Raw genomic sequence first — 288,358 nt, forward strand, 5'->3', positions numbered from 1 at the left:
TCCCACCTATACTTCCTGCCTGGCTACTGGACAATCAGCATTTCATTAATTCAGTGTACGAAAGCATTTTCCCACAGCATTTCCCCTTTTCTGTTAATTAAAAAGGAAGATTTTAGCTTTAACATAGTAAAATTACATATAACAAACAGTTATCAAGCAAGAATTATATTTGTCTGTTTGTATTTGGCAAAATAAAAGAAAATATCCTATCTATCCTGTATTTGTGAGTCTCTGGTTTCATATCTACCTTATCTCTTATCATAACCAAGGAAAACCATAATTATAAATATCTAGTCTTCAACTACATCAAAGACCTCAGAAGAATATAATATTATCTAAGTAAATAGGAAGAGCAAAAAATCTAGAATGACAGAGACAGCTATCTGCCTAGACAGCCATCCAAAGTTTCTCTGCAATGTTGGGGCATCTGTCTTCAGCCCACAGGCCTAGAGTTTCTCAGTTGCTTCTTCTTTGTGTCCTGTAGAATGCCTGGCAGTTTCTTCTGTGAAGCAGGAACTGAAAGAACATGTTGCCTGGCAAAGTTCAGTGGTCACCTTCCTGTGGTTCCTGTATGCCTCATCAATACAACATTTTGTCAATCAGTCCAGGTAAAAGCAGTTTCTTGCCCAAATGGCTACTTTTGCCAAGAAGAAGATAAACTCCATATAGAGTGTCTTTGACACTCATCCTTCTCTCTGAAGTAAATTGGTGTTGCTATGAGTGGATGTGTCTCATTGTCCAGGAAAGTTTTTAAAGTTTTTAAAACATTTTAAATGCCATATTCTGTAGGTCTTTGAAGTGTTGAAGATTATCTACCTAATTAAATAATATCTATGTACACCTAGAAAACTTAACATGACTATAAGTTTGACTATCATAGAAGACTAATTATTAATCTGTATTTCTTAATTATCCATTACAATTTAAATGAGCTGCACAAACATAATACCTTAAATAAGAGTAGAAATATACATACAGTATAACAAAATCAACTTTAAGTTTGTTTCAATAAACTAAAATCTATAGCAATTTTAAACATTTTATACAAGTTGTTGCTCTTTAAATGTAGATTCAATAATCTACTGTTTCATCTTATCATATCTATATCCTATATTTTTATATCATATCTCCCTTTCTTCTTTTAGAAAGATATTGACTATGACCAATAACAATTTGTATCCAACAATCTAAAAACAGACAAACATGCATAATCCATTTTTTGGGAATGTGGGCATAGTTTTCTAGGCTACTTCCTACTGATAGAGGGTGCTGGTAGTCTAATGGGGATCTTAAGAAAATTTGAGATAATGGTCAACTACTGCGAAGACTGACTATAACCTTTGTTGATAGGTACCATCTGTTAAGGTTCAGGAGATCTAGCGTGATCAAATCTGATCCATCTTGACCTGGAACAAATCCATAGCTCCTTGCTTCCCATGGAAACAAAAGCAGAGCCTCCTTTCCAAAGAAACATGTCCTTAGATCCAAATTCTGAAGTCAAAATACGTTTAAAAATATAGGTACTGGTTTAACTGAGAAGCCTTTATAATTAAATGTCTTTCTGCAGTAAAAAATAACAAAGACAACACTGTCCAGATTCTCTATATAATATCCATCTTTACGTGGCTTATTGTTTATATTACCTTTACTGTCTCTTTGAAGACTTAATTTTTAAAAACTATTTCTTCATGTAATTGTCTATGTTCCTTTTACTCTCTCTTACAAGCCTACATACATTTTTACACATACTGTAAACCATTAGAGGTTTATTTAATCTGAATCTGACTTATTGCGAATATATTGCTTTAAATTGTAGAATGACTAGGACTGAAATTGCATCTTTGGCTGTTGGCTCTGCCTACCTCAGCTTCCCAACATGGCAGAACTATATTTACAGCTTCTAGAAACCATCCTCACTGCTGACTCTGGGAAGCAGTGTGCCTATGCCTCCATTCAGCACTTATAGCCCAGAAACCCTCCATTTATTTATTTTTTTATTTTTATTTTTTGTAGTAAAAGCTATATCCACAATGTACCATGTTGCATGACCTGCAGACACCTCTGTGTAACTCAGCAGGTATCTGCCATGCTGTAGGTCCAGCCCATATACTGCAAACCCACCACAGCCAGGGGACACATTATTGTACCTAGGCCCACAATGAGTGACATGAACTAGGAAGGTGCTCTTAGCTATATTTATAATCTCTTCTTAAGCTCTCTCAGGTTTTAGGTGGAAACTCTTGCCACTATGTGTGGGAGCCATTTATAGCTAAAGTTTTCCTGTGTCCTGCCTGGCCCACAGTCAAGACAAATCTCTCTCATCCACTGGTCCCACAGATGCTTAGACCTAAGTAAACACACAGACGCTTATGTTAATTTAAACTGATTGGCCATTAACTCAGGCTTCCTACTGACTAGCTCTTACACTTAAACTCAGCCCATTTCTGGTAAACTATATGTCACCATGTTTTTCATGGCTTTATCTGTATGCCATTACATGCTGCTCCATGGATGGTAGACTGGTATCTCCTGACTCTCAGCCTTCTTATTCCCACCATTCTCCTTGTCTGCTTGTCCCACCTATACTTCCTGCCTGGCTACTGGCCAATCAGCATTTTATTAAACCAGTGTACAAAAGCATTATCCTACAGCAGTATAGTGGTGAATTATATTAACCCTAGCTTCTGGGGAGCTGAAACACATGTGACTTGGCCTATGAGTGGAAGGGAACAGAAAAATGTCAGGGGAATTGCCTTAATCAAAATAGCAAAACAGAAGTTTTTGTATAAATTTTCAAAAATTTTCTATCAACAGATAAATGACCAAAGCAGTTTCATATTGTTTTGAATCTCTCTCTTTCTTCCCTTTCCTTTATTTGATAATCAATTATCCAGTCAATGACTCAGAAGCACATTATCTTTTCAAGTCTCCCAAATGTTAGATCAGAAACAATTATATAGTTTATTTTAAAACAAAGAAAGAAAGAAAACAAAACAAAAACAAAACAACAACAACAACAAAAAACCCCAGCTTGCTCCATTTTAAAAGTTAATAGTGGCTAAATTCTGAAATTGCCATTTCAAGACAATTTTACCCAGTGGGGAAAAAGCTCAATGTTTCAGAATGTAAGTGTTTTAGCCTTTCCTAGTTTTTAAAAATAGCCTTTATATTTCCTTTTGACTTTTAGTAACTTATTAAGATGGTCTTTTCCTGAAAACTTTGTCTACTAAAAGGTCAAGAAAGTGGTGAAAACCACTTAAGAATTTGTTTAGGTTAGATGTTTAAGAGCTTTTACTAAGAAAATGATCTAGTTAAGATGATGTATGTACCTCAATTTATAGAAATTTTTGAGTCTTTTTAGGAATTATTTGAATACTCTGGCTTTGTAAGAATGAAAAAAAAGGCAACTTAATTTCAAATAGTTCATTTCTTCACTCCCTGTCATTTGTTTTATTCACAAATTGAGCCAAAGTGTAAAAGTGTAAATCTACCTGGGAAAATGTCAAAATTGTGATCCATAAATTATTTCAAACATCACCCAATACCAGAATGTGATCCCATGATTCTAACGGTGGAAGTGCAATACCTATTTCAGTCTGATTCTACAATTATCTGCCACTATCTGTCTCTCTATGCATTCATTCAATGCAGGTTAAACTGTGCAGGTGTGTTGCTGATACACTAGAAAACAGCTAGTTCTTCATTTCTTCTGTTAAAAAAAAACAGATGGAGAAAAAGATGGACTACATGTGCCTTGTATCAAAGGGCTCCCTTCTGTTTTGGCTTTTTCTGTGACACCATTGCTAAGGTTTCAAGGTTTTTTTGTTTTCTGTGTTTTTTTGTTTGTTTATTCATTTGTTGTTTTGTTTTTCAAGGCCAACTTTCTCTCTGTAACAGTCCTATCTGTCCTGGAACTCGCTTTGTAGACCAGGCTCACGTGAACCTCAGAGACATCCACCTTCCCCTGCTTCCCTAGTGCTGGGATTAAAGGCATGTGTCCACCCTGCCCAGTCTTTATTTTTTTTAATGGGTAGCTCAGGCTCCTGCTTCTGCCTCCTCCACCAAGTCCTACCAGAGTGCCCCAATACAAATGGCAGGTTTCAAGTTTTAATAGCCTACTAGGAAATGGAGTTTAGTTAAGCATTTTCTTTCTCATCCTATGTTTTTTTTTTTTTTTGCCCTATGCTTTATCATAGTTTGATCATCATCTATAGGTCTTTAATTCTCAATACAAGTGTGCAACTGTTTATATATTCAATATCATGGGTATTCTGTGATGATGGATACATTGTTAATATTAGCAATAAGAAAGTTGTATTAGAGTAATTATATTTTAAGTAAAGTAAAAATTAAAAATGCAATGAAATCTAGGTGATAAACATATGGGGGAATCATGATATGATGCCTTGATCTAAAATAATGAAGTATGGTTGTTGAAATACATCAGTACTATAAATATATACATATATTCAGTATTTTTATATTCAATATGTATATGCATACACTGAATGTGTGTGTGTGTGTGTGTGTGTGTATGTGTGTGTGTGTACTGAAAAAGAAATGGTAACAAATGTGAAAGTATTTCAAGGAGAAATCTCAGTACTTTTTCTTTCTTACTCAACATACTAAAGAGAGATTATAAACACATTAGTTAACAATGTAAAGGTCCTGATGAAAGAAAGACGAGAGAAAAGACAAGTATTGAAGGTATTTGCTTCAATTTAAACATCAAATTTATCCCCCATGTATTTTTATATTATGTGATCACTTATATTTATGTGATGACATATTTTGGTAATATTATACAATGAATACTTGCCCCTCCCCATTAGTGGTTAAAATAATGAGCACACAGAGTTAACATAGCTAAATTAGTGTGGCTCCAGAGACTGGAGTTACTAGCTTTCTGGTGCTCATGAATTTCATTTTGGAGGCCAAATGCAAAGTAAGTTGCTAATTGAGGTATATGCTCAAAATATACTTAGGGTACATATGCCACTTGCAAAAACAGATCAAACTGTGCAAACACATATCCTAACATTCCATTTGTATAAAAAGAATGACTAGTCCATGTCAAAATGATAAGAAACAGACTGTACTCTATGACTTTGGCAAAGGGTAGGAACAAATAATTTATATTTAGTAGAGTGAAGACTAAGGATCAACAAATCAATTTATCATAAGTTCCATATAGATACTGAAGCAAAGTAGTAGTTCCAAGGTTCTCAATGAATGGATAGAAATAATGCCTCCCCTAAATTCTCTGACATTTTAAACCTTTTCTACTTTCATCCTTTTAAAAAGATCCAAAAATAATCATTATTTATGGAAAGCATTACATAATATATTTTTTTGCATACCATATCAGTTTGAAACATATTGAGTAATCACATTGTAATTCTCTTTAGTTCCTTTTTGCCTTTGTGAATGCCCTTTATATGTGTTTTTTGTTGTTGTTGTATGATGCCCTTTTGCTCCACCTATAACACCCCATATCTCACTTTTTCTTTTAAAGACAAAGAGTCTCACTATAAATTTTCTGTTATCCCTAAACATACTGTACAGTCAGCCTAGTACATCCAACAGCAACCATCTTTCTCTATAGCTTCCCAAATGTTTTGATTACAGTCATGCAACCCATGCCTGGGCTGACTATTCCTTCACTACTACTTAAGTATTATGTGTCCTTGCATTAATTATCTTTGTGGTTGTCATTTATAGTTGCTTCACACTTGTCATGTAAAATAATCAACTATGCCACATTTATTTATGTACTAACTTTTCTTCCCTGGAAAACTGTAGTTCACAGGAAATGATTCCCTGGGGAAAAAACATTAGGGTCACGTATCTAGCCAAGCATGTTTACAGAATGAATAGTTTTATCAATGTTTTAATATATATAGTTTATCCTTTGCTGGTTTCACATAAAGCACAAAATGTGAAAAGTTTTAATTTGTTTATAAATACTTTGTTAAGAATGTGACACACATTAATATTGTTAGTATTTTTTGTTATGGTAGCTGTAATTATTATTTTATTTCCTTTATTCAAGAATGCTTATTCTTTTATTTAATGTATAAAATCTGGTGGCAACACACTGATTTATGATAACATTAAGATATATAAAGATCGTGCTTGCTTCGGCAGCACATATACTAAGATTTACAAAGATAAATGCAATGTTAACAATAGTGTAGATACACTGAAATATCATTTATATTACCAAGAACTAAAAATTGTATACAAAGTGTCCCATTTTATTTTTACCACGCTATAACAATGTAAGCATTTTATGTAACCTGCATGCTATTGTTTTTCTTTATATGTAGGACAACACAAGAGTCAAGAGAATTCAAAGTTATCTTTCACCTACCTACATTTTCTGCTGTGATATATTCTGAAGTTTGCTTTTTCTTGCTATGATAAACACAGACCAAAACCAACTTGAGGAAGTTAAGGGTTGATTTGTTGTGGATTACAGTCTATTACAAAGAAAAGACAGAGAAAGGACTCAAGGAATGAATCTTCATGCAGGAACTGAAGCAAACTCTCTGTTTCATGTTCACCTCTATTTCCTATACAGTCTGGGCCCACATGCTTTGAAACAATACCTCTACCCGTCGAATGGGACTTCCTTTATCAATTATCAATAAAGAAAAGACCTCACAGACATCCTGCTTGCTAATATGGTGGATTCCTCAACTGAGATTCCCTCCTTCCAGATTTCTCAAATTTACAATCAAGATAGCCTCACACAGGATAATTTTTGTTAAATTAGTCATTGCTATAAAATTAATTATAGAATTAAGTCACTTCTTTCAATTTTGTCATTAATTTCCCAAGGATATGTTGAATATTCTGACATTGGGAAAGAGAAAGTTTGGCATTGTTAAGAATAAATCTCAGGACTTCATACATTCCAGGCTTCATATCTTATGGAGAAATCTATTAACTATTCTTAATTACTATGGAGTAATAAATAAAATGCAATTTGTATTCTAGTAGAAAAAAATGAAGATATAAATGCACACACACACACACGTGTGTGTGTGTGTGTGTGTGTGTGTGTGTGTGTGTGTGTGTGTGTGTGCATATAAGTGTACCTATTACTCATCAATAATGAGCCAAGATGTGTTTGGATGAAGTGACTGATTTTGTGTGTTTGTTTTTGTTTTTTAAACAAGACCTCATTATGTAGCCCCTACTGGCCTAATACTTGCTGCTATGCAGAATGAGATGGCCTTGAATTTACAGAGACTTACCTGTCACTCTCTTCGGAGTGCTGGGTTTAAAGGCTTGTGACCTCAAGCCTGGGCCATGATGTTTTTTTCTTTTTAGAGAAATGACTGCAAAGTATTGTTGGAGGAGAGGTATTTGAATGATAGTATGGGTGAAGTCAGGAAGCAAACACCATGAATAACAGAAGAAAGAGCATCAATAAAAAATGATGCTGACACTATATTATGAGACACTGAGAAATTCAGCTTTGTGCACTGTATTCACTAAACAAATTATAAACATAAGAATTGAAATGGCTTCAAATATTAACATGCTCCTATATCACAGTGTCGCTGGATAAACACCAACTGCATCTGTTTTCCAGAGGATTTCAAAAGGCTCCAAACTCTTGAAGAGTTCCTCACCGGAATATGAAGCATCTGCCACTGTGATCCTCTCTTGATTTATTTGGCAAACATTAGGAATGAGAATGATTGTTGAAAGCTACTTGAAGTTGTTAACAACTAATTAAAATTTCAGGAAAGAAAATCTGTCATTAAAAAAGCTAAACCATTAGAGTATTAGGCACTTGAAGCTGAGTAAATCTCAAAATACTACCCAATGTTGTCTAAACAAGTCAAAAGCCTTATTACAACTGCTCTTATCCCCTGACATTTGCACTGATTATAAAACTCTCCACTTTCTATCATCTCAATATCTGTGTGTACTTTTGTAGATGATTCATTCATTTGTTTGTTGACATACATTATGTTCTTTTTAGTTAATTGGTTTTTGCTTTGTCTGAGAGATTAACTCTGCCAGTGGCCAGTTCAGCACACTTACCGGCACTCTGTATATGAAAAGATTGAAGGATCAAGGCGGAAGAGACATCATACCGGAGATAGTTGAGGAATATTCCTGAGAGATACACTGGGAAACAGTAGCAAAGCTTGATACTATTCTCATGCAAATATTATGAATATATAAAAATCCTCATGGAACAAAGAACTTTCATCAGGATTTGTTGTTTGTAAAGTGTGAAATGAAATGGGATCAAGGATGTAAAACAATTATTTTAAAAATCAATCAATCAATCAAACAAAAAATATATAATAAAGGAATGCAGCATGGCCAGGACAGTGACTCTTGCAATCTGACCATATGTCTGGTTTTAGTTAATATCTGAGTTCTGCATTGGGTAACTCTGTACTAGTTAAAACTTTAACCAACCACAATGCCTCAATAAACAGCTTCAGTGAGGACTGGCTCTCCTTGCAGAAATCAATGCCTATTTTTACTTGCAACAGCATTTTCAATAATACCCTCTGAATACATGCTGTTCCATTCAATGCCTTCTCTTCATCGCCCCATTAGGATAGGTTGGCCACTGCTATGTGTAGTTTATATGGTTATCTTCAAGGGGCTGCCTGACTGGGAGGCTTTCCTCTTTTCCTCTAGGAAGAAGGGAGATATGTGCTGGGAAAGTAATGTATGTTTACATCTCTTTGAAAAATCCCTTCCACAGACATAATATTTCTAAGCATGAATTTGACAACATACTGTGAATTCTATCATGTTTACAAATGAGAATACTTCAGTTACCAAAATAAAAATCAGTTTCGAAACAAACATTACAACAACGACAACAACAAAATAAAGTAAAAATGAAAAATGAATCCAAGAGAGTAGCCTGTACTATAAACAAGAATATAATGATCTTCATATTTTAATATTTTTAGCTTTAATGTTTAATATTATAAAAATATAATAACTCTTTGTAAGACAAATTGCTAAACAGTCTTATTAATAAAAAACCCAGAGCCAGATATTGGGAGTAAAAACTGAGAGATCAGGAAAGCAGAAAGAAGCCAACCACATTCTTACCACTAGAAATCCTCAGGCAAAGAGAGACCTACTTCCTGTATACCCACACATATATATGCTTTCTGTCCCTGCCATCTCACTTCCTCTCTCCACCCAGGTACATCACTTCCTGTCTGTCTCTACAGACCTCCAGACCTCCATGTTTAGTGCTGGGATTAAAGGCATGTGCCATTATGCCTGGCTCTGTTCTCAGTGTGGCCTTGAACTCAGAGATCTCTGCCTCCTGAATTCTAGGATTAAAGGCATATGCTACCATTGCCTGACTTCTATGTTTAACATAGTGGCTGGCTTTTTCCTCTGATATTCAGGTAAGTTTTATTGGAGTGCACAAATAAAATATCACTACATTTCCCCTGTTTTGTCTAAAATAAAAATATATAACTAATATTAGAAAAACTATATACAATAAGGAAAATAACTATATACAAAGTATACAGGCAATAAATACATCAACAATGTCTAGTCCATTTGTATTTGACAAATTCAGCAAAAATATTCCATTATCTATCGTAGGTGATTCCAAAATGTACCTAATTCACTTTCTGTTCTAACTTGTATTATCAATCAAAAACTATCTTTTGATATCTTTCAAACTTATATACTTTACATATCTTAGTGAGTTTTTTTTCTGAGTACTTTAATAAGGAAAACTATAACTATCGAATCTTCAACTCCCTCAGAGACCTGAAATGGAAATATTATTACCTAGTTAAAAAGGAAGTGCAAACAAAAATGTGAGTTATGACAGAAACAGGTAGCTGCCTGCACAGTCACCCGAGGTTTCTCTGCAACATTGGGGCATCCTCTTCAGCCTACAAGCTTAGCATATCTGACAGACTCATCTGTGAAGCAAGATTTTCTAAAGAGCCTTCCTACCTTGTCTTGGCAGGGAAAGGCAGACCTTTGTTTTGTGTCCTGCTTTTCCATTTTGGACAGCATACTCTCAGCAGTCAATGCAAGGGCACTTTCTTGCACAGTGGGTAAATTTTGCCACAGTGAAAGTAAACTCCATATGGAGTTTCTTCAATGCCCGTCATCTTCTCTAAAGTAGATTGGTGCTACCAGAAGCAGATATGTCTCATGGTCATAAAAAGAGAAAAAAAAACTATGTTATTAAAACATCTTAAATACTACTTTTCAAGGTAAAGCAGAGATATTTTTTTTTGATCCACATGTTATCTTCAAACACTTCATTGATCTACAGATCTTAGATAGCATGGATCTAAAAAAATATCTCTGCTTTACATTGAAAACATAGCTAATATGACTACAAGTTCAATTGTAATGACTAATTACTTTCATTTCTTTTTATCCTAATTAGTTGGTAATAGTAACTTTTAAATTCCAATAACATTGTTAAATGAACTGTATAGTTACAATACACAGAACAAAATTAGAACTTTATGTATAGTACTTTCTAACAAAACCAATATCAAATTTGTATCAATATACAAAAATCTAATCCAATATAAAATATTTAAAATTAGTAGTTGCCTTCTAAAAGTAGATTCAATTATCTATCTTTTTATCTTATCATATCTATATCTTCTTTTTTCTTTTCACAGTAGATTCAATATTCTGCCCTTTATTCTATCATTTCTATGTTTTTTTCACATAGATTCAGTAATATACTTCTTAACTATATCCTCTTTTTTCTTTTTTTTCAAACAAGAACCTTAAATTTGATCTCCTCTGTTTAGCCTTTTTCCTGACTGTTAACAAAAAACAACTTGTAACCAACCATCCTTAACAATGACAATTATCCAAAATCCATTGAATGATCAAAACCCATGCACCCCACCTCTTAGGAATGTGGGCATGATGTTCTTAAAATTACTTCCTGCTGTCTAGGGGTGAAGGCATCTTTAGAGGATCCTGAAAAAGAAAAATTTTGAGTTAATTGTCAAGTCTTAGGAAAGGTAGCTGTATCATTTGTTGTCTAGCCTCTGCATAATGGGAAAGTGCAGATCTTGTCTCAAGTCCTTGCTTGAGTAGTCTGTGAGGCTGCATCATTTCAGCTAGCCACCTCGAAATTGTACTGAGCAGATTGAAGTCCAAAACTGATCTTTGGATGGCGTTTATCAGCTTAGTGGTATTATAATCATCCTGATGGAATTGTCAATGTGGACCTATATAATCTTTCTGAGACTTCAAAGTCCTGCAGAAAATTGATAGAAACTCAAACATGAAAACATGCATGGGCAGCTAGATGAAGCCTTTTTTCTAGAATTAGTTAATACTCTATATAACCATTAATATCATGACAAAAGTTTAATATATGTGTGTGTGTGTGTGTGTATATAAACCTTAGAAAATTTGATATAAAATTCATACCTTAAGAAAAAAATTTAAAGAATCAAAATAGAACAAAGGAATTATGAGATTAGTGGCAATAGAATAGTCCCTTAATTTTGATTTTTCTTCTGCCCCATATCAAGTGGTTCTGACACGATACAGAGATTTTGCATTTTCTTTTAACAACAATGCTTGGGTTTAGAGAAGGAGAGTGCCATGCTCCAACTCCAAAGCCAGCTTTAATTTTTAATTGAAATGGACTACACCTCTTCTTCAGCATGATGAATGTAACATGGGCTCATTCATACTAACTCACAAACATGACATCAAAATGATGAAAATTTAACAAAATTATAAAATCTTCAAGAATGGGAAGGACAGAAATGAGTTAGGAATTTTCAAAAATATTCTCTTTTGCTTGAAATGATTTTATTTAAGATAGAGTTGCATGTAACCCAGGTTGGACTTGAACTCCTTGTGTGGCCAAGAACAACCTTAAGTACTAATGCTCCTGCTTCCACCTGCCTGGTGCTATGGGTACAGGAATGTGCCACTATGTACAGATGATCCAAAGCTGAGGATCAAACTTAAGGCTGTGCGTATGCAAGGATAGTACTCTACCAACTGAACTACATTTCTAGCCTTTCAAAAATTCTATGAGAATAATGACATAGAAGAACAAGAGGTGAAATTACAGCAATTATTCAAAATGACTATGAAAATGAGTGTTAAATCAGCTCTACAGACCTTGTAGGATGCTCAGTTCTCAGAGATCTCTGTCTGACAGCTAAGTAGAATGAGACAACAAGGGTAAGTTTAACTAAGGCGACAGATGTGATAACTGGAGTTCACATAAAAATAATTATCTTTAAATCAGAAGATCTGAGACAGGCAAGATGGTATGACAGATGCACAGGTAAAGCCTACAGACTCAATTGGATTCATAGAACACATCTAAAGGTTTAAGTAGAGAAATGATTCCACAAAGTTCTCTAAGGACATCTACATGTAGTTGGGACATGCATACCTCCTACACACATAGATGGCATATGTGTATGCATACACACACACAGACACACACAGACACACACAGACACACACACACACACACACACACACACAATCTCACACTAGTAATAATTAAGATCTGAAAATTCATACCCAGTGAGGCTGCCCCTAGGACCCATTTTTGGCCCCATCCCTTGCCCAGGAATACCCACCCAACTTGGCCTCAGTTGCTGGTCAGCATGCAGGGCTCCTGTGGGAAGGCTCCCTGTTCACCAAGACTCCTCAGTAGCAGACCCTGCAATCTATACGCCCTGCCACCATTCCCATCCGCCCAAGAACATAGCCACTTCCTGAGGCTTGGAAACCAACCCCCAGTGCTATTCCAACCTAGAGAGCTCTCATTGGGCCTAGAGAGAGAGCTCTCATTGCACAAAGGGCTGAAATTGTACCAAGAGTAACCTCAGCAGACAGTGAATCTCCCAGCCCTCATTAGGCCAAGAGAAGTTTTCTGAGAAGTAGAATCTGCCACCACTCTGTGGACCATGAGAGGCTTCCTGAAACACAGAATCAGTCAGCTCTGACTGGACCAAGAGTCCTGAGAAGACAAAGAGAGCATCTGTGACCCACAGAATCAACTAGTTTGTGTTGGCCCTAGAGCAGCTCCCTAAGACACAGAATCTGCCTGCTCCAATTAGACCAAGAGCTAAGATTAGACCCAGAAGGGCCCCCTGAGACACAGATATAACAAGCACAGAGTGAACCAACAGCAACTCACTCAGACACAGGCACCTCTTATACCCATTAGAGGAGGAGATGGGTAGACATCAAGGCAGAAGTACATACAACAACATAAAGAACAATACAGCATCACCAGAACCTACCCTCCTCCAACAGCAAGTCCTGAACATCACGAGGTAGTAGAAGCAGAAGAATGCAACCTTAACAACAGCATCATGAAGATGCTAGAGGCCTTTCAAGAAAAACTGAAAAATGAAATGGAGGAAAAGATAAACAAAAAAGTGGAAGAAATCAACAAAGAAATTGAGAAAAAGAAAAACAAAAATTGGAAGAAATAGAGGAAAATACAAATAAATTGGAAGAAAACAATAAATCCCTTAAAGACAATCATGAAAAAGCAATTAAACAGATGAGGGAAACAGTTCAAGACATGAAAAAGGAAATAGAAACAATGAAGAAGACAAAAACAGAGGGAATAATGGAAATAGAAAATCTGAGTAAATGAACAGGAAACACAGATGCAAACATAACCAACAGAATACAAGAGATGGAGGAGAGGACCTCTGGTGTAGAGGATACAATAGAGGAAATGGATTCATCAGTCAAAGAAAATACTAAGTCAAAAAGTCATAACACAAAATGTCCAAGGACTCTGGGATACCATGAAAAGAACAAACCTATGAATAATAGGGATAGAGGAAGGAGAAGAATACCAACTCAAAGGCATGGAAAATATATTCAATAAGATCATAGAGGGAAAACTTTCCCAAATTAAAGAAGGAAATACCTATGAAGATACAAGATGCCTATAAAACACCAAACAGACAAGACCTCCTAAAAAAGTCCCCTCGCCACATAACAAACAACTAAACATACAGAATAAAGAAAGAATATTAAAAGCAGCAAAGGAAAAAGGCCAAGTGACCTATAAAGGCAAACCCATTAAAATAACACCTGATTTCTCAATGGAGACTTTGAAGGCCAGAAGGCCCTGGACAGATGTAATGCAGACACTAAGAGACCATGGATGCCAGCCTAGACTAATATACCCAGGAAAACTTTCAGTCATCATAGATGGAGTGAACAAGACATTCCAAGATACAACCAGATTTAAACAATACCTATTCTCAAATCTAGCTCTACAAAAGGCACTAGAAGGAAAATTCCAACCTAAGAAGGTCAGATACACCAATGAAAACACAGGCAATAGATAAGCTAACAGCAATAAACCCCAAATAAGAGAAGTACATAATACTACCACCAAAAGATAACAGAAACTAACAAACACTGGTCACTAATATCCCTTAATATCAATGGACTTAATTCACCTATAAAAAGACACAGGCTAACAGAATGGGTATGAAAGCAGGACCCATCTTTCTTTTGCATACAAGAAACACACCTTGATTTCAAAGATAGATGCTACCTCAGAATAAAAGGCTGGGAATACTCTTTCCAATCAAATGGTCTTAAGAAGCAAGCTGGTGTAGCCATCCTAATATCCAGCAAAATAGACTTCCAACTAAAATCAATCAAAAGAGATCAAGAAGGACATTACATACTTATCACAGGAAATATCCACCAAGATGAAGTTTCAATTCTGAATATTTATGCCCCAAACAAAAGGGCACCCACATATGTGAAAGAAACATTACTAAAGCTTAAATCACACATAAACCCCCACACATTAGTAGTGGGAGACTTCAACACCCCAATCTCACCACTGGACAGAACTGCAAAATTGAAACTTAACAGAAAAAGAAGGGACTTAACTGATGTTGTGACTCAAATGGACTTAATTGGTACTAACAGAACATTCCAACCTAACAAAAAAGAATATACCTTTTTCTCAACACCCCAAAGAACCTTCTCTAAATCGACCACATACTCAGCCACAAAGCAAATCTCAACAGATACAAAAAAATTAGAATAACCTCCTGTGTTCTATCATATCGCCATGGTATAATGTTATATTTCAACAACAACAAAAATTACAGAAAGCCTGTAATATCATGGAAACTTAATATTGCTCAATTGAATCACCAATGGGTCAAGGAAAAAATAAAGAAAGAAATTAAAGATTTCGCAGAGTTCAATGAAAATGAAGACACCACATACCCAAACTTATGGGACACTCTGAAAGCAGTGCTAAGAGGGAAATTAATATCACTAAACACCCACATAAAAAAAAGCTGGAGAAATCTCATACTAGTGACTTAACAGCACACCTGAAAGCCCTAGAACAAGAAGAAGCAAAGTCACCTAGGAGGAATAGACACCAGGAAAAAATCAAATTGAGAGCTGAAATCAATAAAAAAGAAACAAAGAGAACAATACAAATAAGCAATGAAACAAAGAGTTGGTTCTTTGAGAAAATCAATAAAATAGACAAGCACTTATCCAAACTAACCAAAAGGCAGTGAGAGAGAATCCAAATAAGCAAAATCAGAAATGAAAAGGGAGACATAACAACTAACAATGAGGAAATCCAGAGAACCATCAGGTCATACTTCAAAAACCTGTACTCCACAAAACTGGAAAATCTAAAAGAAAAGATAATTTTCTGGATAGGTACCACATACCTAAGTTAAATCAAGACCAGGTAAACTATTTAAATAGGCCAATAAACCCTAAGGAAATAGAAACAATAATTAAAAGTCTTCCAACCAAAAACAAAAAAACCCAGGATGAGATGGTTTCAGCACAAAATTCTACCAGATCTTCAAAGAAGAGATAATAACAATACTCTTTAAAATGTTCCACACAAGAGAAACAGAGGGGACATTTACCAATCTCCTTCTATGAGGCTACAGTTACCTTGATTCCCAAGCCAAACAAAGATGCAACAAAAAAAGAAACTACAGGCCAATCTCCTTCATGAACATTGATGCAAAAATGCTCAATAAAATACTGGCAAACAGACTCCAAGAACACATAAAACAATTATCCACCATGATCAAGTAGGCTTCATCCCAGGGATGCAAGGGTGGTTCAACATATGAAAGTCTGTCAATGTAATACACCATATAAACAAACTCAAAGAAAAAAACCATATGATCATCTCACTAGATGCTGAAAAGGCATTTGACAAAATCCAACACCCCTTCATGATAATGGTCTTGGAGTTATCAGGAATACGGGGAACATACCTAAACATAATAAAGGCATTTTACAGCAAGCCAACAGCCAACATCAAATTAAATGGAGAGAAGCTCAAAGCGATTCCACTAAAATCAGGAACAAGACAAGGCTGTCTGCTCTCCCCATACTTACTCAATATAGTACTTGAAGTTCTAGCCAGAGCAGTAAGACAACATAAGGAGATCAAGGGGATACAAATTGGAAAGGAAGAATTCAAACTTTCACTATTTGCAGATGACATGATAGTATACAGAAGTGACCCCAAAAATTTGACCAAGGAACACATACAGCTTATAAACACCTTCAGCAATGTAGCAGGACATAAAATTAACTCAAAAAAATCAGTAGCCCTCCTATATATGAATGACAAATGGGCTGAGGAAGAAATCAGAGAAACATCACCTTTTACAATAGCCACAAGTGATATAAAATACCTTGGGGTAACTCTAACTAAACAATCAAAGGACCTATATGACAAGAACTTTAATTTCCTGAAGAAAGAAATTGAAGATGTCAGAAAATGAAAAGACCTCCCATGCTCAGAGATAGGTAGGATTACCATATTAAAAATACTAATGTTACCAAAAGCAATCTACAGATTCAATGCAATCCCCATCAAAATACCAACACAATTCTTCACAGACCTGAAAAGAACAACACTCAATTTCATATGGAAAAACATAAAACCCAGGATAGCCACAAGAATCCTGTACAATAAAACAACCTCTGGAGGCATTACAATGCCTGACTTCAAGCTCTACTATAGAGCTAGAGTAATCAAAACAGCTTGGTAATGGCATAAAAACCGACATGTGGACCAATGGAACTGAACTGAAGACATGACATTAATCAGTACACCTATGATTTTTGACAAAGAAGCCAAAACTCTATAGCAGAAAAAAAGAAAGCAACTTCAACAAATGGTGCTGGCATAACTGGATGTCAACATGTAGAAGACTGCAAATAGATCCATATCTGTCACCATACACAAAACTTAAGTCCAAGTGGATCAAAGACCTCAACATATATCCAGTTACTCTGAACCTAATAGAAGTGAAAGTAGGAAGTAGTCTTGAACACATTGGCACCAGAGATCACTTCCTAAATATCACATCAGTAGCACAGACACAGAGAGAAACAATTAATAAATGAGATCTCTTGAAACTGAGAAGCTTTTGTAGGGCAAAGGACATGGTTAATAAGGCAAAATGACAGCCTACAGAATGATAAAAGATCTTCACCAACCTCACATCTGACAGAGGACTGATATCCAGAATATATGAAGAACTCAAGAAATTAGACATCAAAATATCCAACAGTCCAATTAAAAAGGGCTATAGAGCTAAACAGAGAATTCTCAACAGAAGCTCAAATGACTGAAAGACATTTAAGGAATTGCTCAACATCTTCAATCATCAGGGAAATACAAATCAAAATGACTCTGAGATACCATCTTACACCTCTCAGAATGGCTAAGATCAAAAACACTGAAGACAGATTATGTTGGAGAGAATGTGGAGCAAGGGGAACTCTCCTCCATTGTTGGTGGGAATGCAAGCTTGTACAGCTACTGTGGAAATCAATATGGTGCTTTCTTAGAAAACTGGGAATCAGTCTTCCTCAAGACCCAGGTATTCCACTCTGGGGCATATACCCAAGGAATGCTCAATCATACCACATGGGCACATGCTCAGCTATGTTCATATCAGCATTATTTGTAATAGCCAGAACCTGGAAACAACTAGATGCCCTTCAACTGAAGAATGGATAAATAAAATGTGGTACATATACACAATGGAGTACTACTCAGCAGAGAAAAACAATGACATCATGAGGTTTGCAGGCAAATGGATGGAACTAGAAAAAATCATCCTGAGTGAGGTAACCCAGACTCAGAAAGACAAACATGGTATGTACTCACTTGTAAGTGGATACTAGGTGTAAAGCAAAGGATAAACAGACTGCAAGTCACAACTCTAGGGAGACTACCTAGTAAAGAAGACCCTGAGAAAGACACAGGGATCACCCAATGACAGGGAAATAGATGATGAGATCTACATGAGCAAACTTGGGTTGGGGGTTAATGGAGGGCAAGGGGGAGGGGAAAGAGAGCTCGGAGGAGCTGGAGGTCCCACCTGGATCAGGAGCAGTGTGGGAGAATGGAGAGGAAGATACCATGATGAATGAAGACCCCCGGGGAATAGGAAGAAGCAGAGTGCTAGAGAGGTACCCAGAAATCCACAAAGATACCTCCACTATCGACTACTGACAATGGTCAAGAGAGTGCCTGAGCTGACCTGCTCTGTTGATGGGATGGCCAAACACCCTGGCTGTCATGATAGAACTCTCATCCAGCGTCTGATGGAAGCGGGTGCAGAGATTCGTGGCTGAGTCCCAGGTGGAGCTCCGGATCTCCAATTGGCTAGAGAGAGGATAGATTGTATAAGTGAGAGATGTTGGGACCATGGTTGGAGGAAGCACAGGGACAAACAGACAAACTAGTGGAAGTACATGAACTGTGAACCAATGGCGGAGGAACCCCCATGGAGCTGGACCAAGCCCTCTGGATAAGTGATACAGTTGATTAACTTGAGCTGTTTGGGAAGCCCCCAGGGAGTGGATCCAAGACCTGCCCTGGGTGCATGGGCTGACTTTTTGGAGCCTGTGGCCTATACTGAGACACTTTGGTCAGCCTGGGGGAAGGGAAGAGGGAACTGGACCTGCCTTGGCTGAGTCTGCCAGGCTGGGCTGACTCCTCAGGGGAGAACTTGCCTTGGAGGAGGTGAGAGTGGGGGTGAATTGGGGGGATGGCTGGGGCGTGGGAGGAGGGAAGACGGGGAAATCTGAGGCTGATATGTGAAATTAAGTTAATTATAAAATAAAATACTATAAAAAGCGAAAACCCAGTGTTCAAATAAAATCTGAAAAATTGTAAACAAGTAATTTGAATCTTCCAATAAAACCAAACTGTGAACTGCCTACTTTGTAGTGAAGAGTGATCTCTAAACTATGGAAATCACACTGAAATCTTAGGCTATCATTGATCTACTCATGTACCCAATCTTAGCCTGGAGATGTGGCATTTCTAAAATAATCCTTTGTATCTATTTTTTCAGTCTCATATGTTTGTGTTCACTGTATTTCTTTAAGAAGTTGTTACTATCCCAGCAACCAGTAGTTAATTATCATTGAAAAATCCAAGAAAATAAAAATAAATAAAAGAAAAAAATTATAAGGAATATAAATGGCTATATGAATAAGAATTTGGCATCATTATTTTGAAGGAATATTAATACATTACTATTTGAAAGAAACAGGTATCCAATGTGGGATCACATATGACACCTCAGAGTGAGGGCTTAAAATATGCCCTCACTCTGAGTAATGCATGATGCAGAGTAATCTTCAGTATCATAAGACATTGAAGTAGATAGTTTTTTTTAGAAAACCAAAGATATAACAAATGAGAAAAACACTAGAATCTAAAAATCAATAACTAACTTAGGAAATCAATAAAGAATTAAGTAAAAAATATTATCAGAATGGCCTATGCTTGATTTCATTGGGAAGTAACAATCGATCTTCATTTATTTTTCAATCCCAAATTTACAGAATAAGAAAATGTCATGGGGCTGGAGAGATGGCTCAGAGCACCGACTGCTATTCCAGAGGACCCAGGTTCAATTCCCAGCACCCACATGGCAGCTCACAACTGTCTCTAACTCCAAGATCTGACACCCTCACATAGACATACATGCAGGCAAATCACCAATGCAAATAAAATAAAAATAAATTATTACAAAAAAGAAAATGTCATGTCTCTGCTATATTTAGAAAGAGCATCTAATTAAATGAATATTGATATTACTAAGCCTAAAATTTATTCACTGTTATAGGCCTGTAATGTTGAGCTCCAGGCCATCCAGGACTACAGAGGGAGATCCTGTCTTAATTAAGAGTAAATGATATTCTTACAGTTTTAATCAAGTTAAAATATATTTAAATATACATTTAAATACATAATAAAGATTAACTTAGTTGGGCAGTTCAAAATCAAATTTCACACAAGTAATTTTTATGTATCTAAATCTTTCACATATATTTCTATTAAACTTGAAAATGTTAATATCAATTTTTAGTATTCATTAACCGTTATTCAGACAATCTTAAGGATTAATGGCACTCTTCATCATCCATCATTCCACATGTGTTGTCAGTTTAGGTGAGATATGCTTGATTGAATCAATAAATATATAATCTGTGTAACTAGAAGTAAAGTTGTGACCCATTCATCTTAGCTTTGACCAGTACCAGTGCCATTTTTACAATTACACTTATACCTTCAAGGATATGCTCTTTACATAGTGGTTGGTAACAAATAAAACATACCTTAAATGTTACAGAAGAAATAGTAAAATGAGTTTTCCAGAAGTTACTTAAACTAGAGTCAGGACTGCATATTTTGCCCATGGCAGTTTTAGCAGTATTATTGGCAGCTTTGATACCAGGGATAAAAATAAAAATTGTGTGTGTGTGTGTTCCATACTATGCTCATAGATTCATAATTAGTTATTATTTCAAGGTTCTAAAATATATCATTTTAATTTTTTTATTTTATTCTTTTTTATTTTTTTAGTTTATCAAAACAGGTCTCGGTGTAACAGCTCTGGCTGTCCTGGAACTCTCTTTGTAGACCAGACTGGTCTCAAACTCACAGAGTTTGCTCTGTCAGCTGAGTGCTGGAATTAAAGGCATGTGTCACCACTGTCTGGCATAATATATCATTATTAAGAGAACAGAAAATGATGATAAATTTATTGATGATGATATCAAAAAGGGAATAAAATATTTCTTTAAAGTGAGAAATAATGTTTTAAACGAGATATTATTAAATCAATGTACATAGTCAAAATGAAAGTAAATTAAGAGCCAGAAACAAACATTAAATGCACAGAATTTATCTCCATTAAAATAGTGATTACTATTTGTTCATGGCTTTCAAATTCCTTATGTTATATATAAATATTATATGTTGTAGCTATTAACACACATGGGAAATTGAAAACATAATATATGATAAAACTGATAATATAATCACATGAAATAATTATTGCCATTCTTATGGACTGCATGCATTCTATAGAGCTTCTACAATTTTTTTTAGTTGGGGTTTTTTTGCAGAAAAATTTTATATATATGGGTTGAATTTTCTTTGTACTTATCCTGCTCCAAGTGTATAAAACTTCTCAAATCTTCACATTAATGCCATCCATCAGATTTCAAAATAACTTAATCACTAATTTTAAAGTAGTGCTTCTGAGTGTTTGCCTGATTTTCTTCTTGGATCCTGCCTCTGTAGTATAACCTTTAAATTGGTCTTGGGAAAAACAACTTACATTTTAGCACCAATTAAAAATTAGGAGCTGGAGGGTTAGATAAGTGTTAAAAGCACATAGTTCTCTCACTGTAGACCCGTGTTTAGTTGTCAGCACTCACATGGTGGCTCACAGAGGTCTATAAATTCAGTTTCTGTGGATCCAGTGCCTGATTCTGACTTCCAAGAGCATTTGACTTCACATGTGCACATGAATTCCTCCAGACCCTCAGACACACACACACACACACACACACACACACACACACACTGCTTAACTTAAAACCAGTGTTTTAAAAAAATATAAAAATTTCAGAATAATAGTATAGAAGCTTTCCAACTGGTAAAAATTAAGTAAATTTCTCTTAGTCTAGCTGCAACTGAGGCAGGAGTTAAGGAAACAACTATGAAACTTCTTCTCAAGTGCTATAACATAAATAAGAGTTGTAAATTGATTAATACTGTTTGTGCTTGTCTGGAGCAGGCTCGGAGGGCAAGAAGGCCCTTGTGTCTCACTAGCAATGTTTCCCAAGTGTCACCCAAACTCTCTGTTCTGGGCCAGGTTCTGTAACAGCGAGAAATGAAAACAACAGATAATGGCAAGAAACAACGTATTTTTGAGAGCAGCTTGGAGGTAAACATTTGCAGTAAAAATTGCTTTTGTTTACCTCATAGCATAAATATGCCTGTGCTGAGAAAAAAGAAGCCAGAAGGTAATTCACGGAGAGAGCACTGTTCTGTTTGAAAATCTCCCGCTTGGGAGCTCCTGCATGATGTTTCAGCTGGGCTTCCCCAGTTACTTAGCTGCATGTTGAAAGGACTTCACTCAATGGTACTTTAGCGGCTCACATGATTAGGATGCTTAGGTTGTTATGGTGGATTCTGTTAATGTCCAATTTGATGTTACTTTCCATGTGCTGCCTCTGTCTATGTGCTATTTTGTGGCTATATGCTTGATAAACTCAGTCACAAAGAAACCAAAATCAGTATTGCAGCAGATCATACTGTGTGTACAGAGAAAAACATCAAAACAGAATCTTAACATTAACTATATGATTTAGAAGTTTACTACATAACATGTATTTTGAAATTATGTAATTCAGACTTTGTCTATGCAGTGGCTGAGGCAAAAACTTTATTTTCATGGCTTGGTGAAAATTGTAATGAACTCCCAAGCCTCATTTCTTGCATTTTGTTAATTAGGAAGCATGAACAAATCTAAGTATAATCTTCTACCTACATAGAAATGAGTTTTAATTCTGCTTCTCTGATAGCCCAAATCACAGTCTTATTTTAAATATATATAATTTATACCCTTGAATAGTTTTACCTAACTGTATGCAGAGGTCCCAACTGATGAGAGCAAAAACTAGTTATGTCTTTTCCATTTCCTCTCTTTCTCATCTATTTCTCAGTTCCAAACCATCCCAAAAAGCACACGTATTACTTGAAGAGAATTACATTAAACTTTGTATTCCATTATGGATAGGAAACAAGCCAACATTTCTCTGCAAAGCCAAGTAGAGGGTATTTTCTGATTTGTTTCTTACAACAAGAGTGTGTTTCATGACACTGTAGTATAACAGTGCTTTGACTAGTTTTCTGCCACATCGATTATAGAATACATTCTTAATCGGAAATGAAAAGAAATGTACGCACTGACACAGAGAAAATATACAGTGAGAAATACACATAATTTTTCTGTTAGTAAAATTTTGATTATTTGGATGTTGAAATAAGTTGAATACTTTTTTCTGGATTTAAATTATTTCTGGATTTAAATTATTACATTTTTAAGATAATGTAGGTTTAAAGTTGAAATTACACATTTTAATTGTAAATTTCCTGAAATCAGGAAATTCTGCCCTATCAATAATTTTTGATAGATTATAGAAGAAAAGACAGATACTAAACACTGACCTGAGCTTCGATGTGGGATGAGAATTTTATAGAGCTTGTGTTTTTACTACAGAATTTAAAAATTTTACAGGTTCTCGTAAGCTGTTATTTAATGTTGACATTGATTGTTTTCCCTACATATTAGAACCTATTGAACAAAAGCAAAACTAAAAGCTTAAGTCTAGACATGAGATCATCATTTTACACAGCACTTTCTATGAAAAACTGTAATCCTGATGAGTTAAAACATGGATGCATATTGGTAGATACTGGCACTGAGATCTTATTTATCTTTAATTCATTATGATTCCTGAATCTTAAAAGTCTGGTCTATAGAACAACTTGAAAGATCCTACCATATTATCTTTCCAGACAACTGTTATTTTCAATTCTCACTGCTCATGCCTTGTATCATTACTTAAATTGATATTGGCCTTTCTTACAGCTTTGTAAGACAATTGATGCTGCTCCAGCTCCAGGATCAACATGAAAAACTTGTTTTGTTTCTTTGAATTGGAACCCGTTCTATTGTAGATTTGCCAAGATGAAAAAGATCCAGGCTTGACAAGTAAAACAAATTAGGATCTGTAGACACAGTGACACCTTGGTAAGTAAACATGAGTGCTCTTCTACATAACACTGCATCAAATGTAATTTTTATTCTCAGTAGACAAAAAAAAAAAAAAAACAAACTTAGAACAGAGATCTGAAAGGAAAGAACATTTATTTCACAGGTGACCTGATTTCATACTTAACTATCTGCAAATCTTGCCATGTATTTCCCTGGTTTTCATTTTGTTCCTTGTAAGAACGGATAAGACTGATTCTTCTGACTTTCAAGTGTTATCAAGTGCTATCCTCCTTATGACTTTGGACTCACCATATAACTTCTGAATCACCCACTTGGTACTTTCTCTGATGAACAGGTAACAGTTTAAAATGGTGGAAGCAATTAAGCAGGTCTTTTCCCCAAAAACTTTTAATCTTAGTCTGGAAATGGAGTAACTAGCAGACAGTTATAAGTTGTCATAGAGTTGCTGTGGACAAAACCTGTGCCCAGCATAAGAGCAGTAAATGCTTTTAATTACTGGGCCATTGCTGCAGCCATAGACTTTACTTGCATTGCTTTTAATCATACATGTATGAGTGGATATATGTGTTGACATGTACATGTGAGTGTAGTGCCTGTGGAGAATAGATGTGTCTGATCCCCCTGAAACTGAAGTTCCAGATAATTTTGGGCAACCTGACATAGGTTCTGGGAACTGATCCTAGGGTTCTCAGAAAGAGTAGTACATTCTATCTTTTTCATGTTTGTTTGTTTTTTCTTTAAGACCGGGTTTCTCTGTGTAGCCCTTGCTGTCCCAGAACTCACTCTGTAGACCAGACTGGCCTCAAACTCAGAGATCCACATGCCCCTTAGGCATGCTGGGATTAAAGACATGTGCTGTGCCTGGTGAGTAGTACTTTTGTAAAGAATATTATTTTCTCATATATTACATCACAACTGCAGTTTCCCTCCCTCTACTCCTCCAGTGACTCTTTCCACCACCTCCACTCCTCCAGTGACTCTCTCTGCTACATCACCTCTCCCTGAGATCCACTCCTCCATGACTCTACACCGCCTCCCCTCTCCCTGAAATCCACTCCTCTTTTTCCTTTAGAAAAGGGATGGTCACCCAGGGATATTACCCAAACATAGCATATCAAATTAGAATATGAGTAAGCATATCCCCTCAAACTAAGGCTGGACAAGGCAGCCCGGCAGGAGGGAAAGGATCCCCCAAACAGGGAAAAGAGCGAGAAACAGCCCCTGCTCCCACAAACATAACACCTACGAAGGGCGTAAGTCAGTCCTACACAGGTTCCCCGATTGTCACTTCAGTCTCTCTGAGTCCCTTTGAGCCCCGCTTAGTTGATTCTGTGGGTTTTCCTATGGTGTCCTTGAGCCCTTTGGCTCCTACAGTCCTTCCTCACCCTCTTCCACAGGATTCCCCGAGTTCTGCCTAATGTTTGCCATGGGTCTCTGCATCTGCTCTTATCAATTACTGCTTGCTGGATGAAACCCCTTTGAGTACGATTATGCTAGGCTCCAGTCTACGGGATAACTTTGCAATAAAAAATGACTTGTAAAAGAAAAAGAAAAAAAGGGAAAACTATCATATACTATAAGGAATTTCAAATTGTAGGCTGTTTGATAATCCAGTGATTTAGAATGTACTACTCAGCCAGTCTTCAATCCCAACTTTGGAAAAAGAGGCAGGCTGATCTCTATGATTTCCAGGCCAGAGTGAGTGGCAGGACAGCCAAGGCTACACAGTGAAACCCTGTCTCAAAAAAAAAAAAAAAAAAAAAAAAAAAAAAAAAAAAACCAATTAAATAAATAAAAGTAAACAAAGAGACTGTACAAAGAGAAAAAGAAAGTATCTTTAGTAAATGGTACATTCAGACATCTAATTAGGCCAGTACCATTTGCTAAAGATATTTTTTTCCCATTGTATATTTCAGGTTTTTTTATATATCAAAAAAAAAGTCAGCTGTAAATTGGTGTGTAATTTTTTTAGTAGTACAGTCTCTTTGTTTGCTTTTATTTATATTGCAAAGTTATCTCAAAATTTATTTTTATATCCCCAGTTTGGTGTACATGAGAATCATGTAATAACTGTTTTCATTGACAATAATAAACAACGGTACTTATTGCAGCTTAAGCAATATCCTAAGTTTTTCCTTAAGGGCAGAATACTATGAATGGCAGTTGAAAACAAGAAGACAGACTTGTCTCAGGTTTCACAAATATGGTAAAATATCAATATTGCAAATGCTTTATCCCTGTCATCTCATAATAAGGAAGCAAATGTATGAATTGGTACATTTTTCAATGAAATAAGTGATATATTTGACCCTTTATCAATGTAGTAAAGGGTTTTAAATTTTAGTCTTAACTATTGTTGAAAATGTGTTCAACTTAATTTCAGTTATAGTTACAAACCCTTAAGTAAAATTTCAAGAGAAACTTTATGAAGCAGAAACCTCATGACAAGTTTGAGGACAACCTGCTCTGAACAATGAATTCAAGGCCACTTTAAACTTCAGTGTAAGATCTTTTCTCAAAAAAAAAAGTGCTGCATATTTCTATTTATAGATGACATGTTTTCTATTAGTGGCATGTGCTCAAATGATAATTTAATTTCCCTCTTACTAACCCATGACCGACTGATATGCTAAGATATGTGTATTTTAATCTACTGTAGACAAATATACCTCAAATTAGTTTTCGATGTCTTTTAATAATATCTTTAATTTTGAGGAGTGCTTAATCTTTTAATCTCTAACAGTACAAATCTATCAAAAAAATCTAGATTTTTCCTAAAACTCAGCAAGGCAGTTGGCTTCATTGAGTCAAATAAACGTACAACTGCAGCATGTGAATTTTTGATGCATTTTTTTCTTTTTTATTATTATTAATCATCTAGAAAATATATCAGTGGCTATTTTTCCAAACAAAAGATTTTGTTAGCTTGAGCATTCTTACTACATTGTGTCACAAGGTATTTCAAATAACATTTTAACTTCTTTTATGAAATGTTATCACATATAAGATTTCCCAATTAACTTCAAATATCTCTTAGAAATAATTACTTATATGTCAATATTGTGATATGCACAGAATGAATATCTCTTCTAATATTATTCTGTAATATGTTGGTTGATGTTATCTTTTTTAAAAATTGGTTCCAAAGTATACTAATCCTAGATACCAATTGACACATCTTCCTGTTTGATTTTTTTCTAGGATTATGTTATGTACCTAAGTGAATATTTCAACATTAAAGCTTTGTCCTCTTGTGGTAAATACAACTATATATTTAATAATAATACAAACTCATTAATATAGTTCTCATTATCCTTGAAACAACTAACACAAGAAAACTCAATTTAGTTTTCAGATTAAATTTAACTCTTCACTGCTACAAAACTATGAGAACAAAATTAGACATGGAATTGTGGTGTCCTGAACAGACAGTGAATAGGAAACTGCATATTCCATGTTAGCTCAATAGAGAAATGATGGGAAATTAATACAAAATTAAAATTAAAAATATAGTTCTAATCAGGCTAAAATCTAATTACAGGTCATATATATATGACCTGTATATTTATATATTTATAATATATATATATAATTTTATATATATATATAAAATATTGGAGGATATCTGAGCTATATCACCATCCTTCTTTTTTGGCTTTCTTCTTTAAATTTTGAGGCAGACTCTTACTAAATTGAGCAGGCTGAGTTTAAACTCATTTTATAGCCAAGGCAGATTTGAGACTTATCTCATACTTCAGGCTTTCAAGTCCCTAGGATTACAAATCTCTCGACCACCAAACCCAGCAAAACTAATCACTTATTAAAAGTGAAATAAAGACAAGAGAGATAGCTCTGTGCTTAAGAGCCCATAGAGCTTTTAAAGAGGATTGAATTGGATTCTCAGTATCCATGTTAGGTGGTTCACAGTCACATGCAGCCCAGTTCCAGGGGATCTTACTGTCCTTTTTGACTCTGTGGGCACATGCACATATCCACATGCAAACACATACTTAAAAAAATCAATCATAATAAAAGGAGAATGAAAAAGGATTCAGGGTTGACTCAATTAGATTAACTTAGTAACTAGATATAGATATAAATTAGTACTAGCTAATGAGTATATTAGTATCAATTTATGAAATCTGACATTTGTAATTAAAAAATGAAAATTTCTCTTCTTATATTAGTCATGATATATTAATATAAGTGATACTATCCTTTTTCTGTAGTTAAAAATACATCTCAGTCATAAAGAATATGAGATATTTTATGCAAAATTACATGGCTAGAATCAAGAATAGCTGGAAGGTGAATCCTTCATTTTTGATAATAAATAAAATCCTCTTTCTACCATACCTATGGGCATTTTCTGAATCAACATCCCTCTAAAGTCAAGGATACATTTGAAGAACACTAATGGTGTTCATTAACTTCCATCTCAAATCCGGCTTCTGAAACCTATTTTTTTTTTCACCAAAAAATATTCCTATGAGTTTAACTGTGTTGTGCCTCAGCTTCTTAGAATTATGTTGTTGGCTCATACAGTCAGATCTGTCCATAAAAAGTTTTGTCTTTCTATCAGGTTTTTGGAAGTTAAGTACAAATACTGTGGAGAAGGGTGTGTGTCTATTTACTCTTGCAGTATTTCCTCCACTTTTTTTTGGAAATAAATAATCCTGTGAGGAAGAACATACTCCTTTTATACACTGCCAATCCATTCTGGATTAGCATTATTTTTTTCCTTTTCAATTTTAATTTTACTCAAGGAATGATCAAAGCATTATAAACTACCTAAATCATATCCAATATGTCACTGCAGAGAGGCTCTAGAGAGCAAATCATTCACTCAATCATCTTGGTTTCTTATTGGACTTGGTTCACAGTCTCTCTCATGCTTTAATGGCTAAAAGTAATCCATGACACTCCCTTCCCTCCAAACTCTCCCATATATCACTTCCTGCTCTCTTTTAAATTCATGGCCTTGTATTGTAGTTATTGGTTGTTTTGTTCATATATGTGTACACACACACACACACACACACACACACACACACACACACACACACGTACATATTTCTAACTACAAATTTCTCAGTTTTTGTAATGTTACTTGTATGTATATACTTTCAGAGATAACCATTGATATTGGATAGCCAATTGCTGAGCTCTTCCTGGGGAAGACTTCCACCCACTCTCAGAATCTCTTAGTTGCCTGTAGTTCTTTGGGTATGGTTGAGGTCTCATGATCTTTTCTCTGACAATTCTGGCCTGTCTATTGTTGTTTAAAATGTATTTTATGTGCATGTGTCTGGACCTGAGCTTATGTATATGCACCAATTTTGTGCAGAAACTCCTGGGGACCAGAAGAGTTTGTTGGACACTTTCAAGGTAGAGTACAGACTGTTCTGAGCCCCTGAATGAACTGAAGTCAGATGCTATTCAAGAGTGGCTAGGAATCTTAGCCACTGAGCCATCTCTCCAGCTCCTCTTTGTCTTTCATTGTTATATAAAAGTAAATGATATTTAAAAGTATATATTTGCTTCAATGTTACTTACTTTTCCATTTTTCATTAAATGATAAATTATTATCCATATCAGAAATGACTGACTTCATGATACAGATATTTAATGCTGGCATAATTGCATTTAAAAACTATTTGTAGATTGAGACTTTCCAAAATGAAGCTCAAATTGTTTGATGCTCAGAATTACTTACACTTGTGATTCATTTCAATATTCTCTAACAGAAGATATGTTGAAGATAATTCAGTAATTAACATATGTGAGCTTAGGGTGATGTTACAATTTGGTGTTCCTCGTATTTGAGAGTGTATTAATGTTACTTTCATGATTGTTGAAACATCTCCATTATTTGTATATATTCTAGTGAATGGATCTCAGAATTACTATTCAGTTTTATATCAAATGTATACTGTTTTGAGATATCAAGTTGTCATGGCAAAGTCAAACAAACTGTAGTGACAGCAAATCCACATATACATTGATGGTTAATGGTCAATCACTTTCAATCTCTCTTAATTATAATAACTCATATAGCAACACTATTTTTTCTTCAAAATTTTTTTATTGAAAATAGATTCTTGTCCCCTACTAACCAGAGTTCCCCCTCCTTCCATGCCTCCTAGCCCCTGCTTCTCCTTCCTCTAGATCCATTGCCTCTCCATTTCATATTCAGAAGACAGTAGGCCTCTAAGAGACAACAGCCAAACAGGACAAAATAAGATAAGGAAAAAATCCTCATGTCATGGCTGGAAAGGCAACTCAGTAGGAGGAAAAGAGTCCAAGAGTAGGCAAACATAATCAGAGACATCTGCTCCAACTGTTAGGAAGCTCAGAAAAACACCAAGCTAACAGCCATCTATGCAGAGGACCTGGTCCAGACCCTGGCAGGCCCCGTTTTAGTCTCTGGGAGTCAATGTGAGCTCTGGTTATTTGATTCTGTGGGCCATGCTCTCCTGACATCCTCCATTCCCTCTGACTCCTACAATCTTTCCTCTCCCTTTTCCGTGGGTTTCCTAGAACTCTGAAAGGAGGAATCTGATTGAGACCTCCAGTTTAGAATCTCTCTGTCTCTGTCTCTGTCTCTCCATAGTATCTGCCTGTTGGTCTCTGCACCCACTCCCATCTGTTGCCGGAGGAAAGCACTCTGATGACAACTGGGCAAGACACTGATCTATTTAGAAGTTAAGAACAAGGATTACCTTAAGCTAGTATCAGGGTTACTGATGAAGTGAAGCTGTTGGGAAATTGAAAGAAACTTATAACATACTTCCAAAAGTAACAATACAAACTCAGAACTAATGATAATGTTTTCCCTTGCACACACATTCCACTTCTTGGCACTATCTTTGGAGCATTCTTTGCACTCTTACTGTCTTATGTAAGTAAATATCTTACATTATATTCACAGCAAAACCACTTGGCAGTATTTAAAGCCAAATATCCCTCATTATTTTCACCGCAATAACTTGATGTTCTCATATCTGTGAGTGAATAGTTCAAACCAGCTGCCTACATGTCTTAGAAGATTTGGACATAAGTATACAATAGTGATTTATTGTATGGTGAGGAACAGTGATTGCTTTCAAGAATATGTCTGGTGCTAGTGGACTGAAGCAAGCTCTAGTAATTTGCAAGGTGAAAACTGGAGGATGAATTGTGTTAAAACTCATTATAAGATTGGTACATGTTGGTGTTCTCTAGTTTAAATTTTAATTATTGGAGCTTACTGAATAGGATAGAACTTGATATTTTACAGAAATGTATAAAAGGACAGCTAATTTTGCTCTTTCAAGTGTCCCATTTAATCTATTAATTTACTCTACAAGTTCTAGGAGGTGCATGAGGTTTTTGTTTTGTTTTGGTATGGTTTTTGTTTGTTTGTTTGTTTCATTTTTTTTTGAAACAAGGTTTCTCTATGTAGTCCTGGAACTTCCTCTAAAGACTAGGCTAGCCTTGAACTGGGAGATCTGTCTGCATCTGCCTCCTGAGTGCTGGGATTAAAGACAGGCACATGTATTGCCTGGCAATACATGAATTTATATACTAATGATCTACCATGTATTGGCTGTACAAAGCAGTCCTTTGCCAAGCACACAGATATGGAGGAAATGAGGAATTGTGTTGTTATAGTGCTATAAATCATTTGATAATAGAGTAACTGGAAAATAAAAAGTGGAAATAATATTTTTACACTAAAAATAGTATTCCTCCCAATAGGAAAACAATTCCTAGTCTACAGTTTTACATTTTCATTTTTCTTTTATATGAAGGCACAATATTTTATATATGGTCATGCCAAATACATATAAAAATATGGAGATAGTATGAATGCAGATCTCTACCAATTCTTCATTAAAATTAATTCATCACCAAATTTTAATTCTTGCTGTGCTTTACACAATTTAGTGTCTTAATTAAAATTTTATTGCTGTGATGAGACACAATGGCCAAGGCAACTTATAGAAGAGATCATTCTTACAGTGTTTAGTCGATAATAGTCATGATGGAAAAATGTGACAATAGGCAGGGAGACATGGTGCTGGTGCAGTAATGAGAACTTACATTTAATTGGTAAGATGGAACCTCAAAGCTATCCCCACTGACATACCTTCTCAAACAAGGCTGCACTTAGTCCAACAAGGTGAACCTCCTAATCCTTCCTGATGTGTTCACTAAAGAGAACCAAATATTCAAATATATAAACCTATGGAGGCCATTCTCATTCCAACCACCGCAGTTAGTATAGATGAAAATAGGATTCTGATTTCCAAAGAATACCGTGAAGCAGGCAAACATATATTTTGAGAGGAAATTTATAGTACTATATGGGGCAGACCTGTAAACCAGGTGAGTGAGTTCACACTCAGGATTTACCATCCATTGAGTGGGTAAACCTAGGTAGTTGTTTTGTTTATTCTGCGTCTCAGTTTTGTCACTGAGAAAGTGGCAGAGTAGCTCTAATAAAATTAATGATGACTCCATAGTTTAGTTTGTGGAGGAATGAACTAACAGTAATAGATGTAGTCAAATGAGCAATCCTCAATAAAAGTTAGTGACCTCTAGAACAGAGATGGTTGCTCAGATCCCAGTCCTTAGTGCCCTTGGGTCCTCAGTTATGCCTTCATGTATCCTTCAGTGCTAACAGTCTGCTCTTTCACCATATTGAGAGACCACATCTTCATTTGTCTATGGACTGATAATTTGAATGATGTTTTAAAAACATCAGTAGGTGATAGTGTTGGTGCCTCAGTATGAAAAGGCAAGGGCATGAACATATTAGTACTAATTATTATATTCTTCACTATCATGCACAAAAATCATAAAGAAAAGGAAACTTCAGTTAAGAAGGTACTTGAAGTGGAAAATTTATTAACTGATGTTATTGAACCTGCACCAGTAAGCATGTAGAATTTTAAATAGGAACTACAAATACAATCAGAATTTTTGTATATTCTTCATATGATTGCAATTTTAATCAAAAGTTGTACATATGAGTCTACACTGAACTAGCTGCTCAACTTTTTTTTCCCAAAAGACAGCATGATTACTTGAAAGAGGAAATACCAGATAAAGTGTATAATTAGGGATTTGGCATTTAATAAGCATATTTTTTAAAATAAAAAAAGCCAGTCATATCAAGAAAAATCTGACAGTACTTGTTGCCTGTGATAAAATTGGAATTTACAAGTGAAAACTAACATTTAGAAAATATGCATCTAGCAATTTGTGTTTCACAAATGTCTAAGAAATAAAGCCATTTCTTGTGAGCTTGGTACAAGAGACGTTGTAAGCAATGTTAGATGTAGGCATTTGAAAGGTTTGCACAAGCTTATTGAATAGCACTTTCAAAATGCTTGGTGATTAATATCCATTATTTGAATGATTTTAAATTCAGGATGGACTAATGAATTTCATGACACCTAAAATAAAAAAGCCAAATTGTGAGTGGTTTTTTTTTTAAGAAAATGGTAATTGCAAACCCTCAGCATCATAAGAGAATATTTCCTTTCACCTAAAATGGTACTCAAGAATACTTGTTTCCTACAATATATTAGAATATGGCTAGAATATTTATGTATACATATATGCTAATAAAATTGCACAATGCAGTTTAAATTAAGAAGTTATAAATATGTTTACAAATTAATTGCAAATTTACAAACTACTTTGAGTGTTATTTTAGTAGTATGTAGTTGATTTGTTATGATTTTAATAAAAAAATATTAATTTTCAGTTCTAAAGTATGAATACCAATAGACAAACTTAGTTTCAATAGTGTGTAAGAGCTGTATCCTCATGACACTTGTAAGGCCAGTATTTAGTAAGAATTTTGATTCAACTGTCAGCAGTTCCAAATCTAAGATCATAGCAATATTTACTTCATTTAAACTAGAAATGGTAAAATTTAGGACTTTAAAAAATCCAGGTTATCAAATTAATTGACACAGAACAAACAGACCTTACATAAACAGAAACTCAGTAGATTTTTCAGTAACTTTTGAGAACAACCTTTTTTTTTAGAGATGTGAATATTTGAAACTGAATTTGATAATAATATATGGATTACATTATAGTTAATGACAATTTCTAAGTTTAAATATAGCTTGTATAAATTACTGCTTGGAGTTGTGCTGCAAAACATGCTTGTGATATGTACAAGACCGGTTATCATATGAACACCTTCCAATCATCTACATCAGTTCAACACATCCTATGATCAGTTTCCGTAGATGTAAGGAGTATGTAAAAGGAGTTGTGGGGATTGTGATCTTTGACCCAGGAAATAGGTAGGTATACAGTAGTAACTCTCAAGAGATTTTAAATGCTGAAAAATATCTGCAAGGACATGCCTCATAGCTGAGTTGTGAATAGGTGCACCATGCAGGTGCTGAGCCAAGGGATGAAGTGATTAGGCTAGTGGAGGTCTGGTCTCCGATTGGGAGAGCTGGTAGGGACTCCAATAAGATCTTGACATGTTGGAATCTGAGCGCTCACTCTTAGAGTGATCTTTAACACTGTGGCTGTGCAGGTTAAGCAACGTTCTGATACAGAGGACTTACTGTGCTAGGAAGGACTGAGGGGAAGACACTTCTTATGGTGCAAAAAGATGCTTCCACAGAGGTACATGTGGAGTATAGTTGGAATGCCAGAGAGAAAGGGAAAGGAGAACACTATCTGTGCAGGAGGTGGCTGTTTGGCTTTGGTTTTCAGACAGCAGTGTGGGGTGTTGTCAGATATTCTATCACACTGTGTGAAAATGTGTCCCTGTTTTATCTTGCCTTCCTAAGGCACTTGATTAGTTTAATAAAGAGCTGAATGGTCAATAGCTAGACAGAAGAGGGTCAGTGGAACATCCCAGGAGATAGAGGAACTCAGGACGAGAATCTAGATGTGCGAGAGACACCAGTGAGAGACTGAAGGAATCAGATGTACAGAATGGAGGAGAGGTAAAAAGCCATGTGTCAGAAAATAGATTAATAGAAACAGGTTAATTTGAGTTGTAAGAGCTAAGTGAGAACAAGCCTAAGCTAAAGGTCAAGTTTTCATAATTAATAAAAAGTCTTCATGTCATTATTTGGAGCTGGTGGTCCTGACGAGAAAGACCAACAATAGACAGGCTAAGAACTCTAGCTGTTTTGGTAGAAGAAAGCCTTCCAAGAGAGTTGTGGGATGGCAGGTGTTGAGTGCTGAGAGAGAGCGAGGAGGGTGAGTTCTCTACCTGCAGATTGAGCAAGTAATCAAGACAGATCCTCAGAAAGCAGGGTTAGAACTCCTCAGGGAGGAGGAAATAAAGATTTATCCTGCAAAGCCACATGGAGTTCTACAAAGTTTGTGAAGTGTGTCTTAAGATTGACAATTAGAGTGTCTAAGGGAGAAAGCAAGAAGTCTTCTTGGGAAATAAGGGCAGAGTCAAAGTAAACATTGAGAGATGGAGGCTGGAAATACAGGCAAGTTCACAGTGTCCTAGGGAAGAGAGAAAATAGGAGAGCTAGGGTAACATTGGTGGTCGGTAGAATAGCTTCAGGGCTGGAGGAAAAGATGTGGTTTGGGGAGTTAGTGAGGAGAAAGGAGAGAGGTCAGCCAGGTGGTGCATCCCGTGGAGGTCCTGGGCAAGACTTAGGGTATCTGAGAACCTCCACCTTAGGACCACTGCTGCTACCTCGGCTGCTGTCAATTTGATGTACGATCACTGCTGCAACCATGTCATTCTGCCCCTGCTCTGCTGCCCCATGGATCTATCTCTCCTAATACCAGGTGTGTGGTTCTCCTGAGGCTCACCCTCTAAGTCTGCTAATGCCAGGCTTTTTTCATGCCTCCCCTGATTCTGTATCTTGGCTACTTTCTGTGGCTTTCCCTTTCTTTCAGCTGTCAAGCTGCTGGCTACTTCACTGCACCTGTAGCTTAGTCTGTGGATGCTCCACTTTCATCATAGCTGCTACACTATGTTGTTTTCGCTTCCTGTTTCCAGCTCAGGACACTCCAACTAAAAATCCTCAGGTAACTGAGGAACAGCATTTTCATTAGAACTGGGGAGGACACCAGGAGAGGACGTCCAGGAAGTTGTTTTAGCATCTGGATCACAAAGCTTTATATAGTGAAGAAAGCTGTGCTTAAACTAATCCCAACAAAATTTCTTGAAGATGGAGGATTATGCTCACAACAATAATGGTATCATCCCTTTATTCCAAGCACAATTGTCCTGGAGTAATTGAGATGTCGTCTCACCTGGCCTGAGCAAAAATGGTTGCAGAGACATCTTTAGTTGATCAAGACTTGTGATTTTAAAAGCCCAGGAAAACTGAAGCAGTACTGGATGGATTTCATCTTCTGGAGCCAGAGCAAGCAGCTATATCCTTGTGTAGCTGCCTCAGAACAACCAGAGGCATCATTAAAATTGGTCCAGTTCCCCGTTTGACTGACAGTTATTTTCTCGGTGTAGCCAAGGAACCAATAAGTAGTCTAACACCCATTAAATAGTAAGTAAAATTTTCCCATCCTCAATATTATTTTTTCTTATTTACAGAAATATAAGCACCAAAATGGGTGTTTATGATAGAGGCTTCTTAACATTAGCATTGATTTTAAGAGTCTGTAACTGTTAAATATCTTGGAACTAGTTCTTCTCCTCTGTCTTGAAGCAATCATTGCTTAAAAGTCAGTGTGACAGACTGGCTTTCTTACATTGTCCAGAACATAGCAAGAGAAATAGTAGAAATTGCACCTACTCCATTTTTTAGAAGTTAGAGTTAACTGATAGTCTACAAAGAATATCTGATGTTATATTATGGCAGTTCTACAATTTTAAAGCTTATTTATATACTTACCATTGAGTTTGCTTCAAAATTCCAAACAGAATAATATTTTTTTATTTGGTAGCCTATACATTTTATTTTGTTCTTATTCTCAGGAGTTCTCATAATCTTTCCCTTTTAAAAAATCTGCCCCTGTCTCTGTCTACCTCTCCTCCCCACCTTTCTGTCTGTCTGTCTGTCTCTGTCTCTGTCTCTTGTGTGAGTGTGTGTGTGTGAGTGTGTGTGTGTGAGTGTGTATGTGTGTGTGTGTGTGTGTGTGTGTCCTATCTGACAGGCTTCAGGAGGAAGTAAGAGAAAAAATGAGCTGAATTCTGTTTTTCTTTCTACATTATGAGTCCCAGGACTCAAGCTCAAGCATCACTTTTTGATAAATGCCTTTACCCATTGAATTATCTCATCTTCTCAGTTATGCTAGCATTTAATAAGTTTACCAAATTTCATCTACAATTTATTTTACCCATTGAAGAATGGATTTTGTTTATGTGAGGTGAGTGCATATGTATTTTTTAAGATAATGGGATCATTTTTGCACACTATTTCACAATTTACTTGTTGAAAATTATCTTTTCTTATGTCCTTGCCATCTTTTAGTGCAAATACAAATGCATGGCTGACAATATCTGGAGAAAATATTTGGAAGCATCACTGCTAAAATCTGCATCTCTTCATTTACCACTTTGAATCTTTCCTCTTCCTCTGTGGCACATGCAAACTATGTAAGTATTACAATACACCAGCTTGTTTCACCCAGCTTGCTTCATTTGTGATAGAGCATATTTATCCAGGCAGGGATTTAGCTTTCAGAATATTGTTTGCTTATCCGTTCACAGGCTCATAAATTGTACTCCAAGTTTGGTCATGACACCAGACTTGTTCTAAATGCCACTTCTCATTTCACCATCTCACACTGTGGCATAAATGAAGCAGTTTGGATTTTTGCACCTGTCATACTTTTTAAAATCAGAGTCTAGTTAATGAGCAGAAACTTCAAACAAAGAAGATTGCAAAATTCACAGACAGATTGTTCAGCTGCTGCTTCTCTATACACCTGTTAGTTTTAGTATTTAAATAATATCTACTTTTTCAGGCTACTCAGAAAAGAAGCAAGCTTCAGCATCTGTGGCATCAACGTGCACTTTTCATCGTTATTAAACAGGAGGAGAACTGACTTCTAATTGACTTTTGATTTAATTATAGGGCATTATGCATAGAAAATTCGATAATGTGGATCTTATAGCGGTTCTGTATCAAGTCTTAAAAGTTAGCTCAATTTATAATAAAAGTATATTATGACTAATCAACATGTATTATTATTATTTTCTAATTTGTATTACAAAGAAAAGTTATGAAAGGAATTTAAAAATCTAATGAAATACATTAGTGAGAAAAAAGTAGCTGATTTTACCTTTAAAACTATATTTAATCTACAGATTAATTTTAGAAATACATATATCCACTGTGTCATTAGGTTTCTAAATCTTTTATGAAATTTAACTAGGGTTGTCTTCATTTTAATCCTGTGAGGTAGATCCTATTAGGAGCTATGTATTATGAATGAAGAACCTAAGGCACCGAGTGGCTGCGCTACTCCAGAGGATACACAACTAGTATGGGAAATACTTGGGTACAGAAATCATGGAGCTCAAGAATTCTTCCTTTTCTTTTAGTCCTTTATATTTCAATCATTCATATCTTTCACAAATAGCACACTTGATACTTAAACTATAAAAGAAGGAATCAGTCTATTGACTTAATAATGATTTCAGGGCTGGGGTGATAGCTCAGTGATGAAACTCCTTACTATGTTTGAGCCTGAATTTGAACCTCAGGAACTGAGGTAAAACTGGACAAAGGAGTTTGTGCATCCCTAACTACATCACCTTTATGGGAGGTAGAAAGACAGATCAGGAAAATCCTAGGAAGCCAGATGTGTAGCAGGCCTATCACTTACAAGGGAAGAAAGCAATAGAGTGTCTCAAAGAGAAACAGAGGGTGGGAGCTGACACCTGTTTGCCCTCTGACTAACACAGGAGTCCCTGGGTGTCACACAACTTCATTCACATACAGAAATGTGACCCTACACGCATTAATCACATCCATGGATGTGAAGATATCCATGAAGATAAAAATTTCAACAAAATCCTCATTTGAAATTTTATTTTATGCATTTCTGCTTCTCTTTTTTTTCAATATAACTTACCTAGTGCTAAGAAAGAAACAACACTCCCTTTACTGTAGACCAACTCTATAAAGAATACTTTAAGATAATAAATTTCCTTTCAAAATGTCATGGAGTTTTATATACAGTCTTTTCAATTGCAGTGATTTCTCTGGTAAAAAAAATAATTGACATAGTCTGTTATTTAAATTTATTTGTAGAAGCAATAAAAATTTTAATTTCTTACTGCAATTGTCTCTGGCAACTCTCATTTTATTAAAGACAAATTAAATGATATAATGAACTAGTATATATTTATATATACATCCTGAAAAAAAGATGGTAGATGAAACAATGAATCTCCTTAAATGAAGAAATATAATTTTTTAAAATATGATGACCCACAAAGTAGGAGTTTTCTTCTAACTCTCTAGTTGTAGTCTGTTGGGTAAATGAATGGGAGAACACAGAGAATGAAACTGAAAAGCCATGAGAACAACAGATAAGGAAAATTATATCTGAATATGAAAAATACATATTTTTATACCATTAAATGATCTTTTTCTATTCTGATAAGCTTTTGAAAGCAGCACTTCCACAATTCATGTAGGACCCAGAATCTTTAAAGCTTCCATTTTATTATCAAAATGCATTAATAACTCTAATTTTCCAAAATATCACAGATACACAAAACATTTTTAGATAAGGTTTCAAAGTTGGTTCAGTCCATATCCTGGAGATTTGGTTTGTCTTCCTTCCAGAAGAAACGGTCTTCACAACATAGGAAATGGTATTGTAAGATCTTTTAAAATGTTTCTAAACTAGAACCTTTAACTTTTTAGAGTGTGACTTTACCACAGTGTATTTGCATATTATAAATCAATGACCATTACTGGCAGAAGAGAGAGAAGTATTACAGGATTCACAATAACAGATTGACTGAGAGGTCATGAGATCATTGCAGGCATAATCTTGAAAAGGATTATTAAGGTATTCTCAGACAATGAATTAATTATCCATAAGACAATTACTACCAAAAACTACAATAACCATAACAAAAGGAACATGGATTTTGAACATTTGACCCCTTACCATTCCTCTTTGTCTTCTGAAGTTATCACTGCAAAAACTCAACCTGAATGACCCTTTCTAGGGGGACAAACACTGGAGATATTATTTCCCCCAAATTGTGAGCAGAACAAACTTCCTTTCCTTTCTTCCCTTTTTATTGAAAATAGATTCTTTTCTCATTCAGCATATCCTGATTACAATTTCCCATCTGACTCCTCCTCCTAATCCCCCCCCTCCTCCCTTCCTATCTGGATCCACTTCATTTATGTCTTTCATTAGAAAGGAATAGACTTTGAAGAGATGACATCAAAACATAATAAAATAAGATATAATAAGATAAAACAAACCTCATCACATTGAAGTTGGACCAGGCAAACCAACAGAAGGAAAGAAGAGAAGGCACAAGAATCAGCCACCCACTCCTTCACACACTTAGGAATCCCAGAAAGATAGAATTTATCTTTCAAAGAGGACCTGGTGCAGGCCCTGTGCCTGCTGCTTCAGTGTCTGTGGGTTTGTATGAGCTTTGCTTAGTTGATTTAGAGGACCTTCTCCTGGTGTCTTCCATTCTCTATGTCTCTTATACTCTGTCAGTCTCCTCTTCTGTGGGGTTTCCTGAGCTCTGAGGGGAGGTGTTTGATATAGACATCCCATTTAGAACTGTGTGTTCCAAGGTCTCTTTCTCTGTGGAACATATTGCCATGAGTCTCTATATACTCCATCTGCTCCAGAAGGAAGCTTCTCAGGTGATGGTTGAATAAAGCACTGACCTATGAGTATAGCATGTTGTCATTATGAGTCATTGTATTGCTATTTTGTTTTCCTAGCAATAGAACACCAACCTACCAGTAGTGATGTATTCTTTAGCAGTCATTCAGTAGATTTGCAAATTTTCTAGAAGGGTTGCTATCAGTAGGACTACTGCTGTGTTGGAAAGATGTTACCATATGACACTTGACCACAAGGCTAAGTTTACTACTGCTGCTTCCACACTCCTCCATTTTATTAACTTGAATTCCCGAAGAAAAAAAATAAAAGAAAGAAAATTCTCTGTTTCTTGTAATTTAAAAAAAATGTGCAAATTTTTGAAATTATTTCCTTGGAGCAAAACTTTTTTGGATTTAATGGTAACATTGGTGAAGCAAACAATGGAGAGATTCTATGTAGGACTTTGTGGAAGATCTCCCACTATTACTCTGAAGAATGTTGAGGGACTAGAAGGCATATTCTCTCTAGACATCAATCTGCTTAACAACAGTTGCTGGCTTTTGTGTCTATAAATACACGAATGAAGAATGTCATATGGAAGCTGAGAGTTAGTTTCACACATAACATGTTAAGATTCTTGAAAAAAGAACAAATGAACAGGATTGATTTTCAAATATAATGTGCAAAAGCTGAGCTGTCAAACCCTGCTCACACAGTAAGGCACCTCTGAGTTTAGAGCTTATTAACAGTGACACTGGTTTACGTGACACTTTTATTTACAGACAGGTGGCTATTTGGGATTCTAAAAAGTGAATTATAGTTCCATTGTTCTTCTGCTGAATTATGAGCCTGGGAATCACTCAACATTATTAGAGGTTTTTCACTCAGAAGTTGATTGTGTGTTCTCTTTCGTGTGCTAATGAAGTGAGGGATTTCTTGCTTCTGTGGTATAAGTTGAATGCCATTTTGAGAATTCTTTTTTTCAGGTAGATTGAATAATTCATTGTTAGTTTTCATAGGAAACCTTTTAATAGAAGGATAATGTTATTGACATAAAAATGCAGGGGAATATTACAGTTACTTAACTCATTCTCAGACTTTAGAAACCTAATTTAAGTATTTTGTGACTAATTTAATCTAAGAGGTTATAAGAAGGAAAAAAATAAAATAAACTTTAGAACTGGAAATGGAAAGAGACGTCTGTCCTTAAACATACAAATAAGCATAGGTATTATCTGCAATAAAATGTGATCATTGTTTTTGGTTTTTTGCTCCATATAATTATTTTGTTAAGCAATTTTCTATTCATTTTACATACCAACCACAGATTCCCCTGTCCTACCTCCTCCTGCCACCCAGCCCTCCCTCCAACTCACCCCTCATTCCCACCTCCTCCAAGGCAAGGTCTCCCTTGGGGAGTCAGCAGAGCTTGGTACATTCAGTTGAGGCAGGTCCAAGCCCATCCTCCCTGTACAAAGGCTACACAAAGTGTCCCACCATAGATGCTAGGCTCCAAACAGCTGGCACATGCACTAGGGATGCATCCCACTCCCACTGCCTGAGGGCTCCCTATACAGTTCAAGCCAAACAACTGTCTCGCTTATCCAGAGGGCCTAGTCCAGTCCCAGGGGGTCTCCTCAGCTACTGGTCCACAGTTCATGTGTCTCCACTAGTTTGGCTAGTTGTCTCTGTACTTTTTCCAATCATGGTCTCAATATCTCTTGCTCATAGAATCCCTCCTTTCTCTCTTTGATTGGACTCCTGGAACTCTGCCTGCAACCTGGCCATGAATCATTGCATCTGCTTCCTTCGGTCACTGGATGAGGGTTCCATGATGACAGTTCTCATTCCTTGTTCTCCCACTTGCTCCATATAATTTAACAGAGTCAATGCTGGTTTGAAAATAATGCAGTGGAAGCACTTTCTATTGTTCATACCATTCTATGCTTATTGGTGACTATGTTATAAACATGAGAACTTTGAGTCATTTTAGTTCATTTCACTGTGATGCTATACTTTTGTTGTGAGAGTTTGGTAGAGTTTCTTTGTGGTTGCTAGGTGTCTCAGGGAAAGTTCAGATATACTCCTGAGTTTCTAGTTTCATTAATGAAAAGATTCAAGAACAGACTCAAACAGAAGATCAAGGACAATTTGATGAGAATTAAAAAAGAAGAGGAAGAAGGAGGAGGATGACGAGGAGAAGGAGGAGGAGGAGGAGAAGTAGAAGAAGAAGAAGGAGGAGGAGGAGGAGGAGAAGGAGAAGGAGAAGGAGAAGGAGAAGAAGAAGAAGAAGAAGAAGAAGAAGAAGAAGAAGAAGAAGAAGAAGAAGAAGAAGAAGAAGAAGAAGAATTTAGCACAGGCAAGCTACTTATCTCTGCAGGTGCTTAGAGAAGAATGGAGAGATGAGAAGGGAATCTAGGCACCCCGTAAGTACCAGCAGGAGGCCTACCACATTTTGGGGGTGGGGGAGAGTGATAAACAAGAAGGAAATCTTGAGTATAAAAATTACCATATGTAAGTTCAGTCAGCATCTGAAATTGAGAGAAAATTTAAAAAAAAAGAATTCTAAGTCAGAAGTAGGAACAGACATAGGCAAAATTCATGGCTTATGGGCTTTTAGGGATTACAATGTGGGGATAGAGTAGGAATTCTGGAAAATAAAAGTGTCTTATTAAAGGGACACTGGTCGATATATTGTACACCCCAATAAACTTATCTGGGGGTCAGAGAACAAAAAAAGCCATTATATTAAACATAGAGGTTAGGCAGTGGTAGCACACGCCTTTAATCCAAGCATTCCAGAGGCAGTGATCCATCTGGATCTCTGTGAGTACAAAGCCACACTGGAAACAGCCAAGCATAGTGACACACGACTTTGATACAGACCTTTAATCCCAGGAAGTGATGGCAGGAAGCAGAAAGGTATATAAGTCGTGGAGACTAGGAACTGGAGTCTCTTAAAGCTTTTAGCTTTTAACAGCAGTTCAGCTAAGATCTATTTGGATGAGGACTCAGAGACTTCCAGTCTGAGAATCAGGTTCAGCTGAGGAGTTGGCTAGGTGAGGATAGCTGTGGCTTGTTCTGCTTCTCTGATCTTTCATTGTTCACCCCAATACCTGGCTCTGGGTTTGTTTTTATTAATAAGATCCTTTAAGATTCATGCTACAGAATACTTATTAGGTCTACATCTTTAATATAGCTTAAGGTGAACCCAATTTCCTATGGGTGGTCACTTGGTCAGAAGATTGACGCCCCCTCCTACAATTGTAATGTTAGACCTCACCCAGGCCAGATATTCAATTCTCTTGGCCAGACTTTTTTCCCTTCCTTCCTTCCTTCCTTCCTTCCTTCCTTCCTTCCTTCCTTCCTTCCTTTCTTTCTTTCTTTCTTTGTTTTGTTTCATTTTGTTTTTTTGATACAGGGTCTCTCTGTGTAGATTTGGTGCTGTCTTGGATCTCGCTCTATTGACTAGTTTAGCCTCAAAATCACAGAGATTCACCTGGCTCTGCCTCCTGAGGGTGGGGATTAAAAGGGTGCACCACCACTGCCCGAACCAGGAGATTTTTTTCTTAGTGGATCTTTATTCCTTTTTTTACATTGTGATTATATTCAGTGTAATAATTAGTCTTAACTGATATTGTATGTGAAGAGTTGTCTATATACCAAGTATTAGCTAAATACTTTATATACATGATTTTATTTTTCATTATGATCAACCTAAGGAAATAAGCAATTTAGTTGCAGAGGCTCTGGAGAAAGTTGTGTATGCTTAAATTTGTTTTCTATCAAAAATGAGTTTTCTGATTTCATTATCTTTTTTCTGTGTTAGTTATCTCATCAATAAAACCATTCTCAAAAAATACATATTATTTTCATGTAAATTAATATATCTGTAACACTGGGTATGGATTTCCAAGCTCTCATAATGCCAGATAAACAATTTATTACTGAGCTTCATTCTCATGGCTCCAAGTAGTGATTTTTACTTTGCTACTATTTTTTTTGATATAGTACATTATTTTGAGAATGTTTCCCTCTCTAACTCCATTGAGGTCTTTTGACATCCTTACTCACCCAATTTTATGATCTTTCTCTCTCTCAAAAACAAACAAAGAAACAAACAAACAAAAAAAACCAAAGTTAAAACAAACAAAAACAGATTTGGGATAATACTTTTGTACATTGGCTTAATAAAACACTGATTGGCCAGTAGCCAGGCAGGAAGTATAGGTGGGATAAGCAGACAAGGAGGATTCTGGGAAGAGGAAGGCTGAGTCAGGAGATGCCAGCCTGCTGTCCAGGGAGCAGCATGTAATGGCACACAGGTAAAGCCACGGAAAATGTGGCAACATATAGATTAACATAAATGGGCTGAGATTAAGTGTAAGAGCTAGTCAGTAATAGGTCTGAGCTAATGGCCGAGCAGTTTTAATTAATATGTGCCTCTATGTGTTTATTTGGGTCTAAGCAGCTGCAGAGTGAGTGGGACATAGAAAAACTACAGCTACAAAAAAGAACAAGTAAAAGGAAAAAAAGAACAAACAAAATGAAAATCTAGCACACATGCACCCACACAACAAACAAAACAAAACAACACAAAACAAAATTCAGCAAGGAATCTGATTTGTGTTGACCAACTACTCCAGGGCATGTGCCTGTCCTGGAGTTTTTGATATACTCACTGACACTCCTTTAGTGAAAACTGAATTTCTCTTTCCCATCAGGTATAAATTGCAAATAGCTTCTTGGTTATGGGTGGGACTTTGCCTCTACATCACCTTTTCAATGCTGAGATATACTATAAATATCACTATGAAAACTAATAAGTTCTTGAGGAAGAATAAATAATTATAAAATGACAGAATGACAGTTGTTGCCATTAAAATAATTAACTCCATTTTACAGTTGAGAAGAGTAAGATTTAAGCAGGAAAAACTGCTGTTAAGATCTTCCTAGTATTTGAAAATATTTCTCTAATCTATAACCTAGTTGTTTAAACATTTTCAAAATGTTAACTGTTTCACAATGTAGAAACATGAAGTATATATGTACAGGGGTTAGATTATTTTTAGTTTAAAATAATTAAATTATGGAAATATGATGATTTATATAGTATAAATATTATTATTGTCTATACTTGTAAAGGAGAAAACATGTGTGTGTGTGTGTGTGTGTGTGTGTGTGTGTGTGTGTGTGTGTATGTTTAGACTCTGAGAAATGTTCCTTTGTAGAAATTCAAGGAAATGACAGTATTTCTTGTTTGGTTACTGAACAGAACTTCTGAACACCTGCATGTTTTCTTACAGTAACATTGAATAATGAATGCTTTAAGGTTATTGAACTATAGCAAAGAGGAACCATGACAGAGTACATACATAGTAATATTGGATTAGCCATTGACAGAGAATATGTTGATTTTGTTTACTTATTGCTACATTAAGCATCAAATGTTCTTTTCAGTCATCATTGCTTCATTTTTAGAGGAAAAAAAAGGTGTTCATAGATGATGGATAAATTGTGAAATATCATAGAAGTGGAACAAAAGACTAATAGCAAACAATAATTTAAAAAGAAAGAAGTAATATGTTTTATTGAAGTTAGAAATATGTGCCTTTTTTGCAATAAAACTTAAAAGTCACTTAAAATGATGCTCTGATAACTGAGACCCATTTATGACAAACATCCCTTAACATTGGTAAACTGTTTAGATTGATACTATCTGTGGTAGTTTCAGTGATAATGGTTTCCATAGGCTCATATTTTGAGTACTTGGTCCCTAACTGATGGAACTGCTTGATAAGGATTCAGAGGTCTAGCCTTAGAGGGCATGTGGCACAGGGAATGGACTTTGAGGGTTCAAAAACTCACACCATTCCCAAGATACTCTCTCTGCCTCTTACAGATCAAGATGTGAGCTCTCATCTGCTCTTGCCACCACACTTTGTTCTACCAACATGGACTTGAGCTCTCTGATTCCATAAGTCCAATTAAAGTATTTATTTTATAAGTTGCCTTGGTCATGATATCTTTTTCACAGCAAAGTGTAAGTAGAATACCAGCACACCTACAAATCAGAAATGAGCTTCATGTTTTCAGTATCATTAGAAACCCAGGTATTTGATCTTCTCTCGTTTTACTTTAATACTGAAAAGTAGCATACTTATCAAGTTACTACATGCCTTTTAAGGAAAATTAATTGCACTTAGTTAACTTGATCTGTTGGAGATTACTTAACAAATTATTAAAAACTAATCAAATTCAGTTTAAAAAAACAGTCCGGTCAATAAATAATTCACACTACACAAAAATATTTGGGATTATGTCAGCCTCATATATAATGTATGCAAAGAAATTGTGAGTGTGCATCAAGTCCTTGTATTTCTGGGTAGAGAAATCATTCAGCCAGGTTATAACACCATATAACACCCCTTATGAAGGTGGTTGAAATCAGTCTGCTTTTCTTGAGATCAGGGAATTAGGGGATGGGGCATGGGAACAGGATGGTAGTGCTGGGGGAGGGACAGAGTGGGAGAACAATGAAAGAGATATCTTGATAGAGAGAGACATTATGGGGTAAGGGAGAAACCTGGTGCTAGGGAAATTCCCAGTGACCCACAAGGATGACCCCAGATTAGACTACTAGCATAGTGGTGAGGGTGCCTGAACTGGCCTACTCTGATAATCAGATTGATGAATTCCCTAACTGTCATCATAGAGCCTTCATTCAGTAACTGATGGAAGCAGATGCAGAGATCCACAGGCAAGAAGCAGGCTGAGGGAGTGGAGAGGGTCAAGATCATAACAGGGAAATCTACAGAGACAACTGAATCAAGCTCAAAGGAACTCACGAACTTTAGACGAACAGCTATGGAACCTGCATGGGACCAACCTGAGTAGACCCTCTGCATATGGGAGACAGTTGTGTAGCTGGGTCTGTTTGAGGGGCCCCTGGCTGTGTGATCACAATCTATCCCTGGTGCAGGAGCTGGATTTCTGGATCCCATTACCTATGGTCAGATACCTTGTTCACCCTTGATGCAGCAGTGAGGGCTTTGCCCTGCCTCAACCAAATGTACCAGGCTTAGCTGTTCCTCCATGGGAGAACTTACCCTGTTAGAGGAGGAGAGGAGGTGTAAGTAGTGGGGGAGGGGAAGGCGGGGCGGGCGGGGTAGGGGAGGAGGAATGAGAAGGGAATCTGTGGTTGTTATGTTAAATGAATAAGAAAATTTAAAAAAAGACGCACATAAGCCTGTAGAAACAATTGTTTAATTTTCTAAAAATCATCTTTCCCCTCTCACTCTTTCTCTTATTTTCTCTCTCTTCTCTTTTTTCTTTCATTCTTCCCCCTGTACCTTTCTTTTTGGGAAAGGGTTCACACTGTTCTTATACTTACTGTGTAATGTCTTTTTTAGACATTTTGGGAGTTGTGGTAGAAACTGCACCTAGTTCCTAGATAATAAATTCTCTTCCTTCATTTTATAATAAAGAAAAAAAATACTATCATTGAAGAGTGAAAAAGTGAAAGGAAGGCCAAGATTGAGACTAAACAGAGAATCATCAAAGCTTACACATCACTCAATATTTCTATTTCTGTTAGAGAATTGATATTTCAATTTTGGAGGATGCAATATGCTCACAATGGAATGTCCTAAAACTTGATGTGATCATGTATAGGATTATATGTAAGGTTATTATTTTTTTAACTAAAAACTTTTCCACACAGATGTACAATGAAAGCCTCCAGTTATGCATTACATTAGCTCCATCATGTCTTCCTGGAGGAATACATAAATAATGATCAGCCCAACCACAATGTTTAAACACCCTGTCTCTTGTTAGCTGAAGCTTTTAGAAATACCTCTTTGCAGAGCTGAAATTCTTAACAGAAACTGTGTGTGTGCTTTGGGACTAAGAGAATCCAAATTAAAATGTAAATCAGTAAAACTTGCAATTTCTGCAGGCAATATGCAAGCTAATGGCCTGCTGACTTTATTCAATGTGGTTCAATTTATTGTGTTGCCCACAGATAGTTCTTACCTTGGGGCCACTGGGATCCTTTCCAGGCAATGGAATTCTGGGGCTGAAGCCAAGCAAAGTGGGGAGGAAGACCATGGGGAGCCTTATTTTCTTCTTTACCTCTTGATTTGAAATTGGCTTTAAGTCTGTGAATGCTAACCTCAGAGAAGCCCCACTGGCTAAGCAGTGTGGACCCCTATTGAGTCCATAATTTGGGATAGAGATGATTTACATTATTGACTAAATATTAAGAAAACATAAACAGCTACCAAAATTTATATGATAAAATGCAAACATAGTTGAGCACTTAGAAAAAGTCTGTCCAAAGATCTAATTTATTTATAAATTTCCAATATTTTGGTGTGGTTTAAAATTTTATTCTGAATTTATTAATAGTAGATAGCACTTTTTCTTCTTTTTATGCATGGAGTATGTTCTGTCATACTATTTTTATAACAATCATTTATTTATTCATGGGTAGTGGTGGTGTGGGGATGTTAGGGGACACCTTGCTGAATTCTATTTTCCAATTTACCATGTTGGTACAAGGATTGAACTTAAGCCACAGGCTTTAGCAGCAAGAACTTTTAACCATAATGATAAATCTGTAAACTAACTATTTTTATTAGTCTTATGTTCATTTTTAATAATCATATACTTTAGCAAAACCATGGTAAATGACTTGTGTTTTGTTATATTTTCATTCTCATTTATTAAATGGTCACACTAATTAACTTTAACACTGCCAAATATGAGAGCTCTAAGGTAGATTTACATATTAACCTTCACTTTATAATTCATTAAAGTTTAATTAGTGTATCACTGTGCTACAGAAATATGTCAGCTATTTATGCAACTTTATATTTTCTTATGTTACTATGTAAATAAAACATAATATTTTAAATATGCTTTTGTTTTGCAGGCAAATTATTTCAGCACTTTGCATAAACATTTGTAAATAAGATGCTTCATATTATTATTATTTCAATATTCTTTTCTTTTCAATGACATGACATGACAGTTTGGATTCCTTACATTTCAGTTACTTAAAAGCCACATATCTGCCAAATTTAAACTAAAGGCCATATTAGATCAATAAAAGTTAGAGGGTTAGGGCTATGGTTAGGGCTTTAGGTTAGCATAAACTTTTAAACAATATTACTTCCAGCAATTTTTTATAAATTTTGTGATTTATATTTTATTTTGTTCCTGAAATTTACTGAAAATGCTTAACAAAAATCTCACTACTTATAGCCATGTCTATTGACTCAGTTTATCCTTTAATTACTTTTATGAATAACAAAAAGCAATTGCTTATGAAATCAAGGATTTATTCCACTAATTTTTTCAACAGCATATTTCCATTAGTTAAGAAAATATTGTGCTTTTAGATCCTTGACTTTATTGGTCAAAAGTATTGCAATTTTATAGGCAAAAAATAACTTCAAATAACATTTTCTTTCAAAGTTATTTCTCGTTTTAATTGTAGAAGCCTTTCTCTTTCTTAAGTGAATTAATGTGATTTAACAAATATAGATAGGATTTCTTTCCCTTCTTTGCCACTAAATCTGGCAGTTCCTTGAAATAGCACTTTGTCTACTTATGAATGTTTATTCCTTCTTTCACACAAGTTTCACACAAGGAAATGTTTGTATAATGTTTATTTCTTATTTTTGAAGGAAGACAAGAGGTCTATATTTCTTTCTCTCATACACTGTATTTTCAATTTATTTTTCCTCTACAAACATTCTCAAAGTGGTTGGGTAGTCATTTTCATTTGTGAGTAGATGTTATTCAAGTGAATTATTTATTTAATGCAGTGATTTCCAACTTCAATCCATTGGTTACATGATTCCTTATTGCATCACTGAAGCATTTATAGTAGAGTGAAGGAAACAGTTCCTTTTACTATAGTTTCCTGTATGGGATACCAGAAGTTTCTAGCAGGGACAAATAGTTTTATTTATTTCTTGAAAATTTCAGACAATGGATTTGTATCATATTTACTCCATCTCTTCCCTTTCACTCCTCCATGATCTATTCCCAAATTCCTGCATCCAACTTCATGTCCTCTTTTTGGTTGTTTAATTTGATAAAACACTAGCTCTAATTTGTGCTCTCCATGTACCCAGCCACATACTCTCCTGGAGGGTCTTTGAAGCTACTTTAAGAATCAAAATAGTCCCCACAGTCACAGGAAAATAGGGCATCCTAGGTACAATGTCATCTTCTTGTTAATTTCTAATTAGAATATCACTGAACTTAGCTGGTACAATTCCACTGGACAGTGATATCAGTGTAGGGAAAGATGGATCATGAGCACAATAAGCATCCTCTGGCATACATTCACAGTTCATGAAAGACATGCTTTGTTGAACTGTGTCACAGGCATCAGACTTCAAGTCAGAGTACCATAAAAGAGAACATTAGAGACAGGAAAATAAAATCCAGAAAGATACTTACTCATTAAATGAACAGTTAATATAGAAATCAATCTGCAAACTTAATTAAATGTCATTTACTGGATTTAAACTTAGGTAAAATTTAGTGGATTTTTCTTCATATGAATGAAACTAGAAAAAGGAAGGATAAAACCTCATGTTTCTGATATGGATCTTAATTAATGAAGTAAAACTATGGTACTTGCTCATGCTCTACAAGGATAAGATGGAACCTAGAAATGTTCTGCATTGAAGGTATGAGTTTTAGTGATGCTTTGATGTATTTGTGAGTTGTTGCTGTGTTCTTTCCCCACAGATAATATTTTAGAGCTCTAACATTCAGTATCTCAAAATGAATTCTTAGTTCATATTCTGAACCTTATGGTGGAAATGAACACCCAAGTATGTCAGTAGGTTAGCCGTATTGAATATGACTGGAATCCTAATAAAAAGAGAGATTTTAACACAACAGTACTCATTAAAGAAGATGTGAATACACAAAAGGAATACTAGATGGAAGACCTTGTTTGAGGACTGAAGGCAGTTTGGAGAAGGGCAAGGGATTCACTCTCTCTTGTTTTCCATCAAAAACAACCAAACTGGGATGGGATAAATGCTTGGCAAATATGCATGACAGTACTTGAGTTCAAATCCATGTAGAAAGCAGGCACATACTTATATTCCCATTGCTAGGGAGGGGGTGGAAGCCCATCCAGTGGACTTGCTGGCCAGCCTGTCTAGCTGCTTTTGTAATCTCCAGGTTCCATAAGTTCTGTCACAAAACATAAGGTGGAGAGCAATAAAGAAAGATGCTTGATGTGGATCTCTAGTCTTGCATCCACACCTCCACACACATGTTCAAATTCACATAAATATACATGCCTCCCCTCTCTCTCTCTCTCTCTCTCTCTCTCTCTCTCTCTCTCTCTCTCTCTCTCTCTCTCTCTCTCTCTCTTTCTCTCTCTCTCTTTCTCTTTCTCTCTCTCTCCATGTTCCCTCTCTCTTTCTGTCTTTTGTAGCAGGAATCTTAAAAGTTCTTATTAATAAAATCAAACCTCGTGCTAGTTATTGGGGTGAATGCTGGAAGATCAGAGAGACAGAACAAGCTAGGGCTACCTCACCTTGCCAGTTCCTCAGGTTCTCCTGTTTCCACAGATTGGATGCCTCTAAGTCCTAATCCAGAATGAATCTCAGCTGAACTGTGCTGCTCAAAAGCCTAAAGACTTAACCATCCAGTTCCTGGTTTTCATGCCTTATAAACCTTTCTGTTTATGTCATAACTTCCTGAGATTAAAGGCTCACTTCATGTGATTAAAGGCGTGAGTCACCATGCCTGGCTGTTTCCAGTGTGGCTTTAAACTCACAGAGATCCAGATGGATCTCTGCCTCCCAAGTGATAGGACTAAAGGCATGTGCTACCACTGCCTAACCTCTATGTTTAATATTGTGGCTGTTCTGTTCTCTGACCCCAGATAAGTTTATTAGAGTGCACAATATTTTGGGGAACACAATACCATCACAGTCTTTCTATTTCTTTTCAACATAAAACAACAAAGCCTAAAACTACAACTGTATAAACCTGAACTCAGACTTCTTGCTTCTAAAAAGTTGAATTAAAGAAAATTCCCATTGTGTAAGTCACATCATATCTGTTTAATATTTTAAGATAACCTTGGAACTAGTCAAAGTCCAGAGCCATCTTTCCAGTATTTATAATTTTCAACTGATCTCTTTTTTCAAAATGATTTATTTATTTATTTATTTATTTATTTATTTATTTATTTATTTATTTATTTATTTATTTAGTGTGTGTGTGTGTGTGTGTGTGTGTATTTGCCTGATGGTAATTGTCATATGTTTGTGGATGTTAGCAGAAGCCAGAAGAGGGCATCAAATTTCTCAGAGGTGAGTTAGAGGTAGTAGTGAGTCATTAAGTCTGGGTGTGTAGACTTGAACTCACATTCTCTGGAAAAGCAGCAAACACTCTAAACCTCTGAGCTAGATCTCTAACCACCCCCCCATCTACCCTTAAGGTTTTATTCATTGTCATTTCAATTTCCTGATTCTTGAAATTTTTCTTGTTGATTTCTGAACTCTTCTCAAATCTCCCAGCATTCTGCTGTCCATCTGTCTGCCTATGCCATTAATGCCTTTTCTAGTGAACTCCACACCCCCTGAATCCTTAAGTATAGAAAAGAAAATGTTAAAAACCGTTACTTTTGAATCTAGTTTAAATTCAAGCCACTGGAATTGTGTGTAAATCACAATATAACTTAGGATAAAGCAATGTATCCAAAACATTTTAGTATTTAACAAACAATGCTTTACCCTCAAACTAACAAAACTTTAAAAGTAAGTACTGAATATGGCTTTTGAGTAGGAACAGATCCTTTATGAGTTATGTCAGTATATTTCTTTATGTAGGATACATTTTTAAAACTTGAACAGTACAAATAACTGATTTTCATTGATGCTATCTATCTTTTCTCCAGCTGATTAGCTCCTTGCATTATTTATATCAGTGAGTTTGTGATGGAAACATAGGTTAAGAGTCATGAATCTTTATGCCCAAGTTAACAAGGCACCTAATACATCACTAAGCTGCAAAATTCTTGTTAAACTTACCTGTAAACCGGTAGTGTCAGTCCTGAATTACTTTTGATATTGAAACTATTGATGAACCGCAAAGGTTAAAATTAAAGTGTGATTTATGACTTGATCAAGAGCACAGTGTTAGAGAACCAAGTGAACCGTACAAATTAGAGCCGCAAATACACACCCGATTCCTCTGTGCTGCTCTGCTGTGAAGCTCCGAGTTTTCTTTCTTTCTCCCACCAGGAGATTCCTTTGGGTAAGCGGGCTGATGAAAACCTGGCTCTCAGGCAGATACAACTCATGAACAAAGCATCTGTTATTTCTCTTCCTTTGTAGTTTAATTCAGCTGGAAATTTAAGTCTTTGAAGAGCTACATTTGAACAATACGATGTGTGTTCTATTTCTTGTAGGCAGGTATTACACATCAGAAAAAAAAAGCACTCATGCTATTTCATGGTGCTTCAGAGAAGTTTGAGATCTCTTGTAGTTAGGGAATTGGTGAACCATTGAAAGAATTGCTTTCCCATATTTCTAGGCTCTAGGTGAAAACTGGCATATCAATTCTCTGTGCCTTATCTCATTTAAGCAGACAGGTTTCAGTGATAGCAGGCTATCCAGAGTCATGTGGGCATAGATTAATACAAATGTGAAAAATAAGAATCAACCCACTGTGTCACAGTGGAAGAATATCAAAGGTTGGGCTTTTTTGGATTATCTTAAATGTAAATGAGTAAATATTATCAAGCCTGAGGATTCTGACAGTAGGAGTCTGAAATACCATTACCTTGTCCCTAATTTTAAGTATGACCTAATAGCCCATGGGGTTGTAATAATCGTTTAATCATATTATCTCTGAAACAGATGAATAAAAGATATTTGTTCTCTGTTCTATAAGTTAAAAAATATCATTTTTCTTGGTTTAACTCCTCATTTTTGCCGAGTTATGAATATTACTTGAAAAAATATTTAAGTTCAATTTGTGCTATCTTTTATTTATTCATGTTTTGCTCTTATGATAGACAATGCAAGGAAAATGCATATTGGTGATTATAATAAATTACATGATGAAATGGTATCCCTTATCAGACTGTGAACTAATTTAAAAAAATTATATTTAGCAAACATATAAATGGTCAAATGCCACTTATAAAAATAATTTGGAAATGAATCATTTTGGTCTATTGAGAATATGTAAGGTTTACAGATATATAACAATAAGAGTGTTTCACGAGTGGTTGGTGAAATGTCTCATCAGGGTAGAATGCTTGTTGCACGTCTAGAGGACCTGATTCTAGGTTCCCAGAACCCATGTTGGTTAGCTCACAATCACCTATAACTCTAGGCTCAGGGAATCTAATGTCCTCTACTGGTCCTTGAAGGCACCTGTACACATGTAACATACAAGTGTTAGATACATTACCATAAAAAATAAAATTAATGTTAAACAATATTCTAAAAACAGTTATATCACTTAAAATCATTCAAAATATTTCTATAGTGTAAATATGTAAAACTGTATATGTATTCTGACTGATATTTGTCCTGACTCAATGAAAATAAATTATATTTGACAATATATGATGTTTTAATTGAAAAAATTAACATTTTTGATTTTTTACAAAGGAATGTATTTCATACATAAGTACAAATATTTTTGTCACCAGCTCCTAAAAATCTCTTGGTACAGTAATGCAATATTAAATTTCACTGATAACATTTTGTGGACTTATTACCACATACCTCTTCTTCCTCTCTTTATATTCATGGCTTCTCTTTCTTTTAATTGTTGCTATAGGCAGTCATGTTGATGAGACTTCCTGGGTGTAGCTTCTGACATTACTAGGAGACACATTCTTGTAGCAAATTCCCCCATCCTCTAACTTTTGCAATATTTATGACCCATCTTCTGCAATGAAAAAAATATTTAACATTTTAATAACAGGCTTTATAATCTTTGTCAATATTGGTGTGGGAGGCATAGTAGTTCCTCTGAGATGAGAAGTATAACTTTTACAGGAGTATATTTTCCCCTTTTGTTATTATGAATGAAGTAATGAATCCACAGTTTTTGAAATGAAAATCTAAATTTCAGTCATTCAATAAACGTGTGATAGAAAATAACCATATAATGATGTCATAACACTTATTCTGTTTATTAAGTAAATCTTAGTAGCATCATTATTAAATGAGATAAGATATTTAAAATAACTCCATATACATGCTATTTCTACCATAAACCTATTTTCTACTTTTACATATAAATGAACTCATAGGTGATTCACAGAGTGGTCCTTTGTAATTGTGTTACTGTGGCAATTCTCTATATGGCCAGTCAGTCCAATGTTGTATGATGTCATGCTGTGCTCTCTTTGTGGAATGAACATCTTTTCTGAAAAAGAAAATGACATCCTTCCTGAACTCACTCTTCTCATAGAATAACTAGTCAATGAAACACATAAACCTCATCTTTAGGCCATCTCACTAGATGCTAGACACATACATATAAGTAAGGTAAGATCCTTTCACTCTGGTTTAAGATAATGTCTAGATGAGAAAATTAAAATCTGTTTGTAGCGTTGAACATGGTAGTATAATTCTTATCCTTGGACTCAGGCATGAGGACTGAGATTAGGACAAGCCCAGCTACATTGTAAATCCATGATTCAAATCAAGCTGTCTGCCTCCCCCCTCTCTCAATTTCTATGATCTATCTGTATATATCTATCTCCTTACACATCTCTTTGTAGCTACCAAATACTATATGAAAATGCAAGCATGGGATAATACAAATCCAGGTTCCTCAGGTGTCATTATAGATCAGTGTAAGATGGGATTCTCTGGAGGCTAGAAGTACCTATATTCCTATAAAATATCCAGAAAAAGATAGTGATATGGTTAATTTTGCTCACTTGGGTATGTGGAGACAAATCAGATTGAGTCACTTAAGAGAAATTTATTTTGGGTCAAAAACTTACCTAACAGTGGATGAGGCAGTGAAAGAACCATTAATGCATGTTTTCACTTACTCTTTTTTCCAAAAGCCCCCTGTAGTCTAGTCAATGGCTGCATGTTAAATTTTGTCCAGGCAATTTACGCATAAGTGATATGTGTCATCTTTAGTCTGGGCATTTATATCCATTGTTAGTTCTCTATGTTACTACTTCAGCTGTTAGAATGAAGACAGAATCAGTGTGTTGAGATGTTTGAGAGCCATAACATTGTAATGGTATCAAACAAGAAGTACTACATTAAAATTAACTATGGTGGAAAAAAATCAGGTCTGGCCCAAGGTGGTAAAACAGAGTGACCTGCTTGTTATTGCAACATGTCTATTATATTCTAGCAAACATAGCAATGTTAGTTCACCTGTGGAAATAAAATCCCAGCCAGAATGGACAAAAGCAAAATACTGCAGAAATGGTTAGTTTCTATAACCATTTCTATATCTCAGTGGTGAATCATCTGAACCACAGCAAATGTTGGGGATACAGATGAGCCTTGTGAGTTCTTGGAAATGGGATTTAGAGATCTTATAGTCTTTGATTCTTGTCTCAATTCTTTTTCATAGTAACATTCTCTTCATTTGTAAGAAGTGTCTTATAGTAGGAAAAAAATATAATTGTTCTAACACTTTTAAAAATTTAAATTTGAAATGTCTCATCTATGTCACTTAAATGTCCTTCTTTCTTTAGCTAACAAAAAAAAAAACACACAAATAAAAATTCCAAATGGGATCTACTATCAGAAAGAAAAGAAAGAAAGGTTTCTCTTTGGAAAGTGTTAGAATACTTCTGTTTCTGTAAAAACATGCTATAAACTTAACAGCTTTTATATAAATTTGGAAAAGACACAGAAATAAAATGTCCAATAGTTACAGGTATTTCCCCCTGAAATGTGAAGTTATAAAGAGAAATCACACTTTCAGGACTTTAAATAATCAAATTGACCTGAAGTACAAAACTATATAATTCCAAAGTCTTCTAGTTTAAACACAATTTTAAATAGTCTAATCACTGTAGAGTAGAAATCTGGGGTTTCTGTAAATCACAGAATGCATTCCTACAAGTGATTTTAAGATTAATCCAAATGTTAGAAGAGTTTTTTATCAAAAGATATTCAGACAATTATAAGACAGACCTTGTCCTTACTTTATTTTCATTAAGCCAAGTGTTAGATTATACTGTTGAGATTCATTTTGTGCAAGGAAGGCACAGATAATATGCTGAAGACATTTTCCTCCATACTTATGCTATGCACAGGAATTTTCAAAATCCCATAATATGTATTTTTTTTCCTGAGCTAGAGGAGGTCAATATATTCAGGTTTAAAGAAAGTTAAATAAACAACTCAGACTTACTTTCAGACTAAAGTTTCAGAAAAAAACTCAGTTGATTCCATACTATCACATCATGTGATATCAGTCTGTTATCACCATCAGAGTATCCTCACAGCATTCATCACTCCCTAATAATTAAGGAGGAGGATATATTGTTTACTGTTATAGGACTTCCTGGGGCGTTTGAGGGGCATGGAAAAATATTACATTTTCTCTGTGATACATTTTATTTTCTTATAGGGTGAAACCAAGTAACAGCAGTGGAGATGACAGGGATGGGAATTATTCTATTCTCTAAACTTTGCCTCAGAGTCACTGAAGAGATTAAGAATATAAAGTTTCCATGGGTGACAGGGACAGAGGCCATGGAGAGGGGGAATTACGATTCAATTCAGTCTCCATTGATTCCACTAACATAAAACTTCAACATAAACAATATAGCCACCAAGCTGGAACTTTCTAGCTTTCACTAAATTTCATTTAGCCTGGCATCTTTGACATATTAATAGGCAAAAAGCAAATGATGTCCAAAGATTAAAAAGGCTGCCTTAACTTTGTTACATGAATATGAGGCAGAAATAAACAGATTTGTGTATTTCAGGGCTAAGGATATAATAGTGAGTATTATTTGTATACAATGGATGTATACACATTTCTTGTACCTTGAAGGAATTTAAAGTATCAAGCAACAATGTGTTCTACTAATTTTATGTAAAAAGTAAAATAAATTTGGTGTGTATGTTCTCTACTTACTAGTGTCTGTGCAGATGCAATGTATATGTGTAAGAATGGGTGTGAATCCCAGTGGTCAGGAGTGAGTGCTTTTCCTTTATAACTCTCCATCTCTATGTTTGATACTGGCTCTCTTATTGGCTAGAATGACTGACCAATGAGTTTCAGAACTCTACCTGTCCCTGAACTCCTGGTGCTGAGATGAGATTACAAGTGCACACTATCACATCTGGCTTTGTCCATAGGTTCTGAGCTCAGGTTCCAAATTTAGGTTCTCACACTTGCAGGGTAGGCATATGAAGGACTGCTCCACCTCCCTAGACCTAGAACCTTTCTTTCTTTCTTTCTTCCTTTCTTTCTTCCTTCCTTCCTTCCTTCATTCCTTTCTTTCTTTCTTTCTTTCTTTTTTTTTTTTTTTTTGATTTTTCAAGACAGGGTTTCTCTGTGTAGCTTTGTGCCTTTCCTGGATCTCGCTCTGTAGACCAGGCTGGACTCGAACTCACAGAGATCCACCTGCCCCTGCCTCCCAAGTGCTGGGATTAAAGGAACCTTCTTTTAAAAATATGTTTTTAATTGAAATAGAACTACATCATGCCAGGCTGTGGTGGCACATGCCTTTAATCTCTGCATTTGGGAGGCAGAGGCAGGCAGATCTCTGTGAATTTGAGGCTAGCCTGCTCTACAGAGTGAATTAGTAGACAACCAGGGCTAAACAACAACAATAATAACAACAAAATAATTATATCACTTTCCCTCTCCCTTTCCTCTCTCTAGCCCCCACTCTACCTTCACCCCCTCCCATGTCTCTACCCTCTCAAATTGATATCCTCTTTTTCTTTTACATACACACTCCACACACAGAAACATAAATGCACATATAGCATAGATCTTACATCTATGATCCAGGGAACGTTCTGAATAGGGTATGAAAAGATTGTAAGAGCCAGAATGACAGGAAGTCTGTTTTGAAACAGCTTCTCCTAGAAATGATTGCATAAACAAGACCCAGAAACTTCTTAATTGAAGACCAAATTTTCTCAAAGATGGTGTGTAGTATAGTGTATGTCTTTAAATAAGCAACACATAGTGTGGTCACTTAAGGTCCTTTTATTACACTTTGTTGACAGAACCTTACTGTTGGATCTGCTACCCAAGGAGAAAATTAACGTCTCTGGAAGCAGGGGAAAGGACAAATAGCTGGAGCCATGCTGCTCATAAATTGCTGGCTTCTAGTGGGTGCATTAGAATTTGGAAGTCTGTAATAGCTAAGGATTTTGGAGACAGTTATTTCAGTAAGATATGTGGTGGGGTGGGATAGTTAGAAATCATATTATCTAAGAATTAAAAATAATGGTAAGGCAATGTTGTGGGCAGTGCTTTACTGAGGTATGTCCTTCTTAAGTTTCTTATAGTGGGAGGGCATCATGAATGAGGAAAATCTGTTAAGGGAATAAATTTCAATATTGATGAGAACAAAGTTACATAGAAATAGTATCACAGGATCCTGTGCCCCAACTATTGTTCCTATTAAATCTATTCAAGTAGAACTCTAACCCCAGGAAATGGGAATACTGACTATGAGTAAATCAGCCAGGGTAAAATAATCTAGTCTATATGCTAGTGGAGAGTATGGAAATAGAAAATTTGAGGTTTTCTACTAAATAGACCTATAATTTTCTCTAGACTGCTGTGGGATGGTCTGTATGTGCTCTGATTTGTCAATAAATAAAACACTGATTGGCCAGTGGCCAGGCAGGAAGTATAGGCAGGACTAACAGAAAGGAGAACTGAGAGAACAGGAAGGCAGAGGGAGACACTCCCAGCTGCCACCATGAGCCACGAGCCACGTGGCAAGGTATAGATTTATAGAAATGGATTAATTTAAGCTATAATAACAGTTAGCAAGAAGCCTGCCACGGCCATACAGTTTGAAAGCAATATAAGTCTCTGTGCTTGCTTACGTCTGAGTGGCTGTGGGACTGGCAGGTGACAGAGATTTGTGGTGACAGAGATTTGTCCTGACTGTGGGCCAGGCAGGAAAACTCAAGCTACACTAGAAAATATTTAACATTCAGTTTTTTTTGTTGACTTTTCACAAATAAGTTAAATACTTTAGGGTAAAAATCTATCAGGAAAGTTTTTGTGGTTTAGCTGAAAGTTAAATAAAGATGTGGTTTTTTTTTTTTTTTTTTTTTTTTTTTTTTTTTTTGGCTAGCTGTGGTGACATATACCTTTTTTTTTTTTGCCCATTTTTTTTTTGGTTTTTTTATTATTATTATTGTTATTATTATTTTATAACACCATTCAGTTCAACATAATAGCCACAGAATCCCCTGTTCTCCCCCTCTCGCCCACCCCTCCCCCCGGCCCACCCCCCATTCCCACCTCCTCCAGATCAAGGTCTCCCCCGAGGACCGGGGTTGACCTGGTAGACTCAGTCCAGGTAGGTCCATTCCCCCCTCCCAGACCGAGCCAAGTGTCCCTGCATAAGTCCCAGGATTCAAACAGTCAACTCATGCAACGAGCCCAGGACCTGGCACCAATGCACAGCTGCCTCCCAAACAGATCAAGCCAAATGACTGTCTCACCCGTCAGAGTGGCTAAGATCAAAAACACTGAAGACATATACCTTTAATCCTAGCACTGGGAAGGCAAAGGCAGGCAGATCTTTGTGAGTTCTAGGCCAGCTGGGACTACACAGTGAGACTCTGTCTCCAAAGTTTTCTTTTGGGGTTAGAGAGATGACTCAGCAGTTAAGATTGCTGGCTGCTCTTCCAGAAGATGCAGGTTTAATTCCTAGCATCCATATGACAGCTCACAACTGTTTGTTACTAGGCCTCTGATACTCTCACATTAATACATGCAAATAAAGCACTAATAAAGTAGACAAATAGTTAAAAAATAGGTTTAAAGAATTTCCTTTTCTTAGATATTTGTAAATGTTAAAAATATTTTAATACAAAATATTGAGATTATATAAATAAAGGATTAAATATTCTAGCATCACTTACAGCTGATTTAAGAGTTACTCAAGGGAAAAAATAACTATGAAAACAAAACTAAAATACAGATGTTCTTCAGTATATAAACCTATAGCAAAAAATGCTAACCTGTGTATTTCACAAAAGTGAACTCATTTTCTCTTCCAGGCCTTATTGTACATGAGGTTCAGGATATGCTAGCATACTTATGCATTTGAGACTATTTGGTTATATCAGAACTGCTCATCTATGTTCAAATGACCAGAAAATGAAAAGCATACAGGAGGGGCAAAAGCTTATTTAATTATCCTCCCCTCCAGCTTACTTAATTATTATATTTTAAAAATGAGTAGATCCTGACACAAAGAATATGATTTTTAAAGATTTTTTTAAAATACCTTTGTAGAATAGTTAGCAAATCATTACCAGCAAAAACTCACATGACATTTTCTGACATTTAATTATGTTAAGGTCTAGAGTAATGCAATGCACAATGTTGACAATTAAAAAATAGATTCATAAAGGTTGCATGCTTCAGTGTAATCTATTTCAGTGTCTGAAAAATTGGTTTAATCAAAAAAGTGACTTCCTACTCCAAATGGTCAATTCTAGCAATTAAAATGAGAACAAAAATACACTTGCTTTACTCACAAGTGGCCCATATTAAACAGATGTGTATAGAAATTGAAAGACCTTGCAATGTGCCTTAAACGTACTACACTCCTGATACCACTTTCTGTATTGCCTCATTGAAAAAACAGTTTATAAGGCTTGGAACTGTGGTTAATTAAAACAGGCAAAAAGAAATACCAACTGTTCCAGGCTTTTCTGAAATTCCCAAGCAGTTCTGTCTCATTCAATTTCTGAAATGCTGCCTCATAACACTTTACCTCTGCTGGCAGTTTGTAGAACAATAGCTGAAGACCTTTTAATAAAGAAGCCAGAAGTGCAAATAATTCAAACATGGACACAATTTTATAACAGACCCTTTTGTGATTATCTAAAATTCAAAATGATTTGTTCTTCTGTCTTAATGAAAAGTAGTACGTAAATAAATATGGCACAAGAAGTTAACAGTGGGTTTTGATATCTCTTTCTTAGAGCCCTAAGTTTTGAAGCCTTGGTTTTATTGAATTTGATTTGAGAAGGAATAACAAAGCCCATTAGGGGGATCAGTAATTGTGATGGTTACTATTGTCAACTTTGCAAGATGGAGAATTCCTCATTAGAAAAAGCTCTGGACACACCTGTGAGAGATTTTCTTAATAAGAGTAACTGAAATGGGAAGACATACCCTAGAATTGGAACCTTCCAACTGCAGCCTAAGCATAAGGGCGGAGCTGTTGCTGGTGGCTTTCTTGCTGTTAGGTCTGTTACTGACAATGCCTACCTTTTAATCCTGCCATTGCTGATGCTGTAGCTGCCATTCTTAGTGACATTAGAAGCAAACTTCTCCAGTCTTCCAATGAGGACTGAAAAAACAGTGACATTACAAGAATTTGCCAACCCTTCAACATCACATTGGGACTGCTAAGGCATTCTACCTAATGGACTGAGCAGCTAGCTACTCATTAGATATTTCAGTGGGGTAAACTGTGTGGTATATACCATAAAGACAGTTCATACAATTATCACAATTAGAGCATTTGTAGATCTAATTTATTTGGAAAAGAAGTTGCCTGGAATGCACAAAGTTCTGAATTTAATCATGAATGCGGCATAAACTGATCATGGTAGGGACATACCACTAATCCCAATGCTCTGCAGGAGCTTCAGCAGGAGACTGAAAAGCCCAAGTTTATCCTTAGCTCCAAAGTGTTAGAGCAGCCTGGACTACCTGCGATTCTGTCATAAACACACACACACACACACACACACACACACACACACACACACACACACACACACGAGGCAGGCAGCATTAATTAGGCTCACTGTGTCAATAAAAAGGGACATGAGGTTGGGGGTGGGGGTGGGAATTGCACAGGGAAGAGGTTGGGAAGAAGTTGGAGAAATGGTGAATGTTATGAAGATACATTTCATAGATTAATGAAATGTGCAAGAAAATAAAAATGTATTTAAAAGCCAAAGAAAAAAATTTGGACATGAGTATTAAAAAAAGTAGTTATTTTCAAAACAACACATTGTTAAAAGAAAATTCAGATAATTAACTGAAGGTCTAGGCAATGAATAAACTGTGACATACTACTGCCATGCCATCTGTATCTGATGTTATATTTATGTTTTAATTTGATGAGGGTGATTTAGTTATTGTGCACTGTTTTTTAATAATAGAAAATTGTAAGACTTATCAGTGAGAGCTTCTGAATGAAAACAAAATTTGAGTAAGTAGTTTATGAAAATGAGATCCTTTATGTGAATGATCTCAACAAAAATTATGAAGGCCTGCATGAAATAAAAGATTTAGAAAAATGTCTTTTTACTTGCCTATTTTGAATGAAAGACATTGGTATTATTTGTCTATGTTCTCTTTGAATAAAATTTGCACCATGATCAACTTTCTTTGTACTCTACACTTAGACTAGAAGGGTGCCACAGGTGATGCTGAGTCCTTGGCCTGCAAATTCCAGGGCTGGAGGCTTCATAACATCTACTATCTTGTGAGTCAAATCTTTAGTCTAAAAGGCCTGTGCCTCTTTTTAATATGGTAACATGACATTGTCATCAACAAATGTGCTGGTAAATATTTATAGCTATCCTGGAATGCATACAATCAGTGGGACTGCAGGTTAGATGTTCCTGATTTATTTATTTTTATTATATAAACATGGTGTATTTATAACTATAACATTTATATATATATATAAATTCATCCATTCTGTATCTCAAGAGAATCCAGGCTCATATATTCCATATATTAAATTTTAGATTGTATTGGAAAGAATGTCTACCAAAATGAACTTTTAAATATTTCATATTTTTTACTGGTGGTTTTATTGATTTTCAGTTTATCATTACATGTAACGGTCAATATTAACTCGATTATTGTTAGTTATTATCATGGGATCAATTTCAAAATACCTTCTCTTCTCTACTGTTGAACAAAAGCAAGGCTGAAGGGGATCTGCCAGCTTCAAATGAACTGATTTATCACATCATTACCCAGCCCTCCTGCACCTGCCATTTATTGTTGGAACAGAGTATCATGATAACAGATCACCAAACACACAACTTCTGTTGTGGAAAATCTGAGAAAGATGCTCCCACTTACAAAAACAAATATTCTTAATATTCACTTAGAGTGGAATTTTGTATTTGCTGTGCTCATCAGTATATACAACCATTTAGAATGACTTAATCTCTAAGATGTTTTATTGACAGCTTATACAACAAAAGATGATAATGATCAGAATAACAGGAACTCCTACAATCATAGTAAAATACTGATTAACAATTTCTTTAGATTTTTAATCAGATTACAGGATTTAACATATTAAAATACTGTAAAATTACTCTTGTGTCATAAGTATACTTATTTCACTACATTATAAATTCTCATCTATGAATTTATGAAGAATTTTTGATAAAACTCAATATCACAGTGAGTTTTGTTTGCTGACTGATTACAATTCTATGAGTTGCCTGCTTGGTTTTAATTTTGTACAGTCTTGAAAATACTTTAATATTACATTAGTGGAATGTAATGTATATTTGATTAGATTTTCTTATTAATTAAAAAACATGAGGACTATCTTCAAAACTGAAGCTGATAAAACCACCACAGAAACATTCAGTCATTTTGTCATGGTAAATTGGCTTTATTGATTTCAAAATAGAATTGAATATAGTTAACAGCTTATTTTAAATTATTTGCTCAATCTGTTTGGTATAATTTCCAATTTATTTTAAGAAACCAAGGGGGAGTAGCTGAGTAGCTTTTACGAACATTAGTCTGTTAGAAATTTACCAATGTTAATTGTTCCTATTTAAAACCTCGTACTCAGGCTATTACACTAATTACAAGGGATGGAATATTCTAACAGAAGCATTTACCTTTCATTCTATGAAATTTTCTCATTATCTTCTGGTACCTCCATGAGTATTTCAACACTTCCTGGAAATCACGCAAATTATTATATAAAATTGCTGTTAAAGCAACAATACCAAATAAAATAAAAAAAATAAGCTCATAGAGTTGGTATCCTGAAGTGCACAGAGCCAGCATGGTAAACACTACATATTTATTTATTTATTTCACACCCATAAATTTATGCTATTGAAGATCAAAGTGTATTTGAAAGAGTAACAAGGTATTTGTCTGAAGATATAAATATTTTTTCTTATTTTTTTCTGTGGGACACTAAATTATTTAAAAATGATTCCACGTGCATGCAAAGATGTACATAGAGGATAAGACTGTGCTGTGATATGTTACAACAAAGACTGATCATCTGAGGATTTCAGTACCCACAGTCCTGAACCCATCCCTTTAGCATACCAAGAATTGGTTCCCAGTCACAATTACTGAAAGATATCACAGTTGGTATTCGTAATACTATTGGATTTTAAAACCAATCTTAGAACAAGATAAATTTTATAGCAGGTATAGTAAGAGATCCCTACATACAATATGTTCATAAATACATAAATATACATATTTATAATTAAACAATAGATTCTAGATTTGGTGAGGGAAAATATATACAGTTGTGTTAACTTTGAAAGATCATGTGTGGTCTATTGACCTACAGCTTTTGAAATTATTTTTTTCAGGTCTGAGGATTATAACATCCATTATATAACATAACAAGTGCTACTACTAAAATGTCACTAGTTTGTGGATGATCTATAAAAATGGAAATTTGTACTTATCAATTAATATTAGTGTTATCTTGGTTGAAACGTAAGAAATCTTTTATATGTTTTTTATTTAAATTTTTGTTTTCATTTTATATGCCAACCACAGTTCCCCATCTTATCCCTCCTCCTGCTCCACCTCCACTTCCCCTCTAATCCTCCATTCTTTCCTCCAAAAGAGTAAGGCCTCAGCTTTGATGCAGAGGGGAGGGACTTGGATCTGCCTCAACTGAATGTATCAGGCTCTGCTAACTCTCCATGGGAGTCCTTGCTTTGGAGGAAGTGGGAATGGGGGGTGAGATGAGGGGTAAAGCTGAGGGTGGTTGGGAAGATGGAGGAGAGGGGCATCTGTGATTGGTATGTAAAATGAACAGAAAATTTAATAATAATAATAATAATAATAATAATAATAATAATAATAATATAAAAAGCAAAAATGTAAGTATTTGGTAACCATCTCAAAATGCATTTTCTTTCATTTTCATTGTTTTGATATTATTGGGTACTACTAGAATTTATTTTACATATATCCTTATGTCCCTTTCTCCAAAGTTGCATATGAATGTACTTGCTCCCACTTGGTGAACAGGAATTTGACTCTATACTCATTAAATTGTTATTTCATACTATACATCTTCCTCAGACAAGTCTTCATATGATTTGATTTTGTGGCTTTTTGTTTTCTTTAACATTTCCATTTATCAGTTGCCTCTAACAGAATGATAAAGTAACTCTTAATCCAATAAACTGGCATATTTGATTTTTATTTAATAACATTAGAAAAATCACATTTTCTTTTTGTAATTTTTTTGTTGTTGAGAATTTTATGTATCTGTGTTTTTGATCTATTTCAACTATTAAAGAATGTCAATGTAAACTAAATGCCAAAATAATACACATTTCATTAATTTCTCAAAGAACTACTGAATAGATCATTAAACATTACAAAGCCATTAAGGTAATAATAAGATAAAAGGTACAAGAAAGAAGAAAAGGAGGATAAAGTGAGAACTTTAACTTTAACAAAGAAGTAAATTCACAACACCTTTTTGAGACTATACAAGCTTTAAAACTATACAAAAATTTGTGTCCATGAATTACTATAATATGTGATGACAAACAAAAGTATGACATAGGAACAATAGCTTCAGTATCCTTGGCTGAAGTTTTGCTCTGTTTGACATATTTCTTCTAATATTGAAAATAATCCTTTTGGATTTTTTCTTTATTTGTGTCATCAATATAAAACTACTTCCCACTCCTCACACATTTTACCTCTAAGCATTCTCTTTCAGGACTTTTAATTCAGAAGGAATATATTTTATTGGAATGGATATTTCTACCAAATAAACAGAGTAAAACCCGAGTTGATTTTAAAAGGAAAATTGAGACTCCATCAATTAGCAGTAATAGACCCAGCAGAAATTGCAGTTCCTTTAATTAAAGATGAATTGACAAATTATGGGCAGAAAGTGAACCTTGGAAAGAGCTTGCAGTAATTTTTTGGGAGAGATTAATAACAAATATCCCCAAAGTGATAGAATTCAACTTATAAAGAGAGTTAATTAGATCCTGCCTAGCATTGTATGGGAAACATCAATATCTGGAACCCCTACATTTTAAACAGATGCAAAAACCAAGGAAAGGCAATTAGAAAATCAGAAAATTAAGTAAAGTGGTTCAAAGTCCTCATAATTCTGTCAAAAAATCAGAATTATTTCCCATTCTGATGGTATTAATGGATTTTTTTTGGAACCTCTCAACATTGTTACTGACTCTTAATATGCTAAAAGAGTAGTTAATATTGAAATTGCAAGATTTATCCCCGATGAGTCAGAATTAACTTTGTTCTTTATTCAGTTACAAGATATAATCAGGAAAAGAAAGCATCCATTATATATAACTCACATCTGATCCCATATGTGTCTGTCAGGTCCTCTAGCACAAGGTAATGATGATATTGGTAAACTATAGGAAATGTGCTGGGAGCCTCAGAACTTCATTAAAAAAAATTATGTCAATAGTAAGGGTTTTAAAAAAAGATTTTTCCATAACCTGGAAACAAGCCAAGGAAATTTCCTACTTGTTCTTTTTACAGTCAAACTCTACTACCTTCAGGATGTAACCCAACGGGTACTCAGAAGAATGAAATCTTGCAGATGGATATGTTTCATTTTGTAAAATTTGGAAAATTTACATATGTATACCATACCTGTGGGGTGTTTGCCCACCACCCCCACAGTTCCCCAGAGTTTTCTTGAGTGCGAGCAGCAGGAAATATTAGATAGAAGGATTTATAGTGGAGAATCTTGCGGAGATAAACAGATAGAAAATAAAGGATAGTCTCAAGAGGGCCTGGAACCTATTCCAACAGGCCCCGACTATCTCTGCCCCAGGGTTTTTATAGAGACGCCAAGGGGTAGAGCAAAAGACCTCCTCCCCCAGCACAGCCAAGTGCAGGCCATCTCAGACACCTGCACTCAGGCCCGTGGTCCTGATCATCCTCTATTCGGACCTGCTGGGTAAAGCCATGAGGAACCCGAGAATGGGCTCCCACACATACCATTGATACTTATTCAGGATTTCAATGGGCAACTGCTCTGAGTTCCAAAAAGGCTGATTCTGTAATCACACATTTGTTAGAAGTTATGGCTATCATGGGTATACCTGTACAAATTAAAAATGATAGTGCTCCAGCATATGTTTCTGGTAAAATGGAACAGTTTTTTGTTTGTTTGTTTTTGTTTTTTGTTTTTTGTTTATTACAATATAAATCATATTACAGGTATACCACACAATCCTATAGGCCAAGCAGTCATAGAAAGATCAAATAGAATTCTAAAGGATATGCTAAATAAACAGAAAGGGGTAACAAAAATCCCCAGAAATAGAGTACATAATGCTTTATTAATTTTGAATTTTCTCAGTGCTAATGAGAAAGGAACAATAGCTGCAGAGAGACATTGGATAATAGAAAAAAACTATAGAATTAAATCAGCCTATATATTTTAAAGATATGCTAATCTTAGAACAGAAACCAGGATATGTGTTATATTGAGGATGTGATTTTGCTTTTGTTTCTATAGGAGAAGAAAAGCTATGGATACCAACAAAATTGATAAAGGTCCGATTTGAACAAGAAAGACCTCTTAATTAGAAGAGGTGATTAATCAACATGACCATTCAGTTTAAACTAGTTTATACAATTAACAATTGCTTCTTGTTTGGTCAGATATAACTTACAAAGAGGGAACCTCCCCAAATTAGGGTAAGGGAAGGGTTTTTGTTTTTGTCTTTCAGGAGAATAAAGGCTAAGAAATCTGAAGAACACTGGGTAAATGAGACATCTGAAGAAAAAGGGCAAATTATCCAGAAATAATATCCCAAGGAAAAGAGTAAATTGAGCTATTGGTATATCACATATCTAACAAAATAAAATTTCACAAATCTTCCTAAATGTTTGTTTCTGCTGTTTTCTACAGACACATAACACAAATTGTCTTTATGTAGTCCCAGTCCAATTAAAAATTAAAGCTGGCTTTGGAGCTGGAATGTGGCTTTCTCCTCTAAACTGAAGCATGCTTGTTAAAAGGAAAATTCAAAGTCTCTGTATCATGTCAGAAGAGCCATCTGATACGAGACAGAAGAAAAACAAAATTAAGGGACTATTCTATTGCCACTAATCTCTTAATTCTTTGGTTCTATTTTCACTCTTTAATTTTTTTTAAGTTATGAATTTTATATCAAAACTTATAATATATAATTTTTGTCATGATATTGATGATCATATAGAGTATTAACTAATTCTGGAAAAAAGGCTTAATCTAACTGCCCATACAATTTTTTTGTGTGTGTGTTTGAGTCTCTATCAGTTTTCTGCACGAAATTATGACTGCACCTAACAGCAATTTTGTAGTCTCAAAAAGATTATAGGGCACCACAACAATGATTCCATCAGGATGATGGCAATATCACTAAGCTGACAAACACCACCCAAAGATCAGCTTTGGAGTAAAATCTGCTCAGGACAATTTTGAGATGGCTAGTTGAGATGATCCAGCTTCACAGACTACTCAAGCAAGGACTTGAGACAAGCTCTGCACTTTCCAATTATGCAGACTGTACAAGGAATGACACAGCTACCTCTCCTAGGACTTTACAATTAACCCAATTTTTCTTCTTTTCAGGATCCCCTAAAGATGACTTTACCCCTAGTCATTACTTCCTAGTAATTTTAAGAACATGATGCCCACATTCCCAAGAGGTGGGGTGGGTGGTTTTGGACTTTCAATGGGTTTTGGATAATTGTCATTGTTTAGGATGGTTGGTTACAAGCTGTTATTGTTAATGGTCAGAAAAAGTCTAAACAAAGGATATTAGATTTAAGGTTCTTTGAAAAAAAAAGAAAAAGAAAAAAGAGGATATAGATAAGAAGTAGATTATTGAATCTACTCTGAAAAGAAAAGAGAGAGAATATAGATATGGTAAGATAAAAAGATAGATTATCAAATCTACTTTTAGGAGGCAACTGCTAATTTTAAATATTTTACATTATATATTGTATATAAATTATGTATATTGATACAAATTTGATATTGATTTTGCTAGAAAATACTATACATATATTTCTAATCTTGTTCAAGGTAGTGTAGCTATAGAGTTAATTTAACAATGTAACACAATTTACTAATCCTTGAAAGTTATTATTACCAACTAATTAAGATAAAAGGAAATGAAAGTTAGTAATTAATCATTACAATCAAACTTGTAGACATATTCGGTATGTTTTTCAAGGTAAAGCATACCTATATTTTATATAGACGAGTCATCTTCAAACACTTCAGAGATCTACAGAATATGATACTTAAGATGTTTTAATAACAGATTTTTCTCTCTTTTTATGACTATGAGACATGTCTGATTCTGGTAGCACCAATCTACTTCAGAAAAGATGATGGGCATTGAAGAAACTCCATATGGAGTTTACTTTCTTTGTGACAAAAGTTAGCCACTGGGCAAGAAAGTGCCCTTGCATTGATTGCTGAGAGTATGCTGTCCAAAATGGAAAAGCAGGACACAAAAAAAAGGACTGCCGTTCCTTGCCAAGACAAGGCAGGAAGGCTCTTTAGGAAACCCTGCTTGACAGATGAGTCTGTCAGATATGCTAAGTCTGTAGGCCTAAGATGATGCCCCAACATTGCAGAGAAACCTTGGGTGACTGTCCAGGCAGCTAGCTGTTTCTGTCATACTTATATTTTTTGAAAGTTTCTTGTTTGCACTTCCTGTTTATATAGGAAATATTATTTCCTTTTTGGGCTTCTGAGGGAGTTCAAGATTAGATAGTTATAGTTTTCCTTGTTAACAAACTCAGAAAAGAAATTCACTAAAGATGTGGAAACTGTATAAATTGAAAGACATCAAAAGATAGTTTTGGGTTGGTAATGCAAATTAGATAGAAGATAAATTAGACACAACCCTTTGGATTCACAAAAATAGTATAGAAAATGGAATATTTTCTCTGAATTTGTCAAATGAAAATGGACTAGACATTATTGATGTATTTCTTGCCTGTATATATTGTATATAGTTATTGTACTTCTTGTATATAGTTTTTCTTATATTAATTATAAGGTTTTTTTTACTTTTACACAAAAAAGGGGAACAGGGCCAGGCTTCATGGCACAAGCCTTTAATCCCAGCACTAACCATAGAGGTCTGGAGGTCTATACAGACAGACTGGAAGTGATAGAGCTGGGCAGAAAAAGGAAGTAAGATGTCAGAACACAGAAGGGTTTATAGGCATGAATATACAGGAAGTAGCTCTTTTGGCTTTGGATTTTTTAGGTGTGAGAACATGGCTGGCTTCTTTCTGCTTCTCTGATCTCTCAGTTTTCATCTCATTATCTGGCTCTAGGTTTCTTATTAATAAGTCCATTTAGCAATTTGTCTTGTATCCTATGTACAAATAATAAAACACATATCTCCCAAAGATAAATGTTGCTCAAATTTGGCTTACCCATTAACATTTCAAAACTTCTTCCACATTAGTTTTCAAAATTATTCTGAAGTTCTTGGATTTCACTTTGAATACCAATCTCTATTGACTATTTTCATTTACAATGCCTCATTTAAATTATTGAATGAGAATGTGGACCACTATTCAATGATTTATTAGTAGATTTAGCTTACGTTTTTCATAAGTGGTGCTATTTGTGCATAAGTCAAATTTCAGGAAGCATATACACAAATTCCACAGATGTGAACACCATTCCTTTATTTAATGGCACATAAAGATTGACAGATCATGTCAGTACAGAATTTGTGTGCTGTTCTAGAGATTGGTGGATACTTATACACACACACACCAAAACAAACACTATACAACCTAGCATCCCCATGGCAGTGTTTTAATTATTTTCTTTTTAGAAAAATTCTATTAAGTATTCCCTTGTAAAGTAATTAGATGTATTCTGACATCATCACTGAGATTACATGGGACAAGATTAGAACTTTTTATTTTGCTTAAATGCTTTCAAATGCAAAATGAACTTGGTACCATTTTGGAAATAACCATAAGATTTAGACATAGAAAAGTTTCATCTTTGTAGATATGGAGATACATCACTTACAAAACAAAAAAGTTGTTGAACCACAGATTTAATCCATTATTGTTTGCTTCAAAATTTGCTCATAAGAGTATTACTATGAATGTTGGAGAGACTTCTCGGCTATGGCTCATGTTTGCTCTTTTCTCAGATGCCTTGAGTTCAATTATCATCCATGTCTGGTGTCTTATATCACCTGGAATTCCAGTTTCAGGCATTCAGATACCATTTTCTGGCCCCAGTGAGAACCTATGTACATGTGTACACAAACACACACACACACACACACACACGCACGTATAGTCACAACCATATATAACCACGTGTGCACATACACATTAATGAAAATAAATCTTACAAAGAGTAATTTTGCATGCTGGGCATGTCTTAATCTCAGCACCTAATTTTGCAATAAACTGCATTGTGCTGTTAGATTGGTTTGCACACCCATAGGAAATATGTAAAAATAAAATAACAAATCAAATAGTTTGTGAGCTTTATATTTTAGTTTTCACTACTCAAACCTCCTTGAATTGCTCCAATCTTTCCCATCATCCACCTAAGCTAAGAATATCTATTTCCTTATATATCTCAAAATCCAAAGCATGATGGTTTTGAGAAAGATAAGCAAATATGTCCTATAATTCCTGGAGGCTTCTAATGCTGCTGCAGAGAATGATTTCTTTTTTTTTTTTTTTTTTTTTTGGTTTTTCGAGACAGGGTTTCTCCGTGTAGCTTTGCGCCTTTCCTGGAGCTCACTTGGTAGCCCAGGCTGGCCTCGAACTCACAGAGATCCGCCTGGCTCTGCCTCCCGAGTGCTGGGATTAAAGGCGTGCGCCACCAACGCCCGGCCTGAGAATGATTTCTTATAACACCTCTACATATTATCACAGTCTCTAATAATACTCTGTTTTCTTAGGCATTCATTGATGTTTTATGAAATTGATAAAATATAATAGACTGATGTTATTCTTACATTTAAGAATATTTATCTTTTATGCAATGTCTTTCAGATACATATTGTCATAACTCTGTGGTTTTTCATATCTACTACTTAATTTTTAGTTATGCAATTTCCCATCATATAAAAATGCTCAAATGTAAAATAGTATGTAAAATGTTAGCTTTATCTTTTGGCTATTTGTTACATTGATAAAAAAAAAACACTACCTTCTTTAATGTTAAGGCATAAGTATTTATAGTTTTTTGAGGGGTACATACACATCTACAGTTTCATTTTTAACTTTTTGAAGTTTTGATCTTCCTGGAATTCACTTCTGGTACAGGAGTGAGATGGAACCTCACATTATTTTGTACTTTTTGCATCTTGGGTCTCTAACTTTCCAAGAACTGTGAACTGTTCTTCTGACCCTAGGTTTGTAGTGTGTTTTAAAGTACTGGAGAGCAATTTGTCCCCAAATTTTGTCTGGGATTGAAAGGCTAATCTTAAATTTCTCTCTCACCCCCAATTTTTTTTACTAACTTTTCAAAAGCAAAAATGTAACTGACAATATAACTTGTAAATATTTTATTTGAGGTCTTGAAAAAATTGGTCTCCACTTAACTGTTAATAGTGAAAATCTAGAATGCAGTATTAGTTCTTGTATGAAAACTAAGGGTTTCCATGTAGAAAAATAGGAAGTGAAAAATTAAAAAAATACAACTATGTTTACACAGTGGTTGGGTCATTTGAGCTTATGCATGAGAAGTGTTTTTGTGTACCAGCACTGCAGTGCACACACCTGGCTTGCTTATAACTCTTGTTACTAAAGAGTTGGCTTCCTTGAGCACACTCATATGGTTTCTTAACTTACTCCCAATATCCCACAAAGCTTCAGAAATATTTCTCCAGTAATGATGATTGAGATATTAAGGTGAGACTCCATTTTTAATTTTTTTAAACACTTGAACCCATTGTAACATATTTTTTCTAGCCATATGTGTATTCATGTCACTAAGTGATCCTATGATAGCTATATTTAAATAGACTCCTAGATATTTCAAGATCTCTTGGCTGTAATTACCTTACAATACAAATATCAATTACTAAATGAACCTTACAAAGTTTAAGTTTAAAACAAGCTAGATGCTGAATGAGATAAAATAAATATAAATATGACCCTTATAAGCAGTTACTTGATTAACTTGGCCTAAGATAGATTTTGCCTTTTTAAAGTCTAAATTCTAGCTGAAGTGTTCCCATACACAAAAAATTTTAGTCCATTTAGGTATAGTAAAGGTTACCTTGATAATAAAACAAATTTGAGGCCATGGAAAGATGGTGGTTGGTAAATTTTCTTACTGCATGAGTTTGGTCCTGGATTCTATTGCTAACACCTCCCATATAAAGTCTGGATAAGGCAGTTGATACCCTAAGAAGTTAGAGATGCAAAATTCCTGAGGCTTCATGCAAGCCAGTCAAACGGAATTGATGAGCTACAGGTCCAGTGAAAGACTATTTCAGACAATGAGCTGGGGAGTGATAAGGGAAGACGTCCTATACTAACCTATGGTCTCCTTATGTATATGCCCACTTCAAAGTATATGCACACATATGTATAAGTATGAACTCACAGATACATACATATACATATACTACATATGCACACACTTACATACTTAAATAAGGGGATAATTCAGAGTCTTAATATTTGAACAAATAATTCATGAAGTAAAAGCATAAGGATAGCTGTGTTTAAAGATTTAATTATACAGAATGGAGACAGTATAAAAATTAATAACCCAAATTAGTGAGTGCAGAATCCAGTCCTAACTATTCAGGATGCTGAAGTAGGAAGAACACAAAATTGAGAGTCATTGTGAGCTTCATATTGCATTCAGGCCAGGCTGCACAGCTTATAGTGACTCTACAAAAATCAAAATTTTAAAAATAATTATAGTAGGACAGGGTATAGTAGAAAGTGCATCCTAGGTGCATGAAGTTTGGGGTTGTACTCAAGATCTAAAATTAAAAAAATATTGTTACTCTCAACACAACTTGGTAATCATCCCTTTCCTGAAATCGTCATCAGTTCTTTTGAATGTCTGTTTGTTGATCTATGTCCCACTTGCCAATCCTGAATTTCTTTCTGTGCTGTGTCTCATACTTACAGCCATGAGCTGTGCCCTGAAACTCACCATCAACCAGCCCTGTCACTTCCTATACTCAAGTGTCAATAACAATGAGAGCATCTTTTAGTGAAAATTCTTTTCACCCACATTTCTCTCAAATTGTTCATATATAATTTCTTTTCTTCTCCTCATAGCAAAGCTACTCGAAAGAGTTGTATATAAAATCTTGGCTGTTAAGTTCTCTCCTCTTAATGATTCCTAACCTCTTTCCACAAGAACCTCATGGTCAAGCCCTTGGAATTTCATGGTAAGCACTTCTATTTATGTGAATATTTTACATCTTTACGATTTGAGAATGTGTGTCCTATTTTACTCTCCATATTTTGTGTAATTATGATGGCAATTTTTTTTCGGAAAGTCTTTGTGAATAATTTTATCTCATTTTTTTCTAAAAGTTTAACACATCCAATATTTTAAAGTTGGAGCACTTGTACATGTATATTTTTTTGTTAATACCATCCAGGGACTGTGTCTTCTCTCTTAGGTTTATTGTATTTAACTTTGCAATCATAACATTGTATTTCTAGCCTGAAGACACTTTCTGACATCTAGGCATTTGTCTATGTGGCTATATCTAAATTTAGGTTCTTTAAAAAAAAGTCCATGCTGAGATCAAACCTAAGCCCTTTGCCATGTTAGGCAAGTCATCTACCATTGAGCTACATCCTTAGCCCTTATATGTGAAGGGAGTTTCAAAGCCACGGGCCATACACATAACTAACTCAGGCAGATTGCTATTGTTACTATGCTGCAAGTCCATCCTCACATCCACTTGTTCTAAAGCCTCAGCAACTGTTCAGTTTTCTCCTTTCCTCACATTTGTTATTAGGCAACTGGCACAGTCTTCAAGGCATCAGAACACGACCAATTCTGAATATCTGCATGGTCTGTTCTGAAAACAAATGCCAATCTTCTCTAAGCCATGGCTACTAATCCCCTGGTTAACTGTTATACAGTTGTTACTATGTCTCAGATTCCTAAATGTGCTGGCCTGTTTTATTCCTAGAGGGCAGCCCGCACCACAGGATCTCAGCAACTTCTTTAGTTGGAACAGAAATTATGAGTCTCCTGTATGAGTCCCCAAAGTGGCATCCCAACACCTGTTACATGTTTCAAATTTTGTTAATTCCACTTTTTGCACTTTTTAATTCCCTGATATTTTGAAACATGATTTATGTATGTGGCACTGGAGACAACTTGGAATGGATTGTAGCCAAGTTTCCTAACCCTGCTACCTTCACCTGTTTTTTATAATCAGTACCACTTAGTGCATACCCAAGAAAATCAACCTCATGGAATGATTTAATGTAATTTTACTTTGAATTTTAATTATTTTAAAATATTCTTATTGTAAAATCTAAGAATTTTATTAAAATAAAATCAGGTTGACACATGTAGGAAAAAACATGAAGGCAAAGTGTGGGCAGAGTTTTTCTGTGTCCTGGCTGTAGATCCCAAATAATCACACATAGACTTATTATCAGTTATAAATGCTCTAGTGATATTTTAAACTTATCTCTAGTCATCTCTTATAACTTAAGTCAACCCATTTCTATTCATCTATGTGCTGCCCTGAGGCTTGTTTACCTCATCTATGAACTTCCCATGCTGCTTCTTTCCGGTGTGTGGCTTCTGACTCCTCAGACTCTGCCCTTCTTCTTCCCGAAATTCTCTCTATCGCAAAAATCTTGCCTAGCTTTCGATCAATCAGCTTTTTATTAACAATGTGAGCAACACATTTTCACAGTATACAGAGGGATTATTTCATATCAGTGAAGAGTACTGCATTTTCTATCTCTGGAAAACAGAGTAACTTACTTCAAGGCTGTATCTTTTACTCAGTAAAATAGTGTTAGTTTAGATATAATCCAAAATCTATAGAGCAAATTTGTTGGCCAATGTGGCTACTGGACAATCTATGTTTAACTGAGCCATCTTTGAAACCTGTAGATTGCCTCTTCTAGCAGAAGGCAAATGTAGATCAAAATCTACTTCAAATTCCCTCCAGGTTCACATGTAGATAATAATCTTAAAATATAAATAAATAAGAAAAATAGATGAGGCTGTGCCATTAAAAGTGGAAGCATGCATCATTTCTAGGAATGAGCATCTCTAATAGCCAGTTAACCAAGAGGTGAATGTGGGAAAATCTCAAGTCCAGGACAAGCCTACTCCCTCATAGACATGGTGTATAAATTTTAAATTAAAAAATACTCAGTAACTCAATTGCAGAGAAAGTGCTTAATACATATGAGACAAAGTACCTAACCCACAGTACTAGAATAAAGTGAAACAGGAATTTGCCATAAATTGAGTTGAATTGAACTGAACTTTAATATTGAGTTTTAGCAGAAGTGTAATATATGATCACAGAAATGTAAAAAGAAACCTTTATATTTTATCTCAGGTAGATATTATGGATTGTTACATGATTAGAAAAAAGGTAAAGAATAATTCATAGCACTTACAGAAAATCAGTTGAGGAAAAACACAAAGACATGGCATCTATCTTATTTTTAAGAACTCCGTGACTCTTGATTCCTGCATTTTATCAACTTGATGACTAGAAAGTAGCTATTATCTGAGCAAAAGGCTAATTTGATCATTTGGATCTGAGTGTCACCATGGTGACAACTATTTCAGCATTGGCACATTGTTATTTTAGTTCTTTGCTCATAATTAAATGTATACCAAGCATTTTTACAAAATGTAAATGTGTTTCTTGTTTCTAGTAACTGCATATCTAATTTACTGTGAACAGAAGATGCCAATATTGCATCTGCTCTCATAACCAAAGAGCAAATCTGAAAACATCATACAATAATGATTTTTAACATTTCATCATACTTTGCTAATATTTTTGGGACTTTGCAAAATATAATTATTTTTAGCCAAAACTGAATCACTTCCACAGTTTGGAACAAATTTTATGTGTTGTCATAGAAGAATACTTTATTTTGAACAACATTAGTCTCTTATTGACAGGTATGTAAAGAATGGAAATATTTTAACATGCATCACAGAATTGAGAGAAAACATTATGCTTAAATAATGCTAATAAAATTTTACTTCCTTCTTTTATTTTTCCCTCCCCATTATGACCCAAGAGAGAAATGTTGATGAGGGGAAATATTTGGAAGCACATTATAGTGGCAAAGTATGTCGAAGAAGGGCTTGTTTCATTATAGTTATTTTCTCCATTACTCATAGGCCAAGATGCTTCATGGAAAATTATCTTAAGCATAAAGCTGACTTTTGGTCAACTCAGCATGGGTATGGAATCACTGGCTAACCTTCAGGGATTATTGGGTAGGTACCACCTACTTCATTTTAATAAGAATATATTTATGTTACATGATACATTGAGCTTTCAAATATATTTATAAAAATGATTCATTGGCTTTTCTAATTGTGGTGTATTAAGCACCCAACACACTGAAAACTGACCACTTCCTAAAAATCTCCAAGTAATTAGTATATGTTAATTTCTTTTTTTTTCATTTTTTAAATTTATTAAATTTAATTTTACATATCAGCCACGGATTCCCTTGTTCTTCCCCCTCCCACCACCGCCACCTTCCCCCCAGCCCACCCCCCATTCCCATCTCCTCCAGGACAAAGACTCCCCTGAGGAGAGGATTGAGTTCAACCTGGTAGATTCAGTCCAGGCAGGTCCAGTCTCCTCCTCCCAGGCTGAGCCAAGTGTCCCTGTATAAGCCCCAGGTTCCAAACTGTCAGTTCATGCACTGAGGACAGGACCCGGTCCCATTGTCTGGATGCCTCCCAAACAGATCAAGTTAATCAACTGTCTTATTTATCTGGAGGGCCTGATCCAGTTGGGGGCTCCTCAGCTATTGGTTCATAGTTCATGTGTTTGTGTTTCCTTTCGTTTGTATATTTGTCCCTGTGCTTTTTCCAACCTTGGTCTCAACAATTCTTGCTCATAATTTCTTATAGTGAATGTGTTTTATGGCTATTAATATCATCAATCTCAAATATCAGAATAGTTAGGTTGCAGTTATTCAATAGAATTTAAAAAAAGCACAAATGTAATTATTTTGTTTTTACTATAGACAATTACATGAACATGATTTTTAATTAATATGCATGTTTTTCTTCTCCTAATGTCTGTACTGTATTTGCTATGATTTGTATATTTTGTCTTTCTGAAATTGAAATTTGATATTTCATAAAAAAATTATAATATACTAAGAAGTATGATCAATTTTAATCATTATTTGATGCTCAAAATCTCACTATAATGCATATATTACTCTAGTCATTAGATTAATGTGTTGTCTAGAGAGTGAGGCCATTACAGAAGTCCATTGGGCTGTGTAGGGTTTTTGTTTGTTTTGTTTTTCTGTCTCTCTATTTTTTGATCATATAGTCTATTGTCATGTCCTGAGATTCAGTCATCAAAGCCATCACCAGCTGCAGATCTCTGAACTTAAATTATCCTAGAATTTCAAGCCAACTTTCATCCTTATCACAGACTCTGCATGATATTTTGTTACTAATAAAACAGAAGTTTGATTTATCTTCTATGTTATATTCTGCAAATATTACAAGTAGCCACTTGATTTCCAATGTTCTCTATAACTCCTTGAGTTCCTCGTTTCCTCACCCCCTCATCACAACATACTATTATTAATAGATGATGGCATTTCCTTAGAATGGATTATATCTCTGTAATCCCTACTGCAATGTACAAATAAATTCATAAGATCCATGTAGTATAATGCCTCTGTCATCAAAACATCTGGAAATGGTATTGTTCTTCCAAACTCTACTACTCTTGGTTATCTCATCTTACAGAACCACACTCATTCTGTTGAATGAAAAGTTTATAGTGGTATTTTATTTGTACTGAAATGTGATTTTAATTGTATGTTAATAAATAAAGTTGCCCGGGGATCAGAACTATTAGGTGGTGGTGGCGGCGGCAGCGGCTGCGCACGTCTTTAATCCCAGCACTTGGTAGAAGAGCTACGTAGATCTTTGTGTGTTCAGGGATACAGCCAGCATTGGAGACATACGCCTTTAAGACCTGGAGGGTGGTACTTACAGGCAGTGACGAGGCAGTCATGTGTTTGGGTTTACAACCAATGAGAAGGCAGAACAGAAAGACTATTTAAAGATAGACACACAGGAAGTAGCTCTCTTTCGGGGAAACTAGGAGCACTGCAGGAGGTAAGATTTTAGTTCTGAGCTCTGACCTCTTGGCTTTCTCTTTTACATTGGTTCTGTGTTTTATTTTAATAAGACAGTTGGTTACATCTGCACTGTTGGATGAAAAGTTTATAGTTCTCACTTTTTATGGACCTAAATTGCAATGAATTTTTGAATTACAGACAGTTGGCAAAGCGTTTTGTTTCACTTTTTGCCTCATTAGTTTTATAGGAGATACCGTGAACTCATCAGAACTCAAGAAATATATTCCAATTGATCATAATTTGTTTACATTGCTTAAATCTTAGTTCTAACCTCTGCTTTAGCAAATTCTTCTATATTTTTATTGACTTTAGTTACTAAAAACAGGCTTTATAAAGATTCAAAATTTATGTAAATTATGATGGTCTAAATATATTCTGGGTTGAGATTGGTATCATACATTGTATTTTACTCAACATTAAAACTAAAGTCAAAGAGTAGATTATTTCTGTAAGTGTGTGTGAGTTTATGAATGGATGAATGCACGTTTGTATGTATAGATTTTATAGTAGTGGGGATAGAATCTGGTGGCATTAGAATATAAAAATGGTGCTTTATAATTGAGCTTTATTCATAGTCTGATAATTAATATGTCCTGTTAAAAATTTTCTTAGGCAGAAATTAAGATGTCATATTAAATCCATTATATTTTTACTTGAAGTATTTGGAAGTAAAGATAAAGAAGTATATTATTAAATTACATTTGAAAACATATATTATTTCATCAAATCCTTATTTTGATATTTTATTTCATTGTGATCTTCAGACAAATGATTTTTTCTTCATACTATACAGCTCCACAAGAACACTCTGAGATTATTCATTAAGCTAGAACATAGAATAATGAAAGAGAAAAGATATTAACCCCTAATTGGATCATTTATCTTCTCCTGAATTATATCCTATTACTTTTTTATCAATAGTATATATTATCTTATAATCCAGTGTTAAAGCATAATTATAAATCTCTCATTATATACACTAATTTATAAGTAAATATTAAATAAATATGCAACATATCCCAATAACTCTTATTTAAATTTTTTGTCTTTTTAAAAATTTATTCTATGTTTCTTTCACATCATGTATCTTGATCCCATCCATTCCCTGTCCCTTCTCATCTGCCCTCTGCCCCTGCACCCCCTCCCCCAAATATAACAAAATTCAAGAGAAAAAAGGTCGAAAATAAAATGAAAAAAAGATGGGGAAAAATACAAAATCTCATCATGGAATCTGCAGTGCAACCCAATAAGTTGCTCCATATACTCCTGTGTCCATACATCTATACTTACAAGTGTTCATTGGAAAGAGTTATTGGTCTGTTTTCAGGGTCTTGGACTCTGCTGCAGGATGATCAATGCTGGGCCCTCACTAGGACTCTTCTAGGATAACCTGCTGCGGCTCTGTGTTGTGGAGAACCTGAAGTTTTGGGTCTGCGGCTTGGGTCAGGTTCCTTCATGTGCTCCAGCAGATCATAGAAACTCTAGATGTTGGGTAAGGCTGAGTCATAACCCTGGATCTGGGCTTGGGCAGCTGTAGGGTTGGTCCGCCAAATGGGAAATGGGGACAGCTCTCCTATGGTCACAATTTCGGGGCTGGCTCACCCACACCTACCCTAACCATGTTGGCTCTATTGTGTTGCCCTGGTGAGTTGCAGGGCCTGCTCTTCCATATAAAGTATACATCTTACATTATGTATATTAATCTATGAGAAAATGTTAAATATATATGAAACATGTGCAAATAATTCTTAACAAATGTTAATTAGCTTAGAACCATTTGCACTATGGGTAAAACAAACTCGAATTTTACGTTTAAAATAGCATTTAGATATTTTAATCTTATTTTAATTACTTATTTCTCATTTAATTTTATGTATTTATTAATCCAAGTAAAGTCATTTATATATAATAGGCTCAAGCTGGTTTATATACCTTATATACTTATATATTTAGTATGTATTATGTCAGAAGAGAAACCTCATTTTGAGTAGTTGGTCAGAGTAGTCCAAGTGACTCCCAAAGTAATATAGATTTATGTAGTGCTTGATTATCTCTCGGTGGTTGAGAATGGACTATTGTTGAAGACACCACACACTTAAGACACAAGACTCAAGTAATTCAAGCTGAATCTTACATGAAATCCTTTCCAGCAGTCTAACTTCAACTGTTCCAGAAAATACTAAGCAACATGTCAAGGGAGGGAAGGAATTTAACAATCCTAGTCAGTTCCACCATTTCTGACCTACAACAATTGCTAGCATGGCAAGCTGTGCATACAGGTGCATTAAATGGCACTCAATTGTTGGTGGTAACCAACAACGGTCTAAGAGGAGTGAAGGCCACTCAACAGGTGAGAAATCATGCCTGATAATGGAAACCTTGACAGTTTCCTAGAATTACTGGGGTCATGAAGTTTAGAAAACTATTCACTGTTATCTTAGCTCTTAGTTGTGTATTAAATAATTTTGCTTACTTGAGTATTTCCAACTACAAAGTTGTTATATATTTATATGTATTAAAATATATTTTTCAATTTAAAATATAAATCTATATAATTATTTAATTTCTCATGTTAAATACATATTTAAACTTAAGAGGAAATCTTATGATTCTCAAATAACCACTACAGTTTCATTCAGCAGTCATTCAAATTTTAGCCATGCATTAAATGACTTAATTATACAGATAGAGAAAAAACTTGAAATAGCTTATATGATAAAATATTTTTAGTACATCTTGAATTATCCCATGCTAATAGTGTATTCCTTAATGAATTATTTTCACCTACTTTTAAAATACTATTCAGAAAATGTAAATGATTTGTGAAAAAACTTAAATTTGATTTTTTCATTATGTAGTATTTGCAACAGATTTCAACCAAACTTCCAGGTGTTTTGGTCACATGACTTTAAAATGCTAGGGATGTTTTATGCTGAGACAGTGACTGGTGATTTAAAGTTCTCTGTCTAGCTGGAAATAAGTGTAACCAAAGCCTCATACTTTCCTTTCTTTGCTCTTATTTATTAGGCATTCTTCTTCACCTAATATATGAGCTTCCAGCTTTGGCAACAGCAGAGCCTTTCCATTTGTCATTTAGTTAACTTTCAGTCCTCTTGAACCCTCCTGCTGATAACATTAATTTCAAGTGCAGTTAGCAGATTTCATTTCTCAGTGGCCAGCTCCAATCTGTGACATGTTGTTTATTTAATCTACCTGTCAACATGGAATGCTCAGTGATAAATCATGGATCCATTTCTAGGCTATGCGCTGTCATATCATATTCCTGTTCGTTGGATTAAAAACAACAGTGCATGGGGTTCTTCAGTTTCATAGGTGTGTAATGTAACTTTTGGGGCAATGGTACCCTGGACATGAACTGGATTGTGTCTATTAAGAAAAAACAAAACTTATATTCCTAATTCTGATGGTTTGATTGTCACAGTAGCATTTGTGGTTCATAGCAATTGTAACCCAGTATTCATTCCATTTTCTAGCCACAAATCTGACCTTTCTTGATATCTATTGTTGTTATTGTTGTGACAATAAATCATCCCAGAAAAAAATGATAATGAACTTTGAGTCCAAATCAGCTCTGGCTATAGGGATATGAATTTACATAGATAAGTTACAATGTTAAGTTTGTTTTAGGTGTTTCATTATTCACTACATCTCTATAGTTTATTATTAATAAAGTTAACTTGATATATGAGACATACACAACATGCCTTATTCTACATTTAGGTACCATAATTTATTTCCCATTTGCATAAAAATGACTTAAAATTTAGGAATTATACTAATGAATGGCTTTTATAAATTAGTTATATGTTAAATATAATCTTATATATTACATTTTCTTTAAAATGTATATTTTATGTAGGGTATAGCATAGTGCATTAGAAACATATTGCATATTACAAACAACTGTTCTTTATTTTAAATATAAATTCATATAAATATATTTTACAGGTCTCCGCTGCTCTCTTTAATTGTTCTTATCATATAGACAACCTAATTTAGGTAACTAAATCTTCAAAAATCCTGACAAAATAACTCTACTACATGGGTAATTAACCAAATTAATCACCCTAAAATAAACCAAACAAAAAAATCAGTCAAAATACTAAAAATATATTTGCATTAGATTGATGGACTCCATTTCAAAGTAACTTTGACACAATTGACAGGCAACTAGAGAAAATGAACCTATTTACAAAACTTTCTATGAATTTTTAGCTTAATTGAAGTTGATTTTCGGACTTGTTTCAAAATTAAGAAAAGGATTTTGTCTATTTTTTCCCATTACACCCCCAAAAACCCAGTGTAGCAAAGTGAGTATTTGCAACTGTTGTTGAATAAAGTTTTAGGGTTATATGATAAAATAATACAACAGTGAAGGCATACTGTTCATGTGTTTTGTTTACCCAGACATTTATGAAGTATCTCACTGGAACTGGAGATGTGTATTGACCCTATGAGCTTGTGTGTGTCTACAAACCTTTGAAATATATCCCCAGCACTCTAAGCATCTTTAAGTCAAATGAAGATTGAACACTAGTTTATCAACTGTGTGCATACCATAAAGTTACAAAAGATATGACATTATTACTGAATAATTCAACAGATATTAAAGATTCTATCATATTGTGATTAAAATTTATTCCTAAAGACTGACTGTATCTGTCTATACTAAAATGATTATGGCCAATGAGTAAATAGTACTTTGGACTCAAGAAGCCATTTATTATCTATAATCTTAATATCTAGTTTAAACCCAATTCTCCAAGTAATCAATCCCTAAACATCTTCAGGATATTTCTCACATTTCAAAGTCTACTATGAAGCTAGTCAGTGGTGGCACATGTCTTTAATCTCAGCACTAAGGAAGCTGAGGCGGGTGGATCTCTATGCATGTGAGAACAGCTTACAGACAAGAGTTAGTTCTAGGACAGCCAGGGCTACACAGAGAAAACTTGTTGCAAAAAACCAAAAACAAGCAAACAAAATACAAGTCTACAATGATCAGATTTTTTTTTTTGGTTATGGGTATATCTTTGTATTTGTGAGATAGTACACTGCAGTTCAAATATGAAATATTATTTGTGGTTTTCAAATATTGTACATTATACAATACATGTGTAAAATCTGTTTTGATTTGGTCCTGAGGTCAGCTGTTAAGGGCTGGGCCTGGAAGAAAATACAGCTGTAAATCACAAAGCAATCAAGAATACATATCTTCATGAAGCTAAGGGGGTTAAGAAGCCTTATAGAATAAATAATGCATAAAAATAAATAAAATTTAAAAATATCCCAAACCATGTGTACCACAAATTGGAATGCATTAGTAATAAAATTCTAGGAGCTTGTCATTTTCCATGGTCCTTTATCATATTTTTATACAAGAAGTTTTAATATGCTTCTCTGGGGAAGTAGCCAATACTCATTATCTCAATACTATTCAGTTAGTGTTATCAAATGGCATAACTTCAAAGAACTGCTCCTCTTGAAAACTAAAGCTCTGGATAGCTTCTTACAACTAAGTGTTATATCAAAAGCAGAGACTTTGATGAAAATATTCAAATGACATATTCATCTGATAGGAAAATTGCATATGGAAGCTGAGTCACTCTATCCTGAGTTTTAAGACTGCAATGCAGAGGGCTGGAGAGACGGTACAGTGGTTAAAAGTACTGACAGCTTTTCCAGAGGATGAAGAGTCTATTCCCAGCACCCACATAGGACACACAACTGTGTGTAACTCAAGATCCAGAGAATCTGGTTCCCTTGTCTGACCTTTGGGTCCCTAAATGCACATAGTGCACAAATACATGCAAGTAAAACACCCATAGTCATAACTAACTAACTAACTAACTAACTAACTAAATACATAAATAAATAAGAAAAAGAAAAGAATTTATTACAGAATAAAACTGACTAGAAAATGTATTGTTGTCTCTTGGAGGCCTGCTCTTTTCTAAAGGAAAACAGGAGCAGTGGTTGATCTGCAGGAGAGGAGACATAGAGGGAGGTGGGAGAAGGGGAGGGAGGGAAGCTGTGGTTGGGATGTATTGTATGAGAGAAGAATCTCTTTTCAAAAAACAAAAAAGAAAACACATATACATGATTAATAATGTCACTTCTAAATAAGCACCTTTGTATTTTGCTGTTGCTATGTGCCATGTATGAGTGTGTTAAATGACAGGGGATCTGCCAAGACATTTAAAAATAAAGGAGAAAATAGCAGAATGAGCTAATTGTTGTATAGAGAAACGATTGATATGTAGATTGATATGTAGGTTTACAGGAGATTATTAAGATTTCACCGTTACTTAATACTTGCAATGCACAGGCACACACCTGTTTTAGATAGTAAAACTAAATAGACTTTTAAAAATCTGAATTGGCTGTTTTGGTGTTTATAAATGGAGAAGGAATAGTAAGATTTAGTGAGAAATCAAGCCCAGCTAATGAGCTCCTTCCAGTCAATGGCTTGGAGTATTGGACTTAATTTCTTTGGAATGGTTAGGTCAATGGTTAGGAAATAATAAATGATAAGCAAATATTTAAAGAGTGAAATTGAACTAGTTTCTAATGAACATAATCATCAGTCAGTCTTGGTCAATGCTTAGATTCATCTAGTGGAGCTGCCTTGGAAAAAGGTATTTGATGTTTATTTTTTTCCAATTTTTTTTTAAAGTAAGAGTGTTTGTCCTACTTTTTCAGATTGTTGTATATTCAGATGAGGTTATAGACATATGGAATAAATCTGGTCATAAGAGCATGTTGTTGGTATATGATGGTGACTTCTTTTTTTGCTATCCAATATGCTTTTTTAAGATGTTCTTAAATCAGCACTACTTCCTAAATATTAGCTCCAAGATCTAAGGGACCAGAAAGATCAAATTGCAAGATCACAAGTGAGCATGCTCCTCTCTACAGGAAGTTCAATAGCACTCATTTTACATTTTCATCAAGGAAATTATCAAAGAATAGTATTTAGATTGTGAGAAGAGTCACAAGAACCAACAAATACAGAAAATTCCAACTCCCAGGATTCCTTTTAAAATGAAAAGATTCAGATTTAGTGGTCCTGCAAAACTATGCAAGCACCAATGGTACCAAATCAATACTGGTGAGATTCCAGTTGGGGTAAGAATGGGTTTCTGCTTCTAAAATGCTGTCGTGTTACTTTTCTCAAAGATAGTGTGCCGTGTGTCAAGTCTGTTATCAGCCCCACACACCTTCCAGAACTGCAACACATCATGAGACATGCCTGACAATATTACTGGGGTTCTGGAAAGAACCATCAGCATCAACTATGCTTCTGAGCTGTGACATTCTTACGGTTGCTCTCTCATGAATTGTCTCTGTGGGACATACTTTTTTGTCCTACTTGAAAGTACTTATTCTCCCTGGTTAAAAAAAAAAAAAAGTGATGTCCATGCTAAAAAGAGAGAATGCTTAAGCATTTACAGTACATCATCAAATATAACACAGCTGGTTTGGAGAACTGAAATCAATTTATCCTGTCTTAGCATTATCAGCCTCGTTCATTGTTTAGAAACATCAGCTGAGAAACTGTGTAGTCTCTATTGAGTGTCCTTGAGAATTTGTAAGCTTTCTAGAGTTGTTGTACATTGGCATTTCATTAGTGAATAGGTCATTTATATAAGTTTTTGTGTGCACATGCATGTGGGTACATGTGTGTATGACTTAATGACAGAGGCCAACCTCAGGTGTTGTTCTTCAGAAATCATCCCCTGTTTATTTATTTGCTTGTTTGTTTGTTTTTCAGACAGAGTATTTGTTTGCCAGAAATTTCTAAAGTAGACCAGCAAGCCATGAGAATCTTATTGCCTTCCTCTCCCTACTCTCCCTAGAGTATGCTTGATGTTTGTATGGGCACCAGTGCAGCCAGGTGACTGGAGGTGAGAAGAGGGCACAGCTTTCCCTGGAACTGGAGTTATGAGCTGCTGTGTGCTGGGAACTCAAACTGGGCTTTCTGAAAGAACAGCAAGTGCTTATAAGCATTGAGATATATCTCCACAACCATATCTAGATTACTTTTTTTATTTTTTTTTATTTTACAATACCATTCAGTTCTACATAAACAGCCACAGATTCCCTTGTTCTCCCCCTTCCTGCCCCCCTCCCCTTCCCCCCAGCCCAACCCCCATTCTCACCTCCTCCAGGGCAAAGCCTCCCCTGAGGACTGAGATCAACCTGGTAGACTCAGTCCAGGCAGGTCCAGTCCCCTCCTCCCAGACTGAGCCAAGCGTCCCTGTATAAGTCCCAGGTTTCAAACAGCTAACGCATGCAATGAGCACAGGTCCTCCTACCACTGCCTAGATGCCTCCCAAACAGATCAAGCCAATCAACTGTCTCACCTATTCAGAGGGCCTGATCCAGTTGGGGGCCCCTAAGCCTTTGGTTCATAGTTCATGTGTTTCCATTCGTTTGGCTATTTGTCCCTGTGCTTTATCCAACCTTGGTTTCAACAATTCTTGCTCATATAAACCCTCCTCTTTCTCGCTAATTAGACTGCCAGCGCTCCACCCGGGGCCTAGCCGTGGATCTCTGCATCCAGATTCCTCAGTCCTTGGAAGGGGTTTCTGGCACAACTATTAGGGTGTTTGGCCATCCCATCACTAGAGTAGGCCAGTCCCGGCTGTCTCTGGACCATTGCCAGCAGTCTTTGTGGGGGTGTCTTTGTGGATTTCTGTGGGCCTCTTTAGCACTTTGTTTCTTCCTTTTCTCATGTGGTCTTCATTTACCATGGTCTCCTATTCCTTGTTCTCCCTCTCTGTTCTTGATCCAGCTGGGATCTTCTGTTCTCTTTCCCTCGACCCTTGCCCTTCATTGCTCCCACTCATGTCCAGGTTGTTCATGTAGATCTCAGCCATTTCTCCATCATTGGGCAATCCTCATGTCTTTCTTAGGGTCCTGTTTTCCAGGTAGCCTCACTGGTGATGTGAGTAGCAGTCCAGTCATCCTTGTTCCACATCTAGTATCCTCCTATGAGTGAGTACATACGATATTTGTCTTTCTGAATCTGGGTTACCTCACTCAGTATAATTTTTTCTAGATCCATCCATTAGCCTGCAAACCTCATGATGTCATTGTTTTCCTCTGCTGAGTAGTATTCCATTGTGTATATGTGCCACATTTATTTATCCATTCTTCAGTTGAAGGGCATCTAGGTAGTTTCCAGGTTTTGGCTATTACAAACAATGCTGATATGAACATAGCTGAGCAAGTGCTCTTGTGATATGATTGAGCATTTCTTGGGTATATGCCCAGGAGTGGTATAGCTGGATCTTCGGGGAGATTGATTCCCATTTTTCTAAGAAAGCGCCATATTGATTTCCAAAGTGGTTGTACAAGCTTGCTTCCCACCAGCAGTGGAGGAAAGTTCCACTAGTTCCACATCCTCTCCAGCATAAAGTGTCTTTAGTGTTTTTGATCTTAGCCATTCTGACAGGCATAAGGTGGTATCTCAGAGTTGTTTTGATTTGCATTCCCCTGATGATTAGGGATGTTGAGCAATTCCTTAAATGTCTTTCAGCCATTTGAGTTTCCTCTGTTGAGAATTCTCTGTTTAGTTCCATAGCCCATTTCTTAATTGGACTGTTGGTCATTTTGATGTCTAATTTCTTAAGTTCCTTATATATTCTGGATATCAGTCCTCTGTCAGATGTGGGGTTGGTGAAGACCTTTTCCCATTCTGTGGGCTGTCGCTTTGCCTTGTTGATCGTATCCTTTGCTCTACAAAAGCTTCTCAGTTTCAAGAGGTCCCATTGATTGATTGTTTCTCTCAGTGCCTGTGCTACTGGTGTTATATTTAGGAAGTGGTCTCCTATGCCAAAGCATTCAAGACTTCTTCCTATTTCTCTTCTAGCAGGTTCAAAGTAGCTGGATTTATGTTGAGGTCCTTGATCCACTTGGACTTAAGTTTTGTGCACGGTGACAGATATGGATCTATTTGCAGCCTTCTACATGTTGATATCCAGTTATACCAGCACCATTTGTTGAAGATGCTTTCTTTTTCCCATTGTACACTTTTGGCTTCTTTGTCAAAAATTATATGTTCATAGGTGTGTGGGTTAATGTCAGGGTCTTCAATTCAATTCCTTTGGTCCTCATGTCGGTTTTTATGCCAATACCAAGCTGTTTTTATTACTGTAGCTCTATAGTAGAGCTTGAAGTCAGGGATTATGATGCCTCCAGAGGTTGTTTTATTGAACAGGATTCTTTTGGCTATCCTGGGTTTTTTGTTTTTCCATATGAAGTTGAGTACTATTCTTTCCAGGTCTGTGAAGAATTGTGTTGGTATTTTGATGGGGATTGCATTGAATCTGTAGATTGCTTTTGGTAAAATTGCCATTTTTACTATGTTGGTCCTGCCTATCCATGAGCATGGGAGATCTTTCCATTTTCTGACGTCTTCTTCAATTTCTTTTTTCAGGGACTTAAAGTTCTTATCATATAGGTCCTTCACTTGCTTGGTTAGTGTTACCTCAAGGTATTTTATGTCATTTGTGGCTATTGTAAAGGGTGATGTATCTCTGATTTCTTTCTCAACTTCTTTGCCCATTGTATATAGGAGGGCTACCGATTTTTTTGAGTTGATCTTGTATCCTGCTATGTTGCTGAAGGTGTTTATAAGCTTTATCAGTTCCTGGGTGGAATCTTTGGGGTCACTCAAGTATGCTATCATGTCATCTGCAAATAGGGAAAGCTTGACTTCTTCCTTTCCAATTTGTATCCCCTTAATCTCCTTATGTTGTCTTATTGCTCTGGCTAGAACTACAGACCGATCTACCTCATGAACAATGATGCAAAAATACTCAATAAAATACTGGCAAACAGACTCCAAGAACACATCAGAACAATTATCCACCCTGATCAAATAGGCTTCATCCCAGGGATGCAAGGGTGGTTCAACATATGAAAATCTGTCAATGTAATATACCACATAAACAAACTGAAAGAAAAAAAACCACATGATCATCTCACTAGATGCAGAAAAGGCATTTGACAAAATCCAACACCCCTTTATGATAAAAGTCTTGGAGCGATCAGGAATACAAGGAACATACCTAAACATAATAAAGGCAATTTACAGCAAGCCAACAGCCAACATCAAATTAAATGGAGAGAAACTCAAAGCAATTCCACTAAAATCAGGAACGAGGCAAGGCTTTCCACTCTCCTCATACTTGTTCAATATAGTACTTGAAATTCTAGCCATATCTAGATTTCTAATGTGAGTTCTGGGGCATGAGAAAGGTCACTGTGAAAGTATGGCCAGCATTTTACCACCCGAGCTATTGACTCAGCCCTCAACAAGTACAATTTTACATAACACATGTTAACATTTGTGACAGAAACTGAATCCAGAGCCTTGACAAAAAAAATGTAATTCACCACTGAGATGTGCCTTTAGTTGGAAATTAGTTATTAATCATTGAACCAACCAATGACTCTATGTGTATATTTGTATGGAAGTAGATTAGGTGTGTCACATACAATATATGATTTTGTTGGCCTGGAACCTGCTATCCTTTCCTATCTACTATTTAACTTTCTTCTTGCTCCTCTCTAAGTTTCTGCTCCTTTTATCCAATAAGCCCTTTCCCAATAGTGGGTTGCTGGAGTATTCCATATTTGGAAACCGGACAAAAGTTCTAATACTTAGTATGTATATACATTTAGTTTGGACATTTGTAAGATATTGAGTGATGTTTTCTGACTATGAATAATATAATATTCAATAAGTAAGGGTTCTGTTATCTTTTCTAGATACCAGCAATAACTTTCCATTTTGGACCTCTATGGAAGTATGAGAATATTAATCAGAATTACTCTGTGGTCTAACTGAGAAGAAGGGGAAAGTAATATAGAAAAGAATTTTCAAATAAAACTTAAAAGCCTCATTTTAAATCAGCAATGCCATTGTAAAGGAAGTCTGATTCACATTTAGAGAACACTTGTGTTACTTAGAAGTCTCAGAGTCCCTTATGAGGGAACACTTGAAAAAGAAAAGAATAAAGACATGAATTGAACCCAGAAACACAGAAAGTGCGAAATGATAAGGAATATGTGTTTAGATGCACAGCTTATGTTGGTCCTGAAACTCAACTTTGGTCAGTAACACAGTCTAAGAGTGTAATAAGGATGGTGTGAATTTTCCTTCTATCTAAAAATAAATGCAATAAATTGGCTGTCATTGCCCCTTTCTCCTTTATTCTGGGTTGAGCATTGATCTGAAAGAAGTTGTTAGAAAATTGTTACGGGAGAGCAGAATGGAACAAGTTGAAGGAGGACTTGTTGAAACAGGAGGACATGGTCAATGACATCATCAAAGCTATGAAGCAAGGTCAGTGCTGCACACGTCCTAACTTGGTGCGAGATCATATATAGTGATAAAATGTAACAGGTTTCAGAATAGATGTAAGTATAGTTTGATAACTTTTGTTTTGAATTACTGTGGAAATAAGTGATATATAAGCATCTTAAGTGTACCATGAATCTTGCATTTCATGATTAAGATTACAAAGTATTACAGAAAGCCAGTCTGTTGTCTGACAATATGTGTTTAAATAAAAGTAATATCAATGTCTGGCTATGTCCACTTGGATAACTTTGAGAACCTTAGTGTCATTTGGGTTTAGGAGTTTCCTAAATGAGACAGATGAAATGTAAAGCATACTAAACAATGCAACAAGAAACCCTGGCTTACAGCCAATTCTCACTATTTTTATTTGTAATTAATTGCTATATATGTATACTTTTTAGTATATATAAGATTGGAAAAATATCAATAAGGAAAAATAACTCTAACCATTATGCCTTTAAACTATGATCCTGCATAGTTGTTAAAGCTTTAATGTATTAGTATAGTTTTCAGTGCTGGCTCTTGCAAACAGAGATGATTAAGACAGGTATTTTAGGCTATCACTGTAGCAGGAAAGATAAAGATGGATAAAAAGCATTGCAAATACTTACAATTACTTATGATTATGCTATGGGAGATGTAAACAGAGAACTGCATTGGATACTCTTACAAATATTAGTCAAAGTCTGGTCAATATTAGAACTGTAAAATATTAGCTAAAGTGTAGTAGAATGATATTTAAAGGTGTGCTACTTTTGTTTAGGTTGCATTTGCTTAATTCACTGAAGCTGTGTTACTGTGTCTCTGTAAAACACTTGATGGTCTAATAAAGGCTTATTCTTAATTATGAATGCCTGGCCTTAGCTCGGCTTTGTTTCTAACCAGCTTTCCTTAACTTATCCCATCTACCTTTTCCTCTGGGCTTTTCTCACTCTTACTTCTGTATCTTATTCTTAATATGTGGTTTGCTGTGTGTGTAGCTGGGTAGCTGGCCCCTGGAGTCTTCCTCCTCCTCCAGCTCCTAGCCCTTTAGATCCCAATTACCAGATTTCTTCTATTTATACTCTCTGCCTGTCAACCCTGCCTATCCTTTCTCCTGCCTTGCTATATAATTAAGAATAAGAAGCAGAGTGCTAGAGAGGTACCCAGGAATCCACAAAGATGACCCCACTATAGACCACTGGCAATGGTCAAGAGGGTGCCTGAGCTGACCTACTCTGGTGATTGGATGGCCGAACACCCTAACTGTTGTGATAGAACCCTCATCCAGTGACTGATGGAAGCATATGCAGAGATCCACAGCCAAGCCTAGGCAGAGATCCAGAAGTTCAATCGACGAGAGAGAGAGAGAGGAGGGATTATATGAGCAAGAGATATTGAGACCATGATTGGAAAAAGTACAGAGACAACTAGCCAGACTAGTGGAAACACGTGAACTGTGAACCAATAACTGAGGAACTCCCATGGAACTAGACTAGGCCTTCTGTATAAATGAGACAGTTGTTTATCTTGAACTTTTAGGGGGCCCCAGGCAGTGAGACTGGGACCTGTCCTTAGTGCATGAGCCAGCGTTTTGGAACCTAGTACCTATGCTAAGACACTTTGCTCAGCTTTGGTGCAGGGAGGAGGGGACTGGACCTGCCTCAACTGAATGTACCAAGCTCTACTGATTCCCCAAGAGAGATCTTGCCTTGGAGGAGGTGTGAATGGGGGGTGTGTTGTGGGGGGGGCTAGGCTGGGGATGGGAGGGGGGAGGACAGGGGAATCTGTGGTCGATATGTAAATGAATAGAAAGTCTCTTAATGAAAAAAAAAAGAATAAAACTGTGTGTGATTTACTTGGGAGCTGAATAGTGCTCCCCCACCCAAAAAAAGATCAAAAACCTCCAACGGTACTAAAGGAATAAGAAAGAAGATGTTATTTTTAGCCAAATGAAAAGCACAAGTAGTGAAAGTGATACCCAACGTGGCAACACCTTGTAGAAAATAAAATTTTCTGAAGGCCGTGTCACTGGTGTATGTAGCATAAGAGCAAGGGTAGCATAAGAGCAAGGATAGCATTGTGCACATTCTAAGAGTCAGGTTATTAATGGGCTCCTAGAATGCATAAAGCTCCTTGTTTATGTTTTGTTGCTATGATAAAATACTGACTAACTCGGGATTTATTTTAGCTGATAAATTATAGTCCATTGTTGGGGGAATCCATGACAAGTTCTCATGGCAGGAATCTGCATGTGGGATCTGGAGGAGAGACCAAGAAAGAATACTGCTTACGTGCTTGCTCCCAGACTCAAGTGTTCAGCTACTTTTCTTATACAACCAAGCCCTATCTTGGGCAGCACTCTCCACAGTAGACTAGGCTCTGCCACATCAGTTATCAAAGAAAGTGCCTCACAGACATGCCAATCTGAGGGAGGCAATTCCTAAACTGAGTTTGCCTTTTCCCAGGTGTCTCTAGTTTGTCAATTTGACAAAATCTAACTAGCACAGTCAGTATAAAGAGTTGTTTTCAAATCATATGCTATAGAAACCAAATGATTCCCCAGGAGACAAACAGATCCTCTACATCTTCTGAGAAACAGGAAAACAGCTGCTGTCTTAGGATTTAGCCATAAGTGAAATCAGTTGCTCTGTTGTTGGTATCAAAGCCCACACCCTGATGCAAGTTGTCAGTGTGCCTGATGACTTCTAGCAAGGGAAGAACGTTGGAAATATAAGTCTGATCCTCAAATGACATGGTGGTATTTTCTACACACACTTTATTCTGCCAAGGATTTAGAGGATGCTGTCAAGAAGGATGCTAACAATCAGCTTGAAAATGAGGTAATCTTGAGCAAAAGTCATCATCTGAAAATGAGGATGGAGAAAAGCTTGCAGTTCTGAGATCCGTGATAACTACAATCAATAGTTTAAGAGATTTAATTAAAAATACTGGAATATTTTTCTCATACCAACCAAAATAAATTTAAGATAGCTTGATTGATTATCATGTCAGTTCCTTTTTTTTAATTTGAAGCACTAAATATTTGAAAATATCATTTTTAAAGAAAAAATACTATGATAAAATATATCCAATAAAATCCAAATTTAATATCCATCTAATTTCAACTCTTATTCACTCAAAGTGCATTTTGAAATGTTTCAAGAAATACCAAAGTGTCATTTTACAAATATTTTGTGTATATTCATTACACAAAATGATGAGTTACATACAAATATTTTCATTCAAGTCTATCATGTACTTGGGTCATATTCATCCCTCCCCAAAACCTTCTCTCACCTCCACCTTTTTCCTGGTGAATTCTACTAACATATATATGGTTTCATAACTTGGGTAGTGGAGAATACCACCATGAACACAAATGTATAGTATGCTGATTTAATGTGACTCAGCTTACACTGATAAATTATTTACTTTTGAGCATATTTACTTTAGACTTTTGGGGTAACATCCAAACAAGTTTTCATAGTGACTGTACTCATTTGCCTTCCTTACAGACATTTACATGTGAGTTCCCTTTATTCTGCATCTTAGTCGGCATCTGTTGCTATTGGTTTCCTTAGTGATAGCAATACTACTGGCAAGAGGAGTTTCAATGGAGCTTTAATTTGCATTTCCCTTATGGCTAGGGATGTTGGACAATTTTTAGTTTGTTTGTTAGCCAACTGTAATGCATTTTTTGGCAATTGTCTACTCATTTTATTAGAACATTTATTAATTGTTTTGTTTAGTTTGGGGATATTAGATTTTTGAGTTTTTCTTTGAAAGAGTAATTTATTTGTATTTTATATATATAGGTGTTTACCTGCATGTACGCCCGCATACCATGTTTATGCATAAAAGAGGTAATTAGGTCCTCTGGAAACTGAAAGGAAAATGGTTGTGAGCTGCCAGGTGAATGTTGGAAATTAAACCAAGGTCCTCTGAAAGAGTAGATCATGCTCTTAACCCCAGATCTGTCTCTCCAGACCTTCTCCTTTCTCTTTCTTTCTCTCTCTTTCTCTTTCTGTCTCTGTTTCTTTCTATCTATCTATCTATCTATCTATCTATCTATCTATCTATCTATCTATCTATCTATCTATCTCTATCTCTATCTCTATCTCTATCTCTATCTCTATCTCTCTCTTCCTGAGTTATTTATATATTCTAGAGGATTAGCCTCTGCCTGATGTACATTTGGAAGCTTTGCTCGCTTACTATCTCCAATTGTTTTCCTTGCTCTGAGGATTGTTTTTTTATTTCATGCAGCCAAATCTGTCGTATCTTAGCTCTTTTACCCTGAGCTATTGCAGTTCTTTTCAGCAAGTTCTTTCTATGCCTAAATCTTAAACTCTTTTTTTCCTAAAGGAATTGTAGAATTGCAGGTGTTTTTTTTTTTAAATTTATGGTTTTACTGTGTAAGAGATAAAGTTTTGGCTGGGTTCTCCAGGATGTAGAGACTCGACATTCTCAACGTAATTTTCTGAAGACAATACAATTTTTCCAGTATCAGTTCTTGGGAGTTCTCTCAAAACACAGGTGGCTCTAGTTGTGTAAGCTTATTTGGGGGTCACATGCTCCATTCTACTACTCTATATTTCTGTGCTGTGGCTGTGCTATGTGACTTTCTTGCTATCACTCTTTTCTGTCAACTGGGATCAGGTTGATTGTCCACAAGACTTCCTTGGCAATTTGGAAATGTTTATGTGCTCATATGAATTTCAGATTCTGTAAGGATTGTCACTGGTTTTTAATACCTTTGAATTGTGTGCATGTATGATAAGCTTGTGTGGGTAGGCATGACACTGATTCCTGGAGGCCACAAACAACTTTGAGGTAGATTCTGAAATAACAATTCAGTTTTCCATGCTTGTGTACCATATGGTTTTAACATTTACTCATGTGTTTATTTTGCCAGTCCACTGTCATTGGGAGTTTCATAAGGATTATACTGTATCTTTAGATTGCTTTAGGTAATACAATCCTTTTCAATCTATATCATTTAGGTGCACTCCAGTCCACAAAGCTCAGAAAATTTATAAAATAATTATTGCATACCATTAATGTCCTACTTATGAAGAAACACCGAGATCAAGTGCCAATAGATAATGTCATAATTGATTATGGAAACAAGTACTGAATATATCATGGAGAAACCAATATACTTAAGATCGTTAAGACCTGAGTGTCCGAGATACATGTGGAAATAAATTCTAACATGGAAGCTCTTCTCTGTTGTTTTTTTTCTACAGAATATTTACTGATAAACATGATATACAAGGCCACAAAATAATTTAAAAGCACAAATTTTGCTAAACAAAGCATACAATAAAAAAAGAAATTGTAGCAAAATAAGTCAACCTTGAAGACATTTTCTGTTTTTTAATCTTCATGTGTATGATGATTACAAGAGCAAAATGTAAGCAAAATGTAGATGTTAGAGAAACCTGTCTTTATTTTTTCCCATTTTCTCTTTTACTGAAAATAGATTCTTTGATCATACTTGATATACTGATTATAATTTCTCTTCCCTCTACTCCTCTTCCAACCCCTCCCAGACATATCCATTACCTTTCTGTCTCTCATTAGAGAAAAATAGGCTTCTAGGACTACTAAACCTGACAAAACAAAATATAAGGTAAATAAAAAAACACATCAAGTTGGACACAGCAACCCAACAGGAGGACAAGAGTGCCAAGTACAGGCACGAATGGGTTTGGACCAGATCTTCTGAATATATACTATAGGTTTCAGTTTAGTATTTTTATAGGAGAAACCCATTTTAAATTTGATCATATGTCAACAATGAGATAGAAGTAACCTGGATATTGGCTGTCAAAAAGAAAAGAAATTGGTAACTCCCTCTATTTGAAAACATGAAAATCTTCAAGTCCAGTGACTATGGAAACAGTGAAGATAGGCCACCCATCGAAAGACTCCAACTGTAGCCTCAAGGACATCAGGTTTTAGAACTATGGAATGAATCAGTTAGTAGAGTTTATTACACAAAGTATAAGGACTTGTCTTTGGATTCCTGTTACTAAGTTGCAGCACAACTGTAGTGTGATGGCAGACTCAGGAGGATTTCTGGAACATGGTGGCCAGGTGGTAGTTTACCCAAATTTATGGACTCATTGCATGGTGAGAATTCCTGTCTCAACATAACATGGATAGTGATTGAAAATGATGCCTGGCATCAATCTCTAATTAATATACACAGGTACACTATTATTGCATCTTTTATTTTAACACATTTATCATGAAATTGCAAAGCATGTGACAATAAAATTAATTTTAAAATTATAAAAAAATAACAGACAATGGCTAAACCCATGGAGACCCAGACACTAACATTTGTCTAAATATGCTTTAAATATAATGGCAATTGATATGTCATAGTAAAACTTTCAAATATAAAAGCATAGTAAAGAAAAAAAAACTAGAATAATAGATTCAGAGACAACCAATGGAATTCAGTTTGATCCACTGTAGGGAACTGTGAGTGAATGTGTGCTATTGATAACAGCCAATGCTTCCTATCTATGGGAACTGGCAGAGTCTTTCTACTGGGTGAGGATGGCATGGCAAAGCTGATCCAAATACTGTAGTAGGAAGGTTTCTCCGGTCTCATCAGGCCCCCACAGTCCTGTGGCCTGCTTAAAAATAATCACTCAGAAGCTTAAAATAATTACAACTGCTTAGCCATTAGCTCAGACTTATTACTGACTAGCTCTTACACTTAAATTAACCCATAATTCTTATCTGTGTTTAGCCACATGGCTTGGTACCTTTTCTCAGTTCTGCCTTGTCATCTTGCTTCCTCCGTGTCTAGCTGGTAACTCCTGACTCAACCTTTCCTCTTCCCAGAATTCTCCTCACTCTCCCCCCTACCCCCGCCCACCTATATTTCCTCCTACCTGGCGACAGCCAATCAGCATTTTATTTATCAACCAGTCAGAGCAACACATATTCACAGCCTGCAGAATGACATCCCACAACAAAATACAACTGTTTATAAACAATCAACCAGTGCCCGAAAATGTTAGCCACTGTAGTTTCCTTCTGCTGGATGACTGCAGCCGGAGATGGCTCTCCACTGGAGCCTCTCCTGATATAATGTCTCTCTGTGCTGTATGAAACTTCCACAAGTTCTCCTGCAGTGTTGCATAGTTGGTACCTCTCCTCCAAATGAGTAAGGGCTACACAATCTCAGCTTTTATGAACATTTGTTTGTCCTTTCTTCATTCTGTTATCATGCCAGTCAGATTCCCAGGACCCAGCCATGCAGGACATGATGAGCCTTGAGAAAAACCTCTCAGTGTGTATCCCATCATGATTATCACCATATAAATATAAAAAATGAGATAGAGGCATTATCTAGAGACACATTATTAGCAATTTTCGGAAAAAAAAAAAACTACAAGAAGCCATCAATCCACAAGTCTGATTTTCTATGTATAACATTTTTTGAAATGCCAATACAAGGAAATACTTTAATAATACAGGTGAATTCCAGAAGAGTACAGACATTTTCAAAACAACAACCATAAAAGACATGATCCCCAAAAGGGGTAAGTTTATCAATTACTTAGCATAAACAATAGAAGATGAATGCCACTGGAATGTCAACTCTAAAGGCTGAAATAAAAGCAGTAGCATGTGATGAACATTGAAAATATTAGGGCAAATATGGTTTTTGAACAAAATAACTGTAATTTTCCAATACAAAAGTAGTATTAAATCTGTATTGACATAAAATAATAAAGAAATAAAAAGGCAAATATTGATCAACGAAGATAAATAGTTTTATTAGTAACTAAAGGCAAATATCATAAGTTATGACTCCCATAATCAATAGGACAAGCTCATAACAAAAGAGAAATATGAGATAGCTGAGCCATACAGCTAAATCAAATCCTAATAAACTGACATGGGACATCACAGTCAACATCTGCAGAATGTGTGATTCCTTACTGTCTCCAGAAACTATGTAAATACCAACAAGACAACCAATCTAAAATGAGAAAGTACTTCGCTTGAGACACTTGACAAATAGGAACTGTTAACTAAAATGAAGTGTATAGATATTTATAAATACAATCTGTGATCAGGTCATATTTGCTATTATAAATTAATTCCTTATTTGCTAATAAAAAAAATTAATGATTTGTAGTTCACATTCATTACTTTCTTGAACAAGGACACCAAGTAGCACATTAGCATCATCATTTTATGTGCAGTGAGGAAGCTTCAAAATCAATTGGCATGGAAGGAACATATATGAGTGTCTTCATGTTTGAATGCAGATTTAACTCTGAGATTGGAGAATGGATTTCATAGTTTAATCTTGTTGGCAGAAGGATTACATTCAAATTGACCTCATTGTGTGCTCAAAGATTTCCTTGTGAAGCTGGCAATGAATTTTTGTCTTTTTTCTTCATAAAATTCAAGGTAGCAGCTGTCACTGTCCTTCAGCCAAGGATGACCCTTTAACTCCTACAGCTGAGGAGGTTAAGGTTAAGTGTGACAGTAATGGTGTACCACCATGTGCCACGGGGCATCTCCAAAAAGGTTTCTACATAGAAAGTAGGGGAAGATTTGATATTTGGGTGGGATTTCAAGAAAGTAGCCCTGGAGTCGGTGGTATCAAAAAGTGGTTCACATTTTCTGAATGGATATATAAGCAGATGTTGTGTTTAATCTGGATAACAACAGACAGAATGAAACAGTGATTCTGTAAAAACACAAAGTCACTTTTTTACTAAGAGAAAGATATGACCACTTTATGGGTGACAGAGTAAGATCATTTCCTCTCAAAGCAGCTGTGTGATATGGAGGAAATCTGTAGCTTCAAACCTATTAGTGCTTTAAGTAACACCAAATGAATTTTCCAATAATGATATTCCAGCACCGACACGAGTCTCTTATTACTTTCTTAGCGTCAGACCTAAGGAGCCTAAGGTAGTTTTGAAAGAGTCAAATGAATTCATATGATTCATTAGAGAGTAATGCATGCTAGTATGGATAGCAAGGGGAAGGGACAGCATTCAAGAGTAGATCATCATTGTAACATAAAGCAGGAATATGCGGATTGATATAAACATAGATATAATAATGAAACAATAATTTCTATATTAACAGTTCTCCATAAACATGGAACCAATATTTTGTTTGTAAAGAGCAGTTTGAAGAAAATATATTGGACCTTTTTAGACAGTCAAGATGGAGCTATGCCTGTAGGAGAGGATGCAGAAGGAACACACATGGAAACGGTGAGAGATTAAATTAAGCCTGCTTAGTAGAGAGAGTCACCATGGGAATTTGTGCATCCTACCTAGCAGTGGTATAGCATGGCAATGTGAACCTAATCGCATTTAGTCATGGACAGAAATGGGCTCCAGTAAAGGGACAGCCCTAGTAGATAAAGCAGCAGAGGTATTTTTCTCAAATTTTTGAATCTTTTAAATCTGAGATCTTTCAAAGTAGCTGAAAGCATGATAAATAAGAATGGTATTTTGAAAACAACAGGAGTTTTAAATTTGGATTAAACATATTTTAGAAATGTAAGGCCATGTTTCAAAATGTCTATTTTACTTTTGTGTAGCTAAATAAATATTAAACTGCAAAATTGTATACTTTATAAATATAGAAATATAACAGATTATTTGGCATGAATTCCCACCCTTTGCCAAGAGAAACAATGGACAATTAATAGCTTTTTAGTAGAGGGAGAGCCAGTTTTCTTTGAGAATTCATCCTCAGATAATGTGAGAATACTCCAGTGGAGAACCACACAAGAATATATGGTCAGTGCTATTTGGACTTGATATGTCTACAAAAATGGTTACAAAGTTGAGTGGGTAGAGAAGCAAGGGTGGAACCAAAGAGAAATTGGGGATAAGTGAAAATGATCTAAGCATATTGAACAAAAAAAAAATGTACCACTATAATATGGAGAAAAAAAACGAAGTGTTCAAAGTCCTCATCTTTAAAACAGTTACTTTGAAGATGTTCATGAGAAAATAAATTTAGAAATATTGGCAAAGGAGTGAGACCTAATAGAAAAATCTTGGGGAAGAGCTAAGCAGTTAAGAAATGTTTGATACCTAGGTCATGGTTAAACATGTGAATGAGAAGCAGGGTGACTAAAAAAAAAAAATGTTACATTCATCACTTTTATTGATTTCTGTACACACTATATGCACTTGAGTGTGTGTGTGTGTGTGTGTGTGTGTGTGTGTGTGTGTTTGCTTTATTACTTCCATCAGAGAAAAATAAGGCTAGCACTTGTTGCAGAGTTTTGGCCCTCAATATTTGATTATTTTAAAGTATGGAGAAACACAACAAAATTTTGTGTTGACACAGTTGATTAACACAAATAATCACAGTTTCCCACTCTCTTCTTATCTAGCTTAGATGCACATAGGCAAACTACAATAGTGAATGAACTGATAGAACTTCATAACTGATGAAACTTCCTTCTCATGGTGGGGAAAGAGTTCAAAGTAATAAATATTTAATGTGCTAGTCCATACAAAGTGTTACAATTAGATATATGACATTGAAAAGAAATTTGTTACAGAAAATAGAAATTATGGTATTATAAGTTCTGTATATTTCAATATTTAGGCAAAGAATTAGCACTCATCAGAATGAGTTCAAAGCAGGCAAAAAAAAAAAAAAGAAATCACCTGTTATTACAATAATAAAAAAACTGAAGTAATATTAAACCAAAAGTTAACCTATGAATATTAAATTGTTTATACACTTGTTACACTCAGAATTAGGTTAAGTAATAAGTAGGTCAAGTAAAATAAAACTATTACGGAAGTAAAGTAACTAGACTAAAGGAAAACATTAGTCCTAATACATGAATTTAGGGGAAGAAAATTTTCGTGCTCAGAAAGAAAAGCAATTTCCAAGTCTGCCTTAGCAGACCCAGGAGTACTGCCCCAAGTAGGGAGATACATTTGTTCAAATCAATATGAAAATGTGCCATTCAGAAGCACCATCACTGTCTCGTGCTCTCTCTGTAATTCAATGGAGCTAATGGGCACCCCCTGATCTTGTTTGGCACTAGAGAAGCAAGAATTTATCTTCATGCCAGATCAGCCTTTTAAATCACTGCTGCATCATAAAGGTCTCATTTGATTATGATAATTCCTGGGACAAGCAGCCATCCCAACATTTAAGGGGCATAGTTATTTTCCTCTTGGATTCCCTCTGATACTGCTTTTGTGTACTTTGTGTTCATTCGCTGTCTTAGAGCCTTTTAGACTCCGAGTTTCCCACAGGAAACAAGAATCTAGGTAAAACATTTTTGAAGTAATAATAACTGGCTATGTGTGTGACAAGAAGAGCAATCATGAGCAAAAGCATAGAATTTTAGACTCATAAATGATACAGTGACACTTTGTCATTGCTCAAGTTTTTGAAAATGGTTATCTGTAAATTACCAGCCTTACATATAAATACTATATATGCGATTCTACCTAAAAAAAACACTGTTGCCTCTGAGGGAAAAAAAATGGCTACAGTGGCTCATAGAAGGAAAACAACATGATTGAAATGTCAGGTCTGTGAGTGGCAATTTCGACTCTTCTTTGCTGCCTGGCTGCCTCTCGACCTTGTGCCAAGCCTGGCTTCCCTGCCCCTTAATTTGTTCATTTCCAAGTGAGCCAAGCACCAGCACACAAAGCACACAAGACTGTTGTAAGGAGACTTTAATAAAAGTGCACTTTTCAAAAACCTTGCATAAATGTTAAATAGAGGAAAATATATCTCACTTTCAACACATTTATGGGAGCTTTGTGTGTGGTGTCAGCTTTAATAATGAGAGCCTCTCCAAGCTTTAGCAACCTTTGAAAATACCAAAGAGGCTATCTTTTAATGACATAGATACAAAGGCCATTTGCATGTGTCTTTTATCCACACCAGAGAAAATTGATCATTCAATACGGCTGTGATATTCATATATAAACGACTTCATAATTCACATTAATTTAAAGGATACAGAATAGTGACTTACAGAGAAGAAATATTCTTTTTCCTGTTTGCATGTGAGTGAAAACATATAAGTTTCAGTACAAAAATTTGCAGGCATTTGGCCTTTAGAGAGCTTGTAAGACTTATATCTATATCAAATTAATGAAACAAACTTATAAAAGAATTAAGAGCTTGGAAGTCCTAAATTTATATTGGCTGAAAATAGACATTGCATTATTTATTTTACAAGAACTAAGTCTCAGTCAGATTGTACATATTAACATAAAACTTCTATATCGTGCTTCAATTGAAAATGAATCTATGTTTCTAACTCCTTTCCTCTCTTGTGCATGTATATGCGTTCTTTTGTTCTTGAACTCCTAAAGTGTTGCTACCTGAAAGAGAAACTTAATGTTTCATATATATATATATGTGTGTGTGTGTGTGTGTGTGTGTGTGTGTGTGTGAGAGAGATTCGCAATATAGTATTTATTTCAAATATTTTGAATTCTAGGATATGAATGCCCATAAAGCTCTAAGCTGGACACTCACTGATTAATTAAAGCTGAGTCTTGCATTTAAAAATTAATTTCTCCCTGATTTTGCTATATAGGCCTTGTTGTAGAAATCATTACTCCAATCAGATTTTGTTGTGTGTGTGTATGGAGAAAATCACTTAGTCCCAGAAAGCTCAATATAGTAGAGTAAGAAAATGAAGCTAAAGTCAAAACTGAAATGAAAGCTCAAGTCTCCAGCACCTGGGACTACATCCTCATGTGTAACAGTAAGGTAAAGTGCAGACTAACCTGAAAATTCTAAAGATTGTCACTTTATGTGTGTGTCAGGGCTCAAACATCCCTGATTCTACACACATGTGGTTCACATCATTCCATCTCTTCTTTGACCTGTCTCCTGGCATGTTTAATATTCACACGAGTATATGAAAGCATTTAATGCTTTTAAAACTATGTTTTTTAGTGCTGCTAACATATAAATAACATCAAAATCACTTAATAGAAGGCCCGAGGTTTATATATATTCATAACATTGTGCAACCATCACTCTTATCTCTTTTCTATACTCTTCATTTTAGAACTGACACTAATGACTAATTGAACAATAATACCAACACTCTCTGGCATCCCTCATGCAACCTGCTGTCTTGATGACTTATAGATCTCCAAGAATCATATATAAATAAACTAAATGTTTTATAACTAGTTTATTTCATTAACATAATACCTTTACTTTCATCCATATTGTCACAAGAAAGAATAAAACCTTCATTTTAAAGCTGAGTAACATTCCATTGAAAGTATGTATCATGTTTTGCTTTTGTAGTCATCTATCTGTAATAGACACTAGGGTTTCCACATTTAAACTCTCATGCGTGATGCCATCCACAATAGCTCTTTCCTTGATTTTTAAGTTTCATATCTGAGTCCAGAAGTATCACGGAGCACTCACACAAATTGTCCAAAATAATCATATCATATTAAATTAATAAAAATAACCCCACAGAATTGGGTGCAAATTTACACATTATAGCTAATTCTTACTTTCTGTGTTTGCATTTGTTTTGTTTTTTGAGATGGAATCTCACAGCTTAGCCTGGCTAAGCCTGGAACTCACAATGAAAATTAAGATGGCCTTGTAATCACAAAGAACTACCTGCCTCTGCCTCCCAAGTTCTGAGGTTTAAAGGACCACCATGCTTGTTTGACTGTGTGGTAATACATACATTCATTTATACATACATAAATACATACACATATACATATATGCATATACATATACATACATGCATACATATATTTGCAGAGTGATAGTTTATTGTAGCTCTGTTTTCTGCTTTGCCATATTACTGCTTACAAGTGATTCTGTGAATCTATTATTTAATAGTGGGAATTTAAACTTGGAAAATGGCCAAGTGCAGTCTTCTCTTTGTTCAAGGTCTTGATTACAGATTCAATCTCCTTCCACACTTTGTATTTTTCTTGCTTCTTTCTTATTCTGCTTCACTAACTCTGGGAACTTAGTCAGCCTTCTTCAGGCAAAATAGAATGCAAAATCAGAGTAGGTAAGTGTCCTTTTATGCCATTTTTAGGGACACACACTACCTTGGATGTTGATACAGGCAATAAGAAAGGACCTTAAAAAGAATCCACATTATAACCTGCACAGTCACAAAATGTATGTGAGATTTGGTGAAGAGCAGTTTTTCTTGAGCCTCAGGCACTCATTCACCAAGCAAATGTACAGACTACCTCTGCTCTACCTATTGATGGTGCTGGAAAGCCTATAAGTCAAAGACAGAGGTTGTGTCCATACCATACACCAGAGAGATCAAGATACTCTATCCTTTATATAACAGGCTAAGTTAGAAATCAATAGTATTGGCCCAATAATGCTACAGTAATAAAACAACAGGTTCCAAAGCATAGTCACATGCTTACTGGCCTGGCCTTCCTTAGTACATAGGGTTTCCTTGATACTTTGCTTATCTTAGTAGAGGTAGTGCCTTGGGCATAGAATCAGCTGCTCCACTGCATAGCCTAAAAGTTTCAAGGTCCTTCATGGTTTCCATTGTACCCCGATTCCCTCAGTACACCTGTTGATGGTGAAGCCTGCAAGTACAAGTTTGTTTCACTGAGGCACAGGTCTCTGCCTGATGACAGACAAAAAAATCTATAGGCTAGACTACAAACACTGATAGCCCATGATGGCTGGGTTGTTTATTGCTGGGAGATGGGTGATGACCTTGGCTGCCAAAGATTATATGTATCTAATTCCACAATAAGAGTGACCTTCACAGTCTCGTGGAGTTTGTGGCCCAGATCCATTCCAAAACTGGAAGTAATTCAGGTAATAACTTTATTTGTTTCATTAACTTCCAGGTCTTTCATGGCATAGAGCATCTTAAGAATCCATTTATGAATGCTGGATATGTTAAGGCCCTTTCCATTCAGTCTCATGATAGGTAATCTCAATGAGCAGGCAACACCTTGACAGAGGCCTGTGCTACAGTATATGTTCACCCCAGAGCAAACAGCATTTCTTTATCTGCTATGACATGACATGTTCAACTTAATGTAGTTACTGAGGCTTATTCCTCAGGCCTGTTAGGAACAGTTTTGTTCTCTGGATGGTTTAAAGTTTGGATTGATGGTGTCAGACACTCTGTCCCCCTTGTATTCTTTAGAAGTGTGTATATTTAAAAAAAAATACTATATTAAAACAAGGTCCCAGCCGGGCGGTGGTGGCGCACGCCTTTAATCCCAGCACTCGGGAGGCAGAGCCAGGTGGATCTCTGTGAGTTCGAGGCCAGCCTGGGCTACCAAGTGAGTTCAAGGAAAAGGCGCAAAGCTACACAGAGAAACCGTGTCTCGAAAAACCAAAAAAAAAAAAAAAAAAAAAAAAAAAAAAAAACAAGGTCCCACCACCTCTTACCAGGTTTTCTGATCTCTTCTGAGGAAAGTTGGGCAGAGATGAACCTGACAACTTTGTTTATGGGCATAGGACACTGAAAGGTTTAACTAGCCCTTATCTTGCAGGAGATCACTTTAAAATGGAAGACACAAATAGGTTGAAGATAAAGGACTATTCTGTAAATAGTGTAAATGCCAAAAAAATAATGCTTATTAGCAGAAAAACCCACATCCTTTAGAAGAGCCTTATAAAAATGCTAAATTATATTAATGAATGATTTACTACAGGAAGAAGATAAAAATTTCTATAAATGTATACACATCCAATAACACTTTAAAAATTAATGAAGAAGAAGAAGACTAAATTAAAGGCCTAAAAAGTTCTACACAGTATTTACATACTCTTCTACTTCCTCTATAATAGCTAGGACAAGCTGCCAAAAGCACAAGAAAGAAGAAAAATAAACAACAGAAAGTCAACAGACCCCATAAAAGGGGCAGGACAATTATTCGTAAGTAGCACACACAAACTTCTTTAATATATTTTGTAAATGAGAAAACACATACATCTGAACTTAGCATAATTCATCAGGACTTATGGGGCACTGCACCAGGAGTGTTAGAGGGAATAGATCAATAAAAGCAAGCATTCAAATGCAAAGCAAGAAATATCTGAAATCAGCCACATAATTTCAGAAATCAGGGAAAGAGGATGAAATTAAAGAAAGGGATCATTAACTGACAGGGGGACAATCACATTACATGAGTGATAGCTAAAATATAGTATAAAATTAAAACTAGTTTCACTAAATGTTTAAAATCAGAAGAAACAAGAAGAAACTACTAAAACTACTATCAATTTAGCAGAAATGAGCAGTATTCTATCACAAATAATAAATATACATGAACAAATAAGAGAATCTATTTGAATTGAGTTGGTTACCAGAAATACAGACATTTTACTGTTTGTGCCTGAGGAATGTGGGAGAAGTATCCCCAAATCAAAACACCAAAGCAAACATCTGATGTTAGATGACATTATCAGAATAAATATAAAAGTGAACTTAATATTTATCATAAATTGAGAAGCAACAATTGTAAATTTATGCTGTCTTGAGAATTTCAATTACATTTTAATTAGCTCAGTTAGTATTTTTGTTTGTTTCTAATTTCTTTATGAAAATTAATTTCTGTTGTCTTTCACATGTATCTGTGTGTGTGCATACATGGTTATCTCTTTTACTTCTATGGAAAAGAAAGATTACTTTGCCTTTCTTCACTCTAAGTAAATGAAGAACTGGCAAATTTCAACAAATTGCACATGTTACTGACTGTGCATTTAGAAAACTCGCTGTTTTGCTTCCTAAATCATATCTGAGTACGTCATTAAATTTGTAAAGTCCAGGATAGTAATTTATTCTGGTATGTATTATGTTTTCAGTCAGTTTATTTAGAATGAAGAGTTATTGTGAAAGCATTATTATCATATAAGTTTTTAAAATATAAACACATATATGAGTCATTTCATCTTCAGATTTTTGATTGGGCAAAGGAAAAATGATAAACCTGATCATTTTTATAAAAACTATTCCAAGATACAGATATTAACTGCATCAGGATGCAAATATATTGTGCAAATAAGTCCATATAATTAGTGTAAATGTGTTTGAAATAATGCATGATGCTCTTGAAGAAACTTGACTGACAGTGGGACGCTGAGGTGGGAATCATCAAGAGCAATGAAAGTCCTCAGGTGTATGATAAGTTTGTAGCCAGTCTGGATATAAAGCACCCCAATATGAAGAGCAAACACAAGAAAATAAATTTCTCCCAGCATGGAATAGAATATAGTTAGAATATTAATACATTTTCAATAGACAGTTGCATTTTCTAATTATTTTAGTAATCTCGTGATAAATAATTTTATAAGTTTATTAGAAAAATTAATTGTAAAATATCTGGAAAGCATGGATATTATCTTTATTGAATCAAAGTTGCTTTGTGGTGAAATCCTCAAGATCAGCAGCTTCTTGTTCTTCAGTGGGAAATATTTTTAAATGCTCCTGTGAATCACTAAATTTGAAATGAAATATCAACTGAAGAATCACAAGTATATTCAGGTTCATGCTTATGATAATGTGTAATTAATTTACTGAAGTTTACCTGAATAAAGAAGCTTTCACCTTTCGTTTTATCATCTAGAATGAGGTTTCTGAGAAATATTTTCTGCTACCCTGAAAATATTTTCAAAATCATAGCAAGAGATAAGCCCATAATACTCATGCAATATTCAGGGTAAATATAATTTATAATTATAAGATTTATATTTATAAGATTTATTTAATTTATAAGATTTCTTTTCTTCACTAGTGTATAAACATCACGAACTATCAACAGAGTAGCTTGAAAATATTGATTAAAATATCAAAAGTGTCTTCATTTACCATGGAGGTTATTGTTTTCTAACCTTTCTTTGACAACTTATGTCTTCTTGACAAACCAGTTAGCATCAATGACTTGCAGCTCTCTGCACCCTGCATTTAACACAGTCAGTATCCACACTTCAGATTGCCACACTCCATTATCATGTTTCTGTATGTCAGATGTGTCTGAAGGATATCATTTCCTTGAAGTGTAAATTCCTCTATTTGTCTTTGAGTGTCAGTGTCAAAATCTGTGATCTTTGATCACTAATCTAATCCTTTATGAAGCTGTAAACAGACAAAAACAGTGTCATAACTTGATTTTGATTGATAGATTACTATGTACGATTTTAGGATTCCAATGAAGAACAGAAATTGCTTATATTCTATGTCATCTAAAATCAAACAAAAGTATTTTTACAGAATTCAATTGCTAATGCTCATATATTTTCAGCAACTTATCCTTTTGACATAGCCTTCAAATACAGGTTTCAGAGAAATTATTTTGCAAAGACAGACTAAATAATAGACATTGAGGCTTTTTGTAATTTAAATATATAGCAAATAGAGTCTTATATGACATATGCATATAAAGATTAGATGAATAAGTTTTGGACAATCAACTAAATTCTTGACACTTAGTGTCCTCATCCATCTAAGAGAAAAAATAAATTTAATGAAAGTAGATATCTGTGATGATAATCTCATCTTAAATATTAACCATTGATGGCCACTGGCTTAGAAACTGTGTAACAGAAAATCAACGATGCTAGATACCTATGCTTAGCTATGACAAACACGTATTTACAAATAAAGATAAACTAATAGGAATTGAACTATATATTAAACAATGAATAATGTAACCAATCATGCCATGTCAAAAATGTATGTGACAACAATATTTTGTTTTTCATAAATTGGTTTACTTTTTACAAACAAAATTAGTTATTTTCTATTTGTTGATGAGTTGGTATTAATGTCTCATGAGAATAAATAATACAGAAAAACATGAAAAATCCATTATAAGCAGAAATTATTAAAATATTTTTTACAATGTAAACTTAAACATAAATTAAGAAGACACATAAAACCAGATGGATTTATGTGATAAAACTCTTTCATCAATATCAAGGGCTTTAATACATTTTAATAAAGAACACATATGTCATTCTGCTACCTGTAATAAGTTAATAATAAAAAGAATGTATGCATTGTAGCTAGAGTTTCACGAATAATGCATTGCTCCTCATTCTGTCAAAGGATGAATGATCTGATATATAAGATGATGCTAAGAAATCACATGTGCCAAAGATATGTCTATACCCTGAAAATACTCATCATCTCTTGAAGGCACAGAGACTAAGCAGGTACCTGAGACCAGAACATGTGGGATATCTGAACTTCTAAATGAAGACATTAATGCATAGTCTTTACTTTGCTAGCAGATAGTTATGAACCAGAATTCATTACCAAATGACCAAAATGATTGTAATGCAAAAGGTTTAATGGGACAATTCACCAAATCATACTTTATATTCAAATACCAGGACATTATGTATTAGAAAATGAATTACAGTAACTGTGGCCTCATAAATTGAATTTGGCAATGTTCTTTTGTTTTTTATTTTATGGAATAATTTGAGAAGTATTTGTATTAGCTATTCTTTAAAGGTCTGGAAGAATTCTGCACTGAAACCATCTGGCCCTGGCTTTTTTTTTTTTTTTTTTGTGAGTTACTGACTGCTTCTATTTCCATGGGAGATATAGGTCTATCTAAATTGTTTATGTGATCTAATTTAATATTAGTAAGTGGCATCTAGTGAGAAAATTGTCCATGTACTTTAGATTTTCCAATTTTATGGAGTACAGGTTTTTAAAATATGATCTAATGATTATTTGATTTTCTCATGTCTTTTGTAATGTCCCACTTTTCATTTGTGATTTTGCATATTCCTTCCCTGCCTTTTAGTTAGTTTAGATAGCAGTTTGTCTAACTTTTCGATTTTATAAAAGAATCAACTCTTAATTTCTTAAACTCTTAATTGATTATCTGTATTGTTCTCTTTGTTTCTATTCATTGATTTCCTTCCTCATTTTGATTATTTTCTGCCTTCAATTCCTCTAGGATGTGTTAGCTTCTTTTGTTCTTATGATTTCAGGTGTGCTGTTAGGTTAATAACCAACATCAAATTAAATGGTGGAAACTTAAAGCGATTCCACTAAAATCAGGGACAAGACAAGGCTGTCCACTCACTCCATATGTATTCAATATAGTGTTTGAAGTTTTAGCTAGAGAAATAAGACCACTAAAGGAGATCAATGGTATCCAAATTGGAAAGGAAGAAGTACAAATATTCCTATTAGCAGAGGATATGATAATATACATAAGTGACCAGAAAAATTCTACCAGGTAACTTCTACAGATCATTAACACCTTCACTGAAGTGGCTGGATACAAGATGAACTCTAAAAATTCAGTAACTCTCCTATACACAAATGATAAATGGATGAAAAAGAAATTAGGGAAGCAATACCTTTCACAATAGTCACAAACAATATAAAATATCTTTGGTGTAACTTTAACCAAGGAAGTGAAAGACCTGTATGGCAAGAACTTCAAGTCTTTGAGGAAAGAAATTGAAGAAGATATAAGAAGGTGGAAAGATCTCTCATGCTCATGGGTCTTTGAATTAGCATGGTAAAAATGACCACCAAAAGAAATCTACAGATTCAATGCAATCCCCGTTAAAATTCTCACACAATCCTTTATAGACCTTGGAAGAACAATACTCAACCTTATATGGAAAAAGCAAAAAACCCAGGATAGCTAAAACAATCCCATACAATAAAAGAACTTCTGGATGTATCACCATCACCAATTTCAAGCTGTACTACAGAGCTGTAGTAATACAAACCGTGTGGTATTGACATGAAACTAGATGATGAATGGATCAATGAACCGGATGATCAATGAAACTGAATTAAAGAACCAGACATAAATCCACATTTATATGAACATCTGATTTTTGATAAAGAAGTCAGAAATATAAAATTGAAAAAATAAAGCATCTTCAAAAAACTGCACTAGTCTAACTGGATGTCAGCACGGAGAAGTGTTGTTATTTGTTTTTGCTCATTTAGAGGGCCTGCCACCCATCTCCCAAATAAACTATACATGAAGGCTTATTCTTAATTATAAGTGTCTGGCCTTAGCTTCATTTGTTGCTAGTCAGCTTTACTTGACTTTAAATTATCCTGTCTAACTTTTGTCTTTGGGCTTTTACCTTTCTCTATTTCTGTGTATCTTTCAATATTTGTTCATAGCTGCTGTGTAGTTGGGTGACTCACCCCTGATGTCTTCCTCCTTCTCTGGCTACTTCTTCTTTTCTCCAAGATTTCTCCTTCTATTTCTTCTGTCTGCCTGCAGCCTCACCTACCCTTTTTTCCTGCCTCACCATCGGCTGTTCAATTCTTTATTAGACCATCAGGTGTTTCAGACAGGCACAGTAACAGCTTTACAGGGTTAAACAAATGCAACATAAACAAAAGTAACACACCTTAAAATAATATTCCTCAACAGAAAAGACTTTAAATAGATCCATATGTATCACCCTGCATGTAACTCAAGTCCAAGTTGATCGATGACCTCAATGTAAATCCAGATACATGAAACCCAATAGAAGAGAAAATAAGGAATAGCTTTGAATGCATTGGGATGGGAGACAATGTCCTGAATAGAACACCAATCACATAGGAACTAAGGTAAAAAAAAATTAATAAATGGAACTTTATGAAAATTAAAATCTGTGAGGCAAAAGACATCAAGAATAGGATAAAACAGTAGCCTACAGAATGAAAAAAACATCTTCATCTACCTCACATCTGACAGAAGGTTGATTTCCAAAACATATAAAGAACTCAAGGAACTAGACATCAACAAACCACATAATCCAGTTATAAAATGAGGTACAGGTCTAAACATAATTCTAAACAGAATAATCTCAAATGTCTAAGAAACATTTAAAGAAATGTTCAACATCCTTAGCCATCAGGGAAGCAGATCAAAACAGATTTCATCCTAGACCTGTCAGAATGACTAAGATCAAAGCAGAAGTGACAGCTAATGCTGATGAATATATTGATCAAGGGAACACTCCACTGTTGCTTATGGGAGTGCTCACTTGAACAGCCACTTTGGAAATCAATATGCTAGTTTGTCACAAAATTGGGAATTGACCTTCCTCAATATCCAGCTATATACCCAACAGACACTGCACTAGATGACAAGGACACTTAAGGACTAATCCAGGATATGGACACTGCTTGAGTGACCAATTATCTGAGACTAAATAGCCCAGGGACATGGGGGAGGGAAACCAAATGCTACTGTTGTATATTTTTTAAAAATGTAGCAGTAAAATGACTCTTAATGACATTCTTCTAAGCTCACATAGTGCCTTTCTCAGCCATCTTCATAGAAGAGAGCTACTCTCCACATTAGGAACTCTCAGAGACTGAGCAGGATGCACATGGCCTGCATTGGATCTGCACCAGACGGAGTCCCAGAGGTGAAAGGAGACATGTACGCATACCCCCATTTCTAAGCTATCTCCAATTGACAACCACTGACAAAGGAAAATTTAGTTTTTAAGAGTAGGCTGCATGGTCAGCAGTAGATTACCAACCAGAAATAAAGTTAATGCCCAATGGCATTTATGGGAATTCCCTATTTCAGAATATTAAATCAGTGCTTTTATGTTTTTGTTCTTTTGTTCTCCCTGAGACTACATAGGCCACAGAACTAGGAGAAAACCAAATACTGTTGTTCTGATACAGGAACAAAGCAATAAAATGACTCATCTTGAAATTCTGCTCTACCTATCAATGTCTGCTCAGCCATCATCGGAGAATCTTCTTCCGGACGTAGATAGGAACCAATACAGAGGCCCAGAAACAGAATATGGAGAGGGGAGGATTTTGGAAAAGTCAGTCCTGGAATGGCTTTACCAAACCTCTCCCCTTAGGGCTCTGGGGGGCTATGGGGAAGAGAAGCCAGAATGTAAATCTAGAGAGAATGGAGGCTGCCAAGGAAACATTCTGGTAAAGTTATGAACTGACCCAAGGTCGTTGCTCTCTGGGCTCCACACATGCATTGCCGAGTGAAGGTATGAACATACATGCACACACATACACAGTCAAACAACTCACATGAAGAAACACATTCACAAATGCACATACACATGCACTACACACAAGCATACACAAGCACACACATGCACACATACATACACACTAAGTAAATCTAAAAAGTAGGCTTTTGCTTTGTTTGTTTCCAGAAACATTTTGTTTTGACCTAATCTGTTTCTTTTCCCTAGACATAAAGTTTCAGCTAGCATTAATTTTTGCTAAATTCATTAACTCTGTTTGTTCTTATCCAGCAGGAAGCTGTCTAAAATTATGGGGCCGGGAAAAGAAGATCCTTTATTCACTCTTTGTCAGAGGCAAAGTGACCTTCCTTTTAGTAAGAAGCTTGCAAAAGATTTATCACTGAAATATTTTTATCTTTTTTTTATTTTTCAAGATTTGAGGACTAGAGGCACCTCGTTTTTCTACCCTGGCTAGGTGACAGGTTTCTGGCTGTTATTGTCTTATATTCTGCTTGAAAACTGTCAATATTTCCCTGTACCAGAACTCATCTCTCATGTTTAGTGCTCTAGTAAAAGCTGAAAATAAATGCTAACAAACATGATGGTTGCATTTTTTCCCAACACTACCCACACAGCTCAAGTTTTGTTCAGGTCCCAGATTGTCTTCCAAGTTGTCAATCATGACAATGTTACAAACCAAGCTGTCATCTCCTCACTGAAAATGAGAACTTTAGTTTTCTAGTTGCTAATAACAATTGATTTGCAAATTGTCAATAAACTACTCAGTTAATATATATATATATATATATACATATATATATATATATATATATGCCTCTGGTGCAGGGACTAGCTAAAACTGACTGTTTTCCCTAAATTGACAGCACTGCTTAAGTGGTGATTGCTTAGTAGGAGTACAGAGCAAGCATAGATTTCCTAAGGTTTGTGTTTTGGCATGTACCAGGCATCAGCAAGGGCAATTGCACTCATGATCCCAGTATTTTCATTAGCTCCCTACTGTCAGTAGTGACAGAAGACCATAAAGGGAAGCAGAGAAGAAGCTTGAAGTGTCCACCTGTTTGCCTTACTCAGTTAAGCTTCACTTCATAAATGCATAGCTGAGACAGAAAGCTAATGTCTTCAGATGAGACTGGTGAAAACATCTTGATTGTATTGGGTAGACTAGACTACAGTACTACTTCTGCCTTAAGAAAGTGGAAATGAAAGCAGATGACATGAGCTTGTTTTTAATATTGCATATTCTTGAAGCTATTACTAAACTGTTGTGTTTTATATATTTTTATTCTTCTTGAAGCTGATGCATATATAAAATATATTTTAATCATATTTTATCATATATTTTAATCATATCCACCCCTCTTTCTGCCTTTCCCCTAGTTCCTACAGGATGCTATCTATACCTCCCATATTCAGCATTATAATCTTAAAAAAAATTCACCAATTCCAATAAATTCTTCAAAACACACATTAGCATGCTCCCCAATATCAGAATAAGACCATGGGCTGTCAACATGATTTCACAATCAGAGAAAAGTAAAATGGCTTTATATTGCTTCTTCCTCTTCTTTAGAAAACTAGTGTATCATTTTATTTTTGTTTGATATTATATATTGCAATGATATTGTAAATGTGGTAATTTGAAAAGTTTTGAGGAAGGGCACGTGCTTACTTGAAAGAACAATGTTTTGTACCTCTGTATTTTTACATATTTAGAAAGACTGGAGCTATTTGTGTGGCAGTTATTAAAACAACATACATTAGATAACTTCTTTTTGGACTGTCTTTATTGGCAGCTGTAAAAGCTAAAAATATCATTCTTTAGCCAATGACATTTTAGTGGAGGATATGTGAGTCTCATGTTCCATAAACCTATTTAAAAACAAAGATGTTGTAGAAAGGATGTTAAGTTTATATTCAAACAGAAAATAACCTCTATGAAGTTAACATATTTGAAGAGATGCAATCCCTGTTCTTTATTTAAAAAAAAATAGAGAAAAAAATGGGGACACCTAGCAAGCTCTTGCTTTACCCTCTTCATCCCAAGAATGTGTGGATCAATAAAATTATGACCAAAATTTGACAGGAGATTTTTAAACTGCTAAAATGGTGTACATTATTTATTTGCTTCAGCAATCTTTTTACAAAGGATATGGATGATTCCTAGAAGGATTACCATAATGAGTCCATAGAATCACCCCCGGTTACAGTATGTTTTGGATAGTTTTATGTCAATTTACATAAGCTAGAGTTATTTGGGAAGAGGGACTCTCAATTGAAAAAAAAATGCCTCCATAATATTGGCTTATAGACAAATTTACAGTATAGTTTTGAATTGTTGCTTAATTTAGGAAGGCCCAGCATAAGGTGAGTGGTGACACCCTTGGTCAGATGGTCCTGGGTGCTATAAAAAAGCAGGATGATCAAGCCATAGGGAACAAGCCAGTATTAAGTCCCTTGCATAGTATCTGCCTCAGTTCCCATCTCCAGGCTCCTACTCTGGTTGAATTCCTGCCATGACTTCCATTAATGATAAACTATTACATATTAGCATAAGCAAAATAAACCCTTCCCTCTCTAAATTACTTTTTTTGATCACAGTGTTTTATTACAACAGCGTAAGCTCAAAGATGCAGTGCTAATAAAACCCATAATGTAAACCCAATTCTGGATGTAGTAATCACTTGATTTTCTTTCTATAAGGACCAACAACAATAGTATAAAAATTATAACCATAGTCTTAAACTCCCAAGTTACTTTGCTATTTTATACCTACAAGAATTAAGACAATTCCATTACAATTATTTGAAAATTTTGAACAATTATTCTTAGTGTAGTGGTATTAGTATCTATGTAGTATAGGATTTATTTTTTATGTGTTTAAAATATGCAATTTTATGGTTTTACAGTTATGTCTAGATGTAGATTTTATAGCCATTTTAAATGAAATATTTAGGTTTGTCATAAATTATTTTGAACTGCATAAGATTCATGAAACCTAATTATGGGAAAAACTTTGTGTTATAACATTAAAGTTTACATCATGTATTCTTGGGTTGGTAGCATTCTTTTGGTTCATTGACTTTGAGTTATCAATGAAAATATGTGACTGATCATTACTATTAAATGTCATGAAGTGTGAATATTTATGCCACTGTCTATGAAATGTGACAGGCAGCCAATACTTAGGAGACAATTTCACCTTGTGTGAGAGCAAGGAAAACATTGCAAATACATTCCTCTAAGTCATGATGATTCATACCAACTGGGATGCAAATATGAAGAAGGACAGTCAGAAAATCCCAGCAAGTGTTGTTTATTTGTAAAATCATCTACTTTAGCAACAAAGAGCACATTGTTTATTTACACACAATTCTTAACAGGTTTAAGTTTGTCTATGACTCCCTTGACATTAGAAAACAAACAAAACACATAGATATGTAATCTGGTAAGTTATGTATGGTAAAATTTTATATTAAATATTTTTATTAAAATGTTGATTAAAGTGTACTGGGGTCTTTAATATCATATTGCTACTACTTGTCCCTTAACTAAATTTGTAAAGAAAGTTGTTATAAATGAAATATTTCTAGCCAAAATAAATTTTAGAGAAAAAGGAAGGGAGGCATTGGGGAGTGTGATGTAAATCTGAAATGTAAAAATACAAGGAGTTTCTTATAAACTTAGAGATGGAAGAACAGAGAAATATGGAGAATTTGAGTGTATGTTCATTTAAAATGTGTTTATACAAATAATGATTGTGTAATGAATATCATTAACCACCAAATTGCCCACTCCTTATATTGTTTGTTTGGTTGGTTTAAAGACATTAATACTAACTGGGAAATTTATTCTACAAAATCAACCCTCACAGCTATCTAGTTTTGTTTTCCTTCCAGATCTGGGTGAAATGAGGGGAAGGAAGGAAGAGGGGAAAAGGAAGGGGAGGGAGAGGAAGGGGAAGAAGAAATAATTGTTGATGGAACCACTGTAGCAGCTGCTGAGGCTGCACAGATTGTCCTCCAAGGAATTCATAAGGCATTTTATCGTGTTCTGGATTGTTTCTATTGCTGTCATAAGCACCATGACACTAGCAACTTGGGGAGGGAAGATTGGTTTAGCTTACAATTTACAATCCATCTCTTTGAGGGAAATAAAGTTAGGTACTCAAAGCAGGTAACTAGAAACTAAAGCAAACCGGACACCCTGCAGTAACTCTGCTTACTTGCTTGCTCCCCACAATCCACTAGGCCTGCTTTTCTGTACAACCCAAGGTCATGTGCCCAGGAACAGCAACACCCAGATTGACTTGGGCCCTTCCACATTAACAAAAAAAAATGGCCCCCCAAATTGCCTACATGCCAGCCTAATGAAGGCATTTCTTATTTGGGGTTCCCCCTTACCAGCTATAGTCAAGTTGATAAAAACACCTGCCACTACAGTTACAGAGACTGCCTGTATCTTAGCTGCTCTTCCCTAATCAATTATAAAATAACTCTGTAGGAATTTGGGGTGGTGCTGTGCTGTCATGGCAGCAGGAGCTGTTATGGAGCTGTTGCTTTAAAAGAATGGACTCATTCCTGTAGAGTATCATGGGTAAATGTATTTTGAAAAGATGACAAGTCTGATGAACTAGACAGAGGGAAACGTTCAGCTATGTTGGAGCCCAGCAGAGACTCCCACAACCTCACGAAGAGCACAGAAATGCGCAGTCCAATAATCTTCTGGGGTGGACTTTAGGGCTATGTCTCCAGTTGATCAGCCCATTATGTAATATTCTTGTAGGTGGCCATGAAAGGTGAAGGCTCAGACCTGAAAGCTGTCTTTCCACAGCCCTTGGGTGCCCCGCCTGCAGGGCTACAACGGGTTCTCGACCACCCTAAGGAGGGAATGTAGGGACAGGAGATACAAAGGAAAACACACCAAGTCTAGATTCTAATCAAGGTGCAACTTTATGTTCTTCCAGAAGGGTTTATATAGTTCCTGCAGCAGGGCGGGCAAGAAGCTGTCATCTGCATAAGGTGGGGCAAGCTAACAGGATGTTTGTATAGGATGTTTACAGGGTGAAAGGGTCAAGGGCTCTGACTCAATGTCCTGTTGCTAGGCAACCTGACTGTAAGATGATCTGTTCCCTGTCTTATCAGGGGGTCTGTATTTTTCCACTAACTAGAGATTCTGTCCTTGTCCCTGACACTCCAGTACTTCAGACTGTACATCATCTTAGCTATGTGCAATATTTATGTCTACATGCTTATGTTGATTATGAGAGTAACTCCCTTGGGATTCTACAGGGGTTTCTCCCTCAGGGAAGGTTAAAATAATATTTCACTTGGGTTCTTCCTATTTCCATGGGGTCTTCATTTATCATGGTATCTCTTTCCTTGTTCTCCCACTCTGTTCCTGATCCAGATGGGACCTCCTGCTCCCCTAAGCTTTCTTTACCCTGACCCTTGCCCTCCATTACCACCCCCTTCACCCCCAGTTTGCTCATGTATATCTCATCCATTTATCTGTCTCTGGGTGATCCCTGTGTCTTTTTTAGGTTCCTCTTTACTAAGTAGCCTCCCTGGAGTTGTGACTTGCAGTCTGGTTATCCTTTGCTTTACATCTAGTATCCACTTATGAGTGAGTACATACCATGTTTATCTTTCTGAGTCTGGGTTACCTCACTCAGGATGATGTTTTCTAGTTTCATCCATTTGCCTGCATGATGGATATCATTGTTTTTCTCTGCTGAGTAGTATTCCATTGTACCACATTTTTTATAAATATTTTTATTTTGTAATTAAATTAATTTATCAGCCACGATTCCCCCATATGATGAAATGTGAAACAAAGAGAGAAAAGACAAACATGAAGTCCTGGTATGTCCTGCAAAATACATTGTAGATATTCAACTTCCCCTCAAAAGGACTGACTTCAGGAAAGCTGTGGCATCTACTATCTTTTTTTTTTTTTTCTCAAGGTACTGGTGTCCAAGTTTTCAACATATGAGCCCTTATGGACCAATTATCCATCATAGCAATGAGACACATACAAAAGTCTCTCTGTCTGTCTGTCTATCTGCCTACTTATTTATATTTGTATCTTTTATCCTTTAAATTTATTGAAAATAAACTTTAGATTAAATATCATCAGTTTTACCAATTTTGAATAGATTGCAGATTTCTCCATACTCTAATTAACATTCTAATGTTAATTTAAGGTTAATGCTAATAAAGAAAATTCAAGATGAAGCTATGAACTAGACTTTAAGCTTCATTCGAGTTTATGAAAATATGTGCTAATGAGTGTTCACAATACTTTACTATCCATGCAATGAAGTAAGAAGGAGGAAAAACTGGCCTTACTTATTTTTAAAATATTTTCATAGTTGACATTGCTTAGATAAAGATACTTTACCAATGTACATATGTTGAGGAATGTAGCATTAGAATATTTTGGATATTTCTTGTTCCAGTAGGTATCATGGCATTTCTTTATAATAAATAGAATTTGAGAGCATCAAGGGGCTGTCCCACAATGCCACAGCATTGTTCAAACACAGGCCATGGTCACTTGCAGCTGACTGGGTCTGGAAGAAAGCAGGCAGGATTTCCCCTTGATATTTCAGAGATCATGACCTTCAAAGTACTAGAAATCGGAACTATAACAAAATGAAATTATTTTCCAATCTCTCAATTGTTTTGTGATTATTATGGTACAGGTACAAAGTGATTAAAGTTAATGTGAGTTGCGAGGTGCATAATTTGCTGCTTGGATCATGCTGGGGATATAGCAACTTATTTTATAGCTCAAGCTATTATAAATTTTTGCCCCTGTAAGTTTTTTGATTTAAAAACAACTTTATAATATTTTAGGCTAGGAAAGAAAGCACAGCTAATGAAAATCAATTGTTGCCTGTCCTCTGTCTGTGTTCCTCTGGTGACACCACCTTATAAAAAGTGTGACAGATTGCTACATACAGAAAATGAATGGTGCAAGTCAGTATTAAGCAAGGTAACAACACATCAACAACACTTTATCATGTATGTATGAATATGTGCATGTCAAATAACCATGAAATCTTTTCTAATGTGTAGATTCATGCAATACCATATCTCAATTTTAAGTTTTACTACACTTCAAATAATACTTGTCAAGTCTCACAAACCCCCAAGCTGTGCCGAGTAGCCACTCTGCTATTCACTTCTATAAGTTGGTCATTGCAAGAATCTTCTATTAATTAAATTTTTCCTTTAATATTTTTTTAACTGTAGAAATGATGACAAAATATAATGGTCAGCCATGAGAAAATACATGCAAGCCACATGAAAAAAAAGAGGTCATGAATGAAAAAGATCTAAAAGATGTATTGGGAGGGTTTGAAAGGAAGAAAGGAAAGGAAGAAATTCTGTGATTATAATCTCAAAAATAAAAGAAATAAAAATGAAATCATTACTGAGTAGAACTTCACTGGCTTTATGAGACCCCATTTATTTATCTACTCATTCCATGAGGCATATTCAGTTGTTCCCACTCCCGGATAATTTACAAATACAGACGTAAGGAAAAATAATAGACATATATGACATCAACACAGTATTTTCTTTCTCTAAAATAAATGTCAATTGTTGGGTTTCTGGAACATATGGTAGTATCTCTTCTTTTCTCTTTTTGATGTTTTGCTTGATAATAGAAGATTTCCTAGAATGGCTAATATTCCCTTAAAAAATTTAGGAGAATGCACATTCTTGTTAAATATGCTTGGAACATTTTATATAAATGTCAAACTGTTTAGGTTGTCTTATAGATTCTGTTGAAGTCAGTTATTTCCTTAAACAGTTTTACCCTACTTGCTATATGATTATAGAAAAATAAATGATGAAGTCATTTTTTTTTTGTTTTTTTTCGAGACAGGGTTTCTCTGTGTAGCTTTGTGCCTTTCCTGGAGCTCACTTGGTAGCCCAGGCTGGCCTCGAACTCACAGAGATCCGCCTGCCTCTGCCTCCTGAGTGCTGGGATTAAAGGCGTGCGCCACTAATGCCCGGCTGATGAAGTCATTCTTAACACATGACTATCTAGTCTTTTTTTTTTTTATTTTCGTTTTATTTTACAATACTATTCAGTTCTACATAACAGCCACAGATTCCCTTGTTCTCCCCCTTCCTGCCCCACTCCCCTTCCCCCCAGCCCACTCCCCATTCCCACCACCTCCAGATCAAGACCACCCCCGAGGACTGAGATCGACCTGATAGACTTAGTCCAGGCAGGTCCAGTCCCCTCCTCCCAGACTGAGTCAAGTGTCCCTGTATAAGTCCCAGGTTTCAAACAGCTATCTCATGCAGTGAGCACAGGACCTGGTACCACTGCCTAGATGCCTCCCAAACAGATGAAGCCAATCAATTGTCTCACCTATTCAGAGGGCCTGATCCAGTTGGGGGCCCCTCAGCCTTTGGTTCATAGTCCATTTGTTTCCATTCTTTTGGTTATTTGTCCCTGTGCTTTATCCAACTTTGGTTTTAACAATTCTCGCTCATATAAACCCTCCTCTTTCTCACTAATTAGATTCCCAGCGCTCCACCAGGGGGCCTAGCTGTGGATATCTGCATCCAGATTCCTCAGTCCTTGGATGGGGTTTCTGGCACAACTATTAGGGTGTTTGGCCATCCCATCACCAGAGTAGGTCAGTCCTGGCTGTCTCTCGGCCATTGCCAGCAGTCTTTTGTGGGGGTATCTTTGTGGATTTCTGTGGGCCTCTTTAGCACTTTGTTTCTTCCTTTTCTCATGGGATCTTCATTTACCATGGTCTCCTATTCCTTGTTCTCCCTCTCTGTTCTTGATCCAGCTGGGATCTCCCAAATGGAAACACATGAACTATGAACCAAAGGCTGAGGGGCCCCAAGAAATGCTCAATCATACCACAAGAGCACTTGCTCAGCTATGTTTATATCAACATTGTTTGTAATAGCCCAAACCTGGAAACAACCTAGATGCCCTTCAACTGAAGAATAGATAAATAAATTGTGGCACATATACACAATAGAATACTACTCAGCAGAGAAAAACAATAACATCATGAGGTTTGCAGACAAATGGATGGATCTAGAAAAAACATCCTGAGTGAGGTAACCCAGACTCAGAAAGACAAATATGGTATGTACTCACTCATAGGAGGATACTAGATGTGGAACAAGGATGACTGGACTGCTACTCACATCACCAGTGAGGCTACCTGTGAAACAGAACCCCAAGAAAGACACGGGGATCACCCAATGACGGAGAAATGGATAAGATCTACATGAACAGCCTGGACATGAGTGGGAGCAATGAACGGTGAGGGTCGAGGGAAAGAGAGCGGGAGATCCCACCTGGATCAAGAACAGAGAGGGAGAACAAGGAATAGGAGACCATGGTAAATGAAGACTATCTAGTCTTTTAAGACTACTGTCTTTAGTGGTATTCTGAAATTTAGTTATTAAGACACAATCATGTAATACAAAATCAGCCACAGAAAACTTTTGAGATGACTTCTCAGTCTTCAATTCCTCCCTACATAGTACCCGATAAGCAATGGACTTTATCATTTTAAGTGTTCTCTGTTAATTGCTTTGTCACAAAAGTTGGTCATTATGTCTTGAATATTTCTACATTATTCCATATATCCTGTACTTAAAATATTCTTATGTTACACTGTTTAACATCGGTCTCCCTCTTTCTTCTATGGTCATTTCTACACATTTTTTGTTTTTAAAAATATTTATTTAAAAATAAGATTTCTAATTGTACATTTGTGATTTTTTTCTTTTTTGTAGGAATGGGATTTGAACCTAGCACCTATAGGTGCCAGACAAGAGCTCTACCATTGAGCTACATACTCAGACTTTCAGTTTTGAAAATTTGCATTGCATCACCATATTCATCAAGGCATTTCTTATGGGAGGGTCAGTGTTGAATATGCATTTGATAGCCACATTTCAACATCAGAAATCATACTCTACCATCCTGCCACTTTGGTTTTTTAGACAAGGCATCTTAATGACATGTAGTAGACAATTTAGAAAACCATTAAGTCAATTAGATCCCCCAGTTTCTGCCTCTCAGGTCCTGGTATCACATACTAGGTCCTAGAGGCAGAAATTTAAGTGTGTGCTGGAATTCCAAATAAATATTCATAATTACAATATAAGCACCACTCTAAATGAGCCATCTTCAAAGCCCAGGGTGTTTCTTCTAAACCCTTAAAGGCTCTGCTCAAATGTCATCTCCCAGTCTCTCTGCCACCATGTAAATAATTTAAATATAATTATGTCAGTCAAAAAATAAGATTTCTAAAATAGTACATTTCAAGAGAAGTAAACATTCCACAATTTAAATTAAAAGCAATTTGCAAAGACAATTGGCCCTTACATGAATAAAACAAATCACTAAAGGCAATGTTATTCTTAAGGTAGATACACAGTTTGTTTTCACTCAAAGATCCAGTGCAGACTTTTCATCTAAACAAATGAGGATATCTCATAGTTCCCACCTCTCAGCATCCTCTCTCTCCTTGAAGCACTCTTGCTTCTATTACACACTCTCCTCCTTATTACCACTAGCACTAGAAATGTTAGTGAAGATTTTCATAGGGTAAGACAACACACAACAGCAGATGAGGCAGGCAAATTGCCCTCAGATTTACACATACTACAGCTGAATGAAAAGCACACCTGGCAAGTTTTAAGACAGGGTTTTTCTAGGCATCTACATTAATAGCATTATTAAAACTCAAGAAGGGTCTTTCATTCAGGAATATGTGAGAATTGGGGCTGACATCAAATTTAGAAGCCTCAAAATAACACGGGCTTTTGGTGGTGATTACACTTGCCAGAGTAATCCCAGGCACAGGGTGCGCTCATCTATCGTGATCCATGCACTCTGTTTTCCCAAGAGCCTTTTCTGTCCTTGGGTTTGCAACTCATTTATCTGAATACCTCTGCTTGGGGTGGAATTTCTTCCTTTTGTATCTTCAGTTGATTTTTTTCTGTCTATATTAATATTTTCTTTGAAATTTAATAATCACACCAAGACACAGAAAGCAGTGGTAAATTTGTTCCTATCTACTACAACTTGGTAAAAATTACTACATTCTGCCTTTTGAACAATGGACAAGCAGTAGGATTATTAAGAGTCAATCCAGTGGCGACACAACTCACAAGGGACACAATGCTGCCCTCCCCACCGCCCTCCCCACCCAGTCTGCTTCCTGTCTTATCTGCTCATCTGGACACACTTCCTGCACATGGGCTCGTCACCTCTCAAGATTTAGACTTGGTTTTTTTTTCCATTCAGAATTCACTGCAAAACCTCATATTGTATCAGCATTAAGGAGACACAGACTGAAGCTGATGGAAACAACACAGCGTTGTCAGTGAGACTGTGGACTTTCCCAGCTGCCTACTCTGTCACTTCCTTGCCTGAGTCGTCAGCCACTGCAGCTTCAGTTTTAAGGAGATGAGTGTCTGCAGAGCTTCTTGGGAAGAATAGGGACGTCAATCATATGCAGCAGTATTACACCCAGACAAGTCCATTCATAGGACTGCGTTCTGCCAGTCATGTAAAATTAATCACACACACACAAAAAAAATAGTTTGTAAAACAATCTTTCGCTAATTTCTGTGTCTAGTAAGCATCATCATTCAGACTGCTTTTGTTGGAAAGTTCAACTTCTGTTAGGATGTTTGCTTAAATCAAGGTAGTTTCAAATTTCATACTGGGAAAATGTGTGTGTGTGCGTAATCTGTATGTTTTTAAAGTGTCCTTTAATTTCATCTTATTTTCAAAAATGAGCCAAATACTTATATCATTCTTTAAGCCATTAAGGTTTATACCCACACAGAGAGAAATGCTAAATTCTTGACTTGTAATTAAAAATGGACCCATTAGTTGCCCTTTCTTTTAGCATTTGTGTCTAATAGAATACTTTGCTTATAGAAATAAATGTTTTTCTTCTCTGCCAAAGTGAAATCAAGGGGAAAAGTGATTCGATAATTCTAGTATCTTCAGCTATTAAAGTACCTTATAAAGTAGCCACACTATATTAAAATACAAAATTAAAACCCACACCACTCTGTATAATAGAATAAAAACGAAGTCTAATAACAATCATTTTCAATTGACTCCCTAGAGCTCACAGAAAGTAAGCTCCATCAATTGACTGTTCACTTCTTCAGACACAGATGTAAGAATCTAACTTCCAGCCAACCAAAAAGAAAAGGAACTCTGTGGTTCAAGAATTAATTATATAACTCAAAGCTAAAGTGGATAGCATCAGTATGTTTTAGTTGCTCAGGTTGTAAAACACACGTTTCAGGTGCCAGTATGCTACAACACCATCCATCCATATTGGCTCAGGTATAAAGCTTACAGTAGGCACACAATCTTCCCTCTTAACTGACAGCCTACAAACGATCAGACCCATGCTGAGTGAAATGGGCAAGCAAAGCTACAAAAAGAGATGTGCCTGGTTATGGCAGTTCAGACATCTTTACTTATAAAGCTGTTGAGATGAAAAACATGTTATATGTGTGTAATTAGTTAATTATACAGTGGAGCAAGTGTGGGAAGCACTACCAGCACACACTCGAGGTAACAAATTAAAAATGCCAATAGAAACGAAGACCTCCAGCATAGATCACAATCTTTAAAGTGCAAACCATCCTTCAAAACTGTTGATTTTCTCTGGCTGCTCAGTATTCTTTTTGCCATGAGAGACTGCTAAAATAGGTGCAGTTTTCTCAAACTTTGGGTAACCTATGATTTCTCCTCTGCATTACACAGCTGCACTTCCATGTTATTTTTAACATGTGCATATTAAAAATGATGCAGGTTAACATATTCTACATAATCATCTAAAAGTAAAAATCATCTCTCAAGAGCATCTGGCCAGCTGAAGAGAAAGAGCAATATAGGTGGAAATGAAATAATTCAAACCAAATGCTTCCCAGAACGAAAGACTATTACAGTAAAATGGTGCAGTTCTACCCATTTAAAGAATGACTGTTTCTTATGGCCAAGGCTATGGCTATATTCACTCAAAATATTTTATGTTCTAATCATCCTTGAAATTATTCAGTAAGTTACTCATTGGAACATCATACATGTAAGGAAATAAAAAAAATTATAACTTCTATATAGTGTGTATGCATCTAAATATTTTAATGAAGCATAAAATTTGATATTTTCACTTGATACTGAAAAACTAATTAAATTTCAAGTACATAAATAGTGATAATTTAGTTATCATTTTTGGTATCTAACAAAGATATATATATATATATATATATATATGTATATATATATATATATATATTCTCATTCAACAATGTGAAATTACAGTGAAGTTTGGGTTATATATGACCTATATTACTTGTTATTTACTAATGAAAAATTTGAAATGTTATGAGCTTTATCTTCCTTTAAGGGCCACTATTAAGGAAATTCTATTTCTGAAAGTAAATGTTATTATTATTATTATTATTTTGGCTACAGAATAAACTCAGGCTAAAATGCAGAATAATAACGATAATATGCAAAACAAATGATAATAAGTCAATTACGTTTTGTTTGTCATATAAATTCTGAAAGCTAATTGCCTGGACCAAATTTTATTCTGACTACATTGCTATATTACATTAACAGAAGTTCATTTTAACTCTGATACATGGCACTTCTGGAAGTTTGTTTCAGTGAGCAATTTATAATAGTTTAAATGTAATAAATTCAGAATGTTATATTAAAACAGATTACTGTTCCTTATAAGAAAAATAAAAGTAAATTTAAAAATTATGGCGTACATATTAAATTTGAAAAAAATCCTGTAGACACAGTGATCTATATAAAACAAGACACTGAATCAACTGGTAAATAGCTATTTCATGGATGAATAAGATTTCTGCTGCTTCTTGTAATTTACTAGAAAATTCATTTTGTTTCATGTTAAGAAAAGGTTGCAAAATTCAAGCAGGGAGAATAAGTATAGGGGGAAAAAAGGGAAGATGAGTATAAGGGGAAAAACATAGGAAGGGACAACTAAAATGAAGGGATATTTGAGGGATTGTACAGAAACCTACTACAGCAGATGCTTCTGAAAGCACACATATATATGAAAAATAATCTGAATGGAATCACATTGGGGAAGACCAAACCCTAACTAGTCCCTTCTCCCCACCAAATGAAACCTCTAATGCCAGGAATGAGTTAAATCTAATTGAAACTCTCAAACAACTCAGTCTGTTTCCATGATTACTGGTTGCTCTCCACATATTAATGGTATGACCTTATTGCTGAACATAAAACCTACATAACTTATCGAGCATAGAGAAGCCAAGCTGGTATCTACCTAGGGACTTCACCCTTACTGAATGTTTATGATAATGGACAGTACTATGTACACTACCAAATGATAAAGGTAAAGGCCAACCTATCTGCCAAACATTTGCTGTACAGTGGTAACCTGTAGGCAAGAAACATTGGTGCAATAATGGCACAAAAGTTGTGGATTAATCAACCACTCTCTGATTGAATTTAAGGCCCACTCCCTATGATGGTACCTGTCATTAGCACTTTTGGGAGGACAAGAACTCAAAACTGGTTAGGACATTTTTAGCTGGAAGTTTCTCTGGTCCTGCTTGGCCCAGTGGTCAGGGCGAATTTCTCCCATCCGAGTCCTGCAGCTGCTTGGCCCCAAGTAAACACACAGAGGCTTGTATTATTTACAAACCGTATGGCCTATGGCTCAGGCTTCCTGTTAGCTAACTCTTATAACAATTCAACCTATAACTTTCAATCTATGTATCACCACGTATTCCATAGCTTTACTTGCATTCCATTACATGTTGCTCCTTGGACAGCGGTTTGGCATCTCCCCTTACTCTCCCTTTCTCCTTTCATTCTCTCTCGCTTTGATTTTTCCCACCTCATTCCATCCTGCCCTGCCATAGGCCAATGCAGCTTTATTAATTAGCCAATGGGAGTAACACATATTCACAGTATACAGAAAGACATCCCACAGCAGACACTGACCTAAAGAAAAATCAAATATTACTGTTCTACTAAAGGCATGTGTCAATAAAATAACTCCAGATGATATGATGCTATACCCCTAGATTAGTGTTTCACTCAGCCATCATCAGGGAAGCTTTTTCCCACACTAGATGGTATCAAATGCAGAAAACAATAAGCAGACTATATGAGTGAATGAGAGAACTTGGGACACATAGTCTGAAGTGTGATTTCTCCATCAAACCCTAACCTTTGGTCTCAGGGAACTCTTCAGAAGAGAAGGTAGAAATACTGCAAGAACCTGTGAGGAAGAATGATACCAGGGAAACAAAGCTTTGTAGGAAAAACAAACAGGATTGACACACATGAATTCACAGAGATCATGACAGCATTACCTGGCTGCACATTTAGCTCTTCACAATTCTAAGCTGGATGTGGTACCAATGATGAGAGATAAAGCAGACACAAGCCCCCTACCTAACCTAAAAACTATCTCTTTTTGAGAAGCACTGGCAAAGGAAAGCTTAATTTTCTCAAATGCTGTATCACTGATGTTCAAACAGCCTTACAGACTGATCTCATGCACTGCATGCAAGTGGTTTGCTGACATATATGAAGGCAAAACATCTATGCACACAAAATGTAAAATAAACAAAGATAAAAACAGAGCCTGTCTTAAGCCATTATGTTTAATTCAGGTACTTATAATACACACTCAGAGCTTGTCATTAGCAAGTAATAAAAAGTTACACAATTCATTATGCTTTTTATTTTCTATCTTGGAAAAATACGCAGTTGTAACAACCTGTATTACTCAAGCTACATCAATGTTTCAGCCTGCTGTTTGTGCACAGGCTCCAATCAATTGAACATCCTGTTCACACTAGCTGCTGCGTGACTGACTAAACAGATTACAGCATGGACTAGGTGGAATTAAAGAAAGCCCATCAGCTTAAATTAAATTCAAAGCTTTTTTTTATTTGGTATTTTCACTTCACAGTAAATACTGGATAAAAACTTCCATAAGTCTCTGAGCACACTTCCTTTATATCCAGGGAAAAAATATATACCTAGACCCACTTAGGCAAATGTTCCTTAAAGTAGAACAATTCTTTTGCTTGGACAGACATCATTTGAGTACATGTAATCCATCTCAGGACTGTGCTCCTTGTGTTCTTTGCAAAGGATTTTTAATAACAATGTGCTGAAGAATGGCACACTCACACTCAAAGTGATGAAATTTATAATAATAAGCCTTAGGACACAGATACCTGATATTTTCACATGTTACAAATAAGATCCTATGTGGCCTAGAAAGAATAAATTTGGAGTCACGAGTTGTCTTTGGTGGTATTATGCAATCTACTTGCCTCAAAAAAAAAATAAGTTATTCTGGAAATCACAACCTCAAGAATTTTAAAGGAAAGGATCACTCTGTCATCAAAACATATGCTACAAAAGGAATATTTGGGTATAGGTTAAGAACAAGAGCCCAAAGCAGAGATTAAAAACAATCACATTAATATTGGTACTAAGGTCAATTAGGTTAAGGGCTATTTGTATCATTACCAGAAAATTTGAGTGGGCTAATTCTAAATACTAAGGATCTAGTGTAAGTAGTAGATATAAGATAATGGCTACAGCATAGTTGGTGCCTGAAAGTGTCATCAAATACCCTTGGAGGATGGAAAAGATTGTTATTGATGTAGACCTACTAATATGTGTCAATAGCTTAATGTCAACCATTTATCATCTCCTAGCTTCGTAAGTCTGGACACTGTTTTAAGGGCCCTCTACTAAAGATTCACCAACAAGGAATCCAATGTGTTGCTTCCTCTATTTTATTTCTGTATGGCCTTTATCAATGCACTTGGTTGTGATAAGTGACACAGAAGATTATGAAGAGGCAAGTCTTACATAGGGTCAGATAGATTAAAAAAAGATACACATTTATCTTTTTCTAGATATTTTATTAGATATAAGTTACAACTCTTTTCCAAACTCAAGGGGAATTACTAAAGAAGGACATGAACAGTAGACAGAAGAGATAATAGCAGGCAACTGAGATTATCTCCATGACTGACACTGATATTCAATGCAACCATTTAAAATCAAAGAGAAACACAAGTCTAAAATGAAAATCCTATACAAGAAGTATCTATGGAGAGAAAAGCCATGAGCAAAAAGCTAGGGTACTAACTTTTCAGTGAGGTAAATCTTCCAAATAAACTGCCAGCTTTTTCATAAAAGAAGATAAAATCCAAACAGTGATGTATGAAAGAAGACATTACAAGTAATAAAGAAACATTTGCCTATAATCATTTTTTTCTTTAAAGGACAAGTATCAGACAGGAAGTAGATAGCAAATGAAACTGGAGGCAAGCATCATATGATGCAGGCCCTTTTATAGGTCTTCAAGGTTGGAACATCAGTTAAAAATTATGGATATTAAACAGTTATTCTCAAATGAGATTCAACCAAAATTGCAGGAAATCTAGGAAATGAAGGTAGATCAAGTACTGAGGAATTATCCAATTAGTAAAGTCCTTTTTGAAAAAAAAAATCTGAGGACCTGAGTTTAGCATAAGAACTCAGTACTAGTTTGTAGAAAAACAACAGCTCATAAAAAATATGGCAAACATAAGGAATGGAGGACTGGAGGACCTGGATAACAAGAATTTATTAATATTGGAAACCAAAACTATGAACATCAGGCAACCAACTGCTAGCAACTGAAGTAAGACAGTTAATAAAAATCCTTCCCTGATGTAGCACATTAGTCTCAGCCTAGATATTTCTGATTTGTGAAACAGGCCAACTATGAGAGAATGAGACAGGACTGCTATCCCACAGAACTCTGAGATAATAAATGGGGCTTGCCTTCAGGAACTGAACTTGTGATAATTTATTACACATTAATGAAAATCTAATATACTGACTTCAGAACTTGAAGATGGAGAGAGAGAGATGACAGTAGGTTTTTAATGTCTTGCTTCGTGCTAATAGAGACAGAGATGAAGATATCATGGCAATGTAGTAGTGTAGATTAAGTCACATATGAAATGATTGATGTTAAAATGTTTTCTGACCAGTAAAAGTATTAATTATACATAATTAATCTAAATTTTTGAGAGTGCACTAGCTTGTCTAACCTTTTATACCAAAAAGCATGACATATGTCATGTGTGTATACAACTTTGGGGCCTCAGCTTGTTCAATGGACTCATACAAACAAATATATAACCCTGATGGGAGAATAACATACTCCTCCTTATTCATGATTTTGTTTCTTTATTGAAACCTGTAGTTCTAGGAAGACAATATGCAGCTTAAACTGTGGAGAACACTAGACTGTAACTGGAGCAGAACTGAAGAGATGGGGAAAATACAGCATATATGCTCTGAGTACAATTGGGAAGATATAATAATTTTCAAAAAATATGCTTTAGTGTAAAATTAAAAATAAATTTTGCAATAGGTGTTCAAATCAAGGAGCATTTAAAGATATTTATTAAATTGGAAAGCAGAAAATTTCATTGAGCTATGAAATTGAGAAGAAAATTTTATTAATTACACAGTTGAATAAAATATTTGGAAGATGTGTCCTTTTTAAAGGTCAGAAGTTAACAAGCAGTTCTGCACTAATTGATACTGGTGTGTACTTTATAAATTGTGTGGGGAAGAATAAATTAGGAAAAGTCTCAGTAAAACTTACAAAACAGATGCGTCAAATGAGAGGACAGGGAAGACAGTGCAGGTGGAGATAAGGATAAAGAGGGATCAACCAGAAAGAAGCTTTGTTTACTTAGCAGCTGAATGTCTGCAGTTCACTTAGCATGTTGGTGAACTTTGAATAAACTATTTCTAAATAAGAATGGAGGGAGATTGTAGTATATAAAAAAAAATGAACTTTTGCAAAAAAACATAAACCCAAAGAGGTGGGAACAGAATCAGAAAAATCAAAAGCTTTAGAATTATTTTTTTAGTCTGGGTCATCCTTGTGGATTCCTGGGAAATTCCCTAGCATTTGGTTTCTCTCTAACCTCATAACGTCTCCCTCTATCAAGATATCTCTTCTGCTGCCCTACCACTCCATCCTTCCCCAGCTTGACCATTCCTTTTTGTAGATGTAACCATCTTATTAAATAAGAAACACAGAGCCAATGCTAAGATGAAAGCCCAAGAGGTCAGAGCAATAGCTAAGAGCTAAAAACCTTACCCTTCACTGCCGCCGCTGTCTTCCTCAGCAAGAGACCTACTTCCTGTCTGTTTGTCTTTTTTATAGACTTTCCATTATGCCTTCTCATTGGTTGTAAACCCAACCACATGGCCTCCTCATCACTGCCTGTCTGTACAGACCTCCAGGTCTTCTATGGTTGGTATTGAGATTAAAGGTGTGTGTCTCCATGCTGGCTGTATCCTTGAACACACAGAGATCCCCCTAGCTCTGCCTCTCAAGATCTGGGATTAAAGGTGTGCACCACTACCACCCAGTTTCTGCTATGGCTTGCTATTAGCTCTGACCCCCAGGCAACTTTGTTTATTAACATACAAATAAAATCACATTTCAGTACAATTAAAATATCACCATACCATTCCCTCATGTTTTCATCCCCCATCCACTCCACTCTATTATCTCCCGCATCCCCAGTTTACTCATGGAGATCTCACCTATTTCCCCTTCTCAAAGCAATCCATGCTTCCCTCTTTGGGTCCTTGTTAGCTAGCTTCACTGGAGCTGTGGGTTGTAGTCTGGTTATCCTTTGCCTTATATCTAGTATCCACTTATGAGTGAGTACATGCCATGTTTGTCCTTCTGAGTCTGGGTTACCTCACTCAGGATATTTTCTAGTTCTATCCATTTGCCTGTAAATTTAATGAGGTCATGATTTTTTACAGCTGAGTAATACTCCATTGTGTGTATGTACCACAGAGGGTGCATGAACTGGCCTACCCTGATAATCATATTGGTAAATACCCTAGTTGTCATTATAGAGCCTTCATCCAGTAACTGGTGAAAGCATATGCAAAGACTCACAGCCAAGCACCAGGCTGAGCTCAGGGAGTCCAGTTGAAGAGAGGGAAGAGGAATTATATTAGCAAGGGAAGTCAAGATCATGATGGAGAAATCTACAGAGACAACTGAACCAAACTCCTAGGAACTCATGAACTTTAGATCCACAGCTGTGGAACCTACTTGGGACCAGACTAGGCCCTTTGCATATGGGAGATAGTTGTGTAACTTGGTCTGTTTGAGGGACCCATGGGGGTAAGATCTGTATCTGTCCCTGGTACAGGAGCTGGGTTTCTGAGGCCCATTACCTATGGTGGGGCATCTTTATTAGCCTTGATGCAGCAGGGGGGGGCTTGGTCCAGCCTCAATTGAATATGCCAGGCTTTGCTGATTCCCCATGAGAGAACTCACCCTTTTAGGGGATGGGATAAGGGGTGGGTCTCCCTCCAGGTCTCCCTCCCCCTCCCTGGCCAACCCGAATTGGGAGGAGCAGGAGGGATGGGAGGGGAATCTGCAATTGGTATATAGAATGAAGAGAAAAATTTCTTAAATAAAAAAATGTAAAAAAAAGGAGTTATTTTTTATTTGGTAGTTCTATAAAAGATACATTCTCCAGTTTTTCTTGGAATGCATTATTTTCAATTTTGTGGTATGGTCAAGCATGTTGTAAAGTAGGTGATGTGTGAATGAGTAATTATTAAGTGAATTTTTGAATAATTTAGAATGTTATAAAAATAATAGAAGTTCAACTGCAGACAATGCCAGGGTTTGTGTCCGTATATTACAAATATTTACTCAGAGAGCCATGAAGTGAACAATGTAATTCCGAATGGCCTTTTCACTGTTAAATTTCTCCTTATAATAAGGCATTAGAGTGAAATACACATAGGTAGGCAAATACAAGTTTTACAATGAAGAAACAAGATTGATAGGTATAAAAGGTAAATCTCAGGCAAATGAAGAAAAAAGTGTTCCTGGTTTCAAAAGGAAACACAGAGAAGAACAATACAACTGACTTATTATTTGAGTTTTTAGGCCTTTGACTAGAAGAACTCTTATTTTATTAGTTGGAGACTTCGCAGGTCATTGATGACAGCATTATAAACACTTGAAGCAGCACTGGCACAGTCACAGAAACACAGTTGTCTGTTTCAGGATAATATAAACTTTGACAATCCTGTAAATTTTTTTAATTTTTTTTGCTCCATTCTCTAATTGTTATTCTCTCTCTCTCTCTCTCTCTCTCTCTCTCTCTCTCTCTCTCTCTCTCTCTCTCTCTCTCTCTCTCTCCCTCTCTCTCTCTTTGAGACAGGATTTCTCTATGTAGCTCTGGTTGTCCTGTATCTTGCTCTGTAGATTAGACTGGCCTTGAACTCACAGAAATCCACCTGCCTCTGCCTCCTGAATGCTGGGATTAAAGGCATGTGCCACCACCACCCGGCCTGAGATTCTTTCATTTTTACTGAAATCATCTACCATTGATCTGAATTTACATTGGAAAACACAATAAATAATCAAACAACTAGTATAGCAAACATACTGATCACTAAATTAGGACAAGACGTTTACTTACATTTTCTTACTTTTTGAATAATAATCTTATGAGATCTTTCTTTTTATATCCTGATCATTTTTAAGAGTTTGTAATAATTTTTGCTTGGAGTATCAATATTTTCCATGTTTCCTAGAGTATTCTCAGATACTATTATCACAGCCAAAATTTAAGAAGCCACCTCTATTTTCTTCTGTGTAAAAACATTACATGTTTTCAGGCATCTTTGTCAAAGCTGTGTGTATTCATGAAATATTTATAAGTATCTTGTGCTATGATGCTCTTTAACCAACTCATTATCGAAACACTGCCCAATTAATAGAATGTTTTATTGCTTTATAGATATGTATAAAGTTTACTTAAATAAGGTGATTTTTTAATGCAGCAAACAAACTTTAATGAGGAAGCTTTAGGAACCTTCTTTCCTCCAGTAGGCTGATATTTTTCTCTAGTGTTGAGCAGCTGTAAATATTGCTCATGTTTTGACACTATATATAATACACAGATCAAAATTTTTCCTTCTAATCAGTGCAATAAACATTTAGTTTTCAATCCTCATAAGTAAAGACAGAATTTCTATAACATAAGGAAATGCCCAATTAAACAAATTATTAAGTAACAATTAGGAATACACAAACGTGAAACATTAAAACCATTAAGTAAATTGTGTCTCATAAAATGTAGGTTATTTAAAAGGAAAATTGTCTTATCTATTAACATAAAGAAAAACATGAGTTCAGTCTTAAATCATCACACGATTTGCCACCCAAATTCTCAAGTATTTGGGACTTTTACCTCACTTCTGCCTCATGCTCCAACTGAGATAGGTCTTTCAAGACATATGGGAGAAATACATTTTCAATTTTGTTTCCAGATGGTCTCACCCTTTCTTCCTTTCCCTCCCATATCCTTGTTTGTTTTAAACACTAAAGAAGATCAAGGGAATCTGAAAAATGATGCTGTAGGTGCTTCAGCATTTAAAAACAGACATAAGCCAGGAGGTAGTAGCGCACACCTTTAATCCCAGCACTTGGGAGGGAGAACCAGGCATATCTCTGTGAGTTTGAGGCCAGCCTGGTCTACAGAGTGAGATGCAGGACAAGAGCCAAAACTACACAGAGAAACCCTCTCTCAAAAAACCAAAATAAACAAACAAACAAACAAATTTCTGACATTTTAGTCAGAAGTTTTCCTGTGTCATGGCTGGCCAGCTAGTGGTCCGGACAAATATCTCCCACTCACAGCCCCCAAGGAAGTACACAGAGGCTTATATTAATTGTAGCTGCTTGGCCATTAGCTCAGGCTTATTACTGACTAGCTCTTACACTTAAATTAACCTTATCTATGTTTAGCCATATGGCTTGGTACCTTTTCTCAGTTCTGCCTTGTCATCTTACTTCCTCTGTGTCTGGCTGGTGACTCCTGATTCAGCCTTCCTCTTCCCAGAATTATCCTTCTCTGCTTATCCGACCTATACTTCCTGCCTGTCTATTAGCCAATCAGCATTTTATTATCAAGCAATCAGAGCAACACACATTCACAGCATACAGAATGACATTCCACAGCCCTTCTCCTTTTTCTGTCTAATCAAAAAGGAAGGTTTTAACTTCAATATAGTAAAATTTCATATAACAAAACACTTATCAAGCAAGAATTATAGTTATAATATCTAGTCTATTTGTATTTGGCAAAATTAAAGAAAATTATCTATCATATTTGTGGGTCTAAAGCTTCATATCTAATTTATCTTTTATCATAACCAAGAAAATTATAACTATCTAGTCTTCAACTACATCAAAGACCTCAGAAGGATATAATGTTACCTAAGTAATCAGGAAGAATATTGCAAGCAACTTTCAAAAATCTAGACTGAGAGAGAGAACTGGCTACCTGGACAGTTACTCAAAGTTCCTCTGCAATGTTGGAGCATCCATCTTCAGCCCATAGGCCTAGTCTCTCAGTCACTTGTTCCTGTGTCCTGTAGAATGTCTGGCAGTCTTCTATGAATCAGGAACTGGAAGAACCATCTCATCTTGCAAAGGTCAGGGGTCAATGTCCTATGAGTCAGTCCTTCATGTTTAGTTGATACAGTATACTGTCAAGTCATTGACACAAGGGCACTTTTTTGCCCAGTGATAACTTTTGCCACAAAGAAAGCAAATTCCATAATGAATTTCTTCAATGCCCATTATCTTCTCTGAAGTAGATTGGTGCTGCTAGGAGCAGACATGTCTCAATGTCCAGAAAGTGAAAGTTCTTAAAACATTTTAAATGCCATATTCTGTAGGTCTTTGAAGTGTTTGAAGATTACCTACTTAATTGAAATATATCTATGTATACCTACAAAACTTAAATAACATGATTATGAGTTTGATTATAATAGATGACTAATAATCTGCCATTTCTTAATTATACATTATAATTTCAAATGAGCTGCACAATCATAATACCTTAAGCAAGAGTAGAAATATGCATATATTATAACAAAATTAACTTTAAATTTGCATCAACAAACTAAAATCCATAGCAATGTAATACATTTTAAACAAGTTGCTGCTCTTTCAAAGTAGGTTCAATAATCTACCCTTTTATCCTATCATGTCTATATCCTATATATCTATATCAAGACATAAATTGCAAGCATGTAAAATGATAATGAATTTCATATGTTTAATGCATGTGTATACTGCACAGGACACTGCACTAGAAAATAAAAATATATAACCATTATGACTTTAAAAAAACTGATAAAATAATGAAACATATATTAATCCAGATCTCTAATTATACTTGGAGTATTCAATGGTGTTTATAACTTCAAGTCTAATTATGGTTACTACCTAAACTCAATCACTTGACATATTTTGTTTTGTCTTAATCAATTTATACTAGAATATAAAATACAATCTTAAATTTTACAGCTGCCAGAAAGAAATTTCTACTTGAAATTTGAAGTGGGTATGAATTCTGAGAACAATAAATACTACCCTTTGTAAAATGTAATGGAAATAGCTATGAGACCAACGGGTTTTCAAGAACATCTTGGCAGATCTTACATATATTTAGAGATTAAAGATTTTTTTTTTTTTGGTATTTCGAGACAGGGTTTCTCTGTGTAGCTTTGCGCCTTCCCTGGGACTCACTTGGAGATTAAAGATTTTAAGTAAGTCATTATAGAGCCAAGTGAGATGCCGTGGTAGCTAATACCAGCACTTAGGTCTTATGACATGTTATTGTTCATATAGGTTATTATTTACTTCTTCTCTGAATGGTTAAAAAAATCATAACACCTATCTAATCTGTTTCATGAGCACCCACATTTTCCTTCTAAAAGTTCTTGATTCTTGATAGATAGAAGATGACCATGATGCTTTAGTCTGAATTTCAAAGTTTAGAATAAGTTTGATGGTTAGCTAGATTAGGTGATTTACTTATCCCTGATTTTCATCTGTAGCTACTACACTTGGAATAATTATAATAAGACATGGAGTATACCTTCACTCATCATCACTGTGTCTAGGATAGTCGATTCTCTTATGATTTTCCTATGCTTGTATTTTTATTTACTATAATAATCCTAGATTAGGGCTAGTTAGCATGACAACATTGTTAACTATCTTCTGTTGGTGAAAAAAGGTATTCCTATTTAGGACATAATTTATGAAGTTTCTTCATTTTAAAGATTGCTATGAATTAAGATAATATTAGTCACTAAATGAATACAACATATGCTAAGACTAGTTATATTATTGTTCATTTATTTTGAAAGCTGAATCAATCACCAATAAGAAAGATAATAATCATGTGGAAAATGGTCTTTATTTCATCCCTCAATATATAGGCAATTCAGAAAAACTTTGTCTTGACTTCAGCATCATGTGAGTCATTGACATGATGTGATAATAATGAGTGATTTGAAAGGAAACAATATTCTTGCTGAAGATTATAGATATAACTATCAAGAATTATTTTAAAAATTCTCATTGTTTTTATTGGTTGGCTGTTTATTATGTTTTAGCAAATAGGATTTTCCAGAAAATAATTATGCTAGGGATATGAATAAGTAAATTCTGGATAAAGAAAAGATATTTAACACACATATTAATAGAGCAGTAGTTAAAATCAAGAGCTGATACTGCTATGGGCATTGTGAAATTGCTACTGCCTATTGAGGAGTGTTAGAATAGTTTAAGTCTGGATCAAGGGCAGGCAACCATGGCTAAATGGGTATCTAGACTCTGGTGGGCTTCATATCCTATAATGAACGAAACAAATACTTTTCCCCTTTATTAAACATAGATTCTTTTTCTTAAACAGTATGGTCTTAATATAATTTCCCCTCCTTTTACTATGCCCAGTTCCTCTCCTCCTCCCATCCTATCTGGGTCCACTCACTTTCTTTCTCTCATTAAAAAAGAAGAGACTTCTAAAAGATAACAACATAGTATAACAAAATGAAATATCGTAAGACAAAATAAAAATCATCACATTAAAGTTGGACAACACAAGCCAACAGAAAAATAAAAGAGCCTCAAGAGAAGGCACAAGAATCAGAGACCCACTTATTCACATTTTCAGGAGTCCCATAAAAGCATAGAAGTACTAAAATGACATCTAATGTATATATGTAGAGGATAGTGTACAGACCTGAGTAGGCTCTGTGATGCTGCTTTAGTCTCAGTAAGTTCATATGAGATTTGCTCTGTTCTTTTAGAAGGCCTTGTTCTTCTGGAGTCCTACATCCTCTCTTACTCTCCCATTAGTCTGCCTTCTCTTCTGTGGGGCTCTCTGAGGTCTGGGGGGAGAGAGTTGAAATATCTCACTTAGAACTGTGTGTTCCAAAGTCTCTTTCTCTCTGTGTAATATATTGCTGCGGGTCTCTTACTTGTTCTCAATGCTGCAGGAAGAATTCTCTCTGATGATGGCTGAATAAGGAAACTATCTAAGAGCATAATAAAATGTCATTAGGAGTTCTTTTATTGCTTTTTTTAGACCAGTAATATCTGGCTTTACCTTAGGAATCTAGGTTTCCTAGTCTCTGATCTTGGTCACTCAAGCAATGTTGGGTGTTGAATCCACCATGTGGAGTGGGCCTTAATTCAAACCAGACATCAGTTATTCATTCCCACAAGGTTTGTGCCACCATTATCCTTGGATATTTCCCAAGCAGGACAGATTGTAGATCGATGGTTTTGTGGTTGGTTTGGTGTTTATATTTCTTTTTTGGAAGCCTGCAGAGTACCTTGCTGTCTCAAAGTCACCAGAACATGGGGACAAATCAAATTCTTATGATGGCAAACACTGGTATTCTAGATAACAATGTAGCTCAAATAAAGGGAAAACTTTCACAATAATAGAATGTTACCCAGAATTTCATCTTGAATAGATGTATCTACTGCAACAAACTGAGCAAAAAAGAATGGAAACATAATTCCTGTAGAACTCAATAGAATATAACCCGAGAACTGTTCAAAATGCTTCTTTGTTTCAAAATATGTACATCATCCTCACCATCTTCCCCATACTATGTGACAGGAAACATCATAGAAGAGGAAGCATGTGAAAAATGGTAGGAGGCATGAATGGAAGAACTGTTGGGAAATGATGCACTCTGGATATGCCATGGCTATTGCTCATATTGACAGCACAAATTGGACTCAATATGCTACTAAAACCTTCAATTAAAATTAAAAATAAATATAAAACACTGGAGGATGTGAAGTTAGGAGGTAAATGTGTTAGAAGAATCCTGGAAGGATTGGAAAAGGGAAACCAGGGGTGTGTGTGTGTGTGTGTGTGTGTGTGTGTGTGTGTGTGTGTGTGTGTGTGTGTATGTGTATGTGTGTGTGTGTGCATGTGTGTGTGTGTACACACATATATAATATATAACATATGCATATGAGAGGGAGAGAGATGTGTAGCGGAGTCTGTTTGAGGGGCCCCTGGCAGTGGGATCAGAATCTATCCCTGGTTGCATGAACTGGCTTTCTGGATTCCAGTACCTGTAGTCAGACACTTTGCTCATTCTTGATTCAGCGGGGAAGGGCTTGGTCTCGCCTCAACTGAATGTACCAGGCTTAGGGGTCTCCACATGGGAGAATTTACCCTTTTGGAGTAGAGGATGAGGGGTGGGCCAAGGAGGGAAGGCAGGGGTGTGTGTGAGAGGAAGGAGAGATGAGAGAGGGATCTGTGGTTGGTATGTAAAATGAATTAAAAAAATTAACTATATATATATATATATATATATATATATATATATATATATATAAACATAGGGTATCTATTATGTATGTATACATTATATATATCAAAATTCAAAGAATATATTAAAATACTATTTTCAAAAAGAACTTTCTCTAAAGAACACTTACTACTCCAAACTTAGTTATGGAACACATAGATGTGTTTTTTTAATGAGACAATTTTTTTTAAAAACATATTTATCCTTGGATATTACTAAAACATGAAGTTTTAAGTCACAATGTATACAATCTTAAAGTTATCTTCTAATATTTTGTTTTACTTTAAATAGCCTTTTTGTTTTGTTTTGTTTTGTTTTGGTGACAAGTCGTCACACTGTTGCCCAGGCTTGACTGTCTTTCACTATTAAATATTGTGTATTTTAATAATTACTAAGCTTCATTTTATTCTACTAACAGATATTTGTGGTGAAGTTGTGTTCCTCAAAATGTTGTGCACCCAAATAAACTCATCTGGGGTCAGAGAACAGAACAGCCACTAGATACAGAGGCCATAAAATGGTGGCACACATGCCTTTAATCCTAGCATTCCAGAGGCAGAAATCTGTCTGGATCTCTGTGAGTTCAAGGCCACAGTGGAAAAAGCCAGGCATGGTGACACACACCTTAATCCCAAGAAGTGATGGCAGGAAGCAGAAAGTTATATAGGGTGTGAAAACCAGGAACTAGACTGGGTTAAGATTTTAGGCTTTTGAGCAGCAGTGCAGCTGAGATCCATTTAGATAAGGACACAAAGGCTTTCAGTTTGAGGAAACAGGATCAGCTGAGGAATTGGCAAGGTGAGGTGGCTGTGGCTTGTTCTGTTTCTCTGATCTTCCAGCATTCACCCCAATACCTGCCCTAGGTTTGTTTTATTAATAAGGCCTTTTAAGATTCGTGCTACAGATATTCAATAAGGTATTTTAATAATATTATGTTAATTAGTGTACTTCTAAAAAGAACTTCCAAAAATGTTACTTAAATATAGTCATTTTATTATTAACCCATTGTCATTTTTCTTATTTAATTTTAGGTACACTTAACCTGCCACCTGTTTTCAAGTTACTAAATTAAGCACGTTTATTTGATCTCTTAAATGATGCCCAATATGACTGATAATATAGTCGGCATTTGGTAATCAAATAATTTCTCTCTTTAGAAACACTACTTAAGATACATATGGTTTTAACATTGGCTTCCTAAAATGTACACTTAAAATAATACATTTCAGTTTCTTCTATTTTTTCTATTAAAAATTATGTACTTGGCACTCTGCCTAATTGCCTCCCATTAAATGATTCTCTTAAAAAGTGTAGAAATTCAACAATGGTAATTAGTGTGAAGTGATCCATTAGCAGTGTTTCTGAGTGTTTCTCCTCCATAAATCTTTTCACCTCATAATTAGGAGAAAGAGCAGTTAAAAAAAATAAAGTAAATCTGCAGAACACAGTTCTTGATAAAATAAAAATGCAGTTATTTTCAATGTTTAAAGGCAAACTTCTCATGGCATTTCCCTCAAGGAAAATTGCAATGCAACCAAACCCTCAATTTTGACATCTTTTCTCTATTTTACCTCCCTTCTCTTCCTTTCATTCCTCTTGTGATAAAACTCTATTCCTTTGAACGGTTGAAGGAATGTCTATTCACTATGAATAAGGAACTCATAACACACCAAGTAAGGATTCCAATCAAAGTCCAAATAAGTGAAACATGAGGTTTGGGAGTTATTGAGAGGAATTGTTGAAGGTTTACCTTGAGGATCACAAATGACTCAAAGACAGCTGCATTGACAATAGCTCACCAAAGCATGGGTAACAGGACAGGAAAGACAGGAAACAAACACATTGCATAGCCAAAGAATGTTCAACTGGTTAGTGTGTCCTTTCTGGTAGATAGTTGTTCTAAGCCTCTTCCAAACAGTCCTCACTTTGCAGAGAATTTTCTAGGTAGCTCATATTGTGTGTATCTTTCAGCAATCCCTACTTGTCAATTATGCTTGGAGAGTAAAGGGCCTTGAGTGTCTGGCCGGTTGCAGGGATCTGCATGAAACCTTAGTGTTGCTTGCTTCCTGTGTTACATGCGCTTTCTTAATGATGGAATGTTTCACCTCCTCTTACAGCATCCTGTATCTTAAGGAGCTTCTTTGAAGAGTGGACCACTTTACCTGCCTTTAGAATATGCTGCATATTAATAAAGGATTTTCCTAACACAATGAGTTTCTCTTGGAGGAAATTGTTATACAATAGCCCCCCTCTGTGTGTGTGTGTCTGTCTGTATAACTTAGACACACAATAAAAGGTCAATTTGATTTAGGTTATTTTTTTAAAAAAACATTTAAACACCACTTTCAAATTCTTTACTCTCAAGGTATTTTAAATACTAGAAGCTATCCAAAGTATAATTTGCTCACATGGTAAATTTGAGGATACAAACTAATATAGTCTAAACCAATTCCCATTTTAGAGGCTGTTGATGAAAATTCCTAATGATTATCATGAATATTCAGGAATTTGACAGTTTCATTCCTCCAGCAAGGTTCCTACAACATCAGGTATAGTAGAAATACAGGACCTTTATGGAATTTTTACAGGAAAATCAAAGTGATAAAGCTCTCCTCTAACCAAATTAGCCTTACTAAGACTTGCGTCTTTACAAAATGTGGGAGTCCTGAAGAAAAAAATGTATTTTATTTTGATAAATGGTAAATGGTTGCCTCTACATTTGCTTTTTACAAAGGCCAATGAAGTCAAATACAGGAAAGGGAGCTTAAGAAAGAAATTTCCCAGGATGTTCCTTATGAAAGTCTTTTTTAAATGTTGAATTTGAGTGTCGTATTGGATAAAAGATGTAAGTTAAGACTTAAGAACACAGAGATAAATTAAATCTCTAAGAGGAAGAGTAAATAAAATGTCCACATTAAAATTTAAAAGCTCAGCAGGGAAAGGGGCTTGGACCTGCCTCTACTGAATGTACCAGGCTCTGCTGCTCCCCAAGAAGACTTACCTTCTTGGAGGAGGGAATGGAGGATGCCGTGGGGGAGGGTAGGCTGGAGGGTCAAAAGGAGGAAAAGGGGGATTGGTGACTGGTCTGCAAAATCAATAAAAATTTTCTTCATAAACAACAAAAAGCTCTATATAAACCCTAATTTTATCATCAAATTTTACAGAATATAGAATATTTCTTTAGAGTTAATTATCTTTTATGGGTTACTGTAGAAAATTTTATATTTAAGACCCTCTTTTATAATCATCCCATTTGAAAGCAAAATATTTGAAGTAATTTTATTTGACTTAAATTCCAACAGAGTATGTGTATTTACAAATGAGCATCTTGTACAAAGGTGAGCACCATATATTATTCATTACTAAAATAAGGTTTTATTTCCTTTTGTGTCTATATGTGTGTATGGTCACATGTATAAGTGCACATCTGTGAAGGTGTTTATGCACTTATGTGAGTGTGGAGGAGAGGACATTTCCAGTTCTCATCACTGAGCTGTTATTCACCTAGTTTTGGGGACGGAATTTCTTATTGGCCTGGAGCTAAGTTACCTGGTCTTGCAGTGAGTCCCAGGAATCTGCCTCTTGCTTGAATCTGAGATTGCAAGCTAGTGTTAGATTTTTGTTTTGTTTTCACATATATATTGGTGATCAAATTTTTTCTAATTCTGTTAGGGTTTGATTTTCATTTATGCAAAGTCCTTTAAAATGATGTTATGTTAAATTGAATAAGCTAAGATTTAGTATAAAGAGTCTTTTGTCTAGATGTTTGAAAAATTTGTTTTTTCTAGACTACAATTTGGCATCATGAAATTGAATTGATAGTTAAAATGATGAATTTACATCCGACTAATATGCTACATAATGTTAAAAAGAGTGATCGTGAAGAGGGCCCAGGTTTGGTACTCAGCATACATGTCAGGTGGCTCATAATTCCCTATAACTCTAGTACACACACGTACACACACACACACACACACACACACACACACACACACACACACACAATCAAAAGTTTTTGAAATATATTTTTATATTTTTCTTTTATTTTTTAGATTATAATTAATTACTACATTTCTCTCTTCCCTTTCTCCATTCCAAACCTTTCCAAATAAAATAATCAGTGCCTCCTTGTTTTTCTTTTTCCAATTCATGGCCTCTTTTTTAAAATTGTTTTTATATGCAGGTATGTATACACATATATATTCTTAAATACAACATGATTAGTATGAATAATGTTTGTTGTATGTTATTTTTCAGGGCCTAAATAACAATGCATGTGATGAATTAAAATGCCATGAATGAATTAATATAATTAATTGTAAATGTATGCAAGAAAGAGCACTGTTCTCCACAACGAATATTGAGGTATGTACTGAATATATGTCACATAGGCCAAAGGGTCTTAAAATATATTCATAAGCATTCTACTGTTATCACAAAATGTTTTCCTGGTAAGAAAATGTAAGATATTTGAGGAAGTATTCAGGCATGTTATATACATGAAAACCTATAAATAAAATGTGAACAGTTATATATACTTAAAAGTATGTATAAAATTTTGTAAATGCTTAGATCTTTGTTAGCACATCTGCATGTACAACAAAGCAAAAGGAAATGCCAGGTACTAATTGTGACCATCTACATTGCCTGAAGACATGACAACTCCTAGCTCTCACAGATCTGTAATTTTGGGTATATTTGATCAATGTCTTTCATCTATTTATTTGAAGAGTGCTATTTCAGGATGGAGCATGAGTTTGATCTAAGAAGCTAAATATATTTTATAGCATTATCAATTCTAATTAAAGCCAATGATATTTGACATGTTGTCTTTACTCTTTATCAGCAGCAAGAACAAAAAAAAAAAAATGACAAATCAAAAGGAGTGTTACCCTTACTCTGCTTCTGCACCAGCATGAGCTGTCATTTGTTTTATTGATCTTAGCAATTCTGGTGGGTGTAAATGAAATCTCAAAATAGTTTTGACTTACATTTTCCTGATGACTGATGGTGGCAAACATTTCTTTAAGTACTTCTCAGGCATTTAAGATTACTCTTTTGAGAATTCTCTGTTTAGATCTATACCCAGATTTTTAATTGCATTATTTGTTTCCTTGATGTTCACTATATATTTCAGATATTAGCACTCTCAGATGTGTTGTTATTTAAAAAAAAAATTCCATTTTGTAGGCTGCCTCTCTGTCTGGATGATGCTGTCTTTTCCCATACAGAAGCTTTAGTTTCATAAGGTCCCACTTGTTAATTGTTGATCTTAGTGCCTGCACTAATGATGTTCTGTTCAGGAAAACTTTTTGGGTGCCTATGAGTTCAAGGCTATTCCCCACTTTCACTTCTACCAAATTCAGTGTATCAGATTTTGTGTTGAGGATTTATTTCCATTTTGAGTTGAGTTTTGTGTAGAGTGGTGAGTATGGATCTATCATTTTGCAACAGAATGGAAAAAAAATTACATATTCTTACTGAAGTGGGCATCTCTTTTTGTTAGGACTGACCATAACAGAGCCAGTAGTTTGTTTGGTTTGGTTTGGTTTGGTTTTGGTTTTTTTCCAGGGGCCAGTTTGCTAAGACCTCTTCCCCATTTCATCCTATCATCCTATATTGACTCATGTCTGACTTAAATCAGACCCACAGGAAGTACATCCAGCCTGGTAGCCAATCAGAGTCCTAACCAGCCACAAGCAGGAAGTGTTCTTGCTGTTTTCAGTCAAACAGACCCCAGACACTGCAACCACAGTTGGTAACCAGATTTCCTGAGCTAATTATAATCGATTCCCATATCAGGAAGAGTCTATACCCGAGGAGAGAGGTGGCTCAGTGGTTAAGAGGACTGGCTGATGTTCCATAGGACCTGAGTTCAATTCTCAGGCTGTCTGGTGTCTGGTCAAAATAGACTAAGAAAAAAAAGTCTTCAAAATATGCTTAACCACAGCAGGAATTCCCCTAAACCTGCTTAAAAGGAGCCTGCAAGCTTCTTTTAAAGTTGCCATTTGGCATTTTGTCAGATGATTTGACCTCAGCATGCTGGAATTTTTTTATTAAATACTCTTACTGATTGCATTTGTGACTATGTGACGGGTGGACTTTGGTGGGACTTCTTGCAGACCCTAACACTTACATCTTTCATTGATTTAAAAGAGCATGAGCTTACATTTTTTATTGTAAGTTTTCTGAATAATTTACTAGAGGTACTACACAAAGAAAACTTTATTTTGAAGTTTATCAAAGTTGTATACATTTCTTACTGTGTGCTATGAATAATTTTACATAAATTTTGTGCTTTCAACTAGCTTGAATGTAAGAGAAAGAAAAATTTTTAATAAAATTAATTATCTCTAAATTTTGACCATTTCTTCTGTAAAATTCTGGCCCTTTATGTTATAACTCCGCAGCACTGGTCACACAGGCAAAGAAAAATGTGTAACAGACATGACCTGAAGTACCTTTGTTTTTGACCTTGTAAATAATTTGCATTAGTTCTGGTATTTGTTGGTTATTTCAATGGGTTAATGAGGTAAAATTTGTTCTCATTATTGTTAGGTATTAGTTTGTAAAAATTACAAATTTTAGTTCATGTTTAACTTTATCTCTCAAATACTAAATTATCACTTATAATAATCACTCTTCACAGTGTTTGTCATCTCTATATCACCACACTTTCAACTTCAACCTGAGGAAAAAATATTCTTACATCTTGTATACAGGCTTTTAAATTTTTTCATTAAGTTCTGAAGCTATAGCTGAAGACTAGGAATGTAGTTTTGATGAGAACACTTGCCTGGTATATAGAAAACCCTTGGTTCAAATTCATGTGTGTGCATCATATGAATAGCCCACATATATCTAAATGAATGATTTTGGGAACATGTTCTAATATATTTATTTTTAAAATTCCATCCACAGAAATATTTGAAAAAATATGAATATTATGAGTTTAAGTAATTAATTTCAACAATGAAATATTTATATAATATGGCAAAAAGAATAAATACACAAACCACTTAAATACAGTATTGCATTATTAGAAAGAATTGTGAATACTTTTAAACATATCTTTAACATTGTTCTAAATAATTTAACTATAAAAAAGAATATTTTCATGTGCTTTTTCATTATAGCTACAAACCTCCTCTAAAATCCAAAGTGATGTAGTGGCTATCCTAAGACTAGAAGACAGGAGACATCTGAGGAGCCTGTGCTTTTCCCTTCATTTGCCATGACAAGAGTATTCTCCTCCTCCATTCCTGTGCTTTGCCCCCTCCACCGTCTCTTCATTTACTCCTTCTTAGAGGAATCATCTTGGAAATAATTCTTCTCTGTTTCATTTGTCAAGACATAATCACATTTTTCTAAGAACATACTGCATATTGTAAAGGTGAATCTCATCATGTACTTATTAGGGTGGTCACAATGTTGAATCAGTGTCAAAATGTTGGGTGTTTATTGGGAAATATATATCCACATTTTCTGATATAAATTTCAAGGTGTAATATAAATTAAATGTCACTGTGATATATGAATCAATTTATTTATTAAATCACAATTCTTTTGTTGAAAATAATACTGAGGAGCTTAATTAGAAATGTGAAATTTGACACTATTTTAGAAATTATGACATAAAATTATATAGTACTCTATAATTGAACAAAATCTGTTAAAATACTAGCTTGGGAAAATATCTTTAAAAAGACCAACTGAGTACCTGGGGGTTGCTGTGGATATCACTCTATATAAATAAAACACTGATGGCCAGTGACCAGGCAGGAAGTATAGGCGGGACAAAGAGAGAGGAGAATTGGGGAAACAGGAAGAAGGAGGAGAGACACTGCAGCCACGGCCAGGAGAGGCAACCTGTAAAGACGCCGGTAAGCCACCAGCCACGTGGCAAGGTATAGATTTATAAAAATGGGTTAATTTAAGATAAAAGAACAGTTAGCAGAAGGCCTGCCACGGCCATACAGTTTATAAGTGATATAAGCGTCTGAGTGATTATTTTATAAGTGGATTGTGGGACTGCGGGGCTTGGGGAACCTGGAGAGAAGCCCTCCAGCAACAAATGGCGCCCAAAGGCTCGAGTTTCCACCTTAAACCTGAGAATATTTAATAACCAATTATAAACAGAGCCAAAAACAGGTTCCTGCTTCTTGTCTCATACGGGCAGCTAGACACCGCAAAACGCAGGTTTGAACACTGGCCGGTTCCTGGCGTGTGCGTTTGACCAGCAGTATTGCGGAAATGAGGCGTCTGCCAGCGGCACATTAAGCTGTGTGGTAGATTTAGTCTTTACTATTATTTAAAAAAAAAAAAAAAAAAAAAAAAAAAGGTTTCTGGGCTACACGCTGCTTTGATAAAAGCTTAGACCCACTATTTCTGAGACTTGATGACTCTCAGAGCTGGCGGAAAATGTACCACTGCCATGTTGGGAAGCTGAAGTGGGTGGAGCCAGCAGCCACAGCGCCATTTCAGTCTTAGAATGATACAGTTTAAAGCAATAGGCTCAAGGCTCAAGGTAATATAAAAAATAAGCCACGTAACGATGGCTACCACACAGAGAATCTGGATTATGTTGTCTTTGATATTCGTAACTGAACAAAAACATTTGATTACAAAAGCTGTTGAGTTATGCCAAAATGTATATTTTAAAGGTACCTTGACTTCAAAATTTGGATTTAAGGATATGTTACTTTGGAAAAGAGGTTCTGCTTTTGTTTCCACAGAAAGCCAGAGGTTGTGGATTTGTTCCAGATTAAGATACATCAGGTTTCACCAGCCAAGACCCCCTGAAAGGTCTCCGATGACACCATGGCCCAGATGATCCAACATCCAGACCGGTTTCAAGGCAACTGGTTCACACAATACAGCCTCACGGACTACCCCATAGGTCTAAAATTTTCTTTGTGTCCCCATAAGATACAGTGCCCCCCTCCAGCAGGAAGTAGTAAGAGATGCTACGCCCAAATTCCCAAATATACCAAGCTGGCTTTAGAGGTGGAATTGGCTCACTCCCCCTCTAAACCCAGACATATTGCTTAAAAAAAAAAAAATGGTTAAGAGATTCTTGTGTCCCAAATCAGAAGAGCCCTCTGGTGTGGGAAAGAGAAAAACCAATATTTTTATTTAAAACAGGTTGATTATAAATGTGATCTCTTTCTAAAAAAGAAAAGGGGATATGATATATAGGAGGATATGGAGATGATAAGATAAAAGGGTAGATTAATGAACCTACTTTTAAAGAACAACTTGTTTAAAATGTTTTACATTGGTATAGATTTTAGTTTATGTTTAAAATATTTTACATTGGTATAAATTTTAGTTCATTGATACAAACTTGAAGTTAATTTTGTTATACTGTATATATATATATATTTCTATTCTTGTTTGAGGTATTATGTTTATATAACTCATTTAAAATTGTAATGGATAATTACAAAATAGATTAATAATTAGTCATCTATGATAATCATATCTGTAGCCATGTTAGTTAAGTCTTCTAGGTATACATAGATATATTTCAGATAGATAGGTAATCTTCAAACACTTCATAGACCTAGAGAATATGGCATCTAAATAACTTAGAATTCTGTTGACATGAGACACAATTGCTCCTGGCTGCACCAATTTGATCCCGAGAGAATGTTGGGCTTCTAAGACATTTCCATTTGGAAGTTTGTCTTTTTGGCACAAAATGGCCTACTGGGCAAAGAACTGCCCTTGCCAGAAAAGAAAAAGATAATTACTAGTTTTAAATACTTTACATTATTACCAACTATTAGGATATAAAGAAATGAAAGTTAGTAGTTATAGACATTACAATAGAAATTGTAGTCATATTAGATACGTTTTAAAAATTGAGCAGATATGTTTTAGACAGGTCATCTTCAAACCCTTCAGAGATCTAATGAATATGGCATTTAAAATGTTTTATTAACTTAGAAATTTTTCTTTTTTGAGACATGTCGGCTCCTGGCAGTACTAATCTACTTCAGAGAAAATATGGGCATTGAAGAAACTGCATATGGAGTTAACTTTCATTGTGGCAAAAGTTAGCCACTGGACAACAAAGTATCCTCAAATCAACAGGACAGAATGGACAGACAGAACACGAAACAAAGGACTACCGATTCCTGCCAAAACAAGTGTGGTTATGGCTTTATCAGAAGGCATCTTCTGAGGCCAGGACAATATGGCACCATCCCTGAAGTGGCCTTCACAATCTGGAAAAGGTACAGTGCTCTTTTCTTCGAAGGCAGCTGAACAGGCAGTGGGCCGATGGCTTCTGTTGTGCAATGGAACAGCAACTGAAAGCTCACGCCTCTCAATAGTAGACTGGCATTTAATAGAGGGATGTGGAGAAGAAGGGGATGCTGAGATGAAGCCATATATACACAGCCAAGAAGAATGGGCAGCTGAATTCAAAAACCATCAACAATTTCCAGAATTTAAAATCCTGAATCATGACATGACACTAGTGGAATTCAGGTGTTTCTGGTACATGGACTGCTCTCACCCAATGTGAGGTTGAACTGTTGACCTTGTGTACAACCTACTTCACAAATGAGTCTGTCAGATACGCTAAGCCTATAGGCTGAAGATGATGCCCCAACACAGTAGAGAAACCTCAGGTGACTGTCCAGGCAACTGGCTGTTTCTGTCAACTCACAAAATTTTTGGAAGTTGCTTTTGTGCACTTCTTGTTTTTATTTTTGTTAGCTAATATTATTTCCTTCTTGGGTCTCTGAGGGAGTTGAAGATTAGTTAGTTATAGTGGAAGATTAATTAGGATAGAAAATGAATTAGATACATTTTGGACTTACTAAAATAGGATAGATAAGGGAATTATTTTCTCTGATTTGTCAAATATAAATGGACTAGACATCGTTTAGGTATTTGTTACTTGTATATATTGTATATAGTTATTGTACTTTTGTATATAGTTCTTCTTTTGTTAGTTATAACCTTTTGCCTTTTTTCTTTTATTAAAATAGAAAAGGGGAAATATGGTGATATTTTATTTGTACTGAAATGTAATTTTAATTTTATGTTAATAAATAAAGTTGCCATGGGGTCAGAGCTATTAGAGCCATAGCAAGAGCGTGATGGTTAGAAGAGCTAGGTAGATTTCTGTGTGTTCAGGGATACAGCCAGTATTGGAGACATATGCCTTTAAGACCTGGAGGGCGGTACTTACAGGCAGTGATGAGGCAGTCATGTGGTTGGGTTTACAACCAATGAGAAGGCAGAACAGAAAGACTATTTAAACACAGACAAACAGGAAGTAGCTCTCTCTCGGGGAAGCTAGGAGCACTGCAGGAGGTAAGATTTTATCTCTGAGCTCTGACCTCTCGGCTTTCTCTTTTACATTGGCTCTGTGTTTCTTATTTTAATAAGACGATTGGTTACATCTACACTTGCCTTGATGGCTGACAGTACAAATGCAATGCTCTCCTTTCTGGACAAGCGGGACACAAGGAAAGCGACCACTGTACTCTGCCAAGACAGGGTAAGATGGTCTTTCAGAAATCCTGCTTCTGAAAATGGTCTGTCAGATACTCTAGGCCTGTAGCCAATTTGAATGCACCAACAATGCTGAGAAACATTAGGTGACTGTCCAGGCTGCCAGCTGTCTTGGTCTACTCTTACAAGATTCCCGAAAGTTGCTTGCATCCATCTACCATTTCTCAGGTACCATTATGTTCCTTCTCAGGTCTTTGATGTGGTTGAAGACTAGATAGTCGTAATTTCCTCAGTTATGATAAAAGATAAGTTAGCTATAAAACCTGAAACTCACAAATATAAGATAGATAGGACATCTTCTTTAATATTGTAACTATAATTCTTGCTCGGTAATTGTTTTGTTATATGTAATTTTACCATGTTAAAGTTAAAACCTTCCTTTTTAAAAAAAGAAGAAAGGGGAAGTGCTGTGGATATCACTCTATATAAATAAAACACTGATGGCCAGTGACCAGGCAGGAAGTATAGGCGGGACAAAGAGAGAGGAGAATTGGGGAAACAGGAAGAAGGAGGAGAGACACTGTAGCCACGGCCAGGAGAGGCAACCTGTAAAGACGCCGGTAAGCCACCAGCCACGTGGCAAGGTATAGATTTATAAAAATGGGTTAATTTAAGATAAAAGAACAGTTAGCAGAAAGCCTGCCACGGCCATACAGTTTATAAGTGATATAAGCGTCTGAGTGATTATTTTATAAGTAGATTGTGGGACTGCAGGGCTTGGGGAACCTGGAGAGAAGCCCTGCAGCTACAGGGGGTAGTTAAGGACCTTTCTGAGAAGACATGATCAGGGTTTTCATTGAGGTCTGGGAGTATTCACTCAGCTACTCCTAGAGTTAAGACACTGTCAACACTAACACCACGGCTTTATCCTATGTTCAAACATTCCTCATGATTAAGAAATATTTTTTTGAGATGAATAAGATAGTACATACTTGTAATCCATCATCTTTTTATAATTTGTCTTACAAAATAGACCTCAATCACATTTTAAACAACAAAAAAGTTATCAATTATATGATATAATACAGTCTTTTTCTGGCTAATGATATGGAACATCAGTTGGGAGATTCTTGTGTCTCTAGAGTTCAATTAGGCCAGATGGATGGGTGTTGTTCTTAAATAACGAGATAATCGTTGTTTAGCAACATTTAAGCACATTTTTTCAAATAATTATTGTCCAGTTTTTAACTATGTTAGAAAATAAAATATCTCTATTAATTACTGTTGTGAATTATTTTAATTGAAGAATAAGATGTGGATTATGTTCCCAAATAAAATTATTATTATTCCTTGATTCTGTACATCCAAAATAAGAAGTTTGGAACAAATTGTTATTTCTTGTTTTCAAATAATCTTTTTTATTCTTTTTAATTTATAAGAGATTTTTAGTGCAATATATTCTGATTATGGTTTTCCAAATCTTCTTAAATCCTTCCTAATTCCCTACCTACCCAACCATATCCACAAGTAATCAATCAATATCTATATGTGCATACATATTTAATATATAGTACATACACAAACACACACACACAAACACACACACACACACACACACACACATATATATATATATATATGATAAAGTAATAAAATTACTGTGTAATAAGGGAATAAAGGCTGTAGAGATAGCAGTAAATATATTGCTCCAAGCCTGATGAGCCAAATTTGATCCCTGGAATTCATAAGTTTGGAGAAGAATAAACTTCAAGTTATCCTCTTATCTCCACACAAGCCAGAGAGTGCATGTGCACAAACACACACACATACACACACCGACACATACACATACACACATACCAGAAATCAAATACGTAAGTAAATGAAATAATGTTAAATCTTAAATGTGAGATAATAGATGATTTTCTGAGTGGGCTTCAACCTCCAGGACTCTACTGTTTATCTTTATTCGTCCCCCAGAGTAGCTTTAAATGAGGGCATGTAGCATCAGGCTTTCTAATAGAGACATGGTTGATATCCCTCTTAATTTTATAATCATAAGAATCATTGAAATCACAGGTAATTTTTCTTCCTTTTATTCATTGATATACCAACACTCAAAAGGTCTTTGGCTTGACTCAAAGACCATCTTAGTACCACTAAAAAAAGGGTTTAAAAGGGCTGGAGAGATGGCTCATAGGTTAAGAGCACCGACTGCTCTTCCAGAGGTTCTGAGTTCAATTCCCAGCAACCACATGGTGGCTCACAACCATCTGTAATGAGATCTGGCGCCCTCTTCTGTATACATAATAAATAAATAAATCTTAAAAAAAACCAAAAACAAAAAAAAAAAAACAAAAAAAAAACTTCTTAAAAAAAGGGCGGGGGGGGGGGGGCTGGAGAGATGGCTCAGAGGTTAAGAGCACTGACTGCTCTTCCAGAGGTCCCGAGTTCAATTCCCAGCAACCACATGGTGGCTCACAACCATCTGTAATGAGATCTGGTGCCCTCTTCTGGCCTGTAGTCATACATGCTGTATACATAATAAATAAATAAATCTTTAAAAAAAAAAAAGGGTTTAAAAACGGGCCTCCTAACTCTTAATACAAGTAGATTCTTTGGAAGTTTCCTATTTAATTAGCGACTTCCTATTACAGCTCTTCACAGTGCCAGAATAGCATATATTTTTAAAGAGACAAGTATGTGCTCCCAATAAAACAAGAACATTTTAATGTTCAATAAACCAATACTTCTGCAGTGTTATTTGTGTTTAACAGTCCAGTGGGATTTGTCCTGCCACTTTATTCTTGAGAGTAATAAGTATCTCAATTACATATGAAATGTTACACTGCATTACTATGAAAGACTAATCAATACATGGCCAGTTTATTCCATATTTTGAAGACTTTACAGAATGGGAGGTCATGCCTTATGAGAATACAATTGCAAAAGTGTCATCCAGTGACCGTGGCGACTTGACAGTAATTAGAGTCTTGCTTCTACTTAGATGCGGTATTTAACTTGGTTACTACCTGAAGTGAAATTTAATGTTGAAGCTTTCTTCCTTTAAATACTTTATTGGCAACTCAATTTCCAACTAAAACGTAAGTTTAGCAGCTTATTTTACTCATCTGTGAAATGAAACCCTTTCTTATTGTTCTAGACATGAGAGCACACACCTTTCAAATATGACACTATAAAATAAATATAACAAAGTGAATTGTCAAATTTCTAATACTTTTTCACTATATATATATATGTATATATATATATATATATATAATGCTGGATTTAGCATACTGATGGATAGCAATGTTATAAGGAGCTGTGCAAATTAAAACAAATGATATGAATAAATTAATAAATTATGCAATTTAGTTTTTTAACAGGCTGTTCCTTTCTGCACTATAATACAAATTTTGCCAAAAATTGAAAACAGATAATTTAAATCACTGGATCAAGATTATTTAACTCTGGATTGAAATTGGGTTTATTGGTAAGATATTCTTTATGTAAAATTTGAGATATTTTTACTTTAAAAATTACATTGATAATTGTCTAGTGACAGATTGCAGTTAAAACACTTATCCACCACACTAGGCAGACATTAATTAAAATATGAAGATTTAAAAAAGTAATGAAAATCTTATAAAGGTCTCACTTAAGTATGACAGGAAAATAAACCATGATTTTAAAATTCAGTGTTATTTCATTCTTAATTTGCATGTTAATTTTGATGAACAAATGTTAGATACCTCAGTGTAGATTAATTTCTAAAACGTGTTGTTAAATAAGAAACACAGAGCCAAATACAGGGGTAATAGCTGAAGAGATCAGAGAAATAGTGAATACCCATGAGTAACCTTAGCTTACCTCACCACTGTAGCTTCCCCAGAGAGAGCTTCTTCCTGTCTAACATGCACTTTTATTGCCTTCCTGCTCTGTCTTCTCATTGGCTCTAAGCCCAGCCACAACACTTCCTCATCACCGCCTGTCTATACAGACCTCCAGGCCTCTATAGTTGGTACTGGGATTAAATGTATGTGTCACCATGCTTGGCTGTGTCATTGACCACACAGAGACTCTGCCTGCCATGTGATCAGATTAAGGACATGGGCTACCACCACCTGACTTCTGTTTATGGCTTCGCTATGACCTCTGATCTCCAGGAAAACTTCATTAACATACAAATAAAATATCACATTTCAGTACAAATAAAATATCACCACACCTCAATGATACTGAAGACAGTGACTAAAAGTAATGATGGTCAGTAGAATTGATGTACCCTGATAGAAACACATAGCTTTGCTCCATTAACACACAGGTTACATGGAGTGTGCCAGAATTGAAAAGAGCGGTAGGGATGACATTACAGAACTCATTTAAGGAGATTATATGAAGTTTCTGACTTTCCATGTTACGACATTTCATATTTTTACTCCTATAGACGAGAAAACAAATATTGTCTGTGAAGTGCCTTTGGCAATGTTTTAAGGTAAAATGGCATTGAAAGAACATCATATTAGGGTTATTATCAGGAGATCTAATGTCTCCAGCTTGACAGCACAAGCCTGTTCAAACCTCAGAACCCAAATTGTGGAATGAGAGCCTCAGTCTCATAAGATGTCCACTCGGGTGCCATAAAATAAGCTTAACCTCTCCCATATACACAAAGAAAATAAATATATAACCATAAAAATACTTTTAAAATGGGTGTTATTTGAGATGAAACTCTTTATGTCTTAATTTTGATCAGATAGAAATATATCCAATTATCTACTAAGAAAATTAAGGAGAAATGTTCCACACACTCTTTCATTACTGATATGTCCTTTTGCCTATGCTCATGCATTTTTAATTTTTTTTCCAGTTAGAGGAATCCTGTTAAGTGAAAAATGTTACAGATGAAATGATCTTGCTTATATTTAGAAAAAACACAATCCTGGGGAAGAAAAACAAAAACAAAAGCAAACAAACAAACAAAGAAACAAATATAAAAACTACCACCAACAACAAAATTGATTTGTTTCTAAAACATAGAAAGGGATCCTTAAAGGTGCCTGACAGTTTTTTTTCCATCATCTCAAATTACATAAAGAGAAATGCTAAAATGTTACCATACAGCAAAAGAGAAAATGAAGATATTAAATCTAAGTGCAAAATGGAGCCCTAGTCTGAATCCTGAAAGAGAAAACAGGCCTAGGTACTAAAATCAGACTGTGATCTAGATAGCTACTAAATTTTCACTGTATAAAACTGACTCTGTCATTTAGATGATTGCCAGGTTATCAGGTATAAGTGTATCAGTGTATCAGTACTAATTCTTAGATATGATGATAGTGATGTATTTCTGTGAGATATAAATATTCATGGAAACTGAATAGTAGCTACTAAGAAAATGTGTTCTATCTTTGCATCTTCCATAAATCTAAAAGCATTGCAAACTAAATATTTCAGAAAGGCTTCATTCAATTCTGAATATTTATCTCATCTGTCATTCATCAAACTCCTCAATTCTAGAGTAGTGGCACTCAGATAAATCCATAACAGAAAAAGCAATTGTGCTGCCTTTAATGGAGAGCCAGACAGATAGAAAGTAATCAAATATGATATGAAAACGAATGTCTTCACTCCTCCACTAGACTAAGATTATAATATAGAGGAATAAACACAGACACAAGGACTAATGCTAGAATCGAGTGAGGACAGAGTACCCCAAAGAAAGCACATTTTCCTTACACAGGAGCAACCAAAGGAAAATAAAAGGAAGAACTGAAGTCAAACACCACACAATATATATTAACAAAAAACCTCTGTCATCAAAATGAAAGTTTTCTATTCATCAACATCCATAAATTTATAACTGAGATTATCTCAACCAAGTAGAATATAATTGTGAGGCTTTTTAAATAATTTTTTAGATGAAGAGAAAGCTAGGCAAAGCAACATAAATAGACTGGGAAATATTTTTTTCATAAATAAATGATTAAGCATTATTTTACAGATATACACACACACAGGCACATCACCATATAACCATACACACACACACACACACACACACACACACACACACACACACAAACTTTTATACTGTCAAAATTAAAAATAATTTGAAAATATTTAGTAGTTTTACATACAGTACTGGAATAAAGTTGCCTGGATGAAATACTAGAGAACAATTTGGATTTTAAGAAGTGGTATACACAGTGTGTGCAAGCACCTTTTGAGGGTTGATGTATAGCAGGAAACAAAGCCCAGACATATCTGTCCTCAAATACATGTAACCCTCCTAATCTAATGATGATGCCACAAATAAAATATGGAAGTAAAAAAAGAAAGAAGCAAGAAGGATATGTAACTCACACTTATTAGAAGTAGGTACATTCTAGGAAGAATGTCAAGCAAACAGCAGAAGGGTCAAGGGGACAAATAAGATGCAGAGAGCTTAGAATTATTTAACAAACTGTTCAGAGGAAAACAAAAAGGAGTTATGAATGGAAGTTTTAGAACTCTCTGAACATAAGCCACCACAGGCATGAGAAGTACAAGTAAAGCCCAGGAACAGGAATGATTTAAATGTGACCAATAAGACAGAAGCCAAAGAAGACTGTTTAAAAAAAATGGATGAAAAAAGTGGCAGAGGGTTCCAGAAATGTAATGGGATACTTGCTCATGGTAAACCCTTGAGGCTCTTTACATACCTACACTGTAGTTTAGTTCAGTCACAGGCAATTAGAGGATTGTCATTCTCTACCATTTTTACTCTTGTCTCATGGGAGTATCAGTCTATGAATTTTCTTCTGTATTTATAGTCATATTATTTTAAATAGCTTACAAGCTTTCCCTGGAATATTTCAAAACCCATTTTTTTTTTTTTTTTTTTTGGTTTTTTCGAGACAGGGTTTCTCTGTGTAGCTTTGCGCCTTTCCTGGAACTCACTTGGTAGCCCAGGCTGGCCTCGAACTCACAAAGATCCACCTGGCTCTGCCTCCCGAGTGCTGGGATTAAAGGCGTACGCCACCACCGCCCGGCTTCAAAACCCATTTTTAACCTGGACCTAAGTTTTGAAGTTTAGCAGAATATTGAAAGGCATGGCTCTTCTGTCATCGTTAGTTTGCAGTAACCATCACTGACGGGCAACCTGCAATGGTAGCATCACTTTGTCATGTCCAGACAAAACTCCGGGATTACTGCTCTGGATATCTTCCCCCTTCATGTGACTTAAAATATGGAAGAGTTTTCACCTTTCATGCTAAAGGAAAACATAAAATGATTTTGAGAAATATTTATTGGTTATTTTACAGAATTTCTTAAAATGTGGGAAATGTCTATTCTTTTTTCTCTGTGTTAGAAAGCTATTTGTGAGTACTGATGAGGAATAATAGAAATAAATTAAAATTAAATGAACATAAAACCAAGTGGGTATTTTCAAAATTATTACTTTTGCACATTTATCATACCATACTTCATCTACTTTATTTTATTATGTTCCAAACAGTTTAACCTCTTTCTTTCTTTCTTTTTTCTATCTTTCTTCTGTTTTTGCATTTTTTCAATTGGCAGTGCTGGGGATTAAAAATATTGCCACAGACAACTTTCTAGACAAGCATCTATTCCATTGAATTGCATGTCCAGTCACTTTAACAAATATTTAAAAAGGAATTAATATTGGTGTGCTCAATATTGTCTTCCAGGTAAATATTGCTATCAGTCATTTCTCCTACTTTATGCTAATGTAAAGGAAAAACACATGCATGGTCTCACATTCCTAAAAACACAACACTGGAGAAAGTGTCTTTTTATAAGCTATCTTTCAATATTCAAGTGAACACGAATAAGAGATGATGATTGTAATAACTTTTACAATTGTGTCACAATTTAAAATTTTTTGAAATGCTGTCTTTAATATTAATATCTGTATATGGGCTTTTGTGGATATACTAACATTTCAGTTTATAAATAATGCACTATAAACACAAGTCCATATTTATGTAAGTGATCAAAATATTAAGAATCTATTTCTGCATGATTTTTCCCCTGCCATAAATTAACTTTTCATTGGAACTCATTCTATAATTGATTTCATAGTCCACTGATCATAGGTTAAACAATTTATGGTTTGATGAATGAATTAAAATCTTCACAAAACTGAGCTGCCCTGTGTATTGCTAGTAGGGAATAACTACTACTTAAAGGGCAAGGTACAGTTTGACCTTTGTTAAGATTAGATTAGGCAACACATTTTAAAAATAACTGGAAGTTTTTAATTTAAAATTCCAAAGCTTTTATGAACTAGCATTTACCATTCAGTTATGTTAGAAAATGAAAGTTTTAAAAGTCAGCATCAAAATTTATAATGTAATGTAAGTGCTCCAACAGGTTTATAGCTTTTGGCTTCTGCATAGTGGCTGGTGATCTTGAACTTTGGATCTTCTGGTCTATTGCTATTAATAGCATATACAACTATGTCTGATTTTTATAGTTCTGGACAGTCAAACTAGGGCTTTCTGCATGCTTGACAAGCAATCAAGAACCTGAGCAACAACCTGTTAATTCCACATAGCCTTTAGTTTTATAATTATAAAGATTGCAGAAATCTTTGTATTTATAGTAAGAAAATCATTCTTATTATACACTGAATTTCACATTGCAAGTACTTCAGCTCAACATCAATAATTTTGAACATTCAAAATAATCTCATTGATAAGCCATATCACTCTAAAGCAATTACTCTGAAGTTTGGTTGTTTGTATTTGTTTTTAATCTTGGCTTTATTTAAAGTGATTGAAACACTTAGAGATTTTTAGGATAGCTTTATAAAATAAACTATTAATATGAACTTTGGCTATATTGGCATCACTTCCTTTATAACTTAATCCTTAGGAAAATTACAACAATTATTTTTATTATACCTCATTTTGAATACCAGGCTTAACCCAAAAAGTTGTACTAAAGTTGCAACCAATTCATGTATTACATTTTACAGTGATTTTACCTGGTATATTTTAATTTTTTTTCATACATTAAACTCTGGGCATTGAGACCAATATTCTATTTTTTTACTATATTTTTTCTTTTCAAAAAATAATGAATTATTATTACTGGCTCCTTGAATCTGTTGGATGTACTCAGAAACACCATTATAGATGCAGAACAGTTATAACTCTGCTGTCATTGCCATGCTGATTCTCTACATTGCGAAGTCACAGCTGGGAGATACTCAAAAAAGCCTTCTAGACACATTTCCAGGACACACGGGAGTGGACACCCCAATATAGGTCATCCTCCATGGAATTACCACACTCTGTCTTAAATATGCAAAGATAATTTTCATCTTCTAGTCATTGAGGATGAGGTTGCAATGTAAAACAAAGCACAACACAAGAAGACAAAACAAACCATGTCTGAGATAGATTACTCAGTATAGGGCATGAAGCCATAGTCATCTATATCCACTGGACTGAGCTATGACCTGGTTTCATCAGGCCCCTTCTCCAGAACACCCTGTGAAGAAACTGCTCCCCAAACTGAAAACGGAACAGTGAAATATTTAGAGGCTTTAAGCCATTATGCTGACAACCAAGAATTGTGTCTTTCATCTGATAAAATTGCACTACCTGCAATTTTTGGAATTTGGACCACAGTGAACAGCTTCTCACAGTTTCTACATCATCTAAATCTGTCACATAATACTTCTGTTAGGAGCAAGCAGGACTGGTGGCAAAATTATCACTTTTCCAATGCATCAGAGAAACCCATGCCTCCAAAGCTACTGCATCCTGTTGCAATGTGGTTCAGATCTTTCAGCAAGCTCTAAGATGCTTGCTCCAGGGTTTTCTCATCTAGGGTGTAGAGTGGTTAGAACTCCATATTCTAGTGAAATTCAGATTAAAAGAAAAAAAAAGAGAGATGATGCATTGGCCACTGGAAGTACCACAATGCTTTGCACTGTAGTGATTCTTTGAATCCTACAAGTGGTTCTCTGTTCTTGGAGGATTTCTTTTTGGAGACCTCTCAAATTCTTTATTCTTAACTAGTAAATTACCAAGCCTTTTCCTCGACCACATGGTGTAGATAGCCTTTCTCAATTGTCCTGGGAATCAGCCCCTCGTCTCCTATTTTGGTACCATTTGTATCTTCTCTAGTTCATCTCTTGATTTGTTACCCAGTGTCAGTTGTGTTTCATACTGGGAAAGGCTGAATGGGAGGTATTTTGTAATACGGTTTCCGAGACAGTTTTCATTTTTCCTTTACCCTAGACACGTTCCAAGAATAGATATAATATATCCAATGGTGAGCAAAGCATTTTAGTGTGTGCTTTGATCATGATACTCTGTTTTCTTCCCCTAGTGTGGATTGTGAATCCTTTGGTGTCAGATTCATGCTCTGGTTTTTGGTTTCCTGCTGACAGCCTGCTGCCCCTTTTCTTTGTTCTGAGCCTCTCTATCTGGGTATGAACAGCTAATGTGAGAGTCTGAATCTCTTCCCATCTCTCACGATACCTGATGTTCTCCAGTTATTAGACAATTTGATCCCTGAGAAGAAATACAGGATTCACTGCTGGATGTGGAGATTGACTGACTAAACTACAGAAACTTTTCTATCAATTCAACATTTACACTGTGCATAGAAAAGTTACCCTCCCACGAAGTCCTCTAACAACTGCCCCTCACCTCAATACCTGCTGTAGTTTCTTGCTAAATGTTTGGGGTATTGTGCTGAAAAAGGGAGTTAGATTGTGTTTTCTTTACAGAGAATGTGCTTTTTTTTTCTGGACTGTCATTGACTTCCTTCATCTATAGAATGTGTGTTTTGCTACTTACGTAAACATTTCTGCTAGCAAAATTACTGTTTCTTTTGGTTTTGATTCATTTGGGTCTAGGTTTAATGTAATATAATAATCAAAATAAAATGGAACTGTATTATGCAAAATTAAAACAGCAATGGTTAAAGCTAGCCAGTATTGATAAAGCTTTCAGGACAATAGCAGGTTGACTCTTCCATGTTCCATGACTCAAACATGTGTTGCCTTCAACAATAGGATCTTACTGTCAAGATATGGAAGGTATCTGTCCTGGTTACCACTATGCTAACTTGAAACAACTAGAGTTATTTGGTAAGAGCAACTCATAGTTGATAAAATACTTGCATAAATATCTGCCTATAGGCAAATTGATAGTGCATTTTCTTGCTTCATGATTGACAGGGAATTGTGCAGCTCACTGGAGAAGTGTAACTACTGAACAGGAGGATCTAGATTGTTTAAGAAAGCAGGATGTGCCGGGCAGTGGTGGCGCACGCCTTTAATCCCAGCACTCGGGAGGCAGAGCCAGGTGGATCTCTGTGAGTTCGAGGCCAGCCTGGGCTACCAAGTGAGTTCCAGGAAAGGCGCAAAGCTACACAGAGAAACCCTGTCTCGAAAAACCAAAAAAAAAAAAAAAAAAAAAAAAAGAAAGCAGGAAAGCAGGATGATCAAGCTACAAGGAGCAAGACAGTCAGTATTCTTCTATGGCATCTGTATCAGTTTCAGTTTTCAGGTTACTGCCTTCTTGAGTTTTTGACCTGACATTTCTCAGTCATGGACTGTTATCTGATAGCTTAAGAAAATAAATCCTTTCTTCCCAAGGTGCTTGTGGTCACAATGTTTTACCACAACAATGGAAAACTTAACTAAGAAAGTATCCAAGAGCATTGGCAACAGCCAGTAATGTTTTAGGGTCTTTGGAACCTCACTGGCCAATAGCTACCAAAGAAGTTACCCATTCCTGGCACTAGGATTTTTATTTGTTAGCCTTTGCTATCTACTAGATACATTGTGCTGGAAAGTGCTTTGCACACAACCAGAGGAAAGCATTCAACAATCTACACCTCTATGAACCTTGCCAGTGACAATAATGACTGACTGTCTAAGGCATGTCTGCTGATGCAATAGTGATAGAAATATCATGGAAACAAAATACCACTTCTGACGAAATGTAAGTCCTATTCCACAAGATGAAACCCATTCCTGGCATCATTAGTGGGCCAAGGTATTTTTGACAAATAGGATATGTACTGTAAAAGAAAAACTACTACTATTATCCTGACAAACTGGCTTAGTATTAAAGCAGCTTCTAGTTACTTATTACATTCATGACACATCTCTCAACCCATATCAGCAAAGTTTCTATTTGCAGTAGATGCTGATTAACACAAAGACCTACAATTAGACAGGTTGAAGAGAAGAGACTTCAGAATGCTCAATATATAAATCATATATATATATATATATATATATATATATATATATATATATATATATATTGTATATACCCAGAGGCTCAAAAATCAATACAGCAGAAGGATAAGAAAGAATGTAAGAGTAAGAGGCAGTGGATGAAAACAATGTAACAATGTGTTTTTGACACAAAAATGGAGGGGTACAAAGGAACTCACAACAGTTTTGAGAACATATACTAGAACTGTGCAGGCCCAAGCCAGACCAAATCCCAGCATGAAGAGAGAAGGTAGGGATGCAGTCTTATCAGCAGCATAGGAACTGTTGGGAATTTCCAGCTGCCATGAAAGGGAAGGTCAATTTTATCTAGGATTGAGGACTTTGATAAGTAGAAAGTGCTCTTGTGGAAGGCCATATCTCCATGAACATCCTGGAAGTAAAATCTGGAATTGTGGGGGAAAATAGGACTAAAATTGGATGAGTAGTACATGGGGAGTTGAAATTGAAAGGGAATGGAGGATGATTATGAACAAATCATGTTTTACAGAATTCTCAAAACATGAATAATATAATAAGATAAAATTTGAAATTCAAAAAATACATTTTGAGTAAAAAAATAAAACAATTATTATCAACCTAAAAAGAGGAGATAAATATAGTTGTATATTTAGTGTAAGCATTTGCATTCTATTTTTGTAATTGTTATTTAGTATTTAAACAAAGCATCTTTTTTATTTTTCAGATTGTATTTTGAGTGTAGTACTTCTCCCTTCCTATTCTTGCCTCCAAACTTCCTCATTCTTTTCAGCTCTCCTTCAAAGTCATGGCTTCCTATTTCATCAATTCTTGTTATATTCATATAAGCATTTGTTTATGCATATATATTCCCAAATATAACCTGTTGCATTCAAATAAATTTACTTGTGTGTATGTTTTCAGGCCGACCATTGGCCATTGTAGATTACTATAGTGGTCTCTGTCTTTTGCTAAGAGACATTTCTTTGATAAAGGGTGAAGACTATACTTATTTGTGGGTAAAATACAAATGTTTATAGATTATTGTTAGAAATTATACTGGTTTGGTAAATTAGTGGTTGTAGTTTGTCCTCCAATAACCAGGATTTCACTAGCATTGATTAGTTTGATAGGTTACCAGCATAAAGCCTGGTGTCGCTCTTGTTGAGTTAGTCTTAATTACAATTAGTAATACTATCCATGTATGTGTGCCACTACAGTATTCATATGTTACCATGCCATGCTGGTTATTGACATGGATCATAGATGCAATAGCTTTGTAGGATTATTGGTTGCCTCCTTCCTTTGGAAACTTGCAAGGTGCCTTCTGGAACCATGAATGCTTGTCCTAAGGGAGAGGGCATTCAGGTGAGTTACAGCTCAGGGTCCTTTTTGTCTTGCTTGTGAAGTACATGGTGTCTTTGACAATACATACTTACCTTCCACCACTGGAAGTAAACCAAGGGCAACAGTTAGAGGTTGTATGCTTTGGAAGTCTCTTTGACAGCCTTGACCAGCAGCCCAATAGAGGGCTTCTCATGTTTGATACTGGGGATTTTCAGGTGGTCTTTGTGTCTAATGGCACACTTGGAGGGAGTGCCATAAGCCTACATGAGAAAATTTAAATTTAAATAAAACTAGGTTGTATGTTTAAACAATGCATTTTGTACATTATAGGATTTTTGAGTGATAGTTAATTGTATAATTATTTTGTGGCTCATATAATTAACTACCTCCCTCCTTCTTCTGTATTTACTTCCTCTCCTTCCATAAGAAGCTCCCCTTCCCATTTCCCCCATCATATCAGTTGTATCATGCTATCCCCTTACTGTCTTCCCAGCTTCTTCTACATTTACCTTCATCCCTTCCCTAAGGAACTCCCCCTTCCCCAATTCCCCTCTCTGAGTACTTCCATCCTACCATTCTTCTTTGGCCTCCTCCCAACTTCTGTATTGACCTCGTCTTCCCTGAGAAACCACCCTTTTCCTCCATTCCCTTATCAGACCACTTGGACTATATTATTCCCATATCCATTGCTCAAGATTCCCCATATCATGGCAATGGTCCTTTTATTTATTTATTTTCCTTTTCTGGTTTCTGTAGCTACTACAGACATTGAATTCACATCTGATGATTTTAAGATAGGTTGCAGTACACTTAGGAATTTTCCAGTTCCTAGCTGTTGTGAATGGAGCAGTAATGAATGTGACTGAGAAAGTACCTGTGGAATAAGATGAGTTTTGGACATATGCCAAGGAGTGTTACAGCTGGATCATATGGTAAGTTTATTTTTTAGTTTTTAGAGAATTCTCTGCAGTGATTTCCTTAGTGGCTGCATGAGTTTGCAATGCCACTGACTTTAAATGAGGGCTTTGTCCTCCCACATCTGCTCCACCAATCTGTTGCCTTTCCTTCCATTGATCTTGTCATTCAATCGCAATGTTATTTTATTTGCATTTTCCTAGTTGCTAGGCATAATGAACCTTTTTGCGATATTTCTTATTCATTCTCTTTCTTCTTTTAATAACTCTTTGCACAAGTCCAAGATCTGTTTACTAAACGGGTCTTTTTTTTTTTTTTTTTTTACTTTTTTGTGTGTTCTTTGTATATTCTGGATATTAAACCTGTCAAATGTAAAGCTGGGAAAGATTCTTTCCCATTCTGTGGACTTTTTCTTCACCCAGTTGTTTGTTTGTTTTATTCTGCTGAAGCTTCTTGGTTTCCTGTAGTCACAATTGTCAATTGTTAACCTTAATTCTTGGGCAGATGAAGTCCTATTTAGAAAATCATTTCCAATGCCAATATGATACAGGGTACTGTCTGTATTTTCCTCTAGTATTTTCAGTGTTTCAAATGTCAGTTTCAGGTCCTTGATCTATTTGGAGCTGGGTTTTATGCTGGTGATAGATATGGGCCTAATTTTATTTCTCTGATTGTGGATATCCAGTTTTCCCAATGTTTCCTTTATCCCAGCACATTTGCCATTTATGTTAAATATCCAGTAATTAAACTGAAGTTACATGTGTTCATTTTTGAATCTGTGATTCTGTTCCATTGGTCTATATGTCTGGCTTTGCACCAATGCCATATTGCTTTAATGACTATAGTTTTGTAATATATTTAGAGATCTGGAATTATAATTCCTCTAGCATTGTTTTCCTCTCTCATGATTGTTTTGGCTATCTGGAGCATTTTGAGGCTCCATACAAATGCTATGGTAGCATTTTCTATTTCTGCAAAGAATGGAATGAGGATTTTGATTGAGACTGCATTGAATCTGTAAATAGCTTTTTTTAAAATGGTCATTTTCACAATGTTAATTCTCCCAATCCATGAACATGAAATGTCTTTTCATTTTCTTTTGTCTTTCTCCAAATATTTCTTCAGAGACTTAAAGTTTTCATTATACAAATCCTTCACTTCATTGGTTAGATTTATTATGAGTTATTTTCTTTGAGAGTTTTGTAAATGGGAATGTATCCATGAGCTCCTTCCATGTTTATTGTTGGTATATAAAAAAGCTATTGATTTTAGCAAGTTGTTTTTGAAATATGCCACACTCCTAAATTGTTTACTTTTTCTATAGTTTTTCTAATATAATTTTGGGCTCTCTAATGTCATCTGTAAATAGAAAAGTTTGACTTCTTCTTTTCCTATTTGTAGCTATTTAATTTTCTTCTGTTGCCTTATGGCTCCAGTTAACATTTCAAATACAATGTTGAAAAGAATTGGGGATAATTAACATCCATGTCTCATTTCCAACTTCAGTAAGATTGCTTCAAGTTTTTCTCCAATAAGGATGAATTCTTTTTGTGGATCTCTTGTATATAGTTTTTTTTTATTATATTAAAGTGTGCTTCTCTAGCTCTAAGATGCTTATCATGAAAGCATGTTGAATTTTGTTAATTTTTTCTTCATCTATTTAGATAATCATGTAAGTTTGGCTTTATGTTTACTTATACAATTTACTACATTTATTGACTTACCTATACTGAACCATCCTTGAATTTCAGGGACAAAGCCATGTTGTCATGCTGTATATTCTTTTAGATGTATGTCTATATTCCATTTGGAAGTATTTTAGACTCTATGTATTTTAAAGATATAATTAACAATGACTGTGTTAATGTTACCCACCACAAATGGATGTCCGGATTTAAAATGTTGAGAGCTGGAACAATAGCTCAGTCATTAAGAAAGCATACTACTCATGCAGAGACCTGGAATTCATTTCCAGCACCAATGTCGGTCTGTTTATAGTAGTCTCTAACTCTCCAGCCAGGATCTCCAATATACTCATGACCTCTGGAGCATTAAATTGCACAGATGATTTAGATGTAAGATACTCCTGGCTTACTACTTAGATATTTTATATACTTTAGCGTAATTAAAAAAAATGAGTGGCTGCATCTGCTAATATCTTTCATTTTCAAGAAAATGCTGTGGTCAAAGCAACTTACTATATTGTTTTCAAATCTGTCAATGACTCTCAAGTGTGTTGACATCTCCCCTAATTACCTCACTGTTTGCTTCAGGTTTACTACAGGGTTAATTCAGTGTTACTCTTCAAAGTCTTCTAGGGAGTGTACTTTATAAAATATATTACTTCTCTGGAAGTTTATTACATGTCCTAGCTGCACATAGTCTGCATAATCTGTTACACACACACACACACACACACACACACACACACACACACACACACCTTATCCAACTGAGGTTCTCAAATCAATAAATTTATGAAGATCTGTTTTACCACTTAGATTGGTTATATAGATGGAGCATTTAATGGTTCTAGCCCTATTGGTTTAGATTCATCACAACAAACACAAAATAAATTTTTTATTCAATGTGACAGCAGATTAACAAAAACAAAGTGATGTGATTCATAAAATCTAAATTAAAGATGAAGAAAAATCACATAAATATATCTTGATAGAGTCACATAAAAAAATAAACAAATGAAAAAACAGCAATAACAACATCACTTTTTCCAGTCCTTGGTTTATTTTTTTTATGATATTTTCTTTCTAAATGTGTCATTTAGATGCTTTTTTGTGGTATATTCTGTGATTAAATACAAATCAATAAAGCACTAGGTGCAAAAACTTTCTGCTTTCATACTTGTTACTACATAATTTTTCTTCTATTAACTTTGCTCTTAGGAGCACAAATCAACTTGTAACTTTATGGTAATGGATTATTTTTATTCAGTGTCAAGAAATAAAAAATAAAGTTAATAAAATACAAGGTTGGTTTAAGGATTAGATGAGTGGTATTAATGTATGTAGGGTAAAATACTTTAAAAATTTCCACTGGTTTTATTAACTTGATTCACTTTTTAAAATACTATGAAAAACAATCCCATGAACAAAAACTAAAATTAAATATTATCAAACAAGTGAATAAAAATAGATGCAGTTACAAGTAAGAAGTATTTGGAGTCATTAATTTAAGTATACCAAAAGAAAATGATTCCTTAAATAATTATCCAAACATGGAAGCCAGATATATCAAATTATCCAAACAGTATTAGAATTAATTTGGAAGGACATCTTTCTGAAAGGCACATTTCAGTCAAGCATTATATCAGACAAGTTCAATTTAGAGTATCAAGCTGTTAGATTTGAGTAATTTATCAGAAACTAAATTTTATTTCTCAGATTTCTTCAGGCTTCTTAAAAAGTTGGTTGGGATTTAATTTTCTCACATTCAAGCCCAAACTACATTCAGAGTGAGTTTCCCTGTTCTACTAGTTTTATTATGATGGCTATAAGCAGAAAACCATCATGTCATACTTGATACACATTTCATCAGGACCAATTCATAGAAGGTAAATTCAGTTACCAGTGCTGCCACTTATAACTAATTTACTTGAGAGTAAAAGTATTAAAATGCAATCACAATAATATAAATAATATCACTTTAAGAATATTCAGAAAATACTGAAATAAAATTGCAATTATTGTTTGATATAACTTATTAGATAAAGTCATCTATTTAAGGCAACTTTTTACCAAATTTCATTTCCAAAGAAAAGTTAGAATGTCACTGACAACGAATAGTCTTGCAAGAAGCTAGGAGCACAGCTGTTATAACCAATGTATTGCTTCTAACAAATTTTATATGGCTCTGTAGATTTTGTGTTTTTAAGTTCTGTGTTTAGATAAATAATATCTCATGCATTTTCACTGCTCATATTTTGTAAAGGTACAATAGACGCCAAATTGCATTTTTACCTATTTTAATCTGAAAAATAAAATGGAGAACCAAGCTCAGTCAAGTCCTTATATTAAAAAAATAAATAAATAAATGTACAAGAGACCTCAAAGACTGGGAGAAGTCCACGTAGGCTGCCCTTCTCCCAAACTTCCATACTGTCCCTCTCTCAGCATCCCCCTACACCACCCCCAATCTCCTACTCTCCTACTCACTGTGCCCAAGCCTCCAACTCTTGAAGAGTTTCCACAATTGACTAGAGACCAAGCAGATTGGGAGAAATAAAGGTAGGCTGTTGGTCAGCCAAACTTCATACTCTTTTGGCCTCTTCCTAGCAAATACCCACTCCCTCACCATGCCAGTTGCCATATCCCAGTCCTCCACCTTGATTAGAGACCACCTTCCCTAACAGAGACCAGTTTGTCCACAGAAAGCCCAACTTTCAAATGAAGTGGAGACTCCCTGCTCTATCAGAGACCACACAGACCAGAAGTCCAGGTTGTCTGAGTGCCAGCCAAACTCCCCCACTATCACACTATTTTGGCATCCCTCCATCCTATTCCCCAGTGCTATACCGCCCCCAGTTGCCTTGTCCCATCCTCCAAGTGGGGCAGAGACTACCTACTCCACCAGATACTAGGCAGACTAGGTAAAGTTCAGGTAGGCTGGCTGTCCATTAAACACCCCCACTCAAAATCTTGGCATCCTTCACCCAGTCCTGTGCCCTCCTAGATGCCTTTCCCCACCATCCAACTGTGGTGGACACTTCCATCTCCACCAGAGAACACACAGAATGAAAGAAATCCAGGCCAAACAGACCAGAAAACAAGAGAGGAAAAGGAAGCCAAGGAACAAAACGCCAGTCCAATAAAGGCAAATTCAGGAATCAGTGCCTAGGCCTTTAATTACCCTAAACCCAGCTATGTAGAGGCCAGCATGAAAACACAGCAAACAATAGCCAAGACATTGTGTCATCACCATAACCCAGCTATCATACTACAGCAAGCTCTGGATCTTCCAACATAATAGAAGCATAAGTAAAATATTCTAAAACCAACTTTATGAAGAGATAGAGGTCCTTAGGGAGGAAATAAATAATATTATTAAGGATATTTAGGAAAACACCAACAAACAATTTGAGGAAATAATAAATCTATTAAAGGAAGTCAAGGAAAAACAACCAGTTGAAGGAAATGAATAAAACTGTTCAAGACCTGAAAATGGAAATTGAAGCAATAAAGAAAACACAAACAGAGGGAATTCTGGAAATGAAAAAATATAGCTCTCTAGACAAGAACCACAGATGCAAGCATCATCAACAGAATATAAGAGATGAAAGAGAATCTCAGGCACTGAAGATACAATGGAAGAAATAGCTATATTCATCAAAAAAAAAAAAAGGTTAAATCTAAAAAGCTCATGAAACACAACATCCAGAAAATCTGGGACCCTATGAAAAGATCAAACCTTTTTTTCTTATTTTTTTTGTTTTGTTTTTGTTTTTGTTTTTCAAGACAGGGTATCTCTGTATAGCTTTGTTTCTTTCCTAGATCTCGCTCTGTAGACCAGGCTGGCCTCGTACTCACAAAGATCCCCCTGACTCTGCCTCCCGAGTGCTGGGATTAAAGGCATACACTACCACTGCCAGGCTGAAAAGATCAAACTGAAGAGCAAAAGGAATTGAAGAAGGAGAATATTCTCAGCACAAAGGCCCAGAAAATACTTTCAACAAAATGATAGAATAAAAACGCCCTGACCTGGAGGAGGAGATGCCTATAAATGTACAAGAATGTTACAAATCACCAAATAGACAGGACCAGAAAAAGAAGTCCCCTCACCACATAATAATCAAAATGCTAAAGGTTCAAAACAAAGAAAGAATACTCAAGACTGCAAGGGAAAAAGAGCAAGTAACATATACAGGTAGTCAGTTTAAAATTATACCCTACTACTCAACGAAATTCTAAAATCCAGTAAAGCCTGGACAGATGTCCTTCAGACTCTAGCAGACCAGAGACCCAGCCCAGACTACTGTACCCAGCAAAACTTTCAATCATAGAAAGAGAAAACAAGCCATTCCAGGAAAAAGCCAAATTTAAACAATATTTATCCACAAATCCAACCCTAGAGAAAGTATTAAAAGAAAACTCCAACCCAAGAAGGTTAGCTATACCCACAAAAAAACACAAGCAATAAATAATCTCACATAAGCAAGGCCCAAAGAAGGGAAACACAAACACATACACATTCACACACACCACCACTACCACCATCAACATAACAGGAATTTAAAATTATTGGTCATTGATACCCATTGTCAATGAACTCAATTCCATAATTAAAAGACACAGTCTAGCCGGGCGTTGGTGGCGCACGCCTTTAATCCCAGCACTCGGGAGGCAGAGCCAGGCGGATCTCTGTGAGTTCGAGGCCAGCCTGGGCTACCAAGTGAGCTCCAGGAAAGGCGCAAAGCTACACAGAGAAACCCTGTCTCGAAAAAAAAAAAAAAAAAAAAAAAAAAAAAAAAAAAAAAAAAAAAAAAAAGACACAGTCTAACTGAATGGATGCAAAAGCAAGATCCGTCCTCCTGCTGCATACAAGGAACACATCTCAACATCAGAAAACATGCATTGTCTCAGAGTTTAGCATTGGAAAAAATATTTTCCAAGACAATGAACGTAAGAAACAAGTTGGTGAAGCTGATCTAATTTCTAACAAAAAGCTTTCACCGAAAATTAATCAAAAGAGATAGAGAAAGACATTTCATACTCCTCAAAAGAAAAAAAATATCCACCAAGAGAACATTGCAATTCTTAACATCTATTCCCCAAACTCCAGGGTATCCACATTTGTAAAAGAAATATTACTAAAGCTTAAATCACACATCAATCTCACACATTAATTGTGGGAGACATCAATACCCCAGAATACCCCAGTCTCCCTAATGGACAGGTCTTCCAAACAAAAAGCAAATAGAGAAATAATGGAGCTAACAGATGTTGACTCAGATTGACCTAACAGATATCTACAGAACATTTCACCCAAATACAAAAGAACAAACTTTCTAACCAGCACTTCACAGAACATTCTCCAAAATTGTCCATATACTCAGTCTCAATGGATGCAATAAAAATTGAAATAATGTCCTGTACCTTATCAGACCACCATGTATTAAAGCTGGATTTCAACAACAGAAAAAGCAGAAAGCCTACAAACTCATAGTAACTGAACAACTTACTACTTAATCAATACTGGGTGAAGAAAGAAATTTAAGAAAAATTAATTTCTTTAAATAAAAGAAATAAAAACAAATTGAAAGAATAAATTTCATTGAATTCTTGGAGCCCACGTACGTTTCCTAGTGGCTTTACCCTGTGGGACTATATAAAAGGATGATTGGGCTATAGGCCTGGATACCAGGTGTTTGGAAGTGTATGCACTTGGCCTTGGCCATGTCTGGCAAGGGGAAGTCTTTTGCCCTTTCCCATGCATTGTTATAAAAGCCCTTTTGAATAAAGTTATGGGTTGGTGGGCTATCCTGGGTGTCTGTCTTTCCTCTTGTCATCTAGGTATCTCTTTCTATCCAAATATTTCTCATTTCTCCCTGCTCAAGAATACCCTGGTCATAAAAGTGGAGGCTGATCTCCCACACATTCTTATCGGCAAAAAGACAAGAATGGAATGTGTGATGTGCAAAAATCAGCTAAAGATGATTTTCTGTTCAATGTTTGAGCAAATAAAAGGCATATGTAAATTTATAAGCACATTTGGGCTGCATAAACAAAGTGCAATATAAATCTCCATCCATGCCTAATGAAAGTATGGCATATAAAAATAAGTCATGAGGAATCTGTAGCCAAAATATTTACTATGTCTCCTTGAACCTTAGAGTTGTTTCCATGTTGAGGGATCAGAATATACATCAACTATCATGTAGTTTTTCTTGGTTTCTTCATTCATATCTATAGCCAAGATTTTCAGTAGGTTTCCCTAAGTCAAATCTGATCTTTAATAATGTTTAAGATACCCATAGTTTTTTATTTCCTCTCCCCCAATGCAACATATTTTTGACTTCCATTCTGAAGTTAAGACAACCTTAAAATATATAGGATGGTTTAATTGAACAATTTTTTCACAATCCATTGTCTCTTAACAGCTATTGCTTTTTACTTGTTAGCATTTTAAAAAACTTAAAGTTAATAAAGCATTTTATAGGATCCAAACATCCTGTGTTAAAATATTTCCCTTCCTTACATGTGTAGTGGGTAGCCATTTTAGCTTTAATCTGAAAGTTCCAACCCCCATTGAGGCTTCAGCAACTGTCATGCCTACAAGGCGGGGCCAAGAGAGGTCCCTGGAGACCCAAGATTGGGATGCACCAGCTCGCTCTCTGTTCCTGGACTGTGCATAGTGGAGGTTGACTGAGCAGATCTCCAGAGAACACCACTGGACTGAGATACACCTTCCTCATACCCGCGACCTACCTATCTCTTCATTTGTAAGTTACCCACTAAATAAATCTTCCTTTTAACTACGTGAAGTGGCCCTAATAATTTCACCAGCATTGGCATCCAAAGTGGGGCAAATTCCAAAGGCCTGGGTGGCTCCCACCCTCAACCTCCTCCCTGGCTAGCAGGTACCTAAACCCACCTGCAAAGTTCCATATAACCAGGGAATGCCTACATGGTTCCATTCCCGAAAAAGGGAACAGTTAGTCCTGTCTCAATTCTGTAGCTTAACCCCGAGACCAGCAAAAAAAAAAAACAAAAACAAAAACAAAAACAAAAACAAAAAACCCGCTGTTAGTGAGGCATTCCCCTGCTCCCTGAGTGCCAGCTCCTGCTCCCAGCCATCTGGATTCCTGCCTTCAGCTGCCGCCAGCCAAAGTCACCAGCAGGCCCTGCATTGGAACTACCATCGCCACCTGCTGGCTGAAAAGTGCTACTACACACCCCAAAACTACAAAAGGTAAGCGAGGCAAACAAGCATATTGCTTCAAGTAAAAGTACTTGATAATTTTACTCCTTAAAATTGACTAATTTTGAATAATTCTTGTAATATGGCTGACAACATTACCTCACAAGAATTTAAAAACTTTTTTGCCTGTATGATAAATGAAATCTTCCTAAAAATATAAGACCTTCCTAAGACATATCTGGCCTGTACCATTTTGACATTCATCATAATAATTCACACAATGTTCAAACACTGGTTTAATAACAAAAACAAAGATGAGTCATAATTGTAACTGATACAGGCTTTAAAAGTTAACAATAAAGATTTACAGAAAAAAAAGATTATCTTTCTAAAATCTACTTTAAAAGATAACAATAAAGACTTACAAAAAAGATTCTTTCTCTAAAATCTGCTGATCAAAATTTATAAAACAGGCTTATTCCAAAAATTAATCTTATTGATAATAAATATAAATATTTAATAAACAAAACACTAACTCTCCAGACACTATATATAAAAAACATTATCATTAATTAAAAAGATAAGGTCCATGGAATTATGTGTTTCTAAGGAACATAAAAACTTCTATGATTCCATGAAAAATCTGGAGTCTCTTGCAAGAGAGGAGGTTCACTCCCTAAAACAGACCCTAGGTGCTCATTTGCAAGCCCTAAAAGAAACTATCAGTAAACATGACAAGGGACCTAATAAACAAAAGGGCAAGACCATAGAGGTTGTAATATCTCCAAATGGCTCTCATACAAAGGCTTATCCTGTTATCATCCATGAGAAGCCAGCAGATGACACACACCCCGAGCCATATAATATATATACATTACAACCAATTTCAACAAGGGACTTTAAAAATATAAAGGAAGCAGTAGTTACGTAAGGGATACACTCCACATACATAAAACAGATGTTAAATTCGTGGTCTACCTCACAGAGAATCATTCCAGATGACTGGCATCAGTTAATTTCAGCTGTTCTAGAATATAGCCAGCAGTTACAGTGGAAAAGCTGGTTGAGAGAAGAGACAAAAAATTTAAAACAACAAGGTAAAATCAGAGGTTTTATATGTTGATACAAATGTAAACTATTTTTATATTCATGTTTAAGATAATTTGTGTATTGATACAAATACAGAACTATATTTGTTATAATGTACATATATTTCTACTCTTATTTGAAATATTTGTATATTGATGCAAATGTTAATTTATATCTGTCATACTTTATGTATGTTCTACTTCTGTTTAGGATATTTGGTATATTGATATATATTTAAGATTATTGTCATATTGCATATTACACTATATATTCCTACCTCTGTTATAAATATCTTGTGTATTGTTACAATTTTGAAGTCATTGTTCTTTACCATACATTTGCTTATAGACTGTTTACCTTGTTTACATGAAGCCTTAGTCCTTAGGTTATTTCGGTAGATAAAACTTATAGGTTTATAGTCACCTCTGCTTGTCATCTCTATAGTTAGGTTATCCAGATTTACAGATACATAGGTCAGATGGACATGTAATCTTCAAACACTTCATATACCTAGAAAATATGGCATTTAAATAACTTAAAATTCTGTTGACGTGAGACACAATTGCTCCTGACAGCACCAATTTGATCCCGAGAGAATGTTGGGCTTCTAAGACATTTCCATTTGAAAGTTTGTCTTTTTGGCATAAAATGGCCTACTGGGCAAAGAACTGCCCTTGCCTCGACTGCTGACAATACGAATACAATGCTGTCCTTTCTGGACAAGTGGACACAAGGAAAGTGACCACTATACTCTGCCAAGACAGGGTAAGATGGTCTTTCAGAATTCCTGCTTCTAAAAATGCTCTGTCAGATACTCTAGGCCTGTAGCCAATTTAATTACACCAACAATGCTAAGAAACATTAGGTGACTGTCCAGGCTGCCAGCTGTCTCAGTCTACTCTTACAAGATTCCGGAAAGTTGCTTGCATCCATCTACCATTTCTTAGGTAGCATTATATTCCTTCTCAGGTCTTTGATGGTATTAAAGACTAACAGTTATAGTTACAATTTATATCTATCTATCTATCTATCTATCTATCTATCTATCTATCTATCTATCTATAATATCTTAGATAAAGCATATTAAATATTAGATTCAGGTTCTTTAGGATAGAACACCTTTTAGAATGATCTTTGTAACATGCCACTTACCTATGTTCTATACTTCTCTGGATTTTAGCATGTGTTTCTTGCTTGATATTGTTCACATTGGTTGTAGTTCCATCTTATCTAGGTCATTATCCCTCATTATTCCTAGACAATATTTGATAACCATTCCTTTATATATAGTCTTGTATTAGGTTAGAACCTTCTTATTTAGACAAAAAGGGAGAGATGTAGTGGGTAGGCATTCCAGCTTTAATCTGGAAGTTCCAACCCCCATTGAGGCTTTGGCAACTGTCACACCTACAAGGCAGGGCCAAGGGAGGACTCTGGAGACCCAAGATCAGGATGCGCCAGCTCGCTCTCTATTCCTGGACCCTGGATGGTGGAGGTTGATAGAGCAGAGCTCCAAAGAACACCACTGGACTGCGATACACCTTCCCCAGACCCGCGACCTACCTATCCCTTCATTTGTAAGTTACCCACTAAATAAATCTTCCTTTTAACTACGTGGAATGGCCTTAATAATATCACCAATATACATGTCTTATTCCTTTTAGATTATGTTTCTCTCTCTTTAAAGACTTTACTATATTATTTCAAAACTATTATTTCTATGACTGTCTATACCCATTTTCTTTTCTTTCTTGCTTATCCAAGTATATTCAGAGGTTTTCTAGGTCTAGACCTGGCTTTCTGCATACTTGCAGCCTTCTCTGACAATGTGGGCCAAGCCTTAAATGCCCAAATCATCCACTACAAGGCTCCATTTAGTATGCATTCCTGGCTGCTGGCTCAGCCCGAATTGGGTCCATGAGAACAGAGTCTTACACCATTGGGTACCTGCCCTAGCTCTGGAAGTTGCTAAGCTTGCTTTCCATAATCTCTGCTAGTGGTAGCCAACTGCTGTGAATGTGGCAGTGAAGACTGACATGACTTCTCTGTTAGTGTGGTTGTGCCATGCATTGGAGTGACAAATGTTATTTTTATCTAAGATGTTCTATTTACTAATAAGATTCCAGAGTCAGAGGTTGGGGTGAAAACCTGCTAGAGCAGAGAAGCTGAGAAGCACTAGCTGACCTTCCTTTATTGCCAAAGACTCAACAAGAGAGCATCTCTCCACCTGTCCCAGAACAAAAAGACTATGAATCTCTAAGTCCCTCTCTATTCTTTCTTATTAATTTTTCTATCCATCTTCCTGCATCCTCAGTACTCTCTATGGGTAATACCTGTCAAATAGTCACCGGTTCTGCCCCATGATCCAAGCTTGATTTTAGTAACAAAGTCTCTGATTTTCACAGTGTGATCAAATATCCCACAGCAACTTGTGTAGTTTGGTGTTTTTATGGGACTCCAATCATAGGGAGCAGGGGCTATTTCTGGTGGTTTACTTGCTTTTGGGACCCAATTTCTCCTACTGGATTGCCTCATACAGTCTTAATAGGGGGGGGGGAGCTATGTAGTCTAACTGAAACTTTTTCTGTCATGCCTGGTTAATATCCCTGGGAGGCCTGCCCTTTTCTGAGGGGAAATGGAAGAGTGATGTGGAGTAGGGAGAAGGGACATGGGGAGGAGGTGGGGAAACTATATCCAAGATGTAATATATGAGAAAATACATTTAAAAGGAATAAAATAGCCAGGCAGTGGTGGTGCATGGCTTTAATCCCAGTACTTGGGAGACAGAAGCAGAAGGATCTCTTTGAGTTCAAGGTCAGCCTGGTCTAAAAAGTGAGTTCCAGAATAGCCAGGACTGTTACACAGAGAAACATTATTTAAAACACACACACACATACACACACACACACACACACACACACACACACACACACACAAAGGACAATATTGTTTCAGTATGTAAAATATACTACTAGTTGTACTCATATTGTATCTTTGAATCTGATACACATGTATGTCTTTCAAAATATTACCATCTATATTATCCTGGAACACATAGAATATTCCCCATATTTTGATTCTGTTTTTATTTACAAATGACATGTTTTCTATTGATCTACTAAGAAAACTGATAGAACATAAACCAGACCCAATTTATTATAACCAATAGCCAGTAAAACCCCAGGTGCCTGATAGCCTAGAAAGAAGCCAGGTATTCTAAGACATGTCCAGAGCACAGATGTAACCAGAAACTGACTAGATGAATTTCCTACTCCTCATTCTCAAAGCCATATTTCACAACTGTTTTAAGACACTCTTCTGTGAAGCAGTTTGCTATTATGCAATAGAATGGTAACAAATAACAGGCAAAACATTATATTATAGTCATAGAATATTGTGATGTCTACCTCTTGATTGTCAACATCTGAAATTAATTAAAATCTAAAAACTGGGGACACCCCAATGAAGGAATTTTCTTTGTTTATTATGAAGTAGGAAGAGCCAATTGTAAATCTTGTAAACCTTGAGATGGTTAGACATATGTTTAATTTGGGCCACACATTCTGCTGGAAGACTATATAAAGACAAGGAAGAAGGAAGATTTAACTCTTTGCCTGCTTGCCCTCACCTTGCAAGCAACTCCATTCCTCCACTGATATTACAGCGTACTTCTTTGGGATTGCAGCATACACTGAAGACCAGGTGTGACATATAGCCCTGTGGACAGAGACACTTCTGTATTCTCAGACTTTCCATTCCCAGCCAATAATAAGTTCTGTTACTCTAGATAACATTGACTAATACATATTTGGGTAACAGAAGTGGTCCTAGAGCAACAGAGATATAAAGATGTATATATTAAGTATCTAGAAATATCTTTCTAATTTGCCAGCACCTACAAGTAATGAAACCTCTCCAGTTACTGAATTCTCTCTTACAAGCTCAGAGAGTACTAAAAGCCCATGGTGTTAACTATTTTACAAATGTGAGGCAATGAATTCATTTGATTATTCTGATTTACCATTTGTGTATAGCAATGTATTTGGTGAATTTATATTAAGGCTTCTGATAATATGGAAAAATATGAAAAATTATGATGCTGGTTGGTTCTAATTAGTATCTCTGAAAAAAAGACAAAGGATAGGACTGCACTCTGTGATAAAATTAACCAACTTTGAGTATCTTTGTGTTGCTGGAGAATTTCTCTCCAGCTCCCGCCACCAAGTCCCGCCAATCCCAGAGCCCACTTATAAAATAAACACACAGACTTTTACATTATTTAAACTGCTTGGCCATTAGCTCAGACCTATCATTGTCTAGCTCTTACTCTTAGATTTAGCCCATTTCTATTAATCTTTATTGGTACTTTACATCTTCTTTGTCCTGGTGGCAGCTCCAGGCGGTCTCCTCTTTCCTTCCTCCTTCCTCAAATCTCCTCTCTCCTTGTCCCACCTATACTTCCTGCTTGGACACTGGCCAATCAGTGCTTTATTTATATAGAGTGATATCCATAGCACTTCCCCTTTTGTTCTTTTTCAAAAAGGAAGGTTTCAACTTCAACATAGTAAAATTACATATAACAAAACAATTATCGAGTAAGAATTACAGTTACAATATTAAAGAAGATATCTTATCTATCTTATATTTGTCAGTTTAAGGTTTTATATCAAACTTATCTTTTATCATAACTAAGGAAAATTGTAAGTATCTAGTCTTCAACCACATCAAAGACCGCAGAAGGATATAATACGACCTGAGAAATGGGAGAAGGATGCAAGCAACTTTCGGGAGTCTTGCAGGGTAGACAGAGACAACTGACAGCCTGGACAGTCATTCCAAGTTCTCTTGTAAAGTTGGAGCATCTGTCTTCAGCCCACATACCTAGAGTCTCTCATTCACTTTTCTCTGTGTCCTGTAGAATGTCTGGCAGTTTCCTCTGCGAATCAGGAACCTGAAGGACCATTTTGTCAAGCAAAGTTCAGTGGTTACCTTTCTATGGGTCCTGTATGTCCAGTTGATCAAGCAGTCCATCCAAGAACAGTTTCTTGTCCAAATGGCTATTTTTGTCAAGGTGAAGATAAACTCCATATGGAGTGTCTTTGATGCCCATTCTCTTCTCTGAAATAAATCGGTGCTGTCAGGAACAGACATGTCTTACTGTCCAGAAAGTCTAAATTTTTAAAACATTTTAAATGCCATATTCTGTAGGATTTTGAAGTGTTTGAAGACTACCTATCTATCTGAAATATATCTATGTATACCTAGAAGACTTAACTAACATGGCTATAAATATGATTATCATAGATGACTAATTATTAACCTATTTTTTAATTATCCATTACAATTTTAAATGAGTTACTTCAACATAATACTTCAAACAAGAATAGAATTATATACAGTATAATAAAATTAAGTTTAAATTTGTATCAATAAACTAAAATCTATAGCAATGTAAAACATTTTAAACAAGTTGTTACTTTTTAAAAGTAGGTTCATTAATCTACCCTTTCATCTTATCATATCTAAACTATTCCCTTTTTTCTTTATAAAGAGATTGTATTTATAATCAATCTGTTTTAAATAAAAATATTGGTTTTTCTCTGTCCCACACCAGAGGGCTCTTCTGATTTGGGACACAAGAATCTCTTAACCTTTTTATTTTAGGAATATGTCTGGGTTTAGAGAGGGAGTGAGTCCATTCCATCTCTAAAGTCAGCTTGGTATATCTGGGAATTTGGGCATAGATTCTCTTACTACTTCCTGCTGGAGGGGGTGCTGTATCTTATGGGGACACAAAGAAAATTTTAGGATTATGTAGTAGTTCATGAGGGTGTATCATCTGAGCCAGTTGCCTGAAACCGTTTTGGATGTTGTATCATCTGGGCCATGGTGTCATTGGAGACCTTTCAGGGGGTCTTGGCTGGTCAAACCTGATGTATCTTAATCTGGAACAAATCCATAGCCTCTGACTTTCTGTGGAAACAAAAGCAGAGACTCTTTTCCAAAGCAACATATCCTTATATCAAAATTTTGAAGTCAAGGTACCTTTAAGATTTATATTTTTGGCATAACTCAACAGCTTTTACAATCAAATGTTTTTCTTCAGTTACAAACATCAAAGACAACATAATCCAGATTTTTTTGTGTGATAGCCATCTTTACATGGCTTATTACCTTTAATGTTTGTTTAAAGACTTTATTTTTAAAAACTATGTATCTGTTTATATAACTGTATATATTTCTTTTTTTTTCTCTCTTTTAAGCCTACGTACATTTTACACACATTGGAAACTATTTCATCTGAATCAGTCTTATTGTGAAGCTACTGCTTTAAACTGCAGCCTTCTAAGACTGAAATGGCACTGTGGCTGCTGGCTCTGCCCACTTCAGCTTCCCATCATGGTAGTGGTACATTTTCTGCCGGCTTTGGGAGTCATCAAGTCTCAGAAATAGTGGGTCTATGCTTTTATCAAAGTAGTGTGTAGCCCAGAAACCTCTTTTTTTTTTTTTAATACTAGTAAAGACTAAATCTACTGCATAGCGTAATGTGTTGCTGGACACATGCATGCCAGGAACCCGCCAGTAGTTCAAACCCGCGTTTTGCGGTGTCTAGCTGCCAGTATGAGACATGAAGCAGGAACCTGGTTTTGACTCTGTCCAGAATTGGTTATTAAATATTCTCAGGTTTAAGGTGGAAACTCAAGCCGTTGGGTGCCATTTGTTGCTGGAGAATTTCTCTCCAGCTCCCGCCGCCAAGTCCTGCCAGTCCCGGAGCCCACTTATAAAATAAACACACAGACTCTTACATTATTTAAACTGTTTGGCCATTAGCTCAGGTCTATCATTGTCTATCTCTTACTCTTATATTTAGCCCATTTCTATTAATCTTTACTTTGCCACGTGGCTCATGACTTACTGGTACTTTACATCTTCCTTGCCCTGGTGGCAGCTCAAGGCGGTCTCCTCTTTCCTTCCCCCTTCTTCAATTCTCCTCTCCCCTTGTCCCACCTATACTTCCTGCTTGGACACTGGCCAATCAATGCTTTATTTATATAGAGTGATATCCACAGTATCTTTGAATATGGTGAAAGACAATGAACTTAGTGATAAAATTGACTGGCTCCAGATGTGCTTAAACAATCTAAAGGTTTCATTTCTAAGTGTGCCCTTGGGAGAAGATCTTCTCTCCAGCAACCCCAGAGCTCAAGTTGAAAAAAAAAAATCCTCGTTATAAATTTGGCTGAATTACAAGAAAAATTCAAGTCCCAGGCTTGGAGGGTCTTGGAGGTTAAAGTAAGGTCATAATTGATAAAGAATGGGATTCTGTGACTTGGGATGGGGATGTGTGGGAAGACTCCATTAAAGCTGAGAATTTTGGACTCTCAGGTTCTCAAGGGCTTATCTCACTTGAGGAAATAGTCTTTCCATCCTCAGCAGTCTTTTCACCCTTACACTCTCGCCACCATTCATATTGTCCTTTTCACCTTTAATTAATCCTTCATTGTCTGCCAACCCAGCAGTGACCACTGAAGTAGATTTCAGGCAAGACAATACTGATATATCTTAGGACCCACCAATAGTTGCCTCTTGGATCTAGAGAGATGGCTCTGAGGTTAAGAGCACTGACTGCTCTTCCAGAGGTCCTGAGTTCAATTCGCAGCAACTACAAGTTGGCTCATAACCATCTATAATGAGATCTAGTGCCCTCTTCTGGCTTGCAGGCATATATGCAGGTAGAACATAGTATAAATAATAAATAAATAAATCTTTAAAAATAATAACTGCCTCTTGGCCCATAACCAGATTTAAGGCATAGCCGTCTCAGAGAGGAGAGTTAGAAAATATAGACCATGAGAAGATGTATTATACTACTAAAAAGCTCAATGGGTTTTCTAATTCATTCAAATAGAAGTCTGGTTAATATGTGTGGGAATGGATTTTAAGAGTGTCAGATAATGGGGGAAGAGCATAAAACTAGATCATGCTGTGTTTATTGATATGAGCCATCTGAATGGGGACTATAGGTTTAATATGGATTCTCACACATTTAAAAAGTTGTTAAAGTTCTTTTTTGTTTTTGTTTTTTGTTTTTTAAAATATGATTGGCTGAAGCATTCCTCAAAAGATAGCCTACTAAAAAAGGGTTGGAGATTCCTGAAATCCCTTGGTTTAGTATTGATGAAGGGATTTTAAGGCTCAAGGAAATTGCAATGCTTTAGTGTGTACACTGTGTAAAAAAGCAAATCCTCCACAATGGGAAGGCCTAGAAGACAAGTCTCTTACTAATCCCGTAAGGCACAAAATGGTGAGAAGAGTGCCAGCACATTTGAAGAGTTTTGTTGGTGCTCTTTTCCTTGTGCCAGACCTTAGTGTTGGAGATATTGCTTCTCAGCTGGATGAATTAAATGCAATGGGTTTAATTGTGTCCTGAGCTATAACAGGAGCCAGCTGGCAATACTGAATTGCCAAAGAGAAGATAAGCATGCTATTGTAATAGGCAGCAGAAACATACCAATGTTCATAATGACCTAACCTCTAGCAGTCAGCACAGATGAAATAAATTTTATGGTGTCATTACTCATGTCAGTCTTTGGTACTAGCTAACAAGTCAATCATAGTGTTTCCAGGCATGAAATAAATTAAAAAAAAAAAAACTTACTGAATTTTCATTTGATCTGTATAAGTGGAAAAAAAAAAGTCAAACAAATGAAAGAATGGCTACATTGGATCATTCCCAAAGGGAATCTCAGGTCTTGAATCAATTTCCACACTTGAGCCAGTTAGCAGACCCAGAACTTCTTGAATGAAGTAGTGGCCAGATTCTCCAGAGGAAGGACCTTGATATAATACCTAAAAGCTTACTGTTAGCCTTTCTCCAGTCCAACCCTAGAGGGACCTATGACCTTTTACAAAAGTAACTAACTATACATGAGGAGAAAGGAAACAAGAAACAAGGGAGGTTCCAAGAAACACTGTGGCCATCCCTTAAAACTAGGGTTTTATGGAGGTCAGTTGATTAATAAGTTTGGGCTGAAGTCTGACACACAGAAGGTGTAGTGAGTCCCTGAACTCATCCTGTGGTTATTTTCCTAATCCCAGACAGAGTGTATAATTGGCATAGATATACTTAGATTTTCAGATTGGTTCCCTGACTTGTGGAGTGATGGCCACTATAGTTGGTCAGTCTAAATGGAAGTCTTTAGAATTACTTCTGCTAAGGAAAATGGTGACTCAAAACAGTATCACAGTCAAGGAAGAATTGCAGAAAATAGGTCCACTATCAAGAACTTGAAAGATGCAGAGGTGGTTGGTTTCTATCTTTAACTCTCCTATCTGTCCAGTACAGACATAAAGATTGAGAATGACAGTTAACTATCAAAAACTCAATCAGATAGTGACTCTGATTGCAGCTGCTGTACCAGATGTGGTGTCCCAACTTGAGCAGATTAACACATCTCCATGGTATGTAGATATTGACCTAGCAAATGCCTTTTTCTCAGTATCTGCCCATAAGGACCACAGAATCAATTTGCTTTCAGTTGGCAAGGCCAACAGTATGATGTAGTGGGTAGCCATTCCAGCTTGGATCTGGAAGTTCCAACCCCCATTGAGACTCTGGCAACTGTCACACCTACGAGGCGGGGCCAAGGGAGGCGTCTGGAGACCCGAGACCTGGATGGGCGAGCACTCTCTCTGTTGCTGGACCCTAGATGGTGGAGGTTGACTGAGCAGAGCTCCAGAGAACACCGCTGGACTGCGATACACTTTCCCCAGACCCCCGCGATCTACCTATCCCTTCATTTGTAAGTCACTCACTAAATAAATCTTCCTTTTAACTACGTGGAGTGGCCTTAATAATTTCACCAATATCTGGCACCCAACGAAAGTTGCTTGCATCCATCTACCATTTCTCAGGTACCATTAAGTTCCTTCTCAGGTCTTTGATGTGGTTAAAGACTAGATAGTTGTAATTTCCTCAGTTATGATAAAAGAAAAGTTAGATATAAAACCTTAAACTCACAAATATAAGATAGATAGGACATCTTCTTTAATATTGTAACTGTAATTCTTGCTCGATAATTGTTTTGTTATATGTAATTTTAACATGTTAAAGTTAAAACCTTCCTTTTTTAAAAAAAAAGAAGAAAAGGGGAAGTGCTGTGGATATTGCTCTATATAAATAAAACACTGATGGCCAGTGACCAGACAGGAAGTATAGGTGGGACAAGGAGAGAGGAGAATTGGGAAAACAGGAAGAAGGAGGGAGAGACACTGCAGCCACCGCCAGAACAAGCAGCATGTAAAGAAGCCGGTAAGCCACCAGCCATGTGGCAAGGTATAGATTTATAGAAATGGGTTAATTTAAGATATAAGAACAGTTAGCAAGAAGCATGCCACGGCCATACAGTTTATAAGTAATATAAGTGTCTGAGTGATTATTTTATACGTGGATTGTGGGACTGTGGGGTTTGGTGGAACCTGGAGAGAAGCTCTCCAGCAACAGTATACCTTTATAGATTTACCTTAATAATATATTAACTCTCCATATCTGTGTCATAACTTAGAAGGTATCTTGATCATTTGTCTCTTACATAAAATATTACATTAGTGTTTTTTATTTATGAAATTATGCAGGTTACATCAAGTGAGTAGAAGGTAGCAACAACTTTTAATGAATTGTTAAAGCATGCATACATCAGAGGATGGGAAATTAATCCAACCAAAATTGAAGCTCCTTCTACCTGAGTGAAATTCTAACAAGTCCAGTGGTATGGGGAATGCAGAGATATTCTTTCTGAGGTGAAGGAAAAATTATCCCACCTGGTCTCTCTCACTACCAAGAAAGAAGCACATTGTTTATTGGGCCTATTTGGATTGTGAAGACAGCACAATCCTCACTTGGGTGTGTATTCCCACTCATGCTAAGTGACTAATTAGTTAGCATTGTGTGGGGTCTGGAGCAGGAGAATGCTTTCCATCTAGTCCAGGTTACTGGGAAGGCTGCTCTACCTTTTGCTGCATCTGATCAAATATATCTAATGGTATTTGAAGGGACAGTGGAGATAGGGATGTTGTTTGGAGCCTTTGGCTGGCCCCTTTAGGTGAATCACAGAAAAGACCTTTGGAATTTTGGAGCTTGGCTCTAACATTATCTGCAGATAACTGTTCTTTCTTTGAAAGACAATTCTTGCCATGCTCTTGGGCCTTAGTGGAAACTGAACAAAGGGCCACCAAGTTACCATGAAATTTGGGTTGCCCATCATAAGCTCCATATTATCTGACCCACAAAGTCATAAAGTAGGACATGCGCAGCAGCAATCTATTATCAAATAGAAGTAATTGGGTCCAAGCAGGTCTTGAAGGTGCAAACAAGTTATATGAAGAAAGTGAGCTATGGGGATATTTTATTTGTGCTGAAATGTGATTTTATTTGTATGTTAATAATAAAGTTTGCCTGAAGATCAGAGGTCATAGCAAGCCAGAAACAACAGTCAGTCAGGTGGTGGTAGCCCACACCCTTAATCCGATCACATGGCAGGCAGAGTCTCTGTGTGTTCAAGGACACAGCCAAGCGTGGTGAGACAAGCCTTTAATCCCAATACCAACCATAGAGACCTGGAGGTCTGTATAGACAGGCAGTGATGAGGAAGTCATGTGGTTGGGTTTAGAGCCAATGAGCAGGCAGAACAGAAAGACAATAAAAAGACAAGTCAGACAGGAAGAAACTCTCTCTGAGGAAGCAACAGCAGCGAGGTGGTAAGATAAGGTAGTTGTGACTCTCTTATCTCTTTGGTTATTTACCTCTGTATTTGGCTCTGTTTTCCTTTTTTACTAAGACTATTTAGAATTTCATCTACAGTAAGCAAATGCCTATGATTTATATCCCCATTACAATGCTGTCTGCTCCTAAATATGCAACTATATCCCTATGATCAGTTGACTGAGGAAGAGAAGATTAGGGCCTGCTTTATTGATTGTTCTTTTTATGAAAGGGCCATCAGGAAGTAGACAGTTATGGCATTACAACTCCTTCCTGGGACAATCCTGAGAGACACCAATAAAGGGAAATCTTCACAATAGGCAAAACTTGGTGCAGTACACATGCACACAGTATATTTTGTCTTGATTGAGAAATTTCAAGATGTGTGATTGTTCACTGATTTTTTGGCTCTAGGTAATGGATTGGCTATATGGTCAGGGATTTGGAAAGAGTATGAATGAAAAATTGGTGAGAAAGACACACGGGGAAGAAGTATGTGGATTGATCTCTCCAAATGAGTGAAGGATGTTAAAATACGTGTCCTATGTAAATGTCCATCAAAGGTTGACTTCAGCAGCAGGGGTGTTCAATAATCAAATAAATAGGATGACCTGTGAACAGCCAGACTCATATTCCAGCCATCCTTGTTATTGCCCAATGGAACAATTGTAAGTATTCTGTATATGTGCAGCTTGGGGGTCTTGTCTGGCACCTTATTACATCATCAGTGGGCAACTGTGGCCCAGCCTAAGAGCTGGACTGCACCCCACCCTCTCTCTCTGTGCCTCTCTCTCTGCATCCTGCTCTCTCAGTCTCTATCTCTTTCTGTGTCTCTCAGACTCTCTCTGTCTCTCCTCTCTGTCTCTTTGTCTCTGTCTCTCTATCTCTCTCTTTCTCCTCCTAATAAAGCTCTAAGGGTACCACTGTGTTCTGTCCTGACTGTAACCTTTCCGCTGCTGACCAAACCAGAGCTGCCTCAGTATCCAGCACCAGCCACCAGCGCCTATATCCTTTAAACAACGAACAAAGTGGTCATAGTGAGAGTGTCAATGTCTTATACAAGCTCAACAACATGAACTTACACTTACCAAGGTTGATGTGGCCACAGATGCTACTAAGTCCTAGAACTACCAATAGCACCATATATGGCACCGTTCCTGGGGGTGACCAGCCAGCAACCTAGTGACAGGTTAGCTTCCTTGCACAACTTCCTCTGTGGAAAGGACAGCACTTTGTCCGTACTGGAGTAGATATTTATTTTGGTTATAGATTTGCTTTTCCTGCATATAATGCTTCTACCAAAATGACCATCGATGAAATTGCAAAATGGCTTATCCATCATCATGGTATTTTGCAAAGGATTGCTTCTGACAATCAAGAGAGGTGAGACAATGGGCTTATGATCATGAAATCCACTGGTCTTACCATGTTCCCCATCATCTTGAAGTAGGTGGCCTGATAAAAAGATGGAGAGGCCTTTTCTAGACACAGTTAACACACCAATTCAATGGTAGTAGCATAGACGGGACTAGGGTCAGTTTCTCCACAAGGTAGTATATGCTTTGAGTCAGCATCCAATATATAGTACTGTTTCTCCAATAGCCAGACTCAATAGATCCAGGACCAATGGGTAGAAAAGGATGTAGTTCCACTCACTATCATGCCCAGTAACCCACTAGGAAAAATTCTGTGCTCTTTCTAATGACCTCAAGTTCTGCTGGCCTAGAAGTTTTGGTTCTGGACTGGGAAGTGCTGTGGCCAGGAGCCACAACAAACCTTTCATTGAACTGGAAATTCAGACTTTCCTCTGGCCACTTTAGGCTTCTAATGCCCTTAAAACAATGAGCTATAAAGGGAATAACAGGATTCAGAGTGGTGATTGATACAGATTATCATTGGGAAACTGGATTGTTTCTCTACAGTGAAAGTAGGAAAGGTTATGTGTGAAAGAGATCCTTTAGGGCAATACTAGGCACTACCATTTCCTGTTATTAAAGCCAATTAGAAACTGCCACAGCCTAATCCAGGCAGGGTGACCAAGGGTACAGACCCTTCAGGAATGAAGGTATGGGTTACTGCTTCAGGGAGAGCCAAAACCTGCTGATGTTCTTGTGGAAAGTGGAGGAAACACAGAATGGGTAGTAGAGGAAGGTCGTTATTAATACCAACTAAAGACATATGACCAGTTGCAGAAATGAGGATTATAGTTGACAGGAATGTTTCTGTTATATTTTGTAAGAATTAATTTGTACAGATATTTGGATTTTCTTTCATTTTTTTAACATTCAGTGTAACACCAATTAAGAGGATATCAATGGCTACAGTATTAAATTTGAGAAACTAAAAGAATGTCCTTCAAGGGATATTGCCACCTATTCTCGATTTGAAACATATTTGGGGTTGTATGAGGGATAGTAATATCATGTTTGATGTAATTATTACCTGGATAAATATAAATGGTGTTTGTGATTTTATGTGGGATAGTTATGTTTATGTATTATTATGTTCTGGTTATTGTTTTCATTTGGAATTAAGTGTGGCATATGGAGACATGATTATGTGCCATGTTGAGAAGGGGCAGATTTGCCATGGATATTCCTGGTTGTCAAATTGACTACATCTAGAATTAACTAAAATCCAAAAATGGTTGTCACTCCATTGAGAAATTTTTGCTTAATTTAAAGTAGGAAGATCCACTTCTAATCTGGATTTTGAGTTGAGAAGACATACTTTTAATATGGGCTATACTTTCTGCTGGAAACTTGTATAAGGACATGGAAAATTTAAGCTTTTGCTTTACCTGCTTATCCTTACCTTGCTAGCAACTCCATTCCTTCATAGGCCTTAGTACATACTTCTTTGGGATTGCAGCATATACTGAAGACCAGCTAACATGTCCAGCTTCATGAGATGAGCAACTTCTGGATTCTTGGACTTTCCATTCACAGCCAATAATTATTGGATTAGCTGGATTGTAGCCAGTAAATCATCCTAATAAATCGTGTGTGTGTGTGTGTGTGTGTGTGTGTGTATTTGTGTGTGTATGTGTGTGTCTGTGTATGTATATGAGGAATATATATATATATATTCATTCTATAACTTGTGTTACTCTAGAGAACTTAATACAAATATCTAATTGCTTTACAAAAAATGTTTGTAATGTTTTACAATATAAGTATAACATTTCTCACTCATAAATATAAAATTCTCTATGATAATACTAATTTTATGTAATTTGAAAAAATTCCAATTCTGTTCCTCAAAAATGTGTATACAAATATAAATGAAGAATATCTGTTCCTATATCTATATATACATATACACACATATACATGTCTCTCTATATATATGAAGATGAAGATGAAGTTTTACTGTAATTTTCTGTATGTGTTTATAAATTCATTAAGAATTTTGCTTTGATCCAGGTGGTGGTGGCACATGCCTTTAATCCCAGCACTTGGGAGGCAGAGCCAGGGGGATCTCTGAGTTCAAGGCCAGCCTGGTCTACAGAGTGAGCTCCAGGACAGGCACCAAAACTACACAGAGAAACCCTGTCTTGAAAAAAAAAAAGAATATTGCTTTGAAGATACATTTTTTTAAACCTTTGTTACTTTGTAGATATGTCTATGCCTTTATCTGCTATAAATGATCCTCCATCCGGTACCAGTCACATGAAATAAAATATCTAGACATGTCTATCTCTGTTGCTTTGAGCTGGGAATCATTTATTCCTTTCTAACAAAAATAAAACACTGCACTGAAATATCCATGTAAATTTCTGTGAACAAATGTGTATGTGTGTGTGTTCATGATATTACTAAGAAATATCATTATTAAATTTTGTGACTGTGGTGGTTGCCACGTGTATCAGGATTTAGCTATTCTCTAAAGTAAAATATTTGCTTTGATATGGACATATGTGAGATGTAAATCCCCCATTATCTTTGCATAAATGCTAGGAAGAAAATAAATTATACCAGGAGAGATTTTTGGTGTCAATCTCTGTGATTATTAAAAATTTAAACAGGCTTCGGGATAATAGTTGGGGATTTGCAATGCAAACATCTTCTTAAATAAGCAATTTTCAGAATGTTTGAATATTTGTAGCATGAAAATAGAATTTGGGGTATATGTTGACTTTTTATTTCTATCCAATGCTTACCACTGAATGAATAATAAAATTATTCCTCCAAAGGTTAGCACTGCATCATATTTTTAAGTATCATGGATATTAGAGAAATATTAACGAACTAATCCAATAGTAAGGTAATAGATGTACAAAATTCTGGGAAAGAGACATAAATAGTGTCATTGTTTGTGACACTTATTGGTATCATGATTTATAATTAGATCCATTGATTGTGTTGGAAAGCACATTCAAAAAATTACCCAAGCATCAGCTGAGCGGCACGTAGGCTATTTCCATTTCCTGGCTGCTGTATACAAAGTGGTGATGAGCATGCTGAGCAAGCATTTCAGATATAGGATGTTGAGATTTTTGGGTGTTTCTCAAGGAGTTATAGAGATCATCATTTGTACAGCAAAAGAAACAATCAATTGATAAATCACAATCAGTCAAGAAATCAGTCAAAAGAGGAGCACATGGCGACCTAAAGTCTTTCTGATCAAGTTTCCTGTAATTTAAAATTCAACCCTTGCTTCCTCTATCCCTTCTGTGGCTCATATTAAAGCATACTTTAACTGTTTGTGAAATGTACTACCCATTGTTTTCTATCAGCAATATTTTTCTCTTAACTGTGAGCATAATTTATCTGTTGAGAAATCTTTCTCCATTCAATTTCTGTGACTAGTTTTTGAGAAATAATTTACACTCACTTTATTCTCTTTCCTGATGCAAACCACTCTTGAGTAATGAATATATTGTGCTTATTTTTCACTCCCATTACCACCATAATATTCATCTAGGGAATAATTGTGCTGTAATGTACTTCTATTGTATAAAACAACATCCCCCAAACCAGCAGGTGTTTAATAAATACTTACCAAATCAATAAACCAAAGATAAGTTTTTAATATGCATTTGACAATTTCCTTCTGAATTGAAAAGGAACTGGCATTTTAGTCTTAATGACTATAACATTTATTTCTACTTTATTCTGCAGGTTTTTTTTTTGCTAACATTTGCAAAGGCTGAAGCAGGAATTAAATAATCATTCCTTTTCATTTTTAAAGATATGTCTTTTTTTAAAATGGAGAAGGAAAAGCCAGACAAACGAGAATTCACAACTCAAGTTAGTTAGTAACTGAAGTATTATAGAAATTGCATATATCATCATATTATTATGGAAAATACGTAACAATGCCAAGAAGAGCACATCTTTGAGCAGAATGCGTTTTGCTTATTTGTGGTTGTGAAAACTTGTGTGCTTCATCCATCCATTCAGCATGTTTCCTCCATGCTTAAATTTCTCTCTAGAGATGTTAGAGTCCATCACATTATTCAGTCTGTGCTCATGGACCTCTAAGTTACTTCTTTCTGATTTCAGGCAGGTATTCTATTCTTATTTTTTCTCTAGTCACCAATAAAACACCTGGCCAATGCTTCATTCACTGATTGTTGTCTTGATATATTTGTCCAACTTTATCAAGATCTTATCAAACCTTGTTAGGTTAAACTAAATACAACCAATATTATCAATACTGAACTAATAAAATTAAATCTTTTTCTTCCTTATGTGTTATCTGAGGTAGAATCTTTATAAATTATAGTCACCAACCAGGTTGTCACACATAGCATGTACCCAATGCCCCACACTAAGGTGAGAAATGTTATATCATAAGTTTCATAAATACGTTTTTCACTTGTTTATCTTCATCTTTCAATTATAGTTACTGAGTCTTACTTGAAAGAAATTCATTTTTCCTATATAGTAATTCCTTGTAGAAGTAAAAAGAGGCTATGCAATGCGGTATAAAAACAGCTCTAGTATACTGGTGGTTTCACTGAAGATTGTATTGTTCTTGCCTGCCAGTGGGACTTTCTATTTATTACTTCAGAAAATGCACCTCCATGCTTGAAGTAAGATTCTCTGAATGTTTCACTCTTGCAATTGTAATTCTTGTTACTTCCACTAGTAACATTGTCAAAGCAAGTTCCAAAACACCAAAGTTCATAGAGCAAGGAAGCTGATTCTCCAAAATATGCCCAAAGCAGAAAGAACCAATATCACAGAGAAAACTCCTGGAGGACTGAAATCTCTCTCTCTTTTTCTTTCTGTTAGAATCCTTTTATTTAGGTAGTGTTTTCTGGGGTGAAAAAAAAAACTCTAAGATACACTGTATCATCAATAGAATTGATTGAACATTTGCGTTCCAACTCCTGTGAGTACTGCTGAAATGTGTTATTTCAGTTGCTGGTGTGTGAAGAGGGTGAGTTTCCAAGTGAAAAATGTCTTCCAACTGGTACCATCAGTTTCTGTTTAATGTTCGTAAATGTTTTCACAGCTAAGACTTTTATTTTATATTTAGTTTTTTCTTAATTTTGTGTTTTTTTTAATTTTTAAAAATTTTATTTAATTAACTTTTTAATTTGTTTTACATACCAACTACAGTTTCCCCTCCCTCCTTTCCTCTAGTTCTCTCCCTCCCCTATGCCCTTCTACCCCACCTCCCATCTACTGCTCTCTGTCTCCTCCATTCAGAAAGGGCCAGGTCTCCTGTGGGTTGAACAAAGGATGGCAAATTGAGCCAGGACAGAGCTCCTCCCCACTGCATAAAGGCTGGGTTTGGTGAGGTAATCCAGCCTGGGGAACAGATTCTCAAAAGCCAGCTAAGCACCAGGGACAGGTCCTGATCTCAAGGCTAGGAGCCTTACAAACAAACAGACCACGCTAGCAACTGTCACACACAGGCAGAGGGCCCAGGTTGGTCCCATGCAGGTGCCGTAAGTATTAATTCAGAGTTCATGTGTTCCTGTGAGCTCAGGTCAGTTGTCTCAGTGGGTTTTACTGACCTTGATCTCCCTGGCTTGTATAATCTTTTTTTTTTTTTTTTTTTGTGAAAAATTTTTTTAAAAAAAATATTTTTTACATTTTGCATACTAACCCCAATTTTCCCTCCCTCCCCTTCTCTGGCCTCCGCCCACATAACGCCCTCATCCCACAACCCATCTGTGGGGTGCCAAAAACAGCTTGACCACACAGCTGCTATGACAGGCTTAGAGGCCCAGACACAGCTTCCAGGATCCAGGAAGGGCCATAAAGCTAACCCCACCCAGGGAGGGCCAGCATCTAAGGGGAAATACTTGACATTACAAACATTCCCAGCACACACCTATCTCCTAGACAAATGCCAGCCAATCAGGGTCCTGAACCATGGAAATCCCCTCACCCCAACCTCTGCTATGATAAAAATTTTACCCTGCCCAGGCTCCAGGCTCTCTGCTCTCACCACTGCATCAGACAGACAAATAAAGACACCAAGCTCTGATCTTTAAATAAAGGATCCTTGCTTTTACATATGTGATTTGGTCTCCGTGGTGGTCTTTGCGGGGAGGTGTCCCCATGATCTGGGCATAACACCATCCACTCTTCAGATGGGGTAAGGTCTTCCTTGCATAGTCAACAAAGTCTGGCATACCAAGGTGAGGCAGGGTCTAGCTGCCCCCCCCCCCCCAGTGAAAGCTGAGCAAGCTATCTCACCATAGGAAATGGGCTCCAAAAAGCCAGTTGAAGCATCTGGGATTAGTCCTGGTCCCACTGCCAGGGACCCCACAAACAGATCAAGCCACACAACTGTCACCCACATTCAGAAGGCTTAGTTCGTCCTATGCAGCTTCCCCAGCTGTCAATCTGGAGTCCATTAGCTCCCACTAGCTCAGGTCAGCTGTGTCTGTGGTTTTCTCCATCATGATCTTGACCCCCACCCCCCTTGCTAATATGGTCCCTCCTCATTCTCTTCAACTAATCTCCAGGAGCTCAACCCAGTCCTTAGCTGTGGATCACTGCATCTGCTTCCATCAGTTACTGGATGTAGGTTCTATGATGGCAATTAGGATAGTCACTAATCTGATTACAGGGGAAGGCCAGTTCAGGTACCCTCTCCAGTGTTGCAAGGAGGCATATACCCAAAAGATGCTCAATCATAACACAAGGACACGTACTCAGCTATGTTCACAGCAGCATTATTCATAATAGCCAGAACCTTGAAACAACCTAGATGCCCCTCAACCGAAGAATGGATAAAGCAAATGTGGTACATTTAAACAATGGAGTATTGCAGTAAAACAATGACATCATGAAATTTGTAGGCAAATGGATAGAACTAGAAAAAATCATCCTGAGTGAGGTAACCCAGACCCAGGAAGACAAACATGGTATGTACTTACTCATAAGTGGATATTAGACACAAAGCAAAGGATAACCAAGATACAATCCACAAACCCAGAGAAGCTAGGTAAAAGAAAGGACCATAAAAGGGACAGGCATGGAGGGCCTAGGAAGAGGAAATGGTTAAGATCTCCTGGGTAAACTAAGAGGGGGGGGGGCTAGAAGGGAGGGTACAGGGGAGGGGAACATGAGGGAATGAGAGGGCCAAGTTGGAAGAGGGCCATAGAGGGGAGCAATGAAAGAGATATCTTGATAGAGGGAGCCATTAATGGAAAGGGAGAAACCTGATGCTAGAGAAATTCCCAGGAATCCACAAGGAGGACCCCAGCTAAGACTCTCTTTCTTCAGGAGTCCCAGAACTCTGCCTAGTGCTTGGCTGTGGATCTCTACATCTGCTTCCATCAGTTACTGGATAAAGGCTCTGTGATGACAGTTAAGGTAGTCAGCATTTTAAAAAGCACTGGAGTAGCATTCTCTATTCATCTTTGGTTATTGAAGGGCCAGCAAGATGGCTGTTAATCAAAGTGCTTTCTACCTATCCTGATGGTCTCAGTACCACACCTGAGCCCACATAGCACATGAACAAAACTGACTCTCACAAATTGTACTCTTAAAATAACACACATGCTGTGTAACACTCACACAATAAATTAAATAAATAAATAATGCTTTTGAAGTTTATTGAAGAAATTTTATCAATGCATATATGTTTTTTTCAAATGTAATTTAACTAAAAATATAAAATAAATTATATTGGAGTTAGAGATGGCTAAGCATTTAAGAGGACTCACAGCTCCTGCAAAAAACATAAATGATGTTCCCAGTACCTACATGGTGACTCACAACCAACTGTAACTTCAGGTCTAATGAACCCAATGTCCTCTTATGGACACTGCAGGCACTTGCTTGAACATTGTACATATGAACTCAAGCAGATACATACACACACACATAAATTAAAAGAAAATAAAAAAAATCTTTAAATAAGTAGTATTTAAGTGGATAAATTTCAAAAGTTCACAAAAAGAAACAAGTTTTCTTATAAAGGGGACTCATATAAACCAAAATTAGATGCTAGTATTAGTCTTTATTTTGTTTCTGTCTGACATTGAATCATTTTTTAGTATGTACTTATTAATTATTAAAATGATTTTATAATTTTAATGTCTTATTGAGAGATGATGTATGGGCACCATATGAGTAACACTGTGACAATGTACTCAAGATAGTAAAGGGATTCTAACCTTGTCACGGGCTCCATAGGCTCACTGGCCTTTCTTTGATATTTGGAGGGAAGACCCTACGACAACTTGCTTCTTATTTTCTGCATGTTTGCGAAATTACGTACATCATATGGGTGATGCCAAGGTCAGTTACCAGTTCAAGTGATATCCAGAAATGTTGAAACACAGTTGTAGCACCTTCATAGTACCTGGATATTTGAGATTAGGGAGACACTAGGAATCTCCAGGTTATCACGGATCTACTCGCTATTGCAGTCTTTCAAATGAATTATTCTTTTCTTGTCCTCCAGGCTGCAGGAATCAAAGTCTTTCTCATTTTTGAAGTATCCTCAAGGCATCTTGCCTATTTCCCCAATGGAAACTGATTGGCCCTTTCAAATATTTATCAAGTTTAATTATGTATTTCTATGTGTGGTCATGTGCATGTGAGTACAGGTGTATGCATGTGGACACTTGAAGTGGTGGCGTCCTGGAGTTGGTTTAATAGGAAATTGTGAGTTGTCTGATGTGGGTCCTGTGGACCAACTTGGGTTCTCAGAAAGAACAATCTGTTCTCCTAGTCTCTGATCCATCATGCCAGCAGTGTATGTATGTATGTATGCATGCATGCAGCATGTATGTATATGTATATGTATATATATATATATATAATTAAATATATATAATTAAAAATTGAGTGTACCATTTTACTTTTTGAGACAAGATCTTGGAGTTTCACTATATAGTGTTGCCTGGCCTGAAACTCACTATAAATACCAGATCTTTACACTCCTATCATCATTCTTCTCTTCCAAGCCTTTACAAGATCACCCAATTAGCTCTTTATATCATTCTAAGCATTTCCCAGAATTTATCTTCAAGATTTTCCAAATTCCTCCCCCTAACCTGTTCCATAGGCTCATGAATTCTATGGCCAAGTATGGTTACAGCAGTGATTCTCTTATCCATACCAGTGTTTCTTACTCAACCTTTCATCACTAGAACAAAGCATTACTTGTGAAAAACAACTTAAGAAAAGAAATATTTATTTTGGTTCATCTTTTTTTTCTTCAGAGATTCTAGTCCATAATTGCTTGGATTCTTTTTTCTGACTTCTGTGCTGAGGAAAATCCTCCAGCAAGGGATGGCAGAGGGTTGCTGATATTTCACAGGAAATAGCGACCAGAAAGAATAATGAGATCAGATAAACACATCTTAAGTTACTCCATATTGTATAAAACAATATGTTTTCAGACTGAGCTGTCCTGAGAGACAACTTCTTTTACATTTACTTATTTTAGTTTCTTGAATATGGCTGTTTTATCTACATGTGTGTCTGTTTACCATATGTATACTCTTTTTTTCAGTCTGTGAGATTTTATTGTAGTATATTATCAGTCTCAGTGTTGCTTTGAGAATTTATAGTTATTTTAATACATAGGCGATATAGTTTACGTAAGTGGATTCAATCATGTAGCTTATGAGAAAATAAATGATGACATTACCACAGAAATTTTTTTAATCATTAGTCATAACATTTTTAAAAAGTCATGAGCAGGATGAAGCATTTACTAAAATATTTTGCTCATAAAATGCAACTTTATAGAATAAATATGGTTTCAGAGGAGGAAAGAGAATAGTAGAAGCAAAGAATGATGCTCGCTCTAACTCAACTCTGCATAAATTAAACAACATCAAAACATTGTGCTCCTAACTACAAACCATCCCTCTAGCCCTGAAAGCCTCTATATAGCAAGTGGCTTTTACCCCGTTTTGAGGATGGAGGATTGTTTTGTGCCTGGGTGAACATGTAAATGGCGTTAATGGTCTGGCACAACTCAAATGGCATAGATTGAGGAATGACTTATTCGTGGAAATGAAAGTAGAGTCAATGTTATTAGCAAAATTACTTAAAAAAATAGTGGGATGAGAGGGCAGAAATTAGCTAGCGGGTGAAGAATGGAGGATAATTTGATTAAAATATGTTGTATGCATGCGTGACCGTTAATTGAAAATAGAAATCATCAGTTTGTGGGCTAATTTAAAAGTATGGCAAAATGTTTATTCCTTTTTTTCCCCCAACATCAATGTCAAGTAGTTCCAAACTACCTGTAATTCTGTCTGGAGGAGGATTTGAATCCATTGGAATTCAAGGGCAATTGCACTCCTGCACAGGAACACATGTGCGCACACGCACACACACACACACACACACATTAAACATACATATTAAAACACAAAGAAAGAAAAGTTTATATTCTGTGATGTGAAACAGTTCACCATAATTCTGCCTATGGTATTAAATTGCAGTTTAATTTATCTGCATTCTATATTTAATACAAATTAATATATTTGAGCTAAAATGAAAATACATTACTGTGATAACATTTTAATTTGACATGTTTAAATTGACTAACATATTTTAAAATATTTCATGTATTTATATATGAAATACTACAGGAAATAATGATAATATTTGTAATAATAGAAAATCAGTGTGATATTTATCAGTATTAAAAGAAAAACTCTTCACTTATGTAACTGGACTAAATTCCTAACAATGTCTTATGATCTAAAGCAAAAACATTTTCTCTGAAAAAATTCTCTTTATTACACTATTGTTATGAATTGTAGCTATCCTCAGACTATCAATCACCCTGTTGTATAATATCTCTTCCCTACTGTTACATTAGCCTATAAAACTTTAGAGGTCATAGACCAGGATGTGCATCATTTATATCCACCATCTCATGCAGTGAAGTGTATGTATATCAATAATAAAACTTAGTATGAGCCAATGCCAAATTAAATGAAAATAAAGTCAAACTCTAGGGTATATTTTATCATGACAAGAGAAATATGAGAAATAAATGATGTCTTGATTTGTGAAGATTATCCAATTTAAATATTCAGATTATTTGATTATCCTCATATGGATCTTCAGTGTCAACTTTCATTAACATAAAAACAGAACACTACATATTCCTTTAAACATGTCTATATATTTCCCAAAATAATTAAGGATAGCATATTCCTGAAATATTAAAAGGTAATAAATAGTTTCAGGACTGAATGTCTAACTTTGTGAAAGTTTTTATACAATAAATATTCATTGGCAGGATGATTTCCTTATGGACATATACTCTGACCTCACTTCTCTATGCTACACTCATCTGACAAATAAATTCTCATCCATTATTATTTATTACATTCCATATTCATTTAAATGTCACTTTCTTTTAATATTTATTCTGGTTTTAGCAATCCATCTCATATAAAAAATTACAGAGTCATCATGTCTTCTATTTGTTGAAAGAAGAGATAGAATAGGTTATTTCTTTCTAACAGTTTAAAATCACATTTTTTTTTTTTTTTTTTTTTTTTTTGGTTTTTCGAGACAGGGTTTCTCTGTATAGCTTTCCGCCTTTCCTGGGACTCACTTGGTAGTCCAGGCTGGCCTCGAACTCACAGAGATCCACCTGGCTCTGCCTCCCGAGTGCTGGGATTAAAGGCGTGTGCCACCACCGCCCAGCTCAGCCGTTAAAGGCTAGGCTCACAACCAAAAATATAAAATCACATTTTAAACAATTTGCAATGCAAAAAAAATTACAAAAGTCCATTTTGATTTAAAACATTACAAATTGTTTAAATACAATAGTAGAGCTATAAAATTATTACTTAATGTATTTATTTTTTGAAATTTTTTGAAATTATTATTACATCATTTCTCCCTTCCCTTCTTCCAAAGCCTCTCATACAACCTCATTTTTCATTATATATATATATATATATATATATATATATATATATATATGTGTGTGTGTGTGTGTGTGTGTATCACATATACACACATATATGCATACATATATATTCCTAAATTCATAAATACAACCTTCTCAGTCTTTATGTTACTTGTATGTTTTTAAGGCTTACCATTTGGTATTGGATAACCAACTGATGTTCTCTTGCCTGAGGAAGATTATGCATTCCTCTCCAAGCATTGCTTTATTGCCTCTAGATCTTTGTGTATGGCTGCGGCCTATATATTTATTTGCTTACCTGTTTTTTTTATTACTGTGCATGTATGTGAGCATGTTTCGGTGTGTGCTCATACAGATGCATGAATGTACATGCAGTGCACTGTGTATATGGGGAAGTAGAGACCAACTTTCTGGAGTCAGTTAACTGCTTCTAACAATTCATGCTGGAGGTTGAACTCAGGTCTCCATACTCGGTAACAAGCATTTTTACCCACTTAGCCATTTATTAGTCCCATTGCTCACGTCTTCTTGGCATTTTTGGACTCTCACAGGTTCTCAGCTTTGTGCAAATATTATAGCAGTTGCTGCTAGTAACAGTAGTGTCACAAGTACAAAGCTGAGATCTATGTGGATTTTTTTTTTCTTTTATTTGGCTTGGGTCTATCTTTCAGATCTGAAAAGCTTGTCAAAGTTTTCTACTATTTCCCTGTACAGTAACAGTTCCTTTCTCAAAATGCTTGAAGTGAATATACTCTGCACAGGCTGCAAAGTCTTCTCAAATATCTCCTTCAGAACAGTCTGGTGGATTCAATGGGAATGGACCCCACAGGCTCATATATTTGGATACTTTGTCTCTCGTTGGTTGGAGAGATTAGGGGGTATTGTCTGTTAGAGGAGGTGCATCACTTGGGGCAGGCTTTGAGGTTTTAAGAGCCCAGCAACAATACCGATTAACTCTCTCCTGCATTCTGCTTATGAATCCAAATATAAGATCTGAGACACCGATTACCAATCCAGGACCATTCATACCTGCCTGATGCCATCTTCCCCACCAGATGGTCAGAGACTTTAACCCTCTGAAACTGTAAACAACAAATAAAAACCCTCTTCCGTAAGCTGTTTTCCTTAGTGTCTTTTCATAGCAATAGAAAATAACTAAGACAAAAACTCAGTATTATATCTCAGAAGCTTGTGTCTTCAGAATTCTTATAGATTGATATATTAGGTAAGCAAATGATCGCTAATCTGGTAATATTTAAACACAAACCAGAAAAACAAGGAACAGAACATGATTTCTTGAAATGTGGGAAGTATCAGTCACAAGCTGCAAATATATACAAGATATCTTTTTTTATTTAAGAATTTTTTTAATTCATTTTACATACCAATCACAGATCCCCCTCTCATCCCTCCTCCTGCTCCCTCATAGCCTTCTGCTACCCTGCCCACCCCTAGTCACCTCTTCCCAGAGTCAACAAAGCCTTGTATGTACAATTGAGGCAGGACCAAGCTCCTCCCCACTGCATCATGGCTGAGCAAGGCATCTTACCATAGGTAACGGGCTCCAGAAAGCCAGTTCATGCACCAGAGATTGATCCTGATCACACTGCCAGGGGCCCCTCAGACAGACCAAGCTACACAACTGTCTCCCAAATGCAGAGGGTCTAATCTGATCCTATGCAGGTTCCACAGCTGTTGGTCTAAAGTTCATAAATTCCTATGAGCTTGGCTCAGTTATCTCTGTAGATTTCCCCATCATGATCTTGACCCCTCTTGCTCATATAATTCCTCTTCCCTCTCTTCGACTGGGCTTCCAGGTGTCTGCCTGCTGCGTGGCTGTGGATCTCTGCATCTGCTTCCATCAGTTACAGGATGAAGACTCTAAGATGACAGTTAGGGTATTCACCAATCTGATTAGCAGGGTAGGTCGGTTCAGGCACCCTCTGCACTATTGCTAGTAGTCTAACCTGGGGTCATCCTTGTGGATTCCTGGAAACGTCCCCAGCATTAGGTTTCTATCTAACCATAAAATGTCTCCCTCTATCAAGGTATCTCTTTCATTGCTCCCCGAGTCCATCCCTTCCCCAGATCGACCGTCCTGTTCCCTCATGTTTTCATACCCCATTCCCTTCTCTCTATTGCTCCCCACCTTACCCCCAGTTTACTCAAAGTGATCTCATGTATTTCCCCTTCCCAAAGTGATCCATGCATCCCTTTTAGGGACTAAACAGGATATCTTAAATATGATATTCTGAAACATTTTCATCAGTAATTAGAAATAATACAATAACGTTCAAAATCATCATTTCTCTTAAATAAAGCCTGGCTGAAACTGCTCAGCTTAAAATGTTAAGAAGAAGATAATAAAGTATTATTAATTTTATCCTTATGTCCTCAGATAACTATAGCTTTCACCATCAGAGAAGCTTCACAGCAAATGGAGGCAATCAAAGAAAACCAGAACTATATCCTTCTGAGGTCTTTGATGTAGTTGAAGACTAGATAGTTATAATTTCCTTAGTTATGATAAGAAATAAGTTAGATATAAAACCTTAGACTCACAAATATAAGATAGATAGGATAGCTTCTTTAATTTTGCCAAATACAAATAGACTACATATTATAAATAGACTAAATATTGTAACTGTAATTCTTGCTTGATAATTGTTTTGTTATATGTAATTTTGCTATGCCAAAGTTAAAACCTTCCTTTTTGAAAAAAAAAAGTGTGGGGGGGGGTGCTGTGGGATGGTCTCTATGCTGTGAATGTGTTGTTCTGATTGGTTAATAAATAAAGTGAAGATTGACCAGTAGCAAGGCAGGAAGTATAGGCGGAACAAAGAGATAGGAGAGGCAGGGAAATGGAAGGCTGAGGCAGAAAGATGATGCCAGCCACTGCCATGAGTACCAACATGTAAGATACTGGTAAACCATGAGCCATGTGGCAAGGTATAGATTGATAGAAATGGGTTAATTTAAGATGTAAGAACTAGATAGAAAGAAGCTTGAGCCATTAGGCCATACAGTTTGTAAGCAATATAAGTTTCTGTGTGTTTGATTGGATCCAGGCGGCTGCAGAACTGGTGGGTAAGAGATATTTGTCCTGGCCATGGGCCAGGCAGGACCAGGAAAACTCTAGCTACACAGAAGTAGCCACAAAGCAGAGATATACAGCTATATTACAACTCCTGCATCTATGGCTCAGCAAATATCTCCAAAGGAGAAGGTAGATAAATTATAAGAGACAAAATATCAGAAAGTCTACTGTGAGACAGACTTTCTTACAGATGCTCCCATAAAAAAGGCCAGAACAATTGTAATACATGTTAACATGGAAAGGAAAAAGTTTTAGGATTCCACCTTTAGATAAAGAGTTACAGGCAATGATGGACAGCTGGGAGAAGAACTAGCCTCTCCCAGAGATGAGCTCTTTATTGCTTGTGCAGTACAGAGCTGTGAGCCTTGAAACCAGATATACACAAGCTACAAACTGGACTCAGAAATCATTTTTCGTGTGTATATGCAAAAAACAAACATATATATGTAATCGATACTATTAAAGAAAAAAAGGGAGCTGGGTGGTGGTGGTACACACCTTTAATCCCAGCACACTCGGGAGGCAGAACCAGCCAGATCTCTGTGAGTTCAAAGACAGTCTGGTCTACAGCGCAAGATCCAGGACAGGCATCAAAACTGCACGGAGAAACCCTGTCTCAAAAAAACCAAAAAAAAAAAAAAAAAAAGAAAAAAGAAAAAAGAAAAGAAAAGAAAGAAAGAAAAGAAAAAAGGCTATCAACTTCAGAGTGGAGGGGTGTGAAAAGTACCCAAGGGAGGGCTACACAGAGGGATGGAGGGGAGAAAGGGAGACGAGAAAGTCATGTAATTCTATTACTAGTAAAATAATTTTTTAAGAAAATAATTAAAATTATAAAATAATTAAAAATTACAGGAAATGTTGATTTGTATAAAGTGAAAATGCAAAGCAATGCTCTAAAATATTGAAAATAAAAGTGAATTTAGAAATGTATATGTATAAGTTCAAATAATAGTGTCTATAAAAATAGTATCTCTGTCAATAGTCTGTATGTATCCAGTATCTAATCTAAAAATGTCCTTGATAATTTTCCTCAAAATGGTGCAATATTAGTCAAGACAAACACAAGAAAATACATATATAATGTTTGTGAAAGACAAATGGTTAAAATTTCAATTCATTTCAAAGTAATGATATATTTTGAACACATTAACAGTATTTGAGAACAATATCCCAGCATATGTGTAAACTTGTGCATTTAAAACTGATGCCATGCTACCAAAATTTATATGGAAGTACTGACAATGATGAATTACAAAATGCTATAGACAATATATAACCCTTCATGGTCACTCTTTCACATGGTAGAATATGAACTAAGACAGTGAAATTTGACAACATAGGGGAATATTGAAAGGAAAGAATATCTAAAAAACTTTCTCTCTGTCCAATTTACATCATATAATCTTTCTATTTAGTCATTATATAAAATACTAATCCATAATATATGTGTGTTTTCCCATAGGATTTTAAGCTACAGAAGATAACATATGAAGCTAGATGGGAGATGAAGAGACAGGGACAAGAGGTCCTCAGAAAGTGGAGGGAAGCACAAAAGGTCACATGATAGGAAACTGCAAATCGGATGGCACTAGGGAGGGAGCACAAACAGGAAATAAGGGAGAAACAATAAAAAATAGTTTTGAAAGTGGCATAATGAATCTGATCTTTGTAAACTAATAAAAGAATATTTTTTAAAAAGTAAAAGAAATTATTACTTCACTCAATAATATCAATAAGCCACTAAAAGAATAATTTGAATATTATGTGCATAAATGTATTATTGAATACACAGTGAATTTTTTATGGTAACAATAAGTAACATATTACAACCAAGAAAAAGAGAATGATTTTGAATCATTAATTTGAATATAGCTATTAGATTAGGCCTTATGAAAAATGATGGACTCAGCATGGTTTTTCATGATTACGCCAATGTTCATATATAAATCAGGTAATAACCATAATGTCCTTCATTGAGTGGAATTTTATTGCATTTCATTCTAGCTTCTTGATTTTTATCAGAAAACAAAAATCCTCCCACTCTGGAATCAAGGTGTAGAAATGGTGCTCAGGTACAACTGTCTGTGAACTCACTGCTAAAACTTCATTTTAAAGTTTTAAGTAATGAAACAGCCATTATAAATAATACTAGGTTCAATTATAAGATTTGCTGTGTTACATATTCTATTTAAAGAAATGAAAGGTAGAATCAAAGATAATTGCAACTTTTTATGGGAATAATTTTATAGACTTAGGAAATAATATTAACACCAGAGTAATGGAAACTTTCAAAATGAAAAATGGAAATGCTTTGCCTTCTATCAACTTTGAGCAAAATATCTTACTTTATTAGATTGACAGACTTAAATTTTTTAAGTCCATCTTAGACTTTCATCTGGTTTTCCACACTGCAGTGCATACTTTCTTCTTTGTGCTTCATACCACTGGACACAGTGTATTATTTTGTTTAATTTGTGATGTTTGCCTTTGCCCCTGAGCCTGGAACTCACTCTGGATATTCACATTCTTTTCCTTTAGGAGGTCAGCTCATTAATAAGTTCACAACTGGCCAGAGACTTCAAATTGTGTTCTGAAGATGAAGTTGAGACACCAAAGTTGATCACATGCTCAAATATCAAGTGGGAGGAAGGTGTGTGACATTGTGATGCTTAGTATTAGACTATGGAAATTTTCAATTTTTTGTCATTTTAGAAACTAATAGCATATTTCACAACATTAGGGGTATCGTAGCAGTGGAGAAATGCCATCTAGATGCAGTAGCTGTTTTGTTTTTTTTTTTTTTTCTGACCCTGTCACAATTAACTCATTGTTAGTGTTCATATGGCCCTACATATGTTTGAAGCAATGTATGTTTCCCTGGTTTGATTTATGCTACTTTGATTAAATCAGTGATCAAAATCAACTTGGGGAAGGAAGAGCTACATTTTGTTTTACAACATCCAGGTCATAATCTATACTGAGGGAAGTCAAAGCAGGATCTTGAGCAGAAACTGAAAGAAGAGCAGGGATTGTATTCTATGACTTGTCCTGCTTACTTTCTTAGATAAACCAGGGCCACCTGCTTAGAAGTGGCCCTGCTCATAGTGGGCTGGGCCCAGGCACTATGCACAGGCCACTATAACAGAGGCAATTCATCAGTGGAGTTCTTCCCTCTCAGATATTTCTACTTTGGTATCAAGTTGAGAAAAAATACCAAACATCACAGTTATGTTTAATAACAAAGATAAAGGCACAAGAAATATATTTCTCTTGCATTCTTAAAGTGGTGTGAGCAAGATATTTCACAAGGATTTGAGGATGCAGGCTAGTACTTTTATTTTATAGCAATGTGATAAGTAGTATATAGATTTAACCAAGTCATGTGAGGGGGTAGGCTAAAGTTATAACAATTTCAAAGTATTTAGCTCCATGTACAGCATCTAAAGAGAATGCAAGCTCAGCACATGAGCTGCATAGATTAGAGTAGTTACCTGCTTTCTTCAAATTCACATTCTTCAGAGGATAAAACCATTTTACAGATGAGAGTCACTCACTAAAAAAATAACAACTTGAGTAATTTTTTTTTTATTTTGATCATTGGCAAAGCTTAAGTCAGAGACCTAACAATAATTTTTCCTGAGCAAATGCTCATCAGTGCTAAACAGATGTTACATCACATGGATTTTATGCAAAGTAAGAAAATATTTTTAAGATAATTACATCAAAAGTGAAAATTATAAGCATTATTTTCAACTATAAATCATATTTAATATTTGACTCCTATGATTCCTTAGTCTTCTTGGCGATTGTCTAAATTATCCATTGGAATGATATGAGCACATACATGTCTTCTCATAAAACTATCAATTGTGTAATTAAGTCTATATCTTCTGCACTTTTCACCCAGTTACTAGTACATGGTACTATTTTATATGCTGAATTGTAGCACATTCTGGTGCTTCACTATAACAAATTATTGGCACAAAAAGAAAGGAAAAATGCAGAAAATCTATACAATAGCTCATATCTGAATCAAGCATACTATATACAAAGGTTGTAAATATAGCATATCAAGTTAACTCAAATAAGCAGAATATATTATATTATTTACTTTTCATCACTGCTAGACTTACTCAGTAATTGAATGCAGATATAATTTGTATTTTTTCTGAGATTCTCAATGCAGAAAATTTGCATGAAATTTACATTTTAAGGCAGCTTCATTGACAAAATTCATTGTGAAAGACTGTTAAATGCAACACCTTCAACATCATATTTTAGACACTTTATATGGTTTGCTTCGACCTAGATATAATATATTCTATTCTCCTTCACATATAATATCTAAATAGAAGATTATAATACTGTTGTGCTACTTTATTTACATATCCTTTTTGTGAACTATGGAGATATTTGTAACAATGAAATTTACAGGCACATTCAGCAATTTCTCTGTGACTAGTAACCAGTTAGTTTATCATTGTGATATCATTGTGAAACTCAATGTATGCATGTAAAAACAAAGTAGAAGGGAACAGCATGATACATGAAAGGGCTACAAAACTCTGTTATTGTTTAAAAGAAAGTGTATCAAAATGCCTATACCTAAAATTTCTCATAGACTATTGCCATGCTGAAAGAGTGAAAAATATTTCCTTCTTTGTGATCATAAAGTGTTTTATTCCACATGCAGTGCACCTGCATTTTTATAGTAAAGGTTCATTCCTGGATAGTTTTTTTTAAAGTAAATATTTGTTAAATTCAATCATACCACAAGTCAAATAGTGAGTGAAATAAATATAAGAATTTTTTTTTAACTGAATAGTTTTATGTCAAGTAGCACAGGCTAAAGTCATCTGAGAGGAGGGAACCTCAAGAAAATACCTCCAAGGTGGTGCACACCTTTAATCCCAGAACTCGGGAGGCAGAGCCAGGCGGATCTCTGTGAGTTCAAGGCCAGCCTGGGCTACCAAGTGAGTTCAGCAAAGGCACAAAGCTACACAGAGAAACCCTGTCTCGAAAAACGGGGGGAGAAAAGAAAGAAAGAAAGAAAGAAAGAAAGAAAGAAAGAAAGAAAGAAAGAAAGAAAGAAAGAAAGAAAGAAAGAAAGAAAGAAAGAAAGAAAGAAACTCCATAAGATCAGGGTGCAGGCAAGCTTGTTTTCTTAATTAGTGATTGGTGTGGGAGGGCTCAGACCACTGTGGGTCTCTGGTCTTATCCACCTGAATTCTATAAGGTTGTGCGAGCCATGATGAGCAAGCCAGTAAGCAGTACTCCTCCACGGCCTCTGCATCAGCTCCTGCCCCTGGGTTGCTGCTCTCTTTCAGTTCCTGTACTGTGTTCCTTTGATGATGAATTGTGATACGGAAGCATCAGTCACATAAATCCTTTTTGCCCCAAGTTGCTTTGGTCATGGTCTTTCATCACAGTAATAGGAACCCTAATTAGGACACATTTGTACATCATATTTCATTAAATAGGACTAAGGTCAGGAAGCAATTAGTAAAATGACACTAAAATTACCATGAGATAAGGGCCAGTGAAGTAGCCTATAGGATAGAGGAAATCGATAATAAGTTTAATTCACAGGACACACATAGTAGGGTGAATGAACTCTTCATGCAAGTTAAGACACTTCCTCACATGTGCTCTGGCGCACACACATAACAAACACACACATACACACTGGTTTAAAAATTAAAAACACAGACGGTGTGACATTATAAAACTTATGAGTACAGTATTTGCTTCAAGGCATCCTATTTCACTTCATCTTGCAGTGTTTATTTGTCAGTACTGTTACCACATATCCTTAGCACCCTTGTTAGGTTTGAATTTTCCCCAGGAGTGGTTTCATTTATGCTTCCCAGCACAGGATACAAGCAATCATTCTGCAGCTATCAAAAGAACAGCAATTCTGAACTATCTTATGAATAATAGAAAAAATGAAATTATACTGAGGTTACAAAAGAATCAAAGTATAGAAGGCTTCAGAAATGAAGTAATAGTTATCGCTGAGAAACATCCTTGATATAAAAAAGAGCAATGTGTTTAAATTTAAGGAAAGGCATTTACTACCCAGAATTAAATCAGTTTTATAACAGGCAAGCTGTTTTATTTTGTCACAGGAAGGAGAAATGATGATTATATATTATAGGTAGTTAAGAGAATGGATTTTAAAGATAATTATTTGAGTTAAGTTGAACCTGAGAACAGGAAACAGTCTACTGACCCGCCACATCTATTATTTTTGCAATAATATTCTAAGACAGTTATATGGCATAATAATAAATAGTCTCTTAAGTTAACAAATTTAAAAGTATATTTTTCATCATCACACCACTAACTAGCTGTTATTGAGTGCTTAGTGGAAGCCCTGACTTAATGGGTATTGATCTTGTAAAGAATTCAAGCACAGAGTGGTTTCATATGAGGTAGACATTACTGCAAGTCATGAGCAATGCAAAGACTTTTCTCATATAGTTCATTTGTATAAAACCAAAAAAGAAGGAGGCTGAGGAGGCTGTAAGATAATACAGGGGGGAAATCTGCATACTGACAAGGTTTACAACATAAAATCAATCTCTGGAGCAGGGGTGGTGGTGGCGCACACCTTTAATCCCAGTACTCGGGAGGCGGAGCCAGGAAGATCACTGTGAGTTCAAGGCCAGCTTGGTCCACAGAGCGAGACCCAAAAGCTACACAAAAGTAGCACCAAAGCTACACAGAAAAACCCTGTCTCAACAAACAAACAAACAAACAAACAAACAAACAAACAAAAAACAAACAAACAGAAATCAATCTCTGGTATCTACATAGTAGTAAGAAATAACTGACTTCACAAGTTATCCTCTGACCTTTACAAGCAGATCGTGGCATGCTTACACCTATTTCTTTCCCTATTCACAAGCACTTATGCACACAGTAAATAAATAAAATTCAGAAAAAGCCAATAAATGAGCTCTAAGTTTTAATTATTTTATAATCAGATAACAGGTATTTCTTTCAAGACAGACCTTGAAAACATCATAAATACCAAAGGTGATAAAGAATTATAGATGGTAGCATACAAATATAAGGATAGAGAACCCATTTATATAAAAAATTATGTTATAAAAAGTTAAGACTAATATAACTGACTTTAGATATGAATCTATCTAACTCACACATTTACATTTTCAGTGATTTTATTGTATCTCTGTATCTGGATGCTGAATGAATGATTCCTTCAACACTATAGCATTATTTGTTCCATAGGAATATGAGCCACAGGACACGCCCATACTCAGGCTTCTCAGGCCTTATGAAGACTAATATGTTTTTTTTTTTTTAATACTAGGCAGCAAATACTTTGTGAATCTTTTAACTGGTATTAGCTGATTCAACACTAAAAATAAATGTGCAATCTGGGTACCATTTCTATCCACATTTTACAAATGGTAGCATAAGATAAAGAAAACTGAAGATTCTTGCCAATAAATCAAAGAGTAGAAATTACAATTTGAGAATCTAATTGAAGTAGCTGAATATTGATCCTCTGATGTAAAGGCCACTTAGAATTTCAATTTATTCTACAATTATTCAAAGTGACAGTGTCCCTAAATTTTATTTTCAGTGAATTTAAACTCCAGGCAGGATGTATTACTTATAGCTTGAAAATGTTAGTAACTTATTGTATTTTTTTTTAGTGAACTTAATTTTAATTAAAGGAAAATCATAATTTTCACAGGTATAGAAAAAAGAAATCTGAGATGTCAAGTAGGGATGGAAAATGAAGAAGGAGTGTTTCAGGGCAGTGGGAGAAGTGAGGAACTACATTAACCCTTGATCACCCACTGTCACACTAAAGTGAACCTAGAATTTGGCTGTCACATCTCCCCCAGCTTGACATTAGGTCCCACTGCCTCCAGAGGTATTCTCCTGCATCAGAAGATCTCTGTATGAAGAAAGTCCTCCTCGCTAACAGTAAAACTCATGAAAATATATATCTCAGCAACTTCTTGTGACATCACTAATTAGTGCCTCATAAGTGCCGCACATCATCTCTCACTTAAGATCACTTATCCACTTTCTATATAGAATGCATATTAAGTAACTAAGCTGGGTGTGGTGGCATACACCTTCAATAGAAGCCCACAGGGACCTCTAGAGGCAGGCATATCTCCGTGAGTTTAGTTTAAAGCCAGCCTGGCCCACAGAACAAGTTCCAGGACAGTGAGGGATACATAAAGAGACCTTGTCTCAAGCAAACATAACATGAAGAAATTGATAACTAATTTAACAAAGGTCCTGAAAGAGGAAGATAATGAAATTTCGTGGTTCTGAAGTTACAGCCTGTTCAGCTGTCATCATGTGGTGTTGCATTTTCCGCAATTACTCAGAAATTAGGTCACTTAAATTTAAAATAAGAATGGATTTATTTTTATATTATTATTTTTCTGACAAAGAAATTGTAAGTGATTATTGTTTTTTATTTTGATTTATAAGATACATATTCCTTTTTATTTAAAACAGATTATATTCTCATACAATAAATCCTCCCAGTTCCTACAGACCTCCCCTTCTATCCAGATCCACTTCTTTTCTGTCTCTCATTAGAAAAGAACAGGCTTTTAAGAGATAATGGAACATAACAAAATAAAATATAATTAAGATATAAAAAATCACATTGAAGTTGGACAAGGCAAACCAACAGAAGGAAAAGAGCCCAAGAGAAGGCACAGGAATCAGATCCCCACTCATTTTAACACTCAGGAGTCCCATAAAAATACTACACTGGGTATAACTTACTGTATTTTTAAATTTAAAATCTTTATTGTTTTTAGAATAGCATTGTGAGTAGTCTATATCATTTTACCCTTCTCTTTTGCTTTATCTTCTTATGTATCCCCTGTACTTTCACTGAAATTTTACACTTCTCCCTGTACTCCTCCTGAAATTCTGTTTCTATGGACATTTTTTTCATTGCTGACCACTTGTGATTAGATAAGTTATCAGCAGACTCCTCTTTGTAGGAAACTGTTTCTTTCTCTTTTAGCAGGTATTGATTACCTGTAGCTCTTCATTTAGTGTTGGCAAACTGTTAGATTTCCCCAGTAGCAGTCAACTCGTATTGTCATCATGAAAATCTTGTTTAGGCAATCAAATTGTTGAGATTTTCTGCATGTAGAACCCCTGACACGTATAGAAGACACTACCTAGAAAGGAGCAAACAAACACCTAAATAAACAGTAACAACTTACAGAGAATAAAGGTGTAGTCACTGGTTAAGAGTGTGTTGTGTGAGGTGTCTGTGCATATTTCTATGAGGAATTTCTGGAAAATAGTGGGAACACTTATGTTCAGAAGAACATAAAATATTCCAACAGAAGAAGCAGAAAGACCCTCAAATATGAACATGAGTGATGAGTCACAAAAGCAGAGGGACATTGGTTTCTGGAATAAGGTTGTAAGTCTCATGAAGTTATAGCTACAATTTCTAGTACTAAATACAGTATAAACAATATATGACATAAATTGCTCAGAGAGATATATAAATTTTATATATATATATATATATATATATATATATATATATATATATATGGTAACTCTAATGAATGTTAGAAATACTTCTCTAAATATAGAGAACATTTCAACATTTTGAGAAAAAAACCAAGGACTGCATAAAATGACTATGGCCATTTCCTTTAAATACTGCTGACAAAACTATACTAGCACTGGTTGAGCTAAAGTATTCAAATTCCTATTCCAACCACAGTATAAGTAACTTAGGATCTTCTACTGGATCCCGAGAGGAATCTTTATCACTTGTAGACAGGGGGTTTATTTGCTAAGAACTAAAGGTACTATCTCATCCAGTAACTGTGTAGATTACAAGACAAATCAAAATTACAAGCTTATGTCTTTTGCTAAATAAGAACATTTATTAAGAAAGTGTATTATTCTTTCTTAATGGGTTGCTGATATGTGTGAAGACCCTCCTGAAGCTGAGTACATTGGGATGTTCATTCTGGTGAGTTATGTTTACCAATGAATTATTCTCATTATTTACTACACTCAATAGTGCTGGGCTCTCTATCACAATTATACTGACCTATCTTCCTCCATATGAAGCAAAAGCCTCAGGATATGAGATTATATCTGCGTTCTCCAGGAAGCCACATTTATTTTCTTAAAGGCATGTGGCATACAATACAAGCTGGATGCTTTTTAGGTACTATTTATATTACCTTTATGTATACACATATATAAATGCTCCCCCCATCCCCTGTGCAAGACTCATAAAATCAAAGAAGAATGATGATCATGAGGGGGGGGTGCTACACACACACACACACACACACACACACACACACACACACACACACACACCACAAAAAAACTGCTTGGATTTTAATCAAATATTGAAATATTAACACCATTACATGTAAGAAAATGACAACTGAAAGGGAAAAGAGTTGGTAGAAATAATTCAATGTTGGATAAAAGTAAATAAATTGTCATGGACCCTTTTACTAATATTTTAGATTTAATTGTGCAACTTGGCATTGTGCAACTTGGCATAGAAGTAGTTCTACTGGATTGTTTGCTTGGTGGTATAGAACATGGAAAAGGGTAGACTTATGCTAACAAAGCAGAAATTCATACTTGTTGACATTATAAAGACAGAGATTGCCATTGGCAAAGGGACACTGGGAAACTGGAATGGATTTTCCACTTTACAGCTTTTGCCGGCTAGTTTTCTTTTTGGTGTGCTCATTTTTGTCAACTTGGAACAAGCCAGAGTAATTTTTAAAGAGAAAACCTTGATTGAGAAATAATGTCTCCAATGAATTGGCCTGTGAACACACCTATGTGGCATTTTTTTTTTTTAATTTTATTGATTTAGTAGGCACCACACCATTCGGGTGGTAGCAACCTTTGGCAAGTTTATAAGAAACCAGGCTACTACAAAATCCACTAGGAGCAAGCCAGAAAGCAGATTTCCACGACTTCTGCTTCATTTCCTGATTCCTTCCTTGACTTCTTGTCCTGAGTTCCCTTAGTGACAGAGTGTGATCTACGAGTTGTGAACTAAAATAACCCTTCCCTCCCCATGTTGTTTTTTGGCCACGGTGTTTATCCCAGCAACAGAAACCCTAAATACAGAAACCTATTCACTGGAGAGGTGCACGGACTCAGTGGGTAAAGGTGCTTGGTGCCAGCATGATAACCTGAATTTGGTTCCTGTAACCTACAAGGATGAAAGAAAGGATTTACTTCTGTGAGTTTTCCTCTGACATTTACACACATGCAATCTCATAAAATCAAACACATATACATGCACATACACTCATCCATAAATACACACAAAAATAAATACACTAAACAAAACAACAACTTCAAACCAACTCACCTATTTTTTGAACAATATCTTGAAGATATATTTTTTCACCACAATTATGAGAAATACTGTTTTGAGGAGAGCACATAGGATCCTTCATCTCCCTCTGGTCAGTTCTTTCAGTGGACCAGAACTTAATATGAAAATCAAAAACCACAAAATAATGAGGCCAATTAGATGTTGTCATAACAGGGGACAAGTGAAAGCATTTGATCACCAAAATCATATTCAACATCGTTACAGTAATGTATAAAGAATACCACGTCAAAGTACTATGAATATTTAAGATTATACCACTGGCTAATAGATCATGATTTTCGTAGAATTTATAAAATATATGAAACAATTGAATTCTCACTTAGTAAACATGCACAGGAAAGTTTTATCAAGTAAACAGAAGTCTGATGTGAATCTCTGAATCTTGTGACCCCTTAGTTGTTCAATTTGAATTAATTAATTGGTCCAGACTCAGTAAAATGTATTGGTCTGTTTGTGATGCTTTAACAAAACATAATAGACTAGATAATTTATAAATATTATGAAATCATATTGTGATCTGAGAGCTTGTGAAATCAAAGATGAAGGAGAATATAGAGTCTGTGTATAGTGTTGCATGCTGTCCATGTTAGGGGGTACTTTACCCCCAGAGAGAATTAACTGTGTTGTTACATGTTGGAAAGGACATAAGACAAAAATAATACATGCTACAAACTTAAACTTCTTTTTTTGCCAAGCATCTTATCTCCACATACAGGGGCTCCAATATCATAACATAAGTAAGGATCACAACTCCTAAATGTTTGCTGCATTGGGAATTTGATTTCAACACAACTTTCAAAAGGGATGTAAATGAAATCATAGCAGAAGTGAAGGCTGGTTTACAAAACTCTCAGTAAAATGATGAAAATTATGCAGTTAATTTTCCTATACATTCTCTAGAAAATTCATACCTTTTTAATATTATAGAAACTACATTAATCAAAATTTTCAGTGTCTTCTAGAAAAGGGCTGTGACATTAGATCAAGAAGTCAAAATATCACTGTGACCCGGCTGTAAGATTACTAAATCATTGAGGCCATAGGTACAATAGAATTTTGTTTCAGATCCATTACATTGAGTCCCTGGGTTCTCAGAAAACTGGTTATTAATCACAGGGATAATTATGAAGCTAATTCTCCAGTTGCACAATGCACTATTAGAATTGGCATGTTTTTCAGCAGGGATAATCTCTACATTGTTTTTCTAAACCTGTAGAATGAGAGTTATTGAATTGGAAAAGTCTGTGTAAAAGCCAGTGAATCTTTCTCCATGAAGAGAAAAATTGTTAACAAAAAACATTGTGTAATCCCTTCAAGAATTATAAAGATTAGTACCACTTTCATGGTCATGAAAACAAAAGGATAATGCCTTCAACACATATTCTAACTCCTATATACAGTCCATGAAAAAAACAGATTGTGGAGAAAGACAGTGTATAGCCATAAGTTTAACCAGGTGTTGATTTCAATTACAGCTGATGTGAAAAATGTACTTTCATTGCTTCAGTAAATTAACATAATCCTCAGTACCTGATGTACAGCTGTTGATCTATTAAATGTTTTTCCTCTGTAACTGTCCATAAAAATCACCAGAAATTTTAGGCTTTCCACAGGCAAGGCCAGTAACAAACAAACTTTTGTTATTCCAACACACAGATTTTTCAATTAGCCAGCTCCACGTCATAATTGACTGCATATAGAACTTGAAACTCACTGTATTTTTTTCTTTCATAAGTTATTACATCAGCTCATTATTTGAGTGAAATTTTAATGCTAGGCTACATTTAGCATTAAATAAAGTAATACTTCTTTAGATTCTTTTTCATGAGACGTTTGTGTAGAAAAAAGGTAGAAAATAAATGTGACTGAACTGTAGAGGTAGATACCAAATGATGAGGTGCTTTTCAAATTATTTATAAAATAAATAAATGATTGAAATTCAATATTAGTAATAACAACAATAATGATTTTATTAAAATGTCAAATGGCCTTAATGGCTTCTTTTCAAAACTGGCTAACACATATATGAAATAATGTTCATCATTACTAATCACTAGTATTAGGAAAACAAAAATCCCAGTAATTGGTTAAATAGTTTATAAAGAATTAGATACACATGCTTCTTAGTTTCTCAGCACAAAAAGTAAAACATATTTATGGAAATGAAAAATGCTGGTTATCACAGTTTAACCAGTATATGTTGTATAGATATATCAAAGTATGATTCAATACTGTATAAATATTTATACAAATAAGTGTACAAAATGAAAAATATGCTTCCAAATATTTTAAGGTTGAGTTGTTGTGTCAGACCCCCTTTCCCCGCTCTAACTGAGGAAGTATCAGCACCGTTTTCCCACTTTAGAACTTACAGACAAAATGTTTATAAGCCTCTGGCTCATTTATCTCGGCAAACAAAAAGCTCTGTAGCAGGTTCAGGAGACTGTGAACACTACTCTGAATATTGGAACATTGGACCAGCAGATGTCATGGTGTTTGGAGACATAGTGGAAATAGTGGAAGGTTATAATGGGTTTTTTGTTTGTTTGTGTGTTTGTTTGTTTGTTTGTTTCTTGTTTGGTTGATTGGTTTGTTTAACTTCTGGAATCTAAGATATGCCTTCACAATTCTCAAGCAAGACTATGAATAACAACATTCTTCTTGAGGGTTGACCTCAGTCTTCTCAAGGCTTGACTAATTATTCCGTGTTTAATTATGAGATATGAACTTGCACTCTGATGAGAGCTTCCCTCCTAAATTGCTGGTATCTGGCCTAAAAAGTTAGAAAACTGTATATACATAATCCTATTACATCAGTTGTTAAAAGGTACATGTCAGGGACAAGGGTAGAATCTCTAGTTAGTGGAAAAATACAGACCCCCATAAGACAGGGAACTAGATTATTTTACAGTCAGGTTGCCTAGCAACAGGACATTGAGTCAGAGCCCTTGACCCTTTCATCCTTCAAACATCCTATACAAATATCTTGTTAGCTTGCCCCACCTTATGCAGATGACAGCTTCTTGCTCCCCCCACCCTGCAGGAACTATATAAACCCCCCTGGAGAAAAATAAAGTTGCACCTTGATCAGAATCTTGACTTGGTGTATTTCCTTGTATCTCCTATCTCTATCATTCCTTCCTTAGGGTGGTCTAGAACCATGTTGTAGCCCTGCTGGCCAGGGCAGGTACATACACATAATTTGGGTAAACATTCCCTGAAGTCAGGCATGTGTTACATAAATAATTTACCCTAAATGCCCACTGTTTTGACTACTACTACAAACAAGCCTCTGTAATGAAATAGCTACATTTTTCTCTTTTGTGAAAGTATTGAACAATTCCCCTTCCTCAAAGCAAAAAATAAAAAATAAACAAAAGCAAATATTATGTATTCTTTCTTTTTTTCTGCTACAGTTGAGCAAACTTGCTTTTCATAATCTTCCAGTTACCAGCTACCCACTATGTTATCTTTGTTAGAGGGGTAATATATGTGTTTCGCTTGCAGAAACAGATTCTTCAGTGTTCCACCAGACGTTCACTAGCACTAGCGCTTACATTCTTCAACATTTATTGTTAATAAAAACATTGATTGTTGGAGAGATAGAAGGCTGAGAAATGTAAGGCCAACAATACAAACTTTTTGTAAAAGAAAACAAATTGTATTCACCTGTGTACACAAAGGCAATAATCACAGTGGCAGACACATCTAAGGGTTAGTTAAAATATTTTAGGGAACAGACTAAGGCATATTTGTATGTCCTCTGTATCTATGCACTACTTGATGTAATTGGAAACTTAAAAGATAAATATTCATTTATACTCTTTGATTCTATATTTTGCATTTCTGGTTGGATATATCCCTAAACATTTATTTCCCACTGGCAGAAAAATGCAAAAAAAAAAAAAAATCAAAGTCAGACTAAAACCAAGGAAAAAAATAAATAATCGCCCCTGAATATTCTGCGTCAAGTGGAGATTCTGTAACATCAACTACACTTCCCCAGATAGCCATCATATTTCCTTCAAAAATTATTTATATTCACTGAAGTAATTGATTTATGTTGAAAGAAAGATCAATGGAAATCTAAGGGCTTTTATCACAGAACAAAATATTCAATGAACAAATTTTCCTAGTTTGCTTATGAGTTCTCATGGTAGGCAGCAAAGAATTATTTAAACCTGTGCTGATATTGACTCCAGGATATTCTGCTTCAATCTGTAACACATTAAAAGTCTTTGGTACCTGTCGTTATTAATCATAGCATGCACATTCCTAATGTAAAACCTGAACTCCCAGTTTAGCGAGTATTAGCCAAGTTTCTTGCAAACATGTTAATTGATACTTGTTTTAGCCACTGGATTTTGGGTGCTTTGTACACAGACATTTTTCATCAAAACATTACAGGTAGATAGATGTTTTCAATTAAAATAAAAAATCACCAAGACTTTTTAAATCTCTGTCTCTATCTACATCCTTTTATGATGGCTTGAAATTCTACTTTCTGCTACAGAAAGCTATATCTCATATGATTTAAGAACCTTTTAAAAAGTATAGATGGAAAAGAATTAACATTGGAAATAATTTTCACGCTATCTATATTGAAAATATGTTATATGCATTTTAACCATGTTATGAATATTAAAATAACTTACACATTAATTTTCCTATTAGGACTCTGGTGTATAGTACCTTTTTCAGTGTGTTATATTTCTTCCATTAGTTTCAAAGTAAGATGTTTTTTTAATTAAAATTCTAACATTTCCTTACCTTTTACATTTTTAAAAATTTGCCCTCCTTATCTAAGATGTGAATGATCACACATGAATATGCTACACACCCTCTGATACTTGTTCAGAATATTTTATAGAGTACACTTAAAGTACCAGAACCATTTAAAGCAATACATTACTTTTATTACATAAGTATTACTCCTTGACAAATACTGCAAATTTCTGATAATTTTTTATCTATTTTCACTTTTGTATGTTTACACATAAATGTTGATAATGCTTTTGCAAAGGGCTTTTTGTTTGCTTGAATAAGTGTATCCAAGATCTGATGGGATGTCTTAAGGTGAATTGTCAAAGTCATACATAAAGCCTGTTGCTCAGGCTGTTATTGAACTTTGTGGTGAATCAACAAAGGTAGCGACTTCCCCATATTACAGCTCTTTGCCACTGCTCCCTGAAGGATCCATATGTAGTTTTTATCCAATGCAAAATTTTACACAATTAATCCTTAAATGATTCACATATAACTTTCTTAATTATTTTGTTCAAGGGAAATGCCATCATTTGTTCATATGGTAAAATGGAATTGTTTTCAGATTATGAAATGATAATGAATGCGAAGCATATCCAGATAAGGTAAGTTTTACATTTAATTGTTCATATCGAGATTTCACATAAAATCTCTGAGAAATAATCAGATTATGACACACTGGAAACTACTCCCACTAATCAAGTATGAGAATCCAAACAAAATACATGACACAGATGGACAGTTGATTTCTTTTCCATTGAGCATGTAATGGGCTTCATGAAATTGCAGCAGCTGTGATGAGAATGGTGGATGTCCCCAATCTATGCTTCATTTAGCTTCCAGAATTCTAAGAGGCTACATTGTGTGGAAAACACAAAAGAAGGGTTTTTCAGCAATGCAACCCAAGATCCTGAAGCAGTTCCATTTTCAAATAGAATTTTTAGCACTCACAAAAAACTGGCACTTTTATATTTCATCCTTTTAAAAACTTTCCCATTAAATTTGATACTTCTTTTTGTATTGCAAAATACATGCTCTCTTAGATCTGGATTCCTTGTGAAAATCATGTAAGATTGATACAAGAAATGTAAGAAGTATGTGGTTGTTGGACCCCAAAATTTAGGGTCTCAAGTGGGCGCCCCAAGAACCCAGACTCCAGTCCAGTTGATGCAACAGCATGAGGATTTTATTAAGCTTCTATATAGAAGGGCAAACTCTGTTCCTAAGAGCAAGAGCCTCATCTTACTGCAGCCCCATAAGGGCTTATAAAGGAAAAACCCACAAAACCCATAAGATTACAATTCCCATACAATTTCATTTCACAAGATCATGGTCTGATCACAGAGTGATCACAGAGGGGGTACAGTTATGTCAACAGGCACATTCATCCTGAAACCTCAAGGGGGGCTATCAGGGCAGGAGTGGAGTTTACATAAAGGTCACAGTGGTCCTTCCTGGAACACCTGCAACTATCCAAGTCACAGTTGAGCACATCTCTTAATAGAAATCTTTTTACATTGTTATATGGTTGCAGGGGAGATTGAGTAGTGGCTGAGTCAGGTTGCCCTTGGAACTAGATTTTTAATATCTCATTTCCTGGTGCTTGAAGTTTCTCTTTTCCTGAGGCTTGGGGGTGTAAGCCTGAAGGGCTAGGGTCTTTCAGTGGTAAATATTGTATTCAGTTGTTTGCCAATAAAGTTTATTTATGTTTACAGTTACCAATAAAATTAGGTTATATTTGTATGACACATTTTATATTAAACACATTCTCTTGTCAAATGGAGGTGGGAATGTTTGCTTCACCTTTTCTGAGATGACATAATTGTTTGACATAAAAGAAATAAAAATGCACTCTAAGATTACTCCTTGACAAATACTGCAAATTTCTGATAATTTTTTTATCTATTTTCACTTTTGTATGTTTACACATAAATGTAAAGTAAAGGATGAACTAGTTAAGGGGAAAAAAGAATGGGACAGGACACTGAACTGGGCTCAGGCTTTGTTTTATTGCTTACAAAATACATAAACTTTGGAACTCCTTTACTTTTTCACTGAGATTCAAAATCTGCATCCATAAATTTGAATAATTATAAATGGAGAAATAGGGTTCATGCTTGAAAAAAATACACATTTAGTATAAACTGAAGTATAAACTGATATATTATAATCATTTTAATTATTTATTTGTTTAGAAAAGAATCTAAATTGACTTAACTGGCAGAGAGATGTTTGTCACCTAGTCAGACAAGCTGAGTTTGATTCCCACTGCCCATACGGTAGAAGAAAAAAATTTGAAATTTTTACACATACACATACACACACACACTCACACACACTCAATGATTATTTTTAAAGGAATAAACAATTGACAGGCTAGATGAGACACATTTTCACAAGAAATAAATTATGCATACTAGAGTAAATTTAAGGAGGAAGAAGAAATGTAATGATAATTGCTGAAGAAATCCGCCACTCATTAGTTCTTCAATTAGAATGCCTAAAATTTACTACATCTCTGCTCAGAGCCATATGATGACTGTGGTGTTGGGAGAACACTAAATTATGCATCAGAGACAACTCTGCAGTAAATAAACTCTTGTTAGATTTCTAGACTTTGCAATATAACTTTCTTCCACTTTTCAAGAATTGATTGAGTTACACAATTTCCAGAGAGAAAGAGATTTGGATATTGAAGTGTATGAACATACATCACAGTGGACAATGTTGGTTAGTTGAATTAAATCAGCAATGTGAACATGTACTATTTCCTTTGAGATCTTTTCCAATGTGGTGTGAGTGTTAAGAAATGAAGCCATGGGCTGGACAGATGACTGAAGGACTAAGATTTTTGGTGCTTGACCTCTCTAAGTTCAGTGAAGGTGTGGATATTGTCCTAAGCAATACAACCCAGCTCCTATTTTTCAGAGAGCAATACTCTGTCCTAGTGCCAGACTGGGTTGTTTAAGGATCTCCATAGGAACCCCAGGGCCAATAACTCAACTGAATGCAACCCAGTCCCATCATAGGAAGACTTGCCTGGCTGCAAAAGATGGCCAGCATCCTCCACACTAATAGACTCCAGAAAGATCTACTGCATCAGGCTTCTATACACCTCCCTCCCCACAAATGCCCTGCAATACAACTGTCTCTCCCTGCACTCTCTCCCTAATCCCTTCCTCCCCACCTCTCCACACACAGACCATAGCCTGCTACCATCCCCACCTGTCCCCAGCCCACCTACAAAATCTATTTCCTCTACCCAGGAATATTCATGTTTTTCCCCAAAGCCTTCCTCTTTATCTGACTTCTCTGGTTCCATGAATTGTAGCTTGATTATCATTTACTCAACAGCTAAGATTGACTTATATGTGAATACATACCACATTTGTCTTTCTGGGTTTGGGTTATCTCACTCTAGATGCTTTTTTTTTTTTTCTTGTTGCAATCATTGGCCTGTAAATTTTATGATGCCATTAAAAAATGGTTATTTGTTTGTTTGATTGATTGTTATACATCCTGACCACGTTTTTTCCTGCATCTCCTCCCGGTCCATCTCCCTCACCTCCCCACTGCCCCTGCCCCAAACACTCCTCCATTCCTTTTCAGAAAAGGGCGCGTCTCCTACTGATATTAACAAAACATGGCATATCAATTTGCAGTAGGACTAAGCACCTCCCCTTGTATTAAGGCTGGGCAAGGCAACCCAGTGAGAGGAAAAGGGTCCCAAAAGCCAATTCAAGAGCCATTTTCCCACTGTTAGAAATCCCACAAGAAGACTAAGCTACACATCTGTCACATATATGCAGAGGTCCTAAATCAGGCCCATGCAGGCTCCCTGGATGTTTGTTCAGTCTCTGTAAGCCCTTAGGAACTCAGATTAGTTGTTTTCCTGAGTCTTCTTGGAATGTCCTTGACCCTTCTGTCTCCTTCAGTCCTTCTTCCTTATCTTCATCAGGATTTCTCGAGCTCAACCTGGTATTTGCCTATGGGTCTCTGCATCTGTTTCCACCAGTTACTGGATGAAGTCTCTCTGATGATAATTGGGCTACACATCAGTCTGTGAGTACAACAGAATATGGTTAGACATCATTATGTTGACAGTATTTTCCTCCAGTCATACTTGGTTCTATCCTAGGTGTCTGGGCCATCCAGTCTCTGTGTCTTGACACTACAGGCAATGTCAGGGGTCGGCTCACTCGCATGCCATGGGTCTCAGGCTGGACCAGTGATTGTTTGGCCACTTCCACAATCTTTGTGTCACTCTTACTTCGGCACATTCCATAGGCAAGGCAGAGTGTAAATCAACAGTAGTGGTTGGGTTGATGTCCCAATCTCTCTACTGGAAGTCTCGCCAGCTCAGGCTGTGTATCCTCTAGGATTCCTAGCTGGAGTCATCTTCATCGATTCCTGTAATTTCCCTTTGCAACAGGTTTCTGCCTGACCCTGAAATGCATCCCCTTTCCAGCTGTCACTTTTGGTACTCTCCCCTCAACCTTCATGTGATCCTTGATGATCTGATCCCCACCTGAACTCAGCCTACCAACTAAGTCTCTTCTATTTTCCCTACCCAGGGAGATCTGAGCATCCCCCTTGTTACCTAGTCTCTCCAGATGTGTGGATTGTAGCATGGTTATCCTTTAATTTAGAGCTCATATCCACTTATAAATGAGGACAAAGCATGTTTGTCTTTCTGGGTCTGGGTTAACTTACTCAAGATGAGTTTTTTTTTTTTTTTTGTTTGTTTGTTTGTTTTTTCTAGTTTCATCCATTTGCCTGCAAAATTCACAATGTCAATTTTTTTAACAGCTGAGTAATAGAACTTTAAGATTCCTGCTACACTCTAGCATTAGCTGTCACTTTTGTTTTTTATCTTACCATTCTGACAGATGTAAAATGGAATCTCAGAGTCGTTTTTACTTGAATTTACCTGATGTCTAAGGATGTTTTACATTTCTTTCAGTGTTTCTTGGTCATTTGTAACTCCTCTGTTGAGAATTCTCTGTTTAGATCTGTATCCCATTTCTTAATTGGATTATTTGGGGCTTTTGTTTGATGTTTAGTTTCTTGAATTATTTGTATTTTTGAACCTTCCCCAAATAAAGGAAGACTGATTTTTCCTTCAGCTGTATATGAGCACCTACACTCCCTGCTTGAACCTCCAAACCTCCAAACAAGCTCTCATTTTTTAAAGAGGTGAGTAATAGTAATAGTCCATTATGTAAATGTACCACATTTTCTTTATCTGTTCTTTGGTTGAGGGACATCTAGGTTGTTTCCAGTTTCTGGATATTATTAATAAAGCTGCAATGGACATAGCTGAGCAAGTTTCCTTATAGTAGGATACAGTGTCCTTTGGGTATAGCAATATCTCAAGGTAGATCAATTCCCAATTTTCTGAGGAACCACTACATTGATTTCCATGGTGGGTGTACAAGTTTCCATTCCTACCTCGATGGCAGAGTGTTCTTCATCCTTGCCACTCTGTGATGTCGCTTTTGTTGTGTGTTGATCTTAGCCATTCTGACAGGTGTAAGATAGAATCTCAGAGCCATTTTCATTTTCATTTTCCTGGTGGCTAAGTATGTGGACCATTTCTTTAATTGTTTTTCACCTATTTGAGATTTCTTTATTGAGAATTCTCTGTATAGATAGGTGCCCAATTTTTAAATTGTATCATATTTTGATATCTAGTTTGTTGAGTTCTTTATATATTATTAGACCACCATGGGATGTGGAGTTGAATAAAATACTTTTCCCATTCTGTAGGCTGTTGCTTTGTCCAAATGACAGTGTCCCTTGCTTTACAGAAGCTTCTAAGTTTCACAAGGTCCCATTTATTAACTGCTGATCTTAGTTCCTGTGCTATCAGTGTTCTGTTCAGAAAGCTGTCTCCTGTGCCTGAATAGAGCCTTCATCCCTTCACCCTAGTCTTTTTGGCATGAGAAAGTACTCTGCAGATTAAGTAAAGAGAAACCTGGACACCAATCCAAGCACTTAATCCTTGTCCTGCCTGCAAGATTTGCTGATGACATCTCAAAACAGAACATGTGGAAGTGGCCAATCAATGTCTGGTTTAACTTGAGTCCCATGCCCTGAGAGGGGAGCCATTAACCACAATATTTGGATGTCCAGGAATCAGAGATCTAGAACTGCCCTCCACCAAAAAAAGTCAATGAAATAATTCTTAATGATCAGTACTGTTCCAGTGATCATTACTGTCTTTAAAACATTGTTGGGGTTGGGGATTTAGCTCAGTGGTAGAGCACTTGCCTAGCAAGCGCTAGGCCCTGGGTTTGGTCCTTAGCTCAAACAAACAAACAAAATAAAAACATTGTCACTGTAGAATTAATCTGCTATCAGACATAAATCAAAACACAAGGGTGGAAAAATACATTCAATACATTTGTGTAAAAGTATTAGGGCTTTTTTTGTTGTTGAGTCTCTGTGTAACCTCGCTGGCCAGAAACTCACAAGAGATCTGCAACTTAGTGCTGAATTTCTTTCTTTTTCCTATTTTTTTCTTTTCTGTGTATTGGTGTTTGCCTGTATGTATTTCTGTGTACCACATGCACATAATGCCTTTTAAATTATAAAGATAACCCTTTGGATATTATATGGAGTCCATATTTACATCAAAAGTTTTATCTGTAAAAAAAATTTTCTGTAACCCTGAAAAAGACCTGAGTTTAATATCCTGAATCCATATCAAGCAGCTCTCAACTACCTGGTTACTTCAGTCCTAAGAATTCAATGCCTTCTAGTCTACACAGGTACTTGCACATACATATACACACATAACATTAAAAATAAAATAAAACCAGGCCAAGAAATGGTTTAGTAGTTATGAGCACAGACTCTTCCAGAGAAGCCTGGCTCACTTTGCAGAACCTGAATGTTGCTCACAACCCTCTGTAACTGGAGTCCCAGGAATTCAATGCCATCTTCTAGCTTTCAGGGGCATCAGGCACACATGTGGTACAAAGACATATGTGCATACAGAACAGTCATACACATAACATATCCACTGTAAGCATCTTACAAAGCTACCTCTACATTAACAACAAGAACTAAAGGAACAGAGCTGAATTTGTAATTTTAAAAATTCTCTGGTAAATTTAGAACTTTCAAGTTTATTCAAACCTAGAAAAGCCTAAAAACAAATGCTGAAGTGGTAATCAACATCTATTAACAATTCTGATTAATGACTCAACTTCTTTGATCTCATGAATCTCCCTTAAAAGCTGATTAACCATTTGAAAATAATACACTCTCCTAAGAGAGCTACATGTTGTCTGTGTAGCTTTATATTTTTTTGCAACTTTCATATTTACAGCCATAAAATTTAAACCTGCTTTCAAGTGACCCCTGTATGTTGAATTTTGAAAAGCTGATAGGCCAAGTAATCATGAGAAAAACATATTCCTCACTGCATCGGCTTTTGCTAGGACTGCCTTCTTTCAATCGCTCTGTTTGTCTACTTATTAACACCTACATCTTCTGCTTATAAATATAGTAGTGTGTAGAACTATTCTTTCAATGTAAAGGAACATTTGAGTTAAGATGATTAAGATATCTGATATCATTTTAATCACATCTGTTACATATTGTATATTTCACATTGATACAATTATTTTCAAAATTAATTTTCAATTATTTTATTCATCAGAATACATCCTAAGAAAATAATGTTCCTAAATCTAAAGTGTCATATTGCTCTTAACAATGTCTTTATTATGATATATTTAAAATACACATAATCTTTGCAATGAAGATATATACATTTGATGGGTTCGTTTGTTTATGAATATGTCACAGGTACTATCTCATTTGAGCACCATTAAAACAGATGATGTAAAACTTTTAAATTATGACAGTGTTTGAAGTTTCAGAAATAAAGTGACCTATATGAAATGAGAAAAAAGTGGAGAGACTAAGAGAGTGAAAGACTAGTTCGAGTCTATCAGTCTATTTCTGTTGTAATTTCAGAGCCATGTCTCTACTTCACTTATCCGATAAACTTTTACATTAGCAGCTATTAGTAAAAATTACATCAAACAGAAACATGTTTAATCTGAACTTCAGTGTTCCAACAATACCCTCGAATATTTGGTGTAAACATGCACCTGGGGACAGCGGGAAATCTTCTAACTACTGCTCTTTGTAATCAAATATTTAAATGAGTTTACAGTCTCCACTGGCAAAGAAATAAATAAAATATGTAGCATAATATTTAACAACATAACTTTAAATATGGTATTCTCGGTGGGTTTTGTAGCAGAACTCAATTACACCATTGCTCTGCGCACTCAGAAAACTATGGTTAGAAGGATGGAGGAAAGAGTAGAAACAAGAAGACCGTGGGATAGAGGGATTTGGTCTCTGAAGCTCCATGCTAATGACTAATGTAAGCAGGAATGTCCTGCACCACCAATGCAAGCCATCTACATTCTAAGTATGTACAGTTCTGTGCTGTGGGACAGTCTGTATGTCAAATTGCTCTGATTGGTCAATAAATAAAACACTGGTTGGCCAGTGGCCAGGCAGGAAGTAGGTGGGACAAGGAGAGAGGAGAATTCTGGGAAGCGGAAGGCTGAGGCGGAGAGACACTGCAGCCGCCGCCATGACCAGCAGCATGTGAAGATGCCGGTAAGCCACCAGCCACGTCGCAAGGTATAGACTTATGGAAATGAATTAATTTGAGCTGTAAAAGGAGTTAGCAAGAAGCCTGCCACGGCCATACAGTTTGTAAGCAATATAAGTCTCTGTGTTTACTTGGTTGGGTCTGAGCGGCTGTGGGACTGGCGGGTGACAAAGATTTGTCCTGACTGTGGGCAAGACAGGAAAACTCTAGCTACAGTTCTGCCTTGTTCCTTTCATTTACCTGCCCAAGAACCTTGAGAATGACTCCCTATCTTTCCTATATGACTACAGCTCCAAATTCCAACCTATCTTTATTCTTTCTTCTATTCTGGCTTACATGCTATTATTCATAGTGAAAATTCAATAAAGATGTGTGCACATACATATTTCAGACCATGGATGACCTCTGAAATAATGCTTAAATTATGAAATAGGACAAACAACCCAATCTACTGTAGATTTCATGATCTTGTCTCTGGAACACAATAAAGCATTACCAGAATATAACATGTGAACAACTAACTGGTAGAGATACTAATATAAATGAATTTATTTCCATTTATATACCAATATATACAGAATCCCATTTCTAAAGATTACAAACTGCATATTTCTGTTCCTGTGACAGTCTGAAAAGCCTAAGGGGAAAATCTTTCACATTGATGGAAGTGAACCACAGGGAAAAAGAGTGATTTAAAAGAATTATCCTGTGTCCTAGTTGTGTTAGGGTTAATATAAATTTTTGCCCAAAATTTATTATTTATATTTGCTATGTTTTAAAAAAATGAATTTTTGTTTTGCATTTGACCCAAAAACAATTTCATATTCTTGAATAAATTATTCAACTTTTCAAGCCATAGATTATTATAGATAAAAGGAGAATACTATTTTTGAAGGACTTTTGCTTTTACAATGTTTCAGCATCTGATTTACTATTTCCCTTGCTAACTATTATTTATTCAGTAAATAAGAGTTGCTTTACTTATGATCCTCCAAGAGGACTCAACTGATTAACTTGCTTCAATAATGTAGTCTGTGGAATGTGTAGTCACTTTGTTATACCAGTTTTGATGGTATACACACAACTTTTATATAGAAGAGTTGACAGTTTGCAGATAATGTTTTTAATTAGAACTTAGCATGATTACTAAATCATGTTCTCATTAAAATTTAAATAGCAATTCAAATATCTTGACAGTTTTCAACGCAATGCAACGATATTTCAGTGAGTAAGTTACAAAATAAATCTATTGAGAGCCGCTGGTAGCGAAAGTCCATGATAATATACAGCAGTGGCAACTAGAGTTCAGAAGGTCAACCTATCAGAACTAAGGGTTCTGTTAGAGGAAACCATCATGCAAGGCAGTATGGAATTACTGCCTTTTGAATGAACTGGTTGTCTCTTGTTGTAAATTTCTTATGTAATAACAGCTATGATTCTCCTCATTTACCGTATATCTCCACGTTATGTGTACATGTAATCTCACAATTCCTCTCAATTTTGAGCACAACTTTCTCTATACATTTGGGGTATTTGGATTACTGTCCTCAGCTGTGTTTATTTTTCATTAACATATATCTGGCCAGGGCCAATCTCTGGACAAAGGTATTTCAGCAAAGATACCTTTTTCCAAGGACAAAACTGCACACAGACAAACATTAGTTCATCTCACTCACAGATAGAGAAAAGAACCACTAACAATTAAACCCTCAACCCCTTACCTTCACCCTGGGTTATTTACAAAAGACCCTAACTTAAGAGATTTACTGCTCACATTCCTGGGATGATGTTTTAGCCATTTGCTAGTTAATGAGTTAAGGCAGTTACTTCCCACTGACCCAAGAAGATTACCTACAAGGCCAGGCAGCTGATAGGTGCCAAGCTTCTTTCTTGAGCAAATTAAGTTTTAATTCCTCCTCAGCCAGGTGCTAGTCCTAGATTTTCTCCTCAGCAACTACTCTGAGCAAAAGTGCTTTTACTAACCAATGCTACATGCTCTGACATAGGTTACTTAGCCACCTAGCATACGTCCCCGTCCCTATCAGAAAGCATCTGCAGCCGGGACAAGCGGGAAAAGTGGTGCCAAAGACAGTTTACTTTCTTGTGACTTATTGATCTCTAATGTTCTACCTCGCCATTTCTAGATTAGAGTTTGAGGACATAAATTCCCTATTTGATCTTAGCCCTTAGCTGACCCTACCAGAGAACTCCCCTTTAGGGTTATAATAGGAAGTTGACAATTAATTGCTTTATGTGTGGATCCTTATCACCTCTCTCTATGACCCTGAAAACTTCAAGCCTTGCATTGGGTTGCCAAAGAATTACTGTTTGGGTATACACTGATTCTCTGAGAGCACTAGAGAGAATTGATTGAGAAGAACAAAGATGAGGGTGGAGATGGAAATAACAAGGTAGAATGATGAGAGAACAGCAGAATGGACTGAGAGCAGGAAAACTGAGACCAGGAGGGACTGAGACCAGGAAGAACCGAGAGGAACTAAATAAGAGCGCAGAAAAGAAACTGTGTAGATAGAATTGACTTAAAAGAATAAAGTGAACGTACTAAAGAACTCAGAGTGCTTAGATTCATTGAATATCCCTCAGATTAGAATCTTCATCTGGATGTTAGACTCTTCTTTGGATCCTGAAAGGAAACAATATAGGCTGGACCTAATATTGTTTGCGTTAAAAATCATAAGAACAGTCATTTTTTTTCAAACTTTGCTAAGTCATATATTACAGATTCAAGTGTAATAAAGTACCCTTTATTTAAAAAAATTAACAGTGCAATCATAAAGCCTCTTTTTCTATGAAGTGGTCCTCAAGAACCACACATTTGAATTTGTGTAGATCTCAATTTGTTTACTCATTCTTTTCACAATCACAAGGAGTCACAGGCCTTTTCCTGATTGAACATGAAGTGTGCAGTCTATCTCCACAGTAAAGGCTGATTATTATATTTTTCAAGAATATCAAAGTCTCATAACTCATAAACATTAATAAGTATCTATTGAGTATGGCTTACTAACAGTAAAACATAAGGAAGACTGACAATCACTTTTTAACCAATAAAATATTCAATTTATTTTATATGGAATCTTTTTTATTTATAGTATCTCAAAGTTGAATGGGGACTAGGTAAAAACCATGAATAATTTTCTGTGATCTGTTCATTGCTCAGATTGTGGAGATACACTCAACAATGGCAAAGAGCAATAAAATTTACTTCTTTTAAATTTCTATATGCTTTAAGCATCTAAGCTTTACTTTCTAACTTATTATCAGAAAATGAAATATACAACAACAGCATACAACTACCTTTGCCCTCCTGAGTGGCAAAATGTAATTTGGGAGCTTTATGAAACATAATTTCTTTGAAATAAAAGTTGTTAAAAGAAGTAAAAATTAAACAACTAAGGAATAACTGATTCCAAGTTGTAAATAGTATTCAGAATACTGATGAATGCATTATTTTAGGATTGGGTTCTATGAAAACATATAAGCAGAACCAAAGACTTTTGTAAATGACAAATTATTAACCTAAGATGTAGGTAAACAAACCAGTCAATATACCAGTAATGTAAAATTCTCTTCTATTTTATTTATGTGTTTTCATGTGAAATTCTTTTTTAATTTTTTTCTAATTGTTGGGTTTTATATTGTAGCCTGACCTACTCTCAAATTCATAATAATCCTCCTACTTTGACCTCATGGGTGCTGGGATTACATGCATGGATCACCATGCTATAATGAAATTCATTTTAATAATACTATATCAATGGATTTCCTACAGAACTCTAAAACTGTAAAAAGTTCAGCCAAACTATTAGGAAGGACAGACTTTCATTTCTGTGAATACTAGAAGATATGGGTAGTAATTTATCCTGATAATGAGGGGCAAATTGTCCTGGTATGACACTGTGTAACTTGATGACCATAGATAACAATGCTGTATTGTACATTTTAAAAGCTAAAGTAAATGACTTTAGAAATGTCACCTTCCAGGTTTGGGAGAGAAGATTCAGCCCGTAATGAGCCCTTGTAGCCCTTGCAAAGGACCCAAGTTAGATTCCCAAGGACCCATATAGTAGCTCACAACCATTTCTAATTCTAGTTTCAGATGGATATGATGCCATCTTCCAGCTTCCCTGGGCACCAGGGCTTTCACATGGTACCCATACATACAGGCAGGCAAAACACACATACACATAAGATAAGTATATCTAAAAATAAATTAAAATCAATTTCCTCATAAAAATAATAATTGTATGATATCACTTATATAACCAGACTTAAACATCTTGAATTCTGCACATGCACTGAAACATTCTGTTATATTAACAAGTAATTTTGTGCCATGTATTAATTTAAAGCTGATTTTAAAAGTGTGTGAGAGAAAGAATGTCTATGTGTATGTATATGTTTGTTTGTGTGTGTGTGTGTGTGTGTGTGTGTGTGTGCATGCACACATGCATAGGCCCATGTGTGTGTTTGCCAGTGTGTGTAAATATTATGCTAAAAAAATTCAATGTGGAGAAATACACAGGTCAAATCAACATTTCTGTCCTTTTTAATCTCTTTTCTCTTGCCAGGAGCTTTTATTGTCTCTCATAATTACTATTACATTTCTCTCATTCATATAGGGTTAATATAATTAAACTCTTTTTGCCTTATTTTCTAGGAACAAATTCTTTTATTTTGCTGGGGAAATATTATCTCTTCCTTAAGTGTTTATTCCATGAAGATCATGGAATGAACGGACTATGCAGATTAATATAAGAATCTCACACTAGGCATTTTAAGGATCTGAGTTCAATTTCTCATGCTTGTTTGACAAGCAGTGTACCAAATAAGCCAGCTTGCCTTTTAATCTGTTTTTTTTTTTTTTTTTTGCTTATTTCACATTTATCTATTTGGTATTTCTAGTGGGTTTTATTAAATAAGTTAAAGTTCTTACTCTATGAAAATCTGCATTTCCTTTTACTGGCATTTGTCCTTCACCTAACTACTGCTGCTTCACTGGGACAGCTGCTCTCCCCTGTACTCTGGGTGAAATGGGCTTTGCAGCATCCTCCACCCTTCTTGGGATAATGATGCTTTTTGGATCTCCTAATGATGCACTCCAGTGCTAGCAATTCCCGAGAAAAGTAATGAAAATGACATGAGTGATGACACTTCTCAGAATTTTTCTTTATGTTTACAGACTCCAGTATCTCTGGTGCCCTAAGGACAAGAGAAAGCTTGGCAGTAGACAAACAGACTTGCAGCTAAACTGGTGATACTGTCCTCCTAGCACCACACCTCCAGTCCCTAGGAAAGAACTGTGCTTGCTCCTCCAAACAAGATGATGCTTGTTTTTAAATAAGGAGATGCCTGAGTTCTCATCCTTCCAACATGCTGGCTTATTGCCAATAAAGCTCTCACTTTCCCAGCATGATGTCTAAAAATTACTCAGCTTTATTGAATATCAGTGGGACTGAAATATTCATAGTTACAATATTGTTACAGGAGCTGTTGGGTCACAGTCTCTGTGTTGATAGTCCTAACAAGCTAGACTCCTCACTGGGTTAATTATACAGATAAGTAATAACAAACAAATAAACAGACAAACAAGCAAACAAAAAACAGAGAAAGTTTGTTCAATGTGACCATATTGGGAAGAAGAATAAGATGGGCAGCCCCAAATACATCTTCCAACTTTTTGGTCCTGATATTTTGATTAGTTAAATCACACATCTCTATAAATGTATAAATAAGTGGTTCTGGTTAAGTGGAGTCCTACCTATCATTGACACATAACTGCTTCAGCTATCCTCTCTCCCTCAGTGGGGTCTAAGTTGTCAAGAATATTTGAAATATTTTTTCAGAAACCTTTTCCTTCTTCTGGTGTGACTTCTGGGAAGGTTCCAATTTAATGAGTGTCTGCTGTTTCAGTGGTGAGGTAGATTAATGGAGGTGGTACAGGGTCCCTTTAAAATACCTTCATTTCACATCAAAACAATCATCCATCACGACCAAGTAGGATTCATCCCAGGGATGCAAGGATGGTTCAACATATGGAAATCAGTCAATGTAATACACCATATAAACAAACTGAAAGAAAAAAACCACATGATCATCTCCCTAGATGCTGAAAAAGCCTTTGACAAAATCCAACACCCCTTCATGATAAAGGTCTTAGAAAGAATAGGAATACAAGGAACATTTCTAAACATAATAAAAGCAATTTATAGCAAGCCAACAGCAAACATCAAATTAAATGGAGAGAAACTCAAAGCGATACCACTAAATTCAGGAACAAGACAAGGCTGTCCACTCTCCCCATATTTATTCAATATAGTACTAGAAGTTCTAGCTAGAGCAATAAGACAACAAAAGGAGATCAAAGGGATACAAATTGGCAAGGAAGAAGTCAAACTTTCACTATTTGCAGATGATATGATAGTATACATAAGTGACCCCAAAAACTCTACCAGGGAACTTCTACAGCTGATAAACTCCTTCAGTAAAGTGGCAGGATACAAGATCAACTCAAAAAAATCAGTAGCCCTCCTATACACAAATGATAAAAGGGCTGAGAAAGAAGTCAGAGAAACATCACCCTTTACAATAGCCACAAATAATATAAAATACCTTGGGATAACACTAACTAAACAAGTGAAAGACCTTTTTGATAAGAACTTTAAATCTCTAAAGAAAGAAATTGAAGAAGATATCAGAAAATGGAAGGATCTCCCATGCTCATGGATAGGTAGGATTAACATAGTAAAAATAGCAATCTTACCAAAAGCAATCTACAGATTCAATGCAATCCCCATCAAAATCCCAACACAATTCTTCACAGACTTGGAAAGAAAAATACTCAACTTTATATGGAAAAACAAAAGACCCAGGATAGCTAAAAGAATCCTATACAATAAAGCAACCCTTGGAGGCATCACCATCCCGGACCTCAAACTCTACTATAGAGCTATAGTAATAAAAACAGCTTGGTACTGGTATAAAAACCGACATACGGACCAATGGAATCGAATTGAAGACCCTGACATTAATCCATGCACATATGAACACCTGGTTTTTGACAAAGGAGCCAAAACTATACAATGGAACAAAGAAAGTATCTTCAACAAATGGTGCTGGCATAACTGGATGTCAATATGTAAAAGATTACAAATAGATCCATATCTGTCACCATGCACAAAACTCAAGTCCAAGTGGATCAAAGACCTAAACATAAATCCAGTTACACTAAACTTAATAGAAAAGAAGATAGGAAGCACTCTTGAACGCATTGGCACTGGAGACCATTTCCTAAATAAAACACCGACAGCACAGACCCTGAGCACAACCATTAATAAATGGGACCTCTCAAAACTGAGAAGCTTTTGCAGGGCAAAAGACACAGTCAATAAGACAAAAAGACAGCCAACAGATTGGGAAAAGATCTTCACCAACCCCACATCTGACAGAGGATTGATCTCCACAATATATAAAGAACTCAAGAAACTAGACATCAAAGAACTGAACAGTCCAATTAAAAAATGGGCTAAAGAGCTAAACAGAGAATTCACAAAACAAGAACTACAAATGGCTGAAAGACATTTAAAGAAATGCTCAACATCCTTAATCATCAGAGAAATGCAAATCAAAACGACTCTGAGATACCACCTTACACCTGTTAGAATGGCTAAGATCAAAAACACCAATGACAACCAATGTTGGAGAGGATGTGGAGCAAAGGGAACACTCCTCCACTGTTGGTGGGAATGTAAACTTGTACAACCACTATGGAAATCAGTATGGCGGTTTCTCAGAAAATTAGGAATCGAACTACCTCAAGACCCAGCCATCCCACTCTTGGGCATATACCCAAAGAATGCTGATACATACCATAAAGATACATGCTCAGCTATGTTCATAGCAGCACTATTTGTAATAGCCAGAACCTGGAAACAACCTAGATGCCCATCAACGGAAGAATGGATGAAAAAAATGTGGTACATATACACAATGGAGTACTACTCAGCAGAGAAAAACAATGAAAGCATGAAATTTGCAGGCAAATGGATGGAACTAGAAAATATCATCCTGAGTGAGGTAACCCAAACCCAGAAAGACAGTTATGGTATGTACTCACTCATTGGTGGATTCTAGATATAAAATGAACAATCAGACCACAACCCATAGAACCATAGAGGCTATATATACATATAGCATGGAGGTCCGTAGGATGACTGTGGCATATAATAAATTTCAGTTTTACTCAATTATTGAAAAAAAAATAGCCAAATGAATGGAAACACATGAACTATGAACCAAAGACTGAGGGGCTCCCAGCTGGATCAGGCCCTCTGAATAGGTGAGACAGTTGATTGGCTTGATCAGTTTGGGAGGCATTTAGGCAGTGGGACCAAGTCCTGTGCTCATTCCATGAGTTGGCTGTTTGAAACCAGGAACTTATGCAGGGACACTTGGCTCAGTCTGGGAGGAAGGGACTGGACCTCCCTGGACTGAGTCTACCAAGTCGATCACAGTCCTCGGGGGAGGACTTGTCCTGGAGGAGATGGGAATGGAGGGTGGGCTGGGGGTAAGGGGAGGGCGTGGGAGGGGGGAGAATAGGGGAACCCATGGCTGATATGTAGAACTGAATGGTATTGTAAAATAAAAAATATATATCACAAAAAAAAAAAATACCTTCATTTCTTCGTGGATAGATGTTGTATGATAAAGCAATCCAGTGTGGAATACATACCCAAACATATGAACTTGATATGACAAAGAGACTTGAGCCTTTCTATATTCAGTGTACCACTATTCATAGTAGCCTAGAAACAGAAACAACCTAAGTCCATCCACTTTTCTTCTGTAACCCTTCTTTCTAGCCCTACTGTTCCTTAATGAATAAACCACATACTTCCTACATCTTTAAAACAGCTCTGTATTTGTTGTATTTCTAACATTCTTACCTCAATGGAGAAAAGCACTTAATCAAATTTATTTTTTTCAATAATTAAAACATATGATCATAGAATTATATAAAAATAGTATATATCATTATAATTAATTCTGAATAATAAATACATACTAATTTGAGCTATGAAACATAAAATGTTTTCAGTGAGGTAACAGTTTACTAAAAGCAGCTAAACAGCACAAATTCCAAATGGGGAACTTGAAATGTAGACATCAGAATAGCTTATTATTTTATAAGAAACTTAACAACTGAAACCTTTAACCTTTTAAACTTTAAAAGTATTTGAGCTTGTTTCACAGTAAGAAAGAAATAAAAGGAAGTTCAAACACTGTACCCTTTCCCCTAAGTTCTGCAATTGTAACAAATACGCCATGGCAACACAGCAAAATTTGAGATTGATGCAATCTTGCCTCACTGACTCAGCTTTTGTCAGATTCCATGCATCCATTGATGTTTTTATTTGATTGTGTGTATATGGTTTTGTGTGAACATTCTGTAATTTTCCTCCTCCATGTAGATTAATGTGACCGACCCCAGAGTTAAGAACACGAAGATTTCTATGATGAGTGATCTTTATGCTGACATGTTATAGCCACACTTATTTGTTCCATGCTTGTCTAGCCAGCTTTAAAAATAAATTTGCTTGTAGAATTTTCCCTCATTCTCTATGCTGTTCATCCCTTCTCTCCTCTTCATCTTTTATTCCTCCTGAAATAAAAATAAATTAAATTTATATTCATTATTCAACTTGGGTAGAATACTATTTTCTATTTTATGTTCAATATTTGACACTCTTTTTTTGTTTTATGCTTTTTGAGATTGTAATATAATTACACCATTTGCCTAAATTTTCCTCCCTCCAAGACCTTCCATGTAGCTCCCACCAACTCTTTCAAATTCATAGCCTCTTATTCTTGAATTGTTTGTGTATGTGTGTGTGTGTATATATATATATATATATATATATATATATATATATATATATATATATATATTCCTAAATATATTTTAAAAAATCTGTTCAGTCTGTATATCATAACTTGTGTGGACCTGATCATTTGATGTTGAGTAACCAGATGGTGTGCTTTTCTTGGAGGAAAACTATTTTTCTCAGCTTATAGCTTTCTTTTGTTATTTTTAGTCATTTTTCAATTTTTGAGATCATGTTATAATTACAATATGTTTCCCTTCCTCCCTGTAAACTGTCCCATAAGTCCCTCCCCACTGCCTTGGGAGAGATCATTTCTCCCATTCTCAGAATTCCTTACTTACCTGTAGGTTTTTTCTTCTTATTTTGTTTTTTTTTGGGGGGAGGGGGTGGGTGAGACATGATGGGCTTTCTCAGGTCTATGTTTGCATGTCTGTCATTGTGGCTCCTGTTCAAAATGTGTTTAGGCAGTCATGTTGGTAAGGCTTTGTTAGCATAACTTCTGACATTACGAAAAGAGTGGCTCTAGGTGCAGCGATACAGGAAGCTGATAAAAGTGATTGCCATCAAGCTCGATGACAAATTAAATCCTTTAGAACCCACATGCTGGAAAATTAGTAGTGGGTCTCTCACATTGTCCACTGGCTTCCACATATACCTGTGAGAATGTTCATACCCATTCAACACACAAATCCATTAAAAAAACTAAACAGATAAATAAAAGTAAAATTAAAAAAGTAAACTAAGTCTTATTAATGCAATTTTGTAATTTATATTGAACATAATTAGGGGGGAATGTATAGATACAGAACTAGTGATAAGGAATATTCTGCATTGGAACAGAATATATGAACCATCTTAGTGAATTAGCATGCCACAGTAACAGTACGGGTGTGGCAGTGGTATACCTAACTTGGCTGTAATCACTCTCTCTGATTTTATTTATGACCCCACTCAACAGGTATGAAACAATGCCTGGTAGTAGAAACTTGCTAACTACTCGTTGCTAGTGAAGTCATGGGGAGTATTGGAGGAGAATCTAGAACTACTACTTTACCAACCCAGCATCACTGTTTTTTATGAAGTTTATTGTATCACTTGAAGTTCACTTTTGCCCCTGGTATCTTTCGCTTCTTCTACATGTATTTAGCTCTCTGTTGGGGCTGTTTCCTCTTCTAAGTGTAAACTCCTTTCACATTTCTGGTGGTCTGTCTTAGCTTTGTAATTTACTAAAACCCTAAATCATTTCTCAACTAACTCATGCCTGGCACAGATACCATAAACTAAATGGAGCATATAGGCAGTGTGAGGTATTTTTGGCTAATACTGAATTCCAAACATTCTTATTATCAGCATTCCAAAGTCTACACCAGACCACATCTTTTACATTCAACATTAAATTGAATGGCATTTAATTCTAAGTTCACTTTCAACAAATGTCCCTGCAATGCACCCCCTTTTTAGCTCCTCCCCCAACTTGCTATTCACTAATTATATAAAGTATTCCACATTTAACGAGCTTGGTTTCACTAACTGTTCTGGAGAATTAGCATTTGTATCCTTCCTTTTCTGATTTGCTGATTTTACAATTCCTTTTTATACTGCTTCCTTCAGAACTGTGTTACTCAAGAAACTTACTAACACATTCACTTCTGCCTCCAATCTCTGTGTTCTGTACAGGACACAAGTAAAGAATTGGTGGCAATTGTGTAATAGTTTATCTCTGAAAACTCACTATTCTTAATTTCATTTAAAAAATAGAACTTTGTCATATCCAAGATGAATGCTAAAAAATAAAATGTTTAAATATCAATTTCTGCATGAAGGCACACTTAAATAAAAAGGTAGTGTAAATAACATTTATTTATATATGCTACATATATTATATATAAATATATAACGTATTTTTATGTTGACCATTAGGGAAATACAAACAATAAATGAATTTGTGTACCATGATTTTACTAAACTGAACATATCATCTGATTCATACAGTTTGAGCAGTGTATTTTGACATATTATAAAATACATAGTATTGAAAACTGGTAAAATTTCAAAACCCTTGTCATACATGATTTTTAATGTTCTTATATTCTATCTAGTAGATAAACATAGAAGTAAAATTTAAATTCTACTCTCTGAGTCTAAAATAATACCAGACATTTTGAATATATTGCTTTCATAGTTGACATGTCTCAGACTACATTTGTGTTGAATTGCTTTGTGGTAGAAGACCCTGCTTCTTGAAGACTAGCCTTCAGTGTCCTAAAATATTCTATTTAGACCAGTGAGGCCTAACATTTGTGTCAATCTTCCTGCCGCTGTCTTTCGAGTCTGAGAATTACAGACACGTTTCATCATGTACTACATTTAACTTATACTTAATTTTTTTTTGGATTTTTTTCTTTTTCAAAATGACAGGAACATTTTCCAGAATAATATATTTCTGTAGGAGGAGTGGCCCCAATATTCAAATCAATGTGTCTGAAAAATATATGCATTATTTACAATTACATAGGAATGTATTTTGAGTATATTTGATTATACTGAGTGATGTCAACTTAATGATGAAACATATGATTTTACATAGGATAGCTACATGCTTAGTCCCTCAATAGACCTTATCTCTTCCTTCCTAAAATCAGTCATACACAATGAATTTTTCCAAATTCCCTTTAATATCGTAATTTTACAAGCCAAATCTATTTTCTGGGAACCTCTTCAGACATGTAATCCAAATGGAACTTTCCCCATTTAGTATCTGTTTCTGTGAGTAGTGGGCAAAATATCTCAATTTTAAAATATATTTTCTAAACAGAAGGTCTCTGAGGATGTGGATTATGGTTGGACTTAAAATATAGACCACTTGTATTTTTATATCAGTTATGCATCTGGAATGATGACATTTTTAATATCCAGCATAAGTGTATTATATAATGCCACATATGTTTCTACTAAATTCATGTTCATTGAGAAACATGGTCTTACAGTTAATGTCATTAGCATATAATATTTCAATTGGCCAATAGCTCATAAATTTATTCTTTCTCTTCACTGTTTTCTTCTACTCTATGCCCCTTAGTTTTGTGTATTGGGATAGTAAGACAACTACTTCCAAAGATTTTTCCGAGAAATCTTTAAAGAGTGTCTAAAGGGCATGTGTCCTGAGGTTATGGAAAGAAAAATGTCAGAATGTAAAAAGGAATAGATGAAATTTTAATTATCAGAATTCTCTGATTTTCTTTCTACAGTTGACAGAAAAAGAGGGGCACTTTAGTTTTTGAGTAGAAGTAACTTCTAGTAAAAATATCATGATCCTTCTTTGAATATATTTTCAATAAAAATTTTTATCTGAGTCCACAAGAAGTAGAAGCATATGATAAATTATGTGTTCATTGCTAACCCAATTGTGGAAATTTAATATACATTTGTCACAAGCAACAGGGACCATAACCTTCACTAGTACTTATTAGTCACTCACAAGTTTCAATCATTGAAATCATGTTTCTTGAATATCATCAGAAGGACAGGTTCAAAATAAAGAATGCCTGATTTCTACCCTTGAGAACATCAAAAGTTACACAGAAGATTACCCTGTAAACTAAGCACAACAGCAGAAAGTATTATTCAAATGAAGCATAAACCTTTTGTGGGTATGGCAAGTCTTCTCAAACATAAACATCAAAAGTCACCACAAAGTACAAGATTAGTAGCAAGACTGAGTATTAAGAAAAAGGTTGAGTTTAAATATTTACATATGTTCAGCTGATTTTTTATGAGACTTTCCAATAATGTTAAGATTTGCGTAATTCCTTTTGCTCCTCCAGATACCCAACGTTTCATCCCCAGTTCTATTAGAGAAAACCTGCTGATGTCTACCTTTCATTTTGATCCCATCCCCCAATGAACCACAAAGATTTTCTCACCCAACTTTTCTTTTCCCAACTCACCTCATTATCCTAGCCTCCTCACCAGCAGGCATTCACTGGGACGACACCAGCTGAGCAGGACAGGGAAACAGGTAAGCCAACTGAAGATATTGACCATTCCCTCCTTTACTGCAAATCCAACCCTCCAGTTTCATCCCAATTCCTGCAACAGAAAGTGACCTGAAGCTTTCTTTCCTCCAGGCTCACATCTCCTATAGATACCACAGACCTTCCCTTGCTAAATTGCCTATCCCCACTTTTCACTTTTCCCCAGCCCCCAACTCTACCAGGTACCCTGAAAAGAGACAGACTATGCCTGCCAGAACACTATGTAGGCTGCCTGAAGATCTCTTCTCCCTCTTTCCCCTCAGATCCAATCCCACAGTCTCATCCCCAACAATACAGCAGAAGACCTGTGGCAGACTACTCTGCACTCTTGCTGGCATTTCCTGTGGATCTTGCAGACCTCCCCCTTCTAACTTTCCTCCCTTTACTTATTACTTTATCCAAGCCCCCAAACCTAGAAAGCATCCTTGCTAACCCAAGGGCTTCTCCTCCCATGGCCACAAATAGGCTGAAAGAGGACTATACCTCTCTTTCTAACCTCCAGAACCAAATCTCCCAGTCTCATCAACAGCTCTGTAGCTGAAAACTTGCTTGGCCTCCCCTTCCTCTTAGACCCCATCCCCAAAGATCACAAAGACTTTCTCTTCCAACATTTCTTTCCACAAATGAGGACAGTATCATAGCTTCCAACACCAACAGGCATTCTGTATGAACAAACTCGCTCAGTAGGCCAGGAAAACAGGCAACATACAACAACCACACTCTGAAGATCCAGAGAAGAAACAAAACACCCACTGAAAAGAGACAAATCCAAAAATCAGTACCTAGACCTATGATCATGCCAACCCCAGATGCATAGATGGTAGTGTAAAAAGCAAAAACAAATGCAGTATATCTTTACTAGAGTCTAGTGATCTTACCTAAGCAGGCCCACAATTTTTCAACATAGATGAAGCACTGGAGAAAGACTTCAAAACTATCTGTATGAACTTGAGGTTCTTAAAGAGGAAGCATAAAGGATGACTAATTAGAATTACAACTAACTTCTAAACGGAGACTCTAAAAGTCAGAGACCTTGGACAGATGTGTTACCAACTTTAAGACACCACAAATGACAGCCCAGACTACTATACCCAGAAAACTTTCAATTACCATAGATAGAGAAAATAAGACATTCCATGATAATACCAAATTTAAGCAATTTGCACCTACAAATATAACCCAACAGAGGATGCTAGAAGGAAAACTTCAACCTAAGGGGGTAAACTACACAGAGATAGATAATATCAGACCATCATAATCAAAAGAACAAACAAAAAACCTTGAGATTAAAAGAGATCTCTTCCTAGCAACTTAACAGAACACCTGAAAGTTTTAGAACAAAAAGACATAATTACACTCAAGAAGAGTAGATTATAAGAATCAATCTGTGGCCTGAAATAAATAAAAGAGAAATGAGAACAATACAAAGAACCAATGAGATAAAGACTTGGTTCTTTGAGAATGTCGACAAGATAGACAAACCCTTATCCAAAATATCAGACTGAGAAAAAAATCTCAAAATTAACAAAATCAGAAATGAAGATCAGTCATAACAACAGACACTAAGGAAATCTAAACAATCATAAGAACATACTTTAAAAACCCATACTCCACCAAAGTGGACATATAAAAGAAGTAAAAAATTTTCCCAAATTAGATCAAGAACAGACAAATGGTTTAAATAGACCTGTATCCCCTAGTGAAATAGAAATATTCATTAAAGGTGGCTAGGGCCAGATTTTACTACAGAGTTCTATGACTTTCAAAGAAGAGTGAACTCCAATACTAGTCAAATTATTCCATAAAATGTACCAGAAAAAAACACTGCTCAAATATTTTTCTGATGCCACAATTAACCTGAGACAGAAATCACATAAATACCCAACAAAGAAAGTGAATTTCTAACCAGTTCCTTTATGAATATAGATGCAAAAATAGTCCTTAAAATACTTTCAAACTGAATCCAAGAACACATGGAAAAGATCACGCACAGTGATAAAGAAGGCTTCATCCCAGATATGCAAGGATAGCTCAATGTAAAAAAATCAATAAATTTTATCCAACATACAAACAAATTAAAAACACACACACACACACACACATGGTCATTTCATTAGATGTGGAAAAGTACGTTTATAAAATCCAATACCCCTTCATAATACAAGTCCTGGTGGAGAGATTAAGGATGCAAGGGACATCGTTAAACATAAAAAAAGGCAGTTTGCAGTAAATCTATAGCTGACATCAAATAAAATGGAGAAAACCCTAAAGCAATTCTACTAAAAGCAAGACTGAATTAAGGATGCCCACTCTCTCCACATTAATTCAAAGTACTTAAAGTCTTAGCTCACGCAATAAGACAACTGAAGGAGATCATAGAGATACAAATTGGGAAGGAAGAAATCAAATTATCTTTATTTGAAGAAAATATAATAATATTCATAACTGATAAAATCCACAGGGGAATTCCTACAACTGATCAACATTGTCAGCAAAGAAACTTGATACCAAATTAACTCACAAAAATCAGTACCCTTCCTATATACAAATGACAAAGAGACTGAGAAAAAAAATCAGGAAACAACACCATTCACAATAGCTTCAGACAATAAAAAAATATCTTGGACAATATAACCTATCAAGAAAGGATTTGTATAGTAAAATCTTCAAATGTTTTAAGAATGTAAGTAGATTAAAATTTATCTCTGCACAAAACTCAAGACAAAATGGATTAAATACCTCATATAAAATCAAACACACTGAACCTGACAGAAGAGAAAGTAGGGGAATAACCTTGACCACATTGGTACAGGAGATAGCTTCCTCAACAAAACTTAGACAAGGCACTAGGATCAATAATTAATAAATTGGACCTCATGAGACTCAAAATCTGTTAGAATGGCTAAGATCAGCAACATAAATGACTACTCATGCTGGCAAGGATTTGGAATAAAGGGAATATTCATTCACCGTGGGTCGGAGTGCAAACATGAACAGCCACTATGGAAATTACTATCCTGGTTCCTCAGAAAGCTGAGAATCAATCTACTTCAAAACATGGCTATACCACACTTCACTATATATCCAAAGGATACTCCATCCTGACACAAGGATACTTGTTCAAGGATGTTCATTGCACCTTTGTTTATAATAGCTTGAAACTGGAAACAATCTAGATGCCCCTCAACAGAAGATAAAGAAAATGTGGTACATTTACACGATGAAGACTTATTCAAATGTTTAAAAAAAATAACATCATAAAATTTGTAGGCAAATTGCTCAAATTAATCATCCTGAAAAAAAAAATCATCCTGACTGAAGTAGCCTAGATTCAGAAAGATAAATATGGTATGTATTGCATGTGGATATTAGCTATTAAGTAAGTAATAATCAAGCTACAATCCATAGATCCAGAAAGGATAGGTAAAGATTAAGGGTCTGGAGAGTAGGGGGCACATGAATCTCCCAGAGAAGAAAATTAGAATAGATATTATAAGCAGACTGTAGGCATGTGGGGACAGGAAATATAGACTCATTTGGGAAGAGGAAGAGGAGATAAGATATATAGAGAGATGGGGCAGTGGTGGCACACGCCTTTAATCCCAGCACTCGGGGAGGCAGAGCCAGGTGGATCTCTGTGAGTTCAAGGCCAGCCTGGGCTACCAAGTGAATTCCAGGAAAGGCACAAAGCTACACAGAGAAACCCTGTCTTGAAGAAAAAAAAAAAAGATATAGAGAATGTAGGGAGACACAGCTGGAACTGAGGGGCATTTGAGGATGATATTGAAACCCAGTACAGTAGAAACTTCCTAAAATATATGAAGGTGATCCTACTGATGTTTCCTAAAAATGGGGGATACTTTCTCAACCTGTCATCTCTTTTCACATAATGAGGCTCCCAGTAGCAGGGATGGGTTACATTCAGTTAAGTTGTTGGCCATGGAAATCTCCAAACTACCCAGGCTGTTCTTAAAGCAAAAGTTGCTCCATCAAACTGAAAGCTGGGCCCCATTTTTAGGACAAAACCCATACAACTCATTGAACACGGAGAAGTCCACCTGGTACCTACATGGAGCCTTCACCCCTATGTTCTAGTGTGGAAGAAGGTACTCTGATGGCTACCAAAACTCTGACCTAAAATTTTGTCCTGCCTGCAAGATATTCTAGGAAAACAGTAGCACAAAACTTGTGAGAGTGGCCGACCCTTGTCTGACTTGACTTTAGGCCTATTCCATGAGAAGGAATGCATACCCAATACTGCTCCGGTAACCAAGAACCATAGACTAGATAGTCCAAAGACTTAGGGCAAGAACAAACACTAAAGATCTTAAAAAAAAAAAAAGGTTATCAATAAAATGACTCCTAATGATATTCTGCTATACTCATGGATCAGTGTCTTATTCAGTCATCATCATAGAAGCTTCCCCCTGCAGCAGATGGGAACAGATACAGAGACCCACAGCCAAAAACAGTATGAAACAAATTGATTTTCAGTTAAAAAAAAAAAAACAAATGCTAAAAATGAATATATAAATAAATGTGTTAATGTTTAAAAATAGTTTTAGTGGGTTGTATATTTAAGGAAAGTATCTCTTTCTTTTAGATTTCCAAATTGGTGGAGTACATTTTTTTAAAAATTATATTTGTTTGATTTTATGAATTTCTTTGAGGTCTCTTGTTATGTCCCCCTTTTCATCTCTAATTTAGTTAATTTGGATCTTCTTTCTCTGCATTTTAATAAATTTGGCTAAGAGAATAACAATCTCATTGATTTTCTCAAAGAATCAACATTTTGTTTGATTTATTCTAGTTGTTTTTGTTCTTGTTGTTTGTTTCTATTTATTAATTTCAACCACAAATTTGATTACTCTTTCTATCTTCTTTGCAATGTTGTACTCTTTCTCTCTTCTTCTTCTTTTTTTAAAATGGGTAACAGAATTTATTAAGATAAATTGAGGAAGTACACTCACAATTACAGAATGGAGTAGACAGTAGAAGTCGTCCACTGATCTGACCAGGAGCAAATCCACCTCACAGCTGGGAGAGAGAGCTATGTCCCATGTCCAGCTCCTTATCAGAGGTCAAGTACCACCACAACAAGTACCACTTCCTTTGGGCCATATAGCATAGTGTCATGGGCAGAGCAAATACCACTACAATCCCCCCTTTTGTCTAAATAAGAAAGATCTAATCTTAATGCAAACTATATACAATATGAATAATTATCAAGTATTGTCCAGAAAAAAACAAAGGGTAAGAACATTTCTCAGGAATTTGGTATTTGTCTCTTGTTTGACGTTATTCTCTCTTCTTTTTAAAGCTTACAGATGCATCTTTAAGTTGCTAACATAAAATATATCCATTTTCTTTCTTTTTTTTTTTTTGTTTTTGTTTTTCGAGACAGGGTCTCTCTGTGTAGCTTTGTGCCTTTCCTGGGACTCACTTGGTAGCCCAGGCTGGCCTCGAACTCACAGAGATCCGCCTGGCTCTGCCTCCCAAGTGCTGGGATTAAAGGCATGCGCCACCATTTTCTTTTTAAATGTAGATACTTAGTGATATAAACTTGTCTCTTAGAACAATCATTTTGTAGCCAGATAAATCTTTCCCACTTGCCAGTCAGAGCCTTAATATTAATTACAAACTGTTTGGTCTATGGCTCAGGCTTATTGCTGGCTAACTATTGCATCTTAAGTTAATCCATTTCTATTAATCTGTATTTTGCCACGTGTCTCATAGATTTTCCTGTGTTCTGTTACATCTTGCTCCACCTGGTGGCTTGTAGCATCCCCCCTGACTCCACCTTTCTTCTTCTCCTCTATCTCTTGGATTTCCTACCTGGCTATCACTTGCCTTGCCATAGGCCAGTGCAGGTTCTTTATTAACCAATAGTAGGAACACATATTCACAGCATAAAGACCATCCCATAACACTTCCCCTTTTCTGTCTAATCAAAGAGGAAGGTTTTCATTTTAAGATAGTAAAATTACATACAACAAACAGTTTTCAAGCAAGAATTACACTTACAATATCTAGTCTATTTGTATTTGGCGAAAATAAAGAAAATGCTCTATCATCTATCTATTATTGTGAGTCTAAAGTTTTATATCTAATTTTCCTTTTATCAGAACTAAGGAAAACTGTAATTATAACTATCTAATCTTCAACTCCATCAAAGAACCCAGAAGGATATAATATTACCTAAGTAAACAGAGTATAAGCAACTTTCAAAATTCTAGAAATGAGAGATATCTGGCTACCTGGACACTCACCCAAAGTTCCTTTGTAACATTGTGGCATCCATCTTCAGCCTACAGGCCTAGAATATCTGGCATGAAGCAGGAAATTTGGAGGACCATTTTACCTGTTTTGGCAAATTTCAGTCGTCATTTTCCCACGAGTCCTGCATATCCAGGTTATTCATCATACTGTCAAGCAGTCTAGGCAAGAGCAGTTTCATTCCCAAATGGCCAGCCTTTTCCATATAAGCAAACTCCATTACAAGTTCCTTTGATGCTCATTATCCTCTTTGAAGTAATTGATGCTGCCAGGAGCTGATGTGTCTCACTGTCCAGAAAAGTTTTAAGTTCTTTTTTTTTTTTTTGAGACAGAGTTTCTTTGTGTAGTTTTGGTGCCTGTCCTGGGCTCACTCTGTAGACCAGGCTGGCCTCAAACTCACAGATATCCCCCTGGCTCTGTCTCCCAAGTGCTGAGATTAAAGGTGTGTGCCACCACCACCCAGCCAAGTCTAAGTTCTTAAAATATTTTAAATGCCATATTCTGCAGGTCTTTAAAGTGTTTGAAGATTAACTACCTAATTGAAATATATTTTTGTATACCTAGAAAACTTAACTAACATGACTATAAGTTTGATTATCATAGATGACTATTAATCTTTATTTCTTAATGACACATTATAATTTTAAATAAGTTGATAAACACAATACTTTAAGCAAGGGTAGAAATATGCATATAGTAAAACAAAATTGACCTTAAACTTGTATCAATAAACCAAAATCCATACCAATATAAAATATTTTGAGATTAATAGTTGTTTTTGGATTAAAGTAGATTCAATAATCTACTCTTTTTTATCATTTCTTATATTTAGAAACAGATTGCTATGGTGGTATTGTGTTCCCCAAAATATTGTGCATGCTAATAAACTTATCTGGGGTCACAGAACAGAACAGCCACAATATTAAACATAAGAGGATAGGCTGTGATAGCACACACCTTTAATCCTAGCATTCCAGAGGCAGAGATCTACCTGGATCTCCTGTGTGTTCAAGGATACAGCCAAGCATGGTGCCTCATGCCTTTAATCCCAGAAAGTGAGCCTTTAATCCCAGGGAGTGATGGCAGAAAGCAGAAAAGTTATGTAAGGCATGAAGACCAGAAACTAGAAGCTTTTAGCTGGTTAAGCTTTCAGGCTTTGAGCAGCACAGTTCAGCTGAGATCCATTTGGATGAGGACACAGAAGCTTCCAGTCTGAGGAAACAGGATCAGCTGAGGAATTGGCAAGGTGAAGTGGCTGTGGCTTATTCTGCTTCTCTTATCTTCCAGCATTCAACCCAATAACTGGCCTCAGGTTTGATTTTATTAATGAGACCTTTAAGATTCATGCTACAGATTGCACTTACAATAAACTCCTTAAATAAAAGCAAACATTCATAAACAATATTTTGGGAATTGAATTTGAGTGTAGCTTTCTATTATATTTCCTGCTACTTGGGTGTGCTGGCAATCTTATGGGAATCCTGAGAAAATTTAAGATTATGGTCATGTCCTGACTGGAGTAGTCTGTGAGGCTGTATCATCTTATCCCATTGCCTTGAAGTGTTCTAGCTGTTGGATCATCTGGGCCATTGCTCCCATTGGAGACCTCTTAGGGAGTCTTCCTTGATTGAACCATATTAACCTGAAAGGAATTCACAGCTTCTCATTTTCTCTGGAAACAAAAGCAGAACCACTTTCCCAAAGCAAAATATTCTTAGAACCAAATTTTGAAGTCAAGATACATTTAATATATATATATATATATATACATATATATATATGTGTGTGTGTGTGTGTGTGTGTGTGTGTGTGTGTGTGTGTGTGTGTTGGTTTAACTTAGTAGACCCCACAATCAAATGTCTCTCTGTAGACATTTGAACATTAAGATAATGCACATTAACAGTCAAAAACTTCAAAGAAAACACAATAATATACATAATGGATTTACACATTGTGTAAATTAAACATTATACACATACTCTATGTATTTTCCATCTTTAAGTGGTCTATTTCTTTTATAAATTATTTTATCTTTTAACACATTATTTTTATGACTATATTATTTCTCTTCTCTCTTTAAAGACTATGTATATTTTTAAATATATTGTATTTTTTCCATCTGAATCTGTTTTATTATGTATCTTTAATCCTTTTTTGACCAAAAAGAGTTTTCTTTATTTTTTGTTTGTTTTACATACCAACCACAGATCCCTCCTCTTGCTCCCCCAACCTTCTCCCCTCACACCTCATCCCATCTTCCAACAGGGTAAATTCTCTCATGGGGAAGATCTAAGCCTGTGTACATTCAGCTGAGGCAGGACCAAGCCCTTCCCTGCTTTATCAGGAGTGAGCAAGTTGTCTGACCATAGGCAATGGGATTCAGAAAGCCAGCTCATGCACCAGGCAGGGATAGATCCTGATCATACTGCCAGGGGCCCCTCAAACAGACCCAACTATACAACTGTCTTCAGTAAGCAGAGGATCTAGTCTGGTTTCATGCAGATTCCACAGCCCTTGGTCTAAAGTTCACGAGTTCTTTTGAGCTTGGTTCAATTTTCTCTGTAGATTTCCCCATCATGGCCTTGACCTCACTTGCTCATGTAATCCCTCTTCCCTCTCTTTACTTCTGATGAGTAAACTGGGGATATGGAATGGCAATAGAGGGTAGGGGATGGCAGATGAGAACATGAGGGAATGAGACAAGAGGTTTCTCTGTGTAGTTTTGGTGCCTGTCCTGGATTTCGCTCTGCACACCAGGCTGGCCTCAAATTCACAGAGATCTGCCTGACTCTGCCTCCCAAATTCTGGGACTAAAGGCGTGCACCACCACCATCCAGTTAAGTTTTTAAATTGCTAAGCTGCATGGCTAAGTGCACTGTCTTCTGGCTCTGCCCTGCTCACCTTTTCAACATGGCACAGGTTTCAAAGAGTCATGCTTACCTCCCCGATTCTGGGAAGCCGTTTTAAGTAGTATGCCTGTGATTTTAAGCCGGTGACTGTGCTCCCAAGTGTTCAGGCAGTGGCTGGGAGAAGCCTCTCTGTACCATGGCCTGTGGGAGACCTCAGGAGTCTGTCTGCCATGATGCCTCTGAAGCCTGTGGCAGCCAGGGAGCAAATCTCTGTACCAAGGACCCTGTAATGAGCAACATGAGCTAGGAAGTTGCTCTTGGCTCCATTTTAGAACCTAGAACCTGTTTGTTTAAGCCCTCAGGTTTTATGTGGAAATTCTTGCCAAACATCTGGGTGCCAATTGTAGCCAGAAGTTTTCCTGTGTTTCAAGGCCACTCAGTCCCAAATAGACACACAGAGGCTTATTAGTAATTACAAACTGATGCTTATTGCTACCTAGCTATTGCATCTTAAGTTAACTCATTTCTACTAATCTATATTTTGACATATATTTCATGACTTTACCTGTGTTCTATTACATTTTGCTCCCCCTGGTAGCTTGCAGCATTTCCCCTGACTCTACCTACCCCACCCCACCCCACCCCCGCTGATCTCTTGGATTTCCTACCTGGCTATCACCTATCTTGTCATAGGCCAGAGCAGCTTCTTTATTAACCAATTGTAAAAACACATATTCACAGCATACAGTAAGGTCATCCTACAGCATCATTCTCTCCCCAAAATGAGATTATTGTGTTTTCATTTTCATTTGCTTCTAAAAGCTTTGAATTTCTATCTTTATTTCTGTCTTGACCCATTTTCACTCAGTAGTGAATTGTTCAGTTTTCATGAATTTGTAGGCTTTTTGTTGCTTCTGTTGTTAATATCCATCTTTAACACATAGTGGTCAAATAGACTGTAGGATGTTATTTCAGTTTTCTTGTCTGTTGAGACTTGCTTTCTGTTCAAGCACATGGTCAAATTTCAAGGAAGTTTCATAAGCTGCAGAGAAGAGGGTATATTATATTATATTTGGGAAAAAATATTTTGTAAAGGATTGTTAGATCTATTTGGTTTATGAAATCATTTTCTCCAGAAATTTTTAATTTAGTTTAGGTCTGGATGACCTGTAACTAGAGTTTTCCTGCCTTGCCCACAGTCAGGAAAAATCTTTGTCACCCACCAGTCCCACAGCTGCTCAGACCCAACCAAGTAAACACAGATGCATATATTGTTTGCAAACTGTATGGGCATGGCAGGCTTCTTGCTAAATGTTCTTAAAGTGTAAATTAATCCATTTCCATAAATCTATACCTTGCCACGTGGCTTGTGGCTTACAGGCCTCTTCACATGCTGCTTGCCATGGTGGCGGCTGGCAGTGACTCCTTTTGCCTTCCTGTTCTTTCTTTTCTCCTCTCTGTTAGTCCCTCCTATACTTCCTGCCTAACCACTAGCCAATCAGTATTTTATTTATTGACAAACCAGAGTAATTTGACATACAGACCATCCCACAGCAATGACCTGCCTATTGTTGAGAGTAGAGTATTTAACTCAACCACCATCACTATGTGAGCATCAGTGTGTGATTTAGGCTGCACCAGCATTTCTTTTATAAACTTGAGTGCCTTTGTGTTCAGGGGATAATTGTTTAGAATTGTAATTCCCTCTTGGTGTAGTTTACTTTGACTAGTATATATGTTCCTTCCCTATCTCTTCTGATTAGTTTTCTTTTTAAATCTGTTTTGTCAGATGTTAAAATGGTTACACCAGCTTGCTTATGATGTCCATTTACTTGGGATGTATTTCTCCATTCTTGTGCCCTACGATGCATTTTTTTTTTGATGTTAAGATGTCTTTCTCAAATGTATCCAAAGAATGAACTCTGTTTTTGTTTGTTTTATTTAAGAAAATTTTTTATTCATTTAACATATGAACTACAGATTCCCCTTTCCTCCATCCTGCTGCTCCTTGCTAACCTCCCACTGACGCCTGACCCACCCGCTAACCTAACCCCTCCTCCAAATGGGTAAGGGCTCCCATGGGGAGACAGCAAAGACTGATACATTCAGTTGAGGCAGGACCAAGCCCCTCAACCTCCATCAAGGCTGATTATGGCATTCCACCACAGGTAATGGGCTCCAAAAAGCCAGCTCATGCACCAAGGATAGATCTTGGTCCCATGGCCAGGGGCCCCTCAAACAGACCAAGCTACACAACTGTCTCCCCTATGCAGAGGGCCTAGTCCAGTCCCATGCAGGTTCCAAAACTGTTGGTCTAAGTTGCTGAGTTCCTACGAGCTTGATTAAGTTGTTTCTGTAGATTTCTCCATCATGATCATAACCCCCATTGCTCATATGATGTTGTTTCAATCTAAGATGGTCTTTTAATAAAAATCCTTGAGCCAGTTATTAGGGTGAAAGGTGAAAGATCAGAGAAACAGAGCAAGCCACAGCTACCACCTATTATTACCTCAACCACTCCATGAATGAAGTGAAATCCTCTGACTGAAATCCTCTGAGTCTTCACCTGAAAGGATCTCAGCTGAACTGCTTTGGTTACTGTTTCTTCGAGCCTTATATACCTTTCTCTGCCCAGCCATGTCACTTCCTGGCATTGAGGGTGTGTGACACCACTGCCTGACTATGTTTCCAGTGTGGCCTTGAACTCACTGAGATCCAGATGGATCTCTGCCTCCCAAGTGATAGGATTAAGGGTCTGTGTCACCAATGCCTGACCTATATGTCTAATATAGTGGCTGGCTCTGGACTCCAATCCCCAGGCAAGTTTATTAGGGTACATGATATATCACTACATGTAATTCTTTTTCCCTCTTCAATTGGCCTCCCAGAGCTTGGCCTGGTACTTGGCTATGGATCTCTGCATCTGCTTCCATCAGTTACTGAATGAAGGTTCTTTGATGATTGCTGCAGTATGCACCATTCTGATTACCAGGATAGGCCAGTTCTGGCACGCTCTCCACTATTGCTAGTAATTTAATCTGGGGTCATCCTTGTGGATTCCTGGGAATTTTGCTAGCACCCAGTTTCTCCCTAACCCCATAAAATCTCCCTCTATCAAAATATCTCTTTCATTGCTCTCCCACTCATCCCTCGCCCAGCTTGACCATTCTGTTCCCTCATGTTCTCATCCCCCATCCCCTCCCCAGTTTACTCATGAAGATCTCATCTATTTCTCCTTCCCAAGGTGATCCATACATCCCTTTTAGGGTCCTCTTTGTTTCCTAGCTTCTCTGAAAGTGTCAAGAACCATGTTTTTAATCCAATCTCTTATTCTGTGTCTTTTTATTGGATATTTGAGACCACTGATCTTGAGTTATCAATGATCCATGTGTTTATGCCTGTTATCTTGTTTCTGTAGTGTGGGATTTTTTCCTGTCTTTTGGTTTGATTGTTCCAAATTATTTATTTTTTCTGTTTTCTTGGGTATATCTAAGCTCTTCAAGTTGAAGTTTTTCTTCTAGAACCTTCTTCAAAGTAGGATTTGTAGACTTACTACTTAAAATTGGTTAGTCAAGGTATTTTTTAATCCGTTTTTTTCTGAATGAATTTTTTGTTTGTTATGGTAGTCTTAGCAGAAATCTGTAGTCTCTTATAATTTGAGAACACTGAAACTTGTCATTCTGACACTTTTAGATTCTCTATTGAAAAAGTCAGGTTTATTCTAGTGGATCTGCCTTTAATAATTCACTTTTTTTTCCATTTCAGCTTTTAATATTCTTTCCATTGTCTTTACATTTAGTATCTTGATCATTATGTGTCAGGGAAGATTTCTTTCCTGGTCCAGTCTCTTTCCTGTTCTGTATGCTTCTTGTATCATGATAGGAATTTCCTTCTTTAGGCTAAGAAAAATTTGTTCTATGATTTTCTTGGAAATATGTTTTTGATTTGACCTGGGTTTCGTCTCTTTCCCCTCTTCCTATTATTTGTAGGTTTGGTCTTTTGATAGTGTCCCACACTTCCTGGATGTTTTATAAATGGATTTTTTTTTTTAGATTTATGTGGGAAAAACTTTATTTATTTATTTATTTATTTATTTATTTACTTACTTACTTACTTGGGCTTTTCGAGACAGGGTTTCTCTGTGTAGCTTTGTGACTTTCCTGAACTCACTTGGTAGCCTAGGCTGGCCTCGAACTCACAGACATCCACCTGGCTCTGCCTCCCAAGTGCTGGGATTAAAGGCATGCACCACCACCGCCTGGCAATGGGATGAACTTTAAACTTTAATTTAAAAAGAGACAAAATATAAATTTTATAGGGAATTATTATGAAATTTTTATCTGACATATTTCATTTCACAGGAAATTGTTCCAGCAACCACTTTATAAGTAAAACCTAGTGATTGTGAAGTATATTTTAGGCTATTTAAGGTTATAGAAATTCCTATGAAATTCAAATACTCAGCTATTTGATTTTCTGTATTAATTCAACAAATAATAAAAAATTCTCATTCTTAGTTAATTCAGAGCAATAGTCAGTGGTGTATTCTGTAAGAATTTTTGAAATATCTGTGTTCTAAACCAGATATTTCAAATTCACCAGATCTTTTAATACTAGATAAACTTCAAAAGAAGTCATTATTTAGGTAATGTGGCCAGTAGTTTTCTGCTGATTTATTATTGCATCAAACCATAGAAATAAGGCATACAATCAGTTTGTGTATAAATTGGGTAATGAATCAGATAACCAATCAATGAAACATTAATAACTGAGTAAATATTTTGAAGCTTAAATACTCTTACTTGTCCAATTTTACAAAAGATTAGCCTAAATTCAGATTACTTTCAATGTCTATAACCCTCAGTATGTATACTTAAGTCTTAAACCTTAAACTTTAAGCCTTAAACCTATTAAAGGCTAATATATAACTCATTCCTATGGCACATGGCTAGCATGAACATGGCTGTAAAATCAAAATTAAATACCTAAATAATTTTTGAAAAAGTATACCTGATATAAATATTGAGTAATTAAAGTAAGATTTAAAAAATAATGTATTGACTGATGTATTAGTGGGCACAGTGAGTGTTTTCTCTCCTGTATCTCTTCTATATCCTATATTGACTGGGAGTAAAATACTACTCCAAATAAGCAGAAAAGAAGATTTTTAAGCTTAAATTCCCTGTGCTGGTAGGCTGTGGAAATGACTCAATAATTAAGAGCACTTGTTACTCTTACAGGGAGCCTGTGTTCAATTACCAGTATTCATTTGGTAGCTCACAATCATCCATAACTGCAGCCATGGAGACCATGACAACCTCTTCTGACTCACAAGCTCATTCTCTTTCTTAATGGGCATAAAACATTCAATACTGACCCACAGATTGGCAGAAATGAATGCATGATGAGATATGACATGTGCTTACCTGTTCCTAATACCACATTGGATATTTCCTATCCTGAAATTTTGCATCTCTCCTACTGCTCTGTCACCAAAACTAGGGGCGGGGGGTGACTTCATGGCTTCTTGTCTGCTTTAGACAAAATAGCCACATTAGGGAAAGAGGTAAACAAAGCTTATTCATCACACTTTTTGAATCTCTTTGTGCTGCCATCTTTGGGCTCCATCACAATTCATACCCCTTGAATGTTCTGTTGTTTATTTTTGAAATACATACTTCTTGCTATTTCTAAGCATATTGCCTCCTAAGATCCTTAAACTTGCATATTAATATTTTATGCTTGTAACATCTTCTGCAGAATGAACCAGCCACCATTTAAAGTCATCTCTATTAAATTACCCCTAATTGTTTTATTCCTCTATGCCATCTTTTCTTTCCAGAACACTGGCATATTTTCACATTATTTAAATATTCATAAGCTTCCATTGAATGTTAAGGTATAAATATACTAAGGTGAATGCATATTGAAAGAGTTTATACAACGAAATTCGTGTTTCTTATTTATAAGAATAAATTTATTCCAACATCTCAGTATTTTTCTGTATTATTTGGCAAAGTAACTGAAGAATATAAAACCTCTGTCCTTGCAAAAGCAACACATTGCTTAATAGTCCTCCATTATAGATCTAGGTCTCTAGAATTAGAGGAATCTCTGGAGTAATGGGCCTGCATGTTTATTGATAAGAATGAAAATGATAATTGACACCTGATCTCCAAACCACCTGGTCCCCACTGACATTTAGAGTCCATAGGTTATACAAAACATACCAAATTAGTCATCAGAAGTCCTTTAGTAGATCCCCATTTTGTGTTTTCTGGTTTAAGGTGTTCATGTACCTTAAGGGTCTAACTCTGGAAAAGTATGCATCATGCAGCCCTAGAAAAGAGGAAAAATTAGAGCACACATCTGGCTTCTTGGGACTCTCTAGTAAGGCAGCTTTCATCTATAATAGAATTTTCTACATTATGTTCTTCTTCAACAGACATAGGTTTACAGACATTATTATTTTATGCTCAAATCTCTATGACAGTCGGTCTCAACATAGTCTTTCTTCTCATGTACATCAAAGTTGGCAAGTATCATTTGAGTTACTGGAATCTGTCTTTTAAAAAACACTGACATAATTTAGAGATAGTCTGACTGAGAGAGTAATGAGAAATTTTAAGTAAGAAGGGCCAAGAGAAGCCAGATAAATCTCAATGAGTAAACTCTTTTATTTATTTATTTTTAGATTTACTTATTTGGTTTGTATGGGTTGTTTTCCTGCATGTATGTATGCTTGTGTCCCACATGTGTACTTTCTGCCCATAAAGGACAGAAAAAGAGTATAGGATAACCCTCAACAACGGCTATAGACAGTTTTGAGCTGCCATGTATGTGATTGCTGACAAACAAAAACAGGTCCTCTCAAGAAAAAATGCTATTTACCTCTTCTCCATCTCTACAGCCCCTCATATTCCCATAGCTCAGTCAATATACAGTTTAGTGAGAAAATAACATTGGAAAATGGTGAATTTGTTTGCATATAGTATAATTTCAGAGCTGTGAAATAAGAACAGCTTTTGCTCCTACCCCAGATTGTAAGGGCGTAAGTGCAGGATCTGCTATGTCCATGCTCCTAATTCCCAGTGTGTAAATATTTCTTCATTTTTTGAAGGAAAAATTTGACTCACTAATACTTCCTTAATAATCTCAAGGATATCCTGGAGCTCTAATAAAGACCATTGACTGCATGCAAACCCATTTGTTATGGGTAGTTGCATACTTGATTAGAGGTAAAAACCAAATTTGAGGATATATTTCATCAAGTCTTCCTGAAAAGAAATCAAATCCTAAGCATGATAGTTACTCTTGTTTACATATGAGAATGAGAAAAATTAGCACAAATTGTCATTGCATCTGTATAAACCAGGCAGGAAAAGCTGGGGAGATTGTTAATTGATTCAATATTTGTTTTTCATATAATTTTCCACATGCCTTCTCCTCAAGTCTCTGATTCTATACATTATTTAAATGATTAATATGTGAGGATTATGGGGAGGAGTTCCACACTTTGCTTGTTAGCTTCAACTATTAGTTTGATACAACACCAAATATAGAGAAATCTCCCAGATTTGGAGGCTGACCAGGACATGAACCTGCAGTCCAGCTAAGAGGTATGTATCTATTTTATGAATTTAACTTTGCCCAACTCATTTACTACTTAGTCAGTTGGCACAGATATTGGAATGAGGGGCCATAAGGACAGATACAGGACTGGGAAATGGTACTAGAAAAGTATTTTGCTCCCACTACTAAAATAGTACGAGGTAAAATGCATGGAATTCTATGAAGGAATGATAGTTTCTTTCCAAGCTGTACAAGGCTGTTATCTGACCATATCCACTGGTTTGTTTGTTCAGGATTTTGGTAGTATTCCGCCTAAGAGATGGTGACCAGTGCCTCCAACTGACAGAGGAGAAAGCAATGGAAGCATGTTGGAGGTCTATAGTCATCAGGGAAACCAAAAGCTTCTACACTGTGAGGAGTTCCTGGGGCTTTTTTAATTTTAATCTGTATAGAAAGGACCAGGTTGTCAGCTTTCTGAACCTTTCCCAAGCACTATGGCATGATGTAGGCAGCCTGATATTAGTCTGTTCATCAATGACATTATGACTAGCAGAGAAAACACCTTTCTTCGAGGACATAGTGGCCCCACTGGAACAAATAGTTCTCTAGAGGTTGGGCTTGTCCTCCACATGCCCCTATACTTAATTCATGAAGCTCAAGACTATTAAAATTGATTTTCTACTGTAAAGAAAATTTTGGTGTGTTTTTGGTTCCTGTGTACACCGCAGTTGGCATGAGTGACCTGCAGCGACCCAGTAGCAGTCCTAGGATTTAGTCCTCAGTCAGGTTTCACCTTATTCAGTGTCCTGCCTGGTGTGCAGCCACTCAGACCCAAGTGAACACACAGAGGCTTATATTAATTAAAACTGCTTGGCCATTAGCTCAGGCTTACTACTGACTACCTTTTACATTTAAACTCAGCCCATTTCTGTGAATCTATATCTTGCCACATGTTCTGTAGCTTTATCTGTGTGCCATTACATGCTGCTCCCTGGAAGGTGGGCTGGTGTCTTCTGACTCAGCCTTCCTCTACCCATAATACTCCTTGTCTGTTTTTCCAGCCTATACTTCCTTCCTGGCTACTGGCCAATTATATTTTATTTATCAACCAATCAGAGCAACACATTCACAGCATACAGAGCGATATCCACAGCATTATTCTCAGTCTACTGCATATCTCTCTTGAAGATTGGCTACAGAAGCCAGAATGTATACATAACATTTGGTTCTCTCAAACAGTAGAATTAAACAAAAATACAGACCAAACCATGGACGTTGAACTACAGTAAATTTTCCTATATTCGTAATAGGAAGATATAAATAATTGTTTTCATTAATAATCAATATGTCTTTAATATATTGTTATAACTATAATATCAAAAAATATGATGGTATAATATCATTAAGCACCTGAGAAACATTAGAATAATAATTGCAAATATAGATTAGTATGTTTCATTGTATAGTCTCAAAAATTGGAAACCTGTAATAGAAAAGTGGTTACCATGCTATTAAACATCTGAATAGAATGATTAAAACACAAAAACATATTTACCATCATGTAGTAAGTAAATGATGACTTTTTATAAGATCTAATATTTATCTTTATATATATGTATACATATACATATATATGTAATTCAAGACTTGCATGTTTGAGAATATAAATTGATTATCTCAGAAGCCAAGTAATACTATTTATCAGAAGGTAGGGTCTCCCTGTCTAGAAAAAGACATAAATCATAGAAAACTATAACTTAATTACATGCTTTGGTTATTCACCAGGAGATAGAAATGAACATCTAAAATATATCATATTTGATGTACACAGCTGTTGCTGGAGGGCTTCTCTCCAGGTTCCCCAAGCCCCGCAGTCCCACAATCCACATATAAAATATGTTCCTTCTCAGGTCTTTGATGTGGTTGAAAACTAGATAGTTGTAATTTCCTCAGTTATGATAAAAGATAAGTTAGATATAAAACCTTAAACTCACAAATATAAGATAGATAGGACATCTTCTTTAATATTGTAACTATAATTCTTGCTCAGTAATTGTTTTGTTATATGTAATTTTACCATGTTAAAGTTAAAACCTTACTTTTTAAAAAAAGAAAAAAGGGGAAATGCTGTGGATATCATTCTATATAAATAAAACACTGATGGCCAGTGACCAGGCAGGAAGTAGGTGGGACAAGGAGAGAGAATTCTGGGAAGCGGAAGGCTGAGAGAGAGACACTGCAGCCACCGCCAGGACAAGCAGCATGTGAAGACGCTGGTAAGCCACCAGCCACGTGGCAAGGTATAGATTTATAAAAATGGGTTAATTTAAGATAAAAGAACAGTTAGCAACAAGCCTGCCATGGCCATACAGTTTATAAGTGATATAAGCGTCTGAGTGATTATTTTATAAGTGGATTGTGGGACTGTGGGGCTTGGGGAACCAGGAGAGAAGCCCTCCAGCAACACACAGCTATCCTTTTGATGGTATATAAGCTAATTTCTCTATAAACAATTAATAGAGATACCACACTTGTTTAGGAAGCAGGATAATACTTCTCTGCCTAACAAGTGCATGTATAGAAGTACCTTATTATATAATATTGCTGTGAGGATGCACTTTTATGTTTTGTTTGTTTGTTTTTTCAAGACAAGGTTTTTTTCCAAAGCCCTGGCTGTCCAGGAACTTGCTCTGTAGACCAGGATGGTCTCAAACTCACAGAAATCTGTCTGCCTCTGCCTCTTGAGTGCTGAGATAAAAGTCATCAGACACCACTTCCCAGCTAGTATTTAGTATTTTTATATTACTAGATTGTTTGGAAAGATGTATATCCACAGAGCAGGAGACAGAAAGACAGAGAAATACAGAGACAGAGACAAAAAGACACAGAGAGTAACAGGGACAAGTTATGTTTTATATGATGAAATAAAATATAATAAAGTAATATCAGAGAATATGCTCAAAGGATATCACAACAAAAAAAGCAGTAATACCATTTAAAAATTGAAAATTTTTTAAATCAGAGATCTACATTTCATGAAAATATTATAAAATATTTTCATTGTTATGGCAATGGAAATAGAGTACTTAAAATACAAAAAAAAATATCTATTCTGATTTCCAGAACTCATTTCCAAAACAACCATTTCTAAGAAGTCTTTTTGTGCTATCGGAATAGAGCTAGAATCATGCTACTGCGTTCAATTTCTTAGAAGCATAAATCCTTTCAAGAACAAGTAGATACCAAAAACAGGCTTTGGCCAGTAAGGATTAATCAGACTTTGTTCATGTTTTCAGTTATTTGTAAACCATTTTCCCAACTGAGTGTTCCCACTGCCATAATGACCAGAAAGCACACAGTGCTCAGTTGCTAAAGCATTGCTTGCTAGCTGATTTTATTGCTTTTGACACATTGAACAACAGAAGAGCCCATCAGCACAGGCACATTAGGATGCCAGAAGTGCATCCCATTCATTTGCAATACGAAGTCACTCCTCAGTTGAATGTATATCAAATCTTCTCTTTATTTTCTTCAGACAAATCTATAATGCACAATGAATTGCACCAGTATTGATGAATGAGTTCTCCTAACAGAATTTAAAACACTATCTCATTTGATACTTGAGTTACTGATTATCACTCCCCAGTAGTACTTTTGTAGTTCACATACTTTCTTCTTGGTAATATACAAATTTGGACATTTATTGAATTTTATTTTTTCAAACTGGAAAAATATCATCAATATCTAAAATATAGAATAATGTTTTATTATTTTGGATTGTGTTTTCTAGAACTTGTTGATAGTATTAATATTAGTCTACTTATGACATTATAATTAGCTTTTCTTCATTATGCATAATGAAGTAAATATACAAATATACCCCATCTGTCTTTCATAAAGTAAAAAACATATATATATATGCCTATACAAATATAGACATGTGCCTATTGTGTACATATATGAATAATGGCACATCTTTTTCAGAAGTCAAATTGTCTCTGATTCTTATATTTAAGCTAGGCTGTTTTCCCTTGGAAATTTCACATGTGCTACTTTACTTTCATTATGAGTCCTTATTTCCTATTGTGATATCTTTATTTTATGCAAAATGTAACATCTGGTCAATGCCATACCACATGGGTTGTCTGACAGAATTAGAGACTGGTATAAAAAATGAATCACTACAAGCACTTATTTTCATGTCACATTTATTTTCTTGCAACATAAAAATCAGACTGATAAAAACTAAAATGATTATTCATTTCTGTAGCCTCATTGTAGAGAATGACACTACAATGAAATTTTAGAGCTGTTTTAAATCAAGTCAAACACCTATTGTGTTTAATTCTATGTCTGTGACTTCAACAGGAGTAAAAAGTTTCCAAACATTTGACTGTAAAGAAAGTAAATCAAAAACAAATTTTTAAAATGTCACCATTATCCCATCTCTGTATTATATTTTAGCAGACATAGCATCTAAAGTCTCAATTACTTACTTAATTAATTCTTCTCTCATCTATTACATCCTGACCTCAGTTTCCCTCCCTCCTCTTATCCCACTTTCTGATCACCCCCCTTGTGGAAGATTGTGTTGCTGCTCTATGACCACCAATGGAGTTGGGCCTTGGTTTGGAGAGCAGCATACACATTCAAGTTGCTGGATGGAGTAGACCATAGAGTGTTCTGGTGGACTCAGAGGAGATAGACAACACAAAACAGGAATAAGGAGGGGCCAGTGGAGATGTGCAGCCCTTTTCCAAGGGGAATCATGGAGAGTAGAGGTTGCTGTTTGTTTACTCGGACTATCAGGTTTTACCCTAATATCTGACTTCCAACTATTTTTTTTTTAATAAAACAAAATAAGAAGCTGCTTTATCCCTTTCCTTCAAATCCACTTCTATGTTCCTTTTCAGAAAAGAGCAGGACTCCCAGGGACATCAACCAAACATGGCAAAACATGCTACAATAAGACTAGGCACATATCCTCACGGTAAGGCTGGACATCACAACCTGGTAGGAGGGAAAGGCTCTCAAATGCAGGCAAAATAGACAGTTCAAGTTTCCACTGATAGGAGTCCCACAAGAACACTAAGCCACACAACCTAACATATATGTAGAGGACCTATGTCAGAATCATACAGGCTCCCTGGTTTTTGCTCCAGTCTCTGGGAGTTAGGTAATTCTGTGGGCTGTGTTCTTCTGGTTTTGTGAATGTAATTTTTTAATTCATGACACTTATCATTGTTCATAAATATTTAAGATAACGTCAAATTTGTCAATGAGACATACTCATCATAACTCAATTTACCAATTTAAATGGCAATTGAATGTTGTTCCTAATGTAAAAATTTCACACTGCATTGGGAGTAATAACTGACAAATTAAGAATCGCTTGCTTTATTTGTTTAAGGACTCATTTTTGAATAAGAAACAAATTTCAAATGAATACATTAAATAAATACAAATTTGAGTATAGAGGTCTAAAAATTTATAATAAAACGTTTTATAGCATAGGCCATAGCTCTTTCACACGTTTTAGAAACAAACTTGCTTGATACAGACATATTTTCCATCATTTCTAACAGCCCTTCAATTGATTTCTTCCTTCTCTTCTGACCATTTGTATGACAAATTCTCCTCATTTGAATGAATAAAATGTCTCTTTAAAGCATTCTAGGGAGTATCATTGCTTCATTCATTTGAAATACTGAGAGTCTTCATTTTGTTCTATTTGGTTTTGGTTTCATTTTGCGATGTGTATACCTTCCAAATTATTAGTTTCTAGTATTCATATCGGTGCTTTTACTCTTATAAAGAGTAACCATTTGTACAAGTGGTATATGTTTTTCTTCTTTAATTTTAGTTACTTTCAACTTTTTCCACATAAATTCTAAAAATCTGTCAGCTAAAAATGAAAGCTGATTCTTAGGCAGTTTTTTTTTTGTTTGTTTGTTTTTACATTCAATGGGAAATGTCCTTAAGAAAAAAAATATGTATATAATCTTTATCCAAATAGGTGTCTAAAATCAATAATATCAAAACTAATTTTGTCAAGTAAACAACACTGAGACAACTGGACAATGTGAAGAGAGTGAAAGACTTTGAAGTACTTAGCATTAACTGGGATGTCTTCTCCAAACCCCTACCCTTAAGATGCAGGGATCTATGTTGAAGAGGAAACGTATTGTAAGAGCTATAGGGAGTTGATGGTTTCAGGAAACAGGACCTTCCATATAGAAAAAGAAAACTGATATACTTTTGAACTCACAGAGACTGAGACGGAATGCACAAAAGCTGAACAGGCTCAAATCAGACAAAATCCCAGGACTGAAAGAAGTGTCACAAAATCCTATCGCTAAACAAGAAGCTATTTGTAAGTAATACCTGCTGGGAAAGATGAAATTAATATTCTCCAATGAAGTGTCATTGTGTATATTAACCATATTCTATGGCAGGCCCTAGACCAGGAAGTAGTTGGCCAATACAACGTGGACTCCATATTGCTGTGGGATGTTCTGTATGTCCTGTGGGAACCCTTCTTGGGTTCCTTGTGGCTTTACCCAGCAGGTCCGCATAGAGGATGATTAGGACCATGGGCCTGAGTGCAGGTATCTGAGATGGTCTGCACTTGGCTGTGCTTGGGGATGGTCTGTATGACAAATATGTTGCTCTGATTGGTCAATAAAATCTGATTGGCCATGGCTAGGCAGGAAGTATAGGCGGGACTAACAGAGAGGAGAAATAAAAGAACAGGAAGACAGAAGGACTCATTGCCAGCCGCCCACCAGAAAAAGCAGCATGTGAAAATGCCAGTAAGCCATGAGCCATGTGGCAAAGTATAGATTTATGGAAATGGATTAATTTAAGATATAAGAAAAGTTATCAAGAAGCCTGCCACGGCCATACAGTTTGTAAGTAATATAAGTCTCTGTGTTTACTTTGTTGGGTCTGAGCACCTATGGGACTGGCGGGTGACAAAGATTTGTCCTGACTGTGGGCAAGGTAGGAAAACTCTAGCTACACCATATTTTTTTGTGTGCTTTTTTTTTTCAATCTTATTTTTATTTTATTTTGTCTTATTGAATTCTTATATTTGTTTTTATTTTTGTTTTGTTTTGTATTGGATTTTTTTGGAGAGGTAGTAATGTGTTTGTTTGGATAAAGAGATGAGGGGCATCTGAGAGGACTTGGAGGAGGTAAAAAGTCTAATCAAAATATTTTGCAAGAAATTGTTTAAATTAAATATTAATATGTTTAAAAATTAAGTCATTGTGCAATTTAACATATGGATATCCAGTAACCGTAATTTATTGGTTTTAAAAATGTTTTAGATTCAATATTGCAAAATATTGCATTCTGAAACAAAACACAGCAAAATGAGGACCAGTTAGTTACTTGCATGTGGTTTCTGAGGTCACATTAAGAACACATAGGCTATGTTACAAATCCTGAGTGCGTGTTCATTTTTAACATCACAGTCTATAAAATAAACTGTGTATTTAGGCAAAGGACACACAGAAACAGGTGGAATAAATTAATTCTATTAAGAATAAGTTATAAGCATGCTATGTAACAAGGACATCCTTGGGAAATTATCCAATTAAATAGATCACGTTTTATTTTTTTTTTTTATTTAATTTAATTTTTTTACATTTCTTTTTTTAATTTAATTTTTTCTTTCCTTTTACATACCACCTCCTGTTCCCCCTCTCTCCCCTTCTTCTGCTCCCTCCCATCTCTCCACATCCCACCCCTATCCTCTCCTCATAGAGGGTAAGGCCTCTCTTGGGTAGTCCACATAGGCTGGCATATCAAGTTGGGGCCAAACCTATTCCCTCCCCTGTTTCATCAAGGCTGAGTAAGGCACCCCACCATAGGGAATAGGCTCTAAAAAGCCAGTTCTTGTACCCAGGATAAGTTCTAGTCCCATTGTCCAGGGACCCACAAACACATCAAGGCACACAACTTTCACCCACATTCAGAGGGCCTAGTATGGTCACATGCAGGTTCCCCAGATATCAGTCCAGGGTCCATATACACCCACTAGCTTGGGTCAGCTATCACCGTGGTTTTTCCCACAGAGGGGAGGAGATGAGAGGTGCAAACATCAGGGCTCTAGATGGCCCAGTTGTGGCAGAGGGAGAGGGAGAGCAATGAAAGAGATATCTTGACAGAATACCATTAAGGGAATAGGGAGAAATCTACAGCTAGGAAAAACCCAAGGAACTCACAAGATTGTCCCTAGCTAAGACTCAGCAATGGTGGAGTGGGTGCTTGAACTAGCCTTTCTCTGCACTGAGACTGGTGTCTACCCTAATTGTCATTATAGAACCTACATCTGGTGACTGATGGAAGCAGATGCAGAGACTCACAGCCAAGTGCTTGGCCAAGATTCTGGAGTTCAGTTGAAGAGAGGGAGAAAGGATTCTAGGAACAAGGGGGGGGCGTCAAAATCATGGTGGGAAAAAAACCACTTTTTTCTCTTAAATATAAACTATTTTAAAATTTATTTTTAGTTTGAATCTTATTTATGAATAAGGATAAAAATTTAATGGAAATCCATAGTCTTCAGGGATTACTAAAGCAATCCCAAAATCCCTGTGATGGGAAATCTTGGTTAAGAACTCGATATGATTTGGAATTAACTAAACAATAAGAAGTTGTACACTCTTATGAGGAATTGTTTTTATTGGATTTTTTTAAATGGCAGCAGAGATACTAGAGAGCAGAGGCAGGAAGCTTCGCTCTTAGAATGCCTTCCTTCACTCCTGCTGTCAGCTCCATCTTGGTCTGTTGCTGTGGTTTTCCGTCTCCACAGCTTTTAAGCTCCTGATGACCAGCAGCTCTACAGGAATCCTCCACAGAGTCAGTGCCATATTGGAACTGCAGAGACATACAGTCTCACAGACTGAGCAACTATCAGGTTCTTGGACTCTTTAGAGTAAGAAAGCCACTTTTGGACTACCTGGATCATTTCATAATCCTAGTCCTTAATTAATTAATTCTTTCAGGCCTGTTCCTTTAGACAACCCTGAATAATACAGTCTGTTAAACGCTAAAGGAGCCGCTCAGCTCTTAGATTGTTTGTCTATTAAGTTAGGCTGTGCTGCTACTGCATAAGTAATATTTACATTTCCATTATTACAACTATTTTGTATTTTAATCAAAATATTGCACTAGCTGTGTTAATTTGATCATTTTTTTCTAGTCTTTTTCTTGAAATTTACTTAAGCAATGAAATTTAAGTAAACTAAAATCTAGAAACAGTATTACTTTAAACTCTTTATTTTTCTATTTTATATCCTGAACCAGTTTTGCCTCTCTCCTCTCCATCACTTCATTTATACCCCACCCCAACCCACTCCTCTTTTCTGTTCAGAAAAGGGCAGCCCTTCTATGGATATAGAAAAAAACATGGTATATCAGGTTGCAGTAAGACTAAGCACCTTGCCTGTATTAAGGCTAGACAAGGCCACCCAATATGAGGAATAGGGCCCCAAAAGCCAATAAAGGAGTCAGAGACAGCCCCCTCTTCCCACTGTTGAGAATCCCACAATAATAATAAGCTACACACCTGTCACATATATGAAGAGTGCGTAGGTCAATCCCGTTTAGGCTCTTTAGTTGTTGGTTCAGACTCATAAGGTCCTATGAGCCCAGGTTAGTTCATTCTGTGGGTTTTCTTGTGATGACCTTAACCCCTTTGCCTCCTTCAATCCTTCCTCCCACTCTTCATCAAGATTCCCAAGCTTGGACTAAGGTTTGACTGTAGGTCTTTGCATCTGTTTCTGCCAGTTGCTAGATGAAGCCTATCTGAAGGTACCAATCCATGAGAATAGCAGTATATCATTAGATATCATTACATTGACATTTTTTTTTCCTCTAGTCAAGTTTGGTTCTATCCTAGGTCTCTGGATCATCCAGCTTTTGGGTCCTGATTCTTCAGGCATCATCAGAGGTGGACTCACTCTCATGTCATGGGTCTCAGGCTGGACTAGTCATTGGTTGGTTTTGTACCACGCTTACCCAGCCACATTCCCTAGGCAGGACAGACTGTAGATCAAAGTTATGTGGTTGGGTTGGTGTCCCAATCCTTCTACTGGAGATGACCAGTTCAGGATACATATTCAAAACCGCTAGGAGTTTTAGCTGAGTTCATCCTTGCATATACCTGGAAAATTCTCTTGCACCAGGATTCTACCTGATCCTGAAATGCTCCCCTTTCCAATTGACATTTTCAGTACAGCTTAATCTCTCATGTTCCCATCCCCATCTGTCCCAAGTCCACTCATAACATCTCTTGTATTTTCCCTTCCCAAGGAGATCAGAGTGCCACTTTGGGCCAAAAATACACTTGATTGGCATCTTTGGAAAAGTATAAATACTTAGAGCTCCATTCTGAAACCTGTGCCAAATGCTGCTAATATATTTACTTTTAGGAATCAAGTAATAAGGGATCCAACTAGGTTTTTGATTATTCTGATGTTTCATATTGTTTACAGTATATATTAGCACTAGAAAACTTCTATATCTAGGAAAGATAGATGACATTTGATATGGTATATGATTTAAAAAATCAATGTACTTCATTTTGGTTGAATAAAATTTCAGCTCTGAAACTGTTCTGTCCATTATTTTGATCATGAAGGCTATTGTTAAGTCTTTACCTTAACATTCCATACTATCTGACTTTTTTTTCTATAGCACACTTACTATGAAGCAGAAGTAAAGTTTATTTAACTTCTCTATTATGATACAAATACCAAGATGTTTCAGTTGAAGATACTATTATACAAAATTGTCTTAATTATTAAAAAAAAATTAAGAGTTGGCTTTTCATAACAACAGATAATGAAGAAATCCAGAGAATTGTGAGGTCATACTTTAAAAACATGTAGTCCGCAAAATTGGAAAATATAAAAGAAATGGACAATTTTCTGGATCGGTATCACATACCAAAGTTAAAACAAGACCAGATAAACTATCTAAATAGACCAATAACCCCTCAGGAAATAGAAACAGTCATTAAAAGTCTCCCAAGCAAAAAAAGCCCAGGACCAGTTGGTTTCATTGCAGAATTCTACCAGATTTTCAAAGAGCTAATACCAATACTCTTCAAATTGTTGCACATAATAGAAACAGAAGGAATATTACCAAACTCCTTTTATGAGGCTACAGTTACCCTGATACCCAAACTAAACAAAGATGCAACAAAGAAAGAGAATTGCAGACCAATCTCCTTCATGAACATTGTTTCAAAAGTACTCAATAAAATATTGGCAAACCAAATCTAAGAATACATCAAAAAATTATCCACCATGATCAAGTATGCTTTATCCCACAGATGCAAAATGGTTCAATATACGAAAGTCTGCCAATGCAATACACCATATAAACAAACTGAAAGGAAAAAAAAACCACAGGACCATTTCATTAGATGTTGAAAAATGCCTTTGACAAAATCTAACACCTCATCATGATAAAAGGCATGGAGAGATCAGGAATACAAGGAACATACCTAAACATAATAAAGGCAACTTAAAGCAAGCAGACAGCCAATATCAGATTGAATGGAGAGAAACTCACTGTGATTTCACTAAAATCAGGAACAAGACAAGGCTGTCCACTCTCCCAATATTTATTCAATATAGTACTAGAAGTTCTAACTAGAACAATAAGACAACAAAAGGAGAACAAGGGGATACAAATTTGAAAGGAAGAAGTCAAGCTTTCACTATTTGCAGATGATATGATAATATACATAAGTGACCCCAAAAATTCTACCAGGGAACTCCTGATAAAAAACCTTTAGCAATATAGCAGGATACAAGATTAACTGAAAAAATCAGTAGCCCTCCTATATATAAATGATAAATTGGCTGAGAAAGAAATCAGAAAAACATCACCCTTTACAATAGCCACAAATAATATAAAATACATTGAGGTAATTCTAACTACGCAAGTGAAAGACTTGTATGACAAGAACTTTATTTCTATGAAGAAAGAAATTGAAGAAGATATCAGAAAATGGAAAGATTTCCCATGTTCATGAATAGATAGGAATAACATAGTAAAATTGGCAATCTTACCAAATACAAACTACAGATTCAATGCAATCCCTATCAAATTCCCAACACAATTCTTCACAGAACTTGAAAAAAATTCTCAACTCCATTTATAAAAACAAGTCCAAGATAGCTAAAAAAATAAAGCCACCTCTGGAGGCATCACCATCCCTGTCCTCAAGCTCTATTATTGAGCTATAGTAATAAAAACAGCTTGGTATTGGCATATAAACTGCCGTTGTGGACCAATGGAATCGAATCAAAGACCGTGACATTAACCCACACACCTATGAACACCTGATTTTTGACAAAGAAGCCAAAACTGTACAATAGAAAATACAAAGCATCTTCAACAAATGGTACTGGCAAAGCTGGACATCAACATGTAGAAGATTGCAAATAGATGCATATCCATCTCCATGCACAAAACTCAAGTACAAGTGCATCAAAGACCTCAATGTAAAACCAGTTACACTGAACCAGACAGAAGAGAAAGTAGGAAGTAGTCTTATGACATTGGCACAGGAGATTATTTCCTAAATGTAATGCTAGTAGCACAGACACTGAAAGAAACAATTAATAAATGGGATCTCCAGAAACTGAGAAACTTCTCTAAAACAAAAGACACAGTAAATAAGACAAAATGACAGCCTATAGAATGGGGAAAGATCTTCACCAACCCCACATCTGACAGAGGGGTGATCTCCAAAATATATGAAGAACCAAGAACCTAGACATCAAAATAATGAACAATCCAATTAAAAAAAAATGGGGCTACAGAGATAAACAGAGGATTCTCCACAGAAGAATCTCAAATGCATGAAACACATTTAAGGAATTACTCAACATCCTTAGTCAACAGGGAAATGCAAATCAAAATGACACTGAGATACCATCTTACACCTGTCAGAATGGGTAAGATAAAAAAACACTAAAGACAGCTTATGTTGGAGAGAATGTGGAGCAAAGGGAACACTCCTTCACTGTTGGTGGGAGTGCAAACTTATACAGCTGCTTTGGAAATCAGTATGGCAGTTTCTCAGAAAATTGGGACTCAATCTCCCCCGAGACTCAGCTATATCACTCTTGTGCATATACCCAAGGAATGCTCAATCATACCACAAAGACACATGCTCAACTATGTTCATAGAAGCATTGTTTGTACAGAACCTGGAAACAACCTAGATGTCCCTCAACTGAAGAATAGATTAAGAAAATGTGGTACTGACACACAATGGAATACTACTCAGCAGAGAAAAACAATGACATCATGAGGTTTGCATACAAACAGATGGGACTAGAAAATATCATCCTGAGTGAGGTAATCCAGACTCAGAAGGACAAACATGGTATGTACTCACTCATAAGTGGATACTAGAAGTAAAGCAAAGGATAACCAGGTTACAACCTACAGCTCCAGAGACACTAACCAACAAGAAGGACCCTAAGAGGGACATATGGATTAGCCTGGGAAGGGAAAAGAGATGAGCTCTCCATGAGTAAACTGGGGATGAGGGGTAGGCAATGGAGGGTAGGGGATGGGGGATGAGAACACAAAGGAACTGGATGGTAGAGCTAGAACAGGGATGGAGTGGGAAAACAATGAAAGGGATACCATAATAGAGGGAGACATTATGGGGTTAGAGAGAAACAGGGTGCTAGGAAATTTCCCAGGAATCCCCAAGGATGACCCCAGCTTAGACTACTAGAAAGAGTGCAGAGGATGCCTAAATTGAACTGGCTTACCCCAGTGATCAGATTGGTGAATCTTAACTGTCTTCACAAAGCTTTTCTCTAGTAATGGATGGAAGTAAATGCAGAGATCCATAGCCAGATACCAGGTCAAGCTCCAAGAGTCCAGTTGAAGAGAGAAGAGGGATACTGTGAGCAAGTGAATCAAGATCATGATGGGGAAACCTGCAGAGACAATGAAACCAAACTAGTGGGAACTCATGAAATTTGCATCAACAGCTGTGGAGACTGCATGGGACTGGGCTAGGCCCTCTGCATAGTGAGACAGTCGTGTGGCTTGATCTGCTTAAGGGACTCCCTGGAAGTAGGAGCAGAATCCATCCCTGGTGCATGAGCAGCCTTTTTGGAGCCCACTACCTATGATGGGACACCTCACACAGCCTTGAGGCAGGGGAGGGGGCTTGGACTTGACTCTACTAAATGTACCTTCCTGTGAGAGGCCTTACCTTCTTGTAGGAAGGAATTGGGGGGTGGGTTGAGAAGGGGAGGCTGGAGAAGTGGGAAGAAGAGGGGGATCTTTGATTGGTATGAAAAATGAATAAAAAAATTTCTTAATAAAATAAATTAAAAAAAGAGTTGTCTCAATGTATAATGCATACATTTCTGGAATGTTATCAGAACTGGAATTCTTGACTTTTATATAAACATTTAAATGTTAATTATTTTTTCCTTGAAGATTTGATTGAATTTAATTTGTTTAAATATAATTCTAAATGATTAACAGTATAATTATAGTTGGAGGTATTTACTTAACTAATAAAATCATATCTTACAGAAAAAAAGAAATAAAAGTATGAGGAAGACAGGAAAGGCAAGAAGTTTTGCAGTATGAAAGAATACAACTGTCTATAGAGTTTAGGAACTGTACCCCAAACTGGCAGTTACTGCATATATAGTATTTAACTTTTATTTCAGGAGAATGGTCAATAGTTAAATGAATGATCTCAATATGATCTTGTGTCATGTGGATAAGACCATTTCAACATGTATCTTTTATAATTTTGATACTGAAAAAATGTATCTTAAATCATCCATCACTGTAGAAAACATCTATTATTTTGATAAACATCAGAATACCTGGTATTTAAAAGAGTATGATTATTTTGTCTACAGAAGCAAGGTGAATTCTTTTATGAAAATTATGAAATTAATAGAAACAGTTGTGTAATTTTTAGTAAATATAAACATTTAGACATTTCTGAGTGTATTCTATTTTTCTCACTAGCATTTGGGTAGGAGCAAGTAATAAACAGCATAGGAGTCATAGAAAATATTCATCTAAAGAAATGTAACCCATCCTTTGGTTCATAGGCCCTCTGAATAGGTGAGACAGTTGATTGACTTGATCTGTTTGGGAGGCATCTAGGCAGTGGTACCAGGTCCTGGGCTCGTTGCATGAGTTAGCTGTTTGAAACCTGGGACTTATGCAGGAACACTTGGCTCAATCTGGGAGGAGGGGACTGGATCTGCCTGGACTGAGACTATCAGGTCGATCTCAGTCCTCAGGGGAGGCCTCGATCTGGAGGAGGTGGGAATGGGGTTGCGCTGGGGGGAAGGGGAAGGGGGCAGGAAGGGAGAGAATAAGGGAATCTGTGGCTGTTATGTAGAACTGAATAGTATTGTAAAATAAAATAAAAAAAAACATAATGTCAATCAAAAAAAAAAAAAAGAAATGTAACTCATTGAGTGCAAAAAAAAAAGAGAGACAGAGAAAGGGGGAATGTGAATGGAACACATGAAACATTAGAATAGTAGATAAAAATGGAAATATACAAATAGCCTAAAAATAACCATAAGCATACTGTATCTAACTATGGAGAGGCCCTGATAAACTCCTGCTTGCTGCTGTGAAACTGAAACCTCAGCTGCAGTGATATTGGAGATGCTGGGATAATGGTATCCTACCAAGAGTTGAAGGTACATCATTGAGCCAGCCAGGGCCAAGAGAGAAGCTCTCTGTGTAATTGGCAGAGCTGGAGATAAGACTACCAAAGCCATGTGGTGCCCAGAAGACTAATGACAGTAATCTAGAGAGGAGGCTGCAGGACATAATATTTCTCCTGCTGTACTTTTGTTTAATTTTTATTTAATTAGTCCTTTAAGTATTCCTTGTAAGGCCATGATTTTGCTAATTCATAATATTCATCTGTACCATCATATGGTAGAAATTGATAGAATAATTATTAATTTAGAAAAGTTTCAGGTAAAACACTTTGGGCTGTTTAAGAGACTTTGGACTTTCAGAGAGTTGAAATTTTGAAGTCTATGGGGACTTTTAAAAGTTGGCCTTTATTTCATTAAGAGATAAACATGAAAACTTTGAGAACAAGAAATAGAAAGTTGTGGCTCAAAATTGATGTGTTTGTATTGGGGAAAATTATAAAGGCCACTCCACGTAGTTAAAAGGAAGATTTATTTAGTGGATGACTTACAAATGAAGGAATGGATAGGTTGCGGGGGTCAGGGGAAGGTGTATTGCAATCCAGCAGTGTTCTCTGGAGCTCTGCACAATCTCCACCATCCAGGGTCTAGGCGCAGAGAGCGCGCCCAGAGAGAGCGCTCGCCCATCCAGCTCTCGGGTTTCCAGCACCTCCCCTTGCCCCGCCTCTTAGGCGTGACAGTTGCCAGAGTCTCAATGGGGGTTGGAACTTCCAGATCCAAGCTGGAATGGCTACCCACTACATCTCCCCCTTTTTATCTAAATAAGAAGGTTCTAAACTAATACAAGACTATATACAAAGGAATGGTTATCAAATATTGTCCAGAAATAATGAGGGATAATGACCTAGATAAGATGTAACTACAACCAATGCAAACAATATCAAGCAAGAAACACATTCTAAAATCCAGAGAAGTATAGAGCATAGGTAAATGGCATGTTATAAAGATCATTCAAAGTTGTCCTATCCTAAAGAACCTGAATCTAATACTTAATATGTTCTATCTAAGATATTATATATACTAAGTTGTAACTATAACTGCTAGTATTCAATCCCATCAAAGACCTGAGAAGGAATATAATGGTCCCTGAGAAATGGAAGATGGATGCAAGCAACTTTCGGGAGTCTTGCAAGAGTAGACCGAGACAGCTGGCAGCCTGGACAGTCACCTAATGTTTCTCAGCATTGTTGGTGCATTCAAATTGGCTACAGGCCTAGAGTATCTGACAGACCATTTTCAGAAGCAGGAATTCTGAAAGACCATCTTACCCTGTCTTGGCAGAGTACAGTGGTCGCTTTCCTTGTGTCCCGCTTGTCCAGGAAGGACAGCATTGCATTTGTACTGTCAGCCATCAAGGCAAGGGCAGTTCTTTGCCCAGTAGGCCATTTTGTGCCAAAAAGACAAACTTCCAAATGGAAATGTCTTAGAAGCCCAACATTCTCTCGGGATCAATTGGCGCAGCCAGGAGCAATTGTGCCTCACGTCAACAGAATTCTAAGTTATTTAAATGCCATATTCTCTAGGTCTATGAAGTGTTTGAAGATTACCTGTCCATCTGACCTATGTATCTGTAAATCTGTATAACCTAACTAATGTAACTATAGAGATGACAGGCATAGGCGACTATAAATCTATAAATGTTATCTATCGAAATAACCTAAGGACTAAGGCTTCATGTAAATAAGGTAAACAGTCTATAAGCAAATGTATGGTGAAGAACGATGACTTCAAAATTGTGACAATACACAAGATATTTATAACAGAGGTAGGAATATATAGTGCGATATGCAATATGACAATAATCTTAAATATATATCAATATACCAAATATCCTAACAGAAGTAGAACATATATAAAGTATGACAGATATAAATTTACATTTGTATCAATATAAAAATGTTTCAAATAAGAGTAGAAATATATGTACATTATAACAAATACAGTTCTGTATTTCTATCAATATACAAATTATGTTAAACAGGAGTATAGAAATAGTTTACATTTGTATCAACATATAAGAATCTATAACAGTACAAATTACAGTGCAAATTGTCTAAGGTTGCTATTTTACTAAGTTTGTTTACTAGTATATACAATGATTTACCATCATATCTTATACCTATCCATTCCATTTCTTCTCCCCCGCCTTATTTTTTTTTTTTACAATACTGAGTTAATATTTTCTTCCACCCCCAACCCTACAACCGTCATCCATAACCCTGAGAATTATGAAACCTAAGGGAGAAGGGGCGTCGTTTTCTTAGAATTGCTTCCTGCCGTTTAGGGGGTGATGTTATCTCTGTTGGGTACTGTGAGAAAGCTCAGATAGTTAAATCTCAGTTAGACTAACTGTAGGTTCTGCAGCAAGTTTTAGAGTAATGGGCAAGATTGTCTGAAATTCTGGCAAGAAATCTAGTATGATGGTGATTACCATGGCATCATTCTGGATTGGGTAGAGTTGTTGTTGTTGGGGCCCCATCTTCCTTCTGGAGACTTCCGAGATTGCTATTGGAAAAACTTATTTGTTATCAAAAATGGGAGGTTTGGATTTAAAGAGGACATAGCATGTAAGAAAGGATTCTGAGATATCAAGAGTAAACATGGAGAGAATTAGAATTTAGAAGACAATGGTCCCTTTTTATTGGTTTCCTTCTGTCTCACACCAGAGGGCTCTTCTGATACAGGACTGAAGAATCTCTCAAACTTTTCTTTTAGCAATATGCTTGGGTTTAGAGAAGGAGTGAGCCAATTCCCTCTCCAAAGCCAGCTTGGCTATAATTGAATTGGAACCACAACTTTTCTAGATTGATAGAGAGAAAGATGTTAGACAGTGAGATTTTACCATGTGTAGATTGGTACCAATAGATTCTTCCTTTCTGTTGTAAATATCCAGATATCCAAGGCCTCATGAGTTTTGGAAGATGGGTATTTCCATTATCCTGGAAAGACAAAAACAGAACCCTACCCCACCCTTTGATTGGTAAATTTTTCTTACAACTTGTAGAGATGTCACATTGGTGAATGATCTTTTACTTCTCTTCATCAAGGGGTTTTTCCTGTTTGAATCGAATTTTTATTAATTTTGTTGGTATCCATAGCTTTTCTTCTCCTGCAGAAACAAAGGCAAAACCCCTTCCCCAACGTAGAACATATCCCGGTTTCCATTCTGAGGTCAGCACATCCTTGAAATAAACTGGTTGGTTTAGTTTAGGAGTTTTGTCTGTCGTCCAATGTCTCTCCGCAGTTGTTGTTCCTTTCTCATTAGCATTGAGAAAAGTCAAGGTTAATAAAGCACTGTGCAGTCTATTTCTAGGAGTCATTGTTACCTGTTGCTGTTTATTTAGCATATCCTTTAAAGTTCGATTGGATCTCTCTATGACTGCTTGGCCTGTGGGATTATGTGGTATACCTGTAACATGCTTTATATTGTAATAAGCAAAGAACTGTCTCATTTTATTGGAGACATATGCTGGGGCATTGTCTATCTTAATTTGTACAGGTGTTCCCATGATGGCCATAACTTCTAATAGGTGTGTAATCACAGAATCAGCCTTTTCAGAACTCATAGGAGTTGCCCATTGAAATCCTGAATAGGTGTCAATGGTATGATGTACATACTTTAATCTTCCAAATTCTGCAAAATGAAACACATCCATCTGCCAAATTTCATTTCTTTGTATACCTTTTGGATTACTCCCTACAGGTAATGGAGTTTGGTTATAGATGGAACAAGTAGGACATTTTTTCACAATATCCCTAGCCTGTTGCCAAGTGATGGAGAAATCCTTCTTCAAACCTTTGCTATTTATATGGTGTTTCTTATGATATTCTGAAGCTTCTAGCACATTACCTATTAGTAACTGATCAATCTCATCATTACCTTGTGCTAAAGGTCCTGGCAGACCTGTATGGGATCTGATATGTGTTATATATATAGGATGTTCCCTTTTTCTGATGATTTCCTGCAATTGTATGAATAATGAAGTTAATTCTGTATTATCAGGAATGAATTCAGCAGTTTCAATATGTAAAACAACTCTCTCTGCATATTGAGAGTCAGTGACTATATTGAGGGGTTCTGTGAAGTCCATCAGTACCATAAGAATGGCATACAGTTCTGCCTTTTGTACAGAGCTATATGGACTTTGCACCACTTTACTTAAGTCTTCTGATTTATATCCTGCTTTCCCTGATTTATTTGCATCAGTATAGAATGTGAGGACTCCAGAAATTGGCTTTTGTCGTACAATGTGAGGAAGGACCCATTCAGTCTTCTTTATGAATTCTATTCTCTTGCTTTTGGGATAGTGGTTGTTAATCTCTCCCAAAAAGTTACTGCAGGCTCTCTGCCAGTATTCATTATCTTTCCATAGTGATGAAATTTCCTCATTAGTTAATGGTACTACAATTTCTGCTGGGTCCATTCCTGTCAACTGGCGAAGTCTTAATTTACCCTTTTGAATCATATCAGAGATCTTTTCTATATAAGTCTTTAATTTCTTATTTGGTTTACGTGGTAGGAATATCCATTCCAATATAATATCTTCCCTCTGCATCAAAATACCTGTTGGGGAATGTCTGGAGGGGAATATGACAAGAATGCATTTAAGTTCTGGATCCACACGATCCACATGTGCTTCTCGAATTGTCTTTTCTACTAGAGCCAATTCCTTCTCAGCTTCGGCTGATAATTCTCTTGGACTATTTAATTCTTTGTCCCCTTCTAGAGTATTAGCCAAATTTTTTAGTCCATCTTTGGGTATTCCCATGATACCCAGTAAGTTGGAAATGCTTCCTAATAACTTTTGAAAATCATTAAGAGTCTTCAATCTATCTCTTCTTAGTTGTACCTTTTGGGGTCTAATTTTTTGTAGCTCTATCTCATATCCTAAGTAATTAATAGAATCTCCTCTTTGTATTTTTTCAGGAGCAATTTGCAGTCCCCAGCGAGGCAAAAATTTTTACTTCTTCAAACATGCTTTCTAATGTATCTAACTTTGGATCAGCTAATAGGATATCATCCATATAGTGATAAATTATGGATTGTGGAAACTTTACACGAATTATCTCTAATGGTTTCTGCACAAAGTATTGACACAAAGTAGGGCTGTTTAACATTCCCTGTGGGAGGACCTTCCATTGATATCTCTTGACTGGCTGAGAATTATTATAATTAGGTACTGTGAAGGCAAATTTTTCTCTATCATTTTCCTGTAAGGGTATGGTAAAGAAACAGTCTTTTAAGTCAATAACTATTATAGGCCATTATTTTGGTAGCAGAGAGGGCAAGGGCATCCCAGTCTGTAGGGAGCCCATTGGCTGAATTACTTTATTAATAGCTCTTAGATCTGTCGCATTCTCCAATTACCAGATTTCTTTTTAATAACAAATACAGGAGAATTCCAAGGGCTGGTAGATTCTTCAATGTGTTGAGCATTTAACTGCTCTTGAACTAGCTGTTCTAAAGCTTGTAGCTTCTCTTTTGTCAAAGGCCATTGTCCAACCCAGACAGGTTTATTAGTTAGCCATTTTAAAGGTAAGGCAGTTGGTACTTCTGAGAGTTCAACAACAGTCGTGCTCTGTTTGTGAACAGCCTGAATGGTTGGTGACTGATTTTTATAGCATGTTATGATATTATTCCTAGAAACATGCATTGGTCTGTATTCCTTTTCTGAAAGTGTAGGAATTTTAATCTGGGTATTCCACTGTTGTAACAGATCTCGGCCCCAAAGATTTACTGCTACATTTGCTACATATGGCTTCAGCCTTCTTCTCTGTCCTTCTGGCCCTATGCATTCAACCCATCTCGAACTCTGTTTTATCTGAGATAGGGTGCCAATCCCTAACAGTTGGACATCTACCTCTTGAAGAGGCCAATTCGGATGCCATGATTTTGGTGTAATTATAGTCACATCTGCACCTGTGTCTACCAGGCCCTCCAGAACCAGGCCATTAATTCGAATTCTAAGCTTTGGTCTTTGTTCATTTATGGAAGTTTGCCAAAATATTTGTTTTATAGTGTTCTTTGTAAACTGTGATCCATCTATCAAAGCTGTTTTATCATCCATTGCAGTATCGGTTTTTACATTAGGCATTGGTTTATTCAGTTGTCCTGGAGAGGAATTTCTTCCACAGTGGCTGGGAATGTTCGTTCTACATTTGATTTGGGGGCCTGCAAGAGGCCCCCTGAGGCATTTCCCGCCAGTAAAGGGTTGCCTCGTATATCTGTTTTTGATCTGCACTCATTGGTCCAATGTTGGCCTTTGCCACACCTTCTACATAATCCAGGAGGTGGTTGGGGTCTCCTGTTTAGGCTATTCCTAGAAGGAGTATTACTTCTAGGAGTACCCCACGTACAGTTTTTACTTATATGACCTGGTGTACCACACTTAAAACATTTGGTAAAACGGGGCCTTCTTTCACCTCTGGGATTTGTCTCTCCTATCCAAGCCTCATTACTGTAGTTAAGAGACTGAACACCATTAGTGTACTGAATCCATTCTTCCAAAGGAGCTGATCTGATCTTTAGTGGTGTAAGTATTCTTCTGCACTCTGCATTAGCATTGTCGAATGCCAAGGACTCAGTTAATACTTTTCTTAATTCTTTATCTGATACAGCTTTTGTTATAGCTGTGTTCAGCCTTTGTAAAAAATCAGTGAAAGATTCATGCGGTCCCTGAAATATCTTTGTGTATACCTCAGTTGTTTTTCCAGGTTCTGGAATTTTTTCCCAAGCATTTAGAGCTGCTGTACGGCATAGGGTTATTGTATGCTCATCATAAGTGGCTTGTACATTCCTGTCAGCAAAACATCCCTCACCAAGTATTTGATCTTGGGAGATCACAAAACCTCTGAGTTTACCGTGTTGTTCTAAATTTTTTGCCTCTTCTCTCAACCAGCTCTTCCACTGTAGCTGCTGGCTATATTCTAGAACAGCTAAAATTAACTGATGCCAGTCATCTGGGATGATTCTATGTGAGGTAGACCATGAATTTAACATCTGTTTTACATATGTAGAATGTATCCCATACGTAACTACTGCTTCCTTTATATTTTTAAAGTCCCTTGTTGAAATTGGTTGTAATGTATATGTCATATATGGCTCGAGGTGTGTGTCATCTGCTGGCTTCTCATGGACGATAACAGGATAAGCCATTGTATGAGAGCTGTTTGGAGATGTTACAACTTCTATGGTCTTGACCTTCTGCTTATTAGTTCCCTTGTCATGTTTACTGAGAGTTTCTTCTAGGGCTTGCAAACGAGCACCTAGGGCCTGTTCTAGGGAGTGAACCTCCTCTCTTGCAAGCGACTCCAGATTTCTCATGGAATCATAGACATTTTTATTTTCCTCAGAAGCACATGATTCCATGGACCTTATCTTATCAATTAATGATAATCTTTCTTCCTTATGCAATGTCTGAGTAGCCATAACTTCACTCTGGAGAGTTAGTGTTCTATCCATTAGATATTCATATTTATTATCAATGAAATCAATTTTGGGTACAAGCCTGTTTTGTAAATCCTGATTAGCAGATTCTAGAGAAAGAATCTTTTCCTGTAAGCCTTCATTACTATCTTTTAAAGCAGATTCCAGAAAGAGAATCTTTCTCTGTAAGCCTTCATTGCTATCTTTGAAAGCAGATTCTAGAAAGAGATTCTTTCTCTGTAAGTCTTCATTGCTATCTCTTAAAGCAGATTCCAGAAAGAGAATCTTTTTCTGTAAGCCTTCATTGCTATCTTTGAAAGCAGATTCCAGAAAGAGATTCTTTTTCTGTAAGTCTTCCTTGCCATCTCTTAAAGCAGATTCCAGAAAGAGAATCTTTTTCTGTAAGCCCTCACTGCTATCTTTGAAGGCAGACTCCAGAAAGAGATTCTTCTTCTGTAAGTCTTCATTGCCATCTCTTAAAGCAGATTCCAGAAAGAGACTCTTTTTCTGTAAGTCTTCATTGCTATCTTTTAAAGCAGATTCCAGAAAGAGAATCCTTTTCTGTAAGCCTTCATTGC

This window comes from Peromyscus maniculatus, chromosome 6, assembly GCF_049852395.1.
Source record: "Peromyscus maniculatus bairdii isolate BWxNUB_F1_BW_parent chromosome 6, HU_Pman_BW_mat_3.1, whole genome shotgun sequence".
In the NCBI taxonomy this organism is placed as follows: Eukaryota; Metazoa; Chordata; class Mammalia; order Rodentia; family Cricetidae; genus Peromyscus; species Peromyscus maniculatus.